General features: G+C 46.8%; 80 protein-coding genes and 1 non-coding gene across 81 annotated transcripts; 35 read left to right on the top strand and 46 right to left on the bottom strand.

The window, feature by feature from the left end:
- Positions 1-761: 761 nt before the first annotated feature.
- F5147DRAFT_778275 (uncharacterized protein) lies at positions 762-1,723 on the bottom strand (the record flags this gene model as incomplete). The annotated part of the gene is made up of 4 exons (XM_041442105.1): positions 762-1,020; positions 1,066-1,166; positions 1,288-1,490; positions 1,537-1,723. The coding sequence occupies 4 exons, from the start codon at positions 1,721-1,723 to the stop codon at positions 762-764; spliced, it is 750 nt and encodes a 249-aa protein (XP_041288356.1).
- Positions 1,724-5,309: 3,586 nt separating this feature from the next.
- On the top strand, positions 5,310-6,686 carry F5147DRAFT_656560 (uncharacterized protein; the record flags this gene model as incomplete). Its single annotated transcript, XM_041434127.1, has 4 exons — positions 5,310-5,409; positions 5,461-6,045; positions 6,101-6,379; positions 6,427-6,686. 4 exons carry the CDS (start codon positions 5,310-5,312, stop codon positions 6,684-6,686), a joined length of 1,224 nt encoding a protein of 407 aa, XP_041288355.1.
- Positions 6,687-6,818: 132 nt separating this feature from the next.
- Positions 6,819-8,726, bottom strand: F5147DRAFT_778272 (uncharacterized protein; the record flags this gene model as incomplete). Its single annotated transcript, XM_041442104.1, has 6 exons — positions 6,819-7,041; positions 7,108-7,627; positions 7,675-7,845; positions 7,896-8,002; positions 8,051-8,451; positions 8,520-8,726. 6 exons carry the CDS (start codon positions 8,724-8,726, stop codon positions 6,819-6,821), a joined length of 1,629 nt encoding a protein of 542 aa, XP_041288354.1.
- Positions 8,727-9,798: 1,072 nt separating this feature from the next.
- On the top strand, positions 9,799-14,326 carry F5147DRAFT_656558 (uncharacterized protein; the record flags this gene model as incomplete). The annotated part of the gene is made up of 10 exons (XM_041434126.1): positions 9,799-9,919; positions 10,014-10,135; positions 10,236-10,285; positions 11,124-11,663; positions 11,713-12,107; positions 12,157-12,348; positions 12,491-12,550; positions 13,490-13,725; positions 13,882-13,905; positions 13,988-14,326. The coding sequence occupies 10 exons, from the start codon at positions 9,799-9,801 to the stop codon at positions 14,324-14,326; spliced, it is 2,079 nt and encodes a 692-aa protein (XP_041288353.1).
- A 233-nt stretch (positions 14,327-14,559) lies between these two features.
- Positions 14,560-15,442, bottom strand: F5147DRAFT_778269 (uncharacterized protein; the record flags this gene model as incomplete). The annotated part of the gene is made up of 3 exons (XM_041442103.1): positions 14,560-14,823; positions 14,873-15,190; positions 15,239-15,442. The coding sequence occupies 3 exons, from the start codon at positions 15,440-15,442 to the stop codon at positions 14,560-14,562; spliced, it is 786 nt and encodes a 261-aa protein (XP_041288352.1).
- Positions 15,443-15,835: 393 nt separating this feature from the next.
- Positions 15,836-17,568, top strand: F5147DRAFT_839939 (uncharacterized protein; the record flags this gene model as incomplete). Its single annotated transcript, XM_041444258.1, has 9 exons — positions 15,836-15,985; positions 16,030-16,149; positions 16,215-16,309; positions 16,422-16,467; positions 16,516-16,641; positions 16,691-16,744; positions 16,799-16,964; positions 17,012-17,262; positions 17,299-17,568. The coding sequence occupies 9 exons, from the start codon at positions 15,836-15,838 to the stop codon at positions 17,566-17,568; spliced, it is 1,278 nt and encodes a 425-aa protein (XP_041288351.1).
- An 8,341-nt stretch (positions 17,569-25,909) lies between these two features.
- Positions 25,910-26,518, bottom strand: F5147DRAFT_778265 (uncharacterized protein; the record flags this gene model as incomplete). The annotated part of the gene is made up of 1 exon (XM_041442102.1): positions 25,910-26,518. The coding sequence occupies one exon, from the start codon at positions 26,516-26,518 to the stop codon at positions 25,910-25,912; it is 609 nt and encodes a 202-aa protein (XP_041288350.1).
- A 4,794-nt stretch (positions 26,519-31,312) lies between these two features.
- On the bottom strand, positions 31,313-32,589 carry F5147DRAFT_583894 (DNA breaking-rejoining enzyme; the record flags this gene model as incomplete). Its single annotated transcript, XM_041431756.1, has 2 exons — positions 31,313-31,889; positions 31,940-32,589. 2 exons carry the CDS (start codon positions 32,587-32,589, stop codon positions 31,313-31,315), a joined length of 1,227 nt encoding a protein of 408 aa, XP_041288349.1.
- Positions 32,590-35,715: 3,126 nt separating this feature from the next.
- On the bottom strand, positions 35,716-36,498 carry F5147DRAFT_778261 (uncharacterized protein; the record flags this gene model as incomplete). The annotated part of the gene is made up of 1 exon (XM_041442101.1): positions 35,716-36,498. One exon carries the CDS (start codon positions 36,496-36,498, stop codon positions 35,716-35,718), a length of 783 nt encoding a protein of 260 aa, XP_041288348.1.
- A 398-nt stretch (positions 36,499-36,896) lies between these two features.
- Positions 36,897-38,988, top strand: F5147DRAFT_716269 (sphingolipid C9-methyltransferase). The gene is made up of 8 exons (XM_041438592.1): positions 36,897-37,344; positions 37,395-37,547; positions 37,598-37,619; positions 37,667-38,030; positions 38,077-38,201; positions 38,248-38,425; positions 38,509-38,709; positions 38,765-38,988. The coding sequence occupies exons 1-7, from the start codon at positions 36,939-36,941 to the stop codon at positions 38,707-38,709; spliced, it is 1,449 nt and encodes a 482-aa protein (XP_041288347.1). The 5' UTR covers positions 36,897-36,938; the 3' UTR covers positions 38,765-38,988.
- Positions 38,989-39,964: 976 nt separating this feature from the next.
- Positions 39,965-40,695, bottom strand: F5147DRAFT_716265 (uncharacterized protein). The gene is made up of 4 exons (XM_041438591.1): positions 40,373-40,695; positions 40,274-40,319; positions 40,090-40,211; positions 39,965-40,030 (listed from the first exon to the last, which is right to left on the bottom strand). The coding sequence occupies exons 1-3, from the start codon at positions 40,534-40,536 to the stop codon at positions 40,146-40,148; spliced, it is 276 nt and encodes a 91-aa protein (XP_041288346.1). The 5' UTR covers positions 40,537-40,695; the 3' UTR covers positions 39,965-40,030; positions 40,090-40,145.
- Positions 40,696-43,774: 3,079 nt separating this feature from the next.
- Positions 43,775-44,488, bottom strand: F5147DRAFT_817120 (uncharacterized protein; the record flags this gene model as incomplete). The annotated part of the gene is made up of 4 exons (XM_041443590.1): positions 44,156-44,488; positions 44,063-44,105; positions 43,994-44,000; positions 43,775-43,950 (listed from the first exon to the last, which is right to left on the bottom strand). Exons 1-4 carry the CDS (start codon positions 44,317-44,319, stop codon positions 43,775-43,777), a joined length of 390 nt encoding a protein of 129 aa, XP_041288345.1. The 5' UTR covers positions 44,320-44,488.
- A 414-nt stretch (positions 44,489-44,902) lies between these two features.
- Positions 44,903-45,750, top strand: F5147DRAFT_716253 (uncharacterized protein). The gene is made up of 2 exons (XM_041438590.1): positions 44,903-45,472; positions 45,535-45,750. Exon 1 carries the CDS (start codon positions 44,978-44,980, stop codon positions 45,281-45,283), a length of 306 nt encoding a protein of 101 aa, XP_041288344.1. The 5' UTR covers positions 44,903-44,977; the 3' UTR covers positions 45,284-45,472; positions 45,535-45,750.
- Positions 45,751-48,009: 2,259 nt separating this feature from the next.
- F5147DRAFT_716249 (uncharacterized protein) lies at positions 48,010-48,596 on the top strand. The gene is made up of 2 exons (XM_041438589.1): positions 48,010-48,184; positions 48,246-48,596. Exons 1-2 carry the CDS (start codon positions 48,088-48,090, stop codon positions 48,413-48,415), a joined length of 267 nt encoding a protein of 88 aa, XP_041288343.1. The 5' UTR covers positions 48,010-48,087; the 3' UTR covers positions 48,416-48,596.
- A 1,612-nt stretch (positions 48,597-50,208) lies between these two features.
- On the bottom strand, positions 50,209-54,142 carry F5147DRAFT_716243 (uncharacterized protein). The gene is made up of 15 exons (XM_041438588.1): positions 54,025-54,142; positions 53,840-53,971; positions 53,678-53,790; positions 53,538-53,624; positions 52,752-53,489; positions 52,358-52,700; positions 52,247-52,307; positions 52,059-52,199; positions 51,973-52,004; positions 51,833-51,922; positions 51,610-51,783; positions 51,249-51,555; positions 51,124-51,199; positions 51,034-51,074; positions 50,209-50,984 (listed from the first exon to the last, which is right to left on the bottom strand). The coding sequence occupies exons 1-15, from the start codon at positions 54,101-54,103 to the stop codon at positions 50,357-50,359; spliced, it is 3,042 nt and encodes a 1,013-aa protein (XP_041288342.1). The 5' UTR covers positions 54,104-54,142; the 3' UTR covers positions 50,209-50,356.
- Positions 54,143-54,249: 107 nt separating this feature from the next.
- On the bottom strand, positions 54,250-55,574 carry F5147DRAFT_716242 (uncharacterized protein). The gene is made up of 2 exons (XM_041438587.1): positions 54,997-55,574; positions 54,250-54,908 (listed from the first exon to the last, which is right to left on the bottom strand). The coding sequence occupies exons 1-2, from the start codon at positions 55,109-55,111 to the stop codon at positions 54,304-54,306; spliced, it is 720 nt and encodes a 239-aa protein (XP_041288341.1). The 5' UTR covers positions 55,112-55,574; the 3' UTR covers positions 54,250-54,303.
- A 123-nt stretch (positions 55,575-55,697) lies between these two features.
- On the top strand, positions 55,698-57,275 carry F5147DRAFT_763511 (peptide chain release factor 1). The gene is made up of 5 exons (XM_041440642.1): positions 55,698-55,934; positions 55,988-56,092; positions 56,148-56,588; positions 56,640-56,888; positions 56,942-57,275. The coding sequence occupies exons 1-5, from the start codon at positions 55,743-55,745 to the stop codon at positions 57,233-57,235; spliced, it is 1,281 nt and encodes a 426-aa protein (XP_041288340.1). The 5' UTR covers positions 55,698-55,742; the 3' UTR covers positions 57,236-57,275.
- On the bottom strand, positions 57,276-59,220 carry F5147DRAFT_716237 (SPX domain-containing protein). The gene is made up of 6 exons (XM_041438586.1): positions 59,084-59,220; positions 58,646-59,022; positions 58,118-58,595; positions 57,759-58,063; positions 57,617-57,696; positions 57,276-57,563 (listed from the first exon to the last, which is right to left on the bottom strand). Exons 1-6 carry the CDS (start codon positions 59,162-59,164, stop codon positions 57,421-57,423), a joined length of 1,464 nt encoding a protein of 487 aa, XP_041288339.1. The 5' UTR covers positions 59,165-59,220; the 3' UTR covers positions 57,276-57,420.
- Positions 59,221-60,324: 1,104 nt separating this feature from the next.
- On the bottom strand, positions 60,325-61,483 carry F5147DRAFT_716229 (uncharacterized protein). The gene is made up of 4 exons (XM_041438585.1): positions 61,263-61,483; positions 61,100-61,187; positions 60,806-61,037; positions 60,325-60,754 (listed from the first exon to the last, which is right to left on the bottom strand). The coding sequence occupies exons 1-4, from the start codon at positions 61,312-61,314 to the stop codon at positions 60,629-60,631; spliced, it is 498 nt and encodes a 165-aa protein (XP_041288338.1). The 5' UTR covers positions 61,315-61,483; the 3' UTR covers positions 60,325-60,628.
- Positions 61,484-62,138: 655 nt separating this feature from the next.
- On the bottom strand, positions 62,139-63,042 carry F5147DRAFT_583954 (uncharacterized protein; the record flags this gene model as incomplete). Its single annotated transcript, XM_041431760.1, has 4 exons — positions 62,139-62,334; positions 62,385-62,610; positions 62,663-62,875; positions 62,970-63,042. 4 exons carry the CDS (start codon positions 63,040-63,042, stop codon positions 62,139-62,141), a joined length of 708 nt encoding a protein of 235 aa, XP_041288337.1.
- A 358-nt stretch (positions 63,043-63,400) lies between these two features.
- F5147DRAFT_583897 (uncharacterized protein) lies at positions 63,401-63,985 on the bottom strand (the record flags this gene model as incomplete). The annotated part of the gene is made up of 1 exon (XM_041431757.1): positions 63,401-63,985. The coding sequence occupies one exon, from the start codon at positions 63,983-63,985 to the stop codon at positions 63,401-63,403; it is 585 nt and encodes a 194-aa protein (XP_041288336.1).
- A 91-nt stretch (positions 63,986-64,076) lies between these two features.
- F5147DRAFT_754950 (uncharacterized protein) lies at positions 64,077-66,044 on the top strand (the record flags this gene model as incomplete). The annotated part of the gene is made up of 8 exons (XM_041440310.1): positions 64,077-64,161; positions 64,209-64,253; positions 64,311-64,777; positions 64,824-64,993; positions 65,045-65,182; positions 65,232-65,592; positions 65,650-65,833; positions 65,885-66,044. Exons 1-8 carry the CDS (start codon positions 64,112-64,114, stop codon positions 66,042-66,044), a joined length of 1,575 nt encoding a protein of 524 aa, XP_041288335.1. The 5' UTR covers positions 64,077-64,111.
- On the bottom strand, positions 65,883-69,105 carry F5147DRAFT_376296 (alcohol oxidase). The gene is made up of 22 exons (XM_041429460.1): positions 68,999-69,105; positions 68,916-68,949; positions 68,772-68,851; positions 68,678-68,701; positions 68,504-68,627; positions 68,424-68,446; positions 68,351-68,374; positions 68,182-68,293; positions 68,046-68,148; positions 67,918-67,998; positions 67,685-67,862; positions 67,599-67,634; positions 67,458-67,537; positions 67,079-67,406; positions 66,945-67,030; positions 66,818-66,893; positions 66,604-66,768; positions 66,491-66,546; positions 66,407-66,433; positions 66,327-66,350; positions 66,239-66,273; positions 65,883-66,188 (listed from the first exon to the last, which is right to left on the bottom strand). The coding sequence occupies exons 1-22, from the start codon at positions 69,048-69,050 to the stop codon at positions 66,134-66,136; spliced, it is 1,803 nt and encodes a 600-aa protein (XP_041288334.1). The 5' UTR covers positions 69,051-69,105; the 3' UTR covers positions 65,883-66,133.
- Positions 69,106-69,376: 271 nt separating this feature from the next.
- F5147DRAFT_716169 (uncharacterized protein) lies at positions 69,377-71,507 on the bottom strand. The gene is made up of 17 exons (XM_041438584.1): positions 71,259-71,507; positions 71,156-71,198; positions 71,091-71,100; positions 71,020-71,039; positions 70,939-70,971; positions 70,794-70,890; positions 70,712-70,740; positions 70,623-70,650; positions 70,541-70,573; positions 70,415-70,491; positions 70,306-70,363; positions 70,174-70,248; positions 70,013-70,123; positions 69,926-69,966; positions 69,849-69,874; positions 69,597-69,788; positions 69,377-69,532 (listed from the first exon to the last, which is right to left on the bottom strand). The coding sequence occupies exons 2-16, from the start codon at positions 71,192-71,194 to the stop codon at positions 69,602-69,604; spliced, it is 864 nt and encodes a 287-aa protein (XP_041288333.1). The 5' UTR covers positions 71,195-71,198; positions 71,259-71,507; the 3' UTR covers positions 69,377-69,532; positions 69,597-69,601.
- A 1,769-nt stretch (positions 71,508-73,276) lies between these two features.
- Positions 73,277-74,492, bottom strand: F5147DRAFT_376205 (uncharacterized protein). The gene is made up of 3 exons (XM_041429459.1): positions 74,114-74,492; positions 73,683-74,058; positions 73,277-73,625 (listed from the first exon to the last, which is right to left on the bottom strand). Exons 1-3 carry the CDS (start codon positions 74,433-74,435, stop codon positions 73,496-73,498), a joined length of 828 nt encoding a protein of 275 aa, XP_041288332.1. The 5' UTR covers positions 74,436-74,492; the 3' UTR covers positions 73,277-73,495.
- Positions 74,493-80,417: 5,925 nt separating this feature from the next.
- On the top strand, positions 80,418-81,502 carry F5147DRAFT_839923 (uncharacterized protein). The gene is made up of 4 exons (XM_041444257.1): positions 80,418-80,814; positions 80,868-81,152; positions 81,206-81,222; positions 81,283-81,502. Exons 1-4 carry the CDS (start codon positions 80,490-80,492, stop codon positions 81,424-81,426), a joined length of 771 nt encoding a protein of 256 aa, XP_041288331.1. The 5' UTR covers positions 80,418-80,489; the 3' UTR covers positions 81,427-81,502.
- A 989-nt stretch (positions 81,503-82,491) lies between these two features.
- F5147DRAFT_641514 (uncharacterized protein) lies at positions 82,492-83,709 on the top strand (the record flags this gene model as incomplete). The annotated part of the gene is made up of 3 exons (XM_041433057.1): positions 82,492-82,816; positions 82,870-83,245; positions 83,296-83,709. The coding sequence occupies 3 exons, from the start codon at positions 82,492-82,494 to the stop codon at positions 83,423-83,425; spliced, it is 831 nt and encodes a 276-aa protein (XP_041288330.1). The 3' UTR covers positions 83,426-83,709.
- Positions 83,710-83,799: 90 nt separating this feature from the next.
- Positions 83,800-86,343, top strand: F5147DRAFT_754945 (armadillo-type protein). The gene is made up of 8 exons (XM_041440309.1): positions 83,800-84,143; positions 84,199-84,518; positions 84,570-84,895; positions 84,952-85,083; positions 85,133-85,217; positions 85,268-85,368; positions 85,427-85,758; positions 85,808-86,343. The coding sequence occupies exons 1-8, from the start codon at positions 83,861-83,863 to the stop codon at positions 86,227-86,229; spliced, it is 2,001 nt and encodes a 666-aa protein (XP_041288329.1). The 5' UTR covers positions 83,800-83,860; the 3' UTR covers positions 86,230-86,343.
- Positions 86,344-87,083: 740 nt separating this feature from the next.
- F5147DRAFT_716137 (uncharacterized protein) lies at positions 87,084-88,385 on the top strand. The gene has a single exon (XM_041438583.1). It carries the CDS (start codon positions 87,091-87,093, stop codon positions 88,144-88,146), a length of 1,056 nt encoding a protein of 351 aa, XP_041288328.1. The 5' UTR covers positions 87,084-87,090; the 3' UTR covers positions 88,147-88,385.
- A 1,412-nt stretch (positions 88,386-89,797) lies between these two features.
- Positions 89,798-91,866, top strand: F5147DRAFT_716129 (uncharacterized protein). Its single transcript, XM_041438582.1, has 2 exons — positions 89,798-90,393; positions 90,446-91,866. Exons 1-2 carry the CDS (start codon positions 90,154-90,156, stop codon positions 91,715-91,717), a joined length of 1,512 nt encoding a protein of 503 aa, XP_041288327.1. The 5' UTR covers positions 89,798-90,153; the 3' UTR covers positions 91,718-91,866.
- Positions 91,867-92,494: 628 nt separating this feature from the next.
- F5147DRAFT_754944 (SDHD, membrane anchor subunit of succinate dehydrogenase) lies at positions 92,495-93,773 on the bottom strand. Its single transcript, XM_041440308.1, has 5 exons — positions 93,608-93,773; positions 93,514-93,555; positions 93,262-93,464; positions 93,071-93,203; positions 92,495-93,019 (listed from the first exon to the last, which is right to left on the bottom strand). The coding sequence occupies exons 1-5, from the start codon at positions 93,693-93,695 to the stop codon at positions 92,982-92,984; spliced, it is 504 nt and encodes a 167-aa protein (XP_041288326.1). The 5' UTR covers positions 93,696-93,773; the 3' UTR covers positions 92,495-92,981.
- Positions 93,774-93,871: 98 nt separating this feature from the next.
- F5147DRAFT_716124 (uncharacterized protein) lies at positions 93,872-94,662 on the top strand. Its single transcript, XM_041438581.1, has one exon. The coding sequence runs from the start codon at positions 93,904-93,906 to the stop codon at positions 94,585-94,587; it is 684 nt and encodes a 227-aa protein (XP_041288325.1). The 5' UTR covers positions 93,872-93,903; the 3' UTR covers positions 94,588-94,662.
- A 138-nt stretch (positions 94,663-94,800) lies between these two features.
- F5147DRAFT_618292 (uncharacterized protein) lies at positions 94,801-97,769 on the top strand. Its single transcript, XM_041432572.1, has 11 exons — positions 94,801-95,034; positions 95,097-95,221; positions 95,281-95,416; positions 95,472-95,572; positions 95,626-95,750; positions 95,800-95,867; positions 95,924-96,033; positions 96,087-96,376; positions 96,427-96,578; positions 96,631-97,072; positions 97,122-97,769. The coding sequence occupies exons 1-11, from the start codon at positions 94,890-94,892 to the stop codon at positions 97,420-97,422; spliced, it is 1,995 nt and encodes a 664-aa protein (XP_041288324.1). The 5' UTR covers positions 94,801-94,889; the 3' UTR covers positions 97,423-97,769.
- Positions 97,770-98,620: 851 nt separating this feature from the next.
- F5147DRAFT_375907 (uncharacterized protein) lies at positions 98,621-100,835 on the top strand. The gene is made up of 3 exons (XM_041429458.1): positions 98,621-99,186; positions 99,237-99,526; positions 99,583-100,835. Exons 1-3 carry the CDS (start codon positions 98,711-98,713, stop codon positions 100,773-100,775), a joined length of 1,959 nt encoding a protein of 652 aa, XP_041288323.1. The 5' UTR covers positions 98,621-98,710; the 3' UTR covers positions 100,776-100,835.
- Positions 100,836-102,735: 1,900 nt separating this feature from the next.
- Positions 102,736-103,646, bottom strand: F5147DRAFT_375894 (uncharacterized protein). Its single transcript, XM_041429457.1, has 3 exons — positions 103,217-103,646; positions 102,798-103,161; positions 102,736-102,746 (listed from the first exon to the last, which is right to left on the bottom strand). Exons 1-2 carry the CDS (start codon positions 103,554-103,556, stop codon positions 102,815-102,817), a joined length of 687 nt encoding a protein of 228 aa, XP_041288322.1. The 5' UTR covers positions 103,557-103,646; the 3' UTR covers positions 102,736-102,746; positions 102,798-102,814.
- A 500-nt stretch (positions 103,647-104,146) lies between these two features.
- Positions 104,147-105,187, bottom strand: F5147DRAFT_778238 (YqcI/YcgG family-domain-containing protein; the record flags this gene model as incomplete). Its single annotated transcript, XM_041442100.1, has 3 exons — positions 104,147-104,879; positions 104,937-104,998; positions 105,059-105,187. 3 exons carry the CDS (start codon positions 105,185-105,187, stop codon positions 104,147-104,149), a joined length of 924 nt encoding a protein of 307 aa, XP_041288321.1.
- A 3,168-nt stretch (positions 105,188-108,355) lies between these two features.
- Positions 108,356-109,442, top strand: F5147DRAFT_754939 (uncharacterized protein; the record flags this gene model as incomplete). The annotated part of the gene is made up of 5 exons (XM_041440307.1): positions 108,356-108,403; positions 108,459-108,903; positions 108,958-108,965; positions 109,015-109,073; positions 109,131-109,442. The coding sequence occupies exons 1-5, from the start codon at positions 108,379-108,381 to the stop codon at positions 109,440-109,442; spliced, it is 849 nt and encodes a 282-aa protein (XP_041288320.1). The 5' UTR covers positions 108,356-108,378.
- Positions 109,443-110,043: 601 nt separating this feature from the next.
- F5147DRAFT_778236 (uncharacterized protein) lies at positions 110,044-112,522 on the bottom strand (the record flags this gene model as incomplete). Its single annotated transcript, XM_041442099.1, has 10 exons — positions 110,044-110,113; positions 110,161-110,342; positions 110,394-110,726; positions 110,775-110,812; positions 110,864-111,107; positions 111,149-111,238; positions 111,285-111,457; positions 111,528-112,020; positions 112,066-112,143; positions 112,190-112,522. 10 exons carry the CDS (start codon positions 112,520-112,522, stop codon positions 110,044-110,046), a joined length of 2,034 nt encoding a protein of 677 aa, XP_041288319.1.
- Positions 112,523-113,425: 903 nt separating this feature from the next.
- F5147DRAFT_778235 (uncharacterized protein) lies at positions 113,426-115,559 on the bottom strand (the record flags this gene model as incomplete). The annotated part of the gene is made up of 3 exons (XM_041442098.1): positions 113,426-113,575; positions 113,628-113,788; positions 113,948-115,559. 3 exons carry the CDS (start codon positions 115,557-115,559, stop codon positions 113,426-113,428), a joined length of 1,923 nt encoding a protein of 640 aa, XP_041288318.1.
- A 982-nt stretch (positions 115,560-116,541) lies between these two features.
- F5147DRAFT_778234 (uncharacterized protein) lies at positions 116,542-117,570 on the bottom strand (the record flags this gene model as incomplete). Its single annotated transcript, XM_041442097.1, has 2 exons — positions 116,542-117,077; positions 117,144-117,570. 2 exons carry the CDS (start codon positions 117,568-117,570, stop codon positions 116,542-116,544), a joined length of 963 nt encoding a protein of 320 aa, XP_041288317.1.
- Positions 117,571-117,699: 129 nt separating this feature from the next.
- Positions 117,700-118,338, bottom strand: F5147DRAFT_778233 (uncharacterized protein; the record flags this gene model as incomplete). The annotated part of the gene is made up of 3 exons (XM_041442096.1): positions 117,700-117,909; positions 117,959-118,249; positions 118,303-118,338. The coding sequence occupies 3 exons, from the start codon at positions 118,336-118,338 to the stop codon at positions 117,700-117,702; spliced, it is 537 nt and encodes a 178-aa protein (XP_041288316.1).
- Positions 118,339-118,906: 568 nt separating this feature from the next.
- On the top strand, positions 118,907-120,829 carry F5147DRAFT_656529 (uncharacterized protein; the record flags this gene model as incomplete). Its single annotated transcript, XM_041434125.1, has 7 exons — positions 118,907-119,089; positions 119,144-119,426; positions 119,554-119,710; positions 120,017-120,080; positions 120,228-120,313; positions 120,485-120,641; positions 120,740-120,829. The coding sequence occupies 7 exons, from the start codon at positions 118,907-118,909 to the stop codon at positions 120,827-120,829; spliced, it is 1,020 nt and encodes a 339-aa protein (XP_041288315.1).
- An 859-nt stretch (positions 120,830-121,688) lies between these two features.
- On the bottom strand, positions 121,689-123,374 carry F5147DRAFT_656528 (uncharacterized protein; the record flags this gene model as incomplete). The annotated part of the gene is made up of 5 exons (XM_041434124.1): positions 121,689-122,233; positions 122,271-122,294; positions 122,440-122,469; positions 122,835-123,294; positions 123,351-123,374. The coding sequence occupies 5 exons, from the start codon at positions 123,372-123,374 to the stop codon at positions 121,689-121,691; spliced, it is 1,083 nt and encodes a 360-aa protein (XP_041288314.1).
- A 6,212-nt stretch (positions 123,375-129,586) lies between these two features.
- Positions 129,587-132,723, bottom strand: F5147DRAFT_747547 (uncharacterized protein; the record flags this gene model as incomplete). The annotated part of the gene is made up of 12 exons (XM_041439963.1): positions 129,587-129,847; positions 129,872-130,033; positions 130,226-130,420; positions 130,481-130,535; positions 130,564-130,652; positions 130,733-130,912; positions 131,115-131,279; positions 131,406-131,535; positions 131,656-131,783; positions 131,905-132,024; positions 132,092-132,310; positions 132,370-132,723. The coding sequence occupies 12 exons, from the start codon at positions 132,721-132,723 to the stop codon at positions 129,587-129,589; spliced, it is 2,058 nt and encodes a 685-aa protein (XP_041288313.1).
- A 3,538-nt stretch (positions 132,724-136,261) lies between these two features.
- On the bottom strand, positions 136,262-139,516 carry F5147DRAFT_716107 (catalase-like domain-containing protein). The gene is made up of 20 exons (XM_041438580.1): positions 138,955-139,516; positions 138,830-138,899; positions 138,744-138,779; positions 138,491-138,690; positions 138,399-138,429; positions 138,297-138,348; positions 138,194-138,246; positions 138,127-138,136; positions 138,043-138,077; positions 137,945-137,988; positions 137,824-137,892; positions 137,593-137,774; positions 137,513-137,536; positions 137,398-137,458; positions 137,292-137,343; positions 137,183-137,243; positions 137,088-137,131; positions 137,010-137,034; positions 136,767-136,957; positions 136,262-136,706 (listed from the first exon to the last, which is right to left on the bottom strand). The coding sequence occupies exons 1-20, from the start codon at positions 139,179-139,181 to the stop codon at positions 136,539-136,541; spliced, it is 1,635 nt and encodes a 544-aa protein (XP_041288312.1). The 5' UTR covers positions 139,182-139,516; the 3' UTR covers positions 136,262-136,538.
- A 1,869-nt stretch (positions 139,517-141,385) lies between these two features.
- On the bottom strand, positions 141,386-141,580 carry F5147DRAFT_583890 (uncharacterized protein; the record flags this gene model as incomplete). The annotated part of the gene is made up of 1 exon (XM_041431755.1): positions 141,386-141,580. One exon carries the CDS (start codon positions 141,578-141,580, stop codon positions 141,386-141,388), a length of 195 nt encoding a protein of 64 aa, XP_041288311.1.
- A 52-nt stretch (positions 141,581-141,632) lies between these two features.
- On the bottom strand, positions 141,633-144,436 carry F5147DRAFT_747545 (uncharacterized protein; the record flags this gene model as incomplete). The annotated part of the gene is made up of 8 exons (XM_041439962.1): positions 141,633-142,294; positions 142,584-143,113; positions 143,162-143,337; positions 143,387-143,516; positions 143,569-143,797; positions 143,848-144,049; positions 144,104-144,295; positions 144,323-144,436. The coding sequence occupies 8 exons, from the start codon at positions 144,434-144,436 to the stop codon at positions 141,633-141,635; spliced, it is 2,235 nt and encodes a 744-aa protein (XP_041288310.1).
- Positions 144,437-144,481: 45 nt separating this feature from the next.
- On the bottom strand, positions 144,482-144,933 carry F5147DRAFT_557589 (uncharacterized protein; the record flags this gene model as incomplete). Its single annotated transcript, XM_041430532.1, has 2 exons — positions 144,482-144,615; positions 144,669-144,933. Coding segments are annotated over 2 exons (399 nt in total), but the record flags the coding sequence as incomplete, so codon positions are not given.
- A 633-nt stretch (positions 144,934-145,566) lies between these two features.
- F5147DRAFT_656523 (uncharacterized protein) lies at positions 145,567-148,183 on the top strand (the record flags this gene model as incomplete). Its single annotated transcript, XM_041434123.1, has 8 exons — positions 145,567-146,159; positions 146,250-146,589; positions 146,641-147,153; positions 147,272-147,407; positions 147,456-147,631; positions 147,683-147,736; positions 147,764-147,901; positions 148,052-148,183. The coding sequence occupies 8 exons, from the start codon at positions 145,567-145,569 to the stop codon at positions 148,181-148,183; spliced, it is 2,082 nt and encodes a 693-aa protein (XP_041288308.1).
- A 3-nt stretch (positions 148,184-148,186) lies between these two features.
- Positions 148,187-148,369, top strand: F5147DRAFT_553564 (uncharacterized protein; the record flags this gene model as incomplete). Its single annotated transcript, XM_041430452.1, has 1 exon — positions 148,187-148,369. A coding segment is annotated over one exon (183 nt), but the record flags the coding sequence as incomplete, so codon positions are not given.
- Positions 148,370-150,459: 2,090 nt separating this feature from the next.
- F5147DRAFT_817060 (uncharacterized protein) lies at positions 150,460-152,649 on the bottom strand (the record flags this gene model as incomplete). The annotated part of the gene is made up of 9 exons (XM_041443589.1): positions 152,213-152,649; positions 151,844-152,163; positions 151,631-151,796; positions 151,537-151,563; positions 151,317-151,507; positions 151,138-151,264; positions 150,850-151,079; positions 150,670-150,756; positions 150,460-150,597 (listed from the first exon to the last, which is right to left on the bottom strand). The coding sequence occupies exons 1-9, from the start codon at positions 152,613-152,615 to the stop codon at positions 150,460-150,462; spliced, it is 1,689 nt and encodes a 562-aa protein (XP_041288306.1). The 5' UTR covers positions 152,616-152,649.
- Positions 152,650-161,524: 8,875 nt separating this feature from the next.
- Positions 161,525-162,454, top strand: F5147DRAFT_778221 (uncharacterized protein; the record flags this gene model as incomplete). The annotated part of the gene is made up of 1 exon (XM_041442095.1): positions 161,525-162,454. The coding sequence occupies one exon, from the start codon at positions 161,525-161,527 to the stop codon at positions 162,452-162,454; it is 930 nt and encodes a 309-aa protein (XP_041288305.1).
- A 37-nt stretch (positions 162,455-162,491) lies between these two features.
- F5147DRAFT_656521 (uncharacterized protein) lies at positions 162,492-163,480 on the top strand (the record flags this gene model as incomplete). Its single annotated transcript, XM_041434122.1, has 4 exons — positions 162,492-162,516; positions 162,615-162,786; positions 162,918-163,072; positions 163,173-163,480. 4 exons carry the CDS (start codon positions 162,492-162,494, stop codon positions 163,478-163,480), a joined length of 660 nt encoding a protein of 219 aa, XP_041288304.1.
- A 1,139-nt stretch (positions 163,481-164,619) lies between these two features.
- F5147DRAFT_531210 (uncharacterized protein) lies at positions 164,620-165,162 on the top strand (the record flags this gene model as incomplete). Its single annotated transcript, XM_041430082.1, has 1 exon — positions 164,620-165,162. A coding segment is annotated over one exon (543 nt), but the record flags the coding sequence as incomplete, so codon positions are not given.
- Positions 165,163-165,375: 213 nt separating this feature from the next.
- Positions 165,376-166,179, top strand: F5147DRAFT_583951 (uncharacterized protein; the record flags this gene model as incomplete). Its single annotated transcript, XM_041431759.1, has 1 exon — positions 165,376-166,179. A coding segment is annotated over one exon (804 nt), but the record flags the coding sequence as incomplete, so codon positions are not given.
- A 237-nt stretch (positions 166,180-166,416) lies between these two features.
- On the top strand, positions 166,417-166,773 carry F5147DRAFT_522856 (uncharacterized protein; the record flags this gene model as incomplete). Its single annotated transcript, XM_041429943.1, has 1 exon — positions 166,417-166,773. A coding segment is annotated over one exon (357 nt), but the record flags the coding sequence as incomplete, so codon positions are not given.
- Positions 166,774-168,183: 1,410 nt separating this feature from the next.
- Positions 168,184-169,063, top strand: F5147DRAFT_583853 (cytochrome P450; the record flags this gene model as incomplete). Its single annotated transcript, XM_041431754.1, has 3 exons — positions 168,184-168,231; positions 168,278-168,600; positions 168,862-169,063. Coding segments are annotated over 3 exons (573 nt in total), but the record flags the coding sequence as incomplete, so codon positions are not given.
- Positions 169,064-173,151: 4,088 nt separating this feature from the next.
- F5147DRAFT_583914 (uncharacterized protein) lies at positions 173,152-173,785 on the top strand (the record flags this gene model as incomplete). Its single annotated transcript, XM_041431758.1, has 3 exons — positions 173,152-173,242; positions 173,334-173,419; positions 173,474-173,785. Coding segments are annotated over 3 exons (489 nt in total), but the record flags the coding sequence as incomplete, so codon positions are not given.
- A 3,324-nt stretch (positions 173,786-177,109) lies between these two features.
- Positions 177,110-181,526, bottom strand: F5147DRAFT_747542 (uncharacterized protein; the record flags this gene model as incomplete). The annotated part of the gene is made up of 12 exons (XM_041439961.1): positions 177,110-177,327; positions 177,412-178,058; positions 178,107-178,254; positions 178,298-178,435; positions 179,379-179,743; positions 179,826-179,983; positions 180,024-180,189; positions 180,243-180,436; positions 180,486-180,647; positions 180,788-180,859; positions 180,915-181,127; positions 181,179-181,526. The coding sequence occupies 12 exons, from the start codon at positions 181,524-181,526 to the stop codon at positions 177,110-177,112; spliced, it is 2,829 nt and encodes a 942-aa protein (XP_041288298.1).
- A 136-nt stretch (positions 181,527-181,662) lies between these two features.
- F5147DRAFT_778217 (uncharacterized protein) lies at positions 181,663-182,420 on the bottom strand (the record flags this gene model as incomplete). The annotated part of the gene is made up of 3 exons (XM_041442094.1): positions 181,663-182,068; positions 182,118-182,306; positions 182,368-182,420. 3 exons carry the CDS (start codon positions 182,418-182,420, stop codon positions 181,663-181,665), a joined length of 648 nt encoding a protein of 215 aa, XP_041288297.1.
- A 1,308-nt stretch (positions 182,421-183,728) lies between these two features.
- Positions 183,729-187,282, top strand: F5147DRAFT_656516 (uncharacterized protein; the record flags this gene model as incomplete). Its single annotated transcript, XM_041434121.1, has 11 exons — positions 183,729-184,034; positions 184,088-184,455; positions 184,515-184,646; positions 184,701-185,092; positions 185,342-185,667; positions 185,920-186,028; positions 186,105-186,141; positions 186,322-186,421; positions 186,523-186,580; positions 186,833-187,047; positions 187,112-187,282. 11 exons carry the CDS (start codon positions 183,729-183,731, stop codon positions 187,280-187,282), a joined length of 2,214 nt encoding a protein of 737 aa, XP_041288296.1.
- Positions 187,283-188,176: 894 nt separating this feature from the next.
- On the bottom strand, positions 188,177-191,592 carry F5147DRAFT_716093 (catalase-like domain-containing protein). The gene is made up of 20 exons (XM_041438579.1): positions 190,871-191,592; positions 190,746-190,815; positions 190,660-190,695; positions 190,407-190,606; positions 190,315-190,345; positions 190,213-190,264; positions 190,110-190,162; positions 190,047-190,056; positions 189,963-189,997; positions 189,865-189,908; positions 189,744-189,812; positions 189,513-189,694; positions 189,433-189,456; positions 189,318-189,378; positions 189,212-189,263; positions 189,103-189,163; positions 189,000-189,043; positions 188,922-188,946; positions 188,679-188,869; positions 188,177-188,618 (listed from the first exon to the last, which is right to left on the bottom strand). The coding sequence occupies exons 1-20, from the start codon at positions 191,098-191,100 to the stop codon at positions 188,451-188,453; spliced, it is 1,638 nt and encodes a 545-aa protein (XP_041288295.1). The 5' UTR covers positions 191,101-191,592; the 3' UTR covers positions 188,177-188,450.
- Positions 191,593-192,998: 1,406 nt separating this feature from the next.
- Positions 192,999-194,468, bottom strand: F5147DRAFT_716086 (uncharacterized protein). The gene is made up of 5 exons (XM_041438578.1): positions 194,193-194,468; positions 193,964-194,136; positions 193,355-193,910; positions 193,262-193,303; positions 192,999-193,212 (listed from the first exon to the last, which is right to left on the bottom strand). Exons 1-5 carry the CDS (start codon positions 194,277-194,279, stop codon positions 193,201-193,203), a joined length of 870 nt encoding a protein of 289 aa, XP_041288294.1. The 5' UTR covers positions 194,280-194,468; the 3' UTR covers positions 192,999-193,200.
- A 5,999-nt stretch (positions 194,469-200,467) lies between these two features.
- On the bottom strand, positions 200,468-201,682 carry F5147DRAFT_716054 (uncharacterized protein). The gene is made up of 5 exons (XM_041438577.1): positions 201,575-201,682; positions 201,397-201,519; positions 201,118-201,335; positions 200,840-201,061; positions 200,468-200,783 (listed from the first exon to the last, which is right to left on the bottom strand). The coding sequence occupies exons 2-5, from the start codon at positions 201,453-201,455 to the stop codon at positions 200,590-200,592; spliced, it is 693 nt and encodes a 230-aa protein (XP_041288293.1). The 5' UTR covers positions 201,456-201,519; positions 201,575-201,682; the 3' UTR covers positions 200,468-200,589.
- Positions 201,683-204,238: 2,556 nt separating this feature from the next.
- On the top strand, positions 204,239-206,302 carry F5147DRAFT_583847 (uncharacterized protein; the record flags this gene model as incomplete). The annotated part of the gene is made up of 3 exons (XM_041431753.1): positions 204,239-204,705; positions 204,762-205,048; positions 205,107-206,302. 3 exons carry the CDS (start codon positions 204,239-204,241, stop codon positions 206,300-206,302), a joined length of 1,950 nt encoding a protein of 649 aa, XP_041288292.1.
- A 456-nt stretch (positions 206,303-206,758) lies between these two features.
- Positions 206,759-208,180, top strand: F5147DRAFT_375356 (uncharacterized protein). Its single transcript, XM_041429454.1, has 4 exons — positions 206,759-207,238; positions 207,297-207,391; positions 207,451-207,718; positions 207,774-208,180. Exons 1-4 carry the CDS (start codon positions 207,215-207,217, stop codon positions 208,098-208,100), a joined length of 714 nt encoding a protein of 237 aa, XP_041288291.1. The 5' UTR covers positions 206,759-207,214; the 3' UTR covers positions 208,101-208,180.
- A 338-nt stretch (positions 208,181-208,518) lies between these two features.
- Positions 208,519-211,017, top strand: F5147DRAFT_618274 (uncharacterized protein). The gene is made up of 3 exons (XM_041432571.1): positions 208,519-208,845; positions 208,931-209,993; positions 210,047-211,017. The coding sequence occupies exons 1-3, from the start codon at positions 208,746-208,748 to the stop codon at positions 210,741-210,743; spliced, it is 1,860 nt and encodes a 619-aa protein (XP_041288290.1). The 5' UTR covers positions 208,519-208,745; the 3' UTR covers positions 210,744-211,017.
- A 602-nt stretch (positions 211,018-211,619) lies between these two features.
- Positions 211,620-212,773, bottom strand: F5147DRAFT_763488 (uncharacterized protein; the record flags this gene model as incomplete). Its single annotated transcript, XM_041440641.1, has 4 exons — positions 212,665-212,773; positions 212,290-212,411; positions 211,901-211,953; positions 211,620-211,872 (listed from the first exon to the last, which is right to left on the bottom strand). Exons 1-4 carry the CDS (start codon positions 212,711-212,713, stop codon positions 211,620-211,622), a joined length of 477 nt encoding a protein of 158 aa, XP_041288289.1. The 5' UTR covers positions 212,714-212,773.
- A 127-nt stretch (positions 212,774-212,900) lies between these two features.
- F5147DRAFT_716030 (uncharacterized protein) lies at positions 212,901-214,714 on the top strand. Its single transcript, XM_041438576.1, has 5 exons — positions 212,901-213,353; positions 213,410-213,422; positions 213,479-213,747; positions 213,799-214,220; positions 214,271-214,714. The coding sequence occupies exons 1-5, from the start codon at positions 213,120-213,122 to the stop codon at positions 214,521-214,523; spliced, it is 1,191 nt and encodes a 396-aa protein (XP_041288288.1). The 5' UTR covers positions 212,901-213,119; the 3' UTR covers positions 214,524-214,714.
- A 141-nt stretch (positions 214,715-214,855) lies between these two features.
- F5147DRAFT_716024 (uncharacterized protein) lies at positions 214,856-216,659 on the bottom strand. Its single transcript, XM_041438575.1, has 13 exons — positions 216,641-216,659; positions 216,558-216,590; positions 216,395-216,491; positions 216,309-216,337; positions 216,216-216,246; positions 216,122-216,154; positions 215,993-216,069; positions 215,882-215,939; positions 215,735-215,827; positions 215,560-215,670; positions 215,458-215,501; positions 215,376-215,401; positions 214,856-215,318 (listed from the first exon to the last, which is right to left on the bottom strand). The coding sequence occupies exons 1-13, from the start codon at positions 216,653-216,655 to the stop codon at positions 215,183-215,185; spliced, it is 783 nt and encodes a 260-aa protein (XP_041288287.1). The 5' UTR covers positions 216,656-216,659; the 3' UTR covers positions 214,856-215,182.
- Positions 216,660-218,440: 1,781 nt separating this feature from the next.
- Positions 218,441-218,834, top strand: F5147DRAFT_778206 (uncharacterized protein; the record flags this gene model as incomplete). Its single annotated transcript, XM_041442093.1, has 2 exons — positions 218,441-218,652; positions 218,711-218,834. The coding sequence occupies 2 exons, from the start codon at positions 218,441-218,443 to the stop codon at positions 218,832-218,834; spliced, it is 336 nt and encodes a 111-aa protein (XP_041288286.1).
- A 1,587-nt stretch (positions 218,835-220,421) lies between these two features.
- On the bottom strand, positions 220,422-220,969 carry F5147DRAFT_375167 (uncharacterized protein). The gene has a single exon (XM_041429452.1). The coding sequence runs from the start codon at positions 220,862-220,864 to the stop codon at positions 220,553-220,555; it is 312 nt and encodes a 103-aa protein (XP_041288285.1). The 5' UTR covers positions 220,865-220,969; the 3' UTR covers positions 220,422-220,552.
- F5147DRAFT_641476 (uncharacterized protein) lies at positions 220,900-222,056 on the bottom strand (the record flags this gene model as incomplete). Its single annotated transcript, XM_041433056.1, has 3 exons — positions 221,508-222,056; positions 221,079-221,454; positions 220,900-221,029 (listed from the first exon to the last, which is right to left on the bottom strand). Exons 1-3 carry the CDS (start codon positions 221,830-221,832, stop codon positions 220,900-220,902), a joined length of 831 nt encoding a protein of 276 aa, XP_041288284.1. The 5' UTR covers positions 221,833-222,056.
- A 3,542-nt stretch (positions 222,057-225,598) lies between these two features.
- On the bottom strand, positions 225,599-227,665 carry F5147DRAFT_375022 (uncharacterized protein). Its single transcript, XM_041429451.1, has 8 exons — positions 227,151-227,665; positions 226,971-227,098; positions 226,793-226,916; positions 226,530-226,739; positions 226,160-226,470; positions 225,979-226,111; positions 225,698-225,913; positions 225,599-225,629 (listed from the first exon to the last, which is right to left on the bottom strand). Exons 1-7 carry the CDS (start codon positions 227,550-227,552, stop codon positions 225,881-225,883), a joined length of 1,341 nt encoding a protein of 446 aa, XP_041288283.1. The 5' UTR covers positions 227,553-227,665; the 3' UTR covers positions 225,599-225,629; positions 225,698-225,880.
- A 5,023-nt stretch (positions 227,666-232,688) lies between these two features.
- On the bottom strand, positions 232,689-235,709 carry F5147DRAFT_715975 (urea transporter). The gene is made up of 14 exons (XM_041438574.1): positions 235,615-235,709; positions 235,553-235,558; positions 235,335-235,504; positions 234,915-235,276; positions 234,554-234,862; positions 234,203-234,500; positions 234,093-234,149; positions 233,963-234,040; positions 233,741-233,914; positions 233,677-233,686; positions 233,543-233,619; positions 233,272-233,493; positions 233,025-233,213; positions 232,689-232,979 (listed from the first exon to the last, which is right to left on the bottom strand). Exons 1-14 carry the CDS (start codon positions 235,658-235,660, stop codon positions 232,914-232,916), a joined length of 2,064 nt encoding a protein of 687 aa, XP_041288282.1. The 5' UTR covers positions 235,661-235,709; the 3' UTR covers positions 232,689-232,913.
- A 298-nt stretch (positions 235,710-236,007) lies between these two features.
- Positions 236,008-237,279, bottom strand: F5147DRAFT_715973 (YL1 nuclear protein C-terminal domain-containing protein). Its single transcript, XM_041438573.1, has 7 exons — positions 237,194-237,279; positions 237,085-237,145; positions 236,807-237,035; positions 236,693-236,760; positions 236,566-236,637; positions 236,225-236,516; positions 236,008-236,168 (listed from the first exon to the last, which is right to left on the bottom strand). Coding segments are annotated over exons 1-6 (492 nt in total). The 5' UTR covers positions 237,196-237,279; the 3' UTR covers positions 236,008-236,168; positions 236,225-236,456.
- F5147DRAFT_t109 lies at positions 236,028-236,107 on the bottom strand. The gene has a single exon. It is a non-coding gene; the product is annotated as a tRNA-Leu (tRNA).
- Positions 237,280-237,301: 22 nt separating the features above from the next.
- Positions 237,302-239,586, top strand: F5147DRAFT_715971 (WD40-repeat-containing domain protein). The gene is made up of 7 exons (XM_041438572.1): positions 237,302-237,848; positions 237,898-238,048; positions 238,099-238,497; positions 238,548-238,811; positions 238,870-239,147; positions 239,203-239,245; positions 239,312-239,586. The coding sequence occupies exons 1-7, from the start codon at positions 237,379-237,381 to the stop codon at positions 239,429-239,431; spliced, it is 1,725 nt and encodes a 574-aa protein (XP_041288280.1). The 5' UTR covers positions 237,302-237,378; the 3' UTR covers positions 239,432-239,586.
- A 1,401-nt stretch (positions 239,587-240,987) lies between these two features.
- F5147DRAFT_778200 (uncharacterized protein) lies at positions 240,988-241,315 on the bottom strand (the record flags this gene model as incomplete). Its single annotated transcript, XM_041442092.1, has 2 exons — positions 240,988-241,211; positions 241,240-241,315. The coding sequence occupies 2 exons, from the start codon at positions 241,313-241,315 to the stop codon at positions 240,988-240,990; spliced, it is 300 nt and encodes a 99-aa protein (XP_041288279.1).
- A 764-nt stretch (positions 241,316-242,079) lies between these two features.
- F5147DRAFT_817021 (uncharacterized protein) lies at positions 242,080-244,598 on the top strand (the record flags this gene model as incomplete). Its single annotated transcript, XM_041443588.1, has 9 exons — positions 242,080-242,166; positions 242,340-242,411; positions 242,457-242,658; positions 242,726-242,798; positions 242,829-243,168; positions 243,327-243,366; positions 243,444-243,585; positions 243,755-243,884; positions 243,945-244,598. 9 exons carry the CDS (start codon positions 242,080-242,082, stop codon positions 244,509-244,511), a joined length of 1,653 nt encoding a protein of 550 aa, XP_041288278.1. The 3' UTR covers positions 244,512-244,598.
- Positions 244,599-245,112: 514 nt separating this feature from the next.
- Positions 245,113-245,619, bottom strand: F5147DRAFT_656501 (uncharacterized protein; the record flags this gene model as incomplete). Its single annotated transcript, XM_041434120.1, has 1 exon — positions 245,113-245,619. The coding sequence occupies one exon, from the start codon at positions 245,617-245,619 to the stop codon at positions 245,113-245,115; it is 507 nt and encodes a 168-aa protein (XP_041288277.1).
- Positions 245,620-249,980: the final 4,361 nt, after the last annotated feature.

The following is a 249,980-nucleotide window of genomic DNA, read 5'->3' as shown; positions in this document are numbered from 1 at the left end:
GCTTCTGATTCTTCGGTTTCGGATTCAGGAGTGTTGGGGTCGCGTTCCCAAGGGTACTTCCTGATCCAGGTAGTCGTGGTGTCTGTTGATCAAATGGGGCCGCGCGGATGGCGGGGCTTCGAGGAGTAACTTGAATCTTTTGTTACACACTCAAATAGATCTGTTAGGCGGAGCCCTAAGAGGGGCGTCGTCCGCTAATGTTCGTGACGTAACCGGAAGGGTCCGGTATAGCAAGTGAGACTGGCGACGACGAGTCGGCAGCGATCACAGTACGTGCGTGTCACGTGACTTCGTAGACGGATGTCTGTGAAGTCGCTCAAGGTAAGGACTGTCTTGTCCTGTACAATGAGGTCGATCGAAGTAGACTTAGTCGTGATGAGCAACTAAGAAAAGATACTAGAGACTGAAGCTGAGGGGGCTTCAGAGAGAAGTATGTTCCAGGGAAGATTGAGTAGATTCAAGTTAGAGAATCTAGTACAGAGTGACCGACTACTTATACTAAGTGGAGAGGGTTAAGGGCAAGGCTACCGCACAGTAGGTAAGGGTAAAGGGGAAACGAGAATGGTATAGGTGCGCTGGCAACATAGCTGGATTAGTGATGGGTGGTCGAATGTGGAATGAGACCGAGAAACGTTGGAACGGACCAACGGTAAGAATACAACGTGCGGGAATCCGCAGTCAGGGGAAACAGAAAGAGGAAAGCCACATTGGTGGCACGAGTCAGACCGAGTCATAGGTGCGGGACCACATTGGTGGTCGAATCAAGGGAGGAACGTGCATGCATGTGCATAGAGGCGGGCGATGCGAGGGACGGGAACGGTCCCGAGGATCTGGTCAATGGAAAGTCGGTAAAGGAGGACGAGCCGGTAGATGGTGAGGGCGAGGATGAAGGGAAAATGATAGGGGGGCCACGTGACCGATGTTACTTGTAACAAAAACCGCCAGCCGCTGGATCGCCTGACATAAAGTTGGCCCATCCTGTTTAAGAGTCGCTGATACTTCAGGATGAAACTTTGGAGCCTAGTGACATGAGCCAGTACTTCAAGCCATAAATTGCCGACATACCGGATAACCTTGCAGAAACCATCCCAGAGATAAATTGATGCAACCTGGAGTAAGGCCGTGTTCACTGGTTTAAAAATTGCTCTGGTGCGTGCGCCATTTCCCTTTCATGGTGGAAAGTTCGGCTGACACTTTTACCCAAATGGTCTGACATCATCATGGTCACCGCCAACATATCATTCTACTGAAGTCAATAAACACCATCGGCGGGTGTCGAACGCCCACCTTTATTGCCTCATCAATCGCCCCAGGAAGATACCATAAAACAATAACGCCAAATCGGTCCAGCACAACAGTAGGCCACTCAAGGATAAGCTGACCACCCAGCGGATATCGCTCTAGGAGAGATTCTTTACGCCGAGGATTCATGCCGGTTTCTTGCATATGCAACGCTTCCGAATAGTGGACCATATCAAAGTTGATTGTCACTGATGATGAGTCAGAACCAGTGGCAGACAGGTGGCGAGGTCAAACCTGGATTAAGATATGCATCGGCGAGGCGCCGCGCAAGATTGCAGCAGGCCACAAGCAAAACCATGTCGAGCTCTGGGGGAGGGAGGACTTTCAGCATCGCTCCGACAATGGAACAAAACTGCTGGGAGACATAGTCGCTAGCAAGATGAGTGGTGGCCAATGCCCAATCAGCAGGAATGGGATTCATGTGTGGGGGATGGAAACTGGATCATTGCTGACTTTTTATGATACTGGCTTATCAAATTTCATTCATAGGATGTAAGGAACATGTGCAGGGCGACCAGTGATGAGGGACGCATGCCCGAGCCTCGCCGGTGCAAGGCATGTCGCACGTAATTACATATGCTGGTCTGCAGACACCGGATATATTTGGGTAAAAATGACATCCTTGAATTGAGCACTTGATTGATCACAGATCACACTTAGTGGCGCCTAATTCAACATATCTACAAATAGAAAGACCATGTGTATCAAAAGCTATCTAATTGTGGCAAGATCCGGAGGCAGATGCACTGATGGTATCTATGCTTTGAGAACTCCTTGACACACGACCACCTGAAGGACCTGAAGGTGCATGCATCCCAGAGCTAATAGATGCGCCAGCTGCAGCTGACGGACCTGGAGTTGCATCCATGGCTCCCAGAAGGTGAGCGCCCACCGAGGCAGTGGCGACTGATGGTCCGGTGGCCGTGGACGGCCCTGGGGTAAAGTTAAAGTATAACCTTTCCATTGCCTGTGCCTGGCTCACACTATGGCTGTGACTATAGGGAGTCTGGTGACTGGAACCAGGAAAGAACACGGCATTATTGCAATGGGGAGGTATGGGCGGAGTAGGGATCAAACATTGTCGGAGGGACTCATAGGTGTCCTGCAAAACAGCAGTCATACTCCCCTGTGATGCCAATTTAACATCAGCTGCACGGAGTTGGTTCTCATGTGTCCGAGATTCCGCATGCAAGGTGTGAACTTGCTCCTGAAGCACGGCGACATTGGCGTGCAATGTCTCCATTGTTTTCATCTCGGCATCCTGAGCAGCGACACGGACATTCAATGCATCAAGGGAGTTGGCGGCGGCAGCATTACAAACACGGAGTTCGGCTACCTGATTGTGTAGGTCATCGATGGTATTGTAAACGTCTTCATGAGTCTTTGAGAGTGATGCCAAGTCATTTTTGACCTGGAGCATCATTGCTTGCAAGTCCTTCACTACTGCATCTGCGGGCACATCAACGTCCATGACCTTGGTGCATGATGGCGGCGGATGCGCATGCCATGGCGGTGAAGGTGAGGAATCTTGACTATAGGTGATATGCTAAAGCTAACGGGGGTTCTACAGTAAGACCAGGATACGAGAATACGACTCGACCCAAAGGACAGCTACTGAGAGAAGTTCCTCTTTAATGTAATGGAGGGAGTCTTCGCCGACTAGACGGGTGGTAACAGGCGCGCGAAGGCGCGAGAAGATAACGCGCGCGTAGGCGCGAGTAAGCAATGCGAAGGCGCGCGTAGGGCGCACGCGAGCGAAAGATGCGAGGGACGCGCGCGTATGCGGAAGCGTGCTTTTGAGCGATGGGGGAGAGTGTTCAAGTATAGCAGATGCGCGAGCGATGGTAGGATAGTGAAGTATAATCGGATTTCAAGTACTAAGGTGCACTTATACAATTTGCAGTATACTCGGATAAGGGAGGAGGGAAGGAAGTAAGTTAAAAGGAACTTTCCCTCTATTTAAGAAGGGAGATTACGCTATGCGGCGCGCTTGCGAGCGTGGTACCGAACCGAGTAACCATATCAACTCTAAATATATTCTAAAGCCTATGATAGACTTTCTATATGTAAGCGCGGAGATCGGACCGAAGGTACGTCAATTCAGTGAAAGGGATAAGAATAACGCACCAGTAAATCAGCGAGGACATAGGACGGACGGACGGACAAGGGTACGAAGGCCTAAGGGGAGGCGCACGAGCGCGCGCGAAAGGCGCGAGTGCGTGTAAGGCGCGCGAACGAGGCGCGTACGTAGGGCGCGCGTGTGAGAGCGCGTATGACTGATCCTTCGGATAAGAGCTGGAACGTGTAGGGAATTATGTGGGTAATAGGGCCGTATATTCCGCATTGAGAGGCGCGAGTCTCTACAGCAGCATCACTGCGTGCATGGTCACTGGGGATGATCCTGGTGACGAACATGTGGACACAGTGGTGATGGGTGGTAAAGAGTGCCTCATTGAAGCGGCATCTCTTATGCTGGTCACATTGTCTTCCAACACAATATACTCAGTATTCTACAACATGTCAACAAAAATTCACACAACAAGGACTTGCATACTTACCGGCTGAATATCCTCCATACCTTTCCCAATGTCGCCAGTGGCTGCTGGTGAGAGGTCTTCCTCATCTTCCTTTGATGGAGTGCACCGGTGGCTACTTTTGTGCCGCTTGCCTTTAGTGACCTTGTGGGTGGCCATGGTCTATGGGAACATCATGGTAAAAAAAACATGCAAAAATAAGATGATCCATACTGGTAGAGGAAGAGTTCAAACCATGGTTTCTGTTGATTGCTGGTGTCGGCGGACACTGGCAGACGGGTGGCTGATGGCATGCTCTTTGTTACCTGCTCATTCTGACTGGAGTCCCTGGATCTTTTCCTGTGTAACTGTGTGCTACCATGGCCGTCCGCACTATCCACCTGTGGTGGGACCTCTTTGCCCTTACCCTTTTGATCCCTCACAGCTGGCTTGAATTCACGTCCGCTGGTGGGCTGCATCTGCTTTCTCTTCAGCATGGGCCTCTCCCTAACGATAATGGTATTTCCTTTCACAATTTCCACCAGCATGGTTTCATTGCTCTGATCCTGAGCGGCAGTTTGCTTGCTACTGCCTTTCCGAATGTCCGGCGGAATGGCATTAGTGGCGACTACATGGTCAATGATTTTGATTCCATCACTGTCAGAACTATCCATGACTTTCAGTGTTTTCTTACGCATACACTTTGGCCTTGGCTTGGGTTTTGATGCAACCGGCAGTTCCGCCATTGCATTTGCAACCACCTCCTCGGCCGGTTGTACTGGAGGGTGGGACAATGGTGATGGGCTTGAGGAAGCAATGAACTTGAGAGCCTTCCCATACAAAGGATGTTTCTGAATGCGGTGATCATCCATGACAATGTTACCCCATACAGGGATACTTATAAAGGATTGGCAAGTCACCGGGTCCAAATGCGCCTGCAACTCCATTGCCGCTGATAGCAACACTGGCGGAATCATGCTCGCCGATCGTCCATGTTGCTCAAACACCGGCGACTGTTGTGGATTCAGCCACAGTCCATTGTTCATCGTGGCATACTCACCAAAATTTTTGCAATTTCCAAGGCCATCATGAAATGGCCAGCAGGGCCATTCTTCCACTGCATAGCTTGAGCCACCAGTTGTTGCACTCGAGCAGTAGCATCTTCAAGTGCTTTGTTGGACACCGTTGTGGATGGCATGATATGTGGGTGGAAAAAAAGGCAAAAGTCCACAAGATTAATTCTGACAATATATGTGAAATAGGACCAATTGAAATTTGAAGTCCACATAGATCCGGCTCAGGACCCAGTGCCATGAGGCCGTAGAAGCACTGTGATGGGTAACGTGCCTGATTTCTCATGGGAAACGTTGATTGTTGTGTGGCCCACATTTAAACCCCACCGTGGGCCAAACCACAGTTGAGTGATATTTAATGCTAGCATCCAGAGGTCGCCATCTCCCTTCCATTTAACACTGATTGGCACCATCGACCACCATGGGTCACTTAAATGACCGCTGCATCCATTTCAATATCCCAATGGACGACAAGTCTGAATCTCAAGAGCCGTCATCCAACACCGGTGACACTTCAAGCAGTAAGTCTTATTTCATGCCAAGATCAAAGCTTATTTCATGATTTCTTTCAGTGATGTATTTTGGGTTTGGGGCTCCGCCTGTGCATTCAGAGGTTGACATGGCAGGTGCACCGTCGGCACCGCCATATCAGCTCAACTTTGGGTATGAACCTCAACCCACACTGCCAGACCAACTGGCCTTTAACTTCGGGTTTGACACTAACCCCAATGTTTCACTCTCATCTCGCCCAGCAGCTGCGAAGGCTGACATGGCGGCTGTGCTGCCAAGACCGCCATACCAGCTCAACTTTGGGTTCGAACCTCGGGAACACACCCCACCAATCCTCCAACCAGCTTTCAACTTTGGGTTTGACGCCGGCATAGAGCTTTCATCCACACCTCCTCCAGTAGCTCGGCCAATATTGGACTTCGGCTGGAACACACCAGTTGCCACAAATGATCCGGTCACACTGGTTATGACACCATTCAATTTTGGAATGGACTTAGATGCCACTCCACAATGGTCAGCAACACCACCTGTCATCCCCACTCCTCCGCCCCCAATGCCAAAGCCAGCCTTCGACTTTGGTTGGAATCTATCGCCAACACCTGTGCCAGGTCCACCACTTCATGTGGGATATGATCTCTCCAATACATGTAAGTCAATCCTGAACAACATCTTGTGTTCATTCATATTGACATGTATTCACAGCATTCCCGTTCAATTATCAAATCCCTCTGGCTGAAGTGGGAGATTGGCAACCTCTTCTGGTGAGGGCGGCCAGCCCAGCAACCTCGCCGCCCGTTCCCACTCTGATGGACGTGGCATACACACCAAAGGGCCTGCCAAATGTGGAGCTCATGTTCCCGAAGAAATGCACGCCAATTAGTTCCGCTGATTCATCTGAACCTCGGCCTTCCCTTTTGAGCATTTTCGGTGATGCTGAGAAGGCGGCGATCAACATAGTCGAACACCTTGGAGGAGATGAATGTAAGAATTACTTCTTGGTCCGGTACCACTCAACTGACTATTCCTAGTTGATAAGCTTGCGCAGTTAATGCTTGGCAGCATAGTCAACCCTGGCGATAATGTCCGGTTTCCCAAGCCCAATGAAGTCCTGGACAGCAACCGGGTCATATTGTCGGCATTCTGTGAGAGCAGAGATAAATTGACCCAGATTTTCAAAGATTTAATCCACTTGCATCACATGGCAGCGGTGCAGGCCAGAGTTGTTCCATTGGTGGACTCTCTCTCAAAAGAGGTGCAGAAGGCAGAGGGAAAGTCTGGCAGTGACTAGTTTACACAATATGTATACCAATCACTTGTACATAGGTTTGCTGCTCAAATTGTTGTATATGCATGAGACCGGTGTTGCACCAGTCATAAAGTGAATTGATTGTTGGTATTCTACTGATATGTGATTGTATGATTACTTCTTGCCACGTTTACCCAAAGATGACTCTGGTGCAAATGTCTTGCTTCTGGTTCTCTTCGCTGGTGTATCACTGACGGCCTCAGGAGCATGGCACTTTGACCCTCTGGGCTCTTCATCAGCGGCATATGTCACCTCCTTGCTTCTTGTCATAGCACCCAAGGATGTAGATGGCTGCTTCACGGCCTTCTTCTGAGTCCTCGCAGGCTCCTTGGTATTGCTGAACATGGCAATAGAAGGTTTTGCCACATCGCTGACAGCTGCCGACATCTGCCGTGCACTTCACTGTTGCAGAGCACGGTTAGACTTCATCTTGTGAGGCTTGTTCACTGGGAGAGTCGCCTGCTGCAGTGGCGTGACATCTTTCCTGCAGGCAGTGAAAAGTGGTCCATCATCTTCACTTGATGAGCCATCATTATCGCTATACAACTCATCCTCCAAACTGCTATCCTTGATGGCCCGGCGAGATGGTACGGCATTTTCTTTATACTTGCCCTTTTGTTGTCTCCAATGAGCATGGTTTTCATTGCTGCCGGTGTGCAGGGGTGCTGGGGACACAACTGCCTCACAGATGTTGCCATCAGAATCTTGCCACACCATGAATGAAAAGGTGGGTTGAATGTTCTGTTCTTGCTGGGTGAACAAGAATTGTAGCAAAGTACTTGCATCTGATATGTCCATCTTGGAGGGTTCCTTGAACTGCACACTGGCGGGCCATTGTGTGCCGTTGAAGAATGCCAATGGGTCCTGGCTTACATCTCCCCACGGCACCGCTGACTTGAGGGTGTCTTCCCCACCACACATCCCTATGCTTTGTGAGAATAATTTCTAATGTCAAATAGAAAGTACTTACTGTATAGCTTCGTGAGGAAAGATCGAATCATGTGTTGTTGCTCGGCATGATTCCATCCCGTTGTGTCTGGGAGCATCGGCCAACCATCAGCATCTTCCTCGAGTTCAATAAGCTTCCGGGGTTGCTGCTTCTTCGACTTCACCACCAGGGGCTCTTCCCCATCTTCTACATCTAAACCTACATTAGTATGTTTGGTCCAGCACAAATGATTTGCATCTCACTGAATTGCTCCCCAGCATATTCCTCCCATTCTGGCATAAAAATGCTGTCCCAATCCCTTGTCTTAATGAAGCTCTCACCGTTCCCAAACTGTTCATTGAAGTCATGACTTCCACACAGTTAATGTTGAAAGTAGCATAAGTATGAGACGACACACCCTCCTAACATGAGCTTCCATTTGCTGTTGTTCCATGCAGACAGCACACAAACCCTCATTTCGGCTTGCTTGAACATTTTGGTGGCGAAATGCTCGATTATCTCGGCGCCCTTGCTCTCGGCGACCTTGGCTTGAACTTCCGGCGGCGCCGCTTGATTGTTCCATTTCTCCGCCGTGGCTTCCACCTGTTCCCTCTCCTCCGCCAACAAACTATCGATCACTGACTTCACCACCTTTGGCCACTTGCTGATCATCTCCTCACTTCCAGCCATCTCCCCGGTCTCCTCTTGGATGAGGTCTTTATGAGTCTGGATCAGGACTTGCCTCGCCGTCCAACGTCTGCCATACTTGATGAGGGGCTTGGGATCTTTTTTCCATCGAGATTGGTTTTGCAACCATTGCTTGTAAATTTTCCATGAACATTCTATCAATACTCTCATCATTCCAATAAGTATAAGTTGTCACAAACTTTTTTTTGAGCTTTCAATATGGCTCGGTCCTTGGTAGGAGCTTGCAGTGATGCTTCCTTGTAGATGGCTATGAGCACCCTTGATCTTTCTTTCCCTTTCACCGACCTCCAGTCCTCCAGATGGTCCCTGAGGACCACAACCTCTGCCTTGTCTAAGTGAACCTTCTTCTGCTGTGAGAGGACAATAGAAGATTGAGTTCTTGGCATGTTGGGTTATGGATGATAGTGATTCTGAATGGTTCAAGAATCGCAAATACTGTAGTTGGTTGATATGGGGCAGTAAGGTTTGGTTCCTCAGCTGAGATCCCACAGGGTTTCTCTGTTCTGCTCAGTTCACCATATATTACAGTTCATATTGGGCACTTGTCATATATATCATTGCTGTGTTCAGTCGAGATGAAGTGGTATTCCTTGTATCACAGCTAATATTATGTACTTTTGATGGATATGGTTGCTTTGTTCTATTCAGATCATCTTATATTACACTCTAGGTTGGAGTATTATGTACTCCTATCTGATATGATCCGAGTATGATTAAATTAACCCAAGTATCATGTTCCATCGGCCAATTGAAACCTCTTGCCCTTCTTACAGATTCTCATTGCAGTGAACAAATGAAAGGTTCCAGACTCCAAGAGTGGACACTCAAATAAAAGTATGCAGTGGTAGAATGGCAGAAATCATATCAGACCAGGAAGGTGGTGGGCAAATGGGTAGAGAGACTCATGATTAGTCAATCAGTTCCAGCAACCCCTACCAAGTCTGCCTCTAAGCAGCTGTCTCATGACATGCTTCACCATGGTGGAGATAACTTTCTTGGGGGACTTGATGATCACAGGGTGATTCCACTGCACCTGCCAAAATCCCTGGTGAGCCTTTCCTCACCCTTACCTTTTACACTCTGCTTATCTGAACTCAAGAGTCAAAACGACTATATAAGACAATGGGTCCCGAAGACAAAAGCATATCTTGACATACTCCTGGAAAGGGAGGTTCCATCAGATCAGTCATGTATCATCTGTGGGACAGATGGTGTCTATAAATGTCATGGGTGCTTCAGTGAGCCTCTCTATTGCACAAGTTGTTGCAGAACCCAGCACCAGAGACTTTCCTTCCATCGAGTCAGCCAATGGACAGGCTCCTTCTTTGAGGAAAGTTGCTTGGTCAAGATGGGATAGTGATCTGGCTTGGCCATAACGGAAAGCCATGTCCATGGGATGATGATGTAAGGGATTCTAGTGTATTTACTACAGGGGAAGAGGAAGCCAACACTACAGACATGGAGAGTTCAGAAGAAGAAGACGGTGGCGCCCCGAGTTCAAAGCATGCCGATGACCTTCTGACCGGCGTGCCATTTGTCAAGGGTAACAGCGCAATGACAACAATAGTTGACAAGTCCGGTGTGCATACACACCTGGTGAACATGCCCCAACGCCGATATACAAATGTTTGAGATGAGCTTATTCCTGGCGTCTTTCTTGGAACTGAAGACAGCATTTACTTTCGACATCCTAAATGACTTCTTGCTGGACAACCTGGAGTGCGGGACCTCGGCAATGAATTACTACAGTAAATTGAGAAGGATGACAATGGCCGTCTTTCCACATTTAGTGCCGGTGAGTGTGTTCATCCCTCGCCAGGCCTATCATTTATTGGGTGAAAGGACCGGTGTAGCACTCAGATCGGCATTGGGCTCGTATCCTGCCAAACTCATAGGTATTCCACATACACATTCCTCAACACTCCATCTACCTTCCAAGAGTTCCGTGCGTTTGTCCAAGTTGTCCGAAGGTCGTCTGTCCAATTCCGAGGCCTGTATACAGTTCCGATCCTCCATACCATGTCCCGTCCGTGTCCATTTGACTTCGCTGGTGCGTTTTTCACTTGGTTATCTGTTATTGATTATGTCTAGGGGCACATGTTGTTGGCCCGCCAGTTACACGTATAACAACATGCCTTGTGCCTTATTACATGCATATCTCTGTAGCGGCTCGCCTCGAGTCTTATTACATTTCGGATGTCTTATCTCGCTACTGATTTTGCCTATGCAGTTTCCAGACTTTCACGCTGTAGGATATAATCTGCCTTGCTAGCTACTCACACTGCACTTCACTTTCTCTGCTACAAGTCATAGTCAGTAGAGTCACTTTCGGATAGTCATACTTCACGCAATTGATCTTTCTTGTTCATTCGGAACGATTGTTTGGCCTGACTGCTGCCATTTCGCATCTCGCTATCTCTTAGTTTTCCCGACAGACTTTGCTTAGTTTTACTTTGCAAGTCTTACACTTTGACATACACGCCATACTTCTACCTCGGAACCATCGCTGTTCATCGGAAGCTCTTTGGACGCTTCGCGCAACTCCGGACCTTCGTTTCTTGACGTCGGACCACCTTCGGACCACTTCGGATGAGTACTTCGGTACTTCGGACACATTCTCGGAACACCAAGTGCACCCTTGGTAACTTTCCTTCTCTCACTTTGATCTTAACAAGATATCCCTTGCTTTACATCAAGGAGCATTTCTATAGGCAATCTCTTTGGGACAAACATCTCACTCGCACTCTGAGTCTTAAGGTAACACTTTTGTAGCGCCCACATAGAATCTACTCTTTACACCGGTACCGGGAGCTCATGAGGGTGGCAAGACAATGGAGAAAACTCAAGCTTCTCAAAAGAAATGGATTCGGCCATGAGGAAAAGGATGTCAGACCCAGCGATCTAGCTCTCTTTTGTCCGGCATGTCCCCAGCCAGGAATTAATGTCACTTTGCCTGTCGGAGAACACACAGAAGATTCTAATGTGAACAAAGGATCAGATTTACAGACTCCTAGTTGGCTATACACGAGGTTGCTTGTCATGGATGGAAACTTCAAAGCCGAGCATCTCCATCCGGTACATCCCGGCGATGAAGTCTCTCTTATGGACGGCCATGGGTTTATGGTAGGAGACACCTTGTACAAGGAGCATTTAGCCATTGCACAGGACACCATTCAACAATCTGAATGCAACAACCACTGTGCGGTGAATCAGGCAAATGCATCGCGTCATAGATTGGAAGCAACAGGCATCGGTGGTTGCGCCTGTGCACGGCATGGCTGTTTTGTGCCTCACGCCATGGTCGATTTTCAGAAAGGAGAAAGGTGTGTCTCAATATCTCAGCAAATAAATGCCGTTGCCGAAGTCATGCAGACAGATAAACATGGATTATGCATTATGCAAGGCGTTAAAAATAAACACCGATGGAATCCGCCATGCCCTGACTTTTTATGATGTTAACTGTCAGTACCACAAGCGTTTGAAGGACCGCATTGCCGAGAGTCCAATCTTAGAGATACCTAAGGAACTGGATATTATCCCTGGGATTGGACTGTGGCATGTGCATGGGCATCAAGACAGTTGCTATGTCAGATATGCATCAAATTTCATTGAGGGTGCTGCTCGGATTGATGGTGAAATCATGGAGACTCTATGGGTGCCGTTAAATATAATTTTGCCAGCCACTCGCGGCATGGGAACTCCGCACCAGAAGGAATGCTTGGACTATCAAATGAATGATTGCAACTTCATGAAAATGATCAGAATGAGTGAGTCCTCTGTCCAATGATGTTCAACAATTTCTTATTTGCCATACAGGCAAGTCCCTTTGCAAGAACTACAATCAGGCGGTCAGGGGGGCCACCGACAGCCGACTGGTGTTTGAAAAGCTTGCTAAAACCGCCGATCCTGGGAAAGTTCAAGAATGGGAAGTCCAAGAAAGGTTGGCGCACCAATGCCGTCGCCGTGATCCAACAGCCATGGATATTTATGAAGTACAATTACAGAAAGGTCAGTCCGAAGAATGTACAGGAGGTCTAGTCTGATTTAACTACAGCGCTGACAAGAAAACAGCAGGAAATACAATTATTAGCAGAACAAGGACGGGGCCCGGGGCCTATCCAGCGATGAGGTGCAGCGACATGGCTCGCAGAGGGTTTGACAATTGAGGAGGCCCAGGTCACACTACAATTGGATATCAAGAAAGTCGGTGGTCAGCTAACCGACACACAGCGGTTACATATCGCCCGCTGCCAGGACGTCTTACAAAGTGTTACAAGTAACATCGGTCACGTGGCCCCCTATCATTTTCCCTTCATCCTCACCCTCACCATCTACCGGCTCGTCCTCCTTTACCGACTTTCCGTTGACCAGATCCTCGGGACCCTTCCCATCCCTCGCATCGCCCGCCTCTATGCACGTGCATGCATGTTCCTCCCCTGATTCGACCACCAATGTGGTCCCGCACCTATGACTCGGTCTGACTCGTGCCACCAATGTGGCTTTCCTCTTTCTGTTCCTTCTGACTGCGGATTCCCGCACGTTGTATTCTTACCGTTGGTCCGTTCCAACGTTTCTCGGTCTCATTCCACATTCGACCACCCATCACTAATCCGGCTCTGTTGCCAACACACCTATACCATTCTCGTTTCCCCTTTACCCTTACCTACTGTGCGGTAGCCTTGCCATTAACCCTCTCCACTTAGTATAAGTAGTCGGTCACCCTGTACTAGATTCTCTAACTTGAATCTACTCAATCTTCCCTGGAACATACTTCCCTCTGAACGCCCCTTTGGCTTCAGTCTCTAGTATGTTTTCTTAGTTGCTCATCGCAACTAAGTCTACCTCGATCGACCTCATTGTTCGGACAAGACTGTCCTTACCTTGAGTGACTTCTCAGACATCCGTCTACGAAGTCACGTGACACGCGCGTACTGTGATCGCTGCCAACTCGATGTCGCCAGTCTCACTTGCTACACCGGACCCTTCCGGTTACGTCACGAACATTAGCGGACGACGCCCCTCTTAGGGCTCCGCCTAACAGATCTATTTGAGTGCGTAACACAAAGGGATATTGATTGATGGAGAGAGGTCGGGGTTGTGTTCCTCGGCAACAGGCCCAGCGATGATGAGGATAATGCCATGGAACTAGATCTCCTCATCCTTGAAGAAGAATCGGATGCTGAAATAGAAGATCAGCAAAAGGTCTTTAAGCCAGAGAAGGCAGTCATTCCCCTGCCATCCAATTTGGGGCAGGATACATGTACTGCTATCGGTGTCAATGATTTAGCGAAACAAGAACTTATCCTCTGGCAAGGCCAGGCCAATGATGCCTTGCACAACATCAGAGTTCATTTGGCGGACAAAGCGGTCATTTTTCGGAAGATGGTAAGGGTTGCCAAATCTCAAGCGACAGCCACCCAAGCTTGGGCTCAGGTGCACTTGGTTGATAGGGCGGTCAGCATCCAAGCCAGTATCTATTTGAAGTGCCGCAAACAACTTTGCAGCCTCGGCGCCGATGATGCTTTACTACAGTGATATCAGGCCCTAGCCAAGGAGCATCTCAAGGTTAGTACCGCCGTCACTGATCCAAACTCACATGGACAGTGAAATAATACGCTGCCATGGTTTTGGTCTTTGGATGTTGCAGGAGATTCTGAGAGAAATGATTGGTTGGATGAATGTGAGCAATTCCCATCAGCACCATGTCGGTCATCCTGATCTCGCCGATGTGCCAGTTTACTGGGTACATTGGCTCCAGGCAAAGGCTCTGAAAGATCGTTGGGAGGAGGAGATTTTGCTTGTTCAGCATGAAATGGATTGGACTTGCAATTTTTTTCGTCACAAGGCGGAGGAATGGAAACATCTCAGTGTCGTTGCGAAGAAAGCCAAAAAAGAAGCTCACATGGCTTACATGGGCAGGCAGGGGAAAATCTATGAATGTCTCTTGGAAGAGGCTAAACGGGCATTTCACCGGACAAAAGCTTAGACAAGAACATCGGTGAGGAGTCATAAAGCTGATCACATTGTAGTCAAATGAGATTCATGCCGATGTGCTGTGTTCAATTACCTCGGTGTGATGATGAATTATCTGGCGCCGGAACATGTAATTTCAATCGGTGGCTGTTGGTTGGAACTCAATGCAGTAAATTGGACATGAGGATATCTATGTACAGCTATATTACACAGTAACACTAATGGCGGTCACCCCTGACCCACCGTTCATTGCGCCGCCTCCCTTTTCAAATACTTCGTTAATCTTTTGGTGGCAGCAATAGCCTTAACTACGTCCTGCCCCAGTGCGATGTCCATGCAAAGCATTGTGGCGGCCACCATTTTGGCCTTGACTACCTTATCTTCCAGCATCTTCACGATCAGTTGGCCTTCGTGAAGTACCTCGACGTGGATATTGGACAGTTGTTGGGCAACCGGCGTGCACATTGGGATGGTCAATGTGGCTGGGGTAATTAGAACTTTCCCCTCAGGCTAAGGCCGGTGTTAGTAAACTTCTCAAATTGTGTGGATAGAACCTCACTAATTGCTGGAAATGTTCGGCAATGATTCGCTGAACCTCTACACAGTTTGGGTATTTGTGGAGAAAGTCATCGTCAGCTATCATGTTGGCTGTGTTTATCCACCAGGGTGTCCAATAAGTCCTGGTGAGGCGCCCCTTTTGCCATGGTCCAGCCAGCGCCGCTGGCAAGGTCATGAAGGCATTGTAGACCTCCTCAAAATTGGTGACCAGGCCGACCTGCTTCATAGATAGCACGCCGATGAAGAACTGGAGGTTCCGAGACAGCGGCAGGCTAATTGAGAGCCCGGCACAGAAGGACATCCAAGGCAAAGTAAAGGACTTGAAGATTCATTAGCTCGGCGGGCGGCTGACAAGGTAAATACTTACCTCTCCTTCCCAGTTCAGGTACTGGCCTATGATCCAGCGCGTCTTCATTGGCAAGGTGAGCCGGGTACTCTCTAGCTTGGTCCGAATTGCTGATAAGCGGGAGGTAGCATACTCAAATATGCCAGCGATATCGGCCAAGTCCAAGTGCATGTCATCGGACATTGATTCCGCCGCGATAGTGGCAGAGATGGTAGAATTGGACATGATGCAATTGTAGTCCAAACTTGTCATGGCAGAGCCTTTAAATGGATTTACATGATCAGAACTTTAATTACATGATGATGTGGTTTTGGGGATTGAATTCTATTGTGTCATTCAGCGGATGTCGCCGATGTCCAAGCTTGTCCCCTGTGGACCACTGGATTGACCTTCAATCGGCCAGATCTGTCAACATCCGGCCAAAACAATGTGTGCCATTATATCACAGCTGTGGATGTGTGAATTGTGGAGTGTCTTGGATGAAGTGGTCATGTTCGGTAAATGCCGTCGCACAATGAAGGTATCACATAATCCACTGCCACTGTGGTCACAGCAGAGTTAGATATATATATAGTTGACACTTGTCGCCATTCCTCATTCCAAACTTAAACCAACACTATGTCCTCCTTGGCTACGAACATTGCCGCTGCTAACAAGGCCTTCAGCGATGCCGCTAACAAGATTGAGCACCTTCTGGGCCAAGCTTGGCAATTAGATGCTGGCGATCCTGAACATCTCACTATTGCGATGGAGATGGGCAGGGCTTTGGTAAGTCCTTCTCCAACATTTTAACATTACCTAATCGTTTGCAGACACAAGCTATGATGTCTCATGGCGGGAGTGTTACCGTCCTCTCGCCACTGATTTTGTTGGCTGCTGCAGAACTGCAGCAGCACATGAATGCATCCAGGACTGGTCTTACCGGCATGCCCGTTTGGGCAAACATTTGAGGTGATGATATCCACATTCAAACTCACCCTCTTTTCCCTTCCACCAGGAATTACCGGCGGAGCCCTTCAGCTTCAGCTTCTCCACCACACCCGGGCCCATCTCAGCTCAGGAAGCTGCCTGCGGTGGAGGAGCCCGAGGAATGTGGGCGAGGCATTGAGTGCGGGAAACGTCCCCGTGCCACAAGTGCTCGGAGCCGCAGCCGCCCAGCCATGTCCAAGTGGCAGCGGCAGAAGTAGAAAGCCATCATTCCCAGTGACGATGAACTTGAAGAAGAGGAACCGGCGAGTCTGGTTATTACAGTAAGTTCATCACTCCTTTTAGTACTTGTTATTTGATGCCCTGCCCAGACCAATAAAAGGGCACGCCGTGCCTATGTCAAAGTGGACACCGAAGATGAAATGGAAGATGATGGCGATGAGGAAGATGCTGTGGAGCTGCCAAGGAAGATTGCCGCCACGCATGTTGCCAAGCCAGTAAGTATGCATACTTTTGCATTGCTTCTTTGAAACTGACATCCCCAAGATGACTTCAGGTCTAGATCTCATGAAAGATGAGTTCACCAATTCCACGGCGGAAGTTTGGGCTCCTCACTGCGGCCAATGCATTGCGAGGGATCTGATTTGCCGACAGGGGTATCACAAGGACCATGGCGGAAAGTTGCGCATCTGCGCACTTTGCAGCCGCCTGAAGATTCGATGCGAAGGCAAGGGCTCCAAGGCACCGAAAATGAAAACCAAGTCTGTGATGGCATGGCGCACACGCTCCCAATCTCGGTGCTGTCGCTCACCACCACCTGGTACATCTCTTTTTTTTAAAGTCACTTATAACTAAATGGAATATCAGCCGCAGGTGCTTTTGCGGATGCTCCGGCAGCCAGCCAGGAGCAGCTACCGCTCCTGCAATTCGAGATCCGGGCTGAGCCAGCCCCTCCCAGCATCCCTAATCAGGAGATGCAGGATCTCCGCGACGAGGTTGCCAGCCTTTGGGCGACCGTTGAAGCCTTGCAGCAGCAAGTTGTTAATGGCGACTGGCAATTCCAGGAGATGTTGGCAGCACAGGACCAATGTGCTGATCTGCTGGCAGCTGAGTTACAAGTCCTCCGCTGACTTGTCTTGTTGGCAACTGCTCAGCCTACTGCTGGCACTGACCCCGTCGATGTGCTGCCAGGTGCGCAATCACCTTTGGTGCAAACCGCTCAGCCTACCCCTGACACTCCAGCCAGTGATTCGCAGCCAGGCGCTGAACCTTTGTTGGTGCCCACTGAGGACACGTCAATCCCGTTGGGCACCACACCTGCCGGTACCTCCACTGAGGCCAATTTTGAGCTGGCTGCCAGTCCAGCCACGCCTCAAGCTGAGGTTGCTTGTTTGCCGGTAGTCATTCAAATTTATATTTCATGACAAAAAAGAATCAAATTTTATTGTATTCCTGATTTTGTTTACAGAGAAAAGTATAAATTGTCTCCACATTCAGTCAAACTCTTTTCTTTCAACTGACACTGTCTTTTTCATGATGTCCAAGAGGAAGAAAAATGTATATACAAACAGAATACAGCATGATATAAATTAAAATCTACTCAGAATGTGATCAGAATGGAAGCTGTATGTTACTTGCAGTCAGAAATACAATTGTCTCAGTTTGATTCTAATGAAAGGAGGTTGCACATAGTGTAATTGCAGTTAAAATTGACTTACAATGAAAGCTTGAGAGTTATTGCAAATATCATCAGCATGCAACTACAAGGAAAGATGACAACACAAACATGCAACATAACATTTTTTTTATCTGGTCATAATGTGCCAATGCACTGAGCATAATCTCTATGTGGAAACGCAACTCATATTAATATAAAATAGGCCAAATTCTGAGAAAATTTTAATTGTTACTATAATTTTATACAAGAATTAATGGTGACCCAAGTCTGTCTGAGATCATGCTGTATTTAACATTTGGTATGTGGGAAAATAGGCCCCTGCCCCCAGTGTCAGTGATACAATTCATTTTCTATGAAAACACACCTTGAAATTTGCTTATAGTCAGTTTGCTTGCAAGCTGATCATAGTTGTGTTTAGCCAAGTGGCTATAATCACAGAATCAAAATCTGTTTCCATTGGAGTACAACAAGTTTGAAACTTGTGGGATGTCTATAAGAACATGTCTTAAATGTTTGCTCATAGACAGTATCTCAGACATTGATCCTCATTTGTCTTGGTCAAGTTGTCACCAGATTCAAAATCTGTTTCTCTTGAACTGTGCAGATTTCAAACCTGCCAATAACAACATTTTTGTTCTATGAAATCACACCTTGACAATTCCTTATCAAGATCAATGTCTGAGATGCTGTTTATGAGCAGATATTTAAGACATGTTCTAATAGCAAAAATGCACCATTCAACAGATTTCAAACTCCATGAGGAAATGTCAAGGCATATTTTTATAGAAAATAAAATTTATCATTGATAGGTTTCAAACCTGTTATGATTCAAGAGAAACAGATTTTGAATCTGGTGATTACTTAAAATTTTATCTTTAGCAAGTTTTGAACCTCCACAGACAGATTTAGATCCTGTTCTATTAACTGCTTAGCTAAAACTGGTCAAATGCACTTCCAATGAAATTCAAAAGTGAATTCTCATGGCACATTTATTTGCATTTTTTCAGTTCTTTCAATACATGTTGACACGCACCAAACTTGTTTTGTGCATGGTCATGGCTACTTTTGAGCTTTGATGTTCTCTGTTTTACTCTACAAAATTACTAAGAATTTTCTATAAACACATTATGATTGATTTGAGTAATTTTCAGACATAACAAACCCATAATGCTACATAATAATTCAATTAACACTTATCCAGTTCAAAGATAAGTTCCAAACATACCACAACACATTACTTAGCATTCTCTCACAATCTTATGATTGTTTTTTATAATTCTTCACATTTTTTTGTATGTTCTGAAACATATTTACAGTAACATCCTAACATTTCGACAGTTCATGTGTGATCAATGGCTTAGTCAGATGAAATGGATTAGTAAGATGAGATGGATTAGTCAGGAAACTGAAGGAAGAAAGTTAATAGATGGGAATATTTGAGAAGTGAACAAGTCATCATGGGACATTTCAACTATGACTCAGTTTGAGTCATTATGAGTCATTTTTCTGTCTGAGTCACTATGAGTCATATTTCCTTAATTAGATAGTTACACAGCCACATTTAGAGTAGTATATAAGCCAGTTTCCCCTCTGAATAATGACAATCTCCCTTTAGAAATAAGCTTCCTTTGAGAGGACAGACATCTTCCTTTTAGAGAGAGGGAGGAGGATTTGAGTATCTTCCTGAATTTCTCACCCTATATTTGTGTAAACATCTGGGTGAATATTAGTTTATTCCCTCCATTCTTTAGTTATCATTTCCCACAACATACTGATCTTCTGAGGCCTACCTTGAGCCAATCCTTAAATTACACTAGCTGGTACACGGTTATCAGTCATCTAGTTATAGTTTCATCACATTCTTTTTACAACACAGGATACCTTTTCTGTGGGGAGAATTTATGTATTTTTAATGATTAGGAGGACAACAAATAAGACTAGCACTTTATTCAGCAATATTAAGAGCTTGGCTGCTTTAAGACTACATCAAGAGGGTGTACTCTGTTCTGATTCTGCATCATACTCATTGTGAGTGCCTAAGCAGCAGAGAAGTTAGTTTCGAAACCACGTATTTCGGTTGATTCGATTGTGTTAGAGGCTTAGTTTGATCTCCTCTAATTTTTGAGAATAGGGAGTGTTTACAAAATATTACTCTGATTCATTGTAGACTGTTGTGATCCATATCTTCATCTTCATATTGCACACCTTTGCAATCCTCTTCTAGTAGCATCGTAGTACTGCATTAAGCCAGTTATCGATTTGACTACACCATTTACGATCTTTATCTTTAGTGTCCTAAGCACTGCATCAAGCCAGTTAACGGTCACTGTCTCAACCCACCTAAAGTCATTAGAAATTTGTTTAGAAAGACCCAGCTATTTAAGCCTCCTCCCATGAACAACCACATTATCAACTATTGGTATTTATCTGAACTGTTGACCATGGAGGATAGTGAGAACTGGTGATCTTATTGCCAATCACATCCTAGTAAGACAATGTTATTATACAGATTACAAACCTGCTTAGTTTAATGCAGCAGAGGGTACCTGCCCTTGCACTTGCTAACCGGTTCTATTGTGGTATCCTTCAACCTGATAGATTTCATGGCCTGACCTAGATAGAAGAGAAGGTGTGCACAATTTATTCCATCACCACACATGTTATGTGTCTGTTTCACTCCTCTGATACTTCCTAGCCAAAGATATTTCATGGTAACACCAGCCACTGATGAGTTCAAATCAAAGTTGAAGGATACGACTGGCAGAGGATGATGAACCATGCAGTTGTGGTGAAGTGTTACATCATCTTCAAGTTGCAACTTTGAATTCCTAGTAGCAGACTCAATAAGTTGGATGTCAATACAAGTTGGTCCTGATGTCCCGGGGATGCAAACATCATTAGCCCTTGAAAGAGACTGGTGTCGGAAAACCTTATATTGTGTTCCAGTATGATAGCAATATTATGCAAATTACATAGCTATACCTTGTCAGGTAAAACCAAACACAGATAATGGAAAACGCAGATGCTTAACAAACCAGATACAATTACCCACCATTCACTTCTAGCCAGTGATTGTACAATTTCATAACATTGTTGCAAACTGCAAGGTTAACATATATTTGATGTCCATCGCCAGTGCTACTTTTCATGATAAAGTCATGAATAGTTTTGTTATTGAAAAATTAAATTACAACAAATGAGCACATTTAACAACTTCGACACAATTATGCTATGACCCCTTGCTTGTGGTGATGTCACAATGTTGCAATGTTATCACCAATTCCTCATTGTAGTGTAGATTTGTGTTCATCCATGTATATGTATCAGGAAGTCAAATATATTGGCATATAAATAGCTATATTTAACAGAAGCAGAATTATATACTTCTATAGTTATCATAGCTACAATATCATGAACTCATGAGTTTTCTGATGCTTATATTGATTTGTGTACTACTACACAGTTCAGACCAGAAAATTGGTGGTCCTGAGGTGAAAAATTTGCAGTCCTTCCAAATCCCGCTTGGCGATTCTCAGACTCCACACAGTGGTAAGATGTCGTTCAAGCTCTCTGAAGCATGCTCATACCACTCAAAAAGCTTTCTTTCAGTCCAATAACAAAGAACACTATCCAGAATCAAGACTTATCCTCAAGTGCTACAATGAAGTTTGTCTCACTCAAGAGGTGTGCATTCGCAAAATCCCGAACACAGAGCTCAACATTAGATAAGTAAAAAAACCTTAATACATAGCCACATGAAGTTACGAGCGACACATTTTGAGTTCCTCGCCAGCAGCCTCAAATCATCGTAAAATCATTAGGTGAGTACTGTAAAGGGGGTGTTTTTACTACTGTAGAGTAGGTTTAGATAGTTATTTTAATGAAACACGAGCATGTAAAGACGGTACCTGCTAAATGTCAGATCTTGGATGTGATTTTTGAGAACACGTGAGTGATTAATATCAATATGATGTGTCAATATCGATTTGATGCGTCTCGTCAACGACTCGCATCTCTCTCTCTTAAACCTCATTCATTATGTATTCTACGACTCATCAATTTACACGTTACAACTCATGGTTTGCTTCAGGCAAGGGAACAAGAAAGACGGCAGTCGTCCCAGTGGGCACCGTTTAGCGCTACAATATGCATGAGCATATCTTCCGGGAGCATGAGGAGTATATGGTACCAGGACAGAGAGATGTTGGTTTACCACTGCCCGTAAGTGTTTGGAAGGAGATGAGGCTCATGGACCTGGAGCAGACTGCTTCGTGCATCCCGAAGACTCGTTGGCAGCCTTCCTACACTCCTCCAGACAAGATCGGCAAGGAGAATGTGCCTCTGTTAGTTTCTCATGGTTCCAAACGTGCTGGAGCACAAGCAGGCTCATCCCGTTTATCAAAGAAGGCTCGAACGACCATTCCGACTGCTCCGATTGCTCTTGCTGTACTTAGTGCTTGATTACTTACTTTATGCACCTATTCCAGTCGCATACGTACTCGTTTTCACGCTGCAGCTGTCTGTTTTGCTTTGCGATAGTTGAATTGATTTATTTTGACTTAACATTGTATGACGAACGACTACCTAATATGGCTAAATTACATGATTGGTAATGCTGTCATCACGCTGTCACGGTAGGCGTAGAGGGTACCCAAGTTACGACAGGTTAGTGTCTTGAACTACTCAATCGCACACCTCTTGGTCTCACTCACCACTATGATTATGTCTGCCAGTGTTGGTGGACCATGTGTCCAGACTGGTGACCATACCCATATTTTGATCTCAGACTGCATACTTAGGGATGCTTGCAGAAAAGTATGAGTGCGGATGACTTGCAGATTATAATAGGAACATACTGTTTTTGTTTTTTTTTGTTTGATAGACAACCTTGTTCAGGTTGTTGACACTTGCAATTGTATTGAATGCTGTTCTGTTGTCAATGGAGGTGTAGGTCCCAATGGGTGGTTCACTCGCAAAGAGGAAAGAAAGGGTAAAACTGCTTCTTGCTTGCTGTGTTAATAATATCATAGTGATACACTACTGTGACAGTTGACTCTGTAACTGGAACTGGCTGGTGCTGGGGTAATAGCCTAGGTTGGAAGTTTGGGATACTATCATACAGAAATACCTTGTTAAGGCTCAAGAACGCATTCAAATAAATGTGTGACTTCACGTCTAGCTGTGATACATCAATCCCACATGAGACTGCAGTTATGGGCAACCTGAAAATCTCACCAAATGTCATTGTCATTGCCATCTTCATCAACCGTTTTGGCTTTTCCATATATATACCTTCGACCATCTATCACTGCCAGTAACTGCTAGTACAATAGTGATGACACACCAGGTTTACTGATCCTCTGAGGTTGTGAAGGTGCTCGGTACCTTGTAAGACTGGTCAACCGTCGGCCAGATCGTTAATGACCTCTGTCAACAAAACTGCTTTTCCAATACAAGCACAGAAAATTTACAGTTTTGAAGGCCTGTCCCTTGGTAGCATGATCCGGCAAAACATCTTTGCATGAGATGAAATGATGAACAGACTGGAGACCAACATGAACTTACCTTATGAAACACCTCAAAATGTTCTCCAAAAATGCATTTTTGCACAAGGTGAGACGACAAAGTGGCGTAAGATCAACAGCAACTGATATCTTCGATGTTTGTTCTTCAGGTGACTTTCAACAAAACTTGCTTAGGTAATGTGCAGTCCAACATCCCCTCGTCATCAATTTGATATATTTGCTATTGCTGAAGGTGGGGATAACATGTTCTATTGATGGAAGAGCCATGAAGGTACAGTTTCAGGGATGAGCACACAACTATCCCAGGCCTGCAACAATAGCCACAGCATATGAGTACTGTCAAGGATGAATAAAAATATGTCAGAAACCTCCGTTCTTGAAAATGAATGCAACTTCAATGTAGTGTTCTGATGTCTGTAAGGTCACGAACAGAAGCCATAACTTCAGCAGCGATGGTCTCGTGATCAGATGTGATCAATTTATACTCGCCCTACTTCTGCGCTAGAAAAAGTGCTGTCCTGGCCAATCAACTCCAACACTCGTGAGTCAGACTTGAATTTGTTTGAATAGTCTGGTTTCTCCAGGAGACTCATCGAGCAAATTGTACTTCGGATCCATCATGCTCTGCTCTGCGCAGACAAACAAGGCCTGTAGATCTGTTGAACTGGTGATTCCAGTAAAAATGTATCAGCTAGTCTTTTACAGTGAGTAACACATCTTGAACCCCATTTGCCTCAATCTCATGCCTAATCTTCAACATGCCTCTGTTCAACTTCTAAGACAAATCTATGCAGGCTGGAATTGGAGTCCACAAAACAAGTGGCACTCTTAACTTAGAGTCTGTTCGGACAGTAAAATTTCGCAATTTCCACTTGAAATTTCAGTACAGTACAAACAATTCCAAATAGTTAGAGATATCATGCTGATAACGGGTATCACTGGCAGTATCAATCTCGTATTATGCTACCATTCATCATTGCATCCAGCATCCAGCAGAAATTAGACTGCACCCTGACCCTAATCAAGACCCTCCGGACATGGATGATGCTGAAAGGTCTGATTCTGCCAATGATGGGATGTTAGTACCTATGAATGTGGAGGAAGATGGTGACAATGAATTGGACATTCTTGAGGGGATGTTTTATCACGCTACTCATGCAGTCTCTATGATTGCCATTGATGCGGCTAATCAGGCATATGAAGTTTATTCAAAGGCCTACCTTGAGAAGACACCATATCACACTTCAGCGCTATCAGGAATAGCATGGGTCAAGGAACTTCTCGCCGGTCATCCAGACCGCATATGTTGTGAACTTGGTGTATGCCGACACATTTTCTATGTCCTCCTAAATTTACTTCACACTGTGGGATGTTGGGACTCAAAACATGTCACCCTCGAGGAGCAATTAGCTATCTTTCTTTATGGATGCGATACTGGTCTTTCTGTCCATCACCTCGGTGAGTGCTTTCAACACTCTAACAATACAATATCAAAGTATGTGGTTTCTATCATACCATGCTTATTTAGTGATACATTTCAAAGGTACTTTAAATGCATTCTCATTTCATTCTCGTGCCCCCCCATCTACATAACATATGTCTAGCTACCTGATGCAACAAGTCCAATACCTCCTGAAGTCTCCCAAAATCCGAAGTTTTACCCCTACTTTGCTGATGCCATTGGCGCTATTGATGGCACCCACATCACCTGTCACCCATCAGCTGAACAGTGTCATGGCGCTTGCAATTGCAAAGGCACCTTGACACAAAATTGTCTTGTGGCCTGCTCGTTCAATATGTTCTTCCTCTACATGCTGAGTGGTTGGGAGGGGTCAGCAGCAGATGCATGCATCTATCATGCTGCTCGCATCACAGATCTCAGAATCCCTGCCAGCAAATACTACCTTGCCGATGTTGGATTTGTGTCGTATAATGAGCTTCTTGTCCCATATCGTGGAGTGCGCTACCATTTGGCTGAATGGGGTCGGGCAAATCTAGTGTATGTCATGCTAACAATTATCTGATGTCTACTGTGTGCTACCTTTGTTTTATAGGCCCTGTAACCATAAGGAACTCTTCAACTTACGACACGCCATGCTTCGCAATGTCATCAAGTGTATTTTCAGCGTAATTAAAAACCGCTTCAAGATTCTCCTTCTTCCACCCAACTACATGATGGATGTGCAGGCCCAGATCCCTCCAGCATTGTGCTTTGTGGACAATGTTATTCGCATCCACGATTCAAATGACCTGGAAGACCATCGGGATCTCAACCTCAATCCAGGAGCCTATGATGCCAGTGTACTTGCTGAAGGTCCTCCCAGTGAAGAAGCATGTGTTCATGCACAAACACGTCGTGATATAATTGTGCATCAAATGTGGGTGGATTATAATGTAGAAAGAGAGTGCAGAGGGTTGCCGGTCATAGAAGAAGTGTTTGAGTAGTCCAGTACTTAGTATTTTCAAGTTACTTAATTTTTGTTCTGGTACTGCATGGTCTGCAAAATACTAGTACATTGGCATGTTTGAAAGAGACATTGTGCAAAAATTTCATGCTACTGACTAATTGAAGTATTGTGATAAGTACAACCTGTGGAGCTCATCCTTCTGGATGGAAAGGTACGTATCAGCTATCGCAACATCAGCTTGAATGTGCATCATAACTGCTACCATCTGCATGTCAGTCAAACCCTCCTCCTGCTGCACATGCACAACTGCCCTTTGTTTGTGTACTGGGACAGGATCTACTGAGTGTGCAACATCATGTGACATATGTTCATGCATATGCGACATGCATTCTTGTATTGCACTCATTGCATTATTGAAGGACAACCTAAGACCATGAATCTCATCACTCATGTGGTCAAAGGCATCTGAGATGCCGCAGCACTGCGATTTCGCTGATTTTGATGTTGATGTGCTGCTGACAACTGTCTTGGTGGAGTTAGGAGGGCGGCCCATGGCCTGTGAGTCATCATCATCAGCTATGGCCCTGCGTTTTCCCAGTGTCTTCGACAAACTTGGTGTGGAGGAGGCAGTCGAAGCCTCTGGAAGCCTACTATTTCTGGTAAATAGCATTGGTTGTTCTGAAGGAATGAATCTGATTGGAGAGGGCAGTTCATCTGGCACTGGTGGGACATGAGGGTTTGGATGCTCAATAGCATCAAGCATTGTTACACACTCAAATAGATCTGTTAGGCGGAGCCCTAAGAGGGGCGTCGTCCGCTAACGTTCGTGACGTAACCAGAAGAGTCCGGTATAGCAAGTGAGACTGGCGACGATGAGTCGGCAGTGATCACAGTACGCGCGTGTCACGTGACTTCTAAGACGGATGTCTTTGAAGTCGCTCAAGGTTAGGACAGTCTTGTCCGAACGATGAGGTCGATCGGGGTAGACTTAGTCGTGATGAGCAACTAAGAAAAGATACTAGAGACTGAAGCCAAAGGGGCGTTCAGAGGGAAGTATGTTCCAGGGAAGATTGAGTAGATTCAAGTTAGGGAATCTAGTACAGGGTGACCGACTACTTATACTAAGTGGAGAGGTTTAATGGCAAGGCTACCGCACAGTAGGTAAGGGTAAAGGGGAAACGAGAATGGTATAGGTGCGTTGGCAACAGAGCCGGATTAGTGATGGATGGTCGAATGTGGAATGAGACCGAGAAACGTTGGAACGGACCAACAGTAAGAATACAACGTGCGGGGATCCGCAATCAGAAGGAATCAGAAAAGGAAAGCCACATTGGTGGCACGAGTCAGACCGAGTCATAGGTGCGGGACCACATTGGTGGTTGAATCAAGGGAGGAACGTGTGTGCATGTGCATAGTGTTACGCTGACCGTCGGTCGGCGTGTGCGAACTAGGATAGGTCTTCTCAGCGACGACTCGAGTGAGTCTACTGAAGCTGAGCGTGGTCTGGCCTTGACGGAACGTCAAGGATTCCTCCGGCGATCTCGGTAAGACGGCACTCGTCGAGATGCAGGGCTAGCGGATACGTGCTAAGTCGTATGGGGGCGACTTAGAAGTGCGGTCTCACACAAGGAAGCTGGTAGGCTTAGATGAGCAAGTTCTGGGGATGAACCTAGTAGATTAAAGTAAAGTCTAAGTACAATAATCTGTGTCTACTTATAGGGAAGTACTACAAGTATTCTAGCTCAGTCTGTAATCAATAGTATATCGTAAATCTATGATAGCAAGACATGAGGTTCAGATAAGATACATGAGGCTTAACCTCTGATCAAGCATGCTGTGCCAAGGGCAGCTGCGCATAGGTACAGGAAGCGCCAAGCGCGCTCCGGATCTTCATGAAGCGACATGTGGTATACATGCGCTGATCTAGGGTGTCCATGAGGCGTACAGCCTCCATGGATCAGGTACAAGGCCGTCTAAGCCAGGGGCGGGGTCATAGCGCCAGGGGGCGGGGTCATAGCGGTCCAGACCGCTGTCTTTCTAGGCGCAGGCGGCGTACCGCCGCGCGGGGAGTCTAGCAGAGCAGGGGCAGGCGTAGGGAGAGCTGGGGCTCTAGTAGGTGTTACAGATCCCTGTAACACATAGAGGCAGACGATGCAAGGGACGGGAACGGTCCCAAGGATCCGGTCAATGGAAAGTTGGTAAAGGAGGACAAGCCGGTGTAGAGACTCATGCCTCTCATTGTGCAATATGGCAGTTTTCACTGGGGAGTACATGGCACGAACTTGTAGCATCACTCTGTGTGCTACCCACAGCTATCTCTATATGAGGCGCAGCTTTCCCGCGCAACGCGCGCCATGCGCGCGTACCTTTCCCGCGCTTCACGATGTATATGCGCGCGCGCTTTCCCGCGCTTGAGCGCCCTATAGCGCCAGCCATCCGGAAGCATCCATCCACTGTCCACCAAGTTCCCTAGTGCGTATATTTCCATTTCTCACATTTGCTTATCGTTCCATCTTTATTTGTATCATGGACCCTTACTTACATATATCTTTACATACCTTACTCGGTAGCGCTTCGGCTCCGCATGACAGCGCTTAGGCGCCATACTTAAGCGCCAGCAGTACATACTATGACTTACTCACTTACTCTCCCACCAGAACGACAGAGGACTTACTGGTTACTACCCACTATTTACCTAGCAGAACATAGTAGAAATCTATTTGTTTACACCTCGCATCTCCCTTCTCTTGTCTTACATCATATCATCACCTAAGCAAACTCACTCTTACCCTCTCTTGTTTCCGCATACACGCGCGCGCATTCCTGCGCTTCGCGCATTCTCGCGCCTCGCGCGCACCTGCGCTTTCCCGCGCTTCGCATTGGCCAACCAGTAGCGCTTACAGCGCATACCTCTAGATCCTTGCTGCACTCGCTTCCCCTTTAGGGTCGAACGCACTTGTCGTCTCAAGTATAGCAGACTAGGCAACGCACGACCTTACAACAATTATAGATACAGTCAGGAGCACTGTTCGTGCCTAGCTGTATCGTTGAACCTTCACCGGTAGATGGTGAGGGTGAGGATGAAGGGAAAATGATAGGGGGGCCACGTGACCGATGTTACTTGTAACAAGCATTTTCTCTGATTCCTGACAGGCTCCAAGTCAGTTCAAGCATGAAGGTAACAAGAACCAGCACTCACAAAGTTTGGCGTGACAGTAGTACCAGTCATGGTGGTACTGCAGCTGTGGTCTTTGGCTGGCACTGTGGGCCAAGCAGTAGCATGGTGAGCAACATCCTCCCTTCCCTTTGACGGCAAAGTTCCTTCACCGCATCATAGTGCAGCCATCCCTTATTCTTGTATTGTTTTGCTTGAGGCATACTCTAGACTCGGTAATTAGTTATTGTAGTTGGCACGATGACATTGACATACATTCACAAGTTCTGTCCAGACAGACAGACTCAGATGCATCGGTGATGTTGGCCCCAAGCTCTGGACTGAACTCCAAGCCAGAATAATTGGCCAATCTATCAATGATGTTGAAGGTTAAATGGATCTGAAGGCACATCAGTAAGTACAGGCTGATCATCAGATGTAACCTAAGAACTTACTCGAGACCATTTTGACTGGCATGCTTCAGAAGTCTTCAGGGAGCCTTGGGCAGTCATCATGGCGGCAACAGTAGCCCAAATCGTCTTGTCAAAATTGAGCCCATCTCCACCCTTGGCATGGTGTGTGGCAATGTGTTGAATTAGCCATGTCTCATTCTCCAAAGTCCAGAAACATTGTTCTCTCGTGTCAGGCATGGTTTCCTGATCCTTCTTGCAGCTTGCCACACATCGTATAGCAGAAAGGTACATTATGAGAGCAGGAAGAACGAGTCCGTCGAGTGACTGGCATAATGGTATACTGATAAAGTTCGTCACATCTGTCACACTGTTCCAGGATATTCAGGACGATTATAAATCAAATTCCATCTTCGAAATTTCTCGAAATTTTGCTGTCTGAACAGACTGCTTACTATTTGCTCTGAGCTAGAGACCAGGAAGTGCGTTCTCAAGACACTAAGTCACGTGCAAGTATGACCAATCATGTCTTGAGAATGCTGTGTGCGAGGAATGATAGCTAGATGAGAAGGGGTGAAATGGGAAGAAAGGGAGAAGTGGGGTAAAAACTCAAATAGACCTCTGGATGTGAGTATAGATTCGGCCCGAGGGGATTGCTACTGAGAATGATTCCTCTAAGTAAAAGTGTGAGGGGAAACGTAGAAACTAATAAGGGTAACTGAGACTAAAGGAATACGCGAAAGCCGAGAGCTGAAGCTGATGCGATGCGAGCATGAGTGAGCTGCCGAAAATGCGAGGCGATATGCGCTTAGGCAAAGCGCCAATAAGACATGAGCCAATGCGAGTGCGAGCAGCCACGATGTGATAAAAACGCAGAAACGCGCAGTTTAGTCAAAGGTGAATTGTGAGGAGGTACTGAAGGCGCGAGGGCGGAGCCGAGCGATGATGAGTGCTGAGAGTATTCAACATTATAGATACGTGAGCGCAAGGCAATTGCTGCCGATAGGAGTGCGCGCGCAAGAGAGTGCCGAAGATTTTAAACTTTTAGTCAAGGCTTATAACTTTTGCGTGTAAACGGGTGATAAATTCTGATGGGAGAGAGAAGGTACATGAAAATCCTAAGTATCCGATATATGTATGTGCGCGTAAGCGATATTCAGAGCCAAGTAGGTAGCGAGATGTATGTAAGTAGGGTCCATGACACATTTAATGAGAATATAAATGGAATAGCTTGGGAAATGTTATTAGCTTAGTGGGAATCAAGTAATATACACACCAATGAACCAGCGGAGGATATGGATAGGATGGACGGAGGACGTGCAACGGATCCGAAGAGAAGCCGACGCTAGCCGAAGTGCGTCCGTGAGCCGTGGCCGTCGGCTGACGATATAAGATATGTGTGCTATACCAATGGTAGCGCGTACTGCAATTAGAACCAGAGGGATAACACAAAAAGGCCTTTACGAGGCCGCAAAGACCATAGGTCTTACAACACGCTGTCCTGATATGGCTAACCTAATGTAGGACTAAGACACATTTTGTTCTCAATAGCAATGATGAGAATAACAAGGTTTTTTGGGGGGTTTTGGTTTCTGTTCGCCAAAGGATTTGGCTGTGTCTCTGAATCCTGATGTAATGCATCTCATTGTGAGGTGCCGGAATCTTCACGCGCAGTCAAAGTTCATGTCATGTGACCTACGTATGTCTCGCTGACAAGTGAAGAGAAGATGCGACTGTGCGGGATGAAGATCAACGTACAGAGACGAGAGCAAGCCAATTCTGACAAAACTGAGAACCCTCAAGTGTGAGGTAGATGAGGGAGTTTTTGCCGAGAACACAACACAACCCATAACGAGCAAGGCTCACAATGGTCGTGTTAAAGGGAAAAGCACTTATCCTCATGAAACAGCAACCCCCCGAAATGAGATTGTGAGTAATGAATTCGATTGCAACTACAGTGTGCGGATAACAAAATAACAAAATCTGAAGTCGGCTACTGGTAATGACGGGAAAAGGCATTCATGGAAGAGTTAATCATTGCGATACATGAGTCTGAAAACAAGGAAGTGATGAAGATAGGCAGAATTGAATCGATCTTTCTCCAGTATTTGAGGAAGGCTCTGGACTTCCACCTGCCCTGCATAGTGACAACGTCTGGAGGAGTCCCTCTCAGGAGCAGTTCTGTGGCCCCTCCAGTCCTGAAGCAGTGACCTGTCAATTCGGGAAGTCCGGCACTCTTCCAAATCTCATTGCAGCGATTGAGGAACCATGGACAGATCATGGGAGCCCAGCTCCCATGATCTGTCTTGAACGCGAAGAATGGTGCAGCTTCTGGTACCAAGGCATTAGCCAAAAGATGATGAATGATTGCAGAGATGGGGTTTGATGGATCATCTACACCGGATGCGACTATACTTGCTCCTTCCCCATGTGAGGTTTTGGTCCAAGGGATTTTAAGGATGAGGAGGGGTATGCCAGTTGGGGTGCAACCATGTTGCAAAGGTGCGCTCCTTGAGGCGTGGCGCGAAGGGTTAAACGAATTGGTGGAGTCGATCAACAATTCTCCGAGTCTGGCGTAACAGTATGAGAATTCAATTGATCCAGAAAAACGAATGAATACCTGCAACAGGACCACAATGCCATGGAGGCGACAGCAAGAACGGATGCATCGAATGTGTTGGTAAGGTCAAGAAGGCGAACAAGGGCATGCATGTGCTCCAAGGTGACTGGAGGACGGCGTGGTCTCTTCAATGTCTGTGGGACCACCTTAGCAAGGCCAGAAGTGGCCGTGCGCAGTAGGACCCATCCGTGCCAGGGTGCCCCGTGAATGTTGTGCCAGAAGTGAATACCGGCGAGCCAGTTTTGAACCATGGAACTTGCAACCTTCCTAGCCCATGAGGCGATGAACAAGGCTAGAAGGTGGTTGGGCGCGGGCATGTGTAAGCTCTCCGGAATGTTCCTTGAATCACAATACTGATGAAACCTCAGAAGACCAGCTCCGTAGTTTTCACAAGTCTTAACCTTGATGGAGACTAACATGACGTCAAGAAGCTTCAGAATGTTGTCGAATGGAAGATGTGAAAGGACAGATGTGTGGAAGGATGACGAGTGAGGTGCGGACCAAATACGAACGCGATCGCATGCAAGAACATGAGGACGAAAAATGGAATGTGTCAAGACATTGTTGTTTTTGGGTTTACAAGGCTTAGGTGGTTTGCGAACAGAAGTGGGCGGTTCCCCCACCATGGGTGGTCTTGCCAGAGACTCCATGAGTAAGGCCAAATCATTCGCGATGCCTGCACGAGCTGGCGTCGGAAGGTCTGATTCGCTAAACATAATCCGAAATGTATGCATGGAGCTCCCCTGAAAGCTCGATAGGTGGGAGACGTAGAACAGACAGTCCAACCTCACCGTGAGAGGTTTTATCCGCCTTGTTCCGTTCAGATTCGATGTAGACGAGTGCATGTGAAACATTTGAGGCCATGGCAATAGACTCCACCCTGCGAATGCACAAATTAACTTGAAAGTTTCGACTTCTTCTGTGCCGGAAAGCACCAATGACACCCTGGTTGTCAGAGTGAATAAGTATGGTGGTGTTGCACCATCCGGAGTCGAAAAGTGTCCTCACTGCAAGCTCAACAGCGATGGCTTCAAGCCACCCGATGTCTCTTCCTTGACCCCTCCACCCAGTGCATAATGTCCACGTGTTCCACCTGGTTCCCATGATGAGTCCTATACCCCAGTCTGTCGATGTGTCGACCCACAGGTCCAGGTCGTGTGGTTCTCCCCTTGGGACGAGGTGAAGGGGGGTGATTAAGAACGTCCATCCACCACTTCAAGTCTGAAATGACTGACGAGGGTGGGAAACGAGAAGCGTATTTAGAGGGAAACTCAGCTATGAACGACGACAGGTTTGCCAGGTATGCTTGGCCCTGTGGTATGACGAAGGCAATGTGCGACAAGGTGCCATTAATACTCATGGCGTCTTTACAAGACATGCACCTTCCACTTGCTAAAACATCAAGCAGGATGAAGAGCTTGTCACGATACTTCGTGCGTTTCACATCTGGGAGAGTGACAGAGTGGAGGACCAGGTCCCATAAGAAACCAAGGTATATGAAGATGTAAGCGAAATCGGTGAAGGTACAACTATATAGATGGTGAGTCTGAACAATGTTGGGTCTTGCAGAACCTAGCTGCTATTCAACCCTAAAGGGTTTCTGGACCAGGCTCAAGGCTCAGAGAAGAGGAAATATGATAGGAACTTGCTGAATACTCAGACTCATACTGGTAACTGGTGAAAAGATAACTTGATTATGTAAGCTACAAAGTGCCAACATAAGGTAAGGTAAAGACAGTCTCTCCAAGCCTAGCCAGAAATGAATCCCTACATCGGTCCATTTTTTTGGGGTGCCAAGGCACCCCGAGTGGGCGAGACTTGATGTAGATCTGGTCGAGGCCATGTGTGTAGAAGAACAGGGAGGAAGAACCATCCTCCTGCAGCTTCCCTCCTCCTGTTGAATACCTGAAGAACAAGTGGTCATCTACCCACTTTTTGATAGGATCAAGGTCCATCCTGTGTAAGATGTCAACTGTCGTGTCTGCGACATTTCCTTGAATGCCTCCAGCCATGGAAAGGCCGAAAGGGAACACATGGTCGATGAAGAAACGGCCATCAACCTCGACGACCAGGAAACACTTGTGCAGTGGCCAGACAGGAACAGTTCAGTAAGCAGCCTCTATATTGAGAGTCACTGCTTGTGTCCCTGGGGGAGCTGAAGCCACCTATGAATAAGATGAATGAGCGATGAAGCACAGGATGAAGTGATGAGAAGGGATACGATGAGGATACAACTGCATCCTCATGAATGAATGTGTATGTGAAGGTGTTTGACTAGCACAGGGCCTGAATAATGAATAGGACACCTGACAGAAAATGCTTGAAAGCGACAAGGGAAAGGCCAAGCACGTCTGAGATGAGCACCCAAAGGGGGGTGTAAAAGAGGACTGTAGTGTCCAGCCAGATACGACGAAGAGTCGATAACACCCGAAGGTGAGTAAAAAAGGGAGGACAAAGTGTCCAGTGAATGAAGCTAACAAGGTGTGAACACCCCACCACCCCCATGGAACGATCGGGGTGTGAGCAACAGCCGAAGCTGACCACGTTCATGAAACCGTCCCGTAAAAATGTGGGAGGGTTTGAACGAATAATGAATGAAGCAATGTACAATTTCTGCCACTTGGGCTACTATTCCCCATTCGGTTAGGAAGTCGTCTGAATTAAGGAACCCGTTAACCAAGAATCTGTCTGCATTGTGATATGACAAGTCGCGAACGACCCTAAACTTCCCAGGCTCTCCAGATTTTTCAACCACCCCAAGCAGTGATGAGGCGAAGTGCCCTCCCAAGATAGTGTGAACCTCGTCCTCCGAAAACGGGCCTGACATGCGGCCGAGGGAAACCTCATTGCTGCAATAAGAATGTATAACGTCAAGATGATCAAGAGCTGATTTATGATTCTGAGGCATGTAAGTTTGAGTGAGCGGCGGAATGTCCCCAATGGGAAATCCGTGGCGCATATTGAAAGTCAAGTTTGGGTAAACGTGCAGCAAATTGAAATGGTGCAAGATTTTGTCGTATGCATCAGCGTTGTACGGCGTGATGATGCGGTCGCGAATATCAAAGACAGGACTTCGAAGTGGCTCCGTGGTTCTTGTCTCCACATATGGAACAGATGTGGATGACGTCTGCGGGGTGTTTTGGGGCGAAGCAACGGCCGAGATTGAAGGAGATGCAGATGGGGTTGGAAGAGGACTTGTGAATGAGTTTTCCTTGCCACATGCTAATGACAAGGGTGTCCTTAGCCATGTTGGTGTGGGTGCACCCACTGGCTCTATGCCTGTACCGACCACAGATGATGCAAAGGGTCATGTCGGATACTTGCGACCCTTTGCCCTTCCGAAAGGGCTTGTTATCATTTGAAGTATTCATGGATGACTGGCCTTCTGACTTCCTGGGAGGGTATGGGTTGAAACAATAACTCCCCTTGGCCATGTGTGCTGCCTGTCGCGAGTGACATATTGATTTTGATCTCATTCCAGCGCTGCATGTATGCGCTTGGGTCGCGGAAGGACTGGGCATTGAAGAACTTCCAACGAATTTCGATATCGAAATTCAAGACAGCATTCCAGTCGTCACTGAATTTGTCCCGGTGAAGGTACAACAATTCAGATGGTGAGTCTGAACAATGTTGGGTCTTGCAGAACCTAGCTGCTATTCGACCCTAAAGGGTTTCTGGACCAGGCTCAAGGCTCAGAGAAGAGGAAATATGATAGAAACTTGCTGAATACTCAGACTCATAGTAGAACTGGTGAAAAGGTAACTTCATTATGTAAGCTACAAAGTGCCAACATAAGGTAAGGTAAAGACAGTCTCTCCAAGCCTAGCCAGAAATGAATCCCTACACCGGGAAAGACAAAAGTCACGATGTTCAACAAAATGCCTGATGGTAGCCTCATCAGCGACAATGGCCATCATCTTAAGAAAGTTACTGTAAGCTTCGTAGAAGCAGTCTGCTGGAAGGGTCGACTCCGCTGGGAACGTTGATGTATCCATTACGCTCATTTTGGGATTGTCTAGAACGAGGCCCTTCTTCATCTTGACACAGGATGGGTCAAGATGGATCTTCCTAAGTGACGCGAGGGTAAGAAGTGTGAGAGGAACATGAATCTTCGCCTTAGTGAGGTTAATAATAGGCCTCGGGATTTCAGTTCCTGTGTCTGCTGTCTTCATAATGACAGTATCTGAATCTTTGAACACTAAGGTATTGGTAGTGGAAGTGGAAGTGGAAATAGAAGGTGTCATAACGCTAGAAGACATATTGGTACTAGAAAGCACACCAACGACTCTCTTCGCAGTGTTTGGAGTAAGGGAGTTAAGGAAGCTGAAGGCTCTCGTAATTTTGTTACCCGGGAAAGGTAAAGGTAAAGGTGTGAAGGGTTGTGGGGTAGGCTCATCAAAGAAGGACTCGTCGTCAGAAATCTCTTCAATAAAATCAGGGTCACATTGTTTGGCCTCCCTAGCTGCATTCCTTTTGGAACGTGCTGAGTTCTCCGCCGTGATGGCTTCTTGATCCTCAGGATCGATAGTAACAACTGTACGTCTCCCTACAGAATCCATGACTCAATTAATCTCACCGTCTGACAGAACGCAGTTATTCGCAGAGCTAAACGTGTCAGTACTTTTTCCTCCGGCACCTTTCAGCGGTCCAGGGTTTGAGGTGTCAGTCATGGGAGTATAAGGTATATACGAAAGATTGAGTGAATGTATGCGCTAAACCCTCAACTGAGAAAGACAAGACGGTGAAGATAATGGTAGAAGAAAAGAGATGCGCGTACCACGCGCCACATGTCTTATATTCGCAATTCGCTTAGTAAGCCTATGTTCGAGCTTCTAACTCGCAGGCTCCTTCGAAGCTCGAACTGCACCTTAGCTAAGTTAGTAAAGTTAAGACCAACTTATGTGACGCGCTTGATACAAACCAATGCAAACAAAACATAAGTGCCAAAACATAAAAACTGGCTTCTCTCCAATTTGCTAGACCAGCAGCAACGGTGAGGATGACGTTCTCACCTGTTCGTATCACGAACGTCCCTTCTATCAAAAATGCACCGTTACTTGGTCTAGCGGAAGGCAACGGTTATTTCTCAAATGTTCAACTCGCCGCTCTCGTCCTCGTCATACCATGGGTCATCAAACGCATCCTTCCCTTTGTAAACCGTGGCGGTCTCAAGACATATATCTTCATTCTCGTCATCACAGGTATCCCAATCACAGTCGGTTATTGGACCGTCGCGAGCATTTACGGCCGTCGTAAAAATGTCAAAGTTCTCATGCCTGGTAAAGACCTCGAAGACTACATCACTATCAACGACCCGGAACTCAAGGAAAAATACCACGGCAACACAAAAATCCCAATGCAGGTCTTCCACGACGCGTACTTTGAGGGCAAGATTGACTTTAACGGTAACATTTATTTTTTACGTGTCTGCTATAATGCTCACAAATGCGCACAGGTGACGTGCTGGATATCATGGAAGACCGTCACGATTGGGCAAAAATGGTCATGACGCCTGAACTTTTCAAATACGTCTTCATGAATCTCCTTCCAGAGGTCATCGTTCACTCTCAATCTCAAGACGAAGAACAGGTTCGCGACCACTACGACAGTAAGTTTTCCTCTACTTTTTCAATCACTCTGCTCACTCCAACCATGCAGGAGGCGATGACTTTTACTCGTGGTACATACCCTCCTCAACTCAACGATATTCTTTCTAATACCCTACAGGTTCCTCGGTCCACGCATGATCTACACCTCCGGCGTCATCACGGATGCCAACAAAGACGCATCTCTCGAAGAACTTCAAGACAACAAGCTTCGCCTCGTCTGTTCCAAACTGAACCTGAAACCTGAAGACCGTCTCCTCGACGTCGGTTGCGGCTGGGGTACACTCGCAGCCTACGCGGCAAAAAACTACAAATGCGACGTTACAGGCATCACCCTCGGCAAAAACCAGACCAAGTTCGGTAATGAGCGCATCAAGACCAACGGTGTTACCCCTGACAAGGCTCGTATCCTATGCATGGACTATAGGGATATCCCAGGCGGCCCAGGGCACTTTACTAAGATCGTCTCTCTTGAGATGGCGGAGGTAAGCACTACGTACTCTTAATATCTCCATGTCTAACGTTCAATAGCACGTCGGAATTAGGCGGTACGGTTCATTTATGCGTCAAATGTACGACCTCCTCGAAGACGACGGCATCTTCGTCCTCCAAGTCGCCGGTCTCCGTCCTTCGTGGCAATACGAGGACCTCATCTGGTAGGTGTAGTTGTTGTCTGGCATGTCATACGCTAACACCACGCAGGGGTCTCTTCATGAATAAATACATATTCCCTGGCGCGGACGCTTCTTGCTCTCTCGGCTGGGTCATCAACCAAGTCGAAGCCGCCGGGTTTGAAGTGAAGAATATTGATGTTTTGGGCGTACATTATAGCGCTACTATCTGGAGGTGGTATTTGAACTGGGTTAGCAACCGCAAGGAGGTGTGTCCGTTTCCCCCCCCCCCCTCCCTCTTGTCCTGCCCATCTTCCCTATACCCAGGCGATGCTGACGTGACGTGTTCTAGGTCGTAGACAAATACGGCGAACGCTGGTACCGAATCTGGGTCTTCTTCCTGGCCTACAGCATCATCATTTCCCGCCAAGGTAGTTTCAGTGTCTTCCAACTCACCTTACACAAGAACCTCAATGCCTACCACCGGGTTCTGGGCGTTGAGAATCACTGGAGTTTGCAGGTGCGCGATGGGAGAGATGCTGAGATTAGGTGAGTTTTTTCTAGGTTGGATATGCTTTGTTGAACTAGACTGACGTGCGCATCGGAAGCTTGGTGGAGTGATTAGACTTGAAAAATTACATGCATATACGCACGGACGATGCGCGAGGCGCTATATACCACTTGCTTGAATTAATGTCTTGGTCGTAGAATATACCGACTTATTTGGAGCCTAGGCGTGCCCTCCTTTGTGGATATTTGAATGCTACCCTACACAGTACTGTTCAGAATATAGGCGCATACATGAAATGAATGACGCCGCGATTAATTATAAGGCGCTAGCATTTATTTGCCTACGGTCACAAGGTTGACTCCGCGTAAGCAATTTGCATGACTCCCATGTAGCTGAGCTCCACCGCCAGTGGCAGAAGTCTCCATCAATGGCAATTGCCGACAGTAGGATGCACCATATACCGTATAAGCTTTATCTTTGCCATCATCCAAGTACTTTCCTGCTGTTCGCTTGTTATCAACTGCGGAGGATTAGCGCTCCGTTTCTCTTGGCACCATATGTCGCTCTCACCGGTAGTACTGATGTCACCGGCAGCTCCTTTCGTCTCGGACTTCCTACTAATATGTTCTCTTCAACATAGTTTCACCTCAGCGTCGTTGTCACGTCTCGCTAAGATCTTGTCCTAGCTTCTACACGTTCCATTAGCAGGGCTGCCCCTACACTAGCGGTTCCCGCACCTGTGGCGAAAAAGGAAATCCCCTTCGGACGTTATTTGACAGCAATATCGAAAACAGAACGTCGTTGATATATGGTGCGCACAGGTGAGTCCAGTCATCACTCCAACTGCAGAATTGAGCCAGGGTCTGACCGGGATTGTCGGCTTTTTCAAATTGGTTTTGCCGTAGAAAGGTGTATGACACGTAGTGGAAGCATAGTACGAAGGGCCGATAGTGTTTGAAAAACTCGTACGAGTTACAGGAAGTCTCCCTAGTGTTCTGTTGGTTTACTTTTTCATTACACTGCGCGGTACTGAAATTTCGTGAATCTCATTAGAATCGCGTACAGCTGTGAGATTGATTATTACAAGCTTCGCTCCTACTGAAGAAAAGTTGAGTTGGTCGGCACCAAGTCGGCACAAGTCAAAACCTGAGGCTCTGATCAAAGTTGCTCCAAACACCGTAATCTTTCTGGCTAGCAAATATTATGAGTCTTTTGCTATTGCGAACAGTACCAGTCGAATTGAGCTACACCAAATGTGGCTTGTTCAGAACAGGTTTTGACTTTTCATCATACTGCGCAGTACCGAAATTTCATGAATCTCAATATTAGAATCGCATACAGCTATGAGATTTATTATTACGAACTGGTTACATAATTCAAGTTAATGAAAGGAATATCTTGTAACGGATGGAATCTACTCACTGATATGCCCCGCAAGATTGCTACTCCCGTCGGCCTGCTTCCACTCTACATCCTGCTCAGCATGAATACGTACCCACCTTACTCGGACACAATTCATCCCCATCCTGGTATGCGCCGTCGCTCTGATAACCGCAAGCGTGTCAAATGAAAGTAATGAGGTGCACAGCATCTAACAAGCACGTACCGAATACTCGCAGGTCACCTTAATGCCCAGCTTAGTATTAGTGTAACTGCCGGCTCATCGGTCAGTTTGGTTGACGAAGATTGTCAGGGTACGACGTACGAGCAAAGCGTGTACCCGCTGGTCTCAACGGTGCTGTTGGCTAGCGTGTAGACCGCCACACCTTCAATGTCCACGGTATCTTGGCACATTGCACATGTCCCGTTGGCGTTGGCACCAGCGAGGAAGGCGAACAGCGCAAGGACGGCGAAGCGGGAAGTGAACATAATGGGACTTGTTGCAGTGAAGGACGTCAAGCCATAAGATGCAAGTATCTTATAGGCTGAAATTACTGGGGCCGTCGCAATTTGTGAGACTTCCGCTTCGCCTTAGCTTCAGGCGCACACGTAACCTTGAAGCAGAAGGCCTAAGGTTCAAGTTCTGTACTTGAGCGAAAATAATCAGAACCCTCCAAACTAAAGAACTGTGAAGTCACTCTCACGAAATAGAGGTCGCAAGAGCAACATCGAGGGCTAGATGCCGTCCTATGCCATATGCTATGTAGCATGAAAAATGTTAAACAGTGCGGGCAAGGGATGCCCGTGGGGCTCGGGCTTCCTGTCGTGTCCCAGTGCTATGTAGACTCTTGAATAGAAGGAAGACAGTCGTTCCTTCCATGAACTTGAGCACTTGAGCTTGAGCTTTGTGGGGTACGTCAGTCAATCAAACTCATTTCATCGATGACAAAGTATTGATGTAAGAAGCAGTCTAAACGTTAACGTTACATATGCATCAATACTTACATAAAATATGGGCGAAGTATGAAAACATACCTAGTCATTATAACGACATTCTCCTCAGAAATATCAGCACGTACTTATGGCAGCTCTCGCAAGACAATTGGATTCTGGAACCAATCACAATTTGACAGCTATCCAACAACCGTGTTTCTCGAACATGAGTCCGCACGACGACACTTATTAGCAGATCTACATAACTTAGAACAGCTAGTAAAGTTTGCAAGCTTGGATTCTAGTCCACTGAGTCGCTACTGAGTGCTAACCAATTGTAGCGTGAGTTCGTCATTTGAATGTTATTATCTTTTTGCTGTTGAAGTTCCTCGTAGGCTATTAGCTACACCTCTATTATATGGGGTACTATGTCCGAGTCCTTTCCCCCAATCTCGCAGTATCGTTTGACTCTTTTCTGCTCAGTCTGCACAGTCCATGTTGTGGCGAATGATGTCCCCACAAGCCTATGATGGGCCCTCGGCTCGAGGTATGCATGCAATCATATATTCTATCGGTTCCTATTTGGATCCATGGCCAAACAATTTGTGACAGTGTGGGGTGTTGCAAGTGTTCACGTGCCAGGAAACCGGATACACGGACTCGGCGAGTTGGGACTTTCACCTCGAGCGAGACCTGCACTCAGATAATGACATTAATGTAGCCTGGTAGAGAGCGATCTCTCACAGTTTTCTGTCCACAATGCCTCAATTATTGCACAAACAACAGCGAATGAATACAGGAGGAGAACCAAGTGTCACATCCAACAACTTCATCCATTCATCCGTCCACCGACGTCAAGGAGTATCATGCAAGTCCCTGTGCTACACGTGTTCGACATTATGCATCATGTCAGACAAAAACTCAGAAACGCCTACTGGGGGACGTGAAGGATTACCTCCAGTCGGATTCACCGACCCCGAGGCGGGGACACATATCTGCGTAGATTATAAGTGTAATAGCTATATATAACGCCTTCGAGGCGACCTACATAATCAACACAACAACCAGAGCAACAGTCCTGGTCCTCCGCGCAGACCTCTGAGTTCCCGCCGCTAGTGCATCTGGTCGTGGTAAATGCTGGGGAAGCTGAGGCGTTGACACCCATAAAGGTGGAACAGGCAAGGATGATCAGATAAGAAGGCTGCATGACAATAGAGGTTTTCTGGGTAGGAGTGAAAAGACAAGTTGAGCGAGAATATGTAGTGGCTTTATACCTTGAAAGACAGACTTTTATTGGATTGTCGGACGTACAGGAATTCCATGTGCGCCACTGCGCCGGGCAGGGAGGGGCGGTCGACCATGTAGGCAAATGTCGATGGTTCTAGTAAACTATCCGAATGACGGTTGACGTTGACTTGGTTGACTGGTGATCGATACCGTGATAGTCCAACCATGTGCAGATCAGTAATAAGTGAGTGACCCTGCCATTCAAGTTGTACATGTAAGGATTGGAGTGCCAGGTTGTTGTAAATGGCAATACAATACATACTAATTAAGCTTACCATAGCGAGTTTGGGCTACTCAAATGTCGTTTCCTTGTATCCTTGAAACATATTTTGTCCGTGACATTCCTGGAAAAGAAAACAGCTCAGACTGCATGACGATCCTGGATTCGCCTTTGGTTTGACGTCTCAGGATGGATATATATCAAAGATGAGATAAGTCTATGGCGTTCCATGGACTTGTGGTGGGCGCTCTTGGGCGCTCCGGAGTCTCAGGCTAGGCATCAAAACTGTCCCGACGCGTTTAGTGTGTCTATTTCTACAGTCTCCAATGACAAACGTTAATCATCGGGGACGATGATGGGGGGTCTCCGCTCGCACTAGCTTCCCAAGAATTGCAAGGTGTTGCATAACAGAGTGCGATTCTGCCAACTTCTTCCTCCCATCCGCATGTACTCACGAGTCACCATCACCAAGTAGCCATGAATCGAATCCACCGCATCTCAGATCTGCTCGTACTGGTAAATCTAATACTCCTCAAAGTGCTATAGAAGAAACAGTCAGCTTCTCCCGTCGATCCGCCTCCGTCCCATGCTACACTGAGAACTGTTTGCAACTGATTCACCCACACGAATCACTCCGCTATGGGGTGCCACATAAACCCGAGCTCGACCTACATTTCCAAATATTCTTTCGATCCAGGCTACCCATTCATTTTGCAATATGACACTGCCTCAAAGAGTTAGCCCGCCTCACCGTCCACAGCGCTCATTCTATCCCACACTGGCAAGCTCGACCACCTTTGGTACAGTGCCTAGCGGATATGCTATCGGGTGTGACGATAGTTGTGAAAAACGACAGCTATACCTCACCCAATAGGCATACATTTAGACTGGCGAAGTCATACTTTTCGCACAGCCCCATTTATTATCCTTTGGGGATGCTGGTCAAGTGGCGGTGATGTGTAACTTGGGGGCAGTTTCGCAGGTATTGTTCGTGGGTGTTTTGGTGAGGGTATGGTGGCGCACGACGTAGTACCGCCATGAGGTGAAAGAAGGGTGGAATAAGTGAGATGGATATATTCGAAATGTTACGCTACCTGATGCCAGAAGCTACTATACCCTACGCATGTGCTTCAACTCCCCCTGGACCTCGTGCAAGTGAGCTCAGAAATATGCACGTGTGTATCATTTTAGTTTCTATTCTGTCACTATTCATTCTTCCAAATAGTGAATGGACGGGCTCGCCCAAGTTTGAATTTGAGATGCTGACTGACAGGCCTGGACGAGCACTCATTGTCTCGATATGCTCGATGCGATTGATTGGTCCAGGCGAAACACGTAGTATGAAGAGAATTCTTGACGCAGACGAAATCTACTGATATACCCAACTTTCTGCAGACCAATGTTGCACCCCTCGTCGAGCTCATTCCACATCACATCCTGCTTAGCATCCATACCCATCCATCCTTGACCATTTGGGACACAGTGAATCTCCATCCACCAACGTACCGACATTCTGATGACCACCAGCGTGTCAAGCGAGAACAACGAGCTGTACAACATCCAGAAATCACGTACCGCATACTCGCAGGTCACCTCGTCGTCCTGGTCATTCATGTAGCTGCCGGACCGTTAGTCACCCTTCTCGATGAAGATGTGAGCGTGACTTACCTGCACTCCGTGAACCCGTTTTCAGACTTCACGTAGGTGTCGACCAGCACGTAGGCCGCTACACCATCGTCATACAACGTTTCTTCGCACGTTGCGCATCCCGCGTTGGCACCAGCGAGGAGGGTGAGCAGGGCAAGTATGGTGAAGCGGGAAGTAAACATCATGAAGCTTGTTGCAGTGAGCAATGCAAGGCCGTAGTGTGCATGCAGGTATTTTATAGGCAGATGGCCTCACGATTTGCGAGATTTTCGCTTCGCTTCGGGTTGTTATATGTTACTCGCTCCGCTTCTACCAAAAAAAAAGTTGAGTTGGTCGGCACAAGTCAAACCTGTTCTGAACAAGCTAAAAGGCATTTAGTGTACATCGCGGTTGATTTTTGAAGATAGTGAAGTCACAACAGTACTGAGTGGTAAGTACTAGCACGTTGGTTTGGCAAATAATATGGTTACAGTGCAGATATACTTACATGATGTAGCTCAATTGGACTAGTACTGTCACGGTTCGCAGGAGCAAAAGACTTGTAAGTTTCGCTGGCCAGAAAGAAGTTTAATGCTTACGATGAGCTTACGGCGTTGAAGCAATGCGATTGGTGGAACAGACGTGGTATTATAATACATAGTAGTAATATATGCATAATGGCCGCCGCCTTTGCTCAGGGGGATCCGATGAGGCTAGCTCGCTAAAGCGTCCGGTAAAAAAAATCAGCTAAACGTTCTCCTACTACTACTATATCACTCGGACCCTACTCGGTTCTTTCGAGTTTCCCCAAACCTTGTAGGGCCTGCACAGACAAATTCTTGGAGCTCGTACGAATGAACTCAGATGTGTACGTGTGTCACTTTCAGTTTTTTCTGGTTATTGTTCTCTCACAAAGTGTTCCCAAGAATGATCAACTTGCCCAAGTTTGAATTTGAGAGACTGACAGGTCGAGATGAACACCCACTGTCTCGCGATGCTCAAGACAATCGATTGTCACAAACTGGTCAATGCAACACAAGCATGAAGAGAATTTTGTCGCAGACGAAATCTACTGATATACCCAACTTTCTGCAGACCAATATTCCTCCTCTCGTCGGGCTCATTCCGCATCACATCCTGCTTTTAGCAATCAGGGTCATTCTTCTTTGAAAATTTCGGACACTTTGAATCCCCATCCGCTACTAGCCAACCGTCATCCTGATGGCCATCCAACGTGTCAAACGAGAACGATGAGTTGCTCAGTGTCCAGGAATCACGTACCTTATACTCGCAGGTCACCGAGTCACCTTTCTTATCCATATAACTGCCAGACCATCAATCACTTTTCTCGATGAAGATGTGAGTATGGCTTACCCGCACTCTGTGTACCCGTTTTCGGACTTCTCATAGTTGCTGACTAGCTCGTAGGTCGTTGCACCATCGACTCCGTACAACGTTTTTTCACACGCTGTGCATCCTGCGTTGACGCCAACGAGGAAGGTGAGCAGGGCAAAAATAGTGAGACGGGAAGTGAATATCATGGAGCTTGTTGCAGTGAGCAATGCAAAGCCATAGCGTGCAGGTGTTTTATAGGCAGATACTCGCGATTTTCGCTTCTCCTCGGGCTATTAGCTGTTGCTTCGCTTCTAGCCTTTTACTAAGACATTCGATTCTAAAGAAGAGTCAAAACCTGTTTTGAACAAGCCACCTTTCAAAGATGCACTGCTACTGTGTAGCTCACTGGGATGGTTTAGTAAACGCTCGCCTTAATTTACATTTCACCTACGGCGGTTGTGCCATACTGTTATGAGGAGACACATCGGCAAAACTTTCGCTTGTCCGAAAGAGGTTTGATGTTCATGTGAGCTTACGGTGTTGGTGATCTCAGAACAACGCGATTGGTGGAACAGACTTATTCGTCGAAGTAGGAACCATGACATATATCGCTTGAGCGGAAGCAAATTATCTCGAGAAGAGACGTCATAAATTCGAGATGAGAGGCAAGCGACACGAGGAACGGAGCTAGTAGAAAACAACATATATCTTAGTCTCAGGAAAGAACACAAATTATGTACCTAGTAGAAAACAATATATCTACTGCTTGTTAACAAATAAGAATGACATGATAACGAGGGCTCACATCTCAGTACTCAGTCTCGGGGAAGAACTGAGATGTTCGTACGGCTCTATTCGTAGTATGCTTGTTAGCTTAGGCACGAAAAATATACGTATCAAAGGAAAGAAAAATATCAATATGCAAGAGCTCGAGCCAACGTCAAAACGTCGCCCGTTTGTCCTACATTTGGTTTGCGCTCGCATAGCCTCACTCTTCAGATCTCGGATCGTTTGGACTCTGACATAAATTTGGCTGTTATAAGTTATATTCTGACTCATTCGTGTCTTCATATGACGTACCATCTGTTACGGTCTATTCGTGATCGACCTACATTTCGTGAGTCACAGAGTCAGACGGAGTAGTGGGATGTCTGTGGTGATCCTGCATCTAGGATAACGAAGTTCAGGCTTGAAGCTGAAGCTTGAATTCCCTGTGAGACAATTAATCCCCATACGAGCAGATACCCATTGTTTCGCGTACTCCGAATTGCAGCGACTGCCTTGCATCACATTCCCTGTCAGCATCGGAAGTCAGACAGTGGTCATTCATGGACGAATATTAGAAAAGTCTCGTGACTCGGTGCGTTTCTCGTAACGTGATCAATGACTCCGGTCATTGGTCAACCAGTCACATCATGATATACTGTTGCTCAGAAGATCTGCTGCAAAACATTATACGACAGCAATGCGATAACCAAAATTTACAAGCTGGTAAACGGAGAAAAGCAGATAGATATTATCGTGACCCACTGGGATTGCGCAATAGCTCTCATTCTCCAATTTCATTCCACCGTCGTCATGAGCTACATCAAAGCAGACAGCATCGTCATCATGTATCCTGAATGGATTTACGACAGAAAGCCTGAGAGTTTCGTACATTTGCGCCTTTACATGGGAGGCAAAACAAACCCACGCACCATCGAGGCACTGATAAAGTACACAGAGCGTGGATTCAAATTGTATGCGGAGCCCTTCAAGTTGTGAGAGCATGACTGCACCAAAATCATATATTGCTACATGAACCACACGCGGCAAACACATGTTTCACTGGAACATGGACAGTGGACATTATGACCATGGGAGTGGCGAGGATAGTTTGCACGGACATGTCAATCGTGGTATTGGGTCACGGATGCATCGGGGGAACCTGGAAGTAACAGAAAGTCGAACTACACTTCGGTCGCAGTATGACGCGAAACAAAATATGGACATAACAGTTAAAAGAGACAAGAAGGTCGGAAGTGGTACATATGACGAATCTGCCCAAATTGGGTGATGATTAATATTTGTAAGAATGGCAAGTACCGAGAAGCCTTACGATTCGGTAGGGTATGCGTAGGTCTGGGTGTAATTAAGCTGTGAGTTCATGAAGCCATAAATTTACAAGAGCTATCATCAAAACAAGACTGAGTTTCGGAATTGATCGGAAGGTTTTGCCACCAAGAAAGGCCGTCCGCTTGTTTTTCAACTTGTCAACTCGTTCCAGGAGCCTGAAATTGTCGTTGATCATGAGGGGGTATGCACCATCTTGCTTTAGGGAGACTGATGATTTTCATGTTCTGTCGAGTTCAAACTAAGTTACATCTCCACGTGATGTCTGGAGTTCTGCCAATAACTCTGGAGTCTGGACTCGTCACTCTATGAAATTTCGATGCGAGCCTGACAACAGCGAGTTCTCATAGAGCCACGTCTGCAGATATCGCGTTGCCACGGTGTTGTTCCGAGCTATCGGACGTACAGCAGATGCATGTTTTTAGGCTAACCGCCCTTTACTACCTATGTATAAAAGCGAAGCGATAACTTCCAGTTCAATACTACCTGATAACATTATCCAGATCCATCCTCAAGTGCAACATTGAATGAAGTTCATCTCACTCACCACTATGATTAGTATGTCTGCCGCAGTACTGGCGGACATCCTGACAGACCCCAGCGGGGGGCCATGCGCCCAGCCAGGTGAATATCTTTAGCATACCCGTGTTATGATCTCAAGCCACATACTTATGGGTGCTTGCAGGAAAGCTTGAGTGCGGAACACTCACGGGTTATAACGATGGCCTGCCGTTTATATTTTGGTGCTTGCCAACTACCCAGACTATCGTAGTCTTGGGCGATTGCTCCTGTCCTTCATGCTGTACTGTCATCAAAGGAGGTATGGGTCCCGGATCGTACTCCTCTTGCACATAAGAGGCATGCTTCTTGCTTGCCGTGTCAAATAGTGTCATAGTGATACGTTAACACCGGAGTAGGACAACCAAGACATGTGAGGAGGACAATGAAACGATGATACATACCTTTCTCCGACACAGTTTGCGGTGTCCAACCTTTACTAAATAACGTCAGTCGAATCGTAACATGGTTTTTGAAAGATGGAGAGCCGATCTATTTCACTACACACTCCTTTTGACACAATCAATCAACAGCGAATAAACACATGTGACACCACAAAGAACCTATGTATACTAGGGCCGGGAAGCACTTTGCTTGCCTCGAGGACGCAGAGATAGATTGTAAGTGGCAGCATATTTCTGCAGCACATCCTGGAAAGTTCAAAGAGAGGAATAATAAAGGTGATGTGAGTAAGAAACTCGGCCGGAATGCCGAGAATATTAGCAGTACTTGCTTCGAACAATTCCATCATGGTTAAACTTGAAGTTGGTTTGGCTGTTAAATCGTCTTTCCGGTATAAGATATTAAATAGGGATATAATAGCAAGGAGATTCGAACGGCTTTAGTTGCGACCGCAGAAGACTCCGTCTGTGATGTAGTAGCATTCAATTTCAGAACTGCGAACCCAAACCATTTGTTTCGAGGAGATAGCCGACATCATTTTTCTTTATTCAGTGCTGTATTTGATTGACAGACGAAGTAACTTCCATGACCTTGCGAGCAAGGTGATGACCCAACGAAGGAGAACCAAGTGTCACATCCAACAACTTCATCCATTCATATGTCCTATCGACGTCAAGGACTCGAAGTATCATGCAAGACCCTGTGTTACATGTTCAACATCATGTATCATGTCAGACAAAAACTCAGAAACACTTACCGCAAGACGGGAAGGACACCCGCCACAATTCACCAACCCTCAGCAAGGCACACATACCTGTGCAAGTCATCAGTACCAATGGCTACACATAAGCCGCCTTCGAGGCCACCTACATAACCAACACAACAACCAGAGCAACAGTCCCAATCCTCCGTGCAGACTTCCAAGTTTCCGCTGCTAGTGCATTTGGTAGTAAATGCCGGGGGAGCTGAGGCGTTGACGCCCATCAAGACGGAACAAGCAAGGATAATCAAATAAGAAAACTGCATGTCAATAGAGGTTTGCTGGGTAGGAGTGAAAAGACAGCAACTTGAGCGAGAGGGTGTAGGGATTTTATACACGGGCAGAAGGATTTTACAAGTCTTATGTCGGATTGATATATAGAAATTCCGCGTACGCCTGACATGACGGGCCGATCCTACAGGCGAACGTGTCAATAGTGCTAGTGAAGAGGATCAGCGCATTCTGGGGCATCTTGACCTGAATTGCGACGAAGAAATCGATTGCTGCCTTCAATCAGTGCATCAGTGCACGAATAATTGTGTGATCCGAGAGTGCAATGATAGAACTGGAAATCCTTCATCGAGTGAATTGTGTGAGCCCCTAGGTAACGGTTTGCCTCTGATCATGTTCGAGAAAGGCCCGAACCAAAACGCTCATATCATTGGGTTCACATGAGGCTCTGCAGGGTACAATATTGCATCCAGCTTTTGCTACTGTACGCAAAAAATGTCAGAAGATTCCTGCTTATTCAAAACATTGCGACGTGCCTTGATGCTTTCGGAAACACAACCATCCGAATAACAGTTAACCAGTGACCGGTACCCTGGTCCAACCATGTGCTGATCAGCAAGAAGACTGACCTTATTGCGAGGATTGGGGTGCCGGGTTGCCGTAAATGGGGATACAACAGACATACGATGCGAATGTGAGCGTCTTCACTCGAATGTCGTTTCCTTCTTGGGGGTTACATTCTTGAAATATACATATAAATTCCGAGATTTCACAAGAGCATGTAAGGTAGGAGCACAATATGACATATCGGAAATAAATCTAGGATGAGGTAAATATGATTGTGTTCATGTCGGCAAGGGAAAAGACCCAGGAATTGTACGACGACGCTCTGGGTGATGGTAATATGTACCATGCCGTCGCTTGCTGGGCGAAGCAAGGGGTGTGGACAGTGATTGACCGTTTGTAGGTAACAAATTTTCTTGAGATGCGTTGCTCGGGGTGTGGACTGCCTCAGGCGTCGGACTCATAGTCCCGTAATCATCGTCGGAGTCGTCGTCCATCAACCAATCACCATCTTCCGGCAACATGATAACACCGGAAGCAGGATCGAAGCTCAGGCGGTGATTGAGGTTGCTATGCGGTTGGGATCCTCGTGCCGTGCGTGTGTCCACCCATGGGTTCGAAGGTCCAGCCCGATCTGGAGAGCGAACACCATCCTGGTTCTCAGAGGCACTCATGTCGGTAAGAGTGCCATCAGTAGCGGGACGAGATTGCCGCGATGCTCGAATCTTTCCTCGTAGCATGGTGTAGCGGTTACGTAGGTTGAGAACGATGCCTTGGTTGACATATGGAGACGCTCTTGATCCTCCCGCACGGTGCCCATTGACAAGGGTTTGCCCTTTCTTCAACGGAAGCCAAGGCTCAGGAAGCACACCAGTTAGAGCAGGATGCCCGTATCTTCGTTTGCCGGTGCTACATAAGGGATGAATACATGGCAATTAATCGAAACAAAACAACTCACTTCAACACGCCTTTATACCAATTAGCCATAGGTGGTTGTGACTGAAAGAGAAGTAGGTCAGACGTTCCTTCCGCATATCATATTTCCTACATAGTCTGTCCGCTCATCTTCTGGAGCAACATAGAGCATGTCGTCATTTTGTGCGTATCTCCGGCGCATCAAATTGCTGAAAGTAACTCTGCATTAGGGTCCAACAGAAAAATTATAGACCTTACCTCTGCGACCACGTCACTGGATGTCCCTCCCGCAACCTCACTACATCTGCTGAATCTTCGCCACGCTCTACCTCGCACACAGAACTGAGACACACTGCGCTGCTGAGAGGCTTGAAGGTTTCATAGATGTACCAGGACCAGATTGCGGTACCTGCAAGCAGCGGAAGAAGAAGAGAAGACATGATATAACATTGCCGCAAGGTCAAGATACCGATCATAAACGTCTGGAAGATGATTATGCCCCAAATGAGCCTGACAAACGTGAGGGGCCATGCTTGGCCCTGAGATTCGTAGGGCTTATAAAACACTGAACCAGCGAGCTCAGAAACGTTTCAGCAAAAGAGAGCTTGAATCTACTCACCAAACAACAACTTGTACTTGTACACGACGTAGGCCATTCCAAAATAGATTGCGCCGAAGATAACGATCAAGGGCTGGACGACGCTGTACAGAATGGTGACAACAAAAACAAGAATCGCTTGAGGGTATACGACACCATAGTTGATCATGGGAGGGGCATTCAACTCAGCGAAATCTGCTCAGACCAAGGATTAGATTTACCATCAACATGCGGTAGTGCTTACCTCGAGGTGTACGAGTCCTGAACATGCGTGAGACCATCCGGGGTATTATCACCCCCAGATTGAGCAACTGGAGCGGCATGATACCAAAGCCTGTCGTTCTAATTCAGCACTCTCAAGTACAACTAAGATGGTGTACCCACCTTGAAGTATAACATACGAAAGGAAAAAGTGCCTAAAAGACGTGCCTAGATAAAAAGCTGCGGATTACAAAGATGCTGCCACTTACTTTGCCCTTCCTTGTTGGAGCGCTGTAGCTAGCTTTTCTGGGATCTTCGCAGGCGAGTGGGCGAGATCGCGCACCAACTGCCAGTACGTGCTTGCCATAAGGAAGATGAACACCACATTGATGAGAAGGAACAAGAAGTATCTTTCGAAGTCTTAGAAGTGGATTTTCTGCAATGGAAATGAACTGACTTTCGCATCAGAGAGTATTCAATCAAGCTTCGTGCTCTATACCCCTGAGTATATGTCAAAGCTAGTAATGCTAATCGTAAGCTGAGCCAGATGTCTGGTAAGACAACACACCTTCAAGGATAAAAGGTAGAAGTGCGTTCAGCGTAATGATGGCGACGGACGGCAATGAATTCTGTACGATGGCACGTATTCTGTCGTTGCCGTCGATGAGTCTGCCAAGCCAAGGCATCACCTTCTTGATCTCCTTGTAACTCAGCAGACTCGCAAGCGCGGTGATCGGGAATATCCAGAAGAATAGCAGTAGTAATACACAACCGATTACAAACATCTCACGAGCCAAAAGGTTTCCTGGAGTGTGAGTAATATTCGACCAAACGATATCTCGCGGTTCAGGGGCTGGGCTGGTTTTTACTTCCCCTGGGTCACATGAATGTGCCACTTGCACAGCAATTTGCTATAGAGCAATTAGCGAAGGGCTATCGGCATCAATAGACTCGACGCTTACTGCACTAGACATCTTCTCGAACGTGACGAAGGCGACTTGCGTTGCCTTTGTTTTCCCGATACGACGCCACCTCTTGACTTTCTCGTCGGCCTCCGTAAACTTTGTCTCGAGGTACTCAAGTGCATCAACTTTTCTGGAGAACCACCCTGGTCTTATGACAGGACGCTGGCGATGGGGTACGACGAAACGTCCCTGCTGATTTTCTAGTAGCGATGGCTCTCTATCCGAGAAGGGGGGGATTACGTTCTCGGACGGGTCGTAGGATTCCACCACGCTTGGATTTCCTACGTAATTCGTCCATGCACTCTCCAACTTCAGTAATGCTTTTGTCCTAAGGTCAAGAAGGGCTTTCAGGGTACCGACTTCCCTGCAGACCGTCACGCTTTCAACGCTGAGCCCCATGTTTTCAAAGTACTCAGCGAGAGCCCGCTCGGACCGAAGATGGTTGGGCAGATTAGTCACGATAACAGTCCTTCCGGGAATAGAATGAGCCAGTTCGAGGGAGAACAACTGACGTGAGCGAATGAAGCGACGATAGTTCCTATAAAGGAACCGCAACGCCAGGAAGGTGAAAAGGTACGTGAAGAGAAAATGAATCGTCAGATATGAGTTAGCATCGCTGATGAGGTCGAGCCACTCCCGTCCAGGTGCCATTGGGTCATCATCAGAACTGGTGGTGACCCATCCCGGCCAATCGTTGTCGTCTTCATCAGTGCCTCCTCCGAGGCCGATATTGTGCTGCGAGCAATATGAGCCGGTGTTTCTTAGACATGCGGAAATACGTACATTCAAATTAATGGGCATAAGGATCGTAACAGCGAATAAAGAACAAACGGAAAAAAGGTAAAAGGAAGTCTTGAAAAAGCTGAGGAGCTGTTTTTACACGTGAGTGATATCTTTGCATATGCAATGTGCAGCAAACTTGCCACTGCAGCATCCAATCCAACAATTTGCAGTACAGTATACTCAGACACTTTCATAGTTGGAACAATCCATCCAAAAAACGCCTGGTGAGCATGTGCCTCGTGCGGGGAGAAGTCTGAAGGAGATCAATTCTACTACTACCCAGCAAGAACGTAACAACATACCTTTCAGCATCGTTCTTGGTGCAAATAGCAATGGCCATCGCTTGCGACAGTACGAGAAAATCAGGAAAGATGAGAGTCCTATGGCGGAAGAGAGTAAGATTTGTGTCGTAAACCATGGACCCTCGAACTTGACTACAGGTAGTAATAGTGTAAGATTGATGAATTTGCTTCTGGTCTAAACCTACATGTCGGAGGTGATCCTGGCGGTAGTTCTGGCTCTTCGTCGCCAACCGCACGGACCAGAATGGACTGCATGACATCCATGAAGTTGAGTGAAAGGTGGTGCAATGTGTGGCATGTGCTGGACCATCAACGAGGCAAAGCTTGATTCCCATAAATGGATGTTTGGCAAAGGCCCCGGAACCAAATAACCGCTCCGAGTTACGTCATGACATGAATCCCCTCAGACGGACAGCAAGCGAGATATATAAATATATATATAGCAAGTCTACAAACACCAAATCTCATCTAGTAAAAGGTAAACTCCTCTGGCGTCGTGGGCGTCGTAAACGAACACCATCATGATCACATAATTCGGAGATTTTTTCGCAAACGTCGATTTTTGACTGGTAGCGGCGATCACGGTAGGAGTCTCCGGGAAGCGTACATACACAAGCATGGGAATCAAACCGGATCCCGATGCTCTCTACAGTCTTCCCATTCCTCCGCCACCAATCACCAGCTTCCGATAGGTCATCGACGCATGTCACAGCAAGAACGACTGGGATTTTCATCCCTGAAATCGCCGCAGCGAAGGTTTCGTAACTGTGACGTACTGCCCTGGTGGCCCTTGACCCACGCACACAGTAGACTAGAAGATGGAGACCATCTTCTTGAGACATCTTCGTCAAGAAATATTTCAGCTTTTTGGCGGGAGCCACATCCGTTGGTATTGACCCATAACTTCCTCCACCGAGACCCACTGTATCGTGCAGAGTGTACCTCTGGCCACGTATTTCGACCTCGTAGGCATGCTCTTCAGTGGTGCAGGGAAGGGCGTCTGGGGATATTGGGGCGATATCCTCGCCTGCAATCAGGTTGATCAAGGAGCTTTTACCGACTCCAGTCTCTCCCGAAAATTACGATGTTCTTTCTGGTTACTGGATGACCCTGCTCGAATATATTCACTTTAGAACGATCTATCGCAAGTCGCAGACTCACCTCAGATTTTGGTTCGAGATCGTCAGCGAACTGATAGAGGTCCACACTACGAGAGCGAGCTCGATTGGTCCACCAGGTTTCATTAGACCGGTCAAGAAATCGTTCAGACATGACTTGAAAAATGGCCTATCATTTTTGATATCCAGCATCTCGGAGCGAAATCGGGCATGACCTTACCTGATTGTCAGTACTGAATGGTTCAGGGACAGACGGAGCGGGGATGTGGGTTAGATCCTGAAGGGTTTTATAGATAATCAGGGAATCTCCGTGCAGATCTTGCATGCGGCAGCTGCACGCTATAAACTCCTAACATGAGATAGACATATCAGGTGACGGCTTCTTCGTTCAGATATGGATCGAAGCAGTGCCACTCATGAACGTTTTTGAAGTGCGGGCCGTGATACAAAGTTCAACGGTAGTTTCCCATAGGCAGACCAAATAGAAGGAGATGATCACCCCAGAGGGTACATCGATATGACGATTCTCGCCTACAGAATCACTGCGTTGAAGGATCAGTAAAGCCCCAAGATTAAGAAGCTAAGGATAAAAAGCTGCTTGTATTTATAAAATTCATAGCATACCAGTACAACAGTATTACTATGTTCCAAACAACAAGCCTAAGACTGTTTGAATGAGTATGATGGAGGTGCGCTGTGAAAAGTTTGGATTCATCCGTTTTTGGAAGAAGGTTGTTTGCCAAAACCTTTTTGAGAACATGCTCAGTGAACTTTCATGAGTCTTCATGTTCCGCCTTCTGTACCGCTGCCATAGTCCATTAAAACCTTACCGACGTTTCTTTTCTAGCACGCGTACATACCTCGCAGAGGCCCATCCTACTTCCTCCAATGTCATCCACGAAATCGAACAAGATGGTGCTCGCATCCTTCAGGCTGTAAGGAAGCGCATCAAAGTCAGGGATGAATTGCTAGCAAACGTGAGACTACTACTATTGACAGCAGTCTGAAATATTAACTCAGTATTTGTCAGATGTCTGAGGATATGTCCTCTCCAGAGGACATAGCACGCGCACGTCAAATCAAAGAATTAGAACCCTTGCATGAAGCATGGTCAAGCTGGACGCACGCTCGTCAGGTTTGTGATATCACACCCCATCGCTGTTGGCCCTAGCTCAATGCTACCACAGTAGTCCTTGGAAGAAACACTACCCCTCATGCAAGATCCTGACCCAACCATGCGTACCCTAGCATCGGAAGAATTCAGTTCCCTGGCCCATACCCTATCTACCCACATATCCGCAACGTTTCCCTCTCTTCTCGTTCCTCCATCGTCTACACGCGACTTACATGCTCTGCTGGAGTTGAAAGCCGGCGTTGGTGGGTCTGAAGCAGCTCTATTTTTGTTGGACCTCCTGCGGGTTTACGTTCGATATGCTGGTTCAGTCGGGTGGCGAACAAGTATCATACAGAGCAGCGAAACCGAAAGCGGAGGGATGCGCGATGCTATCCTCGAGATTAAAGGGGAAGGGGCTTATGATGCACTGAGATGGGAGAGCGGTGTACATCGTGTGCAGCGCGTTCCCGCAACGGAGTCAAGTGGGCGGACTCATACGAGTACTGTTGCGGTTATAGTAAGTATCTAGTAAAATTGATTGGGTTATGGGTAACATAACCCCTACTAGGTTCTGCCGCTGAGCGAAGAAGCTGAGAGCATCGGCGGGAATGATGAACTCTTCAAAATGGAGGATGTGAAGGTCGAGGTAATGCGTGCACGCGGTGCAGGTGGACAGGTGGGTTTTTTGTTTTCATGCAGAGTAATTGACTTTGACCATCGTCATCAGCACGTCAACAAAACAGAGTCTGCAGTCCGTCTCACCCATACACCCACCGGTATCACTGTCTCCATGCAAGACGAACGCAGTCAGCATCAGGTAACCTATACTTATTTTGTCATTAAGGGTCATCTAACATATAATTTGAATAGAACAAGCGTCGTGCTTTCCAAGTCCTTCGCGCTCGCCTAATGGATGTAAAGCTTTCACGAGATATCGCCAACCGCCGAGCCACTCGCCGGAATCTGGTCCGCACCGCGGACCGCAGCGAGAAAATTCGAACGTATAATTATGCGCAGGATCGCGTGACAGACCATCGAATCGGTCTTTCCCTCATGAACCTCACCAGCTTCCTGGAAGGCGATGGCGTGCAGGATTTTCTGGATGCCTTGCGCCGAAACTGGCAAGAAGAAATCATGGAGGATGTTGTTGGAGAGTCTGAATGAAACACGACACCTGCCTCTTGTCATCGCAAGCACCCCTTCATTATCATTCTGTTTAAATAGAAAACATAATATAACCACGTCTAAAATCCGCAAGCCATCGCATTCCAATATAAATACTGTACCATAACGCACCTCTCGAGCCCATGTCCAAACTGTCCAGACAGAACTGTCGTCCCGCTCGTGATTTACATCACTCGACATCCTCCACTAAGACCAAGCTCTTCAAGCTCCTCCTTTGCTGCCTCGCGCTCGTTAGTACTCAGCTTCACACGCGACTCCAGGGGAAACCAGTCAGCCATAAAGTTCAAGAGAGCATAATCAACGTTGGCTGTGAGACATAAGCTAACCAAAAGCACAACGAGGGGCGAGCGGGGGACTCACTGCGGTCAGCCTTTAGCACCGTAGGGGCCCTGCAAATAGGGCAGTTCGCTTTCCCGAGCTTTTGAAGCTTCACGAGACATCTATGACAAACCAAGTTAGTCCATTTGGTCGTAAAATCGGTTTAAAATAGTCATGCAATCACCTTACACAAAATAAATGGCCACAAGCAAGTCTGATTGGCTTGAACGCGAGACTGGTACAGATAAGACACGAATAATCGTCGACGTGAGGCACAATTGGAAGTAGAATTTCGCCGATAGCTTGCACGAGGAGTCGAGGCAAAGATACTGGGGACCGCCAAGGCAACAAGGCCAACTCCGTTGAGGGTGGAGACGCTGGCAATGGTCCATTCCAGAGTGGAAGAAGGTAGGAAGGAAGGGGTAATGCGGTCCGCTTCGTATGCTTCTTCAGAATCTTGCGGGTCGCCTCGGCATTCGCAAATTGGAACTACATAGTAGAAAATAAATATCTGAACAAATTGACAACAAAAATCACACTCACCCTCTTTAAATCCAAGATAAAAAAGTTCATCCGCATGAAAACATCCAGCGCATCCTTGCTTCCAGCAAGCTTGAGCTTATTTCTCTTCTCCTGCATGCCTTTTTCAAACTGCTTCATGCGGGTCTCTGTTTCCTCGACACTGCGTTCCCCACGAGTTTTCTCCCCGACACTCTCGAAGATTTCACTTTCAACGTACATCTGAAATATCTCTCTCCATGAATATAGATCTGTATTTTGGCTGCCAGCGCTGGGTCGCAATGTGGCAGCGTTACTGATGGCCATTGAATAAGTCGAGAAGGAACGTGCCGACGAGGAGGTGGGACGTGCTGTCGCACTAATAGCATGAGCCAGACTTTGTAGCGTAGATGTGAAACCGCCATGCACGGTATTAAGGTGTTCAGCGAGCGATGCAAGGGCGGTATTTAATAGGTGAAAGAATGCGGTATCGGACCGTAATGGTATGATAAGATCGTGGGTGCTGGGTTCTAAGCTATCAACAAAAGCGCACTAAAAACACATCGGACGTACTTCGTTGATGAATAACAGATGTCCACCAAGGCCTTGTTGCTCTCTAGCGCTTGGGAATGAAGCTGTAGAGCCTCTAGGATGCTGTCCGGTGTGGTCGTGTGACCAGATGCAATATCCGTAGCGTCTGTTGGATGCTTGATTGACAGCCGGAGACGAGGTTCGATATGAGAAGACGTCCCAATAAACTCGTAGACTACGGTGACGTGTCGTTGGTGATCACCATCGCAGTCAGAAACTCGATCACACTGCTGTCGTATTTCCTCGATCTGGGCGGTCAAACTCGTAGGATTCTGTTGTTCTAGCAATTGTTGGAGCACAGTGGGACTGAGACCAAGAGAAGAGAGCTCTTGGACCAGTTGGTTGATGAGTCTCTTGAGCTGTCAGATGGTCGGTCAATGCTACCAGCGTCAAGCAATTGACTAGTACTATCATACTTACTTGGCGGTACTGTATGGCATTTTCGCGTAGCTCTGGGGGTAGTGTTTGCAGCAATTGCGAGTATGTCTTTGAGAAGTGCATTTCGTGTTAACATGCTATGATAGTAGACGACAGTAGTCTTGAATCTTTTGAGGCATGATATATTGATCCGTGCCTGTAGATCCGAATATGCCAGTGGCCCGCCAATATTAATTGTGTCAGCTGAGCTAATACAGGCACCTGGGCCTGGACCTGCTTGGGAATATGTAGTAACCTCAGCCTGAGAGGCAGACAATACAAGGTGGACCTTCCCATATACTGGAGGGCAAGAATGAAAAGCTGAGACTATAGTAATATATACGGAATTACATATGTATCATACTTTCTCATAGGCGTAATAAGCACCTTGTGGTGTTGCAACGTGACGTCGGGAGTAGTACTAGTATTGCAACTCGAAGGCCTCACACACACGTGCATGAACGATCTATGACATGGGTGTACCTGGGTGGTATCCATACTCAATCCGCGGGTACTAAGTAGTACTCTGAAGGCCTACGGGTCAGACTATTACAGGTATGGGTGTTAGACAGCGGCTCCGCTTGAGCACGGCGCCGCTTCTTTTTTGAGACTCTGAAACAAGAATCAAAGACACCATTCTTTTGCAAGTGGGTGTATTTATGCTGGCGACTCGCGCGCCGAAGACGGGCCCGAAGGTGAGTTGAAACTGCTCCTCGGCATGGAGGACCAACTCGTCAAGAGAGACTGACAACTAGCCGTGCAGTGCGCTGCACACGTCGAATCTAAATATCTGGAATTGATGCGTCAGTTGGTAGCATGTTGATGGGCTCTGATAAGATGAGGACCCGGGTAGCCCTCCCCATCTCACACCCTACATGATGAATCGTCAAAAGTATCAAAGGAAGGCTGCTGTGTTTGAAGGCGGATGCACTGCAAGACCGGTAAGCGGTTATTGCTTTGTTCCAGCTTCCCGCTGAACAGCCTTATCATCATCTTCCCATCTTTTTTTTCATATCGCTTTCAGGATGGATTTAGGGGGCACTGCCAGTGGGCGCTTGATCGCCCATTCGCGAAATGAGTGCCCTTCTCAGGATCATAAAATCCACGAGGTGCACCGGTGAAGACTTTCTCCTGTGCTGAATCTGGCCCCTTGTCATCGAGTGAGAAAAGCCTCCCACACTTACCTATGAACGGACGAGTATGGGGAATAGCGTTTTCCTGAATATCCTCATCACACCGACGGCAACGGCGTATGTAAATGGCCATCACAAGGGCAAGCCCTATAAGACCGCGATCTATTCCCTCGAATGTAAGGGGGAATTACCAGAATTACCACATGTGAAGGATTCAATGTAATAAAGTGCAAAGATGGAGTTACTATTGCTGGGTATACCACCACCGGGGGTAACTCTGGTTGTGAAAAACAATGTGATAAAGTTCAGAATGAAAAAAAGGGAATAAGGTGACCAAAACGACGACACGACCAGCCTGTCATCACCCGTGCGACATACACTCGAAAGTGTAGCAGGATGGTGGAGGTCAAGGAATTTACTCGTCACACCAAGGGAGGTCGCCGTCGGGGTTGGCAGGAGTAGCAGTTGCAGGGATTGTCGTAGCGGGGGTAGTGCCGGAGGGGGCAGGAGGGACTTGGACAGTGTTCGCTGTGCACAATACCTAAAGAGACTGCCTTAGAAACTGAGATAAAGCTGGGAAATACTGAGCTACCTCTCCAATGTAAATATTGCTGCAATCCTCGTTGATCTGCGGGTTGTTTTCGTACAGGATAGTGGTGTTGATGCCCGCGTTGGAGGAGACAATGTAACAATCGTCGTATTGCTGGACTACATAAGTGGTCGTGCAGTCCTGACCTTGCCATCCAAGGCAGTAATTCTGGCCAACGACAAGGTTGTCGCATCCTTCGTCGATGATTCCGACGTTGACGACAGCAAGCTGGTACCTGCAGGAAGAAAAGTTTTAGCAGAGAATTTTCAACAAGGACTCGAACTTGGCTTGGCGTACGTGGAAACATTGTTGGCTGCCGAAATACTGTCACAGATATCGCCAGCCTGAGCGGTGTATGTGCGAGTGCAGGTGTCTGCAGAAACAACTACAAAACAATAAAACAGAAAAAATCGCGTGATAAACCAACCGTAAAGGCACATCAAAAAAATAAAATACTGACATTGTGCCACCAAGGGCAAGGCTAGGATAGCAGCAATTGCTTTGGTGAACATTGCGTTTGAAAGAATGCGTGAACGATTGAAAAAAATGAGTGTACAATCAAGGAAAGACGAGGTCGGCGGTGGGCTCGAGGTAAAGAGACGTGAGATGAAAGAGGCGGAGCAGATTGAGAAACGGGCTTATACTTGATTGAATACATATGCCTTCTATACTTGGGTGAGCGGGACCAATGCATGGCAACCGTTCCCTGTACATTTCCCGGATTCCGACACCGGTTTCATCATGATCTTGAAGTTAATTATCATGATTCATCAGGAAGAGATATCCGTATGCCCTAAATTGTCATAACGTACTGCTCCGTGTCCGAGTCTGAGCAAAGTCTTTCATGTCTTTGAAGACTCATCCACAGTGTGCAGACTTAATCTGCAGCCAAGAATTCAAACAATACCCCCATATGCACATTGACAAGTCCCAGGAGTCAAGACTCAAGAGAGGTCTCAGGCCAGCTCATGGCTGTGCCCTGTTACCGTCAACACGTTCGCCAAAATTAGTGCTGTCAGGGACTCAGGCCTCAGGGTCGACCGGACTTCACCGGTCACCGACACTCGCGTCCTGCGTTATAATTCATACATCTCGGGCGCAAGCAGACCGACTGACATCTCTCCTTCGTCTTCTACAAGTTAGACATCAGCTTAATGATGGAAACAAGTGGCGGGGATGTGGATATACGCTATCTGCCGACTCTCACGCCAGCCGACGACAGGACGACAGCATGTGGATTATAAAGCTCATCTCCTGGTTAACGACGTAATGGATAAATAAAGGCGAAGAGATGAACGCAGGAAATATTTGGGAAATATAAAATAACAAGTCTAGGTCACCCTTTATCGCTATTAACCGTCCGAACCTCTCCTGGTCGAATATCCCCCGGACCAGGGCCGCCGAAGCCGAACACACTACTGAGCGACGCTCTTAGCGCATCATAAGCAGCCTGATGCGGCGCTGGATGTATGGAGTCAATGGTATGAGTCTGTATCAGCCCAGAAATAGGCGAAAAGCTGTACGTCGAGTCTCTACTCGATCATGGTCAGCAAGAATCAGTACTGATGGTAAAAATCCTGACATCTGCCATCGCCCAACCCCACCGCTGACGCGTGTCATGCCATATACATCCAGGCCAATGAAGAGACTCTTGTCTCGCTGGTGATTCGAGTGGGTTCCGGCTGCCGCGCCTTCTAAATGCGGCGATCCTTGCACCGCCACCTTGCGTAACTCTACGCGAAGGTCTGAGTACAATGTTCTCATTGTGTGCCGGATAAAGACAGAGGAAGCCAGGTACAGTGGTAGCCCTAATAAAACTTATTGTTAATGACAGGAACGTAATCTAAGTACATTACTAACCTTCCAGCCCAAGCGTTCTTGGAAATGGCGAAGGAAGGGCAACAGGGGGCGTGTACATCAACCTCACTTTTGGACTGTAGATGTTTTGTACCTCCAGCGAATCCGATTCTTTGGAATCTATGAGAGCTGGTGTCTTTGTGGGGTCTATGCTTGAGACAAGGCCGACATCGAAGAAATCAGGAAGCGTTTGCTGTAGGATATAGATGGCGCGGCCTATATGGTAACGCACGATCAAAAAGAATGATGGTTATAGGGAGATCTGGTGATAGCATCAGTGTGTCTCCCAAGGGTAGCAAGTCAGACTGACCTGTCCGGATTTGCCATTCGCGGTCAGATATGTCTTCAGAACCACCGGAACCCCCTTTATTTGGCGTAAACATAGGAGGACTAGGGCCCTCAGAAAAAAAGAGATCATAACGTTCGTTCGTTGGCTGGACGGTAAGGGATGGAGAAGCCTTAGGAGTTGCGGTTGACAACCATCGTAAATGTGTGGACAGGTATTTAGGAGATGAAGGAGATGAAGGAAAGCGATTTTGTGAGATCAATGCACTTGATGACAATCTCGAGCAATTGTGGAGACCACGTCGCATCATGGTGGTGGAGTACTTGATGTAACGCGTAGACAGCGTTGGACAAAGTGCCGAGTTGTTTGGCAGCACCAGAAATAAACACCGCCACGTGTTTCCTTTCTGATCATGGTCAAAACCTTTTTGTTGATGAAAAATTTGCAGCGCACTATCAAACTTCCTCGAGATAACCTTGCACAATGAGGTGTTCGATATCAGCCCTCCTAACCATGAATCTCTGCCCCTTCTGAAAATCGATGGTCCCGAGCTCTGTCTGTATGATCCCACAATCCCTGATAACGTGAACCAGAACATGCAAGTCTTTGGGCGGATGTGTGATACTAGCTGTGATATCGAGCTCGTTGGAAAAACCAGCACGATAATCCATCACAGACGTGCTGTATTGGCGGAGGAAGTCGACTTCATGAGGAGAGAGCTTGCTGCGAATATCCTGATTGCTGAGGATATGCGGTAAAGCGCCTCCTGCGGTCCAGTACATATCGCGCAGTCTATCCATACGGTGCTTGTGATATGCTAGAAGACATCTTTTGTTTCGTACAATGGTTGTTTGATAGATGAGCATCGCTGGAGTGACGTTCTGATTGTTTTCGGTCATTTTTTCGAGATCGCGTTGTTCCCGGATGATGGATCGGACAAGATTGTCGTTGTATTTGAGAAGAGTGTCTGTTAGGGTCGATCTACGAGATTCGGCAATGAGCTGAGTTGCAAGATCACCGAACTGACGCGTGTCTGTCATGGTGAAGGTCAAAGAGACACTGTCACATTAGCAGTGTGACAAATATGTGACTGTACGCGTCAATTTGTCACCTTTATTACTTATCAGTTGCCAGCCACAGGCTCACAGTCTCTACTTTCGATCATCATGTCTAGTCAGGACTCTCAGGACATCGAGACTGCAACAACTGCAATAGAGTATGATCTCTTTAGCAAAACAAGACTTGTCGGCTGACCAGAAATAGGTCTGCGCCAGACACCAAAACCCGAAGATATGACCGTCAGCTCCGGTAAGATTGCTTTAGGAGAACTACACAAATGAGGTCCAATTGACATTTACAAATAAGCCTGTGGGCAGCGACTGGACAGAGTGCATTAGAGTCTTCTCGGGTACTGTTGGTATCTGGATCCGCCACTTCAACTTCAATCTTGAAGAACCTTGTTCTTCCTGGCATCGGACACTTCACTATCCTTGATCACGCCAAGGTGTCACACTCTGATGCCGGTAACAACTTCTTCTTAGAAGGATACAATAGTATTGGAAAGTCTAGAGCAGAGGAGGCTGTCCAACTTCTGAGCGAGCTAAATGACGGCGTTGAAGGTCGTGCAGACACTAGAACTCTCGAGAGCATCCTCGAGTTGCACCCTGAGTGGATCACTTCGTTCACTATCGTCATTTCCCATAACCTAGATCATGCACTCTTGAACAAGCTCTCCGCACTCGTTTGGAAAGATGCGAAATACCCGCCTCTTGTGGTTGTCCGATCAGCTGGATTCCTGGCAGACTTTTATATTCAATTCCATGAGCACACAAGTACGTACGAATCTGTGTTCTCGAATATGCTTATGACGTTTTCAAGTCATCGAGAGTCACTCGGAAACATCTCCTTCTCTCCGCATCGACAAACCATTTCAAGCTTTGAGAGAACACGCGCTGTCGCTAGAGTTCGACAATATGGATTCTACAGAGCACGGACACATACCATACGTGGTGATTTTAGTTCGTGCGCTTGAGGATTGGAAGAAATCTGTAAGCTAGTCTTTGTTCAGGTGGAATGCATGCTCATGAGGGATCATACAGCATGGTGGTGGTCTACCGAAATCGTACGAAGAGAGACAACAGTTCAAGAAAAGCGTCCTTGCGCTGAAGGTGAAAGGGGATGAAGAAAACTTCGACGAAGCCGAGGCACAAGCATACAGATGTTGGACGGAAACCAAGGTTGTTGTTGTTTCATCTATCTTGAGTTTTTGCCTAATTGTTCCGTTAGGTTCCTTCGGAAATCACGGCCCTTTTTAGTGACCCCGCGCTATCTACTAAAGCCATGGACCATAACCAGTCGCCTTTCTTTCATCTTCTCGCCGCCCTGAAGGAGTACACGGAACAGTCTGACACACACGCACTCCCTCTCACATCAACCCTGCCAGATATGAAGTCTGACACCCATAACTACATACATCTGCAGCGACTGTACAAAACGAGGGCGGAGGAAGAAAAACAGGCTTTCAAGAGTTATCTCCGAGTACCAGTCGACGACGGCATAGTTGATTCATTTGTCAAGAATGCCCATGCTCTGGTCGTTCTGAGAGGTAAACCTTGGGGTACATTCGATGAAGACAAAGCTGCTCTAGGTAACACCTTAGGACTTTGCATTCGCTCAGACCGCTAACTTTTGTCTGTTGGGTTAGTGGAGTCGTTATCAACGATGCCGAAGGAGACGTGTATACATCTAGCCCTTTCTGCGCTTTCGTTACTTCAAGCGAGCGACACCTCGGTGTCACCATCAGCCGAGTCTATTCGTGCAAAGATTCAGTCCATTGTCGGACAGTCTACTGAGCTTCCTGATGAGGCTGACGATGCAATTGGCGAGATGTGAGTAGAGCTATATCTTGGTTTAGATTTATGGCTTATGTCATTACGTAGTGCTCGAGCACCTTTTTCCGAGCTGCCCAACACTGCAGCTTTCCTTGGTGGCATGGTCGCTCAAGAGGTGATCAAGATGATCACTAAGCAATACGTGCCTGTGAAAGGTTACTGTGTAATCGACTTGATTGAGACATGGACAGGAACTATCGGTGCTTGAGATATCTATGGAATTGTTGCCGCGGAGAAAAGCTGATACATAAACTTGCATAAATGGTCGTCTACGGACAATACTTTCCATCGAAGATATCAAAGTTCAGCTTTTTCGCTGGTTTGAATGATTTCTGCGGCTTTGTGAGCTAACCTGGAAAGATCTTCTCAGAGGAAGTTGCATGATCATTGTTGATGGCTTACCCATAAAGCGTGGCTTGAGGATGAGTTCCCACATGCTAAGATCACCTGTATTAGTATCTCCAAGGCAACAACCAACTTTCAGCCTTACGATTGGGAAAATGCTGGCGTCCGCCTGTGAAGTACATGTTAAGGAAGCTGAGCTCAGTTTGTCAAGAAAGATATACACACCACTCTCAGATTGGTTGTCCCATACACCTGTAAAGAATCTGTGAGTTCGTCTAACAGATAATTATACTCTATGTTAAATTTGACCTTCAGTTCATTATCGACGACGCCATTAGCGGATCGAGGGAGCATCGAAGCTGTCCCTTTTGAAGAGTAACTTGCATAAGAAATGTTTGTAGCTGTCAAGTTACACGACCCACCGATAGGATGGTCTCCGCTGGCGATATCTGAGCGGATGTAATCCATCAGTTGTTCATCTGACCAAGAAGGTTTAGGTTCAATGATTTCCGCAGTCAAGTCGCCCAGAGTCCCTGTCTCCATGACCTTGAAAGCATATTTCACAGCTTCCACAAGCATCATCATATCTCGAAGAAGATTCAATGGTCTGCCTGCGAGGAATGACGATTCACTTACCAATGTTTCCCAGAGAATCGAGCATTGCCAGGTCAATCTCTGGCGAATCCAACACAGATGAAGAAGTTGCATGCACCTGCGGTGGAAGCATCAGTTCAAGTGGCAATTTTAAGAAGAAAAAACAGACATGTCCTCGACTCCAAGCATGCTCCAGGAAGACCACTAACGTGTAATGCTTAGCTTTGTCGTTAGTGCACCCGACGTGGGTGTAAGCTGTGGGTGGTCAACACTACATCTATACGTGACAGATAAAAGACGCACAAGGTTCTAAAACCACCTCTAATTGAGCAATACCATTGTTCTCAAGCCAGGCGCGTTGGACTTCGTAGCATTTTTTCCAGGGCGAGTTTTGGATTTGCGGTAATTGTAGAGCCTCGTCCAGGGCTGACAATATACTCTGCATCTTGTCGAGTGGGATGAAAGATGATGATGGAACGAATACCACGGTAGATAGTGTGCTACTGAGCATCCCTGTTCTGGAAAGACGATATTGTTCTAGTTTTTGTTGAGCAAAGCTTTCTGAATTGAGATCATCCACGGTCTCGTGCGAGCCTTTCAGCTCTGCGCCCATGGATACCTTAGGGTGGTCCTAAGGCAGGTATCAGGCCCTATTCGCTTCTCATCTGGAGGTGGCACGGACCTGAAGGTTTTCGCCAACGCCAGGTAAATCAATTATTACGGGAATATTCAATCTACGCAAGAGGTCTGGATTACCAATCCCTGGTAATGTAGAAATTGAAAACTGAGCAGACCATCTGATACTATAGCTAGAGCGCCGCACCTGAAAGTTCTAGAATCTGGGGGGTTTGCAGAGCACCTGATATCATCATTTGGGTTAGCATTTCGACCACCACAATAGACACATACCAGTTGATATGATAACTTCCCGGCGCACAGGGACTTCGTAAGTCCGTCCCCCTTTATGATATTCAACTGCCGTAGCTTGCAGATCACTACTGGAGGTTTGTCTGAAAATCACTTTAGAGGCTTGTGCGCCAGTGAGTACAGTAATGTTTGGTTGGTTAGAAACCCGATCATAATACGCCTGGAAAAATAATTCAGTGTCAATTATTTCAAGATAACATTTACTGTCGCCTTACATTTGTACTGTAACAGCGTGTATTTGTTTGAGGATCGATGGACGCTGTGTACGTCCAAATGCCTATGTTGTGTCCGGAGGCCTGATAACAACTTCAATTGTGTTCACTTTGTCAATATTCAAACGCACTTCAGATTGGTTAGTGACCACACCCATCTTGTTCATGGTCTCAAACAATGGCAAAACGAGATCATAATAGTAGCTGTATGCACTCGTCTTGACATAGCCGTGCCTGGCTCATTATATCCACGATGCTAAGTCCTACCTGCCATGATTTTTCGCAACATTATCTGCGTGGTGCGCCTTGGCGTGACGAGTTGGAGGGCTCCAAGCCTCAGCAGATCGAATTGCATTACTGATGGTATTCCAATTCCACCCTAAACGAGTGAAATAGGTGATGTGTTCCGTTCTATATTAAATGATGTACTACTGACCTTTGATGCCGAGTTTCTCCCAGTCTTTCGGCATATAAGTTATTAATTGAGTTGCATAGCCATTGGTACTAACCGTTATGCTCGAGCTTGGAACCACTGTGATGGTGAAAGTTAGCATGTGATCGCACGAGCACGTGGTAACTATGCACCTACCGACAGTAAGCCATATAATTCAATGCTGATGTGCCACCAAGAACTTTGCCTCTAGGGAGTGATATCTCCCGATTCTGAGCAAATGGTTGAGGTTTTGTGACCAAATTCCAGTCATATTCGGGGTCTGAGCTTGAAATGTGATGCGCTATCTTTGAAGCACAACTCCAGACTCACTTCCAACAGCCTTGCCGACCATGCCTTTACAAAGGGAAATTGAAAAAAAAAGTTCATGAACGCAAGATCAATCAGTCGCTGTTGGATCCCTTACCAGGCACAAGAATCATCTCATCATCCTTCCTCAGACCTGCTTCAATGACTCCTACACGAATGCTAGCATTAGTTGAAAGGCTATAACATCCCAAAGTTAGATTTGAAGGGAAAGAAGAACATGGATCTCATGATAAGTATGTACATTGAGGCTAATGCAAGGCCAGTTGTTCCGCCCCCTGTAAAATGTCATATCAAGACATCGCACACAGGCATAACTTAACATACCAATGATAATATAATCGAAATTCTGTTGAAAGAAATCGGCAGCAGACGCCATTGTGTGTACTCAGGCGCTAGGAGGAGTAAGAAATATCGTATATAGGGCTCATAATTCCTATATACCTTGAAGGGACTTAAAAATCCCCCACAGAATTGTAAAATAACTTAACGTCAAGTTACCCTGAACCTTTCCTGATCTGTCGAGAATTCAGTATCATTATCAAGTCATATCAGGCTTTATCAGAGACCGCGGAACCTGTTGGTGGTCTTGGCATATCATTTGGAAATGCTGTAAACACCCTGCGGGTTTAAGATAGTCGTTTGGAGAGCCTGACATCGTGACCATGAGTGCATTCCCAAATAATCCATCGTATCACGCCCATGTGATCAAGAGGGACGAAATTTCACAAGGTGTAACCAAATTGAATTACCCCTCAATAGCCACTGATAAGTAATTCGAAGCAGTACTGAAGATGCATGCACTTGGGTAGTACAGTAGATAAGCACTGCAATGCAAAAGACGCGATAAAGAGAAACAAACTGAATATGAAAAATTCATAGTCAGCAAACTCAAATGACAAAAGCTTATCGATGCTAATCTCACCTAGTCTAAACTTGATTGTGGTCAACGTCACAAACCGTCTGACCGCCTTCAGACATCGCATCAAACTCGGGTGGACACGATAACATTTCCGTTGAAGGCGTCGATTGGTATGTGGGGAAGACCGGCGCCTTGTTCACTGGAAGATTGAACAGTATGCGAGAAGCAAGAACGCTATGCATAACAATCTGGGGTCTAAAATGAAGGGATGAACTTCAACGATATAAATATACATGGATGATCGACCAGACTAACGCGTTTAGCATCTCGCTGTAAGAGAGCTAGGAGTCTACTCAATTCTTCAAAATCAACTTAACAAAGAAAGAACTTACAGGTAGGACGCTGATTACGATCACATTGGCTGATGATATCACTATAGAGATGTCAGTACAAAATCAACAACTTAATGGTGTTCATACTTGTGATGCAGAACATGTAGAGCAGTCCATCACGATAGATACTCCTCATCAGTGTACTATGAGAACCAAGATAATGTCGATATCTCAGATATGCGGTGGTGGACATAAGAACTATAAGTGAATTGTCAAGTAAGGAACTTTTGAATGAATGATTGCCTCACCGATCTCAAGGCACGCTAAGAGTCCATACGGAAGAGCACTATGACGACTCCCCTCGAACGCGCAAGGTGGGGAGCCTGAAAATGAATGAATAAATACTACATATGACTAGGACATGAACCTTGAGACCTCACCTGCCATGTTCCAATTGATAGGGGCAGCGCTTATAATCACAGCCATCACCAAGATGGTCTGCGCCACACAAGTCAGTGGTGCTTGAGGGAAATAGAGATATCATTGTACCGAAGCAAAACAGAGGAGAACGATCAGGTAAGTGTTGTTATTGCCAGAAAAGCCGTATATTCTGGCAATCAACAATCCTGTGTTTGAATGTAGTTTCATACCGTGACGTCGTATAAAAAAGCTAACCTTCCGAGGCAATGATTCCTAGGAAATGCATACCTGCAAAATGTTATTGCAAATCCGTGTGATGAAAATCGTCTGAACCAACCATTTGTAGCATTATTAAATGGCACACACTACATTGACGTGAGTTGTAGTGGGGGTAATTGTCACTGCACAGATCGAAGATATACTCACATTTTGCGTGCCCCATGTCTTAATAGCGGCTAGTCAAGAATAAGCTTTTGTGTAGTAGTGCGCACTGGAGTAAGTATCTCACTGTACGAGGTCATGATTGCACCAGCAAAAGGCACATATCGCGAAACCATGAAGGTAGTGCGAACGATCCCCCACTTCCGTCCCAAAGACCACTGGACCTACAAGAAAGATCAGCACCAAGGTATGGTAGGTCTATTTTTGCTGACTTCAGAGTGTAACGTGACAAAGTAGTCATAAGCCTGGTGATAATCAATTATCATCGATGAGATTGAAACAGCACAACTTACTAGGACTGCTAACGCGGCGACTAAAGTTGAGTCGTGAATAACGATGAACGTTGTCATCAACCTGACCTTACCGTTAGTGTACTTCGTTAACGAGAGACATTAGAGAAGGGTTGCAGACAAAGCACGACTGAATTACCTTTACTAGCTGCAAACTGAAGGTGTCTGGGACTGACATATTTCTTGTGACCCAACGTGTGAATAAATGCAGCGAGCAGTTGAAGATAAGTACTAGTACATACTGTAGTATGCGCAGCAATACGGCCGTGATTGCAGTGTGTGACTTGGATCTAGCAGATTCGGCGGAGGGTGCCTTGCTCGTGATGTATGGATCATGATGGTTGCAGTGTGTAATTGGAGCACAGGATGCATGATGGAAGGAGGTTGTGGCTCAAGCGCTCATATTCTGGTACACATGGTTGACATCATATGGTAAGTCTGCCTGTCGAGACTTTGATCGTGATGTGTACTAACGTACTAGGGCTAGCGGCAAGCAAAAGTTAATTCTAACTCCGACAGGCGAGCCTCATCATGATGATCATTCGGTCTAAAATTGACTTGATTCTGTCGAACACCAAATTTCAAACCTCCAATGCGGCTTCATTCTCTTCAGTAACTAGTTACTACAGTTCTAACCCAAAAACCAATCTGCATTTGAGTTACAATAGGCTTTCAGGCACTTGGGAGTTACTTCAGAGACCCTATGTCTCCTCATGTGCCCATTCTCCAGATCTAAAGCTATGCGGGAAGTCGGCTTCGATTAATGGAACTTAGTTCTGGGAGGTGTGCATGATTATTTATAAGTTGGTGCGTTGATCCTCCGTGGTACAATTGTTCTCACGTACTTCCATTTCTTTCTTTTTGTCATCTTTGCTATCATCAATTGATGGCCTAGTTGCTATTTCTCTCACTTAAGATCTGTCGTTGCATGATATCAGATATCAGATATATGCATCCTCTCTGTTGGATGTTTTACTTACTGCTGTACCCGCTGCAGTTTCATCGCATCCCTAGCAATGCGTGCCAGAATTGTATGAAAATGAGCGCATACAGGTAAATTGTGAGTCACTCATTGACAATCTGCCTGCCTCGCTCTCCCTCGAATAGCATCATTCAACTTATCTCTGACCATACCCTGGTTAATGATTCAGATCTCGGAGTCTTTACACAGAGACACTGCCCCGCTCTTGTCGGTTGGAATGTTCATGTGGAAGCGCTCCTTGACGAGCATCGCCATATCCAATTACTTATGTGGAACCACCCATGACCCAGGGTCTTAACATGGATAATACACAGGTGTTAAAGGCAGTTCTTCTGTGGTAATGAATTGATGGACACGGATTCGGCCATTTCGGAGTCGCGCAATTCGCCGAATTCGCCGAATTCGCCGAGCGGTCGTCTCTCAAGCAAAGAGATGCTCATCAAATCGCTGGTTCGTTTAACTGTCATGTGTTGCTGGTGTCGAGCTAAACAATCACTGCAGCACTGGTAGTCACGGCGTTCGTGCTATGAAATACACTTGAGAGTTGGACTATATGATCATTGTTAATGTTCGCTACCACGAGCAAGGCAGTGTGATTCATCGCAAGATCTGATGCTGTTTGTCTGATGCTCTATACCTCAGCACGTTGTATCACTTGGCCATATCAATGCCAGCCGCCATCTCATGTAAGACCGGTATCCATTTGCATTGATTGTCGCGATGCCAAACATTCCTCGATGGTGTACTCATCATGAGTTGGGAGAAAGGTGTTTAAAGAATTGAGGTGCGCATCATGCTGGTACAACTGGCTGAACAAATTGTGTGGGAAATTGATTGTTTCACTATTAGCCTGCTAAACATCTCGAATTTGCTGGTCCTGCTGGGCTTCTTGCTCATTCCACCGGAAGCCTTTGTCCTCTCTGCCACTAGACTTACTCGTGGGTTTCCTGGGAAACCGAGAAGACCACTCCTTGACTATCATTTCTTCCACTGATAGTCGGTATTGTGACAAGTCGCATCCCGCAGCAAGTGAAGCTATACTCGTTACGTATGGCTTCATTCATTCTACTCTAGCTATTTCTTGATTTGCAGATCTTCCTATCTTCTTCCGGTCACTCCAGATACAAAAGTGGGTGAATTGAATAACAACGACAGTCTGATATGGGATGGGTGTCGAACTGCCAAGTGAGACACAAACCAAAGAAAAATATTATCAGCGAGCCAGTTGGTGATCGGGGCATCTGGGCTGCGCTGGAATGAGCGAATAGCTTCAGACGACTTGATCGCGACCTATATATATTATGGTTTCTCTTAGGGAGTTTGGGCACCTCGGAATGGAACACTTGACTTATTGAGGCACTTGCGGAGGATGACAACTTTATATTTACAATCGTTTAAAAAAGTGGGCCAGTCACGTTCACTTCCGTAATGAAATGCAGAAATGTGAAATGAAGCATGAAGGCGCAAGCGAATATGGGTGTCATAACAATGGTGCCTCTAGTCATAGAAAACCAACGCCCTAAGCTCGATGGACTCCCTGAGCGGCGCTCCCTGAGGTGCCGAGGGATCCTTGAACCCAGTATGTGGGGTGAACCTAGCAATGTTATCGCCCTTAGCCGAATCGTAGCTGTGGACAAGGTAAGCGCATCATTACAGACCAAAACATAATGGATAATGAGCGAACCATTTGATCAAGACTACTTCATCCGGTTTCATACCTCTTTGGTACTTCCACCTATGTGTCGGGTTAAATTTGACCCCAAAAGTCTCGCCCTCACGATCCGGATAGACTAATGCGAGAGGAACGAGATCTTTCTTTGCGTCGACAGTCCTGTAATCACACAACGCCAATGGATGGTCGACTGCCGGGTGAGAAATGGGTCGCCAAAGGTTGATGATCTGGAAACGCTTTTTGACCAGCTTCTCCGCTTCGCCGACAGGCAAATGACGATGCACACGAGCGGTAGCCGACTCAGGAGTTTGGTCTACATGAACTTGATTAACAGGCTGTCGCTTTGTTTCGTCCGATTCCACGTCTCCAGGGCGGTGGCGTCTAACCGCTAAGATGCAACAAAAGTCAGATAATCGAGTATGATGCGCCCGTTTCACACGTACTGTGGTCAAAAAGGACGACTTTGCTTGCCCCCGTGATGTCCTTGAGAAGTTCAATGCTCTCTGGATAGTATTCTCCTCTGATCTCTTCGTCATTGATAAAGGCACTGTGTTTGGAGGGCTTCGTGACGTATTGAAAGCCTGCAGTATCCAAGGTGTAGTCACTTTCTTTGCCCCTGACGTTCTCAATCTCGACGGTATGCACCTCTTGCTCCCAATTACGCGCACGCTGGCCTGTCGCCGGATCAGCATTTATAGTGGTGAATGGGCGGGACCCGTCAGGGGGCGGAGTAAAGTACACGAGTTCTGCAGAGACTGTAGGCATTGTTAGCCAGAAAAATGGGTTTTCAATTGATTAATTTTTCCTCTTTTATGTTTCTATTCCACGATGACGTGCCAGGCTGACAAACGCAAGGATTGCAATTGCAATGGATAGGGGAAGAACGGTCGACCATTTGGCCATGATAACTCGTCACGAAGACTCTGGAACGTAACTAGACCTAGGTGTCTGTGCTTGCTCTTACTTTCGTGACGGGCAATTCGATTCCACAGGGAAGATGGGGGTAGGTACTCTTGCCGCAGCTCTCCCAGACTCCAGAGTGGTATTTGCTCGTAGTCTTTACCGACTCAGATAACTGGCGGCGATGCCCGAGTCGTCCGGCCACTATCGACTGTCGCTCACTTCGTTTTCCCGTTTGAAGTCGACCACCGACCACTCTATCTGGATCATAAGCACCAATATGAGGATGATGATTTAGAAAGCGTAGACCTTGGACAAACTTTGAAATAGGTCACGTGCCTCCAGCGTTGTTGGCCGGGGAAGCTTCATAATTGTAATTGGGCAGCCTCGTCATTATACACAGCCAGCTTCATCAAATATTGAGGACAACTTCGTCAAATATCGGCCTGTTTTTTGAACTCCGCTGGCCTCCATACACGTGACGTGGAAGGTGACAACCACTACTGCGCAATAACAATTGCCAATGAGACATCTTCTGGAATTTGATACTCATTCTTGTCTGATAGTACGTGGTACCTACAACCTTGATGCACTTGGTTAAAATATCGTGGTCACCTGCCAGCACAGCACCTCTTAAATTCTAGTCTTCATCTGACAATCACCACGACATCAAGTTAATCCATGGCATACCCATGCGACCTAGACCACCTGGCACCTGGTACTCCCTTGGAGACAAGGAACAGTGTTGACAAAACTACTATCAAGGTGCCACCGCTCTTCCAAGTTCCTCTTCCTCGTCAACCGTGTCCGTGTCCCTTGCACCTCATCCAACACTCGCTCGATGAAGAGAATCACTGTCGACCTCCAACGCTACTCCTTGATGGAACGTCTCGCGCATGAAGTATATCAATCCTCTTTATCTTCGTCGCCCCTTTTTTCCTTCAGTGTGACCTTGAGCTTTGGCTAGAAAATAACATGTCTGTCATGCATCACGATTGGCAACGAAGTGGCATCTCGTTGACTCCATCACACACAGCTGGTCTTCGAGGTCAACATTAAACGACAGATTCAAGATCGTAAGGAAATATCAGCGCAGCACATTCCATCTTCGTATGGCCTTCCAATACTGATCATCGACAGCAATGATAGCTTGGTTTGACAGCCTCTCGAACTCAAGCTTAGTGGACCATGACGAGGTTAGACACGGTCGATCATTTTCAGATATATTCAAACATGCCCATTGCCCGAGCAGTACCAAAATTTGTCTAAAAACAACTGTACTGATCGACTCCCAACTAGGTATTGCACCATCAACGTTCAACCATGATGCCAAAGCGAAACCGGAAACATAACTCACTGTTGCGATATGCCGCTTGGGCTGCTGGGTCAATTTTCAGGGCGCGCAGAGCAGGATTCCTGAATCCTAGCAAGGGCGTGCAGGTGAGTCATGTGGTTGAATCTTGGTAGCACAGCGACCTGCTCATACTCACGTCAGGTCGACATTGAACGCCCGGACAGCAATCCGCATTTGTCTTGCAGATTATTGGAAGGTTGGTACACGTACTGGCACTGACAGACATAGATGTTGTCAAAGCAACAACAACGGCGAGGAAGCAGAAATGCATTGTGCAAGGCAATATATAAATTTCTGAGGAGGATGTTGAATGATATCTCTGAGGATGGAGGGCACTATAGGGCGACGACTGGCTTTTATATCTGCATATACTTAAGGGCACGATTCTGATCGATTTGGCAGAATTGTTATTGCTGTTAGGTGGCAGAACCTTCGGTAGAACCTGCAGGAGCGTGTTCAATTGATTTGGACCATTGTATCACACACAACCTGCCGGCAGGCATCGACAATTGTCTTCTTTGTCGCCTTAGAACGCTCGTTCGAACCTCCGGTCTCTCATCCGCCTCACTCATCGGAACCTCGCAACGACAAGGATGCTCATTGTCGATACTTCCGATATGTACTCGATCGATATCTCATGTTATCTTTCTCACTGACTGGTTGCTCCCTCATATGTAGTACCTGCAATTCGCCTATGTCATTAGGAGACCGGCGACCTTGCAATTACTGCACAGAGATAATGAGGCAATAAACCCTCGTTTCGATAGCTTCTCGAACTTAAGCTTAGTGGACCATGAGCAAGACTAGACACGATCAATCATTCTCAGATGTTCAAACATCCACATTGCTCGAGCAGTACAAACATTTGTCCAAAAATGACTGATTGACTCCAAGCTAGGTTTTGCACCATCAACCATGATACCAAAGCGAAAGCAGAAACATAACCCACTATTGCGATGTGCCTCTTGGGCTGTTGGCTCAATTGCTAGCTCACTTGCACAACGAGATTCCTTGACCCTAAGGCGCGCAGGTGAGTCATATGGTTGAATTCTGGTAGCACAGCGACCTGCTCATACTCACAGTAGGCTGACAAGTAGTGCCCGGACAGCAATCCGCCTCTGTACTATAGCAAGGGAACGGAAGGTTGGTACAAGTTATGGCACTGACAGACATGGATGCTGTCAAAGCAACAACAATGGCGAGGAAGGAGAAATGCATTTTTTGAGCGGGGTAATGTTCTGAGAGGAATTTCGAATGATGTGTGTGAGGATGGGGGACACTATAGTCTATAGGACGACGACCAACTTTTATATCCTGCACAGTGCATATACTTATGGGCATGATTTTGATCGATCCGGAAGAATTGTTATTGCCGTCAGGTGGCAGATTTTCTAGTAGAACCTGCAGGAGCGGGTTCAATTGATTATTAGGATCATTGCGTCACAACCTGCCAGCAGACATCGTCAATTCCCTTCGTCACCATTGAACACTCGTTCGAACCCCCGGTCTCTCATCTGGATCTCTCACTTACCGCACGATTACTGAAGTTCGCAGCAACGAAGTTGATGCTCATTCTCTTCGATACTTCTGATATGTACTCGGTCGATATCTAGTCACTGATGTCATTTTTCTCACTTACTCGTTACTCCCTTACCTGCACAATGCAAATTATGCAATATGCACCATCAGCCGCACTCAATTCCATTTTATTTCGCCCATCTTATTTTCTACAAGTAATACATATACGGGTGACAGACAGTGAGAAATAAAACGAGTCCCAATCGAGGACGACCATTTCACTACCCCCTTCCTGACTACTTGTTAGTTCGTGATTTTCGTCTACAGCGCTCAATTTTATTCTACTTGCTTAGCTACTTCACTGAGCACATTCTACATATTATACCATCATGTTTCAAGGGAATTGAAGCAAATCCGTTCAGAAATGGTGGAGGTCATGTTTTCTGCGTGACAGCAGGCGCCATTGCCGACGTCGGACATATGAGACCCATATGCCCGTCGCCACATTAAGTAATCTATGCATCCGCCTCAACATTCCCACAATCCTCCCACTCATCACGGACTTCACAATTCAAATATTCACCCGTGTATTGAAATATTGATCAATAGTCCCACTCAATTCCATTCTATTTTTCTCATTTTATTTTTTAGCGAGTGAGTATACATTTCCGCGGGGAACAAAAAATAAAATGATATATTGGACTCCAGGTATGTTGTTCAGTGCTCGTCATTGCGGAGTTTCAACAATGCCGCGGCCAGCGCGGGGAATCGGGATGCTACTGGTCTCCAGATCTTGAGATCTCACACTCCAGTACCTACAATTATCAATGTCATGGAACGTCTACCATATCGATCAGTATAGAAATGAGATTGGCGAACTGGTGTGATGGGGCAGGGCATCTGGTGAGTGTTATGCTGGATGAGGGTACCGTTATACTGATTGAAGGAAGGGGTGTGTAGCGCATCATAATCTGTGTTTGGAGGAGGCCGCGCATGTTCATGAAGCATGGGCACTTGCTCGAACACATCCGACACTCCTGGGTATGTGTTCTCGGTGGGCCTACTAACTCTTAATATTAATGTTGAATCTGACGTGTGCCGAGCGCACTGTAAATCCGGCAAGTGTGACCATCTGTGGCATTTGCGAACTAACAATTATTATCAGGCATGAGTGTCAGAGTGGGGCTATGTCGTAAAATTCTATGCAGTAAGAATACAAGTACTAGTGTTGTCCAACGCGAACCGCTCATGCTTACTGAACATCCAGGCCATTTGCGAGCATCGAGCGATTTTTTGAGGTGTTGTGGACCGTGGTGACTGTGTGCGTTTTCTTGCTGGTCCATGTTGGCCCATCAGTGTTTGCGATGTCGAGCACTCGTACTTGTTGTGTTGATCTCATTAAGTCGTTTTGGCAGCTCTCTCTCATGTCAAATTCCGTCAGACTCATGGTACTCAATACAGCATGCCGAGTGCGACATAAAATGGCAAATAAAACGGTCAAATAAAATCGTTATTGGGTAGGGCTCCCTCTCGAACTAAAGCTTAGTGGACGATGAGCAAGACTAGGCACGGTCGATCATTTTCAGATATTTTCAAACAGTACAAAAATTTGTCCAAAAACAACTGTACTAATTGATTTCAAACTAGGTATTGCATATGCATCATCAACCATAATACCAATGCGAGAGCAGAAACATAACTCACTGTCGCGATGTAGCTTCCGGCTCAATTGCCAACCGCAGTGCAGAGCTTGACTCCTTTTTTCTAAAGCGCGCAGGTGAGTCATGCGATTGAATCCTGGTTGCGCAGTGACCTGCTCATACTCACGTTAGGATTGCAAAGATAGCCTGGACAACAATCTGGGTTGTTGTTGCAAGGAGCTGACCATCTGCCACATGCACTGACAGACATAAATGTTGTCAAAGCAATAACAACGGCGAGGAAGGAGAAATGCATTTCTGTTTGAGGTAATATGTAATCTTCTGAGAGAAATCTCGAATGATATGTCTGAGGATGGGGAATACTATAGGACGACGACCAGCTTTTATAGCCTGCATGTACCTATGGGCACGATTCTAATCAATTCGGCAGGATTGTTACTGCTGTCAAATGGCAGAAATCCTGGTACACCCTGCAGGGGCGTGTTCAATTGATTACGCCTTGGATCATTGTATCGCAACCTGCCGGCGAGCATCGACAATTCTCTTCTTCGTCACCACAGTGACAGAATGCTCGCAGGCTCAAACCCCAAGTCTCTCAGCTTGATCTCTCACTCATCGATCAATCACTTGAACCTGCAGTGAACCTGCGCAGCGACAAAGTTGAGAAGTTGATGCTCATTCTCGTCGATATTTCCAATATGTACTTGGTCGATATATCATATTTCATGTCATTTTCTTCACTTACTCGATGCTCCTACATGTAGTACCTGCAGTAATTCCCCTATATAGTAATCTGCCGGTGACTTTGCAATTGATGAACATTCTCTTTCGGAAATTGATCCCCGTCCTTACCTGTGACGTTGGTTTGACAAAGACCCCTGCGGGGAAGTATCCCCTTCAGCTGGGAGGTTGAAACGTTGACCCCTTGGAAAGTTTTGCCGAGCTTGTAGTCATTGCTTGCAGCTTTCTTTCCCGGCTTCACCGGTTGTTTCTATAGAGGTAACTTATGTTGCCTGTTTTCAGCGCTAATGGTCGACATCATCAATAACAATTTGTGCTATACATGCCATATGTATCCTGGAGCAACTTCAACCTGGCCAACAGTGTTTTGGGCTACGGAATCAAGAATTCTCGCGCCAGCAGAGATTGCTGGCAAGGTAACGTGGCACTCTACGACTTTGGACTATCGCAGTTCCATGGCGTCATGCTTGTAAGATATCTTCATCCACATTAACAATTAGCGGACCAGCATATCTAGAATTGATAAATTGGTATGTAAGCCAAACGGCTTTCCCGGTCCTTGGAAACATATAAGTACGATATAACTTACTCGTGATACCAAGAACGCTTTCATTCCGCCTTTCATCCAGCACCAACGGACTAGCCATGGCCTGTGACACTACCGGCACTCTCAACTACATGCTTGCTCCGCCTGACGGCTCTCGGCCTTGCCATTACGTCAACGTAGATAGCACCACCGGAAAGCCAGTCCGCAACTGGGGAGAGGACCCGCATGATATGCAAATTGAGGACGTGCGCGAGAAGGAAGAGCTTTACAAGCTTGACAATGCTGGATTTCAGTATGGGCGAGAAGCGGCGAAGCACACCAGCTTCTTAAATGATGATGAGATTGAGCGCGAATACTACCCCGAGAGCATCGACCTCATCAAGAGGGTCACAGGAGCATCCAGCATTGTCATCTTTGATCACAGTACGTCGACCAGCATCGATTTGAAACGTGTTCATGCCCAATTCGTGTCACAGCTATTCGTCGCCGTCGCCCAGGTGAGGTAGATGATAGCCCACAGAAACGTCAACCAGTTCCGCTGGTTCACGGGGACCAAACAACTGCATCGATTGCTCGTGTTCACAGGCATCTCCCCCCAACAGAAGCTCCTTCCCTCCTTCGAAGACGTTTCCAAATTATTAACATTTGGCGTCCTATATCACATGTGGCTATAGATTGGCCACTTGCACTATGTGACTTCCGGAGTCTCGATTTCGAGAAAGACTTGGAGCCTGTCACTCTCATATACCCTGACCGCGAGGGTGAGACAGTTGGAGTCAAATACAACCCAAACCACCAGTGAAAATACATGAAGGCGATGACCCAAGAAGAGTTTGTTCTTATTAAATGGTGAGCGAAGTCACTCGGGGAAGACTGTTGTCGTGCCAAAAGGGTTTCAGCTTTGACTCGGACTCGCTACAAGATGGCAGTGTTGCGACGGTCACGCCTCATAGTGGCTTCCAAGACCCAAACACTCCAGAGGGAGCGCCGCTTCGGGAATCCATCGAGCTGAGGGCTCTGGTATTCTATGATTAGAAGGCGTTTTTTTGAGTGGCGTTAAGAATTAACGAAGAACTCGTCCCTTGTTTTATCTACAAACCATATTTCTTCCGCCATGGTACGATAGATCATGCATCTCAGGCTAATGCACCGTGACAGAGTAAAGCGGGAGCTAATATCTATATAAGGAAAATATCGGACGTCTTGAATTATGTTTTACAAGTTTTCGAGATTCTCAAAGACATCTATGATCAATTCCTAATATTTGCCTGAATACTTTTATCCCGAGCCCTCGATGGAGCCCAGCTGATTTCACTCACTGCAAATATCCTGGGTATGGATGCACGTTTCCTCGTTATGGTGAGCGGCATTTCAAGTTGATATGCAAGTTTGACGCTACTTGCGTTATTCCTTGACTGCAAACACCAGACGAATTTCCCTCGAGACCTGACACACCTATAATGAGGCATTAGACTGGCATGGCAGCACATGTCTATTCAAGCTATGTATGGTCTTTACCTGATACTACCTATGAGCGTTGTCACCCATGACCTCCCACTAGTGTGTGAGCTAAAAGTGGGACGGATTACAGCTCCATCCTGCTGGGCCTTTCGTGATAAATTACCATCGCTTTGGCAAGACACTGTCTTCTTCGACCCTTGAAAGACTTAGTTCCCTGCTTCACCGGCAGTTTCTACAGAGGTAACTTATGTTGCCCATTTTCAACGCTGATATGGTGGCCAAAATCACCAACAATAATTAGTGCTATACACGTCATGCGTATCCCAGAGCAGTTTCAACACAGTGGTCAACAATGTTTTGGACTACAAAGCTGATAATTCTCGCCCCAATGGAGAATGCTGGTGTTGAGACTTCGGTGGGAGACATAGTCATCGTACGGGGCTCTACGACTTTGGATTATCGCTCATACCGCAGTTCGGTGGCGTCATACTTTTCCATCTACATTAACGATCAGCGGACCAGGAGAATTGATAATATGATATGTCAGCCAAACGGCTTCCCCGGCCCTTGGGTACATGAACAAGATACAACTTACTGGTGATACCAAGGACACTTCCATTCAGTACTAACGGACTAACCATGACTTCTGACGCCATCACCACCCTTAACTATTTCGTCGCTCCATCCGACGGTTCTCGTCCTTACACTGATATCAGCGGAAATAACCTTACAGGAAAGCTGATCCACAACTGGGGCGAAGAATCGCATGATATGCAAGTTGAGGACGTGCGCGGGAAGGAGGAACTTTACAAGCTTGACAATGCCGGATTTCAGTATGGGATAGAAGCGCCGAAGCATACCAGCTTCTTGAATGATGATGAGATTGAGCGCGAATACTACCCTGAGAGCATCGACCTCATCAAGAGGGTAACAGGAGCGACCAAGGTTGTCATCTTCGACCACAGTACATTGACCACCAATTTGGAACGACGTCTTGATTCCTAATTCATGTCACAGCTATTCGTCGCCGTCGCCCAGGCGAGTCAGATGATAACCCACAGAAACGTCAGCCAGTCCCCCGGGCTCATGTGGACCAAACGCCTGCGGCGTCCATTGCTCGTGTTCACAGGCATCTCCCGCCAACAGAAGCTCCTTCCCTCCTTCGCAGACGCTTCCAAATCATAAACCTTTGGCGTCCTATATCACATGCGGCTGTAGATTGGCCACTTGCGCTATGCGACTTCCGGAGTGTCGATTTCGAGAAAGATTTGATGCCTGTCGCTCTCATATACCCTGACCGCGAGGGTGAGACATTTGGAGTCAGATACAACCCCAATCACCAGTGGAAATACTTGAAGGCAATGACCCCAGAAGAGTTTGTTCTTATCAAATGGTGAGCGAAGTCACTCGGGGGTGATTATTGTCGTGCTAAAAGTGTCTCAGCTCTAACTCGATACAAGATGGGAGTGTCGCGAAGCTAACTCCTCATACTGCCTTCCAAGACCCAAACACTCCAGAGAGAGCGCCGCCTCGAGAATCCATCGAGGTGAGAACTCTGGTATTCTATGATTAAAACACGTTTTTTGGAGTGGCGTTAATAATTACCAAGGAAATCGTACCGCATTTTGTTGCTGTATGTATATGTATAGTTGTACTTCACCGATTTTGCTGTTGGAAATTTTGTGTGATCCTCGTGGACGTATCATGACTACCATGTCACTATCCATGCATTCATGACAATCGTCGTCACCGTGTACTCGATGAGCGAGGGCATCTCAGCATACAAAACAAACACACGTAGGTCTTTATCATCGTGATGAACAGGTATTGGGCCATCAGGGCTTCAGTAGTTTCAATTTCAGGCAAGTTGAGGGGTGACTAGCGACAAGCGCGCAAATCAATTATTTAGGCGCTATAAGTAGTCACGTGAGCAAGATCAGCAAAAACTTTGAAGTCTAAGACAAGTTGATAGAACTTCACTGCTCAGCGCACAGTCCCTACCTCTCCAATGCCTGGCCTGCAAAGTGCATCAAAGAAAAGACCAGCGGTCTCACAGGGTGGCCCCAGATCCAAGAAACACCAATCCGATAATCCTTCCTTGACGAAATTCGAGGAAGGAAAAGTTCAGAAACGGAGTAGACCTGTCACACAACCAATCATACCAGCAAGTGGGTTGTCTGATGAGGACGAAGATGAGGACGAAGATAATTTTGAGGAAGAAGAACCTGAAGACCAGGCGATAGTCCCAGATGAGATGATTGTGGATGGTGCTTCCAGCAAAGACCCCAACGGTATGTCGAGGGTTACAGGGACTGAACTGCAAACGATTCATAACGTTCTGAATAGCTGCAAGAGAGTCACATAAAGTCCAACGTGTACTACAGGAACAGCGTCGAGCGGCTAAACCACATTCCCAGTTACTGGCGGATGCAAAGCGCGTCTGGTCATTAGCTCGGCAAAAAAGCATACCCTCCGCGGAACGACAGAAGCATGTGAAAGAACTGATGAAAGTTACTCAAGGAAAAGTCAAGGATATCGTTCTGAAGCACGACGCAAGCAGGATTATCCAGACTGTTGTGAAATATGGTGGGCAAAAGGAGAGGGACCAGGTCGCGATGGAGCTTAAAGGTCATTACAAGTCGTTAGCTCAAAGCAAGTACTCGAAGGTTTGTCCGGTCTATCTTTGCCACTGAACCTTTTTTTGACGACTGTAGTAGTTTTTAGTGACCAAGTTGATCAGACTGTGTCCAGCACATCGTGCATCTATCTTGCTCGAATTCCAGTCCAACGTACTCCGTCTACTGTTGCACCGGGAGGCATCTGCGGTCCTTGCCGATTCTTTCGAGCTTTATGCAAATGCATATGAGCGTTCAATTCTTCTTCGCGACTTCTACGGCAAGGAAGTCGCGTTGTTCTCGCAAACACAAGGTTCTGAACCCGAGAAAGCGAACGCTAGAAAAGGCTTTCCTGGGGTTCTTGAAGGTCTTGAGGGCGAACGAAGAAAACGCGTACTGGCAGCACTGAAAGAAAATCTAACCACGATGTAAGCATCTGAAATTGAACGTTGTGTAATCCCCCAATCGATGATGCTATTGACAGTTTTAACAATTCCGATAAAGGCGCCATAACCCATGCAATCGTTCACAGGGCGCTTTTGGAATACCTGGCTGCTGTCAACGACACCGAAGATGAGTCAGAACGAGAAAAACTTCGCAAGGAGATATTCGAAAGGTAAGTACAGCCCTCGATGATGTATCATTCATTAATATTATATTTGCAGTTGCCAGGATGTCCTTGCCGAGATGGTCCACACAAAAGACGGCAGCAGGGTCGTGAGAGACTTCATTGCCTATGGAACAGCCAAGGTACATTCACATGTTTGCTCAAGTGACGAATATTGATGTTTGTCGTACAGGACCGAAAACAAATTATCAAAGTCATTAAACCTCATGTTGAGCGTATGTGTACAGATGACGAGGCTCAGCTCGTCCTCTTCACTGCCCTAGATGTGATCGAGTTTGTTTTTTAAGTTTATTGACTCGGTATTGAAGAATCCTGACACACTTGCCTACAGTGATACAAAGTTGACGGCCAAATCCCTTGTTTTAGATATCACCGCCCACGCTCCCACACTCATCAACACCCCACAAGGTCGACGTGCTCTTTTCTACTTGCTTGTCCCTCGATCACGGCGGCATTTCACACCTGCCCAAATAGCGATAATTGCTGATACAGACCTTGTACGCAGCAAAACCAGCAAGAAAAGTGCAGTTGTTCGCGAAGGTGAAATACGGGCAGCAGCAAGTGAGGGATTGCTTAAGTTTGTCGAGGACAACGGCGCGGAAGCCGCGCGAGATACCGGTGGAAGTTTGGTGGTACTGGAAATTATGCTTTACGCTGACGGCGGTGGGTGCATTTCACTTGATGTTTATCAATTTTAACGTTTTTTTCTTAGACAAATCTTCGGCTATGCAATCCCTCCTTCAACCATTAGCATCGATATACCCTTCAGAGGATGCCTCAAAGCCTCATCCAATTGACCTCCCGCACACATCACGAATGTATAAATCCCTTTTCCAAGGCGGGCACTTCTCGCATGCTAGCAAATCCGTCGTTCGGTCATCGTCGTTCTCCCCGTCTGCATTCACGTCTGCATTCATGTCCATTGTTGGTAAGGATTTGACAGTAAGCATGGCTGGCGGAGAAGGTGCCTTTATTATTGCAGAATTTTTGCAGCGGGTAAAGGAAGAGGGAAACGCTGATGAAAAACAGACCGTCAAGGGCTGGTTTGGTGGGGATGTTGTCGAGAGACTAAAAAAGAGCGAGACCAAAGGGAGAAATGTCCTACTGGATAAGATCAATGCATTGTTATTATAATGCTCATTCTACAGACCTAGTCACAGTGAACCTTGGGCCAGATTGACGGATGCATTTATATTATCAAGGTTGACTTGCTCTGATTCGCATTAAAAGTGATACCTCTCAGCCTCTCTTCGTATGTCGATTGGTCGCGCAATGCAGAAGGCTTTATCAATGTGAGCGATTTCGCAATTGACGAGGGGAAAGCTACGTCCGACTTGAGCTGAGAACTTTGTTTAGAGTCTCGTGCCAACGATGCTCGTCAGTTGTGTCAGTAAAAAAGAGGAGACTTTTTTTGATTTCAACATATGCGAAGATAAGTTGCCCACGAAAGCTCCACCTTGCATGACTGCAGTTGGCACTACTGTGCTAAGAGAATGTGCTGTCGTTGGCGTAACCGTGTGTGTGTCTACTTGGATTCTCAGTTCTGCCGATTAGCATCACATCATCGGCCACCAAGAGTTCTCTGGTCAGACCTAAATTTTTAAAGCTTTAGGGCCCACAGGATGCGGCGTGTATGTACCATCGAGTCTGATCAAGATAATCATTGTATGGTTCGTGGCAGTGTTACATTTGCATGCATTCATTCCTACAGGCTGGTTAAGAATTTTCACAGGGTCAGAGCACAACAGACCTTGTAAGCCATACAAGACAGTAAACGTATTAAACGTTAAACCCGTGCCTTGCTGACCAGCATCCGGCGACCTAGAAGGAACAATGAACGCTGCCATGGACAGGTCAGACCATCTGGTCCCAGCGCTCGGTTCCACATACGGTGGGTCTACCGTACACTGCTGCCGGAGAGGCTGTACATGATGTATGATACAAGCATTAAAAGCAGGGGTCCTTCAAACCAGCTTCGCATCCTACTCGCCTGCCATGGAACCTATTATCCGTTTTCCATTTACCGACCTTCCAGTTGAGCTGGCCTTCATGCTCCTCGAATATGCCGCACGACCGACTTTTGACCAGGCTGACCTATACGATGCTAGAAGTCCATATTCATCTGCGCTTGCACTCTGTCGTGTCTCTAAAATTGTCAGGCGCGTCGTACTTCCCGAACTCCTGCACACCATATTACTGCCGGACTTTCGGCACGTAGAAAAGTTTGTTCATGCTCTACGTATGCAGAAAGTGTACGGGGAGAAAGGAAACGACCTCCATTTTGAGTACGCACCTCGTGTACAAAAAATGTGGATTGTATCTCATGGTGGGAATCTCGCACCAGCTCACCTGCCCCATGCATCCCGGGCCCATACACCAAAACCGTCTAGATCGCCGCTTGACATCAGCCTCCTAGCTCCGATACTACTTGCTGTACCGTCCCTTGCCCTTGGCTGGACAAGTCTGGACATTCTCGTAGAATGCCTGGAACATGTATGGAAGTTCCGTGCAGCCACACATGTCGACGACGAACATCCCCCGCTTCCCTGGAAAACACAAACTCTAACGCTATCGTGTACGCCCCCCATCACTGGGCCACAGTGGGAGCGTCTCACAGACACTCCCCAGGGATCTGCTTTCCTTGGTTCAATTTCTCATCTCTCGGCCAACCCACACGTATGCGACTACAAGTCTCACACAACAGACTTATATCGGGACTACCAGCTGCCCCTATGGATGGAAATCACTCCATGGGCTTTTTTCAAGAGCCTTCAAACCGTCTTCCTGTCGTATCCGCGTATCGCATCCTCCGTCGATCCATTTGCGTTGATCTTCACGGGAATCGACTCGTACGTGGAACTGCTGACGTTGTCTGCATCCCTGCTGAGGGACCACTGCGACTGCATTCCAAAGGAAATCAAGGGGTTTGCAGATATTGGTCCTGGAGAGGAGTGTATTCAATCGGATGATGTTCGTTTAAAAGTGTCTGATTCTCGGATATGCTGGTATACTCGTGATGGGTGGGAAAAAGTTTGGGCGTGCATGTTGTGAAGCTGGCTAGAGGTATTATAACTTATGACTGATATTCACATAGAATAATATAGTATAATAGTATGTTACTGTACATGCTGGCACGTACACTTTCGAGTTTCGACACCTAATCCTAATTGATTCTTCATGTACATAATGATTCGTGGATGGATCCTGTCCCGCTACTTTGTAGCAACTCTCAGATCCCATGCATCATGGTCCATGCATGATACATAATGTTAGGGTTTCAGAAGAACCGGTTCAATTGTTTGCTTTGTTTGTCGTCTATAAGTGTCATACCCAGCTGATGACGATCATGGGTCTGAGCTTCCATTGTTTTAAATTTTGACGACAGCAGCAACTTGAAGTACTAGCACACACGCTTCATCTCTTTCGAAGCTGTGATGGATAATAAATTTACCAGCATGACTATCAATCACACCAAGAGGCAAGTCGCATACATTGCAACGACGCGGTAACTTACAATATTAATCTCGTCGGTACCGTAGTATACGCCAGGCTGGCCGCCCCTGGTCACGAACCTATTTTCCTCCAACACCGTAGGTAATGCAGAACTCAACGTGTTGGCCATTAAAGACGATTTACATACCACGTCCGACACGCGTTTCTCTCGCGAGTCGCTTGGCGATACACGTGTGTATGGCAAGTCAGACCACCATGCTCTACCACTTCCAAGGCTTCTACTTCTTAGAACCTCCCTAGTAAGGTAAGTGCTTCCATTGGCCTCCGAACACTCTGTGCGAGTAGCGATTGTTCGAAACCTTGATTGACCTTCAGTCATAACGCGTGCGCAGAAGTTTCGGCTGCGAGAAATAGAAGAGACGAGAACAGATGATGCGTACACATAGTGCAAAGTATCCTGACAACTAAAGTCAGCTGACTGAACTTCTACGAACCAGTCCATTCACAGTAATCGTTGCAGACATGCTGCACCTCGAATATGGTGACTGCGACAACTTCTATGTCTCCTTCATCCAAAATATCCTGTCCGTCGCCGATTGAGCTGATTTACATGATAGGATGTCAACGAGCGCCGGAGTTGGAGATCAAGAATATACATACGGGTCCCTCAGTACTTGAAGGTCAGTCAGTAGTGAAGTGCTTGCTGAGGTCGATGAATTTCATGAGCACAGGAATGTCATCAGGTAGAAAGGTGCGTACTTTGATAGTCAGATATAGATGCTAAACCACCGATCCTTCACGTATTGAACATGTTGAGGCACAGGAGGTGTGCACACTTCGGCCTGAGTGCGGTCTGGCCATGCCTGTTTATAATGGTGAGAACGCTCGAACACCACGAGGGGACGTACATTTAGCCTGTTACGATGCCGCCATAATGATTATGCGAAACGCGATAGCTGATATGCTTTGAAGAGTCGCACATGTTAAGCGACCCGTTATCTGACTGCCATGAGGTGAAGTTGTCGAGATAGCTAGCTGTGCAGACGCCAACGAAGCTCAGGCATGCTTCAGCGTTATTGACGCTGTTACGGTATCGCTGCCGGCTGGTAGAAAACAATCATGACGAGAACATATTAGTATTCATAAACTTTAGTTCTATTCGTGACTCCGCGGTGGTATCGCGCGGCAAGTTGCGGCCTATAGAAAAAATTTACTCGAAGCCCTTACTGCTATTTATTATCATGCCTCGAGACAAGCTGCCCCCAGTCAGGAATTATTCTTTGCCGCCTGCGATGATATGCAGTAGCAATGCCTCCCAAGAGCGTCCTTACTAGTATCAATATAGACCCGGAATCAGCGGATCACATCAAGATGCAGTTCCTTATCGCCCGGTCAGTCATAATCTCCCGTATACTAGCGGCGGCAGACCCTGGTTTATCATGAGGTAAGTCATGGTAACCGAGCTTGAGAAAATTTCCATTCCGTTCGGCTCGACGGCGTTCTCAACATCCTATTTAATATCCAAGCTGGAGCCTGGATGGAGCTAGGCTCCACTTCTATTGAAGCTCTGCAGAATTTTGCACTTTCCAAATTTTGTGGTTTACCATGCATCAGTCTCTGCTCATTGACGAGATTCTTTCACTCATCATTCGGTTCGTCGCTGCCGACGGTCAAGGGGACCCGAGGCGCTTGGAAAATACGAGCGGCCTTGCTAAGCTAGCTCGTACATGCCGCTGTTTTATGGAATGTGCTCTTGACACCCTCTGGCGAACTCAACATTCGCTAAGTCCTCTCATCATGTGTTTGCCAAGAGGCATTTGGCAGATTCACTCCAGCAATGTACTTGTGAGTCTCATATCACTGCGTGTATACAATTTCATAGTTACAGTACCTATAGTATCTCACAAGACCACCTACTGAATCTGAGTGGGCACGATTCGACGTGTATTCACGCCGCGTGAAGAGTTTCTCATACCCAAAGCAAACGAAAATGATCAGACTACACGAGGACGCTCTTCCACTTCTTTTTTCTGAACGCTCTCCACAGTCTCTATTCCCGTCACTTTCCTCGCTCGACTTCTCCATCCTGTCGTGCAATTCCTCCAGCTTCACCTTAATCCGAGACTTTCTTTCCCCGAAACTGACAAACCTCGCCTTCGTTCTCCCTCGAAAGATATGCCCTCAGGACATTTGCAGGATATTAGAAGACCTTCCTCGGAAGGCTACCAGACTCGAAAACCTCGCAATTTCTTCGTTCTTTCCAGTGGCGTCATTTGAATTGAACATTCCGACCCATGGACTACCAGACTTACGTCGGTTGGTCGTCTCCAACTCTATTCGTATATCTGCACAGAGCGTGTTGAATATTGCATCACTTCGTTATGTTCAAGAGCTTGCCTTGAATCTCCACCCTGATTTCGACGCCAACGTGCTACGCGATAGCGCAAATCATAGTACCTTCCCCGCTCTCCGGCGTGTCAACCTTGTGGCATATGACCTTCCCCAGTGTACATCTATCGTTTCGCTTATATCCTCACCACAACTAGAAGACGTTTCCGTCACCTACGACGTCCAAGCACGATCTTCCGTCATCACTTCATTCTTGAGTGCCATCGGCACGTCCGTTCGATCAATTTCTCTTCGACATAATATGCAAACTCACACAATTGCCGACCCTCCTTTTGTTTTCTATCCGTCCACATTTACTCCGCTGTTCGCTTGCCGCAATCTCCGCACCATCCAAGTATACAATCTTGGCACGCTTAATTTAGATGATGAATTCATCATTTTGGGAGCTAAAGCCTGGAGCAAACTCGAGGACATCCGACTCTGCAGCTTACCTTGGTCCTCCATAGTCCCCAACATCAGTTTGAACGCCTTGACAGCGTTGACTCAATACTGTCCAAAGCTCACCCGTGTGCACCTATCCTTGGATGCAAGAGAAATACCTGAGCTACCCGTCGACGGTCTCAGTACGGCTGATGCTCAGTCCCTGGGGGTGCTCAATGTCCGGGATTCAGCTATTGGCCACACCGAATCTGTCGCGCAATTTTTGCGGGCGATCATACCGAATATGAGGACTCTGTATGTTGAAGCACACCCAGAACTGAGGGATAAATGGATGGAAGTCAAGGCCTACTATGACCGACTGTCAGTGGTGCCTGTATAGAATGGGTCGTAGATTATTTTGGTATAGAGTTCGTTATTAGTAAGGTATCACTTAGACCTATGTAGATGTTCTTTGTAACTTATATATATGGAGTTAAAGCATTACAGATTTGTCGATCGCCCCGAAGTTTGTCGCTTCGTACTGAATGCGCACTGGCTTTGTTGAATTATTAGCTCTTAAAGTTCTATGTGAAAGGAAAACTAAAAACAGTACCACGTCTTTGGAAGCTCTAAAAAACCCACAATGTTGTTGGTTTAGTACAGAAACCACACCCAAGGTAATGACAGCCCGTTTATAATGCCATCCTGCAGTTCTTGCAATGCTCATAGGTTGAACAAAATGCGCGAGGCAAGGACACTGCACAGCCAACCGAGCGCTTCTTTGACTCAGCTTGTATTATGGAGTTGTATCAAAGTTAGATAACAGGCTTTACCCGATAAGAAGTCCAAGAAACCCGATTAGAAGCTCGCTGCTCACCTTTCCAATCGATAAAATTCGGAGCGCTTGTATAGCGTAAGGGACATCGAAATTAAATCACTGAGAAAACTCATTGAACACTACGTACCTTCATAGAACGCCAATGAACCATAAATGATGCCACTTCCTCGAGTATACCGCGCGTCAATTCTCGAAAATGAACTCAACATTCAGACCGCATCATCGAAAAAGCTGATGATAAGAGCAAATCATACACCATCGACACCAAAATTGGCTGTGCAAAATTTGGCAGCGTATGGTGGATCACTGTTGAGTCAAGTTGCATATAGCTTGGAATCTGCGACATTGGCTCGCGTGCCGGTGGATTGCAGAAATTCAACTGCCTTGCAATTCGAGCCAACCGGGATTCCTGAACGCATGAGCGAGCATCTTTTGAGGTCGAGTTCATAAAATTCTTGCTCAATGGCGTCCAGCTATTCCAGGAAGTGGGCAACAAAAAGGTGCCAGGTTGAATTCGCAAGGAGAGCTTCTAGACACGACCGAGCGTTAATGGTAATTATGGGGACGCTGCGGGGATGGGCATTGCGGAGGAGGATTAATGCTGGGCATCTCTCTCTTGTTTCATGGAACTTCTGATAATCACTTTTGGTTATGATTCAACCGCGACGAGCTTGACGATTTGAATTTGTGTCATCTGCGTAGCTTTAACGGCGTAGACTGGTCACCAGTTAAATATTGGCAGTATTTACTATTATCAGTCTTTTTGTGTTCTTTATCGTCTTCCAAACACTCTGGTAGTATGTCGTAGCGCGAAGTCCACATGATCTTATGCTGTCCAAACCTTCGCAATCAACTCCGTCAAGCCTTTAGGAAATAAGTTAGGTAAGGAAATATGACAAGGAGTATGAATCGCACCAATGTCATTCGTGTTGAACTGATAGACGCCAACGAGCACACCGACCGTGGCCGATCTCAGTGTCCAGGTCAGGATAGGGCCAAGGACAGGGAATTTGCGTTTGTGCACATAGTCCACAACCATCGAGTCAAACTAGCATGAAAAATTGACGTTTATATTCTCAGGCATACCACCTCTAGCGGTCACGTACCCCAATATGAGAGTGCATCACCAAGCTAAGACCGAGCAATCCGTCGAAGACGGGGTAGGATGACCCAGAGGTCACAAAGGCGGCTGCGGTCATGGGAACAAGGGAGGCAGCAAGAAGGCGCTCGAATGCCCAGTGATACGAGCCATGCGTTCTTGATGGAGGGGGGAACTCCGTAGGGTCGTTGACCGTGCCCTTCAAGATAGCTGTGAAGCATATGAGTGAGTTTTGTCACATAGAATTTCCAAAACGTACGTCCGCCTGGTACATACTGCGTAGTCGAGCTTGCCGCTCTCACTTTCAAACCCAGGTAAGCTTGATCCACGCATGATGAATGAGAAGGTTCTACCTTGCAATGCTAATCGCAGGGAATTGCGTCCAGTGGCAGAAGTAAAGGTTCTGGGCAACGTTGAACGAAGGATCACGGACGAAGCCATCGTCGCTGAAGAGAGTAGTGCGAGAAAAGTCGTGTACACCGTGCGTAATGCGGGGCGCGGATGAGCGTTGGAATAAAGCCGCTAAGTTCTAACCAATCACATGCTTCCGGTTACATCCGGGTTTGTTTGATAGCGAGTCGCGACTCTGTTCCCTAGTAGTAGTACTCATACTTCGGAACTTTTGCGATTGCTCAAGCCAGATGTTGATATGCGGTCAAGCTTCTTGATTCCCATTCCTCACTGTTTCAACATCGAAGAGCTACCATCTGCAGAGTCTCAGCGCTCTCGAATCCAGGAGTTGATTCGATGTAGCAATCAGCCGCTAGCTGAACTCAAACAAACACTTGACCCGCTATCGAGACACCTATTGAATGGCCTTGCGTATACGGTTGGTTCTGCACTAGGGTCCGAACCGCCAACACGAGAGGAATGCCTTACAGCATTCAGCATACCCAACAAAGTGGGTCTTACAGCTGGTGCTCGTGCATGGTCAAAGCATTCGCACCGCTCGCAAGGGAAGACATCAGGAGTAGAGGATTCACCAGTCAAGAGAAACAACAAAGGGCAGATAAAAACAGACACGGGGTGGTGGGGTACCCCTTCCGGCTCAGTTTCCTCCATCAATGAACGTGCGCTGATGTTATTTGAACGAGTGGTGGACAATTCGACTTGGAGGAATCTCCATTGGCTACCGCATCAGGTCCTAGTATATGAAGCACGAGTAGCAGAAGGATATGGAATGCGCTGGTCCCAGGATCGTAGTGTCTTAGAGAGTGGCGGAGAAGTTGTTGCTGAACTCCCTTCATGGACATTCCGAGGATTTGTGGAGCCAATGATTGAAAATGGTCACGAAGTAGGATGGAAACACCAGATTTTAGATACCCGACAGTAATTTTTCCACTACTTGAGCTTGTGCACTTGAATAATTGCTTAATACACGATAGCTGGCCCTGAAAGCCTAAAAAAACTTTTGTAAGTTGAGGGGTTAAAACGTTAACTTAAAGGACAGGACAAGTGGCGTGACACTCTTGAACGCGTGACCACCGACGCGTGACCAATAAATATCGTTGTCACGCACGAGGGCCGCCTTTTCGGCGCTGCCTTGCCTTTGATTTCTTGCAGTCGTCAGCAGAGCACGGGTCAACTTTTTCGGAGCCATTCGCGAGGAAACCTTACTTTGCTGCCTCCCGTAGAATGTCAAGCTCTTCTATAAACGGCGCTTGCAAGACGTCATCTCGATCTACTCATGCACAAGCCATCTTGGGTCCCGAGTTTTGTGAGAGGTTGTCTGAGACGAAAGTTCTACTGGTTGGAGCAGGAGGAATAGGATGCGAACTTTGTAAGTCTTTGAAGGATATATTTTTATATTGCATTCCGTGATTATGATATAATATGTGACAGTGAAGAATATCGTCTTGACTGGCTTCGGCCACATAACCCTCCTTGACCTAGACACTATAGACCTTTCGAACCTGAATAGGCAATTTCTTTTCAAAAAGAAAGATATCAAACATAGCAAAGCCATGGTAAGCCACTCAGTTGACAGATCTCGTTCCGGGGTAACATCATAGCATCGTCCCGCAAGGTAGCAGCCCAAACTGCTGGCGCTTTCAACCCCAACGTCAACATTCAGCCCATTCATGCAAACATAAAAGAAGCACAGTTTGACATTGAATGGTTCAAACGTTTCGACATCGTTCTGAACGCACTAGACAATCTCGGTAATGATAACCGACGATTCAAATTCAACATAGTTTGACGGAATCCATTTTCCAGATGCACGAAGACATGTTAATAAGATGTGCATGGCTGCTGGTGTTCCTCTAGTTGAATCCGGCACTGCCGGATACCTTGGCCAAGTACAGCCTTTACTCAAGGTATTGGTTATCTTGGTTGATACAGCTGTGTTATTGAAGGATTTCTTGTTTAGGATCGCACAGAATGTTTTGACTGTGTGCCGAAGCCTACACCGACGACTTTCCCGGTGTGCACGATCCGGTCTACACCGTCTCAACCTATTCACTGTATTGTCTGGGCGAAGAGCTACCTACTACCGTGAGTTTGTTAATGCGTTTTATGAGAAGATACTGTACTGTGATATCAGGCAACTATTTGGCGAGGATGAAGATGGGACAGACGAACTCGATGAAGCGGAGAAACAAGGAGAAAACGGTAGATTTGATTATCCTGAAGGTCTGTATGTATTACTAAGGGAGTGTTTCACACAGCCGAAGAAATTGCCGCTCTGCGCAGAGAGGCGCTCGCGTATAAAGCAGTTCGAAGTGCGCTCCGCTCCGCACAGACGACGGAGGATGTGGCTCAACGTGTCTTCAAGAAGGTCTTATTTTACACCATATCCAAATTCTACTTTGAGGTATTGATTCTCTGCAGGTTTTCCACTCAGATATCCTCAATCTGTTATCAATGTCTGACATGTGGCGCGCACGTGCAGCACCAACGCCTCTTGATTTCAACGCTATCCAGGAAGGGACATTTTCCATACAACGACCTTCGAATCCGAGTACTACTAGCGGGAGTGCACAGACCACCCACTTCCAGCCAGCGAACGGTCACGTGAACGGAAAGACCCCTTCGACGTCTAGTTCGTCGAACGGAGTTTCGGGACTAAGGGATCAACGGGCACTCAGTTTACACGACACCTTGGAGCTTTTCATGTCAAGGTAGGTATAGGTGTCATGCAACCAATTAGATTTCTCAATGAGAATTGCAGTACAAATCGACTTGCCGAGCGACTTCGCAAAGGTGAAGATACAATTTCCTTCGACAAAGATGACGACGACACACTCGATTTCGTTACCGCTGCTGCAAATCTTCGTTCTGCGGCATATTACATCGATCGCAAGACACGTTGGGAAATCAAAGGTCTGTCTGTTTCCATATCGCTAATACTCTCTTACCACTCATCTCTCCCTAGAAATGGCAGGAAATATCATTCCCGCAATTGCGACCACCAATGCCATCATTTCCGGCCTCATAGTTTTACAAGCAATCCATCTCCTTCGCAAATCATACGCGCAACTGCGCAATGTCCACGTGCAATTCAAGCCAACCAATCCTCTTAGCACAAGTACTATGTGCCCGCCAAATCCTAAATGCGGCGTCTGCCGAGACACCTACACCACAGTTTTGTGCGACCCTGCTCGGGTAACATTAAGTGAACTTGTACATGGCGTACTCGGCGATAATGAAAGGGAGGTTAGTGTCTACGAAGACAAGCGTATCCTCAGTGACCCCGACTGGGATGATAATCTTGAACGAACCCTGGAGAGTTTGAATGTTGGAAGAGGCAAGTTCTTGACAATCGTGGATGAGGATGAGGAGTGGGGCACGATTGTAGTTGCGTTGAGCATACTACCGTAAGTGACATAGATTTTCTGTTGAGTCCTTGGTTAATGTGCACCACAGACCTAATCATCCTTCTGATGGCCCAGCGTTCATACTTCCATCACCACTACCATCGCCTCCTCGTCTAGAGAGGCAGCAGTCAACACCCCCTCCCGCGCCATCTCGCAAACGGTCCGCCCCTGATGACGAAATTGTGGAAGTCGGGCCAATTGCCAAACGCGCGAAGACAGATACAAATGGCACAGCATCAATACCGAATATTGCGAGTCCCAACAAGAGGAGGAGGTTAGAGGAGGACGGGCTACTGATGTTGAGCAGCAAGGATGACAAAATAGAGGACGACGTGATCGAAATTGATTGAGACCCTTTCTTTTTCCGTCTCGTTTATGTTATTGAATGTTCTAAGTGCTTCCGTTGCAGACATCGAGTGAGCATAGTATTACTCAGGTGCGACGTTGCTAACGGGCGGTATGGCAGCTCGAATGATCACTGTCAGCTACGGTGGGACATGAAGATCTCCAGCTGCTTTTGACTTTTCTCCTTTGCTGAGGTCCACGCCGACTTAGCTACATGATTAATTATGAAGATGCTGTAGATATATATATGACGCTTTCAAATGCCACTTTACATAATAAACTGTGCAATACAGCATCAAGTACGCGATACATGCAAGGCGGGATATGAGTTCGAAGGGGGAAGTGAACGAGATACGAGACGAGTGCAAAGGTGATCGAGACGAGTAGGAAAACGTTTGAGACGGAAATTTTCTGCGAGGCTTTTTTTTTGTCGTGTGGTAGCATGTGAAACATTCCGGTGAAGACAAGGGGATCGTGAAGACGGAGCACAAGGTAAGATAAAAGAATGAAGTACGTATCCACGTAACTCGGATGCGAATAGCGTCGGCTGAATCACGTGGTCGACGGTCGTGCTAACCATCTGAAGCCCGCGTAGAGGATACAGAATCCTTGAATACACGACATAACGCATTTGGCATCTGTTACGCGGACGGTATCATATATTCCTTTCGGCTTGAAGTTCTGCTCACATTTTAATCTATTCTTGACCAGTATCCTTATTGTTGGCAATTGTCATCAACTGGCGAGCTCTAGAGTTATGCATCTTGCAGGCAGCAGGAATGAATCATTTCCTTCGAATGTGATGTGATCTCTACTGCTTTTTTTAGTCGGAACAATTGCGAATCCTGAAGTTTGGATGTATCGTGGAAGAACTTTGGGGTGGTGTTCATGCCTTCGACAAAGTGTATCGTGCGCTCGATGTTGTGTATTGTGCACTGGATACTACGCCATTCATCAAAGTGGCATTTGGAGGGTCATACAGATACGTTATTACGCCACGAAGGATCTGAAGTTATTTCTGTCTTGCAGTCACATGGACGAGGGCCCCGTGTTGGCTTTCTAAGTCGAACCCGGTGAGATTGGTAAGTACGCTCCTCATTGCCCCCGAAAGTGACTGATGCTTAGAGCAAGACTGTTATTCATCAAGAACCCCCTCGGCAGAATCAAGGCGATGAAAGAAATGCGACAACACGTGCCAACAGAATGCAGACAAGTACATAGTGCAATCACTGATTCGCGCGTACTCTCCCGCGACTTAGATTGAATTGTTCATCACACCATTCCTATCCCCTGATGTTGCAGTCACTACAACCACCATCGGATCCGTTACCTGCTTTACGGGGCTGGCATCCAGGAGAACAAGCCGTTCAGGCAATCATCCACCTCCCCGAGCGCGTTGCAATCACTGCGGTCGTGGATAGGTTGCCCGAGCAGCATCGCCTCTTCCACACAAGCCGACTACATTTCTTACCCGTCACTACTCTAGACCAGCAAGGGAGACCGTGGGCATCTATTCTCTGCTCACATGATGGGATGCCAAGCTTTATCTCATCTCCTACCAACGCTTTGCTCACGATCAAGGCACACCTATGGCCTGGAGATCCAATCATTCAGAACCTCTCCCAGATTCATGATGGAAAACGACTTTTTTCCGGGATCGGGCTTGAGGTTTCGACTAGGAGGAGGAACAAGTTCTCTGGCCATATATCCAATGTTTCATTGAGAGGTCTGGATGTGGATCTTACTTCCGTAGTCACTCAAGCCCTGGGGTGAGCTGCCGCGGCTTCTTTGTGTTGCAGCTCTGTCTCAAAAACTGTAGGTTGTGTCCGAAATACATCAATATCAGGTCGATCATGCCATTTCACCGGACATCGCCACGCCTCATCTATGAGCGGTTTAGCCTAAGGGACGGGGAACGCCTGCCTGATGATGTCATTGCATACATCCATGCAGCTGATACCGCTTTCTTGTCCACATCCTACGTAGCCACCCAGGAGGATGAAAACACTTATCCCTCTCGAGTTGGTGTCAATCATAGAGGGGGTCGCCCCGGATTCGTTCGAGTCAGACCTTCCGATGGGAAGACTCTCGTGCTTCCCAATTATGCTGGTGAGAAGAACGATAAATCGCAGAGCGAGTCTTTAATATTTATATATAATACACAGGGAATCGCGTGATGAACTCGCTTGGTGATATACACATCACGCCAGTTGCCGGACTCGTTTTCCCTTCATTTTCCACCGGATCCATCCTGTATCTTACCGGGAAAGCTGAAAACCTGTATGGCGCCTCTGCGCGAGCAATAATGCCAAATATGAATATCGTCTCCACCATCTGCGTCACTGGATTCTCCTTTGTCGAAAACGCCATCCCGTTGAGGGAGACAGGGTCATCGGAACGTAGCCCCTACAGCCCACCCGTCTGCTACTTAGCAGAAGAAAAGCCGCCATCTGTATCATTTGCAGACATCACCCTTAACATGATAAAGACGCGAGTGCTAGATGACACTCTCATGACCCTCACTTTTGAGTCCTCACGACCTGTGGAGATCAACCCAAGCCAAAACTGCGTGCTGGAGTTGTCGGAGTTCCTACGCAAACGCTCACACGCGTTGTTGGACTGGGAGGAGGATGAGAGCACAGTGAACGATGACTGTGTACGTACCTGGACGGTATCCACGCCTCCAGCGCCAGATACACCATGCACTCTTTCTCTCACAATGAGAGCGATCAAAGGCGGCCTTATTACTCCAATTTTATATCAGCTTGCTCGGAGTGTTGATCCGCAGCTGACTGGAGAAGAAATTGACGTCACAGGCTTGAAAGTCTGCGCTCGACTACGAGGTGTCGGGGGCGATCTTCCTGTCCCAGAACCTCTAGCAGCATGCGACGGTGGGCGACGGCTGCTGTGGATGGCTGGTGGAATTGGCATCACGCCTTTCCTAAGCTTGACTCGTCATGTCACAAACCTCGCTGCTCGGGGATTCGGCATGTGGGATGTGACGCTCGTCCTTGCAACGCGGGAGCCGGAGGTTATGCTCGGGTTAATTCAGGAAGCGTTCGTGAACAGACCATCCTGCAAAATCGACGGCTGCCAGTCGGCCCCCAGCCTTACATTTTCCATTCATATCTACTCCCCAAGGCAATTCCAGCTGCTTGAGCCTTTTCCGCCATTCGTCTCCCTGATCCCACACGAAGGACGCCTTGACGACAGTGGAGCTCTTTTTGGCAGTGTAGACGCAAAGGGTCGGGAGTCGCATATATGCGGCCCGTTGCCTTTCGTTCTCAATGCTATGAAGTCGCTCCGAGCTGCTGGAGTAGATCTAGAGCGCGTAAAGCGAGAGAGATTCACATATTGAGAAAGAGGAAGACATGTACTGGGATGGTAGTTACTTCATAGTCCAAGAGATCTAGGGGATCTTCTTATGAATTCGCAATTTCGGAGCCTAGAGTATCACGGTTGCCTGATATCGGTGTTCTAAGTAATAGCAGTTATCGCACTTTGTTGGCGCCACCATGGCTCTAGATATAGTATACAGCAGTCGGTCGGCAACTTAGTTAAATGTCCAGATGTGACAATCGGTCGAATATGCGGAACGCCACGAAGGCAATGGCGGAATGCGGCCAGGATTCTACGGGTGATGGGAGATTTGTGATACTAGTACTGGGTACCGATGATCCATAGCTAGATTACTTGAGGCTTGTGACTCACGGTGTAGAGCTTCATACACGTTCATACAGAGAGATAACATGTAGCACACCCATCCACTATCGCACCGTTTCACAATGATCCGTGTCGTGTTTATCATGACCCACCTGGCAAGGCGACCCAGCCACTGATATACAGAGTGTATTGGTATACGTGACATGCCAGCAGATCGTTCATCCTTTTGCTCGTCCTACAGGAAATGTGGAGGCACATCAATACAAGTGCTCCGGGGTCGTTTTGTCTACAGTAGGGATCGGTTCGAGACGGTCTCTCATCCCCATATATATGTTACCTCGCGATGATAATGGCCGCGTGAATAAACTCGAAGAAAAGACTGTTTTCCGTTATGAGGATTGGACTTGAAAACTAGGAGCTTCAAGGTCACGGTGCACTAGAACCAACTCAACGGGCCGGGACTTCGGCGACGGCCCGAGACGCGCAGAAATAGTTGCTTACAAGATCATGACTGCGGCTTCTTTCAAACAAAGTTCAGTCGAGATGTACAGCCTCCGAGTCGAGATCTAACTGTCCAGATGATGCCATCATTACCCTGAGCATATCACTACCAGGCTCCAGCCTCGGAGTACCACCCCCAGTTCACCAGGACATCTCACGGCTCAGTTCGGCTGCAGTCACTGCTGCCAATGCATCGGCCAATGATCAACGTTGATCACTTCTAGCGACGCACGTTCCGCTTCCTAGACTGTAGCACCCAAGGATCGAGGCCATATTTCTCCCACTTGCTGCATGAAACACCCGATGCGGCGTCTACCCCTTTGCCAAGTCAATGACTATCAATAATCCTGCTACCGGAAAAGTGGCCAAGTGAATGATCATCTGTACCGTAAGTGTCGTGGTCCATTTACAACCCACTCGATATCTAGAGGATTTTACTGCATCGAAAACGGCACGAAGGTGCCACATCTCGGTTTGAGGCATACTAGAAGGTTTGTCTGTTGTTGTCATATTCGCTTCATAATGTTCATAGTCGAGAATACGCCGTTTTCGATATCCACGGTCTTACCGTGACACGCCTGGACGACACGGTGTTCTCAATATAGTACACGACTTTAGATCATTGTACATACACATGCACTAGACGAGCTGATTCCTACACGCGCATGCAGTCACTGTATGATTGTGTACTATGTGCGTGTACATTCCACAAGTATCCAAGGTCTTTTATGCAAATCATTGCTACCAATATACAATATATAGTCATGTGCATGTAACCCATGTGATAGAGCAAAAAGTTACACGAGATAGTACCAGATTCGAGTGTGATGCAAGGCAAACGCAAATGACGGTAAAAACACAATTGATGGCGAATGCAATTGCAAAGTTTCGAATATAGGGAATTACTACTCCCAGCTGTCTATCACGGGACAAATAATATGGCTACAGCGCAGCGTTGCGATGCAGAAGCGCTTTTAGCAGTCGATAGTGAAATTATTCCTCATACGCGAAGCAGTAGTGGGAAGGGAGCGGCAACATTCTCAAGGCTTACAACATGTCGACTGAAGATTCCTTGGATACTAGTTCTACAAATCATGTCTAGATTGAAAGCTAACTTCTCTATTTAATACAGACTCGTGCACCATTCACAATAAATTCCTGTACACTGTCTCCGAGTCAGCAGGACGAAAAATTACAAACAAAAGTTAAACCATACCTGTTCGAGTTGGGCGATTAGGGGGGTCTTGCACCAACACTCAAAGTACCTGGAGTGGTGGCCTTGACTGCCTCCAACTTATTCATTTCCGCCATCCAGTTCACCAATCTTGGAGAAAGCAATTCGCCCTCCGGGACTGCTTTGAGATCTGCAAGCAGCGGGAACAAAAAGAAGTCCGCCCAGCTCAGCTGGCTCCCGAACACGTAGCCCTCATCGGCCATCAGTTCTTCCACTTTACTAAGCAATCTGGTAAGATGCTCTACAGCTGGTTTGATTTGTTCGCGAACGGCAGAATCTGTAAGTTTGCCTCCGTCGATCGCAGCTACACGGGGTTTCACGACCCCTTTCTCAACAGCAGGGAAACCTAAAGCATGAGATCAGTATCGTAGGAATGTATCTGACGGAAATTTCAAGCTGACCATGTGCTCCAACAAGACTCACAAACTCCCACAACTGTTCCTCGATGATTGCTTTCCCGTGGCCCGGTGAGATAAGCAAGCTGGGTTGTGGTGCAATCCTGTCAATGTAGCGCGCGATGGCAGCGGTCTCGCGCAATTTCAGGTTGACTGTCTTGCCATCAATTTTGTGGATGACCAGGGTGGGCAGAAACCCGAATAAATGGTTATCATATGCTGTGTCCGAGTGTGGGACGCATCTAACTTGGGTGAAGGGTATCCCCTTATGAACTAATGCGAGAGTGATAGATCGGGTGAAGGTGCTGAATGGCGTCCCGATGATGGTGTAGAGAGGTGTGGACATGGTTGGTGTTAGAGTGCTTGATCGCACTACTCAGCTGGTTTTAATCACCTCGGCTAGTTACTTAATGTCCACGCAAGCACTGGCAGAAGCTCCACTCATTCAATGATGGTGAGAACCTGCTACTTGGAAGACAAGTATTTGATTTCGACCAACGTGTGTGTGCGAAAGCAGTGACGGCTTGATGACAATCGCGGAAACATGTCATCCATCCTGTCGCATGACCGAGCCAGACAGTAGAAGGATGGTGTGTTACGTACTAGGCGCACCGGTGGCCTCTCGGAGTCAGTCCTGATTTCAATATTCAATATTCAATATTCAATCTCCGATCAACTCTTGCTTATCCCTAAAGGCATCACATAAGCAGCACATTTCTCATTAACACAAGGATAAACGATAAACGATCTTTTATTGGCTGAGGAACACCAAATTCTAGCTATTGAGTAAGAAGTACAAGAAGGCCCAGCCCACCACCTAGTATGCTAGTTAAACAATTTCAAACTCGACGTGTGACTTCGCATTAGGAAGCTGTTATAATTTGCTGTGGAGATGATTAATCGGATGTAACTTGATCGGGGGCCATCAGCTTACCTCTATGGAGCAATGACTTCGGAGTCGCTGAGTCTCTCATATGGACACGGCGCCGGAACATTCTCATCCAGCAAGTAATACTGCTTGGACTCCCGCGATCCTTCGTCGCCGTAGTTCTTCATCTCGGGGCTGAGAGGGATGGGATCGTACTTGGCGAGGAGAGCACGAACTTTTGCAAGCGCACCCGCCCGCTTTGCATCCGTGCTAAAGAGAATGTCGAAAATCCACTTTGGCTGCATAACCATGGTCACGCCCGGTGCATAACGCGTGCGCCTCACTTGGTGGGCCGGGGTTTGGATGACAGTGAAGAATTGTTCTCCGCCAAAGCAGAAACACCATCTGTCCGTGTCAATGTCGCGGGGTGTATCTGAAGGCCAGGGCTTTTCATCAAGCTTGGCGAGACCGTTAAGGAGTTCCCAGAACAAGGTATTGTATTCTTCTACTGTTCGTGAGTTGACTTCATTTTGCTTGGCAAGAAGAACGAGGGAGGTGTTGGGGCCAAGCTGGCGTGCTTGAGGGAGATATATGGAAAGTCCCTTGGCAATCGTACGGATATGGCGTGTGTCTGACAGGTCATCCGAGTCGATGAACAAATAGAGCTGGTCGTCTGATTTAAAACCCTTTGTAGCGTAGACGCAGGGGAATACTAGTTCTTCATCGAGGAGGACTGCCTTATAATCTTCGTAGGCATTGCGCTGCCACGTTCCTTCAGGAAATGCAGCAGTGACTTGCGCTCTGAAATGAATAAAATATCAGACTACGACGGCCTCAAATTAGCGCACACATCCGTACCTTGTCAAAGGAATACCCTGTTGGTCGTTCTGTTTACTGCCAAATACAGCTTGAATAAAATCCTAGAAGTCGTCGATCATCAGTTCAATCATAACCGATGATCAAATATATCTGATACGGACAATGAGGGAGGATAATAGCCCCTGGAACGTCTTCGGTACACCTCGAGATTTGATCGAGGCAGCATTGGCAAGAAGTATAAGTATAACACCGCCAACGAGCTGTGCAGCTAAAGTGTAGATGTCAAACATGATTGAAAGTGTAGTGTTGAAGATTGGAGTACAGGAAGCTGGAGTGCTGAAAGCTGAAGAACTGAGGATTGTAGTGAGGAATGTCTGGCAATGTTGGTAGAGTTTTTATAGGCCTCAAAATCCAACTCTGAGGATGCTGATTTGTTGTCCAACTGAGAAGCATCATCACAACCCAAGGTCAAATGATTGCCTTGTGAACCAGACTGTGGGCGCGGCGTGACTAGGCTTCGGATGACGACACGTGGATGATTCAATAGGTGTACTTTCCATACTTACGATGTTAGAGCATCATCGATGACGCCGGAACAGTGAGAATATTGACGCAGTGATAGTCACGGGAGATCTCACTGTGTACCAGTTCTGTAACTTGGGTAAAGTTTTGTCTGATTAGCTATGCTTAAAACCTGTGAGAAAGATCATCATGTACATGTATGTTCAAGTTGAGCACGTACGCAGTTCAATAACAGCTGGCGTCCGAGATTGTGACTTTTCGGTAACTTACTTCGTCCCAGTAGTTCGTACATGGTTTCGCCATTTGGAGATCGAGAAAGCCAAGAAGAGTTGCTGACCACATGCGCCACGATGTTAATCACCCGAAACGAGACGGACTGCATCCGGGGCCGAACCCCCGTTCACGACATATCATCGAAATCCTCCGAAACAAGCCAATACTGGTCAACTACAAACCAGAAATATGCTTAATTATTAATTCCCTGAGAACACAGCTCCTTTTGAAGCGGATTCAACTATGCAAGTTGACTCACCGGATGCAGTGATTAGACATTGGTCCGCTCATGAGTCAATCCGAGGAGAACAACTTGAAAATATGGAACGGTGCCTTAGCGGAGGTAATATCAGTGAGTGCAGGCCTGGGTTCATTCCGGACTTTGGTATCTTTACCATCACAACTATTTTTTCAAGACGCATTGTCAAATGGTCAACAGTACCTGCAATATGAGTGTGCGGAAATATCAATGACAACCGCAGCAATTTTTTTTGAAACACCAGTTCACCTCGGATTGTCGACAAGATCATTCGAAATTCCAGGCCCCCACATTCGTGGCAGCACCCGCTACCTCGAGCCCGAATTCAATACAGTTTGCACATGTCGGCCGTCTTCCAAAAGAGCCCCATATGACAAAGTGCAAGCCTAATTTTCGGCATGATATGGAGGAAGCTTGAGCTTGAGAACCGGGTGTTGTCTCCATTGGGCGTGGTAAACCATTATAAAGCATCTAAGTACTTGGGTAACGCCAAAAGGTATGATAATACGACCATTGGCTGATTTTCACATACGCTTCCTTCTGATAATTACGACATACTGTCGTGCTCTGATTCTACAATCTCCGTATGCATTTCTTGAAAGTTTTCCTTAACTTATTGTATCGCTAGTTGCCACTTACGGATGATGCATCGACGATGTCAGTTGCGCCGCGCGGCTACCTAGAGTAATCCTGTCGCGTGGACGTGATCACAGGACCAGAAGAGGGCTCTGGCAAGACAGCAGTTCGCCTACGACGACGCTGCAAGGACAGGGCTGTTCGCTGTGGCCATATGGGAGTAATACGGCCACGTAATATGGCCGCCGTTTTAGAAAAGAAAAGTACGAATGTGCTAGCATAGGTATCGCCATTCCTCAAAAGCAATTGGCTGTGTACTTATGAGACCAAGAACAGATAAAATAGTTACCGTGACACATCACCGAAGAGATGATCCGTATTTACAACGCACATGAATATAAAACGTCGTCTGAACGTGCAGTGGAGCTCGAGGATGAAAAGAAGCGTGAGACACGGAAATAAAATCCGGAAACACCGATCACCAAAGTAAACCTCGGTCAGATTCAACAAATTGCGGTGGCCGCATCTGACTTTCCTTCCGTTGCTTTGAAACCAGGAAGTTCGAGACTGAGTCAGCCCATTGCACTCACGACGAGTCGCATGAGAGCTCGACGTGTCAAACAGGTAACATAGCAAGCCAAGCTCTAGATCACATCAGCGTTACGGCGCTCCTTTAACATTCCAGAAGGAGCAGCCTTGGAGCGGCCTCTATATTTGAAATCTGAAAACCCCATATCCGGCACCTCCCCCTCCTTTGCCTTTGCGCACTTTCTTGTACTTGCGTGATCCTCGGACCGTCTTGTCATGCAGAGGTGCCAGCGGTACACTGGGCCGTCTCTCCCGCATCCTCCTAACTCATCCATTGTACCCCTGAGGCCATGTGTTCATCAACACTGCATCTCCTGAGACCAGTGTGGAGTGTACCGCGGACAAGTTGAGTGTGGCCACCACTGTGCAAGCTCTTCTCTCGGTGATCAAAGTTGTTACGCGAGCTTACTATTTTCTCCCATCATTCAGACCTAGAGACTCCCACCCCACGCTTGTCATCATACTCGCACGGTCTTCCTATTTTTTTTTGTAATTACTCCAAAATGCATCCGATTGTATTTCTATTGATAGAGAATCGAAGGCAGTAGGCCTCATCAAACCATGGAGTCTATGCATGACCAATGTGTGACTCTGTCAAATGACACGAATTAGCTCTGAGACGCGAGATCTCATAACTTCCTGAGCATAAGAACAGAATCGCGTCTTAGAAGTTAGCAAGATGAATGTGGAGACAACTGGATAGTCCCTGGGTTTTTACGATGACAGTCAGATGGTTCTACAGCATACTGCCTACCATGTGACTAGCCCATAAGTAGAATTGATTCAGAAAGATATACCATAGTGTATTTACACGACCCAACTCCCAACGTATGCAGGGCATTAGGCAGTGTCAGATGCCGGATTATAACCAAGGAGACAGACAGCCTGTCCGTTGCTGTCAGACTCAGCGGTGCCGAGGACTTCTCTCCGCTTCTAGTAGTCCAGCGTCGAATTTACAGTGTATTCTTACATTTCCCCACATACGCAAAATATTTATGACTTCAGACATCCACGATTATATAATCTTATGATGACCTTGGAGCGGCGTCCACCCGCGTGTGTCTCGCGTGGTTCTTGTGTGCCAGTATAACATAGCCACATCGACATCGGACCGTATGGACCATACGATGCTAATACTTACATATGCTATTTTTACCAATAAAAACACCACGCTATACATACGCACTGCACTAAGTATCGCCCTAACTGCATAAAATCTCACGCCCCTTTCTTTCCTCTTGTTATCTAATCCCTACTGGAGATATGGCAGACACAAAGGTTTGGTTTAGTGGGTGAAAGCGAGTTCATTGGACCCGCCAAGAGTACTGAATACTGATATCTAGTTACTGGCGCATCGTCGGGGTTCGGGAGATCAATGACTGAACTATTGCTCAACAAGGGCGACAATGTCATAGCGACACTTCGCAATCCTGATGCTTTATCAGATTTATCAGCACAATTCTCATCGTCCCAGCTCTTAGTCATTCAGCTTGACGTGACGAACAGCGCGGGAGTATCAGCTGCGTTTGCAAAAGCAAAAGAAGCTTTTGGAAGGATCGATGTTGTGTTTAATAATGCAGGTCAAAGTGTAATGGGAGAGCTTGAGTCCGCAAGCGAGGAAGAGGCCCGTCTGATGTTCGAAGTGAATTTCTGGGGTGCTATGCATGTGAGCAAGGAAGCGGTGAAGTTCTTCCGAGAAGTGAACAAGCCAATTGGTGGGAGACTGCTACAAGTCTCGTCAAGGTTGGGATTGGTAGGCGGCGCTGCGGCTGCCTTCTACAGTGCATCGTGAGTATTCTGTATAATGCGATATACTGTATTCAAGTCATAGCATTGCGACAGAAAATTTGGCAGGTGTAATCAATTTTTGACATTGGAGATGCTTACCGCATTATCTAGCACTGGAAGGCCTAAGCGAGTCTTTGGCAAAAGAACTTGATCCCGCATGGAATATAAAGGTAACTTTAAAATACTTGATGTCTAAGGACTTAGTATCAACTTTCTGTTTCCCCAAGGTCACAATAATCGAGCCAGGTCCATTCCGTACCAAGATATTCAAGGATAACCTACGCCTAGCTCCCCAGCACCCTGCGTACGACAATCCCAGCTTGCCCGGTTCCCAGTATCGACAATTCGTCGCGTTGGGCAATATCGATGGAGATGCAGACAAGGCAGTGGTAGCCATTGAGAAGTTGACCCACCTCGATGATGTTCCTATGCGCCTGCCACTGCACAGAAGGGTCGTTGTTGGAGCAAGGGAAAAAATCAAGAGCCTGACTGAGGAAGTGGATAAGTTTGAAAGTTGGTCTGAAGATCTTTACCATTAAAATGCATGCATTGTAGTAAGCTACTTTTTCGAATGTGATCCGTACGCATTTATGCGACAATTTTCCTCTATGCAGAGTCCAGACTGTCGGAAAATCCTATTTTTGGTTGGAATGTCCCACAATGGCTTAAAAGGGCTCGATTTACCGGCGGCATTGCCACTCGCTTGGAAGCAGACCCGAAAATTGTGGAACATCAGTAAATTACCACGCTCTGTACAGGTCTGTCCAGATCTGTACAGCACGCCAAGTGGACAGCTTGGTCCTTACTAGCCAGTTCATCACAGTAGGATGTTCTCTGTCAATCTCTGTACAGATGCTCACAGACCCACCCAGTAGGTACCAAATAGGTCTTTTAAATAGTATTATTTTCTGTCACATCTGTACAACCCTCTGTCCATGTTTGTGCAGGTACTCACAGACTGCTTAGAGGTGTTCACAATTCAGCTTATTCATATTGGGTACAATACTAGTGCAAAAAATCACGATATAATTGAATCAGTGGAAACACAAAACTAGTAGTAGTAGTAAATGGTAAACGAGAACAAAAGAGAGTGAAAACATGATGCAACGGGTTAATTCTGCGAAAACGGTACCGGGAGCCTCAATCAAGCTGCACCCGTAGGTTATGGTGCTTTGATGTGTTGATGCTGTCGTGTTTGGATGCCTCCACCCTTGAGAAATTCGTCAGCACTAAACGATACACAAAAAAAGCCCTAACCATCCGACTTGAGCCCATTCATGAAGCTGATGCATCAGCTTCGGACCGTGATAAGGATTGTTCTTGATGTTTTTGAGTAGACCAAGCATTGCCATATAAACAGTCTTGTACTCCTTGGCGGTAAACTTCGGATAGAGCTTGCCATTGCCGTGTTTCGCGAGGCCTTGCAGGATGCAGTGGAACTAGAAAAATGTCAGAAAATTTGTGGCAGCACATCATCATAAAGAAAGTACTGCTGTACAAATGAGAGCCAAACACTTCAATGGTACCTGTTTCCGAAAAATATCTGGTTGCCTACGAGCAATGCAATAAGTTCTGGTATACATGAAGAGAATGATAGCTTCAAAAAATGCGGGGTGAGCGAAGTTCCTTGTTTTCCCTAAATTGTCCAGTCCATAGCGCAAAAACTTGCCATCGTCCAGCAAATCTGCAGCGGCAGCTTCAACCCAAGCTGCGTGTTCTTGAATGGGAATATCAGCTGGTGGGACAAGGCCATATGCAGAAGGTGCGATAGCAATGACGATTTTTTTGAGCTCAGAACGCCAAGTTGCCAGGTCATCATACAACTAGAAAATCAATAAGATATGAGGCATACAACAATATATATAGCACACCAGCCTCGCCATGTCTGGTTTGTGTTTGGGCCACACACCTGTTGGATGCCTCGAGTCAATCGACTATCTCGACGGAAACAGGGACTTACCAGCGTCAACTTGGTGGCTGGTTTTGAGCCATTGCACGAGGGATGCTGAAAGACATTCAGTGATTGAGACCGGCATGTCAACAACAAGGCTTGGAAATGGATTTTCTAATGCTTGCTGGGTGCGACACTCCCCCTTCACATCTTCAAGAAAACTCTTCCAGCGCGAACTATACCATCCCAGTTGAGAAGCTTTGGGCCCTTCATCATCGGATGTGTTTTCCGCATTCAATTTCAATTTCCGATTCTGTTTTGCCTTTGGTTTAGCCTTTGGTTAGGGACATCTACCTCAGCAGAGCGGAGAAGTTCTAGAAGGGCGGGGTCAGGAAGGCGGGGATAGCCGTTTCTCTCGTGGTGAGCTCTCAAGACATCGTCTGGCTTAAATGAGAAATTAGTATACTCCAGCAAAATATGAAGTTCATACCTGGGGAGCACTCTCTTGATCTGTCGCCGCACTACTCTCACTTAAATCACCATCAACCGCCAAAACTCTCTCAGCCACTTGGTCATCTTTGTCGTGTGAGTGCTGGAATTCGAAATTGGTTGGCAGCGCAGTCGCCACTTGAGATTGGGATGGTAGTTCTTCCCTTGAAAAACCTGTTGTTCATCAGCGCAACATAATTTAAAAGAGGGAAGGTCTTGCCAGGATGAGCGCTATGATGCCCACGAACTTCTCCCCAACTGATCTGCTCATCTTCACCACCTTCATCTGAACTAGATGAATCCCCATCCTTCGACATGCTTGACTCTTCAGAATCTGGATTTGGTGGTGCACTCAACCGGAGGGCAGGATCCAAATTATCATAGAAGTTGGTGTTTGATAGCATTGCAGTAGTTGAAGTTGTCTTGGAAGGTACTGGATCTTTGGTGCGAGGAGCAGTGATTGGATGGTGAGTTTCAGAAACACGAGCTTGAGATTGGGACAAGTTAGAGGTACCAATGGGAGTCTGACTTTGGGAGGTGTCGGGAGTAGACAGTGCATGGAGCCTCCTAGCATTGGCCATGATGGCATTATTTAATGCATTAATATTTGGTTCCGTGCCGGGGGGGACGATGGAAGCGATTGGGGGCAAAAATCCATATCGGCCGCCAGCTTCACATGGTGCAAAAGCTGGTTGACTGTTAAATGACTCAGAGCTCGGGGCAAGAGAGACAGGAGTCTGCACAAGGATTAGTAGATATATATTTGCGGAATAGAAATTCACCTTGTTCTTTGAGCATGATTTTGAGGTCACTACATCTAACGTCTCCGAGGGGCTATATGGTGGAGGAGGCTGCTTCTTCTGAATGCCTGGTTAGTATTGTACCCTACAAACAGGATAAAATTACCTTGGAACGGCTTCCGCGACCCTTTCGAGGCGGTTCTGGAGCAAGAGGATTTGCAGGAATGTTCGGATCAAGGGATGTATTACCCTTGGCTTGGTTGGTCTGTGTTGGGGCATGCAAGATGGCGCCAATTTTCTCCAGCTGAGTGTCTCTACCTCCCTTCCCAGCGCCTGGATGTCCTGACCGTCGAGGGTGTTGCGACTCATCCACTTGATTGGTGGTTGACCCAGCCTGAGCACGCGCTCTCTTCACCACACCTTCTTGCCCTTCAGGTGCTTTGAGGTCGGAATCCATAGCTTTCCACTTCGTTTTCCTTTTCTTGGGGCTACCTGGCATGAGTAAAGAAGGGGGAGAGATGAACCACGACGCCAACAATTTACAGATACTTACTTTTAAATCTAGCTCCCATCGCACCTTGAAAAGCGCTTAAAGATAAAACATCATACACAAGCGCACCAAATGTAATACAGTGCAGCACAGACCATGAATGGGGTTGATGAGATGTAGCCGAGTCCACGAGTCCGCTTCGAAGTCGAGTCAAAATGCAGTGGGCTGAGAGAAAACACATAAAAAACCTCCTTGCGTCGAACTCGTGAATATATAGCCGAGTATGTTTGAATGTGGGTGGGAATATCTCCAGAACAAAAGTTCAATTGTACATGTAAAAGGGGTATTGACTAGTACTAAGCAAGGCACTTAACTTGAAGAATGATTACTTATGTAGTTCTCTTCCGCTTGGGCTGGGGCGCAACTTCCATCGTCCAACCCATCTGACCTATTGTCGCATGACGTTCATTTATTTGTGAATCCGTATCATTACCCTCCAATTCATTCACGTTTCTCTTTTGCGGGAGCGCTGCAATGACTCTCCTTGCAAACAGAAGTTCAGGGGAAGGCTCGTTCTTTGGAAGCATGTCGAGGTGCGTTTCCAACAGATCAATGACCTCCTGGAAAGTTACTGTACTCGATGGTCCTTTGTTCCTGATCAACTCGTACCAATCTTTTGCAAGTGGGAGTAGACTGGTGAAGTAGGAGTGGAATTGTCATTTGAGCTTTTGCGCATTTGGGTGGAAAAAAAACAAAGTCTTCTCATTGGTGGTGTCTCGGAGCGTGTTGGTAGACCATTGGTGCGGTAGCCACTCTTGACTCCTATCAGCTGAAAGGTCACGTCTAACTCTGAGGGGACCCCTGAATTCGATGCAGATGCACATGAAGACATAGAAAAGGGATTCGAGATTGTCATGGTAGTGGTGTAGTATGAGAGGGGGGGGGCGTTGCAGAGGACTGCATTGCGAGCTTTGCCTTCCAGCTGCGAAGAGATGTCACCTGGTCACCAACAGCCTCTGAGAGCTGCCATAGAAGAGAACAAGACATGAACGGCAATGTACCCTGATGATTGCTGTGAGTATATTCATCCTTTCAGCAATAGAGTGGTACTGACCGTCCCACCGATAGCATATTTTTGACCTGCAACAATATGCATGGCGAATTCCCAATCGATCAAGGTTCCCTGACCCCCATTGCCATCATCCCAGATCATAGTGTTGTTGAGACTACAGTCATGGTGAAGAATTCCCCGCTCCTCAACCGCTGTCTGTTGAACTGAGAAATATGTCAGTGTAATGTAGAAGATGAACCAGATATAGTACACACTTTTGACAATGTCTCAAAGAGCACCTACTAACTCTAATTTGGTCCGGAACACATGTAAAGGTCGCACGTGGGGCTTCAGAACCCAACACAGATGTGTACAAGAGGTACCTTTGATACTTTCAAAAACCTTGTATCGATAGCTCATAGTTTCATCGACTTCCCCAGGTGCAACCTCGACAAGCCAATATTCGACCAGTTCTGGTATGCCATGGACCCCTTTCATCTCATGCAGCATGTTGACTTCGTTCAACACAGCATCTTTACCCCCAAGAACCCAATGGTCCTTGATAATGTATTCTTTGTCGTCTCTCCTGGCTAAGTAACAGACAGTGCCTCGACCGATGAGCCCCTGGCTAGAGAAGATAAGTTCGAGGATGTCGTATGCATGGTCATTAACTGTGATCCTGCCGATTGGTTCTGAAAAGGGTTGGCAAAGAGGGTCTTCAGGTATTTCTATCTGAGGAGGGTCCATAGGGAGGTTCAGCTTTGAGTGTGGGGTCTTCGCATCTGAGTCAGACTTGGACTCGGATGCATCAATATCCATATTTGGTACAGTGCCTTCAGTTGCACCGTCCATCTGGGGACCATGCACTTGATTTAGTGCGATTTGTTGTCTAGTAGAAGGGCGGAGAATTGGGTTTTCAAGCTGGGCAGGATGAAGAGTCTTGGTGAAGATACTAATGGAGGGATCATAACCAATACATTCAAGATGACCGAAGACGACACTCAATAGGATATGCAGGTAACGATTGGGAGCCTTGTCGATATGGACGGGACGCGTTACGATACCACCTGCGTGGTCGTAAATATGGACTCGCAGTTCACGGTATTCGTTCGTAAGGGAAAAGAGTAAGACAAACCGCCTCCAAGGCTGGCGCCTCAAGAGAAGGTAGGCCTTGCTGTCGAGTGATTTTCCAATCGTACTTGAAGGTGTGTATGGCTGTGATGTCAATTCGCAAATGGCTTTGATGGTATCCCAACGAGCCTCTACATCGTCCAACAATGCAAGGTCAGGCTTCTGCGATACTTCATCATCCTTGACAGGGCGCATGGAGTTCCGTGAACTCCATGTACGAATCACTGCTCCACTATTTGCTGCCATGATCTGTGCTCGCTTCTTCTGAGCAACAGCACCACACATAGCATTGAAGAACAACGAGAAGATATCCTCCAACATCTGTGGTTTTCGGCTGGTGTCACTACTGGTGGTGTCAACCAGAAGGTGCTGTTGAATTGATGGGCCCTCCGAGTCGCCACTACTACCCCCACTCTCAGACTCCTTGTTCACTCCGCTATCCTCTTCTCCATCTCCAATCTCTTCGAGTTTGGGTAACTGATCGATGCCAGTTTCATGATGTGATCTGGGAAGTGCCCAGTTCCACCTGCGGCTGGCTTCATCATATAACGGAACCATAGACTGTTCATCAAGGTGAGCAAATTTAATGTGAAGTCTGGTATCACGATAACGAATTTTATGTAACGGAACCTGGAGCTCTGTGGCATCTGGGACTTCAATAGTAAATGTCCTGAAAATCCGCGACAACAAATAACTAAGAGGCTGGGTAGAATCGCCTGGTTCTTCCTCCTCTACAATCAGATGATTGAGCTCGAGATTGGTGAGTTTGTCCATCATAGGCACATCACTGACACGGAGAGCTGACATTAGTGACGCTAACTTCATTCCGAAGTCTACAGTTTTGCTGTGATCTGCAGGTGCCATGACTGGGTGAAAGTGTAACAATGTCATTCAACAATGCAGAATCCTAGTGAGTACATGTATCTTTTAGCCTACAAAAATGGTACTGATGAAGTATGAACACAGTGCAAGTTCTCTACTTGGATAGAGCAAAAAAGGTATTTTTGGTCCAAAAATAATTTAACCAAAACTCCGTCACATGCGGTGAGACGCGTGTCCGCAGTGGCGCCAAAACGGGGAACAAGATGGATAGGCACTCCAAGCTGAGAGACCGGAATGACATCGCCCATCCACGTGCCATTCGAGCGTTTTGCCCTTTTCAGTGTATGGAGCTGAGTGGTCGGAACACATTCACTAGAGATATCGAAACATTGGACATAAGTTAAGAACTGATTGTCCCATGCCCATGGCGTCCCACTTCTGGCAATGGGCCGAATGACAAGCTTAATTTGGCCAATGGAATGCCCTTTGGGTTATTTTTTAGCTTGGTGAGTATCGCCCTCAAAGACAGAAAGAACGTACCTGAAAGACCACTGGTAGGCCAAGAGTGCCCTGAGTTGGTTTGAATAATGGCCGTATCATAACGACCTAAAGTCCATGGGCCACGAGGTGGTGCACAGTTGAGCGTTTGCACGGGTAGAACATTATCGGGATCATGAAAATCAGTCTCCTGCAGACGAATTTTGAACCACACTTGAAGGTGGTCAAATGGAAGCTGAGCGTCATGCGTGGATCTTCTAGGACCGCTTATTGAGTGTATGTGATTACCATAGGTTGCCTCATGGTGAAGGAAATCTGCGATAGCTGGTCATAAGTCCGGTAGGCAGAACATGATAGCAACTTCATTGACAGTGGCATTCCTGATGGATGGATCATAAGAAAGGTGAAGAGCGGTGCGCCCAATGGTAAAAGAACGTAGTGGGACAGGTACCGATACAATTTCCTTGTGTTGGAGTATTTTTGCGAGTAAAAAGTAATTCATGATAGGACATGGTTGTGTGGGTATTCAAATTGAGGACAGCAGCTCTGCAGGAAAGTCATTCACGTCATCGTCGATCTCGTCATCCTCCTCAACAAATTCATCTCCAACAACTCCTGGGTCTTCCCTCTGCGAATGATCCAAAAGGCTAGTGGCAAGCTCAAACCGATTGCATTTATCGGCACGGTCGAGATAACGACAGATTTGTGGGTCGTAGTTATTATTGTTGGTAGATCTTGCTGGGTCTTTGACCACGGTGATGTGCACATGCTCAGTAACATCCACAGACCACTGTGCTATAACTCCAGAGTTGCGAATGCTAGGAACGATATTCTGCATAAGCTCAAGTTTTGGGATTTGCCAATTGTCGGTGACTTTACCGCCTTTTCCCTGATGAAGACCAGCAGCAATGATCACATGTTTGTTCGCATGGAACTCACTCAGTGCAGCTGTAATGCGACCAAGATCCTTGTCGTCGATACACAGTGATTGCACGAGATAACGAAAGTGCATGAGCGCGCGTACAGCAACAATAACTCCAGCAGGTACTGCATCTGCACTGGCTGCGATGATGGATCATTGAACATCTCGGTGACAACAACCTGTAACCTGCTTAAGTTTGGAGATACCTCCGTGAAAATGTCGATAACCAGTGGTGGGCTGTATAACCAAAAACTGAAAATCTATCTCGGACCCTCCCACTGCAAGGATAATCCACTGCACGTCATGGTCCCAAAACTGCTTATGAATGTGGTGCAGTGATTCAGGTGTGAGAAACCGGGACAGATCTGCCAGCAACCAGTCCGACCAGAATGGTTTGTCTATGCCATTCAGGCGAAACTTCTGCGCCTTGCAGAAAAAGGCCTCAATATCATTTGGACGAGCGCGTGAACGCACCTTGTCCAGTTGCACAAGAGTTTTCGATCGTGTCCGGGGTTCATGTTGGAAGGGATCCCCAAAATATTTGTACATTGCCATAGTCACTGGGGATGTCTTTCCACCAACACATGCCAACATCATGGCTTCTGGCATGTCAGCAATATAACTAGTGAGCATCGTGAAACAGTAACGGCTGTGTCCGAGGAAATCGGACAACATGGTACCATTTCGAGCAGCCAACTTGAGAGGTTCTAATATGATGTCCAGGCAATGATGAACGAGCTGGTCTTGCAACACACCTCTCATTCATTTATTTTTGTGGATGAATTTTGGGACTGGAAGTAAGGCAGCAAGAAGGAAGGCATTTGAAGATGATTTTAGGTGTATGTCCATATGAATGTTGGTGAGGCTGATAAGGAGAGGATGCGCAACACGGTCGCCTGACAATGCAGTAATGCATGTCTTGTCCGAGGATAGAATAGTACCAAGGAGAGTTGTGCCATGGGGAAGCACAGACTACAAGAACGCATGAAGCAATGACTTCAGGAGAGACTGAATCACATACCTGCATCTCCCAGGCATGTTCGCCTGTCATCCATTCGGTATATGTCCGAGAGAGCTTCTCCGCTGTGTTATACACCTTGTGAGCCATGTAGTCTATGCGATTGTGAAATAAAGGATGGTTGAATAGAGAAGCGATGCATTCAAGTGGATCCTGCCAGTAGAGAACTGCTGGAGACTTTGTGGGGTGTGACATAGGAATAACTTGAGACTTCCAACATGGACCGCTAGGTAATGATTCAGCTCGACCTCGTAAATCTTTTGCCGAGTGAAAGGTTAGAGGAAGATTGTTGATCTAAGTGTTCTTTGAGCTAAGCTGTTGTGATGATATTCAAATTCAAGACTTACAATATCAAGCACTAGGAAATCATTGATTTGCCCCATGCTCAGACCCGAACGAAGAAGCCATAATGCAAGCTGCCATTCCCTTCAATCGCTGAATGGATAGTATAGATTTTTTTAATGATAGACACTGTTTTCATCTGCGTCGAATAGGCTTAGAAATGTGTAACCCTCCTCAAAAGCCAGCAGGGGCTGTGGAAAGTAGTCGGTAACTACCTCGTCCCGAGTTCCGCTGTGTCCAGATGCCTCAAAGTCCAAATGCCCTCCTTCAGTTCTCAAATCATAGAAACTTACATTTTCTCCTTGTTAGTAAGAGGGGCCTTCATCAATAGTATTGTCCACTCCCATGGGATCTTCAGTGAGTGGTAAGGTAGAGTTGAGTTGGATCAGATCTTCTAGCCAATTATTACATCCAGACCGTGGTTGGCTCATATGACGAGCGACAGATGTATGGTTCCAAAATTCTTTTCCGCATGACGGACAATGAGCTGGGGCCATGACGGCACACTGGTACTAATATCTAAGTCGCAGACTTAAGAAAAGCAAACTTGGTTTTCGATGTGCATTCGGCATTTCCCAGATGCCTGCCTTACATTGTCTGAGTCCCTCCATGTTATCCTCATCGCTAAAGTTTGACATTACTACTTTGCAATCACTATCAGCACTTGCTTCCTCCTCCGATAATCCTGCTCATCATTCTTACACTAAGCGTGACAATGATTCTAATGTGGAAATACCTGCCAGTGGTGGTATGTGCGACTTATATGGAGTCCTTGAAGCTGTCAATTCACTGGTGGGTCTTCATTTCTCGTGTCTATCATCCATATCACACCTTACTTTTCAATAGTCCAGTGCCCATGAACCAACTGACTCTGAAGCCAGCCTTGTACTTGATCTCGTAAGAGCAAAGCAAGATGTTTTCCGAGCACAGAAGACACTCGCAGACTGTGTGCTATGGAAGAACAAGGTTTCCGCGCGTCTGCTCAAGTTTCAAGCAGCAGCTGTCGAGAAGAAAATCGATGAGACGGACATAGGGCTGGGATGCATGAGGATTATCTTTAAAGATTGCGGTTGGTCTCACGTCACATCCAGCCATCCACCACAAGGACAAAGTCAGTCAAGTGCACAAGGTAAGTCTGTGCACTCTCTTGTAATATTGTTGGTCTTGATGCTCTGCTCAGGATTGAAAGTATCACAGGGCTGGCGCCCAACAATTGTTCTCGATTAATCAATATTTGGAGTCATGTTGTTATCCAGGCTCCTTCCCAGCCACTGCTTCGAGTGTGGAGGGCGGCATACTAGGCATGCGGTACTATCCGAAATCACATGAACAATTTAAACCCAGCACAACCTTATTCCCCTCACACTCTCAGCAGCGGCTGGAAGATAACACATGTAAACATGGTCAGCCACAGTGGGTGAACCATCAGAATACGAAATTTATTTGTGTAGAATGAACTTAGGGTTAGAAAGACCTAGGTATTTTTTGTATTAGACAATTGAACGAGTTTGGGATAGTAGCACATTGCGGTCATACAATGGAACATTCATTTGCCTCGATCACAGCTTTCAACTTCATCAAACACTTAGTACCTAGACGCTTACAAGTGTGCTCTCCAGAATCTATCTCGTTACCACCAACTTCTGTTTCAATTCTATCTGTGTACATCTGGTCTTCAAAGTTTCCTCACAAATTGACGCTTGATATCACACTTGCTAGTACTTGCCTTGGCTTGTCATTATTGTTGTGTGCTGCATTGCAAGATATAAATGATGGCTTCTTGGTGTGTTCCTCATCCCTTGCCCTCTAAATCATTGCATATCTGTGTATTCATGCAATCAGGATTGATATAATATCCTTTCTAACCGTAAGCATAAAGCCGCCATCCTCATTCTCCAATCGCCACTCCTAAACTTGACTGAGCCTGTAGACAACGATCCTTTTTGTGGGGACCATATTCGGCATCGTCCTCATTGTGAAACACCTCTCAGCGGCTGTTCAGAATACGAGGCAATTGTACATTGAAATGCGCGCTCACCAAGTTCAAACACTCAACTGGTTTCTGTAGTCTTCAGAACAAAGGCATTTCTATATTGCTGTTATTGTTGTTTCTTGCTCATGTGAACATCTTCACCGGTCGTTTTGCCTTCCGATTGCGTTCCTCATACTATTTCATCATCTCTACAGCGGTATAATCAAAGTCTTAGATGCGACCAACTTCCCCCCCAGCGGCAGGGATGACTCTCAGCACCACTTCAAATCTAAGTCGAGCAGCAACCTGTTATCGGCAGATAATGGCTCTCACAGCGCAAAGATATTTGGAATACAGCAAACACACAGTGGGGTGAGTAAGTGAGAACTTGTAAGAGCAGACCTCTGGCTGGAGGTATGGCCCTTGCATGGTTTTTTCAGCGTCTTCAAATGCAGTGACTCGGAATATAGATTCAAATGAATGTTCCATTGTATGACCCGCTGACCGCAATGTGCTACTATCCCAAACTCGTTCAATTGTCTAATACAAAAAATACCTAGGTCTTTCTAACCCTAAGTTCATTCTACACAAATAAATTTTGTATTCCGATGGTTCACTCACTGTGGCTGACCATGTTTACATGTGTTATCTTCCAGCTGCTGCTGAGAGTGTGAGGGGAATAAGGTTGTGCTGGGTTTAAATTGTTCATGTGATTTCGGATAGTACCGCATGCCTAGTATGCCGCCCTCCACACTCGAAGCAGTGGCTGGGAAGGAGCCTGGTTGTTATCATCATATTGCGTTATCCATATATTTGATATACTATGTAGTATGTGAGGCTTATGTTTACATTGTCTTCAATGAAAATTTTATATGTAACCAATTTTCATATATCAGTGTGTTTGTTTGATGAAGTCAGACTGCGGCAAGTGTCAAGGTTCTACTAGTATGAGTAACGAGTATATACTAGTAGGAGCCTCGTTACTTGAGTGCTTCATTGCTATCAATTGTGAGTCTGTCCAAACTGTGAGCGCTTTATTGCTGTCATTTGTAAGCCTGTGTGAGCTGTAGAGCCCTGTGGCTTCCTGTCGCTAGACCTCAAATTTGCAACCTCTGTGGGAAAGTTGTAGTTTACTGATGAAGCTGCTTGGAAGAGGTCCAGGGACCTTGCAATGAGTCTCCAAGACAACCCCTACAGTCCAACCACCATAGACTTGGAAGACATTTCAGCATAATGTCAATATTGAGGTTTCCTTGCAAAGCTTTGAGTAACATTTCAATTCCACTGCAAAAGTTTCAGGAATGTCCAAAATGATGATTGTATTGCGGTATTGGATATCAATACATTACAAAGTACTGTAACTCCTATGAAATGTAATATACTTGCGACAGAAAAAACCCAAATGTAAGAAATAGAGAATCATCCTCCTCTCCTCCTCTCCTCCTCTCCTCCTCTCCTCCTCTCCTCCTCTCCTCCTCTCCTCCTCTCCTCCTCTCCTCCTCTCCTCCTCTCCTCCTCTCCTCCTCTCCTCCTCTCCTCCTCTCCTCCTCTCCTCCTCTCCTCCTCTCCTCCTCTCCTCCTCTCCTCCTCTCCTCCTCTCCTCCTCTCCTCCTCTCCTCTCCTCCTCTCCTCCTCTCCTCCTTTCCTCTTCTCCTGTGTCCTAGTGTCATCCGCAAGTGTTTGTGCCACGTCAGCACTTGCTGGTGTGCGTGGGGCATTTGTGCATGGTGCCGGTTGCTGATTGGGTGGGATGAAGGTTGGAAATGGTGGTGGCAGCATAGTGCACATGGTCCTAGCTTGGCGAGGTGTGAGTGATGCAGATGGTGGTACATATGATGGGAATGGTCCTGGTGTGAGTGGTGGGAATGGTGGTGTGAGCATAGGTGCCAATGACGTGGTGTTCAGTGGATGATGTTTGCTGTTGGTTGGGATGTGTGTGGAGAGTTCTGCTGAGCTTGGTGTTGCTGGTAGGAGTGCTCTGGTGAGTGTCTGTGAGCTCACCTGAGCACAATAATTGAGCTTCGCCTAGCAAGCAGCGTGTGCACCATCACAATGAGCTACCATTGACCCTGTGAAAAGTTTGTGCCGATTATTGTCTATGGATCCTGACTTGTATTAGGTTGCCAGTGTCATTGGGGACAGCATGAGCATCAATGGGAGGGACACTTACCAAATTTAAATGATGTTGATGATGTCAAGTCTGGTTTAATGTCAAAAGAAAGTCTATCAAGAGCCAATGCAAAGGAACTGATTCAGACTCTTATAGGGAAATTTCAACTGAGTTTCAATGTGCTTAGTAATAAGATTCTCAATGGTGGAAGACAATTGCATTGCACTGCCCAAAGTGTAAATGCAATGGAATAAGTAATATGACATGATGTAGACAGAAAAAATGACAGTCGAAGTTAGAACCTATTTAAATTTCCTTGCCATGCCTGTTAGACCTCCGAACTCCAGTATTAGCTGATAAAGTTCCATCAGCGGTGGCTTGCTTCCCTTTCCATTTTGGTTTTGGTTTTGGTTTTGTTGTCACCGAAACACCAGGTTAATCAGCTACTGGCTCACAAACATCCTCTCGACCATGTACCAAAGCAAGAGCTTGCATCGCAGTAGAGTTTGAGTTTGATTCAGCAGGATTTGCAATAGGAGTTGGATTTGGATCTGGTTGCATACCAGGTCCTGCCATGAGATCAAGCATGACAGGTGATGATCTTGTGAGAGAAGGGGGAGCACTTGCAGGGAGAGCATTAGAAGTGATGACTAGCGGCTCGCCTCCCTCATCTATTGCACGCTCAAAGTCTAATTCCCACGACTGAGCTGGGTCCCCTTCATCGAGAACAGGAGCAGTAGTGAGTGAGGAAGTGGCTGGAAACAGGGCCTGGTTGAAGAATGTGAGAACCTGGCATGCCCAAGCACCTCCCATCATCAGGCATTCACGGTAGAAATCATGGTAGGCATGATATGGAATTTTAGTTGTCTGGCCAGTTTCAAGCAGTTCCTTGTCACCTGAAAGCACATAGATAGCCTGGCATAAGAGGATATTAATTAATGGATACTCCAACACAAAAGTGAGTGACTTACAACAATTGCAGCAGCAGCAATCATGCCTAGTGTTGTGGCTCACAAGTTCCAGATCTTGGCCTTCATCTTAGTGTTACGCTGACCGTCGGTCGGCGTGTGCGAACTAGGATAGGTCTTCTCAGCGACGGCTCGAGTGAGCCTACTGAAGCTGAGGGTGGTTCTCGGCTTGACGGAACATCAAGGGTTCCTCCGGCGATCTCGGTAAGACGGCGCTCGTCGAGATGCAGGGCTAGCGGATACGTGCTAAGTCGTATGGGAGCGGCTTAGAAGTGCGGTCTCACACAAGGAAGCTGGTAAGGCTTAGATGAGCAAGTTCTGGGATGAACCTAGTAGATTAAAGTAAAGTCTAAGTACAATAATCCTGTCTACTTATAGGGAAGTACTACAAGTATTCTAGCTCAGTCTGTAATCAATAGTATATCTAGGATCTATGATAACAAGACATGAGGTTCAGATAAGTACATGAGGCTTAACCTCTGATCAAGCATGCAGCGCCAAGTGCGACTGCGCATAGGTACATGAGGCGCCAAGGGCGCTCCGGATCTTCATGAAGCGACATGCTGTATACATGTGCTGATCTAGGGTGACCATGAGGCGTACAGCCTCCATGGATCAGGTACAAGGCCTTCTAGGCCAGGGGCGGGGTCATAGCGGTCCAGACCGCTGTCTTTCTAGGCGCGGGCGGCGCACCGCCGCGCAGGGAGTCTAGCAGAGCGGGGGCAGGCGTAGGCAGAGCTGGGGCTCCTGTAGGTGTTACGGATGCCTGTAACACTTAGAGCTTTGCACGTTGGAGGACAACAAAGCCTTGCCACAGATGGACACTTTGAGGATCTAATATGAGGCATGACTTATTGTTAGACCTTCATTATAAGTACTAGAGAATATAAAAGAATGCACCTTAGCCAGCACCACTGATTTCAGGAAGTTGTTAGGCGAAAGACTATCTGGACGAGGGAATAATACAGGAGCAAACTTAGTGTAGGAGCCGTGAGGAGAACATATAAGGATGCGATATTGTTCTTGTGAGCCTCAATCATAGCCTCAAAGGAAGAACTCAGGATTCAACCTGAAGATAGCTCCAGTGCATGCCTTGACGTCCGAAACCATTTCAGAGAGAACATTACTAACACCTTTCACAAACTGAAGAAGTTAGATAGCGTTGTAGAGACTCATGCCTCTCATTGTGCAATATGGCAGTTTTCACTGGGGAGTACATGGCACGAACTTGTAGCATCACTCTGTGTGCTACCCGCAGCTATCTCTATATGAGGCGCAGCTTTCCCGCGCAACGCGCGCCATGCGCGCGTACCTTTCCCGCGCTTCACGATGTATATGCACGCGCGCTTTCCCGCGCTTGAGCACCCTATAGCGCCAGCCATCCGGAAGCATCCATCCACTGTCCACCAAGTTCCCTAGTGCGTATATTTCCATTTCTCACATTTGCTTATCGTTCCATCTTTATTTTTATCATGGACCCTTACTTACATATATCTTTACATACCTTACTCGGTAGCGCTTCGGCTCCGCATGACAGCGCTTAGGCGCCATACTTAAGCGCCAGCAGTACATACTATGACTGACTCACTTACTCTCCCACCAGAACGACAGAGGACTTACTGGTTACTACCCACTATTTACCTAGCAGAACATAGTAGAAATCTATTTGTTTACACCTTGCATCTCCCTTCTCTTGTCTTACATCATATCATCACCTAAGCAAACTCACTCTTACTCTCTCTTGTTTCCGCATACACACGCGCGCATTCCCGCGCTTCGCGCATTCTCGCGCCTCGCGCGCACCTGCGCTTTCCCACGCTTCGCATTGGCCAACCAGTAGCGCTTTCAGCGCATACCTCTAGATCCTTGCTGCACTCGCTTCCCCTTTAGGGTCGAACGCACTTGTATAGCAGACTAGGCAACGCACGACCTTACAACAATTATAGATACAGTCAGGAGCATTGTTCGTGCCTCGCTGTATCGTTGAACCTTCAGCGTCTCAAAACTAAAAACATCAACCACACTCACATGACTACCAAAGTGCTTGTGATTCATCATTTCACGATCCACTTCAGGAACGAATGAAAACAACTTGGCTTTCACACCATCTTCAATTGAAAGTGGCAACAGCCAGCATTCCTTATTGTTGATGTCAATATCGGGACATGCACGTCAGGGGAAGATCTGAGGGTTGATCCACAAGCAATGTGTGATTGAGTACTTGTGTCCCAAAAGTCTTATAGCCTCCTCCTTGGCAGCTAGCTCGAGTTCGTCACAATGACATGCACAAAACCTGTTTTGTACATGAACATGGCAAATATCTGGCTTATAATACCTTTCATAATAGCCTATGGGTCTACCCAGAATTTTCTATGCATCATCCATATTTTATTTGAGTATTCTTGGGCTCAAATTTGCTCAGTACTACTTAATGGTTTAAAATAATACTTACCCTTCTGAAAGATTGCCTTCGAACTTGTAATTTGTCAATTAGTCAGCAGTTTCTCACACCTCCTAGAATTTTCTCACGCATTTTCACATATTCTAGGGTATGTTTTGTGTCATGTTCTGACATATTCACATATGTGGGGTTTTCATTTTTTACAGTACTGAGAGGAAAGTTTGAAAGACTTCAAACTTCATTACATAATCAGTCTCATGTGACTTGGTGGCACATTATGACACACATGCAATACTTCATTATGGCAAATATGCAAGACCAACACTATGGTATTTAACAAGTTAACATCAGACTGAGAATCTCAACAAAGTTTGAACACAGCTGAGAGTACAGCATTCAGGCAGTGCAGAGGCAGTGTACATAGCTTTGTAGCACAGGTTAGCATAGCCACAGAGCACAGCCACTAATGTTGATTTGAAAGATTCTGGAATATTCTATCAGACAACACTGGAGTTTGGTGGAACAGTCTGGAAAATTCTATGACATTCTTTGAAACTTTAATAGTAGATTAGTAATCAGTAGCATAGCCACTAGTAGAGTAGTATATAAGGGGCCCATTTTCCCCTCTAATAAAGAGAGCTCCAAGCCAAGTACAGAGAGCCCATTTCCATATTATCTAAGCTTGAGTGTGAATAAGTAAGTGGGGAATAAGAAGAGTGTTCATATAGCTCTTTTTAAAAAAACTCTCACCTCTAAGATACTAAGTGACATACTGAGTGAAATATTAAGTTATTTCATTCCACTTTTGACACTGTTTCCCACGACATACAGAAGCATATTTGAGGCCAACATTGAGCCATACTTTTGACACTAGCTGGTACACAGTTATCAGTCATCTAGTGCAGATATATTCCAGTTCTCTTTTAGACACAGGAAACCTATTCTGTGGGGAGAATATACATATTTTCATCAGCAAGGGAAGACAAATAAGACTAACAGTCAGTCACTAATATTAAGAACTTGGCCCACTTAAGTCTGTCCTGTGTCACACTCATTGTATAGTGCTTGAGCAGCAGAAAGTAGGTTTCGAAGCCACGTATTAGTTCGGGCTGATCCGTGTTAGAGGCTTAGTTTGATCTCCAATTGGTTTGTGAAGATAGGGAGTATTGTTATAGCTCTAAGAATCATTGCATAGTCATACATCTGTATTCGTTGAAGTCATAGCACTGCATCGTGCCAGTTATTGACTTTCTTTAGGATCATAGCACTGCATCAAGCCAGTTATTGATTCTGTTCCTCCTTTAGTCACTGTGTACTTCCTTTGAGAACTCAACACACTTTTCCCACGAACAACCACGTTATTGACCATTGGTATTTGTCTGAACCATTGACCGTGGTAGGATACTGAAAATCGGTGATTTTACTGTTTTCACATCCTAGTAAGACAACGAGTGAGTTTCTTCCGACCTTTGGCTGCTGAAGTCTCCAGAAGCCCATTCTGCTTCAAAAGCTCCTGCTGCTGGCCTCGCATGTTCAACAGAAGTTTTTGTGCAGTTTCAAGTGCCTGGATAACCAACTTAGAGCCTGCAACACACCTGGAAAAGATTAAGACAGCACTTGCCTTATGAAGGTCTGCAATCGAAGCACCATCCAGTGGAGATGCAACAGCAGCATGGACCTTCATGAGCTCCTTGTCCGAGTCTGATGACAGGTTGTCAGAGTCAGAATCAAAGCTTGTGGAGCCGCTCTCCATGACTTCAATATTCTCTGGTACATGTTGCCAAGACATGCTAAGAAAGTAAGAGCAAGGGAAGGTTTGAGCTGTGCGTACTGAGTTTAGTTTACACCGTCCCTTATATCAATTCTGAACACGTTGTAGGACTTGTAGTCCTTGTAGCCTCATAGAGGCTATTTTTGCAGTGTCCCTCAGGTCCTAGCGCAGCGCGCGCTATCACTACCATGGCGCGCATCCTTCCTATCATCGGCCGATGGTTGTGGCTCACATGTGCGCTTCGGTTTGCATCCGCTTTTTGTCGGTTCTGTCGCGCGTCCTTCCTCCGTCCTATCCATGTCCTCCGCTTGTCCATTGGTGCATATTTTATCTCATTCGCGTTAGACTGATTATATTTTCGGAGGTGATATTGCGTATGTTTTGTTACTTGTGTTATGGACCCTTAATACATGTTACTGCTATCTTCTCGGTTCCGAACAGCGCTACGCGCGCTATCATATATACTTTATACTTGGGAATTTTTCATGTATCTTCTTTTTCCCGCTATCGAAATTATCATCCGTTTGCACGCAACACTCAGACTCTAAGTCTAAAAGCCTTCGGCCGACTACATCACGTGCTGTATTAACGGTCGCGCTATTGTTCACACATCGCTCATCGCATCTATCTTTAAAACTCTCCTCCCTTTTTTATCGTTGCATCACATCTCCTTCGCATATCTGCTAGACGCGCGTCCATATAAACTGTCAGCTTTTCTCCGCATCTTCGCGCTCTGTCAAACTTTCGGCCGCTCGGTCGCATATTGTATTGCATCTTCGGTGGCTTGCTCACGCTCGCATCGCTTCAAGCGCAACGTCGCGCGCTCTTCCATTCTCAGTTACCTTTACTAGTTTCCAAGTTTCCCCTCCATATTTTACTTAGAGGAATCGTTCTCAGTAGCAATCCCCTTGAGCCGAATCTATACTCGCATCCAGAGGTCTATTTGAGTTTTACCCCACTTCACCCTTTCTCCCCCTTTCTACCCCTTCTCATCTAGCTATCATTCCTCACACACAACGTGTCACACACCATTTAATTATGTAGTATATTGTGGTGCATTTGGTAGGGAGAACACATGTTATTCTGTATGCGCAACAATGAGGTGACCAATGATGAAGTCACTGTTAATGTGAGGTAATAGCCCACCTTTAAGCAGGTCAAGATCACACAATGTCGTGTACATTAAATTGTTGATGTGAGAATGGTACCAGATCAAGGGCAAGCAAAGAACACATGTTAACGGCCTCAGTGAAGAATATGGCACAGCCTTGTTGAATAGTACATGATGACAGCCTCACCGCAGGAGTGGCATCTGTGCGAGAGAACACCAATAGAGGAATGCAAAGGTTTGTCTGCCGATCAATGTTCTGGTTTGTTTCCAAAAGGTACATGCTCCCTTCCTTAGGATGGAAGGGTATGAAGATGCAGCCACACCATATAAATTTGCTTGATATCAGGAATTCCTGACAGTGCCGAGCCAACTTTATTGTATGTAAGGTTATCTGGCACATGGACTTGGAGGATGCGCTGAGACCTCAAGAACTGAGCAAAGCGATGCCCAAGTTTTGGTTGTGCGGCCTCATTGAAGGGGTGGTCCGGTGATATCTCCACCAGACAATGGGAGTTCACAGGAAGAATACATGATGTCAGTCTTGTCAAAGATGCTGGAAGGGTACGAAGATGCGGCCACACAATACAAATTTACTTGATATCAGGAATTCCCGAAGTGCCGAGCCAACTTTATTGTAGGTAAGGTTATCTGGCACGTGGACTTGAAGGATGCGCCAAGACCTCAAGAACCGAGCAAAGCGATGCCTAAGTTTTGGTTGTGTGGCCTCATTGAAGGGGTGGTCCGGTGATATCTCCACCAGACAATGGGAGTTCATGGGAAGAATACATGATGATGGCCTCATCGTCGAAGGAGTGGTTTGACAATTTCCACCAGACAATGGAAGCTTGCACAAAGAATGCATGATGTCTGTCTTGTCAAAGATGCACACCTCTCCCAGTGCTGCAGACAGTGATTAGTAGGGGAATGGGCAGTAAGAGTGAACCAATTCAACTAACCTAAAAGAATTTTCTTCGAGAATGGAGGAACATATCTGTATCCACATAGTCAACAACAAAAAAGTCTGTATTGCTGTCATAGCTGGGGACAAGTAGAGCACCATGAATGATTGAATGAAGGGAAATAAACTCAGATGAAGCTGTGGGTCGTGCATGAAGACGAGTGAAGCGCAGATCCCGATCTGCAGTACATCGTGTACTGAGCAGGGAGTCCATGGGTTGAACCAAAGCGAGGTCCAAAGTCTGCTCGCTGACAACATACTTAAACATGAATAGCAATCAGACAAAAATGTTTCGGTCATTCCCATCCTTGTTGTGGCTACGTATCAGTGTGCAATCGCGCCATTCATGGCCATAGAAACTAGGGTTACATCTAAGATAGTCAGTGGCCAATTTCCAGTCAATGAAGGACTCATAATTTACTTTGAGGTAGCGATGTTCGTGAAGCTATCCAGAAATATAGTCAAAACTTGATGAATAAGAACAAAATAACTGACTGTATCCTCAGCTGCTGGTCTTAGCCAGGTCAAACCATTGGGCAATGGTATCTTGTTGGAAGGGAGGAAGTTGTTGAGGAATATGGTGAACTTCTTCCAGAAGTGTGCAAATGCGTGATTTCAAACTATATGTTTCTTCTACTAGGTCAAAACCTATAGGAGACTGCGGGGAACCAAGGTGAATGTGGCCTGCAAACATCTGATCATCCTTGGTTTCATTTTCATCATCTTTGAGCTCTCTCTCTGATAAAAGGTGTCTGAGGTGTTCTTTGTTGAGGTGGTTGATGCAACTGTGGATGAGCTCAGAGACAAGGGAAATATGATCCAATTTCAAAAGCTGAAAGATCAAATCGCATTGAGTAAAGACCTGATTGGAAAACTGGAAATGTCATAATACCTGGTTAGCAACATCTTTGTGATTGGTCTGGCGTAAATATGCACACTTGATAGGGCTATGTTGCTTCTCATTGGGCCAAGTACTGAAGTTCCAGGGAAGCACCTTTCTCTAGGACATCGCGAAATATATGCCTCCCACTGTGTACCTTTGGGAAGTTCCAATTCTTTGTTCTCTCATCACCTAGTAGATCAAGATACTCCTAAGTCATCCAGTAAAGATGATTAATAATAGTGCTAATCAAAGTGATGTTACCTCTAACAGCTTTTGATATACCAGTAGTTCTGCCTCCCTGGTGGCAATGGTATCAGTAGTGTGCACATCAAGCAAAATATACATATCGAGTTCAAGATAGCTTGTGATGCACTGCAAGAGTGCATAGCTAGCCCTGTCTTTGCTGTGTGTGAGTATGTTGTGAGATGCATACAGAATTTGCTATGGAAGAAATCATGTCAAATGAAACTGATCGTAATATAACTATCATTCACCTTGGAGATGTCTTAGAATTTGTTTCCATCACTAAAGGAAATGTTAGTGACACGATCAAAATGGTTCAGATTTCGCCATCACAGAAAGGCATCAAATCTTCGATTCACAATTAAATGAAATATCTCAGAAACACAAACAGGATAATGACCCACTGATCATCAACCTTTTTCAGTGCTTCACACCCCAGATTCTCTACACGTTTCTTAAGGTCTTCGAACTTGTGCCTACCAAATAATCCCATGTGCCACAAGTGGAGTGAATCCTGCGAAATGATTCCATGTGGGTCTGAATTCAGGACTCTCCAAAAGACATTCTGATGGTTCATATTAATGACATCACCCAAAAAACAGATATGAGAAACATGCACCTTGACAGGTCTCAAACCATGTTCTTTCAGTGCTTCTTCTCCTGCAACTCAGTCATCAAAGTACAGCTGAACATGAGCTTGCACTTCTTCAGCAGTCCAGAGAGGGTATGTCATGGTGTGGTCATATAGTTTTGTTGCAGGGATGAGGCAGACAGGGCATGGACAGTGGCAGTTTGTCCCCCATATTAGCACCATCACACACCTGCCATTAAACATGTAAAAACGATTGAACATTAGCCTACAAAGACTTACTGCTCCTCATAATCAGCTGAAAGTAGAAGGATCAAAGGGAATAACCACCAGTGCGATGCGATCATAGCACTCATGCATGAAGCCCATCTTCGCATACAAGATGATGGACTCGAGTAACTTGAAGAACGATTCATGCCAGACAACACATTTGAGATTTGTATAGCTTAGTTTTCCATCCTCTCCAGAATCTTCAGGGACCTGTCAAACAGCCGTTTATTAGTGATAGAAGGAGTCGAAAGCAAGTTTCCAAAGACTTACAATAGGTAGCCAGCCTACTACTCATCCACCACCAATTTCGTCTCAGGTTCCTGATGTTGACTGGTAGATTGGCACAGCGAGCAATAATAGGGTAGCCTTTGACTGCACCAGATGAGGACAAATGGGTCTTGTCCGCATATAGTATGATGGCGAATGGGGCTCCATTGCTAGGTAGTGACGACTATTGTAATAGAATAATAGAATAACATCAGTTTGGCATGGATAGTAACATAACAATAAGGATATACCTGGATATGCCACCAGTGGTCAGCTGTCCATGGTTCATGGATAAAGCACTTGTAATCAGTCCTGTCATGTTTATACAAGTGCTGCATGTCCCATACAAAGTGCGGGGCCAATAATGGCTCACTGAGCATATCCATGGCCCAGTCCCATAATGGCCACACGTGCATATCAAACTCTAAGACCTCCTTCTTATGCTGGACAGGAATAATGTACTTCTCGAACTGAAACAATATTTATGTCACAAGTGACACATGATTATATATGATTATATTAGACTCACTGGAGTCATCTGGCTCGCTGCAAGATCCCATGCTCTCAACAGCTCAGTGTGAGACCTTAAAGTGAAATTAGTGTTGCCGTTTACTATCCTCCAAACCAGCTTTAAAAGTCGGTCAGTCTGATCTTTGTTGAGAGTAGCTTGATGCGCAATTTCAGCAAACTCAAAGTCTGCGCGAGATTTGAATGGAGTCCACAGTGCTTCGTCATCAACATGTGGCCTCACATTGTTAGCTTCAACATGCCTGAATGCAGAAAAATGTTCGATTACAGGCTCATGACAAGCATTGGGATGATACTCTGTCTTGAAGGTATTGAGATCAAAATGGGTAGTGTCAGGAGGCACGATGAAGGGCATGGTGGGTGGAAGCAGATCTTCATGCACAATGCCTGGACCATTGCTTGACATGCTGCGATCTGAATCTGAACCTGAATTATAAACATGATTGGTTTGAATAGAACAAAACAAATATCATATGTGGCCGGAGTGAATTGCCATCGATGCTCATTGCATCCCCTGGACTATGATCAGTCTCGTGTGATCCTATTGAGGCAAGATTGGCGGGTGCAGCAAGCACGACATCACCAGATGGCACCTGATGAGATGTCAGCTGAATCTTGCGATGGCGCTTTCTATCATGGTGACACTCTGGTTCGGACAATTCAATTGTTACAGTACATGATTAGTAAATTGAAATTAGTGCTACACATTGTCAAATATACCTCATTTTTGGGCCTTACTGGTTGCCTGTGCTGCAAGTGAAGCAAACTCCTTGTCATCCTTCTTCTTCTGCCGCTTCCACAGGCAACTATTTTCGTGTGATTTGATCCCGCTGTAGAGATACAACAATTGCTGGGCACTACACGAAGTAAGTAGCCAGCAATATAAAAAATGTGTTGTGGTCGTGCACAGCCTAGTCTGCTATACTTGCAAGACAAGTGCATTTGACCCGAGGGGTTAGCTATTGGATTGATCTGTAATTAGTGAAATGATAAAACGGTCAAAAGTCCGAGCGCGGGAAACAAAGTCCGAAGGTATATCTATGATGTCCGACGCCAGAGCGTCGGGTCCGATGTTTTCGGGTTTCGGGTTAGCGGGTTTCGGGTTCGGTGTAGGGATTCATTTCTGGCTGGGCTTGCAGAGACTGTTTTTACCTTAGTGTTATGTTTGCACTTTTGTAGCTTACATAAGGAAGTTATCTTTTCACCAGTTACCAGTATGAGTCTGTCTGAGTCTTGAGCAGTTTTTATGACATTTCCTCTCCTCTGAGCCTTGAGCCTGGTCCAGAAACCCTTTAGGGTCGAATAGCAGCTAGGTTCTGCAAGACCCAACATTGTTCAGACTTACCATCTGAATTGTTGTACCTTCATCGGGTTTAGCGGGTTAGCGGGAATGGCGATAGTGAACGTTGGGAAAGCAAGTGGTATGCAGATATATGATAATGGCGGGTATTTTGGATAGAAAGAGCGGTAATATTCGCAATGTCAACTAAGAACTACGAAATATCGGGTTTGACCACTAAGTATCGGGAAACGGCTCCCTACTACTTCGATAATGAAAATACTCGTAGTCAGTCCGATATATATATAAGTACGTAGAAATCTGGAAGACCGTAGGCGAAAGTAGTGGCCGACGATTTCGGGTCCAAAGTACATGTAAATAAACACGAGGCGCTGCGGATGATGGGAAAACATGTAATAGCGCTGGCTACGACGTGAGTGATGTGTGAAATAATTAACTACGCACCTAGCGGGGCTAGCAAGATGGGACAGGACACGGATAGGACAAGTGCGCAAGAAAATATCGGGTCCGATGCGGCCAAAATGTCGGGTCCACTAGTCAAAGTGTCGGGTTTGCATCGGGTTGTGCAGGTTACATCGGATAGTGACGGGCATTTGAACGTATATTGGGAAATCAGTGAATACAAGCCTAGCGCAAGCTCGAGTGCTACACCGCAAGTCGAAAATGATTGAGTACAGTATTGACACTGCACGATGTTGCTGGATGATGTGGACAGGACAAAAACTGGATAATTGACAAGGCGGATGATATTAGATGGAGTCCATTGAAGAGCGATAGGAAGATGGAAAGCGCTTTGGAACACATGAGCTAGTCTTGGAAGCTGTTGCAATCACGGGACGTGCCTTTCAAGAACCTTCAAATATAGATTCAGGCATGCCATCTCGGATGCAATATGGCTGGAAGGCGCCTTCATGATGTCTAAATATGGCAGTCTTCCAATGTGCCTTTACCTTTTTCCAACACCAGACAAAGTCTCGGAAAGTGCCAGGAAGTCTGTTTCCCCACCACTATCAACATTTCCGCCTGCTTGCAGGCTCAGCGCTCAGCTGCCACATCAGGATTTTTACCTCCACATCTCCAGATCCCTACTAGTATCCCATATCTACACACAAATACCATCATGATGTTATTCAATGTCTCCTTCCAATCCACAGCTGCCGTGTCCTTCAGGTGACTAGAACCGCGATGGCAAGCTGACAAGGACGATGGAATCACAGGATTGGTGTGATGGTGCTTGACATATATGACTGGATGCATGATGGTGGCTTGTGTAGCGTAGTCGCAATGATGTAAGACAACAAACAGATCTTTGACCGCCTGGACATTTCCAACCAAGCATCCCCAGACATTACCCAGACGTATTCACCAGACTTTCGCGTGAGGTCTCTGTAGACTTCATTACAGACCGGGCACTTCCTAGTACATATACTCCATTTGTCCAGATGCTTCGCTTTTTTTGAATGTATGGTGTCGAGACCATGTTTAGCACAGTCAGACCTTTGATCGGATCAAAATTCAATTCTTGTTTTCATTTCAGGCAGAGTCGTTAATATGAAGGAATTCCTTCAATAGGTCTGACCAGCGGATACTATGTGAAGTTTGGAATTCTACCCTGAAGCGAGGTACAAGCATAGGGTTAGAATAATGACTTTGTGGAGCAGCTGTGTAGCATTTTGGTTTCTCTTCTCCGCCTACCACAACACAGTGCCTGGGGCCCAGGTTACATTCCAGTAAGTTCTGATGCCTATCTGCAGCCTGCTGTCTTTCAGCCCACCCACCGCTCCCTCTCCTTCCCAGCCTACATCACAGTTTTCTACAAAATTCATATTCAAGTTCCTTAGCCACATAGTCACATTCCTACTACTGGGCCCTGGTGGTTGGTACCCGGACCTGCTATGTCTGAGGCTGCAAGGCTGTCCACCTGCCCTCACACAGATCAGAGTCACTATCAGGGCTTCCACCCCCCTAAAAAACTATCTGCTTACAACCAAGCAGACATTCCCACTACTTACACAACTGCACAAGAGCGCCCACAAAGTCTGGATTTTGTACAGCTGGGATGTCGGAGTATGTTTTGGTCACTTTGCAACATCGTTTTTGACTTACTTTTTTCAGGGGGAGATGAAAATGGCTCCAGGAGCTACAGTCTTCCCTAGCTAGCCCTGCACCCTCATCTTTGAATAATGCTGTCTGACTTGGCATCGGGCGTCACAAGCATGGAGTTCATTGTTCTATACTGAAGTCCCTGTGCAATATATATTCGACAGATTGGTTCCATTGATCTGAAGAGATTATTGATATTTGATTCTTGTGCAAATTTGTAAAAGTAGATGTGCTTCCTGTCAGAACTCGACTTTGTATGTATTAAATGGAGTTAGCTACTTTCATGTGGATAGATCTACCAGATTTCTTTTTTTTTGTCTTCTTATTATGATAACTTGGTCAGGTGAAATACCCCTCAATACCACTGAGGCCTGTCAGTGGATACCACCACATGCACACTCAGTGGCTGTCGAACAACAATAGTGTCTCCCCAATTTTAATCCCAAGCATGAGCTGGCATCGGGTGCTATTTTACGTCCAACACATCATGCTGTATTACTTCTTATTTATTGTTATTTTCTCTATAGCTACAAAACTACAAGGTATCAAAAAATGTGCGATAGTCGCGATTTGGGGAGGTTGTTAGAAGTGGCAAACTTCTAATTGTCGCCCTGGAAGTATTCCGCCCTTGTTCCGCTCCAACAATATCGTAAAACGGTGGGACCCTGTAGTTTGTCAAGCTCCACAAATAAATAGAAATGGCCAAGAAAGTAATCTGATCCACCAATATGAAAGTAGCTGCAAAGACGGAAAGGCAGTAATGTTATCTACAGAGTGACATTCACTCCCATCGCAATGGCTTGACCTAAAGTCTCATTCACATGCTGAAAGAGCTGGCACTGCTTGGTGCGAATAGCAATGTCGCTGGCCTGACCAAGATGCCAGATGACATTGGAGATCAAGTTGTTTTGATCACGTTCAGATAGACCATTCCACTGTCATGGTTCAATCAGCGATTCAAAGGCAAATTGCGAATAGTGCTATTTGCTACGTACGAAGATCCTTGGTTGATCGAAATCTATCTCGCTGGGTGTGCTAAGGTACTTGACAGCGCCGCCAGTCCAAATGGTGTGGTTGTCGTCATTATACGGCCGAGGAGCAAGCCCAAGAAGATCTTGCTGCGACCAAAAGTTCGGGCGATTTCCCTGGTTGTTGAAGTTCATGGCACCATCACGTAAGAAATTCGCTGGATAAACTCGATTTAGCATCACGCAGAACGATGGAGAAAAGTTACGAACCGACAGGATTGAGAGGGCAATTGATCTGTCATTCACAGCTTTAGGCACGACCAGACTGAGTCACACGATGCTACTTACTGGGAGTTGTCTGCCGTTAACTCCAGTGCGGTATCGCTGGGCATCTGGGTGGAGGAAGTTGAGTAAATTATGTCAGAAAGTAAGAACTATAGTACCAGCGTAAGTGAACAATCGTGCTTGCAGTACGGGATCCGCGGAAGGTTCGAGACCATAAGGCTAGATGAAATCAGCCTTGTTAGTTCGCGGATCTTTAGAAAAACAAACCATGTTGGCAGGGTCAAAACCAATTTGTTCAACCTCTGCGAAATAATTAGTCCTGAGGGAAGAAGTTAGTTGTGGCGCATAAACATTGAAAACCACAAATCCGTACGGGTTCTGAACAAGGGTGATTCGACCAATTTCCTGGTAAGGTACATCTTCTACGAGCCATTCTAGAAATAGAAATGTGAGTGTCAAGAATATAGTTTGAGGACAGTAAAACGTGCCTTTGGTCAGGTCTAGGATGTTGTCTGAGAGAAAATGTTAGCATCGTCCAAAAGAGACTAGATAAGACCAGGCATCAGACATTTATAATTCTCGGCTTGTTGAGGCGTCATGGTTTGCCAGTAAATTGTCCAGCTGGGGTAATTTCCAGCTGCAATGGAGTCATAAAGATCTTGGACGCCAAAGTCGGGGCTCACGCCAGCTTGCACGATGGCCTCGTCATTAGTGTTGTTCATGATGCCTTGATCCGTCACTGCGATGGTTCTGGACCGTGTCAACGATGAAGACACCAAGCACATCAGAGACCGCCTACTTGATGTAAACCCACGAGCCATCTGCCTTCACAGCGCGGAATGTATTGCCACTCCAGCCATTCATATGCCTAGGGATTGGTGAGTAAAGAAGAAAGCACGCATACTTCATGAGATGCATACCTGAACCCGTAAGGAGTCCCGAGGTCAGACATGGTACGCATGACCTATTACAGGTTGATGTCAGCAAAGATGATCACTTGACTGGTGGCGGAAGGTACCTGGTAGATTGATTCATTGTTCGCGGAAAGGTAATCTAAAAAAATGTAAAGCCTGCACATCGAAGTGGCTGATTTGTCGCTCACCCCAGAAATTCTGATGGGGTGTACAATGAGTGAACTGCCAATGATATTATGAGGGAGGGAAATGTACATTGTAATCCACAGTGTTTGTCTGAGGGTTGCGTTTCTGAGAACGGGTGAGGTCTGTATGCATATTCAATATGACAAGCCATGGAGGGATTCGTTATACTAACGAGGGAATTTTCCTGGATCGCGAAGCCAGAAAACAGGGTGGTTTAAGAAGGGCTTTGTGGTATATTAGCTGCAGGAGGCACCCTTACACGATAAACGCTTACCCAGTCCAAGATTCCGTCTTCTGTGCGCAATCTAAGTTTAGAAACAACAACACGTTGAGCACGTGGCGGCAATACCGAACTAGCTCATGTACTTAAAGGCGAGCCCTCGCAGATCCCGAACAGTATCCGCATTGCCCAGATTACCGGCAATTGTAGAAAACCGGGCAGTGACTGGGGTACGCTTGCCGACCTCCGAGAAGACACTCGCCATCGAATAGTTCGCACCCACAGGTGTGGTCACTTCAAACCAACCATGAGCACCTCCGCCTTTTGCGTGGATAGTGCGCTCAGGCTTTGCAAAGAGCTCATTAGCAGTGGCATTGCGGAGAATCCTGCGTGTCTTACCACTCTCTCACGGACAAAGTGAGCCAGTGATTCGATCTGAGATGTATATTAGGAAAGATCGACGCTATTCCAAGGAAATTCCTTGCCAGGTTAGTGGACGAAATCAGAAGAGGGCCAGTCGTTCCTAGTCTGTCTGCCATGTACGGGTTGGGATATCTGCATACAACATACTTGTTATTTGTGAAGTACGGTTGAGGAGTAGCTAACTTACGCCTCTCCCCCAGACAGGGTGTAATCCAGTTGAGTAGAAGGATCATTGATGATCGAATCTTGCTCGTTTGGACCTTGATATATGTTGAAGTAGGGCTGACTTGCGTCACGCTTGGCTTCTTCAGCGTGCGCAACAGCGATCGCAGCTCCTGAGAATAGAAGCGAAGCAAAGAAGTACATCCTGTCAATGAAAGGAAGCTGGGTTACGAGAATCGTAGCTCTCCACATTATATATATGCAAAACTCTCGACCTGTAGGCTCAGCATGTCATGTTACGCGACAAGAAAAGCTGTATGTCTGAGCAACAGCCCTGATACGGTGAGAAACTGTTCTTGACATGAGTTAAAAAAACAGGGCCGCCTGAGCAATCAATAAATGATCTTGTCTTCTCCCCACAGCTGTGATGAAGACACATGGTGATGTGTTTGAATCCGTGGTGACTATTCATGATGCCGAGGGCTTTTGACAGTGAGAGTTTTACTTTGGGGAAAGTCATGGTGCCGTTCACCCAAAGCGCTGTATAGAGGCCGCGCCCTTGGGAATGAAGATTATAATACTGCGATCATCAGTGAATTGATGAACATATTGAAATCCCCGACACCCACTTTAGTGGGAAGAGGGTTCTGTAGAAAATAAATGTCATGCCGTCTGTCATTTGATGCGTGGAAAATTCTTTCCGCTGGCCGATGAATCAAGCCGTTGGTCATATGACTTGGTCTGTGCCGTACGACGTTTAATAGCGGGTCTCAAAGTCGAATGTATAAAGAAATTCACAGCAAGATTTTGCGTTGCCGGTATGGCATGTTTCAAACTCCGCCCTGCCCTGTTAGCGTGTGTGCTCAACATCGTCATTATTGGCGTCGACAGTGCCAAAGCATCAATCCGATCATCAATCGTTGTCATAATAAACGCCCTGAATAATATCACGCTCTGGACAGAGAGGTTGAGGTGGTGGAGTCCAAGCCAGTGCATCTGCCAGTATGGACACTGGGAAGAAATGCACTATCCATTGGGAGGGGGTTTGTAGTGCTCATACGGAACATCTACTTGCCTGGTGCAAAGAAAATGAAGACGCACCATCAGCAAAAGTGGCGCAGCCTGGTAAGCCCCATCAGTAAATTCACACATTTATTGGCGCTACTTTTTTTGGAACATTAAAACTTATTTACGACTTATTTACATTTATTTACTTGGTGCGCTATGTTGACAAGCCGAAAAGAAGCGCACAATAAACAAGGACAAGAAAGCACGCAAAAGTAAGTCATATATTCCAAGCAAAAAAAAGTATAGTAAGTGCTAAAAGTATTTATTGTGTCATTTATTGATTAACAAGGCGTCAGTACAGTTCATGGCTTCGAAAACAGTTGATCGCAGACGAGGGAGAAACCACCATTGGACGGATATGGCGCTTAGGGCAGACATAGTGATTCGAGCCGAAGTGAAGGCAGAGGAGGTGGAGGCGAAGGTGGAAGGAGCGGAGACCTTGCTGTGGTTCTGGAAAAGAGTGAGGAGGTGGTTCGAAGGAATCGGGGCAGCCAAATGTGTTGCTCGGCGAGGGTAGTGTGACTGTAGGGCGCGGTGAGTGTTAGGATGTCCTACAATCAATGAGAACTTACTGATAATCTTGATAGTGTCATCTGTGACTGCGATCTGTAAATATATTCAGTGCGAGGCCGATCGGGCCCCCAATATACGTTGTGATCAGCCCTGATGCCCCAATAGACAACGGGACAATGTTCAGCCCCCTCCAATCCATGTTGCTCTCAAACGATCTTCGGGACTCTGCGCTTTTCAAGAATATTAGAAACACATCAACTCTTACATTGAAGACAAACATTCGCTGCAGTGAAATTTGATGATGTCGAGCACGAGAATTATTTGCTCGAGTGCTTCATCGCCATCATCTTGGCCGGCGTCTACACCACCCTTCAGTAACACCTGTGCAAGGAGTGGGAATGCATAGGAAAAGGTTGCAGCGTCAAACGGAGTTTGCTCTGATAGCGATCGCAGACAATAGAGAACGCGTAGCACAAGAGCTGGAGAATTGTTAACACATCACTTGTTTTTCAGACAACAGGTAAAACCTACAGCTTCAGTATGACGAGAACTGCATTGTTTTAAGTGAGAATGCACTGCGCAATCAATGACAAGTAACGACACATCATAGATAGTGTTGACCATTAGAGCTGACACAAGCATCTACATCTCACACAAATTGAGAACGTGCACTAGCGCATGGTAAATACACTCACAACCGCAAATAGGTTTGTGAACCACCAGCTCGTGTTGACAGGATGAAGACTTTAATCTCTAAATCCTTCGCATTGAACTGCTGTACATGCAAGGCGCGCTCTTCTGTTTCCATACCACTGTGAAGACGAAGATACTTTCATGATATCTATGACCTTCATCAATTAGGAGAGTATGAGGACCTAATAGACACGTACAGCTCGGGCGATTGTAGGGTGCGACGCACCCTGTGAGTTGAAGATCTTGGGAAGGAGAAAGTTGAAGAGAGCCAAAAGTTTGGGAAGGTTGTTCTGAAGGGGGGTACTGGTGAGGATGAGGCAATAGCGGGAATGGTAGTATTGTGTGAGTGTCTGCGTAAGTTCATGTGATGTGACCATTGGCAATGGACTGAGGATTAGATTGAAGACCCACCTCTATCATGCGTGGCGGTCAGGACGCTATCTTGAAGGCGTGGTGATCAGCGTATTTGTTGACATAAAATGAACAGAAAGTATCAAGGGAATCGTAAAATTTGAGAGAGTGAGGAATGTACTTAGAACCGTAGATAGGTATCAGGTGTGCTGCATGGAAGACCGTCTCGATATGAATAACAGCCAGGTTCCTTGAGCTGTCCTCGTGAAAACTTGGAGTGACCATCCACATGCCAGTGTCTTCATTGGGACAATCACCGATCTTCTCAAACCATTGGATGAGGGCGCATGGATACACTTCCCATCTGTGAAAGAAAGAAAAGAAATATATGACTCTCGCAACTTCGAGTCCTCGCATCCCTTCAGCATGTGAATCAGTATTGACGAACACGCAATCATTATGCGGGTACTTGTTCCGCCAGAGCGGACATGCACGGATGTGTTCACGTCGTATGCCGCCAAAACTGCTCGGATCGCTGGGAGCATAAAATGTTGCTGCAGCGGAATTGAAGACCTGAAGCTTGCCTTTGTGTTGAGGCAAGTTAACAGCTGGTATATCTTTGGGGTGGCGGGTATCATCCGGATTGAGCTGGGAGAACAGAAAGTATTGAATAAGGCGTGGTAGCTCTGGAACAGCGACTTCCTGTGCCAATGCTGCTACTGTCTGTGCTCGTTTTCGCTCTGTGTGATATAGTGGTGAACATCGAGATTGGACATTGCATGATATTACTTACGGGGAGTTTTGGTGAGTGCTACACAAGCGAGCACCGTTGGATCATCAACTATTTCACTGTCATCATCAGCATCCGTTACTGGGTGCGGTTCAATGATGACGGGGGCATCTGGTTGCTGTGCAACAGCAGAGACAACTTGCTCGTTTGCATCTGTCGCTATATATTGCTGTTAAGTATGCGAGAAGACGATCACAAAAAGAAACCTGAAACGGACTTACCAATAGCAGCTAAAGTACTTGATAGAATAGTGCCAGTGAGCATTCCCCGCGCATCAAAGTCCACATGGGACACTGCAAGCTTGTCAAGGCGCTGATTGGTCACAAGCATCTGACCAAGAGCATTGTGCCTGCTCGACCACCGCCAGGGCTCCTTTACCGCCTTGATGTGTTTTGATTCTGTAATTGATGAGCACAGTCCATTCGGGGCACCAAAGAGTCTGATCATGTCCACGTAATAAGTCATTGAGTGCTGACGGGGGAGTGAGAAGGTAGGAACGACGATATCAAATATCTTGTGATAATGATGAAAACGACGAAGTGCATCTTGAATTTGAGTCAAGGTATCTTCAGTGACAACGTTGCACCGGACAAGATAGCAAAATTCTAGCAATGCACGAAATGCGCGCACCATGTCTTGAGGTACGTGACCTTCGATAGCCGGAAGGAATACCTTCATGAGCGCTTTGGAATCGTCGCCCGTCCACTGTTTAAAGTCGCGACCTTGAGGAAATCGTCGTAGACCAGAGAATGATGCTACAGCAGCAATTCTGATTATTGTTAGAGAATATTATTGAGTAGTCAGTAAGGTGACATACCTGCGATCTATGTCGCTCATAATCTCCTCCGACCGTCTAGTCCCGTGCACAGCCTTAAGGTACTTTGCTACCCAGTCGACAAGATGGTCCTTGAAAGCACCTTTGATTATCTGGTGGAGGAGGTCAAACGACAGCAGCTCATGAATATCAGCTCGAGGGAAGTCATTGGTGAATGGCTACACAAAACATATTAGTCTGGTATGAAGAGCGGCCCGTTCTACTCACGACGAGATCACCAACGAGACCATATTCATCCCACAATATATCTGCACGTAGTTCTTCGATCAAGAAGTCATTGTGCTCGCGAGAACGGTACATCCCACCACCATCAAGGTCTGTACGAACTGCGATACATCTACATGAATTGTCAGTACCAATGGATACTGATTACAAGTGCCAATACTCACTTCGGGCACCAATGTCTGACAACGCAAGATAGTACCAGTTGTTCCTCGTAATCCGCTATGTAGGGTCCTAGACTATATATGACGCGTCGAAAATGACCGTCTCCACAGCGCACGACCTCATACTTGGTCATAACAGGTTTTAGGCTGGAGAGAATCACGGATAGCGAACTGTGGAATAGTTGGCGGCGAAACATCCAAAATACATCATCTTTAGAGTGCATCTTGTCGGCTATAATAGCACAGCTCAGATGAGACATAATAAAATATGAACAAACGTACTTTTGGGTATGGCGAGGAACCCAATGATGACAAGAGCATCACAGTGCGCACGCCGCACATTGTTGCGTACATTACCGATAGAGGCATAGAGGGGATAGTATTCGTTATTACCAGTGCCCACAGAGACGGTAGTCTTGTCACTACCGAGAATGATTGGGACCAAAGCAGATCCATGTGTTTCCGGATTTTTTGATATGGTGTCCTTGAGAATGTTAGCTATATCCTAAGCAATGCCAGAAAGAGATTGAAGATGTACTGCCTGTTGCCATGCCCAGTCTCCGGACATAAAGTCTTTCCATCGGCGCGTGTCGTCCAACGCATCATATTCACGAAATGGCACATAGTCGATTTCGTCCTTGTACGTAGGGTTGGCAAGTATATTGTGCGCCATTGCATGGGGGTCCCTATACCAGACCTCGAATTCATCGTCCATCCATGGTGGGACAACCTCGGGTCATTCTCCTAAGTATCGAACAGAAAAAGATTGCCACGGGACATCCCCAAGCTCCGTCGCATCTATGACACTGTGTAGATCTTTGTGATCAGCAAATGGAGGGGTGTCACGGTGTTTCGCAAGGGTCGCAGCCATTAAGTCGCACAAGAAATCCGAATTTTTTGCAGACATATGACATTTTTTGAATGCGAACTCTGCCGCCTCAAATTCTATTCTGTTGCGATATGGACTCCAATCGTTAGGAGCCTTTGGTGGCACAGGAGTCGGGGGGGTGCCATGAGGCAGAAACGTTCCATCAGCAGCGCATGGTCGTCCTAAGCATATATCTGAGTCAAAAACAAAGTACTGAAACTTGAAAGGAACTTACCATTTAACATTGAATGGTACATACAATAGTATCGCTCACTCGCGTCAGTGAATTCTGCATCAGTACGGCTTGAATCCTCATGAATTGAATCAGGGAGTATGGGAGGTGGTGGCTGGGGCGGTTGTGAAAAATCCGGAGGGGGCAGTGAGAAATCTCGAGGGTAGGAAGGTGATCGGGATGGTCTGGGATCATCCTGAGGGGACGGTGGTGGCTGGGGTGCCAATGGGAGGTCCTGAGGGGATGGTCTCGAAGCACATAAAGTTGGGTGAAGCAAGCGCCTGTGTTGGGTAAGACCCGACTGATTTTGAAACCAACGCGCGCATCCTGGAACTGAGCATGGCAGTTGAAGTAGGTGGTGAGCACGACGGGAAGGCATAGTATGTGCTACGCTGAGATGTTGCCAAGGATTTTGAAGGCTGACATGTTCAAGATTTGGGGTACAACCCTAATCACCGGTACCGATGTAGTCAAACCAAAATAGTATATAAGGTTTAATTCGAAAATGAAGACTAGATTTGTCGGACGCGAGTAAACTGCACCGAAAAGGCTCTGGTGAACATTGATGTAAACCACAATGGAAACACGGTCACGAACCTTGGTCTCACTGCACCAATAAATGAAAATTAGTGTACTATCTCCTTGCCAGAAAGGTCTTGGTGAACATTAACACTTCGCAGGCAAAGTTTGACACGGGAGTGCCAGAACATATCGATGAAAATTAAGGCTCCCAGCAGCTGAAACAAATCGCGCTAATGTATATTACTGGGTATGTCAGGGTATTTATTCAGAGTCAGCTAGGGCTACATTTTTTGAGAATTGTGACGAAACTCACCTTGTTGTCAGCCACCGTTGGTTCTATTTTCTCTTTCTTCAGCCTTCCGGATCCTCCACCAATACCATGTCTCAGCCTGCCAGCGCAGTTCCAAAACATATGAATACTCGAGCTAAAAATGCAACTCAGCATCCAGGATATATCCTGACTGGAGGCGAAGGTCACATAAAGAGACATACCAAAGCTCAAAAGGCCACTGACGACCAGCGTGAAAAGGAGGAAAAGGAGGCAAGTGAAATGGCTGTACAAGAAGGATATAAGCGTGTTGCTGTATTTCAGAAAAAAATGCAGACAGACCAGGCAGCTACCCATGCTGATGGGCCGAAGCCTACTCGTCCCCGCCCACGCCCACGCCCCGTCAAAAAGGCTGTGAAAGATGTGGAGACCTCCAACTTGACTATGGCTGAGGATAAGGCCGTGGGCGCCAATGGCAAGGGTGGTACGGTTGGAGGTAACTTAGCAGCTAGTGCTAATGTCGAACATCCTGAGAGTGATGCAGAGGAGGAGGAAGAGAAACAGGTGCCAGTGGCACGCCACAAGAAGGGGAAGAAAGTGTTACCAGTGAAGACGCCAGTGAGAGATGCGATTGAAGCAGCAGATGCTGACATCCTTATCGAATTAACGGTGGCACGTGATGGTGATAAGAAGCTCAATGATGTGTAAGGCATTTATCGCTTCTCAACCATGATGCACCAGCTGACCGAAACGGCTCTTTTCTTTTTCAATCTAATGGTCAATGATCATGATAGTTCTGCACCAGGTCTTGACAATTTCAGTGTTGCTGCCATGCATATCCCAAGTTGGATATCGAGAATTCCTGCTGATTGTTCAAAGTCACCCTCCAACTTGAAAATCAGACCATTCCCGTTGCCTTCTGACTTCTCTGGTATCACTTCCTCCTCTAAGCTCACTAGGGGGAGTACCATCAGTAGCGGTGGTGCCCTACTTACGCCCATCAACACTATCACCAATTCTGGGGCTGATAATGTGGCAGATCGTTTTACAACCCTGTTCACAGACAACGATTTGGCCAAATCAGTCGAGCATTCTCAAGCCCTTACTCGTATGTCAAAACCCAAGGCTGCTCAGGTGAGTTGGATTATATAGTTATTTTTTTTTACGTGTTAACTGTATTATTAGGGTGTCAAGATTTCTCATCAGGTCTCTGATACTTCGGTTCAAATGAACTTAGCTCATCGCAATGCTAACCCGACTCTCAAACAGCTCGACACGATCCAGCCTGACGATGATTGCGAAATGAATGTTGAGGTGGCTCCCCCAGTAGTAACCCCCCTCGTTAACTACGCATCCGACACTGATATGGAATCTGATCTCGAACCTCCTCCTTCTATGCAGGTTCCCAAAGGATATTATGATGTCGACATCTGCCAGGCTACAGCTCTCGCTCTTGCTCAAGCTCACACATCCTACCCTACTACTCCGACTTCAAGCGTCAAGCGCAAACTCGCGGATTTGGAGGATGACATAATCGAGGACGACCTGCTCGAGGATGACCTGCTCGAGGACAACCACATTAAGGACCACTACATCGAGGATGATCTCATTGAGGACGATCTCATCATTGATGATGACTCTATGGCCGATTGTGCCTTCGTGATTGAGGAAGACTCAGCCTCATCTGAAGTTGAATTTGTGGGTCAAACAACGCCTATAATCAAGACCAAACCCGAACCAGTGTCCTTGCGGGTCACTTCTGCGGTAGTATTCTTTGGTGGCTGATGTTTAATCATACTAACAATGAATTATATAGACTAATGTTGGTGTCAAACATGGAGCTCGCGTAGCAAAGCGGGCAAAGTCTTCCGTCGCACACACCCAGAGTCTTTCCAGCATCTCGAGTGCAACTTCTGGTGCTATGAACCCTATAGAGGTGGAGATCCTCCCCCGTTCTGCTTACAGGGTCAAAAACCTTCCTGGAGGTCCCTGAGTTGTAGCTAAGTGGAGTGCCCTGTTCATCCCTACTCTCATTCTTGCTATCGGAGATCAAGATGAAGTGTGGGGTCGTGTCGAGTCCGAGAAAACTCTCTGCGCTATTATGCAAGACACCTGGGATGTGGTTTATCAGGATATACCCCACATAGTCACTACTGATGGTCCTGTTATGGCTTTAGTAAGTTATTTTTGATGCAATTCATATCTGATAATTTTTATTTGTTCTTAGGCCATCCAGCGGCTATCAGAGTGGCGCAACGGCATTGGCTCTACTGCCGTCTCGGTACTTACACACTTCATGACATTGCAGGACAATGTCCGGACCGACCAAGACCGCAAAGATTTTGCAAATAACTTACTCTTCGAGCTAGGATTCTTGTACGGGAGCATCACACAGGACGGAAAATATAAGAAACCCTTTCAGTCTGAACTCCTTATTCAAGTCCTCGTACAGCACAGGTGTGCTACTTGGGGCACTATTGATACCCACAGGAAGCTTACACATGCCAAGGGTGCTCTTAGTCTTGTCACTGCGGTGGCATGTATATTCACTCTCTCGTCATACTATGACTAACTTGTTTTTTTGTTCGCATTGCAGATGGAACGTGCCCTCAAACTTATTGGGCTCGAGAACACGCTCGTCAGTGAATTGGCAGTCAACAGTAAAGGGAAGGCGGTCAAGGTCCCCCACAGTCTGAACAAAGCCTCGGGCAAGACTAGCAACGCTTGAAAGGCGTTTTTGGACACTAACTATGGTACGGCGACCAGGGATTACATGAAATCTATCAACCGCCTTGGAGACTCGGTCCTCCAGGACATCTGGGAACGCACAAAGGATATCGCTGCAAAGAGGCGTGGTGTGCCCCTCACTCCGGACGAGGATTCTGAGGATGAGCGTGCACTTATCTTCGATATTTGGTACTGTCCTTTTCGTTGTTTTCTAGCATCTCGTGACTGATGATTTTTGGTGCTTTTGTAGAGTCAGGTACTACTAGTATACCCACCTGCGTCTCTGCCGCAGTCGCTGCCGCTACCGGCATGTACTACTACTTGTCATGTTATTCGCTTTATTACGCATGTTTGAGGTCTCTTTTTCGCTACTTACCAGTACTTTCATGTTACTTTCCCTCCTTTTTTTTCTCACTTAATCTACTTATCACTTGAAATGCAATGTTTTGTGGTCATTTTCATCTCAACAAGTGTGAAATAAGTGTGAAAATAAGTCACAATAAGTATTACTACTTGCATGACTTGCAGTGTAGGAATAAGTGTAAAGTAATTGTCAAAAAAAGTCAAAATAAGGTTGGAAAAAGTTGAAGTCAAGAGGAGGCACCTACTTTTTCAACTTAAAATCGTCTTGTGGCAAGTTCACGGCAAGTTGGTGTCACCGTTCTTATGCTTGGCTTTGCCGTTCCTTTTCGGGAATTACCTGGCGGCAAGTTGCAAAAAAGGAAGGTCAAGAAATGTGTGAATTTACTGATGGCCCTTTCCAGGCATGGCAAGATACCCCCAGTCTGACGAACTTCGCCAAGACTGAACACGGCTTGCAGACAACCTCTCCGTCATGCCAGATGGGCACCAGGCTGGTCAAAAGCCATCAGAATTGTGTATTTTAAAAAGTCTTGAGGCGCCTTGCAATGTTGATCCAGCCTTGCCAGTTCCAAGCAGGCTGTTCATAGCTTATGACTCGTACCAGACAGATAGCACACTGCAATGCAATAAATGGAATCCAGTGAATTTCATGATTGTACAATACAAAGCAGTGCAAGTAGCAAAACTACACAGGTGTCTATGCGAGTCCAACGCCATCCGAAAGCAGGATCAAGGGTGTGATGAGAGCATATGAGAGACATCAAGTGCAAGACATTGTAAGCGCAAATGGAGTCATGAGTGCAAGAGTAATATACGGCACGGGCACAAATTGAATGTAATGCAGTGAGTGACAGCATTGAAATCTGTGTGACTAAAACCAATAGTCAGAATAGGCAAACAGACCAGGATTTAAAATACCTAGGCAGCCTTTTTACCCCGACAAGGCACAGGAGCATCCGCATCTGGGATACCAGCACCACCTGCTTCGTTAGTAGATTCTTCAACCAGGATATCACCAGCAGAGAGACGTGCAGAACCGCGAGTGTTGGATGGCTTACATGATGACTTTGGTATGGGAGGTTGCAGTTCGTCGAAATGTACTTGAGCATTGGGTGTTTGAGGGATGCGAAGTCATCAGATCGTTGTGACCTGCTAATCTGGTTGTTTGTAGTCATCAGTTTGGTGCAAATACATGAATATATGCGCATATATGCAGAAACTTACCGCTGTGATATAAGGTTTTAAGTCCATCCTACGACATCTCATCAAGAGTTGCATGGAAACCGGGCATCCCATAACAAAATGCAAGTGACACATTGGCCAATGGATTCCATGTGAGGACCGCTTTGCGCCTGGCCGCTGATAACACATCACTCAACATTGAGTCGCGTGATAGGGGTGAACCTATGAGTATGAAACTTACCTTATCTTCTTCTGCCTGCCGGTGGCAGTAAGATTATCGAGGATGTGCATCTATCAGAGCGCGTTTTTTGGAGCTGGAGGGACAACAATGTGTTAGATATCGGAGATGACACTATGGTACAGGGATAAAAGGGAACACAATGAAATCTCCACATAAGCTGGACTTTGAAATGCCTTCTGATGGAGTTCAAATGCACAACACGTGAATGTAATCAAAGTATGAGACAATCGATTATCGTATATGGACTGAAAAATAACATGAGAGCAATGCGAGAGCAAAAAGGAACAAGTGTGTAAAAGAAAAAAAAATCAAGCTTTGCAAACCTCTCCTGGATTTCCAGCTCTTTGATGGATTTGACTTCCCAGGCCATACAATGTTCATGCCTGATGAAAAGAGCTGGTACATAGCGAGGAACGAATTCCACAACTGTCCAAAATTCAACCCAATTGAGCCATTTATTGACCCAAAAATCGAAAATTTCGCTACAGGCACTACCAAATTTCGCTCCACTCGGTGTCCATGCCTTCTAGGTCCTCTGCAGAATCGTCTTGAGCGCTACCAAAGCTGTTGATAAATGGCTGATTCTTTGGGTGAGGAAATAATGGAGTCGAGATCGCCGAATGAGATGTCTGGGTGCCGTCTTTCAGCCATTTTCTAAGGGACGTGAGTTGTTAATACAGGCCACTGAGTAGGACACTAACCTTTGCATCATACATATGCCATTGTCGAATCTGAGGTTCCTCGGTCACAGATGAGGGCTTGATTGAATACAGTTTTTCTGCAATACACTGGAGATAAAGCTTGAGTGACGAGTAGTCAGGACTCGCTGAAACTTACACCAAGTATGCAACCTTCAGGTATCTTTGTCAAGTGAGTCTCACATAGCACTCAAACTGGCGCATGAAAGCTTCATGAATGTCGGCAGCTGTTTTTTCTTTGAGAGCAGGGTTGTGTTGGGACTTGAACTCGGCTTCAATCACAATCTCGAGGTACTTGAGAACTCGGACGTAAGTTGGCGATGTGAGGATATCGGGCACAGCTGTTGAAAGAATGTGAGGGATCTTGATTTTGAGAGAGAGCGGATTATGCAGGATTGCACCACGAACATAACCTGTCCCATGTGTGATAAGAATAAGCATTCATCAAAGGTGAAGAGTGAGTAAACATACGTGGATCTAAGCATAAAGCTGCAAGATAGCAGTCGGCTGGTCCATCTTTGAGCTGTTTACGCAAGTGATCTGTGAGGAACAGCGGAAGATTAGAATGCGACCCACCAGGACCATGGGGGTCGACAGACTTATTAGCACCATGTCACCACCTCATGGCCGTGTGCCTGTTAATAACATACCTTTTTTAGCAGTGTTATTAACAACCAACTTTTCGTCCGTACCCTACCATTCATATCACCGTGCCGCGAATGGGCTCCACACAGACCAACATGGCAAGGAGGTTGATAAGCACTTGTACCATGAGCGACACGAGAGCCAGAAACACCCAACACCAGCACGTATGGATGTAGAATTCCTTGAGCGAGTTGCTCTGAGAAATGTGTTTCCCATCTGACTAACCCTCTTCTTGCTCTTCGACGACAAGTCCTAGTCTGTAATTGGAACAACATTAGTGTTAGCACATGGAAAAGTCAAGAAACACATGGTGCAACACCAAAGGCACTCTTCTGCGTATCTGTACGTATGGCAGAGAACGAGTTCGTTATCACAGCAACAAATAGATTAATAAGCCAGATGTTCAACACGAGGATGCAGACAATGAAATAGAAGCAGGAGACAAAAAATTCGGTGTCGATGATCGAGTACATGATTGGGGACCACTGAGAGGAAATTAGCGCAACAGAAATATGAATAAAAAAACACATACTCCATTGGCTGAAGTCACGACGACAACTTGAAGCACAGCATAATAAATATTGTCGAAGCTCTGGATGCCACTGTTTGGATTGTCTCCCTCCTGATCCGAAATTATGATATCGTCATCTGTCGAAGAAACTCCAAGTGACGAAACTGACAAACCCGCTCCAAAGGGCAGATATAACCCTTGACTGCAGAGCCTGATGTACCATCCGATTGTAAATAAGGAGTGGCTTTTAGCCCATTCGTTTGAGAGGGGAAGGTGAGGAACTGTAACGCAGCGTCCTCCGCCTGGTGGGGCCTGCAGCACCTCCCATGCACTCAGAGTCACTGATGGTCAAATCATTAGCACTAGCCCAACTTCCATCTGCAGATTTACATTGAGAGTTGGTGCCAGTGAGATGGACATTGTCTCTGTCCTTGGATGAGTCAAGGTCAGACTCCAGAGTCGAAATTAACGAGGCGGAGGATGGATCAGCTTGTGCAGCAGTGTAGGGTAATTCATTGTAAATCGAACTCCCATTGTAAGCTAATGCATTTGCAAAGAATCCATTGTCTGGAAAATAAACCAGGTCCTCGTCTGCAGTAAATGGCCGGGGCGATATTCTTGAAGGACCCACCTCCATAGTTACTGAGAGATTCGGGCATAAGGGATCCTGCCCTGCATCTAACTTTGCCCAGCTGGCTCGTCTGCGAGCGACGGAACGACCACCATCCACTGAAGGATGAAGTGTTGGAGACAGACTCGGACTCGGAGGAGCTGAAGTGCCACCAAGGCCCATGATAGTGACAGTTAAGTTGATAGCGGAAGAGGAACTTTGGGTTGAATGACTGAGAGATGAATAATGTTGGCTGTCCAGATGCTGGCCATCCATAACATATGCGTCACGGTAGCCTCCGTAGCGTTAATGCAACGTCGAGAGAAAGTCTGTACAAACAGTGGAAGGACTTGTCTTTCAGCAGTGTAAGAGAAGAAATATGTTGCATTAATTGGATTGATAATTTTCGCATGCAATCCTACATGGGCGAGCTGCGAGTGACAATGTTAAGTGCTAAAGTGGTTATAAGACGGTGTAGGGATTCATTTCTGGCTGGGCTTGCAGAGACTGTTTTTACCTTAGTGTTATGTTTGCACTTTTGTAGCTTACATAATCAAGTTATCTTTTCACCAGTTACCAGTATGAGTCTGTCTGAGTCTTGAGCAGTTTTTATGACATTTCCTCTCCTCTGAGCCTTGAGCCTGGTCCAGAAACCCTTTAGGGTCGAATAGCAGCTAGGTTCTGCAAGACCCAACATTGTTCAGACTTACCATCTGAATTGTTGTACCTTCAACTGGAGCCCACCGCGAGGGGAACAGTCAGCAAGATCTAGTTCCGTGCACCTTTGCACTTAGCGCCATTTAGCACATATAGGTCAATCTCTTTGCATTTTCACAAGCTAACCATTTTTAGTCGCACTTTCTCGCGCTTCAATGCCTTATAGAATGCCCATCCGTGGCACAACAAACGCGCCCAAATTCGACGGCACTACAGACAACCTCGCCGAGTTCATTGATGCATATGAGCAGCTCGCTGATGAAGCAGGACTCCAAGGACTCGACCGCATCAAAGGTATTATTCGCTACCTTGAACGCGATGATCGAGAACTATGGGGAGGCATGCCTGAAGCGGCAGTAAGCGATTACGACGCCTTCTTAGATGAGGTGAAGGTAATGTATCCTGGATGGGATGGCAAGAGACGCTACGCACTCGCGGACTTATGCGCCATCGCGCGAGAATACGCTAACAAACCTATGCCCTCTTGCACCGAACTAAGCAATTACTTGCGCGCATTCAGGAAGGTTATGCAGCCACTTATGGATGAAGACCGTATTGGAAAGGCTGAACGCGACCGCTTATTCATGGAAGGAATCCCTAGAGATGCTCAGCCGCAAATTCGCTTGCGCCTTATGATCAAGTTCCCCGACCACTATCCACACGACCCATATCCGTTCATGGACGTCTTTGCAGCTGCACAGTTCCTATTACCTGCGCGCACTTTTCCCGCGCCAAGCGCGCCAGTTAACGCGCCTGTAGTAGTGCCATTTGCGAACTTAGTCACAGCGACCGCGCCAGCGCAAGCACCGGTGCAAGCCATGGTAACTAAGCGCAAAGATCAATACTACGCGAGCCGCGCAACGCAGGATACGTCCACTAGCGCTAGTGTGACAGCCGGACTCTTCTATTGCGCATCCTCAGATGTTGTACTTGACAAAAGGCCACCAGTTCCTATCCTTGCGCCTCGCGCGCACGATTTTCCCACGCCTTCGCGCGATTCACGCTCGCCTGAACCATCAACTGCGCCAGCACACAAAGCTATACCAGACTGCATCGCTTTAGATCACGAACTCGAGCGCGTGCCCGCGAAGCGCAACCAGAAGCGCACTGCATGCGCCTCTTTGCCCCCATCATCATCTCTTTCTTCACCTGTTTTGCATGCTGACAATTCTTATTTGCTGCCCATGTCAGCATCAATCGCATTGTCAGTAGTCAGGGATGACTCTAAACATCTATTGCACACCAATGCACCACTCAAATCACGCTCGCCTATCGCTATCGCATCGCCTACGGTCAGGGATGACTCTAAATATCTATTGCACAATAACACGCCCATTGTGGAAGTTATTACGCCATCGCTTGAAACACGCTCGCCTATCGCTATTGCATCTCTTAAGGAAGAAATCTTGCCAATCGCGCCTTCACCATCACCGCTATCGCCATTCACATCGCCAGAGGTCAGGGATGACCCTAAACATCTATTGCACCTTAGCGCGCCTATAGAGGAGCCTTCTACCGCATCAGAGGCTCAAGTTGCACCTCGCGTCAACCAGACTTTACCTCTGGTAATTCCATCTGTCACTAACGATCACGCGCACATCGCGCTTTTTGCTTCTAGTGACTATCCCTTGCCAGTAAAGCATCCGTGCATCACACTCCACAACTACTGCTCCAAATTCGATGAGCCAGGGCTCAAAATGACCGGACGGACGTGGGGAATACGACCCTAAGTTTGCGAGAGATCCGCTCGAAAAACGCGTGAGAAAAACGCTTATCAATGCGCTGGGGAGGAGGACAAGATGCTGAAAACTTGGGAATATGGGAGAAGCTGATAAGGAATGACTGTGGTAGGATAATAGGCGAATTTGGGGGATGATTGGAGAGCTGGAAGAGCCTAGAAACACAAGAAACCCTCGCGGTGGGCTCCAGTTGAAGGTTCAACGATACAGCAAGGCACGAACAGTGCTCCTGACTGTATCTATAATTGTTGTAAGGTCGTGCGTTGCCTAGTCTGCTATACTTGAGACGACAAGTGCGTTCGACCCTAAAGGGGAAGCGAGTGCAGCAAGGATCTAGAGGTATGCACTGAAAGCGCTACTGGTTGGCCAATGCGAAGCGCGAGAAAGCGCAGGTGCGCGCAAGGCGCGGGAATGCGCGCGTGTATGGCGCGAAGCGCGGGAAAGCGTGCGCGTGTATACAGATATGAGAGAGAGTAAGAGTGAGTTTGCTTAAGTGATGATATGATGTAAGACAAGAGAAGAGAGATGCGAGGTGTAAACAAATAGATTTCTACTATGTTCTGCTAGGTGAATAGTGGGTAGTAACCAGTAAGTCCTCTGTCGTTCTGGTGGGAGAGTAAGTTTCCTTTTTTTCATAGTATGTACTGCTGGCGCTTAAGTATGGCGCCTAAGCGCTGTCATGCGGAGCCGAAGCGCTACCGAGTAAGGTATGTAAAGATATATGTAAGTAAGGGTCCATGATAAAAATAAAGATGGAACGATAAGCAAATGTGAGAAATGGAAATATACGCACTAGGGAACTTGGTGGACAGTGGATGGATGCTTCCGGATGGCTGGCGCTATAGGGTGCTCAAGCGCGGGAAAGCGCGCGCGCATATACATCGTGAAGCGCGGGAAAGGTACGCGCGCATGGCGCGCGTTGCGTGGGAAAGCTGCGCCTCATATAGAGATAGCTGTGGGTAGCACACAGAGTGATGCTACAAGTTCGTGCCATGTACTCCCCAGTGAAAACTGCCATATTGCACAATGAGAGGCATGAGTCTCTACAACGGAGTCTTGTAATGCCTGGCATGGCACCTGTAAGGCATGTAGCCATATTGGAACACTATGCCAGACTTACGGTATTTGCTGAGACCTTGTCAGCTTCTGCCACTTTTGCTGATGACACATCAAGCTTTTTTCTGATTTTGCAAAGGATGCCAAGGAGCAAGGTCGGAAGAAGAAGCAGAGTGGAACTTTGAGAGATACCTTCTATTCACAGGTCGCACAAGCTGTATTTTCGAATGACGAGGATCCAGATGTCCAATGACTTTTCAAGGAGGACCCAAAGGCATTTATTAAACCAGTTTCAACTCGTTTTGGCATGTAAGTATCTCATTCCTGCATTGTCTCTCCTCCCACTAGAATCATTGATCAGATGCTTTAGGCTCAAGAAAAAATATAACGAGTTCAACAAGGAGCTCAAGCAGTCAGGAGCCAGAAAGACATATGCGGAGCTGCAAGCGGATCCAATGATGAAGTTGTTAATCAGTAAGTCTCAGCTGCTGTTGATCTGCACATGTCTTAATCATATCTCTGTCAGATACAAAGCTCAAAAAATTTCCCTGGTGGCCTGAGCTTCATGGCTGGTGGCGCACAAACCCAGCTTTCAATCACACCTTCTCTACCGCAGATGTGGGGCAAGATTTTGTGTCTGCTGCATTAGAACATTTTGCTATTTCAAAGCAACCACCAGCACCAGCCACAGGCAACGACACTCACACAGATGATGATATTGAAGATGGAGAAATAGTTAAGATTAGTGCTTGCACTATGGGTGATGTTGGTGTTGTAGATGTGACAGCTGACATCAGGTAACCGACTCGAAAATGATAAAATGATGTAAAGCTTTATCTATTCTAAAATACATATAATATCTATCACAATTGTAGTCCAAATGAGAAAGCTTTAAATACCTGGACTAAGTTGGATGGAACCTACCAGAGGTACAATCTTGACAGTCAGTTTGCAATTACCTATCAAGTTGACAGATATCTACAAAGCTTTAGAAGCCTAGAGTGTTTCGGACAAACTCATCAAAGACTCAAAGGTGCTGAAAGATTGCAATAATTTATTTTAAAAAACCAATTTTATTGACAAATGTATAGTACATGTGCTACATAGTAGTATACAGGGGGGCTATGAAACAAGAAACAAAGGAAAGTAATACTTGGAGGGACTATGAAGGAGGGACCACCAAAGAGCCAGGAAGGAGGGGACCATGAAGGAGGACAGGGATGAGGGACCACCAATGGCAAGAGAGGAGGGTCTGAAAAAGAAGGGAGGAGGGTCCACCAACGGCCAGAGAGGAGGGTCAAAAAAGGAAGGGAGAGGGTCCACCAATGTCCAGAGAAAAGGGTCCAAAAAAGAAGGGAGGAGGTCCACCAACAGCCAGAGAGGAGGATGCACAAAGGAGCCAGGGAGAAGGGTCCACTGAAAAAGGCCAAGGAGGAGGGCCCACCAAGGAGGAACAGACAAAAAGAGAGGACAGAGCTCACAAGGACTTTGACGAAAATTTTTCAAACCCCCAGCTCCCATGGTGTATCTTAGTAAGCATTCTGAGCAGCTTAATATTACATAATATTGCAATTCCATTGCAAACAAGTATCTTCGAATATCACAAAGTCACACTCTAGCAATGGTCTATCGACATTTATCTAACATGGATCACACTTGCAGCATCTTACATACCAGCATCAGACTTATAGTTTTCTTGTAATTTCTTCTCATTCAAAGTCATGTTGCTCTTACTTATGTATCACTTTGTCTTAGAATATAAATATAAATATTTTCGTATATTTTTGATCTGATTCTGTCAATAGTATCTATGAAAACCTTTTTCTTGCCGGTTTCCTGATGGATATGATGGTCGACCAGCCCCCCCACATGGAGTCATTTGAATCACCATCATCAGCACCATCACCGCTGTTATTTTTGGACCATGGTCCTAGCGACACACCCAACTCATTCTCATTAGCTCCATTACCACACTGGCACCAATGACCCCAACTCCCTCCCATCTCAACTTCTGACACACACGGTGTGATATCATTGAACTCTCCTGAGCGCTCACTAGTACTCAATCAAAGCACCACCCAAAATTCACCTTTCTTTTCTGATTTCAAGGAGTCATCACCTAGTAGCCCTCAGTCTATGCCCATTGACTCGGAAGACTTGGACATTGGTGCTAGCCGAGTGCTGCAGTCTCTTCATGTCAGCTCACTTAAAAGGAAGTTGCACAAGTTCACCTTCTCTTGCTACAAAGCAGTCTCGTGCACATGCACCTACTCAGAGTGCTTCACCTCAATCTAGTCGCCCCCCCTCTTCATCATGCAAATGCCCTGGTGGCACTGCTCTTTAGCAGACCTCTGCCGCTGCAGAAAGGATGTCTCAGATGGCAGAATCCCTAATGACGCACCTTGATAGCAAATGTGAGGGTCGTGCTGAGCATGAACACTATAAACGCATGAAACTCGAGAGCGAAATTTGGGCTCATGATCTCAAGGCTCGCAGTGCTCGTGATGAGTGGGAGCATGTGATGTGTCTATCTGACCAAGATCATCTCCACCAGCAGGAGAGGATGACTCAACAAATTGAATTCGCAAGAATTGAGATTGAGCTATCTCGTGCATGTCAAGAGGAGGAGGAGGCTCGAATTTGTCATATTGCCTTGGAGCGTGGTCTTGATCAAAACTAAGTAGGTCTGTACTATGTCATTATGCAACAGGTTTTCAAGAAATGCATTCTATTTTGTACTCGATGGTGCTAACTCAGAGCTCACTAAAACACTCCTTTCTCGAGAAAATCTCAAGTGCAACTGACCCCTCCTAGAGCTCGCCAAAATGCTCCTTTCTCAAGAAAATCTCAAGCACAACTGACCCCTCCTAGAGCTCACCAAAATGCTCCTTTCTCGAGAAAATCTCAAGTGTGACCTTGCAAGCCAAAAGGAAGATGTATAGGTACAACTACATTTAATATAATACTAACTACCTTTGCTCCAATGACGAAAGCAACTGCGTCTTTGATGTGTTACAAAAATCTTGCCCGCGGTTCCAATGTAAGTCTGATCACCTACTGTGCCACCCTCTTGCTGATCATCCTCTCCTCTGTCACTGTCAGCTCGCCTCGACCTCCGAGTTTGCTGATAGAAACATACATTTGAGTCTTCACAGTGTCCTTTTTCCTCAATTTCAACAATTAAGTTGTGCAGAACAAAGCATGAATGGATCCACATGTTTGCATAGTCAAGGTCCTTCTGGCTTTGGATTGGGATGCGAAGCTCCCGCAGTGATTGGAACCGGCCCTTGATAGAGCTGAAAAAGTGCTCTGAACAAATGTGGACCTAGACACTGGGTGAGGACTATGAAAGTATATTAGTATTGATGCTCACTGTTGACAGGTTATAATTGAATGTCTTTTGCTCGGCCGTCAAACACCCTCCCAGTGGCCGTTTATATGGCGGCATACACCAGGTTCACGCAGCATATGCTGAGTCCGCCCACAACCACTCTCCCACACCAAAAAATAACTCGTGATGCCGAGAGACCCTTGTTTGTGCAAATATGTTCGAGTCGTGAAGACTCCCGGGTACACCGATGACGTAGTCAACGATACGCAGATTGTGAGAAAATATGACGACCTTTTGAATCATAAGTCACTGTGCTGCACACTGAGTTGATAGATACTTACCTGGGCTGTTAGAGAGTAGTCAGAGTTCTTGTCAAAGAACCCTTCACTATGGCAACCAGGCTTCTTGTGTAGAGGGGATGGAGTCCCATCTACACAAAGAAAACCACTGCACCATTCACGACATGTCTTCTGCTCCACGTACACTTTTGCCTGCTCTCACTCAATCTGATCCTCATGATCGAGCAGATCAAAATGAATGGTGTGATCATGCAGTTGCAAGATTGTGATCATGACTCATTTGTAGCAGTTGCAGACGGTCCCCACAGACACTCCAGCCTAATCAGATATGTCTTCGGTAGTCGCAGCATTGCCATAATGGCCAACACCATTGAGAAAGATCGCGAGCTGGACTGCAACAGGAAGTTGCGGGTTATTTGAGTTGTTATGGAAGATGGGGTGCACTTGAATCAACGTCGTGAGTTCATCAAACACCTCTGCATCAATGTGAAGCTTGTGGCGAAACTTTTCAGGTGATAACAGCACCCACTCTTGCAGCAGGTGCAGCTGGGGCGCATGAGTCAGAGATGGACGCACATCAAGTACCTGACACTTCTCCACCTCATCATGTAGTGCCCCGATCACATCAATAAAATGCATAAACACTTGATCACACATGTGTGGGATATCGAGCGATAGAACATCAGAATACACTGTTGAGAGCGATGTTAGAGAGCTGATGGACAAAGCAGATACAATGGATGACATAGAAGACTCTGGCCATGCTGGTGATGCGGTCCATATGCTGACATCTGACCCTCCATGATCATCTGATCGCTCATCAGAGCTGTCATCAGAGCCCTCCTCGAGTAGCTGATCAACCACGAATTCAACAAGCTCCATGTATTGTGCGACCGTAAGGTCATTGGTCGTTTACTTCAGGCTACGAAGTAGTTTTTTCCGATCCGATTCTCGAGGCATGATGTTGTTGCAGAATGTTATAGATATGATGATGGTCACAGTAAGGTATGATGATGACACGGTGAGGTATGAGTCTGATTTGTCAGCCGTTGGAGCTCTAATTATCGGCAAGTCGCAAAATTCTTACCCTCTCAAAATTTCTACGATTTGAACTTTGAGACCCACTAATGTTCTTGCAATTGACATTGTTTGGATTATTTCTCATGGCAATGTGAGGCCTTACCATGAGCCATACTGCTCCGGCATTTCCATATCCTTGCTCTCTACCCACAGTTGACCACTTCTGCCTCAGGTGGAGGCAGCTCTGGTTCTACTTGCGCCTGCCTCAGGTGGGTGCTTGTATGTCCATGTTTTTTGGTCTGCTTATACCAAGGGCCTGATGCCTGAATGTCTCACCGATGATTATTTTGATTGGATCATCAGCCTTGTCTGTGCATAACCATCTGTGCTGAGTTACAGGATGTGTTCTGGATTGATCGGTCGATCAGGTTGACTTATGCATGTCTCAGTCTGTGGTCTTGTCGCTCCAATCACGTCAATGTCCCTGTCAGCTTGCCTGATGCATGTGATTCTTTCAAGCATGGTGGGCAGCAAGGTGTGCTCGCATGGTCTTTCTGCCTTTCTGCTGTTGTTGACTTGGCCTTTTTTCTGGACGTTTCAGTCTTACCATCGTGCCCTTTGTGCAAGCATCTTTGTGGTAGCTGGCGAGATGTGTTCGTGCGGTCTCTCTGCATCCCTTTCTGTCCTCGCTGATTTTGCCCTTTTGATGGACGTTTCAGTCTTTGCTTGCATTGTGGTCCTTTTTGTGCAAGCTGGTGAGAAGTGTCCCTCCTCTGCACGCCTTTCTGTCATTATTGATTTTGCCTTTTTTCTCTGCTTTTCAGTCTTTGATCCTGCCTTTGTCCTCTTTACACAAGCGAGCTAGGTGTGTCCATCTGCGCTGTGCCTTTCACTCATTGTTGATCCATCTCCCTGCAGCTTTTTTTGCCAATGTTTCTCATTAAACAGCCTTCTGTCAAATCTCATGTCCTGAACTATGAACTTTGTCCACCCCTTGATCTCATGCATGACCTTGATTCGTACTCTGCTTATTATGATCCTCTCTATTATCCTCATTATCATCCAGAAATCTTCTCTACACCTGAAAATTTCTGTGCCTGGCTTCAAGCTTCCCTTTCATTCCATGGTGATGTGTGTGGCTCCTGTCGTCCTCTTTACAAGTCGACCGCAGTCATCTATGATGGATCTGCGTTGTGTGTGCATGTTGATGATACTTCCATGATGCTTGCTTGCTCCCACTTTGAGTCTCCTTTGTATTCCCACTGCAGTGTGTTTCACCGCCATGCGTCTTTTCACATTGCAGCAACTAGCTCACCTGGAGCACATCATGTCAGCGCTGCTTCCTGTATGGCTGCTCATGTTGACGATGATCCTGGTTGGTTTACTTACCCTGATGATTGTGTGCGTTCCCATCTCCTTGCACTGTCAGCTCCGATTTTGAGTTCTGCCATGCGCCCCCTGTGTCAACGCAGATCCCTTGTGCCATGCAACAAGAACAACTGCATTGATTTCATCATGAGGCATTTTTCTGCACACAAGACACAGCTTTCCGTCTTGATGCCGGATGATTTCCTGGATCACTTGACTTCGACTGTGGTCCCTTTTGGATGTCCCAGAACTCGTGTTTCCATACTTGCTGCCAAATTTCAAAACCTGTATAGCGAGCAGGTAGCGAGTGCATTACGTGCACCACCTGATGTTGTGGGTGTATATGATGTGCCCACTGTGTTGTCTGCAGCATCTGTTAGCATCTCCATGCCATGGTTAACTGTCTCCCTTGATGATCTAACTCGCAGACTGGAAAAGCTGTCCAGAGCTGAGATCCAACTATGTCTTCATAGACTACCGTCTACCTTTTGAAAACTGTTTGATCTGTGTTCGCATCACAAGACTTGCAATGCACTTGTCCAGCACATCTGGGGGTGCGCTTTGTCCCTGTTTCAAGCAAGTCCCAGTTCATTGGTGGATCTCTTTCTCGCGCATTTTCCATTTACTCAGTCCTATGCCTATTCTGATGCAGATCTTCTCGCCCAAATACTTAATCATGAATTTGGGCAGGCTGTCATCATGTGCCTGTCAAATGAGCTCTTGTCTGCTTTGGCCAAACTTAAAGTTGTGTGTGATCAGCACAGACGTTCTGCCATTGAGGAAGCTGAAACTATTTGTGGCATTTGGAAAGTCGAGTGGCCTACGTGTGTCACTCAGGATGTCATGCTCAACTGCCTGAATGATTATATGACGGTGTAGGACTGGAAGTCCTTGTAGCCTCGTAGAGGCTATTTTTGTGGCATCCCTCAGCACCCTATTACTTTCCTACATGAAGCACAGCTTTCCCACGAGTTGCGCATAGCGGCCGCTACTTTCCCGCAACAGCCACAACGTTCCTGCGCGTGCACACAGCCGCGCTTAGCGGCCACTTTTCTCGCGCTTCATCGGCCGACGTTCCACACCCATCCATAGTCCAAAACCAACCCAATGGTACGTTATTTCATGATTATATTTACATATCAGACCATTTTCGCATTGGACCACCTTTATTACATATAGCTTTACTGTTAAGACTGTGCACAAAGGGTAGGACTGGTTCCGAAGGGCTTGGCTTCAGCTCGTGCACTGTGCCCCTTACCTGAGTATGTGCCCTTAATTCAGATGACATCCGGAGGAAGCCCAAGGAAGTCCGTAGGACTTCCGAAGGAGCGTGGGAAAGTCTGGAAGGACTGTCCGGATCCGGATGAGTGCGAGAAACTTCCAGAGGACCGCGGGAAAGTTCCGGAGGAACTTCCGGAAACTCAGAGGAATGGAGGAGCGGAGGAGCGGAGCTCCGGCCTAGGGAATTCCTCCCTAGGCCTGAGATGGGTATTGACTAAGTCGGAGGACTGGAAATAGTATGAGGACTTAGTGTGAGATCTAGTGCGAGGACTAATATGTGTAATATTCAGACTAAGGAAATACAGGAGTTTCTACAGGATTTATATACTATGGAGGACATAACGGAGAATCAGTCAGTGCAGTCCAAAACTATGTGAGGCTGTGGACAGAGTGTATAGAAAAGTCAAACACTAGTCTATCGGAAAATAGTAAATGAAGAGGGAAATGAGAACATAGGAAAATAAAGGCGGAAATGAAATGAGGTACGGAAAATGAGTATAGACTAACTTGAGAAGGAACATACAAAGGGAAAAGGCACGGAAGATAGACGCGGGTCGGATCCGGATGTCCGGATGTCCGGAAACAGGTAATTACCATAAGGGGATGAGCACTGATTTAAGGTTTGGGTTCGGATATGAAGCATAGGTCGGATCCAGAGATCCTGGCAAGTGGATATCAGATTGAGTGTCCGGGTTTCGGATCTGGATGTGTGGATATGCAAAGGTACAGGGATCTGGGTGTACAGGCATCTTGACAGATAAAGGACATGGACAGGGGGTCCGGAGGTCCGGATGAGGCATGGGAACATTGTCGGATGTAGGTCCGGAATACGGGATATGACATTTACATACATAGCTCGGTAGCGCGTTGGCTTGGTTCCGCGTGACAGCGCTTAGCGCACTACTTAAGCACCAGCAGTACATATCATTCAGGAGATTGTTTTCCGGACATTTCAGTAGCAAACTCCCATTAGCCTACAGCTACATTCCCGCGCTTCACATTGGCTGACAAGCGGCACCTTCTGCGTCCATTTCTAGACCTTTGCTGCACTAGCTTCCCCTTTAGGGTCGAACGCACTTGTCCCACAAGTATAGCAGATAGGCAGTGCATGACCTACAACATAAAGATATCAGTTTGGAGCCTATAGCACCACTCTGAGTTGTAAACCTACAACGGCCTCTGCATGGACCGAACCCCCCATGTGCGCTGTCTGTTCGTGCTATGACCGTGATGTGGTGTCCGTCTGCATTTCAGACGATTTGGCACCTTACCACCTTGAGCTGCTGCATGTCCCAGATGACATCATGAGCAGGGAATGCGTACTTGGGAGTATGTCATCACACTTCTGTTTTGGTAATGCATGTATCAACAGCATTATGTTGGCAAAGGAGGGCTTAGTATTCCATGAGTCAGCTGCTGTGAGCATGATGGTTTGCAAGCCCTGTCTATCCTCATTGTGCAAAGACAGAATTCCTCAACTCACACTGGCGAACAACCTGTATCGTGGATGTTTGCCTGTTGAGTTCCAGGATCTGACATGGGTTGAGGAGAAGATTTGTGTCATTTACTCCATCACAGTGCACATCACACGGCTCTTCCAGTCATCCGACCCTGCTCAGCCTAAGGTCTTTCATGGGAATACATGTGCACATGATATGAATGTGGTATCCACGGTGTCTGTCTTGCCCCGCACTATTGCTGACATAAATGGTTTCATCAGCATTGTCTTTATCGGTCCAGATAAGTTTGACCCAAAGCGACTTGCAACGCTGTTCTGGGTTTGCAGAAATAAGATTTGGTCCTTCCTCACATGGCTTACACAACACAATGATCTCTTTGCAGGTATCACATTGGACCAGACAGTAATGGATTATCACCCAGAGGATGGCCTGCTGGCTGGACTGTGCGATGGAGTTGTACAGGACCACAAGCTCGACGCTCGTACCGTGTTCGAGATTGAGACAGCAGGTTTCACTCCGCATCCTGCTCATTTACTGGAGCAGAAAGCAGATCATGCCAATGATGCACCCATCATGATAGAGAAAATGGGTGTGTCTGACCTGGAGTGTGACAAAGTTAGTGGGAGGCATTTCATGGCATCCACTCTCCGCAATCTCCAGCCACAGTCTGCTATGGATGCACGCCCAGATCTTGTAGTTCATCGTGGTGCTGATGCTGTGCCAGAATACCACAACTACTGTCTTTTTCCCGGTATGTACCCCACCTTATATCCCTATGGTGTTGGAGGCTTTGAGGACCCCACCTGTCCTACTGCACTGTCATTCGAGCATCAGGCAAAATACTACCTCTCCATAAGCGATCGAAGCTTTCATTACCACTACTCCTTCATCTTTGTTGTACTGAATATTTTACAGCAACGCCAAGCACATCTGCATACACATTTCACGGTAAAGAAGTCCAGCTTTGACTCAGATGCTCGTCAATTGACCAGTGTATCTCCGCAGGTGCTCCAGCATCTTTCTGTCCAGCTCGAATGTGAGAGCAAGCTGTCGAACCTCTCTCCAGAAGAGCAGAGTGCATTGAAGCTTCTGCGACAAGTGAACATGTTGTCTGCTCGCATACCTGGCTCTCAAGTGTCCAAGATTTTCATGCACAACAAGATTCGTAACTACTATGGGTACTTCGGGCTCCCCCACATCTTCTTCACTTTTAATCCAAGCGCTGCTCACAGTTTTATATTCCAGGTTATGTTTGGAGACACGACAGTGGACCTTTCACAACGCCTTCCGCATATTCCAGAAGGGTGGCTGCATGCAATTCGCTTGGCAAAAGACCCTGTTGCTGCTGCTGAGTTCTTTGAATTCTTATTCCAATGTCTTTTCCGTTACTTGTTCGGTTGGGACTTCAATAAGGGACAGTCTACTGCGGAGGGTGGAATTCTTGGCCATATTCAAGCATTTTATGGTACAACCGAATTCACAGAGTGCAGTGGCTTGCACGGTCACTTCTTATTGTGGCTCGTTGGTGGTCTCAACCCTTCCCAGCTCCATGACAGGCTACATGGTAATGATCAATATCAAAAGCGGTTCTTTGCATTCTTTGAGGAGGTCATCCACCATCATTTGCCTGACATCGAAGATAACATTGACCCCACTTTCAAACCTCGCACTCAGAGACCTCCCCAACCGCCCTCAGTGGATTCACCTCCAGACATGCTGAACTCTTGGGATCATGCCTTTGCTACAGAGGTGAAGCATTGTGGTGAGGCTCTTCAACGGCAAAAATGCCATGCTGTGTGTCACAAGTATGGGAATGATAATCGCTGCAAGTTCCTTTTCCCTCATGAAGTCATCGAAACTTCGCATTTTGATGCAGACTCCAACTCTGTCCTGCTAATGTGCAGGGACTCCACAGTGAATTACTTCAATCCATATGTCCTTGTTTTCTGTCGCCACAATCATGATATAAAGTGCATACTGTCAGGCAAGGGCATGAAGGCTGCAATGTTTTATGTTTCAGACTACATTACAAAGATGGATGTCAAAACATATGAGATGCTGTCTCTGCTGTCCCGTGCAGTCACACGCATCCCAGCCTCTCATTCTTTGACATCGGTTGTTGATAATGCAAAGATGCTGCTGCACAAGTGTCTTACACAATTTAGTTGCCAACAGCAGATCCATGCGCAACAAGCCATGAGGTATATCCTCGGGTATTCTGATGGAGTCTCATCACATGATACGGTGGCCATGCTCTCTTCCCTTTTAATTGCTCATGTGAAGGAAAATTGCAGGAGATTAGCTGATGGTGCTGCTGCTGCAGATCTCGATCCTTATGTTGAAGATGATGAGTCAGAGGCTGTTTGAATGTGCATTACCACTGATCACATGGGCACCTTGATCGAAGCCAACCAGATTCAGCACTATGTCTTACGTGGTGATTCCCTGAAGAACATGTCATACTACGACTTTTGCAGGTGTGTCCACATCGAACACAAGACCCAAAGTGCGAAGATCAAGAATGTATCTGACTCTCGTGTATTTCAGAGACATCAGTTGAGACCCAAGCATCCTTTTTTGAAACACACGAGCTCGTAGAGCACACCAACATGGAGCGTGGTCATGGACACTCGGAGCTCATGCCTCACATTGTCAGGATGTCGATCCCACAGAGTTCTAGCAAAAAGATGTGGTCTTTGTTTGCATTAGCACATTTCAAGCCTTTCGGAATTGATGTGCCCCTGCTACACGAATAGTGCTGCCGCAGTCCAGTTCTGAACCTCAGTTTGAACCTGAACCTTTCCGAACCGGACACATGGTCCGGTCCAAGGTTCGGCCAAGACTCAGAACCAAACCTTTCCAGAGGTTCAGGGTTCGGGCTGGTAGTGAATAGGTTTGAACCCATTCGAACCTCTCAATTTTTGTAGGCTTCACACTTTTTTTAAATATGTAAGTATTTACTATGTGTCAATATATGCAAATGCATGTGTCTGCAACCCACACAGGTTTGAGCTGGGTGAAATTGACGTGGTCCTGTTGCACCTGCTGCAGTCGTGATGTGCTGTGAGTCGTGACACAGTACTGAACCATCACAACATGTAGGTATCTTATGTTGCTATATGAATTCCAAACACTTTGAACTCTTGCTAATGATCAATATAGGTAAGTACTACTTGGGAATGTTATGAGCCATGCTGATCAAAGTCATTGCTTATTGTTCGCAGGAAGTGAGTATGTCAAGATTTTCGAGCTCAAACCATTCTGATCCAAATCATTGGCCATTGTTCCTCATTCAAACAAGAGCTGTGCTGATCCAAGACGTTGGCCACCGTTCACAGGTCGTGAGTGTGTCAATCCTTGTTTCAAGCAACAGCCATGCTGATACAAGTTGTTGCCCACTGTTTGCAGTTCGTGAGTCTGTCAATCTTTGTTCGAGCTCGAGCTATGCTGATCTAAGCTGTTGCCCACTTCAAAGACAAGGATTTGGGATACATTGCAGGAATGGTGTTTGGGGCCGGTTCTGAAACGGTGAGCTCTTACATTGCATTGTGTCTTAAGTTGACAACTGTTGTAGACTGTGTTCACAATCACAATCATAATGATGGCTGCTGCCACTCACACAGATGCGCAGGCTCACATACAAGAGGAACTCGATAATGTTGTGGGGCATACACAGTGTAGGTTATGCCTTTTCTTTGTGCATCAACTGACTCAAATAACTCCTGATCAGTGCCGACATTTGCTGATCAGGAAATGCTGCTGCAAGTCATTCAGGGCTATCGCAAATGATCCCGAGGTTTTCCCAGAACCACATAAGTTTAATCCTCAGCATTGGATCGATGATGCAGGTCGTGTGCGCGGTGATCTCAAGTTTTTCACTTTTGGTTTTGGCCACCGGTAAGTGGTATCATTCATCTCTCCACCTTTTCCTTTCAAGTTTGTTCATTTGACTTGGATCTAATTTGCAGGTCACTCACAGATTGATGTTGAGTCAAACAGTACATGGACTACCTCAACGAGAAGGCTGCGACGTGCAACCTACTAATGGATATTTGGTATGTTGCACATGTGGACTCTACTCTGGATGGGGGACTGATATGTTCCTTGTCGGGCACTCTTCATCAACATGGCTCTTATTCTGTGGGCTTGGACTCCCAGTCAACATGTCGTGAATCAGTCTGTCTTCATCAACACGGCTCTTATTCTGTGGGCCTTCCGCCTTTTGGAGAATCCTGCAGCAAAGATTGACACGCTTGCATTCTCTGACATTGCAAACATACATGCTACTCCATTCGAGATATGTTTTACAAAGAGGATCGATAAGAATGTGATCAGGGAACTATGCGCACCAGGCAAATAAAATGTGTTTATTTTAGAAACTTGAATTCAATTTTTGTACAAAGGGGTTCTCCTTGCGTTATAGAGTCTTTTTGTTATCTGTCCAACTCAAATTACATGACAACTCATAGTCTCAAGCCTATACAACCAAACAGATGGTCCAAGCTTAGTTGAACCTGGTTCGAACACGAACTGGACCTCCCGAATGTGTTCGGTGACGTTCAGTCCAGGGTTTGACTAAATGGCTGAACCGAACCATAGGTTTGGTTTGGCGTTCAGAAAATTTGCTCCAAGAACTGGACCGAACCAGACTTTGGCAGCACTATACACAAAGGTGAGGATGTCATAGCTGCTTATGAGAGTTATATGTTTGCCCCCAGAGCTCGAGAGATCATGATCAATTGGGAGTCTGTGCACGAATGTGAGCCCATTCAGTGAAATAGTCCATATCTTACAGCCAGCCCAATGTGACAATCACCCATACCATACGGGCCATCCCAGATGGGCCCATGGGCCATTGTAGCCGTGACATATGGCTGGGCCCATCATTGACAACACACGTGAGTCTCGGCTGGGCCCATACTAGTTGAGTAGTATACCTGTGGGCCAATGGATAAATTGTAGATATGATATATGGCTGGGCCCATGGTGCTAGTTGGTGTCTCAGCTGGCCCATATAGCGCCTTGGCCAGCTATGACACCAAAATGTCAGTCGGTGTAGGACTTGGAGTCCTTGTGGCCTCGTAGAGGTCTATTTTCCAATGCATGTTGAATGCTAATCATTGCCCAAATCATTCCCTATCATATCCGACTCAATACGCTGTAGAGACTCATGCCTCTCATTGTGCAATATGGCAGTTTTCACTGGGGAGTACATGGCACGAACTTGTAGCATCACTCTGTGTGCTACCTGCAGCTATCTCTATATGAGGCGCAGCTTTCCCGCGCAACGCGCGCCATGCGCGCGTACCTTTCCCGCGCTTCACGATGTATATGCGCGCGCGCTTTCCCGCGCTTGAGCGCCCTATAGCGCCAGCCATCCGGAAGCATCCATCCACTGTCCACCAAGTTCCCTAGTGCGTATATTTCCATTTCTCACATTTGCATATCGTTCCATCTTTATTTTTATCATGGACCCTTACTTACATATATCTTTACATACCTTACTCGGTAGCGCTTCGGCTCCGCATGACAGCGCTTAGGCGCCATACTTAAGCGCCAGCAGTACATACTTACTGACTCACTTACTCTCCCACCAGAACGACAGAGGACTTACTGGTTACTACCCACTATTTACCTAGCAGAACATAGTAGAAATTTATTTGTTTACACCTCGCATCTCTCTTCTCTTGTCTTACATCATATCATCACTTAAGCAAACTCACTCTTTCTCTCTCTCATATCTGTATACACGCGCACGCATTCCCGCGCTTCGCGCCATACACGCGCGCATTCCCGCGCCTTGCGCGCACCTGCGCTTTCTCGCGCTTCGCATTGGCCAACCAGTAGCGCTTTCAGCGCATACCTCTAGATCCTTGCTGCACTCGCTTCCCCTTTAGGGTCGAATGCACTTGTCGTCTCAAGTATAGCAGACTAGGCAACGCGCGACCTTACAACATTTATAGATACAACCAGGAGCTTTGTTCGTGCCTCGCTGTATCGTTGAACCTTCAACGCACCAAACCCGAAAACATCGGACATCGGACATCGGGCATCGGGCATCGGATATCGGGTTTTGCATCGGCCGATTGGACATCGCGCGTACTTGTCCTACCTATGTCCAGTCTCATTGCGCTAGCCCCACTAGGTGTGTAGTTACTTGTTTTCACATCGCTAACATTGTCGATTGCGTTATTACATGTATTCCCATAGTCCGCAGTACATCATGTCTTATTACATAGGACATCAGACCCGAAATATTGCACTACTACTTTCGCCTATAGGGTTCCAGATTTCTACGTATCTACTTAAATATTGGACTCCCCATAGCATCATCATCATCCGAGTAGAGGAGAACCATCTCCGATGTTTAGGGGTCAAACCTGATATTTCTTAGTTCTTAGTTGACATTGTGAATATCATTGTTCCTTCACCATCCGTATCCATCATCATTATTATTGCGCACACTGCTCACTTTTCCGATGCTCGCTATCGCGTCACTATTAGTTTCCAATACCCGAAAAAACATCGGACCTGACGCTTTTGCATCGGACATCGTAATTATACCTTCGGACATTGTTTCCCGCGCTCGGATTATTGACCTCACATCACCCACTGACCCCCAAAACTATTCCCAGACCACAGACCCCTGGGTCAAACGCACTTGTCCGCAAGTATAGCAGATAGGCAGTGCAAGACCACAACATAAAGATATCAGTTTGGAGCCATCTTTGTATAGCTCCACTCTGTGTTGTATACCTACACCGGTCCATATGGTACCTCGGCCAGCCATGACACCAAAACATCGGCCAGTCCACACGGTACCTTGGCCAGCCATGACACCAAAACATCAGCTGGTTCATATGGTCCCTCAGCCAGCCATTGGACTGGTGCAGCTGGCAATGTGCCTGCCTCTGGCAGATGGAAACTGGTGTGGCCTTGACCTATAATGTTACCTATGACAATGCCCAAAGGCTGGACCCCTACTGACTAAGCTATGCAAAGGCCGGTCCATATGGTACCTCAGTCAGCCATGACACCAAAACATCGGCCAGTCCATATGATCCCTTGGCCAGCCGTGGCACCAAAACATCAGCCAGTCTATATGGTCCCTGAGCCAGCCATGACACTGAAATGTTGGCTGGTCAATATGGTTCCTCAGCCAGCCATGACACTAACATGTTGGCCGGTCAATATGGTTCCTCAGCCAGCCATGACACTAACATGTTGGCTGGTCCATATACTCCCTCAGCCAGTGTCATATCCCGCGTTCCGGACCCGGACTTATCACACACATCATTTTGAACATTCCTTCTCCAGTTAGACTATAATCATTTTCTGTACCTCATTTCATTTCCGCCTTTATTTTCCTCCGTTCTCATTTCCATCTTCATTCACTATTTTCTGATAGACTAGTGTTTGACTTTTCTATATGCTCCATCCACAGCCTCGCATAGCTTTGGACTGCACTGGCCTACTCTCCGTTAAGTCCTCAGTAGTATATAAACCCTGTAGAATCTATGTACATCCTTAGTTTGAATATTATCTTAGACTCTGCTCATTCCCTCCTCTGTCCGACTTGAGTTTCTCCTCTCATCGTCCTCCGCTAGTCTTAGGATCAACTCCTATAGACTTCTCACCTCCGCCTCTACCTCTGGTAGTCCTCCGCTGTTTCCTTTCTAGTTCGGACATCATCCGGATTAGTCTTATCCTTTGTTCCCGAATGTCTGCCGGAATTCCCACACATCGGACATCGGACTCCAGACTGGTCCGACAACCTTCGGACATCATCCAACAGCCCTCGGAAGTTAGGGGTACGTACTCGGGTAAGGGGCGCAGTGCACGAGCTGAAGCCAAGCCCTTTGGATTCCACCCTTGAGCACGTTCTTAACAGCCAGCCATGACACTAAAATGTCGGCTGGTCCATATGCTTCCTCAGTCAGCCATGACACTAAAATGTCGGCCAGTCCATATGCTCCCTCAGCCAGCCATGACACCAAAACATTGGCCGGTCCATATGCCCCCTCAGCCAGCCATGACACTAAAACATCAGCCGGTCCATGTGGTTCCTCCCTTGGCCAGCCATGACACCAAAATGCTGGCTAGTCTGTGGACACTCCAACACCACTACCTGCTCCTCCTTCATCCATTCCTCCTCCATCTCCTCCATCTCAGTCCTCATCCATGCCCACCTTGGATTATATCCTCCATCCCATCCTTGACCATCTTTAGGAAGTCGCAGAGAGAGTAGATGGGTGTTTTGCTAGACTTGGTGGAGAGATCAAGCGTTTGGAGAAGGTGATTTTGACTGGAGATATTCACCATTTGCACTTTCCTTATCAGTCTTTTCTGTTTCTTGGTGATGGACTGACTGAGGACAGTCAGTATTCAAAGCCCCCATGAGATGTGACACTCAACTCTCCACTGGGTGGCAATTGAGGGTGTTTACATTTCCGAGAAGTGAACAAGCCAATTGGTGGGAGACTGCTACAAGTCTCGTCAAGGTTGGGATTTGTAGGCGGCGCTGCGGCCGCCTTCTACAGTGCATCATGAGTATTCTGTATAATGTGATATACTGTATTCAAGTCATAGCATTGTGACAGAAAATTTGGCAGGTGTAATCAATTTTTGAGAGTGGAGATGCTCACCGCATTATCTAGCACTGGAAGGCCTGAGCGAGTCTTTGGCAAAAGAACTTGATCCAGTGTGGGATATAAAGGTAACTTGAGAATGCTCGACGTCTAAGGACTTATCAATTTTCTGTTTCCCCAAGGTCACAATAATTGAGCCAGGTCCATTCCATACCAAGATATTCAAAGACAACCTACGCCTAACTACCCAGCACCCTGCGTATGCCAATCCTAGCTTGCCCGGTTCCCAGTATCGACAATTCGTCGTGTTGGGCAATATTGATGGAGATGCAGACAAGGCAGTGGCAGCCATCGAGAAGTTGACCCACCTCAATGATGTTCCTATGTGTCTGCCACTGCACAGAAGGGTCATTGTTGGAGCAAGGGAAAAAATCAAGAGCCTGACTGAGGAAGTGAATAAGTGTGAAAGTTGGTCTGAAGATCTTTACCATTAAAATGCATGCAGTGTAGTCAGCAGTTTTGCTACTTTTTCGAATGTGATCTGTATGCATTTGTGTAACAATTTTCCTCTATATGGAGACTGCGACCAGGCCTCTTACTAGTATGAGTATAAGCACTTTTAGTAAGTCATTACTCTTTGAAACCAGACGTTTAAGGGTTCTAAAGCAGATAAAACACCAGTCGGTACTGTGCGTCTGCGACTCCGCAGATGCGGACAAAGTCTCGAAAAGTGCCAGGAAGTCCAATCATATCCCCCCACCACATCAATGTTTCCACCTGCTTGCAGCTGCTGCATCAGGTTTTTGCCTCCATATCTATCCCTGCTAGTGTCTCATATCTGCCCGCAAATACCATCATGATGTTATTCAATGTCTCCCAATCCACAGCTGCTGCGTCCTTCAGGTGACTAGAACCGCTGTAGAGACTCATGCCTCTCATTGTGCAATATGGCAGTTTTCACTGGGGAGTACATGGCACGAACTTGTAGCATCACTCTGTGTGCTACCTGCAGCTATCTCTATATGAGGCGCAGCTTTCCCACGCAACGCGCGCCATGCGCGCGTACCTTTCCCGCGCTTCACGATGTATATGCGCGCGCGCTTTCCCGCGCTGTAGCGCCCTATAGCGCCAGCCATCCAGAAGCATCCATCCACTGTCCACCAAGTTCCCTAGTGCGTATATTTCCATTTCTCACATTTGCATATCGTTCCATCTTTATTTTTATCATGGACCCTTACTTACATATATCTTTACATACCTTACTCGGTAGCGCTTCGGCTCCGCATGACAGCGCTTAGGCGCCATACTTAAGCGCCAGCAGTACTGACTTACTCACCCACCTGAGACACACTTACTCTCGCACCAGAATGACAGAGGACTTACTGGTTACTACCCACTATTTACCTAGCAGAACATAGTAGAAATCTATTTGTTTACACCTCGCATCTCCCTTCTCTTATCTTACATCATATCATCACCTAAGCAAACTCACTCTTACTCTCTCTTGTTTCCGCATACACACGTGCGCATTCCCGCGCTTCGCGCATTCTCGCGCCTCGCGCGCACCTGCGCTTTCCCGCGCTTCGCATTGGCCAACCAGTAGCGCTTTCAGCGCATACCTCTAGATCCTTGCCGCACTCGCTTCCCCTTTAGGGTCGAACGCACTTGTCGTCTCAAGTATAGCAGACTAGGCAACGCGCGACCTTACAACATTTATAGATACAACCAGGAGCATTGTTCGTGCCTCGCTGTAATCGTTGAACCTTCACCGCGACGGAAAGCTGACAAGGACGATGGAATCACAGGATTGGCGTGATGGTGCTTGACATGTATGACTGAATGCGTGATGGTGGCTGGTGTAGCGTAGTCACGATGATGTAGGACAACAAACAGATCTTTGACCACCTGGACCTTTCCAACCAAGCATCCCCAGACATTACCCAGATGTATTCACCAGACTTTCTTGTGGGGTCTCTGTAGACTTCATTACAGACCAGCCATTTCCTACATATCTTCTGTTTGTCCAGATGCTTCACTTTTTTTGAATGTATGGTGTTGAGACCATGTTTAGCACGGTGGCCACATCAGACCTTTGATGGGATCAAAATCCAATTCTTGTTTTCATTTCAGGCGGAGTCGTTAATATGAAGAAATTCCTTCGATAGGTCTGACCAGCGGAGACTATGCGAAGTCTGGAATTCTACCCCGAAGCGAGGTACAAGCTTAGGGTCAGAATAATGACTTCAACGTGGAGTGGCTGTGTAGCATGTGGTTTCTCTTCTCCACCTACCACCACAGCGCCCAGGGCCCAGGTTACATTCCAGTAAGTTCCGGTGTCTGTCTGCAGCCCGCCACCTTTCAGCCCACCCACCACTCCCTCTCCTTCCCAGCCTACATTACAGCTTTCTACAAGATTCATATTCAAGTTCCTTAGCCACATAGTCACATCCCTACTACTGGGCCCTAGTGCTGCCATGGTCCGGTTTTGCAAAATCTTCAAACCCTGAACCAGACCACAGAGAACGGTTCTCGGTGGTCCAGTTCAGTTTTTTTTCTGGTCTGAACTCGAACCGAACCCGAAAATTTTCAGTGGTGAGCACTGGAACGGTGCACTCTGACACCAGCGAGAGAACAGCAGACACGAGGCTAAAACCTCCGAGATGTGAGAACAAGACAAGGACTGCAGCGAGAGCCTCGAAAGCAAAGGCCCGAGGCAGCAAATGGCCAAAGCCAAAGCAAAGCCTCAGACAAGCAAACACACAGCAGATGCTGGTGGAAGAGATGTATTGAACCTAACCCTAAGACATGCTATATATGACTATCTAAGACCTCGAACACCTCTGCAGGACCCCTGGCACCTGTCCCTGCCAAACCCAACCACTACAGCACGAAAAAAAAACACTGAAATACTAGTTTACACATCGAGTAGCTACTCCAATGACATGGCTCAATTGGTAGAGGACGACTAGACAATTGAATACAGGGTATGTTAATGATAGCAGTGTTGGGAAGCGGATGTAGATACCATAGAGCATGAGGGGATTGACAAGCGTGACCTGTACAGTCCTGACGCCCTCCGGATCGCATATGCTCACAAGTTCATTGGCTCCCATGAGTGTTCCTATGCCTTACATAGAACCGCTGTCGGTGGTGGTGGGAGGAGCTGAGAGGTCGGGGTTTTGCAGCTCGATTGAAATATTTTGGGGTCACATATATTCCCTGTGTCTCGGCTGCTGCTAGTGTAACAAACACAAGACGTTAGCGCAGAATACGAGTAATGAGGGAGACGTGACTGCTCATGTCCGGAACCTCACATAACCACATTGTACACGCACCGAGCGCACTCTCATTCAAGATGATAGTTCCTTGTCTCCACCAAGTGGCTGATTGAGGATGCACACGTTGTTAAACTCATTAAGTGCTTGAGTTATATTCGTGAGTCCCATAAGTCCGAGTGTTGGTCGGATTCCACAATACCCTGGGGGAATGATATATCAATTACATTGATTAACACCTGACCATGTTATATCAGTGGCGTTGGCTTACCACGGGCCACCGCGGGCCATAATGATATATCATCATGTACCAGTACTATACATCCTGTCTGCTTATAGACACGATCACGATCTTGCAGCTTGATCGTGTTTCACGATTCAGATCTTCTCAGCGACTGAAGTGACCTAGGCAATCAGGGAATCGAAGATGTCATTGTGTCATTGCAAATATTAGTTCCTAAATTAAGATGTTCGAAGCACAAGAAATGAATTGCAAAACATAGTGAAAACATAGCGAAAACAAACGATAGTATGTTACCAGGATTAAATACCTTCCCACATAAGCTTGAAATGGGAAGCTAACCTTCGCCGCAGCGATGCCTGGCGATGTGCATATGCAGCTGTGCCTTCTGCAGCCTCAGGTGACCCAAAAGCACGCTGTGAGCTCTGCGCCTCCCACCAGAGAGCTTGCCACTCGAAAAAGGCTAGCACCCGCCTCCTTTCTTCATTCAGCAACTGCACTTCTTCTTCCCATCGATGTGCTCATGCCCTGGCCTTACATCATTCAACACGCAAAGCTGTGACAGATTAATTAGCGAAAGCATATTTAAATTACTCATACTCACAGTCCTGTAGGCCATATTCAGCATTGTTGGAGACACCAGGCGTCTTCCAAATCCAAGACACTCGTTGCTGGCCAACAGTGGTCCCATCATCTTGTGTCAAAGGAACGGCATCCTTTGTGCGATCAAGTGGCTTGAGAGTGAGTTGCCACTCATTGTCCTTCTGTAACCTCGGTGCCAGCTTGATGAGCGCATCCCTTGCTGCATTATACTTGGCAGCGAGGGTGTCAATTTGATTGTCGGCATTGTTGATCACGCCAGTTGCTCGAGTATTTGCACGTTGGCCTTGAATAAATGCGTCCTTGTGCTTGTATAGGTGGTACTTCAAATTGACAACATTGTGAATGTCGTTTAGAGCATCGTTTGCCTGTGCTTCCCGTAAAACCCACTTGAACTCCAGCAAGCGGTGCTCACAGGGTAGACTAGTAGGTATTGCTGAGGGGAGAAGTAGATTGATGTTATGGACTTTGAGTTCCATAGCGATGTTGTCAGACGAACGCAGCCGTGACACGCATGGCATATACAGCAGTTGCACACGCGACCACGTATCAATGCATCGGCGGAGGGAATTGATGCGTTGTAAGAGAGTTGCCTGCTGAGAATCTGTGGCGTGTTGTCCGATTTTATGGCCTTCAAACTCAAGACGCCGCCTGGGATATGTTCAGAACAATTGGAAAAACAAAGAATGATTGACTTACTGCTGATCTTCAAGTTCCAACCCTGACGAAATGAGCATTGACGGTGATACATCGTCATGGAGAGCCATAATTGTGCCACATTCCATTTCGTCACTTTCGGCCTTTGACAACGCTAAACGAACTGATGCTTGGGTGACAGCTTGAAGTACTGGATTAGAATAGTTATAATCACACACATAGAAAAAACTTACTAGTGACCTTGAGTTCGAAGGGATTTGGTTGGGAATGGTCGGACTCCCAAGCCTCGATGTTGCGCTTCCAAGAAGCTAACTGGGTGGGATCGAGTGCCGCCTCAAACTCATTTAAGTCACGGTGAAGGTTCAACGATTCTGTGAGGCACGAACAATGCTCCTGACTGTATCTATAATTGTTGTAAGGTCGTGCGTTGCCTAGTCTGCTATACTTGAGACGACAAGTGTGTTCGACCCTAAAGGGGAAGCGAGTGCAGCAAGGATCTAGAGGTATGCGCTGAAAGCGCTACTGGTTGGCCAATGCGAAGCGCGAGAAAGCGCAGGTGCGCGCAAGGCGCGGGAATGCGCGCGTGTATGGCGCGAAGCGCGGGAATGCGTGCGCGTGTATACAGATATGAGAGAGAGAAAGAGTGAGTTTGCTTAAGTGATGATATGATGTAAGACAAGAGAAGAGAGATGCGAGGTGTAAACAAATAAATTTCTACTATGTTCTGCTAGGTAAATAGTGGGTAGTAACCAGTAAGTCCTCTGTCGTTCTGGTGGGAGAGTAAGTGAGTCAGTAAGTATGTACTGCTGGCGCTTAAGTATGGCGCCTAAGCGCTGTCATGCGGAGCCGAAGCGCTACCGAGTAAGGTATGTAAAGATATATGTAAGTAAGGGTCCATGATAAAAATAAAGATGGAACGATATGCAAATGTGAGAAATGGAAATATACGCACTAGGGAACTTGGTGGACAGTGGATGGATGCTTCCGGATGGCTGGCGCTATAGGGCGCTCAAGCGCGGGAAAGCGCGCGCGCATATACATCGTGAAGCGCGGGAAAGGTACGCGCGCATGGCGCGCGTTGCGCGGGAAAGCTGCGCCTCATATAGAGATAGCTGCAGGTAGCACACAGAGTGATGCTACAAGTTCGTGCCATGTACTCCCCAGTGAAAACTGCCATATTGCACAATGAGAGGCATGAGTCTCTACAACGGGTGCGTTCAAGATGCTCAGGCAAGGCAGCCTTGACCTTGCGTGTAAGAGTTTTACCTAAATTTAATGAATTAGAATAACAACAGTTGCAGCTGCATGACATACCCATTAAGCACACCTTTTTCCAATTCCAGTCGTTGAAGTGGTCATCGAGGGTGTCACGCCTTGAGCCAGGACCCATCTCGCGAGTACTAGTGGCGACTGGGTTGATATCGGCCCATCCACATTCTGGTGCTTCACTGTCAGTTCTCCTGACCCCCTTGATGAAATTGAATGAGTATGTTGTCTGACAGCTCAAGACATGCGCGGGGAGGTGGAACTTTGGAACCAGAAAGGTGATAGTTTTGGAGTTGTGATCCAGGTGGTACTGCTGAGGGAATGCGGACATGCGCGTCCAGAGCTTTTTGCTCCATTGGCATGCAATGTCGTAGGAAATATTGATGACTTGGAGGGTAGATGCCGACAGCATGCTAGAAAAAAATATGTAGTCCATATTGATGTACCTGTGAATTGGTTTAAAACATATACCACATGTTCTGCGCAAAAGCTTACCTTTCACCTTTCTGTAAGTCACCAACCGAGTTTGGCTGTTTGAAGTTATGTTGTGCGCAGTCAATGGTACCAGCTCCTGTTGCTGCAAGACCGCGGGATGCTTTTGTATCAGCCATATTGACTGCGTTGTGGCTCGAACATGTGCTTTTCCAAGTAAACTCTGTTAACAATCATCCTTCTTCGATAGTTATAACTCACCTCTTGAATTATGTGTCCATGCAAATTGAGGAAAGACTTGAATGCTGTCTCTTCGACAAAAAATGTGTAACCATGATTGAGTCCAGGATCGACAGTGTCTGACGAAACATTACGCCGAGCGAGTCGGAAATTGGCATTGATTGCTACAAAAAGTGCATATAAGAATCTGCAAACAAAAACTTGTAAGGAACGAAACCAATGAACCTATTAAAAACTCACTTTGACTCAGGCGGAGCATTTACCCACTCATCAGGCAAGTTCTTTCTGGGATGGGGGCAAGCCGGACACAGCACCGCACATGCACCAGGTTGCGTGGCAGTCATGCTTTCGGGATGATGTCCCTGGCCAAACTGTTTCATTTGCTTCAAGAAACGCCATTCACGCATCATGCGTAGAAGAGATTCATAGTGATCCTGAATTTACTTATTAGTTTTCTGGTAGATAAGCTTGAATCAAACATACCTTGGGAATGTGGATGCCTGTATTGTCGGTCAAATGTACGATAGTGTGATAAAACTCGAGGGCAGATGACTTCGACTCAAAAGATAGGATTTGAAAGTATTCGAGTGCACGGAAAGTTGCAGCGGTCTTGGGCCTGACGGTTGTTGTGGGAAACAAGCAGGACTCGTAAAAGTTGGGTGACGTGAGGTTGAGCAACTTCACATCCGCAGAAATCCAGCCCAATGGCATGAACACCATCGACATCAATGACGACGAAATCGTCATTGGAAGCAGGGAATTGGGTTGTTGCATTGAATGCCGACGCGATGTCTGAGTTGAATGCGTAGGCCAAGGGATTTGAGTGATGTCCTTTGAAAGAAAGAACCATTCCAATACTGCAGCACATCTTGTGAATATGTTATCAGAGAGTTGAATCAAAAATTGACATACCTCAATTCGGTGAAATAGTTGCCACTGGTGTGTGTGTAGAACACATTGACGACACACGAGTTCAGTACCATGGCAATCCCTGCATCTATACAATGGTGATTCATCACTGCCACAGAAGCAGGTATCCCGAGTGTCACTTCCACGGCCCTCCAAACAAATGAATTCTTCGAGAAAAAGTTCAGCGTCAGAATGCCAAACACGCAAAGGATCATCCTATAAAAATCAACAGTCAGATTTAAACAAATCATCAGGCAACAATAGTACCCCTGCTGTTCGTTTCCGTCTGATGGGCTCCTCAGAAATTTCATTGAAATAGTCATCAGTGTTAGGTTGGATATCGGAATAATCAAACTCGTTGATAGTTGAATAGTTGACTACTGTGTCTTCTTCCCAGCATCGTTTTGATGAATCAGACACTGTATAGTAGGCAGTGGACACAGAAAGGTGACCAATCGAATTCTGCTCAAAGCTAGCATGCCTTTGCTGTTCCTTGGCACGGTTTGCTTCCAAGATGTTGTTTGCCACTAGACGCAGTGCTGCCCTGTTATGAGCATAAAATTCCTGACGGTATCGCTCAAGCTCAGCGTGATGCCTGTTTCTGTAGTTTACCATAGAGAAAATGAAAACAATATGGGCAAAATATGGGGGTTCAAATGTTCACAGTTGGCAAGGTGTTTTTGCGTTGTGTGCTGTTTGGGCTGTTGACAGCGTGCACACCACGTTACAAACATAACATTACATACATCAATCAAATCCTAACGCCTTTCTGGTATAACAGCTCCCCCAAAAACTGAGCCTCCGCAAGTCCCGAAGTGCCTTCAAACAAAACCAGCCTCAAGATGTCCTCTAAATAAGCAAGTACAGTCCTTAAGAAACGCGTGACTGAGTCTGTGGCATGCCACTCGGGCGAGATACCACAAAAATTTAGTATTTGATCTTGCATGGGAATCATATCATTGAAAAGCTTTTGAACCTTTGACATAGCATCTTCGATGATAGTGACATCCCCCTTGGTTGAGCAGTTGTCGACGAGCAGACTCTCGGTATAGAGAAGTAAAATGTTCTTGGTGAATGTGATCGGGTCATTGCCGATCAACTCCACCATTTGATCCTTGATGTGTTTGATGGCAAGTAAGCATTCCGGGAGATCAGATCTGTGTATGTTAATTATGCTGTGTTTCGTCTATTTATAAACAAACATACGGCTGATATTCATCGCTTTCCGATGAGTGATGGGAATCATCGTCTGGCTCTGACTCAGATTCATCTTCAGTGTTGGTCGGCAAGGCTTTTGCCAGAGCCTTGCAGAGGTCTTTTGAGAATTTTGCCTCTGCCTGTTCCTCCTTGCTTTTGGAGGAACGGAGCTCTTGGCGTTTCTTCAGAATTGTGTCTCTATGTCTTACCGTGATTGGTTAGGAACTTGATCGGAAACAATAACATAGGCTAAACTTACTTGGCGTAATAGCGCGCTCGCTTTTCACGTGCAGCAGCTATTTTTGCCTCCATTGTTTTATGAATAGCGGGTCGGACCATTTTCAGTTTAGTAGTGGTAGTGTTAGTGTTGGTTGAAAATTGAAAAGAAGTAACATTTGAACCTTTGAGTTGAGTGTGGGTGTTTGTAGGACCAAACCTCTTATGCATCGAATTGACACTACAGTATCAATATCACACCTTTGCATTAAATGGTTCGAACAACCAAGTAAAGCTTACAGTCAGTTTTGTTGAAATAATGAATGTATCACTCTTGGAGTCTACTATGTGAGATGTGATCGAGTTAATCGAGTTGAATGAAAGTGATAGGAACTAGTCCCTTGTTCACTCATACAGTCGGACCGAAACCTGCACCAAAGGAATTGAATATTCCACTGACCATTCACAAGACAATCTCAAAAATTCAACATGTTTACTTGTAGATCTCGAACTTGAACACTGTGACATTGACAGTATATACACACAGCCGACAAAAAACTACTACTAAAACACTGATTATGCATTGTCCGCCTCTTCCGCATCATGTCCAGGAGTTTCTTCTATATCACAGTCTGGCGCATCCTCATGAGTCCTTTCACTAATCTCCAGAAGGCCAAACTCGCAAGGAGAAAATTCTTCATCACTACTCTCATAGTAAGTGTGAACTTGTGGGGACTCCGCATGGTATTGAGTGTCGTCACTCTTCGACGGATCACTCGCTTCCGGTGCTTTGGTATCTGACATGTCTTTGGATGTTGCTTGTAATCCAGCCTCCTGAGTTGGCTTGGCTGTGCAGCATGTGCATAAATGAGACCATGACATTGAATGTAAATTAAAATCACTAACCATATATACAGCATCTGCAATGAAAGGCGTGAACCAGGCAGTCTGCATTGTCAGGGTTGCGACGAGGTCAATGGACCAACTATTGAAATTTGTCAGAGCAAGAGCGATGCTACTAAGTCACAACTCACCTCGTCTGCTTTGCACAAGATAGATAGCCTGTAAAAACTGCTCAATTGTGAAGCATGGGTGCGGTAGCATTTGTACACAGCGCCCATGACATTCACATTTAATGGGCCCATTGTCTTGGTTCATGTCTGTGAAAAAAAGGCTGGTTGGGAAGCTAAGGGTGGTGAGAAACTGGGAAAATTGGACTCGCCTAGAAGCCTCGGAAAAGGCCGTCGAGATCATGATTGGCTGGAGAAAAACGATGCCTCAGTTGAATTTTGGGTCGCTGACAATTAATAACTCACCCGTTGACCAAAGGGGACGAACTCAAACATATTGGTGTGTTATATTTATCATGACAGGGTGGGGCAGACTAACTGATATTAGTAGTAAATGGCGCCTCGGAGGTGGACTACGTCACAAGAGCTCGAGTGGCTTCAAAATGAACTACCTGAGTTTCTGAAGATGCAAAAAGAACAAAAATTAACTCGTTTCTATGAGCTGCTGTCTCCAAAATGGTTTAGCCGTTTTCCAGAACGCTTTAAGTATTGGGAACCCACTGGTAATCCTCCACATGGACGGGACGAAGTTGATCATCAGAACGACGACAGTATCCCTGACGGTGACGAGAGTGTTCTACTGCCACTCACCCCAGAACAGGAAGCCGAGCTTGAAGGGGCAAATGAAATCCGGCGGAAAGTAAGTTCACTGCAGGTGATCCTGAAAGAGTATCCAACTAAAGATAATAGCAGAAATTAAAAGAATGGTTCCGCAACAATGCCAAAAGTAAAACAACACCTAGCAGCACATCAACAAGTAAAGCTTTTGCTCAACTACTGGGTCAGCGTGCTCGCAGTGTTCGCGACTTGAAGGATATCGAAGTTTATTCAAGAACTTACTACAAAATGAAAGTACAGCCGCTGGTCGAGGACGACATTCAGGAAAACCAGCTTGATGCCAAGAACCGAATTGCGATTGTGCAAAAGCACATCCACAATTGTTTTGAAGCTGAACCAGAAGAAGTGAAGGCAGAGATTCGTGAGGAGGCCGCAAAGATCAATGCTTCCAGAAGACTAGGAAGTATTGTATCAGATACACGCACTAAAGAGGAAATATACAGGTTTGTTTGTTTTTTTCTTGGCAGCGACTGTTCATTGATGTTAATCGTCTGATGTATAGAGCTATCCAAGAGCTGCCGATGGTTCTGGGACAGATTTGCGATGACCTGGCGAAACTGACAGGAGGCTGGCATTTTTCCGTAGTTATGGGGGGTGCTGACCCCATGTGTCCAGGCGATATCATGACACTAAGGTATGCACACAGACTCGTCAATATCCCAACTTTGATCTCATCTTACTCTTACAGTTATCACCACAGCAAAAATCAAGATGGGCATAGTTTCAAGGCTGCCAACCCAGATTTCCACGAGCAGTATCTTATGCCATTTGAAAAACATCTGCAACGTGTTTTTACCACATCATCTTCGTCCTTGCCAATTCCCAGCCCATCTCCTCCTCAAGCGCACACCCATCATGACCCAGAAGAACCATCTCTTCCTGTCCCCGTCGAATCTCCTATGATGATTCCTGACCCATCTCCCCCAGCACCTCCTGACTTCGCATCACCAAACACCCAGAACGACACACATACTCCTGTCCCTGTCGAATCCTTGATGGACCCCAATTTTCCTGTCTGCGACACCGATATTGATGCATTTCTTGCTACAATTTGTCCACTGGCAAGTGATGGTCCACATGGTGAGTGGTGGCAAATCCGGAACATGCAAACACCTACACTGCCAGTCATAAACTCTCCTCCGGCCATTACACTGCCAGGCATAATCACTCCTCCAGCCATTCCTAGATCATCTATCGAGTCACCCATGCAGGGCCAGAACAGCTTGATGGTGAATGATTCATCTACCCCACCCCGCATTTGCAGATCACGCTTGAATGCTGTCCCGTCATCTTTGTCCAAGTCTCTTCGACTCCCTCCTGCTGACACAGGTGACAGCCTTCCACGTGTCTCTGCCACTCCCTTACCTAGCTTGTTCACCACCAACTCGCATTCAGTTCTACCTATCTCCAGTACTCCTGTAGAAAATGTCACTCCCTCGCCTGGCTTGGAACATTCCACTGCAGTTGACAATGACTCGCATTCGCTTCTGCTCGTTTCCAGTGCACCTGCACCTCTCACAGACTTGCGTTCACTTCTGCCCATTTCCAGCGCACCCGCACCTCTCACAGACACCACTTCAATTCCCACTACAACAAACACCTTAATTCCTGCAGGAAGTGTTCCTTCAGTCTCTACTGCTCCTGGGAGACGCTCAGTGCGTGCAATATGACCATCAACAAGAGCTGAAGATGCCAATAAGATTGGGGATGACATCACTTCCAAACGCAAGCGCAAAGCAGGATCTATCGCAGTCGCTGTGAAAAAGTGCGTGTTCCAGTTTTCTGTTCCATTTTTTCTCACTCAATATTGATGTTCAACAGGTCCAAAAAATGAAAAAAATCTTGTTGTACATACGGCTCTATACTCTATTTCACTTTGCGTCATAATTGTAATGTAGTACATGTAGTTATTGCGACAACGCTCATTTGCTCAATGTGACGGTTACCTTGTGTACTTGGGAATAGAGCGCACGATCACGTGGTTCAATCAACTTGAGATGTTTTTGAAAAAAAGAGGTGTGTATGGGGCGGTAGCTACACGTCTTGGATAGGATTTTAAATGTGAACACACTGAAATTTGAAACGTCTCTAGTTGAGACACTTAATGAAAATGTTCAACTAAAGATCACGTGAGCACGCACTTTGAAAATCGAACAAGTCAAGTTGCAAGTGATATATCACTGTTACGATATGCAAAGCTGTAAATAGTAGTGAGCGATGACGCTGATGACGCATAGGACAAAGTGATTGAGTAAGAAGCATGTAGAAGGTGGAGATCTAGATTCCTGCTGATTTCCGACCAGCTGAAGGTATGCAAAGCCCAAATCTGACTGTGATCAGGCACAGGCTAACAATAGCGCAGCCAAATGCGCAATGGTAACGGCGCAACAGGTGATATATCAGCGCACTGTGAGTGATATATCATTGCCTTGTGTGTTAGCCTGACGGCAGGGATATATCACGAATTTACTTTAATTACAGTAAGATGATATATTATATTGACACTATAGCCTGCAGATTCTGGCGTAAACAGACATGTTAAAGGGTGGGGGTTCATACGCAAGCATGGTGTAGACGTTGTGCATGAAAGGAACGTTGAGGACATGTCGAGGACCATGTCCCACTGGTGAGGTCAAGTGGGTGGATGGGTAGCTCAGGTTGGCTGTTGAGAGTAATGGTCATGTTGAGCGGTGTCGTACAAGGGACATAGTCTAACAGACAGTCAGCTTGGCAATTACGAACTGAGGTGAATAAAATACAAACAATTACCGTCCGAGGCTGGGCTTATGCCCAGTGCACCATATATTCTGTTTGTGATAGACAATGTTGTGACAATAAACTGGATTTTCGAGGGATCTGGAACTACAGACGAAGGATGCATACCAATTCCAAGAAGTGATGGAATTGCATCCGAAACAGGACGGGCAAAAGTGAGGGAGAAGAACGGTTGTGAGGGAGCTGTGGAGGCGGGTGTCATGGAAAACAGATTCGAGGAAAACGATGCGCCATCTGGGTTGTTGTCAGCAAGACGTCATGTGAGAGTTTGATTGATCAGTACTTACCTTTAAAAAGGCTAAAGGTAGCCTGATTAACGAATAGTGCAAATCCCGAAGACAACAGTTTGACATGCGCGTGGAGACCGAAGTTGTCACAGTCGAAGTCGAAGTCGATAACGGTTCGGAATGGTTCAGCAAGGCCGAACCAGAACGGGACCGTTGGGGAAGACCTAGAACCGAGAACCATTTTGCAGTCCGGTTCTGGCTGGTGTGAGAACCGTGGACCGAACCGCAGAGAACCGGACCAAAAGTCTGGTTTGAACCATGGTTCTGGACCAGACCGTGGCAGCACTACTGGGCCCAGGTGGTTGGTACCCGAACCTGCTAGGTCTGAGGCTACGAGGCTGTCCACCCACCCTCACACAGATTGGAGTCACTATCAGTGCTTCCACCCCCCAAAAAAAACTATCTGCTTACAACCAAGCAGACGTTTTTGCTCGTTCTCACTACTTACACAACTGCACAAGAGCGCCCACGAAGTCTGGATTTTGTACAGCTGGGACATTGGAGTATGTTTTGGTCACTTTGCAACATTGTTTTCGACTCACCTTTGCTAGGGGAAGATGAAAATGGCTCCAGGAGCTACAGTCTTCCCTAGCTAGCTCTGCACCCATATTTTTGAATAATGCTGTCTGACTTGGTGTCAGGCGTTACAAGCATGGAGTTCATCATTCTATACCGAAGTCCCTATGCAATACATATTCGACAAATTGGTTCCATTGATCCGAAGATGATTATCAATATTTGATTCTTGTGCAAATTTGTAAAAGTAGATGTGCTTCCCATTAGAACTCGACTTTGTATGCATATTAAATGGAGTTATGTAATAAATAGATCTTTGCAGCTACTTTCATGTGGATAGTAGATCTACCAGATTTCATTTTATTTTGTCTTATTGCTTCTATTTACTTGTGGAGCTGGATAAATAAAGGTCCCTCTTATTACAATATCTTGGTCGGGTGAAATACTCCTCAATAACACTGAGGGGTCTGTCAGTGGACACCACCGCATGCACACTCAGTGGCTGTCGAATAACAATAGTGTCTGCCCAATTATAATCTCAAGCATGAGCCGGCATCGGGTACTATTTTACATCCAACACATCATGCTGCATTACTTCTTATTTATTGTTATTTTCTCTATAACTACTACAAGGTATCAAAAGAAATGTGCGATAGTCGCGGTTTGGGGAGGTTGTTAAAAGTGGCAAACTTCTAATTGTTGCCCTGGAAGTATTCCGCCCTTGTTCCGCCCCAACAGTATCGTAAAACGGTGGGACCCTGTAGTTTGTCAAGCTCCACAAATAAATAGAAATGGCCAAGAAAGAAATCTGATCCACCAATATGAAAGTAGCTGCAAAGACGGAAAGGCAGTAATGTTATCTACAGAGTGACATTCACTCCCATCGCAATGGCTTGACCTAAAGTCTCATTCACATGCTGAAAGAGCTGGCACTGCTTGGTGCGAATAGCAATGTCGCTGGCCTGACCAAGATGCCAGATGACATTGGAGATCAAGTTGTTTTGATCACGTTCAGATAGACCATTCCACTGTCATGGTTCAATCAGCGATTCAAAGGCAAATTGCGAATAGTGCTATTTGCTACGTACGAAGATCCTTGGTTGATCGAAATCTATCTCGCTGGGTGTGCTAAGGTACTTGACAGCGCCGCCAGTCCAAATGGTGTGGTTGTCGTCATTATACGGCCGAGGAGCAAGCCCAAGAAGATCTTGCTGCGACCAAAAGTTCGGGCGATTTCCCTGGTTGTTGAAGTTCATGGCACCATCACGCAAGAAATTCGCTGGATAAACTCGATTTAGCATCACGCAGAACGATGGAGAAAAGTTACGAACCGACAGGATTGAGAGGGCAGTTGATCTGTCATTCGCAGCTTTAGGCACGACCGGACTGAGTCACACGATGCTACTTACTGGGAGTTGTCTGCCGTTAACTCCAGTGCGGTATCGCTGGGCATCTGGATGGAGGAAGTTGAGTAGAAGATTTCAAAATTACGTCAGAAAGTAACTATAGTACCAGCGTAAGCGAACAATCGTGCTTGCAGTGTGGGATCCGCGGAAGCTTCGAGACCATAAGGCTAGATGAAATTAGCCTTGTTAGTTCGCAGATCTTTAGAAAAACAAACCATGTTGGCAGGGTCAAAACCAATTTGTTCAACCTCTGCGAAATGATTAGTCCTGAGAGAAGAAGTTAGTTGTGGCGCATAAACATTGAAAACCACAAATCCGTACGGGTTCTGAACAAGGGTGATTCGACCAATTTCCTGGTAAGGTACATCTTCTACGAGCCATTCTAGAAATAGAAATGTGAGTGTCAAGAATATAGTTTGAGGACAGTAAAACGTACCTTTGGTCAGGTCTAGGATGTTGTCTGAGAGAAAATGTTAGCATCGTCCTAAAGAGACTAGATAAGACCAGGCATCAGACATTTATAATTCTCGGCTTGTTGAGGCGTCATGATTTGCCAGTAAATTGTCCAGCTGGGGTAATTTCCAGCTGCAATGGAGTCATAAAGATCTTGGACGCCAAAGTCGGGGCTCACGCCAGCTTGCACGATGGCCTCGGCATTAGTGTTGTTCATGATGCCTTGATCCGTCACTGCGATGGTTCTGGACCGTGTCAACGATGAAGACACCAAGCACATCAGAGACCGCCTACTTGATGTAAACCCACGAGCCATCTGCCTTCACAGCGCGGAATGTATTGCCACTCCAGCCATTCATATGCCTAGGGATTGGTGAGTAAAGAAGAAAGCACGCATACTTCATGAGATGCATACCTGAACCCGTAAGGAGTCCCGAGGTCAGACATGGTACGCATGACCTATTACAGGTTGATGTCAGCAAAGATGATCACTTGACTGGTGGCGGAAGGTACCTGGTAGATTGATTCATTGTTCGCGGAAAGGTAATCTAAAAAAATGTAAAGCCTGCACATCGAAGTGGCTGATTTGTCGCTCACCCCAGAAATTCTGATGGGGTGTACGATGAGTGAACTGCTAATGATATCATGAGGGAAACATACATTGTAATCCACAGTGTTTGTCTGAGGGTTGCGTTTCTGAGAACGGATGAAGTCTGTATGCATATTCAATATGACAAGTCATGGAGGGATTCGTTATACTAACGAGGGAATTTTGCTGGATCGCGAAGCCAGAAAACAGGGTGGTTTAAGAAGACCTTTGTGGTATGTTAGCTTCAGGAGGCACCCTTACACGATAAACGCTTACCCAGTCCAAGATTCCGTCTTCTGTGCGCAACCTAAGTTTAGAAACAACAACACGTTGAGCACGTGGCGGCAATACCAAACTAGCTCATGTACTTAAAGGCGAGCCCTCGCAGATCTCGAACAGTATCCGCATTGCCCAGATTACCGGCAATTGTAGAAAGCCGGGCAGTGACTGGGGTACGCTTGCCAACCTCCGAGAAGACTGTCGCCATCGAATAGTTCGCACCCACAGGTGTGGTCACTTCAAACCAACCATGAGCACCTCCGCCTTTTGCGTGGATAGTGCGCTCAGGCTTTGCAAAGAGCTCATTAGCAGTGGTATTGCGGAGAATCCTGCGTGTCTTACCACTCTCTCACGGACAAAGTGAGCCAGTGATTCGATCTGAGATGTATATTAGGAAAGATCGACGCTATTCCAAGGAAATTCCTTGCCAGGTTAGTGGACGAAATCAGAAGAGGGCCAGTCGTTCCTAGTCTGTCTGCCATGTACGGGTTGGGATATCTGCATACAACATACTTGTTATTTGTGAAGTACGGTTGAGGAGTAGCTAACTTACGCCTCTCCCCCAGACAGGGTGTAATCCAGTTGAGTAGAAGGATCATTGATGATCGAATCTTGCTCGTTTGGACCTTGATATATGTCGAAGTAGGGCTGACTTGCGTCGCGCTTGGCTTCTCCAGCCTGCGCAACAGCGATCGCAGCTCCTGAGAATAGAAGCGAAGCAAAGAAGTACATCCTGTCAATGAAAGGAAGCTGGGTTACGAGAATCATAATAGCTCTCCACATTATATATACGCAAAACTCTCCATCTGTAAGCTCAGCATATCACGTTACGCGACAAGAAAAGCTGTATGTCTGAGCAACAGCCCTGATACGGTGAGAAACTGTTCTTGACATGAGTTGAAAAAACAGGGCCGCCTGAGCAATCAATAAATGATCTTGTCTTCTCCCCACAGCTGTGATGAAGACACATGGTGATGTGTTTGAATCCGTGGTGACTATTCATGATGCCGAGGGCTTTTGACAGTGAGAGTTTTACTTTGGGGAAAGTCATGGTGCCGTTCACCCAAAGCGCTGTATAGAGGCCGCGCCCTTGGGAATGAAGATTATAATACTGCGATGTAGTCCGAGAATTGTTATAATAAGATGTATGCATGCTTACTTGCCTGGAGTCCTGAACCATGCAGTGTATTAAGATGCGACTACAGTGACTGCGCCGTCAATTAGGGCGTGAACTATGGTAACGTTTGCACGGATCCGCGGGGTAAATCGTGGTGCGGACGGGTAGCAGAACTAAATACTGTCAGCCGGTTTATGTAATACAACCGGCAAGACTATGTCACAGTACAACATTACATAATGACCCGTCACATCACACCTCGACTAGAATAGTCTAGTTCGAACCGATTCGACTCTGGAGTCTGAGTCAAATGCATTTTCCTCGAGCACTTCAACTTCGTTAATTCTCTGAATTACTCAAGGGGTGATCATTATAATCTATGTTTGAAACTTTGCATCTCTCCATGGCGGCAGTAGAACTAACTTCCAGAAGCGCAGCCGAAGCACTCGAATCAGGATGTTATGAGATCTACATTACATCTCCGCGAGTCTCAGATACTTTGGAGCTCTGTCAGCCCCCCTTGCGTAAATTCTGCCGTGGACCAGGCACAACCAGTTTTGCCGAGTTCTGCCAACAGTGACATGGGTATAACTGTAGGTACCTGTGCGGGTACGCCGGGTACGAGGTCCTGAAAATATCGAAGACTATCGATGAATTATCTTTATAAAACTCTACGCGACATCAACCTGCGGCAGTGTCTCAGATTCATTATGCGTAGCACAGCTGAGTGCTTACTTTAACTCATAACTCGCGATTGCAATTGTTGCAAGACACTGGCATTCTCACGTCAGGCACCTCTCCCAGTAGACCGACGAGCGATATTGAACTTGATACATTAACTGCCAACAGCTGTAAGCGCACGGTGATATCGCCAACTTGAACGTGTTAGAGTCTCCCACCAAAAGAAGCTAATGTCACCGATCTCGATGTCTGAGGCAAACCCGACGAGATTATATGTATGTCCCCATCTTCATTCAATGATTTCATTCACAATTTCCAGCTGCATCTAAAGTTCGGTTAAATTTCGCTGCATATGATCACCTCACGATATCCTTATGACGTTGCTTGAAAGCTGACAGCAGCCGCAACGCATCTCGAGTTCAAACTTTTAGATGCCGTACTAACTTGTCAACCACAAATCACATCAGCAAAACCGCACACCAACTGGACAAGGGACAAAACACCTCAGTCGGGGCTTCGTCGAAGAACGTGTTCAGCGGTGTGGTGTTTCAGTCCGAATGCGAAGGGTGCCCATCAAACTGTTAGCGGCTCAGTTTCAAAGTAAGTAGTATACACTTGAGGCCCATCCTGCCCTCGTTGCGATGCGCTGCGTTATCAATAAGCGTCCATTTAAGTTTGCGGCTGATCTTCTACACATCAAGGCAGTCAAACTATTGCGCCCTGGAATGATTGCACTATCTCCACATGTCATGTGACATCGACGAAATTTATCGCAAGCGATATAATAATTCGGGAAGTGCCACCTACGTCGATAGAAACCTGGTTTGACCCATAGCTAGAGGACTCGAAACAAAATGAGTCTGGATTATGCAAATTTTGTGTCCACACAACAAACCGATCGCAAGTGTCGAGACTTTATGAAGTTCATAGTACATAGATAACAATATATACAAGCACCAATGCTATCGCAGACTCGATGAATGTTGAAATAAGGCTATAGCCTAATACGCGTGTCGCTCCAACCCCGGTCACACAAGTCAGACTTTCACCTGAGCTACTCAGATCGCCCTCCGATTGATCAATTATCAGGTTCTATCCTATATTCTTTGAGTGTCAGTTGCGGTTAGTGAGTCACATGCAACACACCGTTCCTGTAGCATCTCCCTGCCCATTGACGTTTTGAGGGGACTGTTTAAATGAATCAATGACACTTTCTCCCTGGTGGAAGACCCAACTTACCCAACCTGTCCCAAACGGCCTGTTCGTGGTTCTGTTTGCATTGGACTGTGGAGTGCCAATGATAGGGGGCGCGTTTGATTGCCCCTGCGCCTGAACACCCTGGCTGTCAGTGTCTCCTGAGGGCGCATGAATATCTGCGCCACGTCGTGATGCGGTAGTAGAATTCTGGTTGAGATTGAAGATATCCTTCAATATCTCTTCCAGTTTCTCATCATCGACATCAGCAAGAGTCGGGCTGCGACACTCTTTTGCCACTGCACTATTCATTGCACGCTCCCGAGCCTGATGTATAGCGAGGACAGTGAATAACCCGACCTTCTCACCCTCCTCGATCGACATCTGACCCTGGCGCGTGCAAAGGTGCTTGTATTCAGGCAAAAGCAGCGATCTATCGATCTCATACTTGTTATAGATCGCGATCTTTTCTACGGGGTCTATCTTGAGATTCTGGAGCTGATCAATAGCCAGCTCCCTCATCTCAAGAAATTGCCACCTCGTAGAGAGCTCGAGTATGACGAGCCAGTTGTCTGACGATTTCCTGTCCAGTCTGTACTTCCTGTAACCCAAAGTCAAGGACGATATCGGTGGAAGAACTAACTGAGAGCTTACGGACTGTACCAGACCCAGAGGAACGTCGCGAAGTCATCACTAGTCACGTCTTCGACCTGAAACGCGCTGTCATCAGATATTCCATCCTGGGGAACTTGTGCAAGTTCCCGGATGAAAACCTCAGATTCGCGCTCGAAGAAGGACCTGTGAACGCGAAAGAATGTATTTTCAACCTGTGCACGAGTGGCGGTCAGCGCATGCGAGATAGATTCAGGACATCATAGCGTACGAGAAAGGTGATGTTTCCGTCTGCAAAATAAAACTCTGAATGACGCTGAACGTGCGAAACACCGTTCTGAGAGTCTGCGGTCTGCATGATAGTATGGGCTGAGACGTGTGGTAAGCTGTGGTAATGGGTTGGAATCTGGAAAGGCTTTCAGATGTCACCTCAGTTATATGTACGAGTCCGGCCCTTCAAGACTCAAAGAGGCCTATTGTTCAAGAATATCACGCCCAATCACAAGCACAGTCGCGCAATCCTAGCATTTAGAAGCGTCAGTCAATCAGGTGAGATAGGAAACTGTGGGAAGCCATCGGAGATTAAGCCTCTATTGACTCGGTGACGACACAGCTTCCGTTCCACATCCAGTGTGCATGACGCCTACAAAGGTACATATCCTTTTTTGATCAAAAGATAACGCACATCAGACACAGGCTGAACACGTGACCCTAGGATTGCACTGCAGTTGTAGGTCCAGCTTCCCTGTGTATCATTCCATGATTCTGTGGGTGACGTGCACCGGACTACAGCAACTGCCTCGAAATGATGCGCTGATCGCTTGGGTCCAATTTCAGGTGAATTCGAGTCAGCAGTCTCACGTTGACGCATGTCGTTGCATGAAATGGTACACTTAACTATTGAATAATAACAGTCCAGCGACAGCGACACCTCCACAGGTACAATGCTGATAGTAAGCCTGAAAATATGGTCAAAACGGTCAGATTTTTGTGAGGGTCGTAAAGTAAACCATTCTGAATATCATGTAGAAAAAAACTCATCATCGTGTTTATATGATACAACATACATTCTCGAATCTCAACGAGATCCAATCATCCACCACGTGCTGACAACTGACTCCTTAGATCACGTTGGACGTGGTTGTATGGAGAAGTTCAGCGAGAACATGTGGTAACGACACTGATTAGTGCACTGATATATCATCTTCTGCTCTAGTACCAGAGACTTACTAGTAATACCCGGAGCCCGATCCGAGTAATGCACGTCAGATGATCGCGTAGGTCCTATTATCTTCGCCCGGCCACCCAAGGCCTCCCGGTTCACATTCACACGACCGATATACTCAGAATCCTGATGCTCGAAAAGCACATACGCCGAACAGCAACTGAATGCGCAGTCAAGATAACAATAGAACACTTCGACTAAGTACCGATGTGACATTGCTGTCATCGTGAGAATAATGATCCGTTGGGCACAGCAGATCGGAGTTCCAAGGAATGGCCAGTATTCGGTTTTACAGGGTACCGATGGCCGCCTGTCTAGACAGTGCATAGATTGGATACCTTGAGTACAACCATGGCTGCTGCTAATTAAGAAATAATCAACGCACAGTGAACACATACACACCTGGCCACCGTAGCACGTTCCCATCTACAATCCGCGCGGCGCGTAGGTGTCAACTTTAGTCCAGCATTTGATCCATTTTACCCAGCCGGAATGTTGAACGCGTCTTTTGTTCGACATAAGAATTTACGTTGCAACATTTATTGAAAATTGTTTCGATGGATTCAGAGAGGTGCTTCTTGAAGCTACGACAGGCATTCAGCGCTCAGCTTCTTCCTGAGGCCCAGTGAAAACCCACTATGGCGTGATACGATGGGATCTGTTTTTTTTCTGTTTGTAACGTCGTCGATAGGGTGAAATAGGGCAGATTATGCAAAACAAATTGTAGTCACATTGCTTTGCGTTGTTTGTTGTGTGACTTGTGTCGTTTGTGTCGTTTTTGCGTCGTACCTTAGATCGTTACATCACAATTTCACCGTTTCTTCCGATCTTTCGTAGCTTCGCATCGCATCGCACACGCTGTGCATTGCATCATAGCACTCTCGCGCAACGTGTGACGGTGTGACATGATATCATCATTGTATCTGAGTCCTAAGTACAAGTCAACTTATCTTCTTACTATTACAATCATGAAGTTGTCTTCTCTCTTTTTCATCATCGCGATCTCAGTTTTTACAGGACCTCACTGCCATTTTTTCGTCTCCCACTGAGGCCGTAGGTGTAAGTGGTATTGTTAATATTCATAAACAGATTTGATTTTTACTAACACAAGTCGAAAGGGTGGGTATATGCGTTCAAAAAGTGCACATGGGTGCCCGCCAGTCTTGTGAGCCATTAGAGGACTCTCTGTTCTCGTCTTTCTGCCTGCTTACCCCACACTGATGGTGCTCTGACCGCATCCTACTCTTAGAAAGTGCGCAGTGTTTTCGTCTTTTGGCCTGCTTACTTGATGTTGATGGTGCTCTGGTTGCGTCCCGCTCTCAGCAAGTGCGTGATCTCGTCTTTCACTACGTTGCATACTCGCTGATGGTGCTCTGGCCGCGTCCTGCTCGCATTTTGTGTATGTTCTTATCATTTGACCTGCTTACCTTATGCTGATGGTGCTCTGGCCACATTCCGCTCTCAGAAAGTGTGTGCTCTCATCCTTTGACCTGATTACCCCACGCTGATGGTGCTCTGGCTACGTCCTGCTCTCAGTATGTGCATGTTCTCGTCTTTCGACCTGTTCACCCCACGCTGATCTTTCGAATATCTTGATAGGGTGGGTATATGCGCACACCAAGTGCCAGCACTCCCTCCGAAACTCGAATCCAGCAACTTCAGGAATGGCTCACAGTATACAAATCGCAACGCATCAAGTTCGAAGATGACGATGACACTGGTGATTCGGAACTCTCCCTGTTCTTGTCCTTTGACTTGCTCACCCCACGCTAATGGTGCTCTCGCCGCGTCCCGCTCTCAGTCTGTGCGTGTTCTTGTCTTTTGGCCTGCTTACCCGACGTTGATGGTGCTCTGGCCGTGTCCTGCTCTCAGCTTGTGCGTGATCTCGTTTTCTGACCTGCTTACCTGATGCTGATTGTGCTGCAGTTGTGTCCCGCTTTCAGGAAGTGCGTGTCCTTGTCATTTGACCTGCTTACCCGACGCTGATAGTGCTCTGGCCATGACATGCTCTCAGATGGTGCGTGATCTTGTCTTCTGAGCTTCTTAGCGGACACTGACGGTGCTACGGCCATCACTTTCTGGCTCTCTGCTTAGTGTTCCCCCATCTTTCGTGCTCCACCATCCATGTCACTCAGTACCGAGCTTCCGCCATCTATCGTCGACAGATTCACGCACGCATTGTTTCCTGTGCCCTGTATGGGTGCCGGTACGACTGCCCACACCCGCAGGTTTACCCATGCAGTTCCTAGGCTAAGCTGCTGCGCGCCCCGCACCTGCTTTTATGCTGCCGCGATACCTAGTACTACTGATATCATGCACTGTCGTAGCACATCGTTTCTCATCATATCAATCCATGCATTTTACTGTACTACATGATATGGTGTGATAAGATTTTATCTGAAAATTGAATGAAAAACTCATGTCGTCGGAGGAGATCGTGCCCCATCATGCAATATATGTGATGCCTACCGACGTCATATGTTTGTCTCTGATTTTTTGCATAGGTGAGAAATCAAGATATTCGAAAGATCAGCGTGGGGTGAACAGGTCGAAAGACGAGAACATGCACATACTGAGAGCAGGACGTAGCCAGAGCACCATCAGCGTGGGGTAATCAGGTCAAAGGATGAGAGCACACACTTTCTGAGAGCGGAATGTGGCCAGAGCACCATCAGCATAAGGTAAGCAGGTCAAATGATAAGAACATACACAAAATGCGAGCAGGACGCGGCCAGAGCACCATCAGCGAGTATGCAACGTAGTGAAAGACGAGATCACGCACTTGCTGAGAGCGGGACGCAACCAGAGCACCATCAACATCAAGTAAGCAGGCCAAAAGACGAAAACACTGCGCACTTTCTAAGAGTAGGATGCGGTCAGAGCACCATCAGTGTGGGGTAAGCAGGCAGAAAGACGAGAACAGAGAGTCCTCTAATGGCTCACAAGACTGGCGGGCACCCATGTGCACTTTTTGAACGCATATACCCACCCTTTCGACTTGTGTTAGTAAAAATCAAATCTGTTTATGAATATTAACAATACCACTTACACCTACGGCCTCAGTGGGAGACGAAAAAATGGCAGTGAGGTCCTGTAAAAACTGAGATCGCGATGATGAAAAAGAGAGAAGACAACTTCATGATTGTAATAGTAAGAAGATAAGTTGACTTGTACTTAGGACTCAGATACAATGATGATATCATGTCACACCGTCACACGTTGCGCGAGAGTGCTATGATGCAATGCACAGCGTGTGCGATGCGATGCGAAGCTACGAAAGATCGGAAGAAACGGTGAAATTGTGATGTAACGATCTAAGGTACGACGCAAAAACGACACAAACGACACAAGTCACACAACAAACAACGCAAAGCAATGTGACTACAATTTGTTTTGCATAATCTGCCCTATTTCACCCTATCGACGACGTTACAAACAGAAAAAAAACAGATCCCATCGTATCACGCCATAGTGGGTTTTCACTGGGCCTGAGGCCTGATGCAGATGTAGGATTGGATTGTATGGCAGTTACACTACACACTGGTTAGATCTTAGCGGAGTTCAAAACCTAGCCGGTCCTAGCGACTCGCGGCTGGATGTCTCGGTGAATTCTCCCCTCTCGCTCACCTTCGATTGATATTTTCAAACACATCCACTCCTCCACGCAGCTGGTGGCTTAATTATCAGTAGGTAAGTACACTGAATCTTGTGTTTTTTGTTCAGCTTTCCATTCTCTCATGAACTGCAGGTCCTAGCCGACGCCACAGAATGAAATAGTTGTTCTTTACTAGCAGCACGCAAATAGCATAAGTGCAGAAATTCCGAATTACAAAGTTCAACTCAATAATTCATGCGGGAGAACTCACACATCGTGAACTATACCAGGGGCGCAACATAATAGAACCCCAGTAACGGCAGGTTATGATTACAGTGGTCCTAATCAATTGAACACGCTACTGCAAGTTCTACCGAAATTTGTGCCATCCAACAGCAACAACAATTCTGCCAAATCAAAGTCGTGCCCGTCAGCATATACAGGATATAGAAGCTGGCCGTCGTCCTGTAGTGTTCCCCCATCCTCAGAGACATCATTCGAGATTCACCTCAGAAGACATTACCTCGCAGAGAAAATGCGTTTCTCCTTGCTCGCCGTTGTTGCTGCTTTGACAACATCTATGTCTGTCAGTGCACAAAACTGTAGCCCAATACCTTGCACTACAGATGCAGATTGCTGCCACAACATGATTTGTGATCCTGACAAAGTGAGTATGAGTAGGTCGCTGTGCAACCAGGATTCCACCACATGACTCATCTGCGCGCCTTAGAATGGAGTTTTGACCTGCACGTACACTCACTCCGAGCGGCATGTCGCGACAGTGAATTCTTCTTTCGCTTTGGTACCATGGTTAACGGTGCAATACCTAGTTCGGAATCAATCAGTACCTATAAGTTGTTTTTGGACAAATTGTTGTGCTGCCCGAGTAATGTGGATGCTTGAACTTATCCGAAGATGATCGACCATACCTAACCTTGCTCGTGGTCCACCAAACTTGAGTTCGAGAGACTGTCGAAACGAGCAATCATTGCTGTTGATGATTAATATTGGGAGGTCGTAAGACAGAACGCACTGCACAGACATTTCCTCACAATATTGAATCTGTTCGTCTAAAGTTGGCTTCGAAGGCTAGCTCATGGATATCTCTTTGTGTAGTATGCGACAAGAATGAGCATCAACTTCTTGACTTTGTCGCTGCGCAGGGTCACTACAGGTTGAGAAGATTGAGCGATAAGGGAGAGGTCAGGATGAGAGATCGGCGACGAAGAATGAGAGAATTGTCGATGCCTGCCGGCAGGTTGTGATACAATTGGTCGTAATCATCTGAACACGTTCTAGGCTACAGGTTCTACCGAAATCTCTGCCATCTGACAGTAATAACAATTCTGCCAAATCATTCAGAATTACGTCCATTAGGATACGCATGATATACAAGCTGGTGATCGTCCTATAAGTGTTCACTCATCCTCAAAGATATTATTCGAAACTCCTCTCAAAAGATTCCATATTACCTCGCACAGAAAATGCATTTCTCCTTCCTCGCCGTTGTTGTTGCCTTGTCAGCATCCATGTCTGTCAGTGCATGTAGTCCATTGCCAATAGTTTGCAACACAACTGCAGATTGCTGTACGGGCTATCGTTGTGAACCAGATGTGAGTATGAGCAAGTCGCTGTGAAACTAGACTCAACCACATGACTCACCTGCGCGCCTCAGGATTAGTGCTGCCGTGGTCCGGTTCGGTCCGGTTCAGAGGGCCCTGGACGAGAACCGAGAACCGGACCACAGAGAACGGTTCTCTGTGGTCCGGTTCGGTTTTTTTCTGGTCCGAACTCGAACCGAACCCGAAAATTTTCAGTGGCAAGCGCGAAAAACAAAACATTGAAATACTAGTTTACACATCGAGTAGCTACTCTAATGATGACTCCATACCCCTCTGCCTCTGTAGCTGCTGAAGATGCTGACGTGGCCGGCGCTTCAGAAAAAATTGTGATGCTGGTGGCCGCAGGATTCTCCGAAAAGTGGAAAGCCCACATGATGAGAGCCGTATTGATGAAGACTGACCAATTCGTGAGGACACACTCTGACATTTTCAAGTAAGGCGTAAGAAATGGTCAAGAGATGAACAATACTACTCACCGACGGCCAAAGCCAAAAGTGAAAAACCGGAGATCAACCGGAGATTATCGCGCGCAACCTGCATCGTCAATCCAACGCTGAGGATTAAACCTGTGTGGTTTGGGGAAGACTTCAGGATTGTTTGCGATAGCCCTGAAGCACAAGCGTCAAACCCAAAGGTGAGAGGACGAAAATGATGGTAGTTCTTCCAAATGATGTCCTCAATCGCGCGATGCGCAAAGCCTGTAGTGCAAGGTGATCGTTCAACATCGCGTCATCACAACTCAAATAAAACGTACCTCCAAAAACTCTCATCGTATTGAAAGATTGGGTCGCGTCCAGCGGGGTGAGAGACAACGGGCGAGAGACAGAGGGTGAGAGACAGTGGGCGAGTGAGACATGGCAAGCCAGCCAGCAAAAGCCAGCCGGCAAGAACAGCAAGCGAGTGAGAGGGGATGCAGTGAGGTGGCGGGCATCAACATAGGCGCAGGTGGCGTGGCGTGTGATGGGTTGTGCGCTGGTAGCGATGGGTGCTGGCCCTTGAGGGAGCCATCAGCATTCAGAGCACAAATACGCACCTCTGCAGCATAGCGCAAGACACAATCCCTCCAAAATCCACCTTGACCGCGCCTAACATATCCACCTCCAGTAAAAGGTAGTCTTGCGCAGTGTTGTAGCCGGTCCTCAATGAATAGAACTTCCTGTTATAGAGGTGAGCAGGTGAGAGACTTGAGAGTTTAATTAGTTAGTGCTTACCGGTATACCTTCGAAAAGGCTAAATGTAGCTTGATTAATCAACAATGTGAATCCCGAAGACGACAGTCTGACGTCGAGGCAGGTGTTGTCGAAGTCGAAGTCGATAAGGGTTCGGAATGGTTCGGGAAGGCCGAACCAGAACTGGACCGTTTGGGAAGATCTAGAACCGAGAACCGTTTTCCGGTCCGGTTCTGGCTGGCGCAAGAACCATGGACCGAACCGCGGAGAACCGGACCAAAAGTCCGGTTCGAACCATGGTTCTGGACCGGACCGCGGCAGCACTACTCAGGATACTCATAGAGGAATACCCGTCTGCACACCGATTGGCAATTGAGCTGGCAGCCCGAGCGGCGCATTACGACAAGTGAGTTACGTTTCTACTTTCGCTTTGGTATCATGGTTGATGGTGCAATACCTAGTCCGGAGTCGACCAGTGCAGTTGTTTTTGGACAAATTTTCGTACTGCTCGGGCAATGTGGATATTTAAACTTTTCTGAAAATGATAGACCGTGCCTAGTCTTGCTCGTAGTCCACTAAACTTGGGCTTGAGAGGTTGTCGTCTAACGTTGGTCCCCGAAAGCCAGCTTATGGATCTCTGCGTGTGATGTAGCCAACGAGATGCCACTTCGTTGCCGATCATGATTTACGACAGACGTGCTATTTTCTGGTATGTAGCCAAGGCCCAAGGTGATACTGGGGCGCGCGTTATGATGAAAGTGAAAAAAGGGGGCGACAAAGATGAAGATAAAGCAGAATAATACTACCGCCTGTGCGATACTTTCCATCGAAGAGTAGCGTTGGGAGCTCGACAGTGATTCTCTTCATTGAGCGTGTGTTGGATGAGGTGCAAGGGGCACGTACACGGTTTGCGGGGAAGAGGAACTTGGAAGAGCGTTGGGACCTTGATAATTATTGTTCCTTGTCCCAAGGGAGTACAGGGTCACTCGTCTGGGTGTGCCATGGATTAACTTAACATCGTCGTGATTGTCGGATGGAGACTAAAACTTTAGAGGGAGCTGCAGTGGCAGGTGACCACGACGAGTACCAGGGATTTTGACCAAGCGCATCGAGGTTGTGCCACGTACTACTAGACAAGAATGAGTATCGATTTCCTCATCATTGTCTGCTCAGCGCTTGCAGGGTGATAAGTTCACCCCCGTCGCTCTCCGAAACCTTTCCTACCGACTCTCTATCTCTCTTCCACTGACGAATCGAAATATCGGTCGATGTATTCATGATATTGCGATTGATACAAACGCAAGTAAGGCTTCATATGCATCTGGAATGAGCCTTGGCGATGCACTCCGACGTTGAGCTCCATGCTGAACGTTCTGGAGTTTGCTTTTTCCACGACGTGATCCGAGTATTGTGGTTGACGAAGTAGGAGCGACTGATTAGTGAAATGTGACATTCGCATTCGGCAAAAATCAGTTTTACGGGAATATCTATGTTCAACGATGATTTCTTCGCGCCTGGTGATAGAGCGTGTTGTCTTGATATACTGTTTCATCATCTAGCATCATAAACTGTTGCCACCTAGGAGGGAGCACTTCATCCCGCCTGCTTCTTGTTGAGTAAGTTAGTAGGTATTGTAACATGGTTTTCACACCTTCCCAACGTGCGTTCTGGCGGCGATGTCACTGCTGTGCACCATATGGTGGCAGATCCTTCGCACTAGTTTGAAGACGTGCAACGAACGCCGGCAAGTATAACATTGCTTCTCGCCTTACATTTCTTGATTTTGCTGAGATGCTTGACTCGGCCTCGTCGCGCATCAAAACGGTCATGCTGATTGAAAGTCTGGACCCTGCCTGCTAAGGCGCAAAATCAGTAATCGAAGAAGATGAGAGACGATAAAGAGATCCAATAGACGGTCGGCCGTGCAACCAACTAGATTTCCAAGACCTTGCTTCGCAAGGTAATAATAAGCGTGGGCAAGTTGAGGCGTTCGGCATCTGCCGCAGCAGAGAACATCCCCTGATCCACACTGTACTTTAAATTTGTCACTCTCAAGAAGAAGGGAAAAAAAAGAAAATACAAGGCGTGCGAGAGGGGAGATACCAGGTGAGTTTATTTGTATCCTCTGCATAGTAGATCCCGCCGTCGGGGCCGTGGCCCGGTGCTCGAGCTACAGATTTCACTTGAATTCAGTTGCTGCAGCTTCACTCAATCGTCCTTTAGTCAGAAAAGGACTGATGGCATATATGTGAGCCTTTCACCATTAGTGGATTGAGGTTATTAGGCAAAGCGCGTCACTCGTCCGCGTAGGCGGAGTCTTTCCGCCTAGATTGTACATGTCAGTTACCCAGCAGCTGCGGCTCTGATGATTAAATCTTCAATCTCCGCTTTCCTCACTTCTTGTCTCCTGCACTAGTTTCAACATTAGTGTTGCAGTACCGTCGCTCCAGTATCCTATCCCATTAATAATTTATGTTTTATCCCTCTCTACCCATTTGCATAACTCTGACCTTGCTTGCAATGCACCCATCTCAATTATGGTTGGTTGTCTTGCTCTTTGAGCAGACAAGTCGCAAATTTGTGTCCCACCTGTCACATGACTCATAAAAAGGCCGATGTGGAGTCAGGGTGGGGTTGGCATTGATAAGTTGGCGTCTTCTCACTCCTAACCATCTGTACTGCATTTCCATCCCCTGATATCTTACAATGAGTTCTCTCAATGGTTGGCACAAAGGTGAATGTACCATTCAGGAGAAACTCGGATTCCATGGAGCCGTATCCCAGTCTTGGACTCAAATCGAAGGAGAACTTCCTGAGCAACACCGAAATTTCTACTCCACATGTCTCCCATTTATTCCTATCACTACTCTTGATTCTACGGGTCGTCCTTGGTCTTCAATACTTGCAGGTCCAGAAGGAGAGACTGGGTGGGCTTCCAGCGAGACGTACGACCAATTGTCTATGCGGGCGAAGGTCTGGGATGGTGATCCGCTGAAGGCGAATGCGGACTATCATGCTGATACTACAGATGCATCTCAGAGGAAGATGCTAATTGCTGGTATTGGTGTACAGTTCTCAACTAGGCGCAGGAACAAGTTCGCAGGTTCGGTCAAGACTATTGAAACGCAATCGGGTTTATTAGATATCTGCACGTCTGTTAACGAAGCTATTGGGTACTTTCAAATTCTTTGGAACTTGCTTGAGTTGATGATATGTTGACTGTCCGCAGAAATTGCCCGAAATACATCACGATCCGCGATCTTGTTCCATTTCCACACACAAAACCTCGAGTCACCTATCAAGAAATTAACCTTACCCCGACTGGCCGCCTTTCTTCAGATCTCATCGCATTCATTCATTCATCCGACACCGTATTCCTAGGCTCATCATACTCGGCCTCTGAAAGAGATGCACCGAGGTTTCCATCTCACCTCGGCATGAATCATCGCGGGGGGAGGCCTGGGTTTGTTCGTGTACGCAACGATGGGCATACTCTCGTTTTGCCAGATTACTCAGGTAAACACTGTTGCATCTGCATATTCAAATCAATCACGAATCCCATATCAATATTCAGGCAATCGATTGATGACATCCCTCGGAAATGTAGAAGCCACACCTCTTGCTTCTTTGACATTCCCATCATTCATCAACGGATCACTCTTATATGTTACCGGAATTGCCCATAACCTTGTTGGCGCTCCTGCTCAAGTAATCATGCCTTCGCAGAATGTCCTCACCACGATTGAAATAACAGGTTATATTTTTATCGAGGACGCATTGCCTGTCCGTCAACGTGAAGGAACAGAGCCGCAGAGGAGTCCGTATGCCCCCCCTGTGAAGCTGCTCAAAGAAGAACAAGCTTCTTCGACATACTTCAGCACCGAAGACACCATACACGCGACGCTTTACCGCATCAAGCTTCATTCTTCCGATCTCGCCACATTCACGTTTGAATCTCCTCACAAGCTTAACGTTATCCCAGGCCAAGCTGCCATCCTTAATTTCACCTCGTTCCTCGGTGCATCGCCATACAAGCACATGGCACCCGAGAATCCAAATTTAGTGAATGACGATCGTATAAGGACATGGACTATTTCGTGGTGCAGCTCATGGACTTCGGTTGCGGATGGGGTGGGCACGACATTCTCCTTGACAATGCGTCTGAAGCCTGGTGGTGCTGTTACTGGGGCACTATTCAACATTGCCAACAAACTCTCAGCGGTCCGCCCTGAGTTGCTTGAGGACTCACGTCCGCTTGGACTGAACGTTACACTGGTCGGAATAGCAGGTGGCTTCGTCCTCGAGCCCACAGACCCTCACGAGGACACTAAAATTGCGGTTTCACGCGAGGAAGAACAAATGTCTGTCCAAAAAAATGCATCAAGGAAACTCCTTTGGATAGCCGGCGGGATTGGAATAACACCTTTCCTCGCTATGCTCTCTGGAATTCCCTTATACTCCGCCGAATATGAAATCACCCTTTTATTGTCGACGCGCGAGCCAGATGTGATGCTCTCTCTTCTTTCTCATGCCATCGAAGTCGCTGCCCACGAAGTCAAACTAGTCGTTCATGTCTTCTCGTCCATTAAACAATTCAAGAATTCCTTACCTTCTTCGGTATCGCTTCATTGTCATTATGGACGGATCACTTCCTCGTTTGTCTCCGGCTTCAAAGCTGAATGTGTGTATGTTTGCGGCCCAGAAATATTCGAGCGAGAGGTCACCCAGGGTGTAGTTGGGAAGGTGAGAAGGGAGGGATTTTCTTACTGATGTATGTCAAGGTTGGGCGCGGTGTCTTTTGACTTTCATTCAAATTGTAGGGAAGTTCTCCGAGGTCATAAACGCACGCACATAGACACGTTTAGTCTGCACGATCACTTTACTGGGTCCTCGGCCACACATCAGAGGCTGAGGCAAGTTTTTGTACACGGTCGTGTTCAAGTGGTAGCGCTTATGCCGTATCTGATCCGCTGGCGAGGTTGGCAAAGATGGCAAAAACAAGGTGGTGACTGAAAGTACGTAAAGACTTGGTGATAATACCTTTTGCCTGGATAACGTAAGCGATGTCAATGACAGTGTTCCACTAAACTGGTGTTGTTTTTTATGGTCCTCCGAGCCTTCGAAAGCTCGATTGACAACCGGTGATCTCCAAGGCTATTTAGAGAATAATACTGGAATCAAATTCGGTGGTGGCATCAATGCTTTTGGACGTGCATCGGTAAGGTGGAGCGCTGAAGGGTTCGCTGTTCGGCAGGGCATGGGCCCCGGCCCCCTGATATTTTCCCCATTCATCAGGCCTTCAGGCCTGGGTAGTGAGCCACTCATCCCCACATCGAGCAGGCAACCAGAAATTGCCTTACAAGGAAAATAAAAATAAAAAGTGTTGAGACGCAATCGAGTCCTCGTCCTACTCTTTTGCCTTCCCCGCTAACCGAGTGGCTCATCCCTTATGCTCACACCATCACACACGATTGCTTTGCGCTTTTTGCCTTTAAAGGCAGAAACGCGCGCTGCAAAAAAAACAATCGTATTCGAAATCCACAGCACACCTAGTGGTTTAAAAGAAGCGGGAAAAATGTGTGGACTGACCACAACACACACACCATTGTTTAATTCCAGGGATTTAAACCCACTTCGCAGATCATTCACAACCGTTTCTCTTCTCTCAAACACTATCACAAAATGCCTGCTACAGGACGTAACTCAGTACGCTTGCAGCCTACCTCACTTTAGTTGTCTTGTGCTCATGACATTTTCTCCACAGAAACCAGTTGAATGCTCTGTCTGCCGCAAGGTTATTAGCCGCAAGGCCGATCTTCCTAGACACATGCGTACTCACGCTGAAAACAAGGAGGCCTTGTAGGTGCTCGTCCTTTATTAAACCAGATGATTCCTGACCGATTGGCTATCTTCATCAGTATGCACGCATGTCCATATGATGGCTGCGATTACAAGACCCTCCAGAAGTCCAACGTCCAAACGCACATCAGGACCCACACCCGTGAACGCTCGAAGACGTGTCCTCACCCTGAGTGCCCCTTTTCTACCACCGACCCAGGCAGCCTGACGCGTCACCGCAAGTCAGAACACGGCTACAAGCCCAAAGCGCGTCGCATTCCTGACGACAAAGCTGCTCGAAAGGACGCCGCTGCACCTTATCCCATCACTCGAATTGCGAAACCAGAGGTAGAGATTCCTGCATCTCTGGATCTCAATGACCTAACATTTCTTGAGCACACAGGTCTCATGCCCTGCGGTGCGCTCTCGCCATCCGAGTCCAGCGACTCCCAATTCTCGGGCGAGTTCACGATACTCACCCTGGACCGACTCGTCCCCAATCTCTCTGCGGAGAAGTCCATCTCCATATGTGGTCAGCCCTCTCAGCTCCCCGTCCCCACCCCGAACTACTTCCAACCTTCAACCGTCCCCACCGATCTCTCCACTGTCCACATCGACCCGCAGTTACTCTCCGATACCGCGCGGCCGCACGTTCACGATTTCGGATTACTGTCTCAGTCCCAGCCCATCTCCTATGAGGACTTACAGCCCGTCTCCAGAACCGATGTGAACAACAAATTACCAGTTGAACTGGAGGAGCTTTTACAGAAATATGGCTCGGGGTCCTTTCAAGGCCGCTGCGAGTACCTTAAAAATGCATAGTATTCGATGGCAGAGCCCTCGTTTACAAACGAACACAACGTGTATTAAAATCTTCGTTCTCACCTTTCATGCTGTTGTCAAATTACCTGTGCATCAGCATTATAATTGCAGGTGGAACTTGGAATAATCATTATTGGTCATTTATTTATATCACACCACTTGCATCTTTTATACATACTATCACCTTGAAATCACAGGATGTACCAGCGTACACGAATTTCATGACTACAAATTAATATGTTCTTTTGAACCTGAACGCGACTATCAGATCACGTGGCTCTAAAATCACACTCAAGTCATCAAGTGGTCTCTTGACATAACCACTACCGCCACTCGAGTCAGAGATGCACGCTGCCAGCACGTTTCCTTGAGCCACGCTATAGCTCTCTCCACACTGTTTTCCTATATCAATCACCTTTATTTTTTTTATTTCTCTCTCTCTTCTCCCTCTCTCTCTCACCGTTTGACGATATACTTCCGAGTCAACGACATACAGTCTTGGTTATCTACTACATCACAATCTGTATCAATTTTCGTTTAATAACCGTATTTCATGTCCACAATTCTCTCCAGCTCGGAAACGACAAACACTTCGCCGACTCCGATCAGTCCTTTCTCCAACTATTCAGCTGCTAGTGACGCTACTTCAGATGGTGAGTCACCACCATCGGGATCTTTCGCTATTCTATTTTGGTGAAGTGCAATCTGATATAATAAACTTTGATTTGTGGGCGTTAGAGTCACCCGACCTTGGGGCTTTCACCACTGTCTTTAGGGCTCTCAACCACCTTCAGCCACTCGTGCCTCCTCGAGGAGGTGCCTACATCTACACAGAGTTTGATACACCCTCTACCGACGCTGTCCCGCTCTCTTCACTTCCGACTGACTCGGAGTTCATAGAAGGCTCTACGGTATGGAACCAGAGCATGCTAGCGTCTTACCTCGCATCCTCGAGCTCCTCACACACACGCTCAGCGTTGACCAGCATGACCGCAAGCCCGCCCCTTCCAAATCCCGACGGTAGCAATAACTTTAATGACTCCGGAGAGGAGACGGAAGGCGAGCTTGAACCGCTCACATTCACGTTCACGACACCTAGTCGATCACAGTCTCATACTTCGGATGCGGATCTGAGTCATGATCCTTCGCTTTCTGATGGAGATATTGACTTAGGAGACCAACCCACTCTTGGTGACCTCGGTGGCGCATTTTCCTTCCTTGCTGCAGAGCGTGCCAGAATTGCTGCCCGTGATCGTGGCACAGGCAAAGATAGCTCCACGAGCGATGGCGCTTGGAGAAACGATGCGGAACCTCGCCGTACACGAAAGCGGAGAAGAAAGAAGGCGAGGGTGATTCAACTCCTGCAGCGAGATCCAGGAAATGTGGAACATGAGGGCACGAGTCACACCACAGGGACCAGCACAATTCTGGGCGTATCTGGGACAAGCGAGCCTATCACTGTCTCCTCGAACCCAGAGCCCGAACCTGAGACAGAAGAATCGTCGTCTGGCGATAATGCTGCTGTCACTATTCCTTCGACACCTGCACACAAGTCATCATTAGATAGGCTGCGCCACAGTCGTTCTACCCCATCATTGCATCTATCACAGATACCCACCAATCCTCAAATTCTCAAGTTACGCTGCCTTGCCCATAAGCTACGACTCAAGTTCCCGGAGGACTACGACCGCATTACGGCGTTACTCACGCAGGACTTTAGCGGTGTCGATTCCGACTTTTCAGACCCTAGGGGTCCAGCTCCGCGACCTAGAGATTCTTTGATTCATGTTTTTATCGACCAGTAAGAATTTTTTTTGTGATTTGAATCCGATGGCTACTAATGTATCATTTCAGCTCGAACATCCTCATTGGTTTCTTAACCTATGCTCGCCGTCACGCCTCTCACTCGGGTAGGAAGCTACGCCTCTCTCATGCAGCCCTCGCGCTCCTCCTTGAACGCGGACGTCCCATCACGCGGCGTTGCCTGGTCACTTCATCCCCACTGTATCAACCAACAGACACAGCCGAACAGCTCGGGTACGAAGTCTGCATTTTTGTGCGCGTGCCAGACAGTGGGAATGGGCAGTACCGTCGTCCACCAAGTGCCAACACTAGTGCAGAATCATGGCGCAAGGGACATGCGCGAGCGTCATCAGACTCTGACAAAGGCATAGGTGGTAGCGGAGGCACAGGCTTAACTGCGTCTGGGAGCGGCGGCCGTAATGGACGTGTCCGCTATCGAGAGCAGGGCGTTGATGAACTGTTGCAGCTGAAGCTGCACCAGGCGATTGCGGATGCGGACGTGCCGCGTCCGGGTGCAACGATAGTGCTAGCAACGGGTGATGGGAACATCGGGCAGTTCAGCGACGAGGGCTTCCTTGGTCCTGTGCGAATTGCATTGAAGAAGGGGTGGCGCGTGGAGCTATACGCATGGGAGGATGGCCTGAGCCGTGCGTGGAAGAAGGAGTTTGGCGAGGGCACGCCGTGGAAGGATAAGTTCCGCATCATCAAGATGGAGGATTTCGCGGAGGACTTATTGGAGGTCGAATAGGGGCGGTGAGCTGTGCCATCTGTGTGTAATTGTTTTGTCGAGATGTATGTTCTTTTATTGTTGTGCATGTTGAGGGTACTATTTCACGGGGGGTTGGCCTTTATGCATTGTGCTGACCCAGCAATAGCGTTCTTTTTTATCTTGGGTTGTAACAAGCATTCACAAATTTGTATCTCAAGCAGGTACGAGTTACTGTCATCGTGGGTTATGTAGACGTCGGTTATATGTAGTGTCTACTATGATAATTACAAAGTTAACATGAACTCTGCTTTAACTTCCAGTGCAAGGGGTTTCCACGTGGCACGTTGAAATGTCAGACGCCTTTAACATATGAGCTCACGCCCGTTGTGCCTTCGGCACAAATCGAAGGAGCGCTACGCGCTCCTTCAGGGGAGGAAAATAAATGTTGTTCCTTCGTCACAGGAAGCCAAGGAGGGCTACGCCCTCCTTTGGCTTCCTGGCCTCAGGCTGCATCCTAATAAATTGTGCATTTTGAATAATTTTGAAAATACATTTATGAGCAGTTCAAAAAAACTAAAAGTACAATCTACCACCACATAAAGTACATAGTAAGATCAGTCAGTTCTACATTCTTTGAGCAGGATTCTGACAAAATTACAAAATATATAACAGTATCATTGAATGTATTTATTTTCCCATCTTTGCCTGTTGGAAAAAAGTTCCCAGGGTTTTAAGGCCTTGCAAGACATTTTAATGCTCTATTTGGAGGGTGTCCTTATAAGGGCTTTTAAATGGGTAAGATAATATTTTAATGCCCATTAAAAGGCACTTATAAGGGCCCTTTTGATGACCTTATGTTGAGTTTTGCCTCGCCATGCCTCAGAACGGCCTGTTAAAATGCCTTGTAAGGCCCTCTTAAGGTGCTGAGCCGAACTTGTAATCCGGCAGTATTACAATGGTACCTAACTTTTTCCGACACCTACCCATCTCCCAATTGTCTCCTACATCCTCCCGTCTCCCATCTCCCATCTCCTGTCTCCCGTCTACTCCCCATTCTCCCTGTTTGCTCATTCTCCCATTCTCCCAGCAATTTTCCAATTTTCTTATATCTCCCAATTCTTCCCTTCCCCAGGTTTTGTCTCTCCATTGTCTTTTCCCTTCTTTTTCCCTTTTTATTTGTTTATTTTTGTCACTACCTTTTGTCATTCACCATTTCATTTCGACCATTTACTTTGTATATATACAGTTGCTACAACACCTGCAGGAAAACACTCAAATTTCATGAATAAACATGGGTGCTGTTCTAATGGGCAAAGGAGATTGAGTCAGCGCTCAAAGGCCACGCGAGAAAACCACACGAGATTTCCAAATCGAGGTTAAGCGAGCTAAGCGCAAACCACATGGCCTTTGGCGAAATACGCGAGATAAACGAAATAAACGAAATAGGCGAAATAGGCGCAAACCACGCGAGCGCCCGAACGTTCCCACAACCGTCGCACTTTACTTCTTAGATTCTGCTTGACTGGTGCCTCTACTCCTCAGCTCGTCAATATTTACATGCATGTGCACGTGATATCACACTTACGCTGGTTGAATGGGAGATGCAGATCATTGTCGTACTTGTAGAGAGGTCGTTGGCAAATTGATTGTTGGTGCTGTCTATTTTGTACTCCACGGAAGAAGGCATAAAGTAGTGTCTTGATAGTACTGGCAAAACAGTTCGATGGCATTGGTCCATAGGTTAAGTGACGGCGGCCCACAGTACTAGCTATCAACGGATATGTAGTACTGCAAGATTCGTGATAGAGCAGGACCCTAAATCTCAGTGAGAACACGCAAAACGCAGATTGATTATCGAAAAGGTAGATACAACGTGCAAGGTCTTCTGGATTTGACAATTATAGATACAATGTCCACTTCGGTGGCACTGAGAGGAAGGTTTTGTCGGACCACTACTTACTTACAACGTCGGTGACCTGTCCGCTGGACCGGAAGACAGTTGGATTCATGAAATAAGTGCGTAGTTTGATATGTGGTATGTGGAAGTTTGATGAGCCGAAATTCGCTCATGATGCAACGTTAACGTTTTAACGTTCAAGCCCCTGCTGTAATAATATTATTCGATTGCACCAAAATTATGTAATATCGAATATCGGTTTGTTTTGGGCCCGCCACTGTCTGCGCCAAGACTTGCCATAATCCGCTAGTCCTGTGGAACCCGCTCACAATCGCTCCCAGCTGTTCCGCCCACAATCCTAGATGAGGCAGACTTGCGGCGTCCGCCTTCGGACCCACTTTGGGGAAGTTTTGCTGTGTGGCTCGTGGACTTTAGTGGAGCTATTAATACTATTTACACTATAAGATGCAGGTATCGAAGAACGCATTTGGGAAGGTGCTACAGCTTGAGCTTTCACTATGATCTCTCACACTCGCAGGGCCTTGTTATCGCTCGTTTTTGCGCCATGGGTTTCGGCGGCTCCTGCCATGCAACGCTCGGAACTGTTGCTCGTTGAATCGCTTCCTGCGTCATGCAATTTCGATTTAAGCACGATAAAGCATGAACTGTGTACAATTGTGCATGATTTGGCGGAGATCATGGATGATGAAGCTTTGAACACACCTTACATCATTGATCTGAGCGAATACTCAGTAAGTTTGCTTATGATTTGTTTCAAGTTGATGTCCATTGCTAATAAGCTTCGCAGTGGTCCGAGAAGGGTGAGTGCGGTGTTTATCTGACACATCTCAGTGCAGAGTACGAGTTTGTTTCTCAGCGGAGAGATTCACAGCCAGTGCAGCATACCTGCAGACGGTTTCTGACATTCCAATTGCTGCCCAATCACTCAACCACGATCCAGGCGCTAGGCGACCCATAGCTATTGAGCATAATACTCGGTCTCGTGAACATGTGAACCGTATCATCAGCTCGATTAACAAGTTGGCAGCTAATTCTGCTACTGTCAACTTTCCCGAGATTCAAATCTCAACCAACGGCGGACCTGTTCTGATAAGCTTTCTATTCATGTCTGACAGGCACATGGATGTGAGTGCATTGAGTCCTTGTTGTTGACGATATGCAGAACGTACTTAACAGAAGCTTGATTCCGTACGGTGCACTTGCCGCTTGACTTGGGAGTCACTTAATGCATGCGATCGAGAGCCTTTGGAGTCTTTGAAGATAGTCCTTCCAAATAATGATCGACCGAAAGGGCGTAACCTCATGGAAGAGCTGCTCGGGAGCCAGATCCAGTGGGAAAGGGACGAGGACAGCGATACGAATAGCGATATTTTCGAGAATAGAGGGAGCGATGCGAGCGAGACGAACAATCGCCCTAGAGATGGTCACAACGACGATATACGCGGTCATGAGGAAAATGTGAACGAAGGTAATGATGAGAAGCCAGATGACAGACCACCAGGGGAGAATCCTACCGATGAACAAGATGACAAACAGGAGTCTATTCCACCAACTAATCGCAACTCTTGGTCGCTAACAATTATCCTATTAATGACTAGGTGAGTGTCAGTGCTACTGATTATTCACAAAACTGATCAATGCACCCAAGTTATGTCTTGATCATTGCGACAAGGCTGTACTATCCCCGATTACGTGGGCTCCTCAGGTCATACCAGGAGCCAAATTGTTTTCGCGTTGGCGAAACAGTTCTCTTGCGCTGGGCACGTGAAGATATGGACTTCGATGATGAGGAAGAGGATACCATGGTCAATGGGAGCGATGGTCTCATCAGGGGCGAGGAAATCCCATTGAAACCTAGTCCTAGAAACAATTTTGTCCTCCAGTATGGCAGTGCGCAATGATTATCATGTGCAGAGGGATAGTGCAGATAGAGTATATTCAGGCCACAAGGGATCCTTTCAATCGGGCTGGCGAAGATCTGGGCGGAAAGGGAGAAAAAGACATGACAGATATATTACGAGTGGCTACTACTAATATAACCAGAGGGAATGCAATATCATCCCGGGTCCAGGAATAATCCAGAGAACGAACAACCTGCCATAGTCTTGTTTTAACAGTTCACCACCTTCGGTCCAATACTTCAATTGAACTCTGCACATTGGTCAGTTTCTGTTTGATGGTCTGGGTTATTGTCTCGAGAACGGTGTTGTCGTGCAAACGCGCACCCAAAACTTGCGGTAGTCACGCAAAAATCTGGGAGTGCTGACCGTAACTCATTGAATCAGACCGTGGCTATGGCTCTAGCACGCCCGAATCTTGAATGTTTGTCATCATACACCCATCCGCCATTGCTCACAGTGGGCACTCGACACCCATAGACGCTCAATACACCAAGGCCATCCAAATGCATCTCCCGCCTAAAAGGAACATGCAGTCTTATAAGCTAAGGGCATCCCGAACCCGACCACTAACAACACCAACCCCACTAGTCATCTATCATGATCCAAACATCGCTCCATAAACGATGCCTAATAAGCCACAGGATAAAATATCATGCAGTCTAGTCTACAATTGACATGTCGGACATAGGAGCAAGCATGATGGCATCAGAACCAAGTATATGATATTGTTGATTGAGATGCCAGAGATGGAGGTGCATGCGCGTGGCAAGGATAGCAAGCACATAGAATTGGAAGCTGTGCATTTTAGGAAGTCATTAGTAGGAATTTGCAGCGGAGTCTGGAGGCGCATACTCATCGAAGACGGAGTGATATGCGTACTGGGTATGCGGAGCATCAATGACTTGGCCATCAAGGGTATTGGGGATTTACGCACTTGGGAAAACAGCATTTGCATGATGACGTTGATGGCTGCAAGGACTTTCGCAACAAGAGTCATCACTGATGAGTACAGAAACATATGTATGTCTTGACTCACACAAACCGCATGCATAGTATAATATGTCATGCTTCACCAGAACAGTGTACAAAGGGCCGTTGACCGTCTGCCAGCTCTGTATGGCACGTACAAGTGTGAGGGAGATTAGTCCTAGTGAGAGCATGGTCAGTACAGGCCTGTAACATGTGTGTAATCCCAATTCATAGCGACATACCCAGTTCAAATACAAACAAGAGAAGAAACGGCATAGAGAATTGGATTCTGCGCGAGGTCCGATAGCAGCCTGGGAGGATCGTGCTGGTCGTAACTGTAAAAGTGGGATAAATATGTGCGAATAGTAGTTGGGGAAGGTGAGAGCAACCATGTGAGGTGGCAACAGTGGTGAAAACAATATCGATAGCTGCTATTACTACAAAAGCCTGACCCGTTCATTAATCATGAACTCGAGTGTATCGAGAGGCATGGGGCTCACAACAGCGATGCATACCGTGGCCACCAGAACGAATCTATTATTGTTCCAGAGCGCATATGTTCTGAGCACGAACATAACTGGATAAATCGGATCAGAAGTACGCGCATGCCACGAGAAAATGTGAAATACATTCAGAGCAAACGACTGATATAAAGCTGAAACCTGCGAGACAAAAGGGTAGCACTCGACAAGAATGTGCATGCAGCATGTACCATGCACATACCCGAGTAAATATTGATCAACATCCCGCATTTCTGGTGAAGTTATGTAATAAGCGTCATTCACCAGTGAATGAGTTCACTGCACGTCAACACACCTCGGAATCCTCGTTCGGGATGAAGTACACTGAAGCACAACATGTCAATTCATTGTCGAGAGGTTGTGTGCTAGGGCTGAACGCACAATACAACTCCGTGATAAAGATGGCAAATGGGATATTTCGTACAATTATATAAAGGCATTTTACCTTGGTCCAGCGCGACCGAAGCAGGAATGTCCACTTTCAAGACAGCATACCTATCATCAATATCAAAACTGAGGTAAATCAGGGAACAAATGGCATCACCTCTTCGTGAAGCGAACAAGCATAATCATAGGTCTGGATAAGCAAATTTAACAACAGGTAGAAATAGATGGGGACGTGCCTACCCAGAATGTAGCCATCGACACTAAGCTGTCATGTTAGAACAGGAAGAAGTAGTTCAGGTAGGACGCACTGCATAGGCGCTGGTGTCATATGGTAAGTATATTTGTTATATCTGGCTCTTTAACAAGAAAGTGACACACCGCTAAGAACTGCAGATCACTGGCCGCTGCGATATCGTCAGCTGAATACTCCATCTGCATTAGTCGCGATTCCAAAAGTAAAAAAACGGTTCACATCATGCACCTTCTTATAGTCTTACAAACCAAGGTTCCCAGTGAGGTGAAATTCCTTATCATGGTCATAACCATTCATAAGCAGTTGGCCATCATCGCAACCGCAGTCGCAGGCGTCAAGTGTGGTTTTCATGAGGGGTATCGACAGATCTACTTGACATTTCATCAGGAACAAACACAAATAATAGAAAGTACACACTGACACTTGACAGTTACCCAGCAGTTTGATCTAGTGGTATGACTAGATGCGCTACAAATGAGCAATTTCAATCAAAAAAGCAGTGCTAGTTAGTACTGCATGCCCATGAATGAAACAACGGACCAACTTGTAGTCTTGATAGCCACATGATTCACCCACAGCGCCTTTCCTTTGAACAGGTACCACTCATCAACAACACACACAGCTCGATTGATCATCAAGGCTGAAGAGCCCATTGAAGAAAGTTGGGATCAAGACTTGTGCCAGAGAGCTCACAGCCGCTGAGGAATGCGCGACCAGTTAGCTATTTAAAGGCAGGTGGGACAGGTAGGCGACATGATAAGCAGTTACAACGCTGTATGATGGTTCTGAACTTGACGAGAAAAAGAACAAATGAACTCACCTCATATAAACTCAAGGGTTGGGTCAATTGTGAAGATGTTATCTTTCCAAAGGGTGAATATCACTGAGTTATGAGCGTTAACGTGGAGATAAAGGTGAAAACTTGGTATTCATTTGCAACACTGTAGCTTAATGAGCCGCCATGACCACCAGTCACGGAGACAGCTGTCACGGTAACGTACCGGTACCACATCATTCAGTTGACACCCCCGTTGCAATCCGTGAGTATTCCAGTCATACTTTCCTGCAAGCACCCATCAGTACGCGGTATCCATCCGACATCAAAATACAGCTATGCTGAAGGTATTCACCAGCCTGGGCGCATGGCTCTCCATTGGGGTCTTGTGCTATAACGATCCCCACAGTACTGTGGCGGACATAATCGTGGCCGCCCGCCCGTACTAGTGGTGAGTGAGATGAAGCTTGGATGATCCCTTTTTATTGAACTGAAAGTCATCGCTTCGCATTTATACACAGGCAGTACAGGGTGGTCAGCCCAAAAACATGCACCTACTGTGCGTCCGACGAAGCAATACAATGCGCTGTGGCAATGCGATATCTCTAGACGTGGCTCCATGAGAACTGGCTGACGTAAAGCTCATGTCAAGACGATGGTCCGCTTTCCGCATCTTCTTAGTTCAGTTTCCTCAGAGCCTTTTGTGGAATCACCGTTGTGCTGGCAGCGGTGAATGGCTGAAGGTATATGTGGAGAAGCCAAAACAATCAATGAAGTTCATCAAGGCGGTGGCGGTGACATCGGGTGAGATTTTAACGTTGCTCATAGTTGCAGCCCAAAGTCAGACTGATGTGGATACCGCAGCTGAACGTGAAGTCATACACTTATTTGAATACATATGTTCTTGAGCCTCAACAACATCTTTCAAACTCCCACGGCTATTCCCCCAGCGCCTGCCAGTACCACATTAACTACGGAGACAGCTGTGCTGTATCATTATGATATTATAAACATGGCAAGCAAGAAGTGGGCTCGCCCTTTCCCTGTATGTGCAGCTGTTGGACCCGCCGGGACCTACACCTCCGCTGATGACGGTATAGCAGCTCATACAGCTGCAAGTCCGGACGACCAGGATAGTGTTGTCTACTTGACAAAAATACAACTACGGAAAGTTACCGTTATAATCTGCGAGCGTTCCGCACCCATACCGTTCTGGAAGCACCCGTAAGTATGCGGTCTGAGATCAGAACACGGGATATTCACCAATCGGGCTGAATGGCAGGCCGGTGGGGTCGGATGCTGTAACAATCCTCGCCAGCACTGCGGCAGACATAATCATAGTGGCGAGCGAGGTGGACTTCATAGCGGCACTTGAGGATGGTCTGGATGATGCTCCTTGTTATTGAACTGAAATATATTGCTTCGTTTTTATACACAGGCAGTAAAGGGCAGTCAGCCCAAAAACATGCATCTGTTGTGCGCGTCAGACTAAACAACCTAATGCGTGCGTGGCAACGCGATATCTCCTGACTTGGCTCCTTGGTATCTTACTAGTGTCAAGCTCGCGTGGAAATTTCATAGAGACGATCCGCTTTCCCGACGATCTCTAAATGAGTAAGTTCTACTGCAGTTCTTCCGTGCTGCTGGGCTTATCTGACCCCAGAGTATGTTGTAAATCTTTACAGCAATCTGAAAGTACTTTTTGTGTAGGACAGTTTTCCCGATTGAATTTTGCTGAAATTTCTACCATCTGACAGCGATATCAATTCTGCCAAATCGACTGAGAATCAACCTTGCAAACTGCTACGGTGGCTTGACTTGTGCCGATACTTTTGATTACACAGAGATAGAGATCTGTGATCTAGCCTTCAAGGCCAACCTTAGACGAACAGATTCAAGATTGTAGGGAATTATCAGCGCAGTGCGTTCCATCTTCGTACGGCCTTCCAATATTAATCACCAATGGCAACTATCGTTCATTTCGACAGCCTCTCGAACTCAAGCTTAGTGGACCACGAGCAAGACTAGGCAAAGCCGATCATTTTCAGATCAGTCCAAACATTTACATTGCTCGAGCAGCACGAAAATTTATCCATGAACAACTGCACTGATTTACTCCGAACTAGGTATTGCACCATCAACCATGATACCAAGGCAAAAGCAGAAACATGACTCACTGTCGCGATGCACCACTAGGGCTGCCGGCTCAACTTTACGTGTGTTGGCAGTACGCTGCTTGCTAAGGCGCGCAGGTGAGTCAATTGAATCCTGGATGCACAGCGACCTGCTCATGCTTACCCCAGGTGGTTGTATACAAACATAGTTCGAGCAGCAATTTGCACTTGTTGAGCACGCTGTTTTGCCACATGCACTGACAGACATAGACGCTGTCAAAAAAGTAACAACGGCGAGGAAGGAGAAATGCATTTCTTGTGCGAGGTGATATGGAATCTTCTGAGGGTGATTTCGAATGATATCTCTGAGGATGGGGGAAAGCTGTAAGACGACGACCAGCTTTTATATTCTGCATGCATACACTTATGGGCATACTTCTGATTCGATTTGGCAGAATTGTTATTGCTGTCGAATGGCACAATCACGATTTTCGGTAGAACCTGCAGGAGCGCGATCAATTGCGACCCTTGTATCACTACCTGCAGTTACTGGGGTCATATCGTGTCAGGGGTATAATTGATGATCTGTGAGTTCTTCCGCATGAAATTCTCATTGGTTTGAACCGTTCCTGAATCTGTCTCTTCTCAGCGCTCCACTCTTTGCAATACAGAAATTCGCTTATGCTGTTTGCATGTTGCTAGTGAAGAACAAACTGTTTCACTCTGTGACCTTGTGTCCGCTGCTTGATTTCTGCTGGCCGTGCCTGCTACGGACGTGGCACGGCTGTTGCATGGCCAACTTCAGTGAAGATTGTATTTATTTTGAACTTCTGGTTAGCTCCATTGACTGAGACTTTAGGCGACCCAAGGCCGTGCCAGTGACGCAGCCTTGGCTAAATCATAATTACGCGAATCGCTTCGTGGCTCAGACCGCGGGTGACCAAGTGGCACCTTGACTTGGACCTTAGAAACCAACGCCTACAGCGCCTCACCACCCGCTATTCAGCTTTCTACACTAGATCTAACCAATGCCACCCCAATCTTGATCCCAACTGTGTAGGGTTACCCTCCAAAGTTACACTACTCTCGAGGGTCGACGGCCGAACCTGGTAACTCCTCTCAACGTCCACCAACGGATCAGCATGCAATCGGATCCTCGATTCGGACCGCTGGCTCGACGCCACTTCGGAACTCTCCGTGTCACATGCATCTTTGTCATGGTGGTCATGGTCCACGAGGATCGTGCAAAATTTCCCAGAGTAAAACTGGCAAAGTACGGCTCCGCGTAATATAGACAACAACAAAATACGGTACGACCCCATTGTTAGTTCTTAACGCTACTCGAAACAAACGTGCTCTAATCATAGAACACCAGGGTCCTCAGCTCGATGGATTCCCGAGGCGGCGCGCCCTCTGGGGTGTTCGGGTCTTGGAAGGCTGTATGAGCAGCGAGCCTCGCGACACTCCCATCTTGTACGGAGTCAGAGCTAAGATCCTTTTAGTATGACAAAAATCTTCCCGAGTGACTTCACTCACCATTTAATAAGAACAAATTCTTCTGGTGTCATTCCCTTCAAGTATTTCCACTGGTGGTTTGGGTTGTATTTGACTCCAAATGTCTCACCCTCGCGGTCAGGGAATATGAGAGCGACAGGCGTCAAATCTTTCTCGAAGTCGACGCTTCGGAAGTCACATAATGCAAGCGGCCAATCTACAGCTGCATGCGATATAGGACGCCAAAGGTTTATGATTTGGAAACGTCTGCGAAGAAGGGCAGGAGCTTCTGTGGGCGGGAGATGCCTATGGACACGAGCCACGGACGCCGCAGGCGTTTGGTCTACATGAGCCTGCGGGACTGGTTGACGTTTCTGTGGGCTGTTACCTAGCTCGCCTGGGCGACGGCGACGAACAGCTGTGATATGAATTAGGGATCAAGACCTCGTTTGAAATTGGTGATCAACGTACTGTGATCGAAGATGACAACTTTGGTCGCTCCTGTTACCCTCTTGATGAGGTCGATGCTCTCAGGGTAGTATTCGCGCTCGATCTCTTCATCATTCAAGAAGCTGGTATGCTTCGGCGCTTCTCTCCCATACTGAAATCCGGCACTGTCAAGCTTGTAAAGTTCCTCCTTCCCGCGCACGTCCTCAATTTGCATTTCATGCGGGTCCTTGAGCCAGTTGTTGACCGGCTTTCCATTGGCGGTATCTGCATTGATGTCAGTGTAAGGCCGAGAACCATCAAGTGGAGCGAGCAAGTAGTTGAGGGTGGTGGTGGCGGTAGAAGTCATGGTTAGTCTGTTGGTGCTTGACGTAAAGTGGAGTGCAAGCGTTCTTGCTATGACGAGCAAGTAATATCCTGTTTATATAGGTCTTCGAGGACCAGGGTAACCGCTTGGCTTACATATCACCTTATTAATTCTCCAGGCTGAGCGCTGATTGTTAATGCAGATGAAGTGATCTCATAAGCATGCCGCCACTAAATTGCGGGATATGAGTGATGTGATGATGATTCCATAGAGCGTCGTACCTTGATTACTAAATTTCTTCGGTCAAATTCTCAATACCAGAATTTCCAATTCAAGTCACCTTTATAGACTACCGGTGAAGCCCAGAAGTGTCTCTCAAAGGTCGAAGAAGACAGGATCTCGCCCCAAAGGTATGATTCATCACATAAGGCCGAGCACCATGTAACTGTAATGGGAGGTCATGGGCTCCGGGGCCTGGGTAGTATCAGGTAGAAGGGTGGAAATAGGATGACTGCCATGCCAGGGTGCTTCATTGTAGGCGCCAGGCCTCGAGGGTGATTTATCTGGTGTTGGCAGTCAAGGATCAACGCAAGCAGCGTTGAACCTGCATATCGTGACAGTGGATGCGGACTTGATCAAGTTGCAGGTGCAAACGGGGCGCACAGTACTAGTCCAACTGGAAACTATCAATGCACAGTCGCTTGCTGAATCCGAATGGTATCGATACAGGAAGTCGCACAGCATGAACATGCCAAGCCCTATAAGTTAGGCCCGAGTTAGGTCGTGGAATTATGAGCACTCGGTCCAGCATTCAAAGTTGTTCAGGAGAACACGGTTCAGAAAGCGCACGAACCTACACATGCATGAAAGTTTGAACACTCATAGACAGAGGATGTCCGGACAGTGAAATACGTGAGAATGATATATAGTGAAAAATGGAACCTCCGCCACCGTGACAACACCAACACTTCACATTCTGCACCACCTCATATTGCGTCACAATTGTTAATATGAAGCACCTGAGACACAGTCAACAAAATTCTATGCAGAGATGCTTCATACGTATACCGCGAGACATATATCCATTTCGAATGTCCGCAATTCGAGCAGACCACTTGCGGAAAACATTTCCATGACAAAAGTAGATCATAACTTCTGTTTGCCGGGCACCATACATAGCCAAGAGACTATGAAGTAGTTACCAAACAAAGAGAAAACAAGATCCAAAAAGGAAACCCCCGACGACGCAGGCCAGTAGTGCAGTAGCAAGGTCATCATGTCCCTCGAGTTGCAAGCAGAGCTCGAAGAAACAAGGGCGGCAAAAATTTGATAACCAAAGAATGAGGGCGGTGCCCTCATAATAGTGGTTAAACTATTAAGAACAGATACTACACTTGATCTAAGCCAAAAGGCCAGAGTGGTAAGGATTCAAGTCGTTCACCCAGCCCTTTTATATAAAAGCACACGAGTGCACGGGCCACCATTTCGATTTGGGAGGCTCATGAGGGCCTAAAATAGGCATTAACTTTTGAATTTAACAAGGCCAAACAAATACCGAAGCTTCGCCACGGTGGCGTCCGAATAACCCAACTTGTAATCATTCAATGTTGAATCTTCACTTTTACTTCTGAACTCAGGGCAACGGTACTCCATTTAGCTTCCTGACGTCTCTTCTGAAACGGAGTTCTCTCAGTGACATTATGATCATCATACAAGGCTTTCCCAGCACATGCAATACCCTGCGACCCACTGCACATTCACGCCACAATGTTTCCATTTCTTTTGCAAGGTGAATTCTAGTCGGACATGCCTGCTTCCTCACAATTCAATGGAGACACCAGGGTGGTCGATACCGGATCGCTCCACGCAACAGATGGTCGATTGGTTCAATGTTTGTCCGGGTCATCGAACACTATTTACACACGCAGGGGAATACTCAAGTACACAACAAGGCGACATATACCTCTTCATCCATCCCAGTCGTAATCGCTTGATCTCGGGCTCGTTTTACCTGTAGTCATTATGTTGAGCCAAGTTCAATGTTTAGAATCTCACTCACCCCTACAAACGAGTGTCTTAATTGAATGGGAATGAGATGTTTGCTCAATACTCACTGCGTCTGTTAGCGAAACATATGGCATGTGCCTATTATGTGCCATCGGTCAGATCTCACTGCGCGACGCTTCTGACTGATCCTGTACCACTAATATCACTTTGATATCTCATGGCATTTGTTACTTCCTTGTAGCACCTGCGATTCGCCTAGGCCGGTGACCCTGCAACTACTGCCAGTGCGCAGACATAATGAGGTATATTTCATAAATCGATACTCATACTCATTCTTGACATGCACTTGGTCAAAGATCCCTAGTACTTGTCGCGGTCCAGCATCCACAGCTCCCTCTGAAGTTTTAGACAATCACAACGATATCAAGTTCGTCTACGGCATACCTCGATAGTTCTCTACTTCCTCAGAGACAAGGAACGGGGTTGAAAAATCAGTGACTATCAACCAACCCTCTTCCAAGTCCCTCTGCCTCGTCAACCGTCCCTTGCACCCCATCAAACACTGGCTCTATGACGAGAACCACTCCAGAGTTCCTACACTACCCTTTGATATCAAGTACCGCGCAGGCAGTAATATTAATTCTCTTTATCGTTACCGTTGTCGCACCCTTTTTTACTTCCATCATAACGCGCGCTCCGATATGACCTTGGGCTTTGACTGCATAGCAGAAAATGATACGTCTGTCATCAATCATGATCGGCAACGAAATGACATCTCTTTGGCTCCATCAGGGATATCCATGAATTAGCCTTCGAGGCCACCGTTAAACGAACAGATTCAAGCTGCTTAGTACGTTCCACATTCATACATCCTCCTAATATTAATTATCGACAGCAATGATTGCTCGTTTCGACAGGCTCTCCAACTCCTGCTGATTGGACCACAAGCAAGACTAGGCACGATCGATCATTTTTAGATAAGTTCAAACATTCTACATGGCTGGAGTAGGACGAAAATTTGTCCAAACACAACTATACTGATTGTCTCCGAACTAGGCATTGCACCATCAACCATGATACCAAAGCATAAGGAGAGGCATGACTCACTGTCGCAACGTGCCGCTCAAGCTGCGGCTCAGGGGACAAGATCAATTCTAGAAACCATGTCACATCCCCCTCTTCGTCTTGATGACTGTCCTACTCAATCTCCTCGATACCGCTGTGCGCTACATGCAATCAGTACAAAGACATACTCGGAAATTGCTTAATATAAAGGCACCCACTGTCTATTAGTGCAATGAAAGAGTTAGTATTCATTATGTAGCACAAAAGACAAGATCACATACCATGTGAGGGCGTGACATGCCCTAGTCCGTGGTACTTGGCCGAGGTCTCACGAAAATGGCGTAAAAATCGTGTCTGGTCGTGTGAGGGTCAACGAGTGGTAATAAGCCCAGCAGAGGAAACCACGCACTTCCTGAGAGCGGGACATGGCCGTGGCACCGTCAGCATCGCCTAAGAAGGTAGAAAGACCACATCACGCACTTCCTGAGAGCGGGACATGGCCGTGGCACCGTCAGCGTCGCCTAAGAAGGTCGAAAGACCACATCACGCACCAACTGAGAGCGGGACATGGCCGTGGCACCGTCAGCGTCGCCTAAGAAGGTAGAAAGACCACATCACGCACTTCCTGAGAGCGGGACATGGCCGTGGCACCGTCAGCGTCGCCTAAGAAGGTAGAAAGACCACATCACGCACTTCCTGAGAGCGGGACATGGCCGTGGCACCGTCAGCGTCGCCTAAGAAGGTAGAAAGACCACATCACGCACCAACTGAGAGCGGGACATGGCCGTGGCACCGTCAGCGTCGCCTAAGAAGGTAGAAAGACCACATCACGCACCAACTGAGAGCGGGACATGGCCGTGGCACCGTCAGCGTCGCCTAAGAAGGTAGAAAGACCACATCACGCACATACTGAGAGCGGGACATGGCCGTGGCACCGTCAGCGTCGCCTAAGAAGGTAGAAAGACCACATCACGCACATACTGAGAGCGGGACATGGCCGTGGCACCGTCAGCGTCGCCTAAGAAGGTAGAAAGACCACATCACGCACTTCCTGAGAGCGGGAGGTACATCGTGATCTCAGCTCAAGATTGCTAGCGAAGTACCATGATGACATACACTTTGCTCGACATGAAAGTTGCGAACAAGAAGCATTTCTGCGTCAGTCTTGTGGTTGGAGTCACTGTTAGAAGATTGTTTTCTCAGGTTCACCAAGCTACGGGTGATCTGGAAGCATCGTTTGCATTCTCGACTTCTCATCGTTAGGCATCATCAGGACCTAGAAAACAAACATACTCACCATTCAGTCGAGCAAACAGTCCGCCCTCGAGACTTATATTTCACAGATCTAGCACCAAGGCGATTCACAGCGCCGCAAAAATGACATTGATAGTCGACTCCAGATAGTGATGACGTCCCCTGTTGAATGGTAACCCTCATCACAATCTTCGTGCCTGGTTCAATGCTCGACCAATTGTGGCTTGTAAGTAAAGTCACTTGTTTGCCCTCGTCGATGCACAAATCGTACTTTCCTTCTTCTATGTATCGTCTTTGAATTTGGGCTTCGATTGCATCGCGTTCAAACAGAACTCGGAGCATGCAATTGAGTTGCTAAAGACAATTTGACGAGTAAGCTTCTACAAGAACGATTTTTAGGCCAGCGAGCGGACCTGATATGAGGTGCACCAGTTCACTGATATTGCTTGGTGGCGGCCTGTTGCGTCTACTAGCGTCACGCAGCCAGGCGCGACGCTTCCGGGTAAAGGCGATAAAGATAGTGCTGCGAAGGACTGTTCGATGTTCTGAAGATCCTCCTCCCGCCTCCTTGAAATTATAAGCAGTTCGTGTGTTTCACGTTGACTTTGCATTAGGGACGACACCTGACCATAGAGTAGTGAGCAAATGCAAGTATCTCTAGGGGGTAGAACACAACCATAAACTCCTTTAGATAACGGTCGATGTCAGTTGAGCATCCGGTGATAGCCTGTGTGACAGATGCGTATGCTAAACGATGTTTTTGCAACTTTTTCAGGCGGACTGAAGTGTCTTCCAGCTTTCTGAGTGCGGCTTAGTGTTGGGTAAATTCAAGCACACATTCATAATGGATTTACCTAGCTAAGATGTCTCTCCGAGAATGTTCAAGAGGATCCAGGGCAGGTGGGGCGTTGCACAAATGGCAGTATAGTCCATAGAGTCGCGATGTCAGGTCATCCAAGGCCGCCCTGTTCTGATCGCATCTCTGTGATGGCCCTTGAGATCCAGAAACATCTCAGCATTCGATAATCACTCACATTTATAACTTGAAGGATTCCCAACAATCCGCCAATAGCTGCGTTCATCGGAGCACCGACAAGTGGAATTATACCAGTAAAAGCCTGTACCAAGGGCAAAGCTACCTGAGCGATGTCAGAAGCTTCACGGGCAGGAGATGCACCCCAAGGGTACACTGCGGAGGGAGAGCCGGGGAATCTTTTTTCGAGACCTGGTTGACTATCTGTAGAAACGGGATGGACTGGCGAAGAATTCGAAGAGTGCATTGGTGCAGGAACGAAATTAGAGAGGTCTGTAGGGATAGAAGTATCGCCCTCATGGCCGGCGGTTGTCGAGTTGCGTTGTGTGTGTCCTTGGTTTTTAGGGCGCTTCAAACGAATTGCAATGATCTTTCCGAAACTCTGGAACAATGGAAAGGGCATTTCGATTAGATGGCAAGGTCAGAGGATAGGGCTTTTTGCGTGTAAGATTCAGCTAGGGGGAACTAGAGGATAGGTGAGAGGAGATGTAGGAAAGCGAAGGAGGGCAGGAAGGCGGTCGAGTACTTAACCGAATTAACCATCAGGAAGCCATGAGGCTACTAGCTGTGCACAACACAACCCTAGCCCAATATCGATTCTAGATCTACCAAAGTTCCGTGACTCTGTCTTAACCGACAAAGTTTCCCAATGCCGACGATTCTTGCAGTGCGATCGGAAAGCAATTTGCAATGGCCAACTCTCTACAAAATTTATCGTAGATCGAGCTCGAACCGTATGTAGAGCTTATGTAAGTGGTTGAACGAGTGCATCTTCTATGGGAAGCTTCCCACCATTTGTATTCCTTCCATTAATGCTCCCAGTCGACGAATTCAACACAAAGTTTCCCAACTTGGGTGAAGTCCGACTCTGGACAGTACTTAGTGGTCCAGGTCATTCGGACATGCCCTATCCTTGCCCGCGGACGCTTTCGAATGACCCTGCTGGTCCTACTTACATAGTATGCGATTCGGACTTTGTGAGATCAGAAGAGGGCCGAAGTAATCCTTGCTCCGACTCAACTTTGTTCGCCTTTTCTAATTGGTGTCATTTTTACCAACAACTGATAGCATCTTTCTATCGACCATGTTGGACTAAATGGAGCTCGACGCTTTACTCGGATTCCGGCTGATACAACTTTTCGAAATGACTACTACGGGGTGTACACGATGCTTGTCCGCGGTTCTCACTATTTAACTCATCTGATGTATGGACTCCCAGAGCATTCAAAGATCCCAGTCTCCTTTACGAGGGCAAGTCTCTTCATGACTTTCATCATCGTTCTTGCCATTAATTTTGCCGCATTTCTGTTCTCTTTGTTGAAATCAAATTCTCTGGTGAACTCAATAATCCCTAAGCTAGGATCGCTGCGGATAAAACCAGATTTCGTAACCATAATCACCGCACTCAGACTTCATGATATCAGCGTCATGGGACAGAAAGTTGCATGGATAAATCGAGTGGCTGCATAGTCCCGAATTTCCAAGAGCAGGAGACATACCGATCGATTGGTGGGAGCTGGACATCACGACGGAAGCCGGGCATCGCGTCACCTGACCCGGAGATCAGTTAGACAACAGGGAGGTTAAGGATGATGGGGAGTGGACTACTGAAGCTGTTTCTGCTCCACCTGCACAACCTGGAGCGCGGCCGAGTTTTTACGTATTCATCAATCAGGCACCTGTGCAGGTTTTGGTGGGTCGTGTACGCCGTCGAAAGCTTCGAGTTCGGCTTCTACTGCTGTATTTGCAACTCCACTTCCAGAAACGAAACTGTTCAAGGTCCATACACCTCTACCTCCAGCTCAAATCACGCTACAGGACGATGACGAGCCGGAAAGTTGTCAAGACTTTCTGCCACCAATGCAGATGTATGCAAACCAGACCCAAGATGCAATGTTCCAAACACCGTCTAGACCGGCAAATCCTTGTCGTCTTCCTCCACTGGCCGTATTCGATATCTTCAAAGTCGTCGAGAACGATATTGAGGTCGATTCAGGCATCATCGACATCAGGCACGATCATATATGCCAGATCTTATCACGTCCGGCACTGGTCTAGATAGTCACAATCGGCCATCCGAAGCCCTTCAAAGGTTCTATCAAGCCTCGCCCTGCGAAAGCCGTCGCGCTCATCAAGCAGAATGTTAACAATTAAGCTTGCGAATGATGAAGCCCATACATGAGGGTAATTGGGGTGCCACATCGCATTATCGTACCGTACATGTCTATACATATATTACTTCATCTTGTAAGAATAATTTATAGTGCGTGCTCTAGTATCAATTGCGCTCGCTGTCTTCATGAGAATCAGCCTGTAGTCTGGCACCTCCCTCCCTCCCTCCCCTTGATCAAGAGCATACTCAAGTCCGTCCAATGATTGCAGCCAGTAATAGGTACACCACTCCGGAATATCTTGACTCATGCTGTGTGATTACGCCATCCATATCGTGAAAGAGGAATCGCATACGGGAGACAAGCCTGTAACACGCAAGAAGCCCGATTCCTGGTCAGATTGTACAGACTTGTGTCGATGGCCATTTATTTCAGTGATATTTTTCACTCCTAAGTCCAGTCATAGCCGGTAAAGGTTGCGAGTTGAAAGCGAGCTCCATTAGATGAGCAAAGAACGTCATTGTCGGACCTTCATCATGCTCAGCAATTTCATGGGCAGGTTACGAAAGTCGCACCGTATTCTCATTGTTGATAGTTGCACATCAGCAATTCTTCATCTTCGCGTGGACATCCTCAGCTCTGGACGATGCAATCGCCGTGTCTAGTAGAGAACCGGCCATACGAGCATTCCTGCACCGTATATCTGCGCCCTTGCCATGGTTCTCCGAACGTTTGAAATCCCAAAATATTGACAAGCGTTTCCCATGGGCTTCGACGTTGGTATCTTGTTGTTCGAGAGCGGGAGGCTCGACTGTTGCGGTCACTGTCTCAGTTTCAAAGCTCCCGTGTAGGTCCATCCATGTGTTGGCGCAGATCGAATGCCAGACACATGAAGGCTATGATATGCTTCCTTGTGGTACACGGCGATGACTCAAGGCTTTTAGTATTGCCCTCCAACTCGACAGTGATAGAGTATCAAATAAATTGTCGAAGGGGTCGTAGAATATGCGCATGAGACATGATGAAGCGAAGATGTGATGGATGTTCAGAGAAGGTGCTTTGATAGTTGTTGGATGTGTTGTCGTTATAAGCACCAAATGGACCACTGTGCTTTGCAAAATTGTGAACAGCGAATCACAGCTCGATCGACGCACCGAATAGACAGTTGGGGGTGAGGAGATAAAATCAGAATCTTAGTGTCAATGGTGTAGGTGACTGGATGACCTGGCAGGACCAATTTCGCTGTGTTTGCGGGGGCCTCGAGGCTTGCTTGCTGAAATTATGAATACGATGGTCGCCGATTGTGCTAGTTCAGTAAAGGCAGCAAAAGCGCTGCTGGTTACAGTGTTGACAGTCCAGGGCAAGAACCAGTCACTGGCCATTTTGGGGAAGGTGGCTCATGACCCACACGACACTGAGCACGATGAACCAATAATATCAGTGTTTGCAGGCACACACCAAACATAGTACGAAAGATACAGAGCACATCTGTTCTAGGGTACGGTTGAAAAATCCCCGCGACTTTTCAACAGCTGTTTATAAACAGACTGCCTCAGACCATTTATCAACAGGTGTTTTAAACAATTTTCAACTAATAGTTATTAACCGGTTGAAAAATATTTATCAACAGTGTGAATAATGATTTCGCAGTGAAAAAATGTGAAAAATTAGAATATCCAGTCAACGGGCCTCATTTTCGACAATGGCGCTTTGTTCTGGTCCATCCAAAAGTCCTCCGAGTTGTCACTGCCGTGTCCAGTGTCCTCGGCAGGCACGTCATTGGTAGTTTGTTTGACTCATGTGGTAACAGCACGAAGAAGGTCTCTGTTGATGTCACGAAACTTCACCGTCGGTTGTCGGTCGATAGGGTTCCTTTCGTGGTCTCATCTTTTCAGCCCAGCAATGAATGTCATACTACTGTCCAATTTGAATCATGTCAACAAGTGTCTGAGCAATCTGGTTAGCACGTATCGCCCATGTGAACTTCGATCCTGTCCGTTTGTCTGGCATGGAGTTCAAATTAAGGCTGGCGGGGTCGGAAGGGGTCCGATTGTACTTTTTCGAGCCTCACAAGTTGATTCAAAATGTTCCCACACGCCCTGGATTTATTCACAATTTTCAACAGGCCTTGGGACACGATGACTTTTCAACAGTGTTATTAACAGTTAGTCGCGGCAGATTTGAAGTTGCGACTAGTTGCCGAGACATGCCGCCGGGATTGTCAAGCGACTCAACTTGTTGTCGTCCCAGATACCAGACACGTGCACTTCCTCTCTTTCCCTACGCTGCGCCGTTTGTCAATATCAACCCTGTCTTCGAACACAAAATCTGCTGTAGCCCGTTGTGCTGCCTTGGAGGACTTATTCATCAATAGGTCTTGTGATGACACACCAGATGAGCTATCCCTGGTGTCTGACATCGTCCGTTCGTACAAGCAGCTTGTAAATCTGTCGTGCAATGCACCACTCGACTGAGCAGTATGGAAGCACCTCTCCGACACCCCTACCCTTCTCAGACTCAGCTATTGTGGGACGATTTCCCGGTTGAACGTTGAACCATCACCCTTCAAATTCGAGGCTTTCCTCAAGCTCACGGCTCTTTCTTTGATCTTAGAAACTGCCGCGGACAATGGACATTACCACAGCGATACGACACTCGGAATTCCGCTCACAAGGGTTCGAAATGCTGCGGCATATCCTCGGTTGGACCAGGGCGGAGGCCGAGCAACGTTTTTTGTGCACTGTTACAGTGTAATGGACACCGGACCCCCAAACACATCAAAATCGACTCTAACGAGCGGTCATGGTCTTATGGGGAATTGGGTATGTCTTATGACAATGTTCAGGCAGCTTCTTTGTTCCACGCAGCTGTGAAAACCCTTTGGATTCACATTCATTACCCCATTTACCTCGACGACGACCTTTCTGTGGAAGCCATGTCAAGTTGTCCGCACGTCCGCTTTCTGATGTTTTTGGGTCACCTTCGTCCATCTACTGTAGACTATTCGCAATGCTTTGTTTCTATCCTCACTTGCTTACCTGTAAGTAATGATCGATACTAGTACGTGTATCGATTTCGGTCTTGCAACTGAGTCTCTTCAACATAATCTGCGGATGTTACGCGTGTGCATGTCTATTTTTTCCATCTTTCCTTGCATGGACTAGGTCACCGGTGGGGTGGGAGAGGTATAAGAACGGGTGGCCCGAGGCCAACCAGCATCTCGAAGCTTTTAGATCTTCCCCAGCTCTTGGAGCAGCTCGGCGCCGATGACCTGATATACTCATGCACGGGAAATTTACCCAGAGTTATGATCAAATGCTTTCATGCACTGAATAAACAACGAGCGAGGTAGATCATATAGGGTTTTTTCATTGTTACCTCATGACTATAATCTTCGGTTAGCTCGTTATACAAGCATCTGTGCTTTCGTGACTTCAAAGTTGGTGGCTTAGTTGGCATGGGTGAATTACACAATCAAGAGAACGCGACAACTAGCACACATCGAAAGCTCGTAGAGCCATATTCTCGTCCGTAGTATAGAATGAACGAGTGACTTGCCTACAGCACTACATATACTTTATGTATTGTCCACCTATATCATGTGCGGCTGCAGGGACAGATAAAAGATTTTCCAAAAAAGCTGTCACAAAATTTTATTCGCCAGGCTCCTTTATCGAAGATGGCGCAACAAATTTACCACTCCCAGGAGAAAAAATATCCTGCGTACCATTAGATGAGCCCTAACATAAAAATACCACACTTACTTTGACCACTCCTCTCGAAATGAGCCGAAGGGCAGCTCTGCTTTCCCACAGGGGGTATAACACGACTGCGAACGCCGACATGAATGTCCAAATAATACCAACTATCACCCATACCGAAAAGCCGGTAACACTATAGACCGTCTGGGCACCAAAGAGGGGGAGAGGGATAAGTATCAGCAGTACCAAAGTCTGTAGATCAAGCAGCTTCAGTATATGAGCAGTTACAAGGAAGCATTAAAGCACGAACAAGTACTATTGATGCCCTGGCAGCAAACTTAAATGCCTTATTTAGGGCGACTGGGTCCAGCTCCGGATCGATTTGCGCCTCATTTGACACGGATGACACTGTCACATCTGGAACTTTCTTCTCATCCTCTGACTCCTCTAGTTCGTCGTTGACATTTCTACTAATAGCGGCACTACGCCCATTGATTGCACGAGTCGAAGCAAAATCGTAGTCATCTGGCCACTTCAGGATCAATCAGCTCATGATCTCAAGGGATGAAACAATTACGCACGATAAGTGAAATGGCAGTTGAGATAATAGCACCAACAGCGATCGATGCAAGGTTTCCTGCAAGCATTTCGTAGTTGCCTATTAATCATTGGGTTAATTCAGCTTCGACAATATTGAAATTGGCGGTCATCTAACCTCCGCTCGTCTGATCACGCAATAGGGTCAAAGAGGTGAAACGATAGAAACTTAAGAAACGTACGGTGACATTGATAACTTTTTGGTTAAGCGTAGAGGTGGTGACCAGCCAGGCAATAATACCTGCGGCAAAACCAACGAGCGCACCACTAATACAACCCACTTTATTAGCTTTTTTCCAGGTAATGCAAAGTGCAATTGGGCAGACAGCAGAGCCGAGGATGACTCCCATAAATGTCTGCAAACTATGTTAGGCACAATGCATAGCACGGATATAGGTACTGACATAAAGCCAACCCATGGACACTCCGATGTAGTAGAAAATAACACCAGCGATACCCATCACAAGTGCAAAGATAACAACCTATCCATGACAGTTCATGAGGAGATTAGGTCTGCTAAAAAAAGATGCTTACCCCTGCATGACTCATGCGTAGAATTTGTTGTTCCGTAGCCTTCGGATTGATATATCTCTATATAATCATTGGTAAGCAATTTTGGCGCCGAATGCTGGATAGGAACATACCACATAGACATCGTAAGTTAAAATAGAAGAGACCGCGATGAGCTCCGCACTCGTGGCACTGGTCACAGCCAGGAACAGGACGACAAGAAGTGCAGCTGCGCCCGATTTCCCAAGCAACGTCGCAGCAGCTAGCGAAGCTGGAAGACCCTCTGAGATAGCACCTTGCGAGAGCGGCGCAAGCATGGGAATAAAGCTGCTTGATAATGGGTCTTGTGACAAAGAGTTGGCAGCAGGCACTGCAGAAAAAGCCACTGCAGCTAGCCCAAGCGTCGTTGAGAACGCAAATGGAATAGCAAACCTACGCTTGAATCAGAAATGCCGGCACATACTGGTAAAGACACGTCAACTCACCATGCCAAGCCACCGATAAGGTACGCCTTGACAGTCGTAGAAGGTCTGCTGGCAATAGCGCGCTGCCAATACGCCTGATCCTGGAAGACAGTTGCGAAGTTCCCAATGAGGTTGATAACGCCGAAGATAAGGCCATTTTGGGAGCGGAGAGTCAGGTACGAGCCACCAGCATTACCGGCCACGGGTGTGATCTGGGATACCTCACTCAACAAATAGTGCATGCGTCCGATAGAACCAATGTAGTCCGAGGTTGCATATACGGTGAACACAAACGTGAAGATGATGGCGAAGAGGACTGTGGTATGTGTACTGAAAATAAAATGATGAGTCAGGGAACGTGGCATGTATGACATCGACCTACTAATCGCAAAGCAGTGTGGAACGCATTCCACCAACGACGACATAAATGGCAACACCCAGCGGGATGAGGAAACACGCAGCAATGGTGCTCATCCCAGTCAAACTCGTCACAGTAGCCGAACCACCCAAGACAAGCATTGAAGACACAATCAAGTTTGTCGCAAGACCGAAAACCATGAAAATAAGATGCGCTGTAGTTCCCCATCGCGCTGCAACAATCTCAAGCCAGGTGTGTGCGTAGGGAGCATTAAGCTTTAGTTTTGCGGCAAGCTGCGCGAACAAGAGGACTTGTACTGTCGCACCTGCGGCATACCACCATGGTCCCGAAATGCCATATCTATAAGCGACAGCGCTAGACTGGAGCTAAGTAATATCGTGCGCTAAGCCACACGTGGATATGGATGTTTGAACATAAACATACTAGCGTTGCTGCCCAGGTCCAAGCAGAGACAATTCCAGAGGCAATAAGCCCAGGCTTCACTGAGCGTGAAGCAGACGAAAACTCCTCGGAATCTTTGGGAGAGACACCTGTGTAGCGTGCCTGTAGAGCCGTCAAACCCACCATGAAAGCACTGAAGAACAGTCCAATCCCTGGATATCTTCAGCAAATGACAACAAACGGATTAAAATGTGTTTTACCAATGACTGGTAATATTATTGGATATTAGTGTTTGAAACATGTGAATCAGAAACCAACTCACCAACGCCATAGCCTGCGCCTTGGGGGAGAACTTCACTGGTCGACATGCGAGCAAATGGGTTCAGAAAAAAACTCAGGGCCTTACCTCATTTATACTAGCAATGGTTAATAAATCGCACCTCTGAATCTTATCACTGAGACTGTCATGATCAATGCAGTGCGTGTATCATGCAATGACATGGGGAGCCAATTCACACAAGCTGTCTACCGTGACAACAAATGCCGAACAGGGTAAGCTACCTAAGCTTGCCAAGCTCCGCGGCCATTTCATATGTAACTTTAAAGATGTGATAAGGGCATCCTCATGCTCATACTATCCCCAGCCACGGCTGAGCGCTCCGTATCATATTCAGTGTTACTCAGTACCTGCAAGGTGCATACATTCTCTTCCTGGAGCGGCAAAACAAAATTTCTTGACTGGAGCGTGATTCGAACACGCGCCCTTTCGGACTAGATCCTGATTCTAGCGCCTTAGACCACTCGGCCATCCAGCCATGCTTAGGTATACTGTGTGTGGTAGTCAATTTATTGATGGTCCTCATGAGGCGCGTTCAACTACGAAACGATGATAAACAATCTCTCACCGACTTGTATGATTATAATTTACTTACCGAGGAATGACATGTCATTCATTTGGAGAAAAGTCTACATTGTCACACATCCACCCTCTAATATATCCCATGGAGCCGCAATGCAAGCTCAAGCAAACAATTGTGCGTCCAAGATAGCCATGTAAACCTGGGCATGCGATTTTCTAGAGCCACTATTGCATAGCAGTCGGTGCCACAGTGGGAATGATGATGAATCCATTTGAAGGGATATCAATCAAAAACGATCGGCTATCTATCGGACGACAGGATTTACGCCCCTTGCAGCCAAATAGTCCTTCGCCGCGCTTGGGCTCTGCAAAACGATTTGAATCAAGTTTGAACGGGAGATAGTAACTTCTTACAAGGTTCTTAATAAGTTCATAAACGCTCTTGTCATGATACCTCAGTCCAGTCCGAGGATCGGTGTACGGTGCCTAGTGATTTGATATCGACACGATATCCTTCCTCGCAAAATAGATGAACACTAACCTCCAGCCCTGTAATATCGCAGTAGTGTCTCTGTGGCAGAACAGATGGTGGTGCTTCTATCGATAGATCTAAAAGAATCAGTTTCGCCGAGTGGAAAACCCGTGATCAACTCACAAGTTGAGATTTCCTCGTTCACCTCAACAAGCTCTTTCTTAACTTCATCAATATCCATCGCCTGACTATCTCTCTCTTGTCTCCGCCTCTCCCTTTCGACGCGTTCTTTCTCCCTTTCCTGACCTAGAACGGTTTTCAGGTTCTTGGTTCGACGATTCGTATTTTTGGTGTAATTAGGATTCTTGAATGGACGAGGGCTGTGCAGGTATGACAGCTGCTCGGAGAGTGTCTAATACTCCTCATTGAGCGAGGGAATCGAGCGATAAAATGGCACGAACAGGCGTATGAGTGGTGGAACCATCGTTCGCAGCCTTCTTCCTGGTTGTACCTTTGGGAGGCCTGTAAATTCAACATTAAACCGACAACAAAATCGTCATAATGCCCTACATTAAATATGCTTCAGCAGTGCAGGGTTTCGCTGGAGCGGCGATGTGTAAGGGTAAGATGCACTTGGATTTGAAGACCTTAGTGTGTTCAGCTTAGTCAGCTGAGTTACATGTCCTTGTGCAGTTTTATCAAATCACTTTCTAGCAGTACTAGTGATCAATCGGTCACCAGGCAAGGGCGTATGAATGGCGTCTTCTGTAGATTCCTTGTTTGTCAAGGCACAAAATACTACCCTGCCGAAATCCCTTCGACCTACCTCTCCACCACCAGACAATGTGCCAAAGCATAAGCACGTCAAGGACCTCAAGCTAAGAACAAAACTAAACCGGCAGGCAGCACATGCTGCGCGTTCAAAAGCACTTGTCGAAGATGCTGAACTGTTGCTGACGAACGAGGCAGGGAAAATGCAGGTGGAGACCGAGCTGGAACGAACTTGGAGAATAGGCCAGGATGATATCGTGCAAAGTGCTAGTCAGGAGGCTGCCAAGGGACGACGGGAGCTGAAGTTGGATGGTGGTCCATATCGCTCGAGATACTCGAGGAATGGTAGACATCTTGCCATTGTTGGCAACATGGGACATGTCGCGACCTTTGACTGGCAAACGGGAGCCATGCATGCTGAGCTTCAGCTGCAGGAAACATGTCGCGATATCACGTACGTCACTTGTTACTTGCATGTAACAACTCTCAATCGTTCAATAAAGATTTTTGCAGGACCAGTCATTCTTCGCGGTCGCACAAAAAAAATATGTATTTATATACGACCGTGATGGTGTCGAGCTACATCGACTAAAAGCTCACATTGAACCCACGCGACTCGAATTTCTTCCATATCACTGGTTGCTCGCTAGTGTGGTCAGTTATTCCAACTCAATGACACCTTGTGCCAACTCAATCGACATTAGGGAAACAACGGATTTCTAAAATATCAAGACACTTCCACAGGTCACATCGTTGCCGAGCATCGAACCAAGCTCGGGGCATGTCATACACTCGCACAAAACAAACACAACGCGGTGCTACACCTCGGTCACTCCAATGGCGTTGTTACCCTCTGGACGCCAAATATTCCTCATCCTGCTGTACAAATCCTAGCACATTTCGGTCCAGTTGTGGGGCTGAGCGTTGATCCGAGTTCTGGTGGGCGCTATATGGCGACATCAGGTCAGGATGGTGTTGTAAAAGTCTGGGACTGCCGAAATTGGAAGGGCACTGTGCGGGAATGGACGACAAGAGGTGGCGGCGCCGAGCTGGAATGGAGTGCAAGGGGTGCGTTAAGTGTCGCTGTAGGTGGAAGTGTTAATGTGAGTTACTGCTCTCTTGCCCGTGCCGGTTCTAATCCATTGCGCGCCAGGTGTATACAAAACTATCAATACAGACCTCGCATGCACCTAAAGCACCGCCACCTCTTTACCTCACACACCCAATACCACACCGACCGCTTACTTCGGTGAGATTTTGCCCTTTTCAAGACATCCTTACGATCGGACACAATGCTGGTTTGTCGAGCATTCTTGTACCTGGAGTTGGCGAACCAAACTTCGATAGTATGGAAGCCGATCCATTCGAGAACAAGAAGGCAAGAAGGGAAAGGGAAGTCAAAGGTCTATTGGACAAGGTATACTTAACGTCTAGATCATTGCTGTGACACTGATATGGACTATCCATCAACCTAGATTCAACCGGACATGATCACACTCGACCCAGATTTCGTCGGAGCTCTTGCACCGCCAACAAAATTAACGACTGCTGTCAATGACACGCATGATATTCCCTTCGCTCGTCTTCCTCGGCTCGAGCGACTCCGTGTCCAGGGCAAAGCAGATGAAACGGAACTCGTTGATGATGACGACGAGGACGTTGCTGACGGCGACGGCGACAAGAATGCTAAACCACAGTCACGAATGGAGAAGGAGAAGCGGAAAATGCGCGGTAAAGGAAAGAGTGTCAAAAGGCATGTATTCCGTATAAGACACTGCAGCCTATCACTCATCATATTCAAAATCCAGATACCTCCGGAAGCAACGCAAAAATGTCATTGATCCCACTGCGGTGAGCCTCAGTCAATCGCTCCATTCATTAATTATGTGCTCATGTTCGTGCGCTCTACAAATATAGGTTGCTATTCGTGCAAAATTAGAGAAGCAGCGGGAGGAAAAGCGCGTAGCAAAGGCTATCGAGAATGGTTCGATGGAGGCGCGCAAACCATCGGCGCTCGATCGATTTAGACGACCATGATGGTCCTTGAAGAAAATCCATATGTATGGAAACTCGTCAAGTCAGACGGGTTACACTCAAGAGTCGAACAAGACTATGTAGACTAGCATAAAGTCCAGGTAGGAGTCAGTACATGTGACTACTATGAACTGCAAGATAACATGCCTTGACGAGTACAATGAGGTGCCGAAGGTGCAACAGCGCCAACATATCCCCTCGCTGAGACTTGGACGCCTGTCGGTGTCGAGTGACATGTTTCGAAATAGACAGGTTCAATGAGTAAACGGCTGGAGAGCCCTGATAACCGCAGATAACAGAACCTGGCTGCGCAGATAACAGGCCCGCAAGAGTCCTGGCAAGATGCACTGGCAATTGTTTGTCCTCAGTGAAGAGATGGAAAAGCCTTGTAGCATTGATTGCGCTAATGTGGCGATGAAGAGGATTGAGGGATTTTAATGAGGACAAATTGATAGTTGGGGATGAAGAGATGTTGTTCGGCCGCGCAGCTACAGAAAGAAATTCTGGATCGAAATTTGAAAACATCTCCGGGAAAGAAGCACCCCGCGGATACGAACTTCAAATGTCGTTCTATCATCAGAGAAAGCATGAGTCCTTGATTTTGTAGCCGTGGGAAGTATACTGCGTCGCAAATCTGTTCTCGCCACATATCATCTTTTATACTATGAACTATTAGAGTTGTACATACAAACCCATGGATGCCCGCAAATCCAGCTTAACGTGCACGGCCCATGACAATGCTGTGACATTTCTCCTTTGTAGACAGCGAGGAGTAATAGTATATTTGTTCTAACTACTTTGTGCGTTCTAATTTTATCACAACTATTTTTGCATCACAAGGCTATGCAAGGCTTTCTCAAGGAAAGGGACGTTAGTATTGATCATCTAATCTCGATGGTCATCGAAGCTTGTGACAATATTGCAGCATTGCACCATGGCAGCCTAAATCATGTTGTAGCCTACATAGGGAAAAGCGTGTCCCCCTTGCTAAGTGTTCTCTATTTTTTTTGGCATCACACGGCTATGCAAGGCTTTCTTGTGGAAAGCGACATTAGTATTGATCATCTAATCTCAATGGTCATCGAAGCCCGTGACAATATTGCAGCATTGCACCATGGCAGCCTAAATCATGTTGTAGCCTACATAGGGAAAAGCGTGTCCCCCTTGCTAAGTGTTCTCTAATTTTTTGGGCATCACACGGCTATGCAAGGCTTTCTTGTGGAAAGCGACATTAGTATTGCTCATCTAATCTCGTTGATCATGGGGGTTCATGACAATATTGCAGCGTTGCAACATGGCAGCCTAAATCATAATGTAGGGTAAAGCGGTCCCCCTTGCTGAGTGTTCTCATGCATCATTCTTCAGGTGTAAAATATGATAGTATTTTAAATAGAATGCATGAGCATCTCGAACGCGCCTTGTCTCCTCTCGGAGTTGCGATTCCTCAAAGTGCACGCTTGCTCTTATCGTCTGTATACTTCCGCTCGTCTTGAGAACAGTCCGAAGCGGCAACGCTGACCGTCTGTGAAGCCGTTCCACTGCGCAAACCGGACATGACATCAGGAGAACGTAGCTGAGCAGACATGGATCCTGCTCGAGAAATCGTCGACATCGCGGACGCGTCGGAACTCCAGCTGCCGCTGTGGGGCCTCCTTCAGCATCTTCCGAAGAGAGGTAGCTTCCACATCCATAGCCTCTATTTTCTCCACATGTCCTCTCGTTAATCGGTCTTCGTCTGCCAATAAGTTCACGATGCGAATCGAGAAGTTCGCCAAGACCGTGACTGCCAGTGGTGAGCGCGTGAAACGCACCAGTGTCTTCGTGAGCAAAGACCCACACATTCTCAACCTCTGCAAGCCTGCTCTTCGCTTGTTCCAACTCGGCCATGCGAGTCTCAAGGTACCGCGTAGTTCTCTGTTTCTAGCTGAGTGATCTGCTCACGAGCGCGTTGCTCCTCTTCAGAGCCATACAGCTTGCAGTGTCGAGACTCGAAGAGTGGCCTCGACTTCCACGTAACGGTCGCGAATTTCCGAGCGTTCACGAACAATACGGTGGTACGTCTCCTCCAAGGCATCAGCACGGTTGCTGGCCTCAGAGGATTGTGCCTCGTGGCACGGGTACCATTAGGTACAGCGCTTCCTGGTGCGGGTGGCCCTGGTGGAGGTGAGGGTGTAGTAGATGATTTTCGATTAACCTTGTTGGCTGGTGGCCTTGCGCTTGAATCAGGGTATTTGATGCGCTCTGAGCAAGATTCAGCAGTGGCATTGGTGCAGGAGAGTAGTCACGTACTGGTATCAATAATATTAATAATTCCACCCTTGGTTGGCGTAAAAGACTCTCCACCAAGAATAGCGAGGGAGTGGTGAAGGTGAATTTGATGCAGCCACGCCAGACTTCGGGATTATGAGTGAGGGCAGGAGGAATAAAGAACACATGATATCGGGAGACGATCGTGCGTCACGGTCCTAGCCGAAGCTTTAGGATTCAACATGAACAAACAACCGTCGGCAAATATACTAACACTTACTTTCGATAAATTTAAATAATATACATTTAAAATCAACGAAAACCGCGACAGAAATATCAAAGAAATATATAGCTTACTAGGTTACTAGCTAGTACATACGACTCGGATACATGCACTGACTCAGATGTGGCGCGCCCCGGAAAATGCCGGGAACGCATACCTTGTCCAAATCGGGACAGTTCTCTCATACCCGATAATCAAGGACGAACTTGTAAGTACTATCGATTCACTCTGTAGTTGTTTTCATTTGTGCGATTCTAGCGCTATGAATAACTACATAAATGCGAACGGAGGAGGCGACAACCGAGATGCAGGAGGAGATCAAAATAACCAAGTGCGCTACCTATTTTCTAACATTCGGACTGCTCACAGACTCATCTGCAGATTCCTCAGCACCTACTCCAACACACTCCAAGGCCGCGAGAGGTGGTGTTCACGCTGACTGTGGGGCAACTGGTGAGTGAGTCGACCGCGCGAGTTACGGCGTTGATCTTGTCGAAGGAAATGCTATATGTCAGATGGGCCGCCGCGCGAATGCGCGTGCGTCAAGAGCTCTATGAGCCCGCCTTACCGATTCCGCCCTATCCCCTGCCTCCGGCCTGGCCAGATGAGGTGCGCGCGATGATGGTCTTATGGATAGCAAGGGAGCGCAGGGTGTTCGAGATGGAGATGAGGGAGTTGGAGTATTTGCTGGGACTAAGAGGTGCGCGTTAGCGTTGAGGTAAGCCACATATATATCACAAAAATTCAAAACTTACGAATATGTTGAGAACGAACGGGTCGGGAGAGAACGAACGGGTGGGGAGAACGAACGGGACCGAACCAAGACTGGATATATTCAATGTACTTTTACCATATACCATGCATATAAAGGTTGTCCGCACTGTGCAAACCGTCACCGGGTGGAGGAGGACAGCCGTTGGGTTGGAGGGCAGACATAATTATCGAATTGGAAACATTGGCCAAGTTGATCAGGACCTACGGCTGCGCAGCCGTCCAGTACTACCTGGAGACCAACCAGATGCAAATATTGATGGTGGTGGACGCCAGCAACAGTGACAGAACACAATTTTCTATGTTATCAGAAGAACTGGCTCCCAGCGTTGGACGAGTAGCAAAGACGAGACTGCCAGACGTTCGCATGGAGGACAACTTGGGCAGACTCGGAGTATTGATGGTCAGACAGCACCTTGAAACGGGTAAAGAATGGAATGTCAGAAAATGCACTTGATGCTCACCTCCTGCGTCCTATAAGTTTTATTGAGGCCGATTGTAAGTGGTCTAGCAAGCGACGATTTCAATGCATGCTTTGACTAGCACTGCACAGCCAAGCAATGATGTTTGGGCACTAGGTCAATTATGATTAATTAGGCTTTCAACATCCTACACTTCGTCGACAAAGGAGGCATCGGTATCTCCCAGATAGGAGCTGTGATTGCAGTCGTGACTTGCTACCTTCAGAAGCTTGATCTCGATTGTTGCGTAAAGGGAAGCCGGTGGTGGTGTTTGTGAACCCTGGGGGGCTGAAGCGCGCGTTGAAGCCGTATGAGGGGGTTGTTACTAGAAGCAAAAGGGGGTGGTATGCGCCCATCACCACGGGCGCGAAATCGGCCAGAATGGCTTCTGGGAGGTGTGCGATGCTGAGATGAACGTATCAGCAAAGAAGGGTTATGAGTAAGGAATAGACGTACACCTCTCTGGGCTGCCTAAAATTTCGAGTTTCGGCTGGCTCGGGAGATGCCCCCCGATGCTGCGAGGCATGTGATGGGATTTAACACCACAATTCTTGTGAGCCTCAGTCGGGCGTGTCCAAAGACCAGGCTTGAAGCGCCTGAGAATTGCACATCAGATGACGAGTTATTGAAAAGGAATCTGAGACACATACACACGACGTTCGTCAAGAGAGATTGCATGACGGAAATCGTCCATGTGTGCAAGCGTAGCGGTCCGAGGATCCTGACAGCAACTATGGATGACATGAATGGCTAGTGCTGTAGTGGACCTGAACTTCGGAGACCATGGAGAAGAACCGAGCGAAAAATACTCGATGCGGGTCACCTGTTCCTTAAAAGAATCGTTCTTTTGTTTGCTTGGACCCCTTGGAAAGTCAAGGCTGCACTTGTGCGCAACAGCATTGGTCCAGAAGAAGAGCTGTTCGCATGCGTTGCAGACAAAGACACCGGTTACAAGTTGGCGGATGTCTCCAGCTGGTACAAATTCCTTTGGATACCCATTCGTGATGATTGCAGCAAATTGTTGATCGACCTGTCTCCGCCAGTTCCTCACCAGATTAGGAAGATAGCCGGTAAAAAGGTATCACGCTCTACTACGACATGGGCAGGTGATTTGATGATGTCGTCGAATGGTTTGGATCGCGCAAGATCCATGCCTGGAGGAAAATCCCCCGTCGAAAATATAAAGTGTTTCTTCCATGCGGATGTTTCGCATTTCCAACATATGTTTCCTGAGAATTGGGCGGACGCGGCTCCAAACTGCGAGATCAAATCACTTACACAGAATTTCGAGAAAAATCGTTACACTAACGTCGAGCAGTAAGAGGCCGCGAATCTTTGATGGCACGATGTTTGGATATTTTCCACCAAGTATGATAATCGATCTCAGGTTTCCACCCTTCTGTTTCTCCGAGTCAGAGCCAAAGACAAAACTTGAATAAGCAGAAACTCACCTTGCATCAGCCATGCAGGCTAAACTCCTTGTCATAAAGTTTCAACTACTCTCTCTTATCTGTTCATGCCTGTGGAACAAATGTGACACCATTGAGCGAGGCCGCCGTGGCATCATGATGTTCAAATTCAGGAAATCGTGGGAAGTCAGCACAATCATGATGCGGCTGTCGCCAAATACACAAGTTAGTTGTTATACAATTAAATCGCCAACCTTTGGATACGTACCTGGTTCAACAACATCAAAGAAAGCATGAGTCCTTGATTTTGTAACCTGTCTGATGTGCGGAATGCCGCAGAGAAAATCAGTGAGCTAGGTGACTGACTCATTTGTTTGCTTCTGAAGGTCTTGCCAAACAACGTCTATGATTATGTAAGAGATTGCAATTCACTGAGGGGTTACATGATAGTATTAGTACAATGGAAAGCCGCGGGTCAAATTGTATACTGACGCTAAATTGAACGTAGGAAAATCAAACACAGTACTTAGATATCTCTACCAATCTGGCATGGACCCGGTCCTTGTACTCCTTCCACCGCGTCGATAATTCGGGGTCAGTTTCGATGTGGTCTCGAATGTATTCCATGAACAAGGTGTACCGGGGTTTGGAATTAGATACTCCAAAGTCAATGAACACTTCTAACTGCGCGCTTGCTAGCTCCTGTAGAGCACACTCTACGGCCGCTGCAGCTGTACAAAACAAAGCATCGAAGTCTGAGATGTAAGGTACAAAGCCGAGCGTCAACATGGTGTTTAGAACGACGGTCAATATGACGCGATGTTCGAATGGGTATAACTTGTGAGTTTGGTGATTCGAGTTATTCCCGAATATGAATTTGAAAGGGAATGAAGGGTTGTCAATAAGGTCTTTTACTGTTTCAGTCTGGTATTCTGGTGCGTAATCCTCCGACCAGATTGAGGGCTGAAGACTGTATCCAAATGGAACGATGTTACGGGCATGTTTCTTGGTAGTGGACATGATGACGGCGGACGGCGGCACTGTGAACGATTTGTAGAAGGCAGTAAGATTTTCTGCGCTCCATTGACTGCCGTACTCTTGTGGAAGTTTCAGATACTTTCAAGATCAAGTACTCCGGCGTACCTTTGTTACAGTAACATGGCACGAGTCCCCCGCCAGCAGACAGCCCTCTGCCACCCGCACGGCTATAGACGATAGACGACACCGGAGTCTCACCAGCTCGATAGACGACGATAGATGATGATAGATGAGAGACGATAAGCGGCAAACTGCCGGCTTAGATAAGCGGTCTGGACCGCACGTGACGACACATGACGACATAGGTCTAGAAGACCTATTTATGTTATCAAGATAGAAGGCAAGCCTCGTGTTGCCTCATGTACTGATAGAAGGATACCACGTGGATCCTATCTCTGATGGAAGCGTACCGCATGGACGCTATCTACGATAGAAGCCCGCCTCATGGACGCTATCTCTGACTCATGTAGATAAGCATATTAGAACCCAGCTTTAGGCTGAGCTTAGACACGATAGAGTAGCCTTATATAAGGTCGAAGATTAAAGTAGATGTTCCTTACTTTAATCTTACTAGGTACTACCCAGAAACTAGTCTAATCAACTAGGTTTTCCCTTGAACTCCTTGTCCCGCTAAAGCTACCTGCTCGACATCGACTCGTACCTTCAGTGACGCCTCTCACTGTCTGTAACCTCTGCTATCATCTCAGCGTAACCCCTCGTTAACCACCACGAGCTACGTTCGAGTACGCAACCTTTGCTTGTTTGTAAAGGCCGACGACTCTCAGCACTCGGTACCACTGTCGTGGTTGTCGCTGTTTAGATCATCCTAGTCGCACACGACCGCTTGTCGTAACAAAAGATTAAAGTTCAACTCGCACGTCACCCATCTGTGACGCCAGATCCCTGATCGTACCTATCTTCAACGCTACCGAAGATCTGTAGAGAACCCCCGAAACGTACCGGCCTGACCAGTCGCAAGAATATAAGAACCGCTGTCACAGTAGAAGACTTCCTGCTCGGAACACTACGAAGATCAGAAGATAACCATCTCCAATATGGCAACTTCCCGAAACACCCTGGCTGCTTCCCACCTTACGGGAAAAGGAAACTCGTATCTTCCTAAACGAGAAAAGATGCTTTGTATGCCACGTCATTGGCCACAAAGCCGCGGCTTGCCCTCAATGGCCCAGAACCCCGCGGAGAAAGATGATCGAAGAAGACCTCCGGTTGAAATCTATCAAAGAAACCGGAGTTAAGAAGAACGAACTACGGGTGAAATGCCTACCCTAATGACCAGAACGAGAAACACTCCCATCGCGACATCCATGGTCGTCGACTCAGGGGCGTGCCAGTCCTTTGTCAACAAGGACTTCTGCACGACGCACAGAATCTCGTCGCACCAGCTAGAGAAGCCTTTCACGCTCTCTAACGCTGACGGATCCAGCTTCGGAAAGAAGCCGATAGAGAGGTATTGTACCCTCTCCTTCCAGATCGACGAACGGGTATGCACCGAAAGGTTCTACCTTGCTGAGCTTACTCCGAAAGAGAAGCTCATGCTCGGACAACCTGGCTTATCAGCCACAACCCCACCATCAACTGGACGAACGGCACGGTGACTCTCAAGAGCACCGTAGATTCCCGAAAGAAAGAAAAGGAGATTGACTCCGACCGGAAGAAGAACGGCAAGACGCCTCTCTTCCAGAAAGAAGAAAAGAGGGGCGCACAGAAAAGGAAAGGTCCGTTTCCCCGACCACTCCCCGCGCCTTCTCCAGTGGCCTCGCTTCTATGAGCTTGGCACCAACGACGAAGATCGTACCGGTTCAATGAAGGAACCGCACGGAAACCCGCCATCCGTGAAACTCCCTATCCCCACAGCAGCGATCTACTAAAATCGTGAAAGAAAGATTCGCTGCCTCGTATTGACCTCGCAGCAAAGCGATTTGAGCAGAAGAGACCGGCCACTGATCCGGAGACAACTCAGAAGAAGGTCGTAAGACCTGCGGTAATCACGGACTATATCATCCCCGATGCACCCGCAAAGAAGATCGGACCGGCTGTTCAGCCGATGAAAGAAGAGACTCCTGGACCCTATCAGTTCTCGGCGGAGCCTGCATCAGTCCTCGGAAAAGGACGTGCAGTTATGACAGAAGAACCGCCTATCCGAAGGCACCCAGACTGGCCTCTGAACCAGAAACAACTCAGACCCCTAAATTCGTATTTTCCGGAGAACCGATCTCCGTTCTCGGAAAAGGAAGAGCCGTGTCAACGGCAGAACCACCTGCAGCCAAGAAACTCAGGTTTTACGAAAGCCCGGCTGATGATACCGACACAGCCGATGAAAACCCCATCCCGAATTCCCTGAACCTCTCCATGCCTTCCGCGGAGATCCCCGCTGATAACATCGATGCAATGATGCAACACCGGGAACCCGCCCACGAACCATCTTCCGACTCAGACTTCGACATGTTCTTAGAACGTGTTCGTCTTATAAACGAGGCCCATCGCCTGAAGGATCTGAGAGAAAATGACCCTGACGAGTTTGCTCGTCTTATAAAGAAGGAAGAAGAAGAAGTCGGACCGCAATTTATCCGCTTCACAGATATGGAATCTAATGATGGCCGAAGCGAAGAACCAATACACCTCGCTTCCGAACCTCGGGCGCTCTACGCGCCACACCCTGCTTCCAATCCCATTGAAAATATATGGTTGGATTTAGAAGAACCATCGACGCACTCCTGGCGCATGGTTGATGACGAAGGAAACGAAATCGAATACGAAGGCCCTGACGACGGCCTCAATTTTTAGACTGAAGATTAGTCATGGTAGACTAAACGGCTTATTGAGGGGGTAAAATCCCTGATTTATTCTCGTTTCACGCACGACACCCCCCACCACGAATACCATTCCCGACTACTTCTCTGATGATCTTGATGACGACTTCGACAAAGGCCCGGCACGGCCTTAAACTGCACGATGCTCCGCAACGAGGGTAAACTACGGACGGCCCGGCATGGCCTTAAACTGCGCATCGGTCCGCAACGACCTAAAAACTATGATCGTCCGAGAAGACGTAAAACTAGGAGAAAGGACGAACTCCCCGAACGGCCCCCACAGCCCTGGAACCCCTTATCCACGATCCTTCGACAATCAATGAAGATTCAATCAACAAGATTAAGAAGACCCTTCCTCGGGAGACGACCCCAAGAAACTCCTGCAAGCCTTGGCACCTACCCACGGACACCGCACCTTCCCTCACCCAATGAAGATTATATCAACAAAAGGTTAAAAGAAGATGAACCGGAGACAGAACGAACCCTCGGAAACTCCTGCAAGCCCGCGGATCTCTTATCCACAGAACCTCCCTTCGACATCCAGATAGATCCGAAAGATCTCAACAAAAGATGAAGAAGACGATCCTCCGGAACGAGGCTAAACTATCACGAGGCGAACCCCTACCCATGGAATCCTCTAGAACGACTTCGACTCTGATCAACAAAGATAAGAAGACGATCCTCCGGAATGAGGTAAAACTATCATGAGACGAACTCCTCGGAAACTCCTGCAAGCCCTCGGAACCCTCTAGATCCGCCGACCATATCAACAAGAGATAACGGAACGCACCCTCCATTATGGCAATGATTACCACCCTCTGATGAAGACGAACCTTGATCCTGATCATAAACAAAGGATTAATGAAGATCGTACCTATCACGGCACTTACCCTCTGATAGTGAAGAACTGCACCTCGTGTCCCGCAAACGAGAAGATCTTAGCCTCAATGGCTGGATAGATAAGCGATAGAAGACATTAACAAAAGATAAGTCTAGAAATCAAGCGGAGCTTGGAAACGACCTGGACGCCATATAAGGCCTCTCCCAAGAACATCCTTCCCCAGAACCTCCCAACATCATGACGACCTCTATTGAAGAAGAAACTATTCGCATTGCACTTAAGGACCTCCGACTACGGAAGAATCCTCAAGACGATCGAGAACAACGCGTTCAGCGAGACCGCTATTCTCACCCCTATGTACTCCCAAGTGATCGACGACATCCTTGGCGAGCAGATGCCAGACTTGGTGCAGGACTTCCCTTGCTGTCTGCATTATCCGTACCACGAAGCTGCTGGAAGACGTAGCCAAATCGTGATGACCTCGATGAAGGCACGAAGAAACTTGCCGTGCTTCATTTACAGAAAAGGATTCGCGTACTCGCGCTTCACCTCCTTCCGCTCGACTTCCCCGACATCGCGAACCAAGCTGTCAGAACAGTCGAGGCAAGGCATCATGTTGAAGAAAGATCCAGACCGGTGCGCACGCTAAGAAGAAAGGCGGCCACCATAGA

This window comes from Suillus discolor, assembly GCF_016758755.1.
Source record: "Suillus discolor strain FC423 chromosome Unknown F5147scaffold_68, whole genome shotgun sequence".
Lineage (NCBI taxonomy): Eukaryota > Fungi > Basidiomycota > Agaricomycetes > Boletales > Suillaceae > Suillus > Suillus discolor.
The sequence above is the reverse complement of the archived record's forward strand: the minus strand, read 5'-3'. Positions and strand labels throughout refer to the sequence as shown.

What these genes read in the sequence shown, in the direction of transcription:
- F5147DRAFT_716269 (XM_041438592.1), top strand. Translation starts at nt 36,939, where the DNA reads ATGACGTTCTCACCTGTTCGTATCACGAACGTCCCTTCTATCAAAAAT. An exon ending in GGTTCGCGACCACTACGACA is followed by an intron (nt 37,548 to 37,597) that starts GTAAGTTTTCCT and finishes CCAACCATGCAG; the next exon opens with GAGGCGATGACTTTTACTCG. An exon ending in GGGTTAGCAACCGCAAGGAG is followed by an intron (nt 38,426 to 38,508) that starts GTGTGTCCGTTT and finishes GACGTGTTCTAG; the next exon opens with GTCGTAGACAAATACGGCGA.
- F5147DRAFT_716265 (XM_041438591.1), bottom strand. Translation starts at nt 40,536, where the DNA reads ATGTTCACTTCCCGCTTCGCCGTCCTTGCGCTGTTCGCCTTCCTCGCT. An exon ending in AGCGGGTACACGCTTTGCTC is followed by an intron (nt 40,320 to 40,372) that starts GTACGTCGTACC and finishes ATGAGCCGGCAG; the next exon opens with TTACACTAATACTAAGCTGG. An exon ending in AGGTGACCTGCGAGTATTCG is followed by an intron (nt 40,212 to 40,273) that starts GTACGTGCTTGT and finishes TGCGGTTATCAG; the next exon opens with AGCGACGGCGCATACCAGGA.
- F5147DRAFT_716253 (XM_041438590.1), top strand. Translation starts at nt 44,978, where the DNA reads ATGTGTACGTGTGTCACTTTCAGTTTTTTCTGGTTATTGTTCTCTCAC.
- F5147DRAFT_716249 (XM_041438589.1), top strand. Translation starts at nt 48,088, where the DNA reads ATGAAGTTCATCTCACTCACCACTATGATTAGTATGTCTGCCGCAGTA. An exon ending in GGGGCCATGCGCCCAGCCAG is followed by an intron (nt 48,185 to 48,245) that starts GTGAATATCTTT and finishes GGGTGCTTGCAG; the next exon opens with GAAAGCTTGAGTGCGGAACA.
- F5147DRAFT_716243 (XM_041438588.1), bottom strand. Translation starts at nt 54,103, where the DNA reads ATGGATGTCATGCAGTCCATTCTGGTCCGTGCGGTTGGCGACGAAGAG. An exon ending in GAATACTCTCTGATGCGAAA is followed by an intron (nt 52,200 to 52,246) that starts GTCAGTTCATTT and finishes AGACTTCGAAAG; the next exon opens with ATACTTCTTGTTCCTTCTCA. An exon ending in CAGGACTCGTACACCTCGAG is followed by an intron (nt 51,784 to 51,832) that starts GTAAGCACTACC and finishes TGGTCTGAGCAG; the next exon opens with ATTTCGCTGAGTTGAATGCC.
- F5147DRAFT_716242 (XM_041438587.1), bottom strand. Translation starts at nt 55,111, where the DNA reads ATGTCTGAACGATTTCTTGACCGGTCTAATGAAACCTGGTGGACCAAT. An exon ending in CGAACCAAAATCTGAGGTGA is followed by an intron (nt 54,909 to 54,996) that starts GTCTGCGACTTG and finishes AATTTTCGGGAG; the next exon opens with AGACTGGAGTCGGTAAAAGC.
- F5147DRAFT_763511 (XM_041440642.1), top strand. Translation starts at nt 55,743, where the DNA reads ATGTTCCGCCTTCTGTACCGCTGCCATAGTCCATTAAAACCTTACCGA. An exon ending in GCTGGACGCACGCTCGTCAG is followed by an intron (nt 56,093 to 56,147) that starts GTTTGTGATATC and finishes CTACCACAGTAG; the next exon opens with TCCTTGGAAGAAACACTACC. An exon ending in ACGAACGCAGTCAGCATCAG is followed by an intron (nt 56,889 to 56,941) that starts GTAACCTATACT and finishes TAATTTGAATAG; the next exon opens with AACAAGCGTCGTGCTTTCCA.
- F5147DRAFT_716237 (XM_041438586.1), bottom strand. Translation starts at nt 59,164, where the DNA reads ATGCACTTCTCAAAGACATACTCGCAATTGCTGCAAACACTACCCCCA. An exon ending in ATCTGTTATTCATCAACGAA is followed by an intron (nt 58,596 to 58,645) that starts GTACGTCCGATG and finishes CTTAGAACCCAG; the next exon opens with CACCCACGATCTTATCATAC. An exon ending in GGTGCTAAAGGCTGACCGCA is followed by an intron (nt 57,564 to 57,616) that starts GTGAGTCCCCCG and finishes TATGTCTCACAG; the next exon opens with CCAACGTTGATTATGCTCTC.
- F5147DRAFT_716229 (XM_041438585.1), bottom strand. Translation starts at nt 61,314, where the DNA reads ATGTTCACCAAAGCAATTGCTGCTATCCTAGCCTTGCCCTTGGTGGCA. An exon ending in CTTGCCCTTGGTGGCACAAT is followed by an intron (nt 61,188 to 61,262) that starts GTCAGTATTTTA and finishes ATTGTTTTGTAG; the next exon opens with TTGTTTCTGCAGACACCTGC. An exon ending in GCAATATTTACATTGGAGAG is followed by an intron (nt 60,755 to 60,805) that starts GTAGCTCAGTAT and finishes CAGTCTCTTTAG; the next exon opens with GTATTGTGCACAGCGAACAC.
- F5147DRAFT_376296 (XM_041429460.1), bottom strand. Translation starts at nt 69,050, where the DNA reads ATGGCGTCTGCTGCCGATTTCTTTCAACAGAATTTCGATTATATTATC. An exon ending in GGAGAAACTCGGCATCAAAG is followed by an intron (nt 68,294 to 68,350) that starts GTCAGTAGTACA and finishes TCACTCGTTTAG; the next exon opens with GGTGGAATTGGAATACCATC. An exon ending in CGATTCTCTGGGAAACATTG is followed by an intron (nt 66,769 to 66,817) that starts GTAAGTGAATCG and finishes ATCTTCTTCGAG; the next exon opens with ATATGATGATGCTTGTGGAA.
- F5147DRAFT_716169 (XM_041438584.1), bottom strand. Translation starts at nt 71,194, where the DNA reads ATGTCAGTCCCAGACACCTTCAGTTTGCAGCTAGTAAAG. An exon ending in CTTAGCGTGCCTTGAGATCG is followed by an intron (nt 70,124 to 70,173) that starts GTGAGGCAATCA and finishes ATTCACTTATAG; the next exon opens with TTCTTATGTCCACCACCGCA. An exon ending in CTACATGTTCTGCATCACAA is followed by an intron (nt 69,967 to 70,012) that starts GTATGAACACCA and finishes ACATCTCTATAG; the next exon opens with TGATATCATCAGCCAATGTG.
- F5147DRAFT_376205 (XM_041429459.1), bottom strand. Translation starts at nt 74,435, where the DNA reads ATGCCTACAGTCTCTGCAGAACTCGTGTACTTTACTCCGCCCCCTGAC. An exon ending in AGTCGTCCTTTTTGACCACA is followed by an intron (nt 74,059 to 74,113) that starts GTACGTGTGAAA and finishes GTTGCATCTTAG; the next exon opens with CGGTTAGACGCCACCGCCCT. An exon ending in GAAGTAGTCTTGATCAAATG is followed by an intron (nt 73,626 to 73,682) that starts GTTCGCTCATTA and finishes CCTTGTCCACAG; the next exon opens with CTACGATTCGGCTAAGGGCG.
- F5147DRAFT_839923 (XM_041444257.1), top strand. Translation starts at nt 80,490, where the DNA reads ATGGCCTGTGACACTACCGGCACTCTCAACTACATGCTTGCTCCGCCT. An exon ending in CATTGTCATCTTTGATCACA is followed by an intron (nt 80,815 to 80,867) that starts GTACGTCGACCA and finishes TTCGTGTCACAG; the next exon opens with CTATTCGTCGCCGTCGCCCA.
- F5147DRAFT_754945 (XM_041440309.1), top strand. Translation starts at nt 83,861, where the DNA reads ATGCCTGGCCTGCAAAGTGCATCAAAGAAAAGACCAGCGGTCTCACAG. An exon ending in TTCCAGCAAAGACCCCAACG is followed by an intron (nt 84,144 to 84,198) that starts GTATGTCGAGGG and finishes CGTTCTGAATAG; the next exon opens with CTGCAAGAGAGTCACATAAA. An exon ending in ACTGCCCTAGATGTGATCGA is followed by an intron (nt 85,369 to 85,426) that starts GTTTGTTTTTTA and finishes ACTTGCCTACAG; the next exon opens with TGATACAAAGTTGACGGCCA.
- F5147DRAFT_716137 (XM_041438583.1), top strand. Translation starts at nt 87,091, where the DNA reads ATGGAACCTATTATCCGTTTTCCATTTACCGACCTTCCAGTTGAGCTG.
- F5147DRAFT_716129 (XM_041438582.1), top strand. Translation starts at nt 90,154, where the DNA reads ATGCATCAGTCTCTGCTCATTGACGAGATTCTTTCACTCATCATTCGG. An exon ending in TTCACTCCAGCAATGTACTT is followed by an intron (nt 90,394 to 90,445) that starts GTGAGTCTCATA and finishes CAGTACCTATAG; the next exon opens with TATCTCACAAGACCACCTAC.
- F5147DRAFT_754944 (XM_041440308.1), bottom strand. Translation starts at nt 93,695, where the DNA reads ATGGCTTCGTCCGTGATCCTTCGTTCAACGTTGCCCAGAACCTTTACT. An exon ending in GCAGTATGTACCAGGCGGAC is followed by an intron (nt 93,465 to 93,513) that starts GTACGTTTTGGA and finishes TATGCTTCACAG; the next exon opens with CTATCTTGAAGGGCACGGTC. An exon ending in GTTCAACACGAATGACATTG is followed by an intron (nt 93,020 to 93,070) that starts GTGCGATTCATA and finishes TATTTCCTAAAG; the next exon opens with GCTTGACGGAGTTGATTGCG.
- F5147DRAFT_716124 (XM_041438581.1), top strand. Translation starts at nt 93,904, where the DNA reads ATGCGGTCAAGCTTCTTGATTCCCATTCCTCACTGTTTCAACATCGAA.
- F5147DRAFT_618292 (XM_041432572.1), top strand. Translation starts at nt 94,890, where the DNA reads ATGTCAAGCTCTTCTATAAACGGCGCTTGCAAGACGTCATCTCGATCT. An exon ending in AGGAATAGGATGCGAACTTT is followed by an intron (nt 95,035 to 95,096) that starts GTAAGTCTTTGA and finishes AATATGTGACAG; the next exon opens with TGAAGAATATCGTCTTGACT. An exon ending in GCGAAGAGCTACCTACTACC is followed by an intron (nt 95,751 to 95,799) that starts GTGAGTTTGTTA and finishes CTGTGATATCAG; the next exon opens with GCAACTATTTGGCGAGGATG.
- F5147DRAFT_375907 (XM_041429458.1), top strand. Translation starts at nt 98,711, where the DNA reads ATGTTGCAGTCACTACAACCACCATCGGATCCGTTACCTGCTTTACGG. An exon ending in GTAGTCACTCAAGCCCTGGG is followed by an intron (nt 99,187 to 99,236) that starts GTGAGCTGCCGC and finishes CAAAAACTGTAG; the next exon opens with GTTGTGTCCGAAATACATCA. An exon ending in CGTGCTTCCCAATTATGCTG is followed by an intron (nt 99,527 to 99,582) that starts GTGAGAAGAACG and finishes TATAATACACAG; the next exon opens with GGAATCGCGTGATGAACTCG.
- F5147DRAFT_375894 (XM_041429457.1), bottom strand. Translation starts at nt 103,556, where the DNA reads ATGTCCACACCTCTCTACACCATCATCGGGACGCCATTCAGCACCTTC. An exon ending in GAGTCTTGTTGGAGCACATG is followed by an intron (nt 103,162 to 103,216) that starts GTCAGCTTGAAA and finishes CTCATGCTTTAG; the next exon opens with GTTTCCCTGCTGTTGAGAAA.
- F5147DRAFT_716107 (XM_041438580.1), bottom strand. Translation starts at nt 139,181, where the DNA reads ATGTGGAGAGCTACGATTCTCGTAACCCAGCTTCCTTTCATTGACAGG. An exon ending in ACTTTGTCCGTGAGAGAGTG is followed by an intron (nt 138,691 to 138,743) that starts GTAAGACACGCA and finishes CTCTTTGCAAAG; the next exon opens with CCTGAGCGCACTATCCACGC. An exon ending in CGATCCAGGAAAATTCCCTC is followed by an intron (nt 138,247 to 138,296) that starts GTTAGTATAACG and finishes ATATGCATACAG; the next exon opens with ACCTCACCCGTTCTCAGAAA.
- F5147DRAFT_716093 (XM_041438579.1), bottom strand. Translation starts at nt 191,100, where the DNA reads ATGTGGAGAGCTATTATGATTCTCGTAACCCAGCTTCCTTTCATTGAC. An exon ending in CGATCCAGCAAAATTCCCTC is followed by an intron (nt 190,163 to 190,212) that starts GTTAGTATAACG and finishes ATATGCATACAG; the next exon opens with ACTTCATCCGTTCTCAGAAA. An exon ending in ACAATGAATCAATCTACCAG is followed by an intron (nt 189,909 to 189,962) that starts GTACCTTCCGCC and finishes AACCTGTAATAG; the next exon opens with GTCATGCGTACCATGTCTGA.
- F5147DRAFT_716086 (XM_041438578.1), bottom strand. Translation starts at nt 194,279, where the DNA reads ATGCAGACCGCAGACTCTCAGAACGGTGTTTCGCACGTTCAGCGTCAT. An exon ending in ACGGAAACATCACCTTTCTC is followed by an intron (nt 194,137 to 194,192) that starts GTACGCTATGAT and finishes ACTCGTGCACAG; the next exon opens with GTTGAAAATACATTCTTTCG. An exon ending in GGCCGTTTGGGACAGGTTGG is followed by an intron (nt 193,304 to 193,354) that starts GTAAGTTGGGTC and finishes TCATTTAAACAG; the next exon opens with TCCCCTCAAAACGTCAATGG.
- F5147DRAFT_716054 (XM_041438577.1), bottom strand. Translation starts at nt 201,455, where the DNA reads ATGTTAGGCGCGGTCAAGGTGGATTTTGGAGGGATTGTGTCTTGCGCT. An exon ending in TCTTGCGCTATGCTGCAGAG is followed by an intron (nt 201,336 to 201,396) that starts GTGCGTATTTGT and finishes CATCGCTACCAG; the next exon opens with CGCACAACCCATCACACGCC. An exon ending in TACGATGAGAGTTTTTGGAG is followed by an intron (nt 201,062 to 201,117) that starts GTACGTTTTATT and finishes CTTGCACTACAG; the next exon opens with GCTTTGCGCATCGCGCGATT.
- F5147DRAFT_375356 (XM_041429454.1), top strand. Translation starts at nt 207,215, where the DNA reads ATGCCTGCTACAGGACGTAACTCA. An exon ending in CTGCTACAGGACGTAACTCA is followed by an intron (nt 207,239 to 207,296) that starts GTACGCTTGCAG and finishes TTTTCTCCACAG; the next exon opens with AAACCAGTTGAATGCTCTGT. An exon ending in GCTGAAAACAAGGAGGCCTT is followed by an intron (nt 207,392 to 207,450) that starts GTAGGTGCTCGT and finishes TATCTTCATCAG; the next exon opens with TATGCACGCATGTCCATATG.
- F5147DRAFT_618274 (XM_041432571.1), top strand. Translation starts at nt 208,746, where the DNA reads ATGTCCACAATTCTCTCCAGCTCGGAAACGACAAACACTTCGCCGACT. An exon ending in TAGTGACGCTACTTCAGATG is followed by an intron (nt 208,846 to 208,930) that starts GTGAGTCACCAC and finishes TGTGGGCGTTAG; the next exon opens with AGTCACCCGACCTTGGGGCT. An exon ending in ATTCATGTTTTTATCGACCA is followed by an intron (nt 209,994 to 210,046) that starts GTAAGAATTTTT and finishes GTATCATTTCAG; the next exon opens with CTCGAACATCCTCATTGGTT.
- F5147DRAFT_716030 (XM_041438576.1), top strand. Translation starts at nt 213,120, where the DNA reads ATGATCTCTCACACTCGCAGGGCCTTGTTATCGCTCGTTTTTGCGCCA. An exon ending in TGTCTGACAGGCACATGGAT is followed by an intron (nt 213,748 to 213,798) that starts GTGAGTGCATTG and finishes CGTACTTAACAG; the next exon opens with AAGCTTGATTCCGTACGGTG. An exon ending in ATTATCCTATTAATGACTAG is followed by an intron (nt 214,221 to 214,270) that starts GTGAGTGTCAGT and finishes AATGCACCCAAG; the next exon opens with TTATGTCTTGATCATTGCGA.
- F5147DRAFT_716024 (XM_041438575.1), bottom strand. An exon ending in CTTGTTCGCTTCACGAAGAG is followed by an intron (nt 216,492 to 216,557) that starts GTGATGCCATTT and finishes CTGTCTTGAAAG; the next exon opens with TGGACATTCCTGCTTCGGTC. An exon ending in ATACTATGCATGCGGTTTGT is followed by an intron (nt 215,502 to 215,559) that starts GTGAGTCAAGAC and finishes TTGTTGCGAAAG; the next exon opens with TCCTTGCAGCCATCAACGTC.
- F5147DRAFT_375167 (XM_041429452.1), bottom strand. Translation starts at nt 220,864, where the DNA reads ATGGGGTCGTACCGTATTTTGTTGTTGTCTATATTACGCGGAGCCGTA.
- F5147DRAFT_375022 (XM_041429451.1), bottom strand. Translation starts at nt 227,552, where the DNA reads ATGCCCTTTCCATTGTTCCAGAGTTTCGGAAAGATCATTGCAATTCGT. An exon ending in CGGAGAGACATCTTAGCTAG is followed by an intron (nt 226,917 to 226,970) that starts GTAAATCCATTA and finishes AGCCGCACTCAG; the next exon opens with AAAGCTGGAAGACACTTCAG. An exon ending in ACTGGTGCACCTCATATCAG is followed by an intron (nt 226,471 to 226,529) that starts GTCCGCTCGCTG and finishes AATTGTCTTTAG; the next exon opens with CAACTCAATTGCATGCTCCG.
- F5147DRAFT_715975 (XM_041438574.1), bottom strand. Translation starts at nt 235,660, where the DNA reads ATGTCGACCAGTGAAGTTCTCCCCCAAGGCGCAGGCTATGGCGTTG. An exon ending in TGTCCATGGGTTGGCTTTAT is followed by an intron (nt 233,915 to 233,962) that starts GTCAGTACCTAT and finishes CATAGTTTGCAG; the next exon opens with ACATTTATGGGAGTCATCCT. An exon ending in CCAGGGCATCAATAGTACTT is followed by an intron (nt 233,214 to 233,271) that starts GTTCGTGCTTTA and finishes CTTGATCTACAG; the next exon opens with ACTTTGGTACTGCTGATACT.
- F5147DRAFT_715973 (XM_041438573.1), bottom strand. An exon ending in GAACGAGGAAATCTCAACTT is followed by an intron (nt 236,761 to 236,806) that starts GTGAGTTGATCA and finishes TGATTCTTTTAG; the next exon opens with ATCTATCGATAGAAGCACCA. An exon ending in GCGATATTACAGGGCTGGAG is followed by an intron (nt 236,638 to 236,692) that starts GTTAGTGTTCAT and finishes TCAAATCACTAG; the next exon opens with GCACCGTACACCGATCCTCG.
- F5147DRAFT_715971 (XM_041438572.1), top strand. Translation starts at nt 237,379, where the DNA reads ATGGCGTCTTCTGTAGATTCCTTGTTTGTCAAGGCACAAAATACTACC. An exon ending in GAAACATGTCGCGATATCAC is followed by an intron (nt 237,849 to 237,897) that starts GTACGTCACTTG and finishes CGTTCAATAAAG; the next exon opens with ATTTTTGCAGGACCAGTCAT. An exon ending in AAAGGAAAGAGTGTCAAAAG is followed by an intron (nt 239,148 to 239,202) that starts GCATGTATTCCG and finishes TTCAAAATCCAG; the next exon opens with ATACCTCCGGAAGCAACGCA.